General features: G+C 38.4%; 2 protein-coding genes and 1 long non-coding RNA gene across 16 annotated transcripts; 1 reads left to right on the top strand and 2 right to left on the bottom strand.

Moving 5' to 3' along the window:
- The first annotated feature begins 74,398 nt into the window (after positions 1-74,398).
- Positions 74,399-219,348, top strand: ADCYAP1R1 (ADCYAP receptor type I). 14 transcript variants are annotated; one of them, XM_066991393.1, is made up of 21 exons: positions 74,399-74,515; positions 74,816-75,118; positions 75,278-75,364; positions 109,422-109,591; positions 134,695-134,800; positions 163,748-163,855; positions 177,166-177,201; positions 177,845-177,886; positions 179,700-179,803; positions 180,359-180,456; positions 180,892-181,024; positions 182,885-183,038; positions 186,558-186,618; positions 190,512-190,581; positions 191,878-191,969; positions 197,165-197,206; positions 203,921-203,974; positions 206,866-206,949; positions 212,015-212,144; positions 212,348-212,389; positions 213,876-219,348. In XM_066991393.1, the coding sequence occupies exons 4-21, from the start codon at positions 109,541-109,543 to the stop codon at positions 214,083-214,085; spliced, it is 1,617 nt and encodes a 538-aa protein (XP_066847494.1). In that variant the 5' UTR covers positions 74,399-74,515; positions 74,816-75,118; positions 75,278-75,364; positions 109,422-109,540; the 3' UTR covers positions 214,086-219,348. The 14 variants fall into 14 exon arrangements, with proteins under 14 accessions (XP_066847494.1, XP_066847496.1, XP_066847493.1 ...); XM_066991395.1 differs by lacking the exon at positions 75,278-75,364 and having other exon boundaries at positions 206,869-206,949; XM_066991392.1 differs by lacking the exon at positions 75,278-75,364.
- On the bottom strand, positions 124,920-131,283 carry LOC125182614 (uncharacterized). Its single transcript, XR_010829030.1, has 3 exons — positions 129,612-131,283; positions 127,357-127,447; positions 124,920-126,904 (listed from the first exon to the last, which is right to left on the bottom strand). It is a non-coding gene; the product is annotated as an uncharacterized lncRNA (long non-coding RNA).
- Positions 219,349-226,765: 7,417 nt separating the features above from the next.
- On the bottom strand, positions 226,766-258,582 carry LOC106036788 (vasoactive intestinal polypeptide receptor 1-like). Its single transcript, XM_013182371.3, has 13 exons — positions 258,239-258,582; positions 248,708-248,807; positions 243,845-243,952; positions 243,016-243,125; positions 240,193-240,290; positions 238,963-239,095; positions 238,378-238,531; positions 236,339-236,399; positions 233,188-233,257; positions 232,246-232,337; positions 231,671-231,800; positions 230,399-230,440; positions 226,766-229,226 (listed from the first exon to the last, which is right to left on the bottom strand). Exons 1-13 carry the CDS (start codon positions 258,281-258,283, stop codon positions 229,038-229,040), a joined length of 1,332 nt encoding a protein of 443 aa, XP_013037825.3. The 5' UTR covers positions 258,284-258,582; the 3' UTR covers positions 226,766-229,037.
- Positions 258,583-288,358: the final 29,776 nt, after the last annotated feature.

Raw genomic sequence — 288,358 nt, 5'->3', positions numbered from 1 at the left:
CCATTTTTGTCTTCAGTCTTCTATGACTTTCCTCTTATGAGCCAAGAGGGAAAACAAACCAATGAATAGTTGCTCAGATCTTATTGTAGATAGGTCTAAGCCTGCATAGAGTGACACCTGGAAAAGGAGAAAGGGGAATGAGTCTGCACACTGAGTTACAGATGGCTGCAGGCACTAGGATGGAGCCATGCTGCGTGTTCTTTGTATAGAGAGGACATCTTTGTGCGCTGCTCTTCAAGCCCTGATGTGGAAGTCCTGTCTATGCTGGGGTAGCTCCCCCAGAAAACAAAGGTGCTTCTTCCCAAGGTCAGAACATCACAGACTAAAAATCAAGATATTCCCTCCTATTTTAAATTACTGTACATCTGGCTAGGAAGTGAAACCTCAACATGGTAATAACTAACAACTGATTTCCTTTCCTCATGTTTTTGATGGATTCTTTTCTTGCTTCTATGTCATTCATACTTCTTCTGTATACTTTCTTTTTTTATGAGCTGACTGCTGGGGCTGAAAATAAATATGAAGTGGAATGGAAAATGCCACAAAAGCAAAGCTTCCAAGCATGAATGCTTTTATGAGATCAGTCTCTGTCTTTTTTACTGGAGTACATGGGGAAAATTTTCCACCTTGCAGAAAATACAGAGGATGCTATTGAAGCTGTGGCACTTGTTGTAATGACCTTTTGTGAGTGGGAATTGAGAAGCCCATCTAGATGTTTCTGAAAGGCACACATGAAGGGACACCTTGTTCCTGGTATGTATGTTTCCATTCTCTGTGGGATTTGTGAGTTTGCTTCTCCCTTTGCTTCTGCAGGTCCCCCATGGGTGGACAAAAATTGTCATGATCCCCTTCCTTGGCTTCAGCTATTCTGTTCCTAGTTCACAAATTCTTATTCAGTTTCTTTCCCACTATACTGCCGATCCTGCACAATGACTGATCCTCAATAAACATCAAAATCCATTGCTTTTACCTGGAACAAATGGCTTCTCAAATGTAGCTTGTTATCTTGGTGGTGGTTGGTTCACCTGTCTGTTGTAGTTGGCCAGAAATTGCACAGGCCAGATGCAGGGCATTTAACAGAAATTGTTCCCTCTGTTAACCCAAGGTTTTTTTCAGAATGAAGGCACTGATGTGCCTTCTCAGTGTGTGTGTGTGTGTTTGTGGGGAGAATTGCTGGAAAGACATCTATGATCTTGGGGAGAAAGTCATGTCATCTCTTGTCTTTGAAGTATCAGCAAGGAGCCTCTCACAAAGAAAACATAATAGACTTTCATTCTGCCTTATATCCAGCTTGCCACAGGCTCTACCAGACTGACAGTAGAAAGCTTCTTCATTTCTTTGAGAAACTCTGGTATTTTTTTCTTTTTCCTGCTGAGAGCAGTTTCATTATCAGCCCAAAAGTACTTCAAAGGCAGAATCGCAGCCCAAGGAGTCAACACTGGCTCTTGAACATGCACTTTGCATTTGACATTAGCATTTCTTGGTTCCAGAACAATTCCGTTGGATTTCTTTTTTTATTTATTTTGTTTATTGTTTTGTTTTGTTCTTTTTTTGTTGTTGTTGTTTCATTCATTTTTGTCTTTCAGTAAACAGCTTTTACAATTTTATTTTTTTTTAGTTTTCTTGTCTTCCTCATTGAACCAGTGGAACAATGATATAACCAGTACACTGTGACTGCTATTTCTCCAGATCAGCTTTGTTGGAGCGTAGATTATTACTGTGGAAACAGTTACTGGGTGCTTTGGCAAGCACCTGTATATATGTAGATACAACCTGAGAGAAAACATGAGGAAGAACTGGAGGGTTGAGAGCAAGGTGGGCAGTAATGCTAATTCTAACTTTGACAATGACCCTTTCTATGTTCTGATGAATTTCCCCCAGTTTATTCCTTTTCTCTAAAGAGAATGCAGAAGAGAAAACTTCACAGACCTGCCAACATGAAGCAGCATACGTAGAGGAAAATCTGGCTGCAGTGTCTGCAACACTTGCTCTTTTTGGAGGCTTGTGTCTAGCAGCAGCGATTCTCAGATGTTTGTTGATGATCAGGCTCTGCAAAGTCCAAACTCCATTGCCATGCAGTTCTCAGTGAAAGGGTTCAATTTTTTTATTTTTATTTTTATTTTTTTGGCCAGGGTCTAAATGAGCCTTTTTGCAATGTTTATTTCAGTCCTCTCTACAACTCACTTTAAATCTTCCCCATTTTCTTTTCTTCCCACTTCATGCTCATTTTTCATTATTTTCATCCCAGATTACTCTTGTTCAGTTCTTCTCTGATTGTCATTTAGCTTCTTTTCCTCCTTGTCAGTTTATTTTATTTCCTATTTCCAAATCAAGAATCATTAACTTTCCCTGTTATAGGAGGATGACAGAGCCCGTACTAACCTTAACCAGTGAGCTTTTTCTATGTCAGTATGCAATAACAAGGTTATTTTTTTCCCAAAGGAAATTCGGTTTTCCAGAACAACAGTAGGCTGTTGAATCAATATATGCAGTTAGATATTTTCAGTTTTAAAGTGTGGCTCCCAACAGAGTTGTGTTAACGGGGTCAGTAAACTTCAAATGCCTTGAATTCACAGGGGGAAGGAAGGGTGCGGAGTCTGAACATGGAGTAAAAGCATGTTGTTTTTCCTGTATTCTTAGTGAGAAGTTTTGTACTACAGTCTTGTATTATTATTAATTAGTACTCTAAAAAAGCTATAAGAAATGACAGGGAGAATGAGTTAAATTTTAAAAGTGCTGTGAGTTTTTGTTATTAGATTGACTGTGCTATAAAACTGCATTGAACAATGAACCATGAAAGCCATTACAACAGACTGAAAAGTTTCAAATGGAGTTTTAAAAAAATAAAATACTAGAAAAAAAATGCAATGTAATTTTCCAGGAGATGGCTTCTGGGTTTAGCAGCCAGGGTGGTCAGGAAGGTTGCTCTAAAAGCGTTCTAACAAGTTAAGAAGAGGATATCATGAAGGAGAAAAGCCTCTGAAAACCATGTCTCAGCAGTGTATGGAGGCCAGAGAACCTGAAATGAGTGTTCATGGGAGAATCATCCTCCTGCTGTTAAAAACCCAGTCTCTTTGGTTCACTGTCTCCTATGTATAGTTGTATATATTTATGTATATATAGCAGTCTAGGAAAATTATTTTTTTTCTTTCACTGCTGTTAATTTACTTGTGAGAACAGATTGGTGTAATAATACATGGTCTTATTCTATTACCATGTGGAAGGTGATATTCCTTATCTATTGAGATGTGAGCTTCCATGGCTGGAGGCTGTGGAACAGTAAACAAACCAAATCACTTTATTGTCAAAACAGAGAGAATAGCAGCTTGTAACTTGTTTTCAGTATCAAGGAATGTGAAGGATGGGACCCATCGCTCTCATATGCAGCCTCTGAAACAGCCATTTTGCTGAGAGCCCAGGGAAAACACTGCTTCATTCGTGGAGAATAGAATTATACTTACTCCTTATAAGTAAATTGTGCACTTATCCATATATGCCAGTTCTGGAAAAGACTTACAGGAGAGAAACAAAAGGGTGCCTAGAAGAACAAAGATGTAGAATAAGGGAATTTGGAAGATGGATTTTGTCTCAGTATTTACTGACTTTTTGCAGGGCCCGTGATAGTATATCCACATTGGTACAGATAGATAAAGACTTTGGTAGTAGGGATTTGACAACAACACGCTGTGAAAAGGGCGTGTATTATGCCACTGCCTAAAGATGATATTCCAGAAGCAAGCTCTGTCCCAGACGAAGCCATGATGCTCACGGAAGGCACGTCACATCATCTTACCTGGAAATAGGAATTTTTACAAGGCTTTGAAAAATGAAACCCAGATTTCAAAATTACGAGGTAAAAAATGCTTGTAAAAGCATCTATGATATTTTTGCTTATTACTTTAAGGAAATGAAAGTCTGCAAATGGACTGAACATACCAGTGGGTTTCTGGAGGATGAGGGAACTGGCAGGTTTGGAAATGGAGTCATTAGCTTTGAAAGATGAGAAAGTAGACCCTGGGAGGATTTTGTCATGTCTCTGACTCCTGTCTAATAACACATCAGACAGTCACAGAGGTAGGTGGAATGTACTTTTGCAAAGGACACAGCTGTTACAGTATGTACCATACTTTTCTACCTCTTTTCTTTCAGTGAACAGGAAATGGATGAAGTAAGAGGTGCATTTTACATAAAGTAGCTTAGAGTATTTGGCATCATTAGCTGAGAGGATCTCGATTCTCCTCTTGAAATGCATATGTTGGTATGACTAAAGTTCATGATGGAAGTGACTGAGGAGTGGGAATGCTCTGTCAGCCATTGTTTGGGTCAAGGTGAAAAAGTTAAAAGAGGAAGGAAGGAAGGAAGGAAGGAAGGAAGGAAGGAAGGAAGCACTGCTTCTGACAGTATATTTCAGTGGATTGTTTATTGTCTGGGCATAAGCACACAGTTTCTGTAGGTGAAGGGTGTGACAGTAAGTTCACTTGGTAAAGCATCTGACTGCTGAACTGGTGGCACCTGTCATTGCACCCAGCTGCAGAAAAACGCAGGACTGGGCTAGTCAAAGAAGAGTGCTAATGAAATTAGGCTTACCTAACGTACAATCTGTGCTGTCCTTGTCAAGCTGTGCTTGTCAGGAAAATGCAAGATTCATAGACATTCTGTGTTGTGTTTTGCAGTGAAGAGGTCACAGAGTAATTCGCATTGCACAGGAGCCTCCCCTTCTCCCAGCCCTTTTTCACCATAAAGCACACAAAAAAAAAAAAAAAAAAAAAAAAAAGACCACTCAGGAAACATTAGATCTTGCATGACACAAACATGACTGTTAGGTAGAGTCAGAAATGAAGTAAGCCCTGCTTTCTAAGCAACATAAATAAAATTTTCTGACTAGCATTGAGGCAAGGTTTAGCATAGGCAGATTGGACTGAATGTGGCCTACTAAGAGAACCAGAAGTACTTTGGAATGGCTTAGGGTAACCTGTGCACTTGCCCAAATCCCCTGTAGGTGGTAACTTGAACATCATATAATATCAAACTTTTAAACTCATTCAATGCAAACCTACATCTTTTTCTTAATTTATCTATTCTTTCTCTCTTTTTTTTTCCCCCTCTTTACATAGCTTGCCAGATTTTCACATAAACAGCAGCTTCAGTTCTGCGGTGATAACATCTCTGTAGTTTGTGTTATGGTTGAATTTCCCAAATTCCAGCTGGGTCCTTCTTTTATCCACAAAGTGGCTCCCCATTCTCTGTGAAGTCAAACTTTGTAAGAGGCATATGGGTAAGAGGCAAGACAAAATTACGTAAGATGGAAGATGTGGCATCCAAGTATTACCAGTACAATTTACAAGCAACAAATTGCAGATAAGGTGTGGTTTTTGATTGTTTGATTGTTTGTTTGTTTTTCTCCTTTTGTAATTTATAGGTGTTGAAGACGGGACAACAGGAATTATGGAATACCTGACTGAAAAAGCAATGCCTTTGAAACAAATAAATGAAACAATCCCGTGCTCATTGAACAGTGATACTCTGTCTGGTCGCCTAGTTTTTATGATCCTGTGTTTGTGTGAGAAACATTAAGTGAATTTTTGGAGTTGTCACATTTATGTGTGGATTCACCACCTTGGCACTCTGGGCTTTCAGATTGTTAACACAGATTTTCCAGCTTAGCAGAAATTTATCAGGGTGCCTTCAGGTGGAGGAATAGGATGAAATGCCATCTTTTTCCAATATTTGAGATGATAGTTGTGTTGTGGCAAATCAGGGCTTGATGTGTCAAAACACCATAACTGAAGAGATGATTCCCAGGGGAATGTAGTCTGCCAAAAAGCTGCAATCCTGAGAGTTTCCCTGAGAGTATTACAAAGGGATAGACTGTTCTGTAGTAAGACATGTCAGATCAGGCCACAGTCACATATCTACAACTAATTTGCTATACTATATACAGAAAAAAAGCTATCAGGCAGGGTGGGAAAATGACTTTTTTAAACAAGGAGGTGCTTCTGCCATGTGTCCTGCAGGAGCTGTTGTGGTGTGTGAGATACATGTTCAGAGCAAGTAAGCACTGGGGATGTACAAGCTGAATAGGGTGCATTTGGCCTGGTAACTTTTTGTGGAAAAATCTGACTAGAATGAGGCAGTGGATACTTATTAGTGTTACAATGTAAAGAAAGCTATAAAGTGGAGTGGGTCATTCGGACAAGCAGAGCCACTTCTTTGGTATTTCTCACCTTCCCAAGAGCTCCTTTCTTTGTTGGTGCTGTGATCTTGGACTCTGCCAAGAGGAGGGACATCAGTCCTTGCTGATGCATCAGTCCATGGCAGTTGAGAAGATATGAGAGGAACCTAAGGGGAACATGCAGGTGCTAGTGGATATCTGGGAAGTAACTCATGTGGCACAATTTCTCACTGCTTTCAGGCACACCTGCAAAGGAAGATATCAAAAAGATAGCATTAGATGGTAAATTATCCAGTTCCTTGCCCCCTCTCTTCCTTGGGTTACTGGTGTCTGGACAGAGTGTGAAAGGCTTGTGGTGACCTTCAAATGGAATATAACATTATGTGTCAAGCTCTTCTATCTTTTATTCTCAGCTACAGGGACATTTTCCCCTTGTTTTGGATGTTATACTTGATATAAACTGCCACGTGCACATGTTTTCCACATGGCTGAAACTACTGGAATAGGGCCTCTATTCTTTTTATAGTGTTATTAAAGTTGAGTCATTTGACAACAGATCACCATGGTCAGTAATAAGCTGTATGTCCTTCAGCGTGCAGAGCTCAATTACTGGTAGAATTAATGGAGTGGCAATTCTCTCACCTCTGATTTGATAGTGGCTTTCCTATACTGCAGGCTGAAAATTCTGCAACACGAGTAGAACACTCAACATGAATTCCTTGATAGTTTTCTTTGTACTTTTTTGTTGTTGTTTTGTTGTTGTTAGTTTGTTTTTAAGATTTTAGGTAGGACTTTTGCAAGGACACACCCTTATTCAATTCAGTTTTGACAGCTAAAGAAACTTATGTTCTGTCTTGATCCAAGACACTTCTGTGACACATTTTCTGTGATAATGCACTGAGTGAATGACAGTTCTCAGACTGCTGGGACAGCCATAGGTGTGCAGGAGATCATAGAACCACAGAATGCTTTGGGTTGGAAGGGTCCTTAAAGATCATCCAGTTCCACCCCTCTTGCCATGGGCACCGACACCCCCCACTAGATCAGGTTGCTTAAAGCCCCATCCAGCCTGGCTTTGGACTTTTCTGGGCAACTTCTGCCAGTTCCTTACTACACTATGAATTTCTTCCTTATAGCTAAACTAAATCTACACTGTTTTAGTTTAAAGCCATTATTCCTTGTCCTAACACCACACCCCCTGACCAAGAGTCCTTCCCCAGCTCTCCTGCAGCCTCCTTTAGGCCCTGGCAGGCCGCTGTGAGGTCTCCCTGGAGCCTTCTCCTCTCCAGGCTGAACAACCCCAACTCCCTCAGCCTGGCTCCACAGCAGAGGTGCTCCAGCCTCTGAGCATCCTCGTGGCCTCCTCTGGACTCACTCCAACAGGTCCCTGTCCTTCTGGTGCTGCGGCCCCAGAGCTGAGCACAGGGCTCCAGGTGGGGTCTCATGAGAGCAGAGCAGAGGGGGACAATCCCCTCCCTCGCCCTGCTGCCCATGCTGTTTTTGGTGCAGCCTTGGATACGGTTGGCTTTCTGGGCTGCAAGAACACCTTCCCTGCTCATGTTGAGCTTCTCATCCACCAGCATCCTTCTCCTCAGGGCTACTCTCAATTCATTCCAATGATATCATAACATCAAGACTTCAAGACTTCAAGGTTGCACTTGTAAGTCTGGAGTTATATTTCTTGCATTTCTATCTGAATCTGCCTAGCTACAGAACTACATTGACCCAACCTTGGTGCAATGACATCCTGGAATTTTTTTCTGACAGTCTTTTAAGCAAGTCAGTTGACCATTATTCTCCTGAGCATTTATATAGCAGCATGAGAGGTGAGATACCATATTAGTTATCACAGTACGAGCTGTCACCTTTCTGTTCATGGAAACGGATGATGTTTGCATCTTGGCGTACCTGAGCAATGGTCTTGTTATCCCATCTGATGGTAAACGACTGTACCATTTCCCTGGCTGTAAAAGTGACACCTTCGTATATGTTAGCAGGGTTCTGGAGACTTGCTTGTTCACCCTCTGACACCGATAGTTTAGCAAGTCTGCTGCAGTTGTGGTTCTCAGCTGCTTCTGGCTGGAAAACTGGAGTTTCAACTGGCACATCAGTTGAAAGGGCAAAATGAGGCACTAACCAGATTCTAAAATGCTTGCAGAAGAAATAAGTCCATTTGACAACTTCCCACCATTTGTCTCTCTTCGCTTAGGAAAGTGAAAATCTTTAAGGATGCTTTAACACGAGTGTTTTTGACCTCAGCTTTTCTTGCTCGTTTTCTTTCACGCTATAGCAGTGCTACCTGTTCCAGTGTCTGCTAGACAGATGAAATGCTTGCCAACACTATGGCTGATTACAACCATGAAAAATGCCTTGTGTTAATGCTTTCTGTAGCAGGACAGAGTCATTGCTTTGTACTCACCATGTGATCTAATGTCACTATCTTGAGCAAGAATCATGCACAAATTCTCATAATTCATTTTTGATCACCCAGCAGCTTGTATGAATGATGTCTCCTTTGTATTAGGAAACCAGAGGAATTACTGCTATAGCTAATGAATATGAACATATGTGTTTATAACCATACTCCATACTTAAGTGGTTTGCCATAGAAGACTATGTTATAAATCTTGGGAATTGTCCATTTTACAGGAAAATGTACTCTGTCAATAAAACTATTTATGAACTCATCAGGAAAGAAAACAAACATGACAAACAAGGGCTCGAAACCCTTTGTACAGACTAATTTAATACAAATTTACTAATTCATGACTTAACGAGGTTTCTAACTCACACATTTTCTAATTCTTAACTCAAAAGTTGCAAGTGATAATTTTGCAACTTTTACATCTATGAGCAAAAATATTCTCTAGCCAACAGTGAGAGTGTTCATTCTTTCTCCATCATGGTGCAGGCATCTCTGGTATCATACTGGGAAGTATGAAAGCCTCAATAGTCTGGCTGCTGTTCGATCTTCTTCAAAACATTTTGGCTAAATTGACATATTTATACCTTCCAACTTGGAGTTTTGGTATATACAATTTCTGTAAGTTAGTGGATTTTTAAAAAATGCCAGACAATCAATATGCAAGAATTATGGCCGCAAGAGATAGCGGCTTCATAATGGCCTAGAGCTTTCCTGTCCAGCTTGTCAAGCCTACGTGTTGCTCTCACATTGACCTAATGGTACTGCTCTGAGCATACACCAGGCCTTAGCAAGAGCTGTGCATTAGCCAAAATCTGAGCAGGAGTTGAATGAACTGTCACAGCAACGAGCTGGAAAACTTCGAAAAATCAGAGAGGAGATGTCAGTGAGTAGCTAATAGGAAGTTTTTCAAATGGTCTGTCATCTGCATGACATAAAACTGCATAATAACTTCTGTAACTTCTGGAATTGCCGTTCTGCCCTGCCCTATGTTTTACGTTTTTAATTTTTTTTTTTTTTTTTTTTAAGATGAACTAGATTTTGTCCTGAACATCAGTGAAGTTTTTGACAAGTGCAAGATGAGGATGCTTAGACTGTATAAAACTGTCAGGATAAACTGAGCCTTGTATTTTGAAATATCAATATCTGAGGTATATTGCATGTAAACGCTTTGTGTTTTGGGGTACCACTCACAGAATAATGCAGGGGACTTATTTTCTAAATATTTCTGAGATTGATGAGGTTATATTTGTTTTTCCACTCTGAGTGAAGGGAGACAGCATTTTATCTGTGATTTCTATGTATGTGCCAGACACTGGCTCTCTTGTTTACAGAATTACCCTGTGTGAGCAAATGCATCAGTCCCAGACCCCAAATGCCCTTGAAAGGTGTTTTCTCAGAACAGGGATTTTGAATACAAATAGCCGCATAAACGAATGTTGAAATATTTGGACCAGTTTCAAACACAGCTCATTGCCTGGAATATTTCACAGCTTCCTTCCTACTGGTCTCGTAGGCTCACCCAAAGGCTGAAGAACAAGAACCCAGGTTCTTGGTGTCTGCAGAAGCAGCATTGTGCCATAACACAGACGTTTTCTCACCTAGTGCAAACAGAGCATCTAACACTGTGTGTGTAGAAAGCAACATTAGCCACCAGAGCTGACACTAGTTCAATAAATGCCAGCAGGATAAGGAGAGGTGGGGGATTCTTTGGAGGAGGTATCGATGTTTCCTAGGCAATGCTGACAAAAGCATGCCGCTCCTAATTGGCTCCACTACAAATATTTACAGCTGTGAAAAGGAGTTTGCTGATCCCATGATGGTAGCCATGGTTGCCTATCTTTTTAGCTGCTGTTGTGCTGGTGAGAAACATGAATAGGTTGCAAGAATCCCCAGCTGACTTGGCTTTGCAGCAAGAACATTTGCTGACCCAAATGTAGAAGCCAATTAAGCTCTAAAGCTTCTGTGTGTTTTTCTGGTAAGTCTTGCCATTTATCTTATTCAGTAGCAAAAACAAAACAAAAAGTGAAAAACAAAACAAAACAAAACCCATGGTGAGGGGTTACAACAATTCCAAGGCTGGCTCATCCAATGCAAGGCTTGTTACCATTTATATTGGCTGTGTGTGTATAAATATTATGCATCAATACAACATCAATGTATTACTGTATGAATTCCAATTTCCATGATGGCAGTGCCTGTTCACAGACCTACATACTCAATCAACCCTTTGAAGTAGAAGTAGTGTACAGCATGTTTTAATATTTGTTCTGAAACTACCTATTCATTTGGAAGTGTGCTTACTCCTGATGGGAGGAAGGGAAGAAGTTGCCAGGCTCTTCTCAGTGGTGTCTAATGAGAGGACAAGACACAACGGTCACAAACTGAAATACAGGAAACGTCTTTTAAATGTAAGAAAAACTTTCTTTCTATGAGGGTGGTCTAACACTGGAACATGTTGCACATAAACATTGAGGAGTCCCCATCCTTGGAGATATTCAAAAACTAACCGGACACATAGCTGGACAACCTGTTGTAGTTGGCCCAGTTTAAGCAGGGCAGTTGGACTAGATGAATTCTAGATGGCCTTTGTAATATTCAAGTGTGTCTGCTCTGGTTATTTTATGAGTTAAACAGGAATCAAAATATGCCTATTAGATTTTGCTTTTTAGGAAGTGATGATAGCTACCCATGAAAATATTCATCACACCATTGCTTATTTGTAGTTGTGTGCTATAATGGAAAAGGGTAGGAAAATGACTTGGTCTGTTTTCAGGACTGAAATAATGCCACATTTTTTGATAGGTGAATGTCCCCAGCAGCTGCTATTCCCTGAATGTTTAGGCTTCAGAAAAACATCATTTATTTTCAGTGAAAATCCAGGATGCAGAATTGCTTGGCAAACACAACAGCCTTGTTTGCTAGTCAAGGACCATTAGCCTGAATTTTTGCATGAGCTTGTCATGGACACTGCAATAGGCAAGACTTCATGTTGACATTTACTGCTGAATGTATTTCTTTTCAATCAAATAAAATGTGGGCTGCTGTATTATGCTGATATTTCTTTTTCATTTTCCAGCCAGTTCTTGAAAGTGGCTCAGGAATGCAGGGTGAATTATTAACATCTCTTTACTTTCAATGTAGCTCTAGAAATTTCTCATGAGGTTTGTGCCTTCTTGCTTAATGTAGTATTTGGATGGGCCTTCTTATAGATAGTGCTGTCGGCGTTGAGTCTTGAGCTGAGACTGATGCTGCTGACTACTTGATATGTGGCATAATGTGGCCACTCAAGTGAGAGCTCTCTGTAAATATGCAATGTAGTATCAGCCAGTAAATTAAAGATTAAGCATATGTGTTGGTTTTGTATGTCAGCAATTTGTCAGGAGAGAATTCCACAGTTGTTTAGTATGTGTGCACTTTTGGAAATTGTGAATCAGTCTTTAACTCTTGATGAATTATCAAAAAGGTGCATGTGCAAGCAAAAACGTTTCTGGTGGTGACTCAGAGCACTGACAAATGAGATCATAAAGACAAATCTCATTGACTAATTAACAAATATGTACTGTATTTTTCTCTAAAGTTCTATTAAGCTATTAGCATGTCTAATAGTGTTGGAAGATTCGCTGTGCATCACAGAACTGTGATTTTGCGTCAGCTAGGAACAACAAAGCACTGCATTTAATTGCAGAAGTTTGCACTTTCCTTTTTCTCTAGAGCTGTATACTCTGTGGGCACCAAACACAGAAGTGCAGGCTTCAGAAATATGTGAAAAGAAAAAATAGTTTCCTTCTTATTTAATTTCTTCCTTTTTCTTGTGATTTTTTTTCTCTAACTCTGCTCCGTGTTCTAGACTTTTAGTTCCTCTGCCCTTAATTTGTTCCATACCATTCCAAATTCATGCTTATATGATATTCTTGGCTGTAAGAACTCCAGATGAGTCTTGCTGCTGGAATAAATCAATACTTCCTTTGTATTGTAAGTGGAAATACAAACCAGTTTGACTCAAAGGGAGGACATGTTTTGACACTATCTTTGCTGGCCTTAAATTGGCTGTTGCATTTCCTGATGTACGGAGAAGGAGAGATTTCTTAGGTCTTTCTTAGGTGTATATGGTTGCATGTGATTTGTGTGTTGAAAAGTGAGAACTGTCCCACCTGCCTATGAAAGGCAAATATCTTTTTTTGTCCCATTTTCTTTACTCTGTTTACAGCATTTAATTTCTTTTCAGAAATTACTCCATTTTGTTGAAATATCTACCAGCATGGTCAAAGGATTCCCTAACTAGATGGTTAAAAGAAGACGGCTATATATGCAGAATATATAAGCATACCATCTTCAATTACTAACTTCTTTTTCCTTTTCTCTTGACATTTGTGGCAACTGCCCTATGGTGCTACACCAGGCTCTACAATCTGTTCCCTCATCACAGCAATATCTGCATATTTTCTGAACCTGTTTGACAGAAACATATGGGGGTTTTAACTTCAGTAGTGTCATCTTACTTAGGTTGCCTTCCAACCAGACCAAGTCACTATTCATTCCCTTTTTCCTTGCTGTGGAACTATGTTGAAGCTTTTTACCATCCATGGGTACTATACGTGTATTTTACCCACAATGAGGACAGGGCACTAGGGTCTGGCAAGGCCAGCTGGACTCCAACTGAAAAGCAATGCTGTGGGTGATAAATTCTTCAAGTTCCATGATCACAGCTGACAATTCTGCAGCTCTGCAACTCTACAGATCTGCAAATCTGCAATTCTAACTGTGCTGAATGAGCATGATACTACCCTGATGGATTTCTCTGACTGATTTAGTCAGAAAGCAAGACCAATATTAGATTTTCTTTTAATATACTGTGACGATCCACTAATAAATACAACCTGATATGCTTCATCATCAAATTTCCTTCTCCTAAGACACTTTCTCTAAGAAGGTGAGATTTGCCCATTCGAAAAAGGTAGTCATGTGGTCACCAGTTAACAATATACATATGTTTATAATAAACCTCCTTGGGGATGTCTAGGAGACATGCTTAAGGTCAGGCCCTTGTCCTAGGTCCTTGCTTGAGGACCTGTGAAGCTTTGTACCCTGCTGATTGTTTGGAAATCAGCATTCATTGAAGATAGTTACCATACTGCAGAATAACTCTGCATGTGCTACTGCCATTTTCTCTGATGGGAGGCTTCGTACAATGGAAAGAGTTCACATTCTCATGTGGCAAAACACTGTGAGATAGAGAATGTTAATGGTTTATTTCATGATGTGTATTTCCATACTGCCTATATAAACGACTGATGACTGATTCCCACCCCACTGCCACCCTCAGATTATTGTATACTGGTGTTGTTACCAGACCTGCTTCTATGTCAAAAACTGCTATCATAGGAGTTTGGTTTTGTTTTGAGTTGTCTGAATATGAAGTTAGAGTGTTTAGGAGTAAATGTTTCTAGCTCTTTTTCCTTTGATAATTGATAAGGGGAACAAATTTTTGTATTTTGAGTGACATTTTCATCAGTTTCTAGATCATCTTGAAAAGTATTTCAGGGTAGTGACAGCAGGGAAAGCTGAATAACTAACTGACGCTCTGATTTTTGATCATTTTGCTCTGATGTTTAAATTGATTTCCAAGAAGTCCTATAGTCTTCTATTCTATTTATTTATTTATTTATTTATTTATTTATCTTTAATATCCTGCTTGATTGTAAGACCTACTCTAGAAACAAGAAGACAGCTCCACATCTTATTTTTATAAGCAAATATGATCCACTTGAAGACTTACCCTTTCAGTAGATTTTACCTACTATTTTGGGCATGTCTAAATAGCAAAAAAAAAAAAAAAAGGGGGGGGGACATTAAAGAAGTAAACATTAGCCAGTTGTCATGATTTAGGGATATTGTCTCAAATCAGCTTGAAACATTTAAGATACAGATGGCTTCATGTCACAATTCCAGCTGTCATACATTGCTAAAAGTCTATTCTGAATGCTAGCTTAACACTGACCTTACTCAATGCCAGTTAGCTAGTATCTAAGTGGCATGTAAGATGTGGCTTCCTCACTGTCAAAGTATGAGAAATGTATGTTTTATTTCAACTTAAATTCCCTGTTGCAATACAGAGTTAATTGTAAAAATCAATCTTTTCTTGGGATAGTACTTCTCCAAAGACAAAAACTATTAAGTACCCAAACTTTTAGATATTCATATTCATGGAGTTTCTATGTTTTAAGTGCCAAAATATGCATGGTATTGAAGTGTGCATGGTGTTTAAGTGCCAAAACATGCACTCCAAAACTGTCTCTCTCTTCATTGATTGCCAAAAAAGCATAGAGTTGAAAAACTGGAGTTTTAAATGGTTAAATTATGAGGAGATGAACCCTGCTCTTTATACACCCAAACATCTATATCAGCAATAGAAGACCCATAAACATGTCTTTAGACAGACAAAGATGTCTTGACTGTTGAAGGTGTGGCATATTCATCTGCCCTCCTGGTTTAGATGGGTGCATGGCCAGTTTGTTCTCATGCAGGTCATATCTGGCACCTGCTACACAATCTATTGTCATGACAGCTTGGATGGGTTTATGCTGCTTGGGGTAAAAAAATGGCTGGGTGGCTGGGCCCAAAGAGTCGTGGTGAATGGAGCTAAATCTAGTTGGAGGCCTGTCACTAGGGGTGTCCCCCAGGGCTCAGTACTGGGGACAGTTCTCGTCAGTATCTTTATCAATGATCTGGATGAGAGGATTGAGGGCACCCTCAGTAAGTTTGCAGACAACATATAGTTTGGCAGGAGTGTTGATCTTCTCTAGGGTAGGAAGGCTCTGCAGAGAGATCTGGGTAGGCTGGATCTAGGGAATGAGACCAACTGCATGAGGTTCAGCAAGGGTAAGTGCCAGGTCCTGCACTTGGGGCACAACAACCCCATGCAATGCTACAGGTGTGGCCAGCAGGAGTAGGGAAGTGATTGTCCCTCTGTAGTCAGCTCTGTTGAGGCTGCATCTCAAATACTGTATTCAGTTTTGGGCCTCTTAATACATGTAACACATCGAGCATGTCCAAAGAAGTGCAACTGAGCTGGTGAAGAGTCCAGAGAACAAGTCTTATGAGAAGCAGCTGAGGGAGCTGAGGTTATTTAGCCTAGAGAAAAGGAGGCTCAAGGGAGACCTTATCACCCTCTACAACTACCTCAAGAGAGGTTGTAGTAGCATGGGGGCAAGCCTCTTCTCCCAGGCAACAAGTGATAGAACAAGAGTTGCACCAGAAGAGGTTTATGTTGGATATTAGGAAAAAAAAAATTGCACTGAAAGGGTTGTGAAGCATTGGAACATGCTGTCACGAGAAGTGGTTTAGTCACCATCCCTGGAGGCATTTAAGAGATGTATAGATGTCGGGCTTAGGGACATGGTTTAGTGTTGACTTGACAGTAGGTTAACAGTTGGACTTGATGATCTTAGAGGTCTTTTCCAACCTAAAAGATTCTATGTTTCTATCAGTCTATGTCCTTCTTCATTAACAATCTTGATCAGGAACGTAATGACAAATAATGGTTTGGAACTTTGTTGTTATCTTTTATTCTTCTAGCAATTTTTTAAAAATGATGAGTTGGTTCAGCCTCTGACTAAAAGCCCTATACATATGGTTGTTGGGACCTTTGTAGATCCTCAAATTCTTTGTAGTACCAGTGATAAATGGTAAAAGTAATGCAGCATTGTGATACAGATTTTCACATGATATAACTTGATATTGCTGTTGTGGCTCAATTGTGATTTTACATTGAATTTAGTTGTGCTAGAAGCCTCTAAAAGCTCACTGAGATAAGATCACATAGAGTGGTAGAGGAATTTAGTAGTGCATAAATGACCATAGAGGACAATTCTGAACAACTCTGAATTTGATGAAATCATCTCATCCAGTAACATCAGTGCTTCTCTGTCACGATTTACAAGCCAGTTGAATAGATACACTCCAATATGCTTGGTTCTTATTTGCTTTTCAAGTGAGGTGATACTGATCTTGTTATCCTTTTTTTTTTTTTCCTTTGTATTTATTTATTCATGTATTTATTTTTGGAAGAGGTCTTTGCAAGTGTGTGATTGGAATTAAAATCCATTAAGGAGCTTCAGGAAGCAGAAAAAAAAATGATGGTAAGACAAAGTCAAGTGGAGACATTCTGTAACAACACAAAGAGGTCCTTGGAACAGGGTGTTGCTTCCTTCAGTGAAGTACTCCTGGGAACTAGTGAAAAGAAACATGTTTTACAAGATGCAGGAGAGAAATCAATACAAGTGCCAGTGTGGAAAATCAACGACATTTTTTTCTTACTGAGCTATCTAAGCAAGGTTAACAATATTATTTGAAAGACTATGTTTTATATGAACAGTGCATGAAGAGATTGGATTTTCCACCCAATGAAACCATATTTTGCTGTTGCTGCGTACAGCTGAATTTCTCCACTCACAAACAAAAAATTTATGCTGGTAGGAGAATGCAGAATCAAGTCCCTTTAGAGCATCTTAGAAGAAAATGGGCTTAGGATCAGATCATTAAAAACAGTAACCATGGAGTATGAACAACTTCTTTAACATTCTAGGAGCAATGGAGCAAAATGGGTCTTGATCTTATCATAGGTTCTTCCCCTTTTGGGCCCAATGCCCAGTGACTACTGTTATAAGTTCAGTTGCAGAGCTCTGCACAGACACAGTATAATTATTTCATTTGTGATTCATTTAGTTTTGTCGTTCAGACTAATCATCTTTACAGCTATTTATAGGCTGCAGCTGCCAACTGGAAAGCCAGCAAACATGGGAACAGTAGAGAAAAAAACAGTGTTTTTTAAGTGACTATAGGCTGCAACTGAATGCTTTGACCAGTCTTGAGGCAGAGCTAGTTGTTCCTCTAAAGAATAGTTTCCTTGCTGAAAAAGAGGTTGTGGTAACACTGCAATAATCACCACCCCAAAATACAGGTGCCAGGGAAGAATTTAAGTTATTGCTCTTTTGTTACTATATATGTCCTTACATTTTCTCATATAAATCTGTATCTAAGAAGAATCTTTACTGATATGAAAAGAACCTCGAAGAGGAGAAGTAACAAAATAATTTGCCTCTGTCAATGCAGTTGATGGGAAATTGCAAACGCAAAGATGGCTTTTCCTTTCATTTGTCTCAAGACTACTCATTGTCTTTAGAAGAAAGATAATGGGATTTATACAGAAGTATTACTTCAAAATACTTTGCATGTTATACCTGCTTAAAGAAATAGGAAGAGAACACTTCTGCTCTTAGTTGTGGGAATACAGTTTCAGGACCAGGGCCTGAAAATTACAGCTTTTACCTACTTTGCTTCTGAAGCATGATGGTGCTGGTAACCATCTTCACTGGTAAGTCTTAGAAGTTCTGCCCTATGAACTGAATTAGCACAAGACCTTCATATTTTTTCCCTTTGCTTCTATAATTGGGACAGACAATTTTATTTTTATTGTTTGTACTTGTGCTTAAATATCCAGTAAAGTAATTGGATTCTGTCCCCTTTCTTTGCTGGACTTTCTATTCCTTCTATTGCAATTGGACAAGGCAAGGCAAGAAATAGCTATACTTACACCTAATTGCAGTTAGTAAATCAGTTCCAAAATATTTTAAGATCTGCTAAGAACATTATTTATTTATTTGTTTGTTTCTCCTTACTGGTGCAACTGGTTGGCACTAGGGTTTAAATCCTTATATGTTTAACAGGTGAGATAGGATAATGGGATAAGACTGAGACTCTGGAACAGAGTTTTCTTTGTAAAATCCTTGCAAAGGTGACTCCAGAATGGAAAATAAGGTTTCAGGCTTCTGGTGAGTGGAGAACCGTCCTCTGCTTCTCCTAGTATATTTGTCATGGGAGTAGGCAGTACTTATTTATTACCACTCAATGTGCGCAGCTTCAGGTCTCTGGTGACATCACCACTGTTTATATTTTTACTTTGAGATACTACCACTAAGCTGATGAGTCAAATCAGTGGAGAGGTGAACTATATTCAGCTGAAATCCTGTGAAAAGCAAAGTCTTTAACTGAGCCCTATAACCTGGCCCTTCTCACTGTTGTTATTCTCACTTCTGCCTCTACAAGGTGCTTGTTGATGACTGACTGAATCAGTCAATGGCTTTCTAGTCACTGACTAATGACTTCCTGCCTGACTTCCAGGCTGAGAGCCAATTGCTTTGTTAACTGAAAATTCAATTTTGTGTTACAATATCTGCCATGCTCTTCCGTTACTTAGAAGCTGCTTGGCAATTGTTACAGGCCTTAAGCTTGGTGTCCTGAATATGGGACATGTAGGGAAGAATCTGAGTTTAGACTTGAAAGGTAAACATCTACTTTTGAGCTCTCTTTAGAGTTTTTCCCTCCTTCCTTCCTTCCTTCCTTCCTTCCTTCCTTCATTTCTTTTTTTTCTTTCTTTCTTTCTTTCTTTCTTTCTTTCTTTCTTTCTTTCTTTCTTTCTTTCTTTCTTTCTTTCTTTCTTTCTTTCTTTCTTTCTTTCTTTCTTTCTTTCTTTCTTTCTTTCTTTCTTTCTTTCTTTCTTTCTTTCTTTCTTTTTCTTTCTTTCTTTCTTTTTCTTTCTTTTCCTTCCTTCCTTTCTTTCTCTTTCTTTCTTTCTTTCTTTTTCTTTCTTTCTTTCTTTCTTTCTTTCTTTCTTTCTTTCTTTCTTTCTTTCTTTCTTTCTTTCTCTTTCCTTCTTTCCTTCTTTCCTTCTTTCCTTCTTTCCTTCTTTCCTTCTTTCCTTCTTTCCTTCTTTCCTTCTTTCCTTCTTTTTCTTTCCCTCTCTCTCTCTTTCTCTCTTTCTCTTTCTCTCTCTTTCTCTTTCTCTCTCTTTCTCTCTCTCTCTCTTTCTCTCTCTCTCCCTCTTTCCCCCTCTTTCCCCCTTTACCCCTCTTTACCACATCTTTCTTTTTCTTTTTTCTCCTCCCTTCCTTCCTTCCTTCCTTCCTTCCTTCCTTCCTTCCTTCCTTCCTTCCTTCCTTCCTTCCTTCCTTCCTTCCTTCCTCCCTCCCTCCCTCCCTCCCTCCCTCCCTCCCTTTTGAAAAAGAGGACAGTTTCTCTTATTAAAGACAGGTAGTTTTGAAATAATCATAAAAAACAGTTCTACAAGTAACTATTTTTTCCCAATGACTATAAGTCTGTAGGGAACAACTTAATAAAAAATAATAAATCAACTATGGCATTAGTTTTCCATGCTAGCCCTGCCTGAATCTTTCAGGAAAGACACAAAGCAAAATATCGTCCTGTGCACAAAATAGATTTTGTGCAGAGATGTACATGCTTGTTGTTCTTCCCTTTTCCACAGACCAAGAGCAGTCACAGTTTTACCTAGTCCTTCTGCTGACCAATACCCTGTATCAACATCTGTATAGGGAATAGAATAGTAGAGGAAGGTAGTAAATTTGATCATTGTCTTTCCTCTGTGTGTATAAACATCGAATATGATCTACAAGATCTAATGATGCTCTCAAGTTTCTCTTCCAATAGAGTTGCTTAGAAGCTTGCTGCTTCATTGCTTATTCATGGGAAGAAGTTGTTCAAGATGAGAGATAAAAATAAATCAACAGTGTTTATTACAAACTGTGCATTTATTTTTAAAAGTACTGTAGATGAACAGCTTTCGCTCAGTCATGTTGTTGCTGTGCCAACTTATCAGGCTGTTGAAGATGCTGATAAGCATACTTTAAAAATTATTTTTTGAGTTTCTATTAATAATTGTACTCATCAGAGGTAACTAACAAAGCCAAGAGTTGGCTACTTGTGCAATGAAACATGAAGATTAGATGAGCACTTGCATGGCATACACATGCTTCTTAGGTTTTCAGAGAAAAAAGGTCTATTTCTTTGCATGTCACACAAGAGATGCTTTCTAAATAAATGAAGTAACTGTTGTTGGCAAACTAAATAGCAGACTGAAAAGACAGCCCATCCAACTTGCTGTCTCTGAATGCTTATACTTTTAAAGATAGCAACTAAATCCAAAGGATGTACAAGAAAGAGCAGGGAAATGTATGATCAAAATTGAGAATCCAGATACTTATAACAATTATTTTGAGTCTGCAGAAGGTTGCTCTTATTTTGCCAAGGTACTGAGAAGTTTGCCAATCTTCACAAGGCTGGGAATTTTCCATCCATGGTATTGTGAAGGATGTGCCAAATTTCTAGTCTGCCTCTGTGTTTATTGATGAAGATTCAGGTTATCTATTGCTTCTAGATTGCATGACCATTGCTTCTAGATTGCATGACCATTGCTTCTATTGCATGACCATGTCATGCCTCGGATTAACATGAGTATGTAGATGTCTCTATATATCAGATTGCTTAACAATTGGTAAAGGACTGACCAGCATAATCAATGATTTCCAGGGTACAACTTTTTTCCATTGCAGTGTAGATGTAGAAAACAGTTAAACCAAATCACTCTCTAAATATTTCACTGTAAACTCACTACCTGCCCAGTTAGCTGTTCAACATGCTGTGAAAGAGCAAGTGACATGTGTGCTTATTGGAGAGGAGCTGGGGAAAAATAGACATTTACATGTGTCCCTCAGCTGGACAAAAAAAAAAAAAAAAAAAAAAAAAAGAAGCAAACGCAAACAAACAAACAAAGATTATGATCCAGAAAAGAGAGTTAAGGTAGTTAAGGGTTTAATTACCACTGGGGACAAAGATTAATGTATGAAAAATTGGAAAATTATGAGTTAGATGCTAATTTGAGTAATCAGTCCACATATTCTGTGGTAGACAGTGATTGCTGCCACATTGGATTTTTAAGATAATGATTCTTGCAAGTTCACAGTCCTCCTGTTGGCTTTCCAAAATGTGATTTTTACTAACATCATCGTCAAGAGTTTCTGTGGTGTTTTTGTGCTCTTCTCCCTTCATTTTGATCTCTTTAGAGGCCAGCTGTATGCCTGCCTCCAGGCATGTTGAGAAACTGCAAGGAAATAAAAAAAAAGAAGCTGTACTGACAAAAGCTTTCTGAGGAATTACATGCCACGGTTGTGATTTCTAGTCTGTATGGGCCATGCAGGAAGGTTTACAAATAGAAAGCATTGATAGGAAACCTCTGCAGAACTCATGTGAGAGCAAAAGAGTCTGTGCCTGGGTTAACTGATTACAACTGAATCATCACCCAGAGATTTATAAGGAGAAAAAGTGTGGGGGGGGGAAGAGCACATTTGAATGTCAGTATCCTCCAGCTAGTTATCTTCAAAAACAACCTGTAAGTTGTCGGTGCAACCTGGGGCTTAAAACCTTCAGAGCCACTGCTGGCCAGGAGTAGCATCAGCTACAATTTGGTTTCATTCACCTCTGTCCTCATTTGCTTCTGTTTACTGTTCCTCACTGATAGTACAGATACTTTGTAGCATTCCCACTGGTAGCAAGTGTCAATACCATTCTTTAGATTTGGGGGCTTTTATTGTTGTTTTTGTTTTTGTTTGTTTGTTTGTTTTTAAATGTACACAGTCTGTTTATTCTGGAAAAATCACGCTAGTGCTTCTTCCACAGAGAAGAAGCAAGTGATGTGCTTCTACTCAGAGGGTGGTGAGGCACTGACAGAGTTTATCCAGAGTTGCTGTGGGTGCCCCATCCCTGGCAGTGCCCAAGGCCAGGCTGGATGGGGCTGGGGGCAGCCTGATTTGGTGGGAGGTGTCTCTGCCCACGGCAGGGGGGTGGAACTGGATTATCTTCCAACTCGTCCCTTCCAACTAAAATCATTCTATGATTTTAACTAACCACTCACTCTAGACACTCACCCCAACATCTCTTCATCACAAACAATATCATCAAACTTTGAACACATTTGTGGAAAATAATGCTTCTTCCTTTTCACTCGTTTTTACCTCCTTGCCTTAGATATAAAGAAACAAAGCCCCTTAAAATGTCTGCTTCCTTGGTGCATCAAAGATGATGTAGGAGAATGAGATGACAGCTGTCATGTTTAGAGAAGGCTTGAAGACTCCTTGCATCTGTACACATAGTCTCTGGCATCATAATGTATTATCACAGAAGTTTGTCTTATTTTGGATTGAAGTTATCTGGCAAGTCATACTCTAGGAACAGAATATTTCTTTTCAGGACAAAACTATTATTCATCCTATTGTGACAAGTGACTACAAGCTGTATCATGTAATGAGAGACTTTTTTTCAATGTTTTTGTTTTTTTGTTTGTTTTTCTAAATAGCAGACTGCAAGCTGAGGTGAGGCATTATCCAGAAAAATCTACAGCCCAATTGTTCCAGACTTCTGATCTCTGATATTATGTTTGGTGTCCTGTGTCTTTCCAAGGTTTTTATTTAGCAATGGAAATCAGGTGAGCTAAGCATTCTGAACATGCAAAAGGAATGAATGCTTCACAAAAATACAACTATGAATCATACAACAAAAATGGAGCAGAATCCAAAAATTTATCTTGAATAAGGCAATAAGTGAAAGGCTGAGATCTGTAGATGATTTTTTTATTATTATTATTTTCATGATTAGCTTTTGATAATGATCCCTGATAAATAACTGTTTAGAACTGATTAACTTAGTAGAGACTTCTGACTCTCATCTCCTGAGTAGATTAATTAAATATATATATAAATATATATATATATTTGTTGTATTGATAAAGTAGGTGAGGTAGTTTTTTGAGATAGTAACTAAGCTTTGCATTTCAAAGGAAATGATGCATAGGAAACTGGAGGGTTGAGTTTCTACTATATTTGGAGAATAATTTAAAATTGGTACATAGTTGCATATTCTTAATACATTTCTGTTTATCTGACCAGGTAAGAATAACTCAGTTGACAAGAAGAAGCTAATAGTGTTATTGCTTACTGTCATGTCAGTATGACTTCTAAAAGCACTTCAGGATCATGTTCACTAATGAATTGTATCCTAGCACACATTTTAATTTTGTGAGATTATCAATAGCACAAAATTGCTTCTTGCACTCTCATAGGTCTCATGTGACGTGGCTTTTAGTGCATATTTGACCACCATTTGAAGTACTGACTTAAACCAGAAGACTCCAAATGGTTATTATTATAGATTTATATTTTTCTTTAAGGAGCCAAAAAATGGCCATAGGTGTAGCTGTAAAGCCTATTTCCTGCACTACTGAGTTTAACCAAATTGTTTTAGAAATTGAATTTTTCTCATTTTAGATGTCCAAAATTTATTCTGTTTCTTAACTGGTCCATCACTCACAGGCAGTAGAGAGAAACAGGTACCTTTCAGATGGTTGATCAGCTCATTTCAGAACTTCTGAAATGAGATCAGGTGGACTTATCTCCAGAGATGCTTGTTTCATTCCTTTGACTCCCAACAGTGTGGGGTTTCCACGGTCTGTCACCAATACCTAAATACCTAGTTAAGGAGAGTAGAATACTTTTCTAAACTCTCTTGTCCATGTATAATGGATAACTTAGCTGCAGACACGCATAAAAATAATACCAATTTTAAGTGTCTTAATATGTAAATGAATTCTACTGTTGAAATGTCAGATGAACCCTACTCTAAAACTGCAACTTTCTCTCCTGTTTTTATAACCCAGATTATACAGATTATTAGGGGTTATATATTATAACCCCTCTTTTTTATCATAAAAATAAATAAGTAAATAAATAAATAAATAAATATTGTTGTGGTCCTGGAAACTAAAATAAAAAGTTTTATTTTAGACAGTGAAATGGAAAGAATCACCTCACACAGTAATTGTGGCATGGACCATATTTCAGATATCAGTCTCAATGGTTCAGTGCTCTGATTACTTTTCTGTTAACACAGCATTGTGGTGGAAAAAGATTTAGGCTTTATTTGCCCTGGAAGCCTAAGACAGTCCGCTTATGCTATTTATACAGAAACTTGACTCATGTTCACTTTGGTCTATAGATATCCTCTGTTCATGAAATTTCAACACAATGCATGTCTTGCTTGTAGTAGAGCCAGAGAATGCAGTCTATCTCCATCCAAGAAACCATCAGACAACACAATGCAAGAAACCAGCACCATAAAAAAGAACAAATAAACCTGGATGCACTAATCCCAGTTTACTCACTCAATGCTACTCCAAAAAGCACTTCCTGCTTCTCTGCTTGCCAGGGACAAGTAGAAAGTAAAAAACACTGTCCCAGGAATATAGAAGTCAAGTTGTTCCCTTCCCCTGCTTCTCCCCTTGCACGTTGTTTGGAAGAGAAAACAAACTGGAATATCGCCAGATGTCACCGCACAGAAGAGTTCTCAGCTGGCATGGAGCTGGCATAATGCTTGCTACAACCCTGTTTTTCTGATGGGATTCATCTTGCCTAACCTTCACCATCTAATAATTAGGTATCTAATCTAAGCCATTCATTATGTTCTCTCTGGAGTCAACACAAAGAGAAAGGTTGGATGAATCGCCCTCTGGGGGTACTTGTCTCTGTGTGTTGACAACAGAGACAGCCTAAATGACTGGCTTAGAATAGACAGCTAACTTTTTGGCAGCTAAAATTAAATTAAATGAATCCTAGCATCAGCTGCACTGAGCTGAGTGGCAGACTGACTCAGAGTAAGTCACAGCTAGCTATGGTACTTTAAATGCTCAACAGAAGCCAGTATATTTCTGGTCCCAGGATCACTGTGTTCATCTTTAGCTCTGCCAAAAGCGTGTCTTAACATATTTTTTCTATATGTAAGTGTTGCGGCAGCTAAGCAAATCCACAAACATATCATGAAACATGGAAATGATCATTTGAACATGAAAGATAAATAGGTTGTGAGATGGACTGAAAAATGGCTGAATTGCTGGGGTCACAGGATTGTGAACAGCAGCATGAAGTTCAGCAGGAGACAGGTCAATAGAGCTGTAATCCATGTGTTGATATTAGGACCAACACCATTCACTATTTTCATTCACGTAATGATGTGACAGAATGCACCCTTTGCATTTGCACATGAGGAGCGGCTGAGAGAGCTGTGACTGTTCAGCTTAAAGAGAAGTCTCAGGGTGATCTTATCAATGTGTTCAATACCTGACTGAAGAGTGAGGAATGGGCAGTAAAGAAGACAGATCCAAGGTCTTCTCAGTGGCACCTTGAGCTAAGGTAGTGGGAACAAACTGAAGTAGAGGAAATCCCATTTGAACTTTTCTCCAAAACATCTCAAGTCTCAGAGTGATCAAATACTGGAATAATTTGCCCAAAGAAGCTGTGGAGTCTCCATCCTTGGAGAGAGTCACAACCCAACTGCACACTATCCTGGGAAAACAACTGTAGTTGAGCAAAAGATTTGGACTGGATGTTCTCTAGAAGTCCCTTGCAGCATTAGTCATTCTATGTCATTCTCTGAATATCTCTTCTCCCCACTGCATGAAGAAACAGACAAATCTGATATAATGGAGATGTCTCTCTTTCCCACTTTGTAAAACAATAAATGGCTTTGATGTCAGTTTTACAAAAGGAGAATCATATTGACTGTTTCCTTTGAGACACCTTTTGATCATTTTTAATTGTTCAAAACTAGTGAAGAATAGGAGCATAAAACCCTGATACATGTCAATAAAGCCCATGAATCATATTCAGAACATGATGCAAAAGACATCATGGATATTAGTTACAGCTTTTCAACACATCTGCAGCAATATTCATAACCATTACTGTTTTTCAAATACCAGAAGAAATCAGTGTGGTAATAAAAATCTTCAGAAGTCTTAGAGTATAACAGTGTCATTGTATGGCAGAAGTACTTAAGCACTTGTACAGTTAGGGACTAGAAACAAAAGCGTTCCTAAATCATTTCACTTAACAGTAAACTTCCAAAAGTTCAGTGTCTAGCCTAAGACATTTGTCTGTACTTCCTCTGTAGTTGTCTAACGAAGAGAGAAATAAATGCATTAAATTGTCCTCTAGATACACCTTCCTCTCTCTGTCAATTATAAGTGAAGCTTAAAGGCAGGATTCAGTTTTTCAGACATAGGTTTTTAACACAACTCAAGATGCCCTGGAATATCCAGTTGGGGTTCCTGATGAAGCATCACGAACGTATATATGTCATATTTGCTATGTCTTGAAATCCCTTTGATAACTCAAACAGAAATGTATAGCCGTGGTTAGGCAACTAAGTCCTACAACAGGTATCTCTCAGATGTCTCAGCTTGAGGGAGCTCCTTAAAATATTTGGATAAGACCTTTATTTATTTGAAAGAGATATATATATATACTATCACAGAATCAAATGCTGTGTTCTTTCAAAGAGGAAGAGAGTGATAATTGCTTGAAAAAATATGGAATCTGAGTCTTATTACAGAACTTATCTACAGAACTTAATAGTTCTGTAAAATATACTGTTATGGATTACGAAATTAATATAAATCGGAAGTAATCTATTTGATGAACTATCTTCTCTTTTAATTTACCTTCTTTTACATATTTATTTAACTGTATTTAACAAATCTTGTTGATCCCGTGACAATTCCAGGTGTTGCTTTCCAGTTGTTTGTTTATTTTTTCCAAGTAAATCATAGCATCAGTTCACTTTCTGCTCAGGAAAACAAAAACAAAAACAAACAAAAAAAAAACCCAAAAACAAAATAACAACAACAACAATAAAAACAGTATTAATTCTGGAAGATCTTCATTCATATTGGATTTTTTTCTTTGAGATCTAGAGCTTATGATCTAGAAAACTCCTTTTTAAGTTCAGTCATGCTTCTAGAACACAATTCCAAAAATATTAAGCTTCTCCAGATTTATTTTTTTTTAATCTCAGTTACTCAGGTATTTGCATAGTACATTTAAGTGTGGCTACCTAATATATTTGCTGTGAATAGATGTTCAGGTAGGTCTACAGATTTTCTAGCCAATACAGGACATTTAAAGGGGATGTCAGCATTAAGTATGTGCATTCTCCGTAGGTCTTTTTGTATGCAACAATGGGTGTTGGGTACCTGCTTTGATCATAGCTATGCTGAATAATGTTTTGAGAAGTTTCTTTTTCTATTGCGGGTAGATGGTACCCTAATATAGTACGGAAATATGTATCTACTGTTCACACAAATCAGTGATTTAATTAAGACTTCAAAATATGTCCTAAGGGAGTTTTCCTCAATATGTTTTAGGTCCAGACTCAAAAATATTTGCTTTTCTAGTACAGTGCTTAAGCATTATCTTAAACTTACCAGTCAGTGGAAACAAAACATATTTTCTTTTCTAAGGATAGCTGTGATTCTAATATTTGAATTCCTGTTTTTACGCTGTAAGAATAGTTTTAATTTCATATTGCTGCATGTGTAATTTTAAGATAATTATATAGCAACTAGATTTAGCTCTTATTTACTTATCAAGCCTGAAGAGCTCATTTAGCAATTACTTAATATTCACCTAATGTAAAACTGTCCTATTAAGTCTGTGCTAAATAGCAAAGAACTTTCTTTCAGTTTTTATTTTAAAAAAATGCAGAAATCTGTAAGAAAATACAAAAATAATAGAATTTTAGGACATTGATAAAATACCCACTTTTTGGCTATTGCAAGTTTAAGTTTTCCTAAAAAAAGAAGAAAAAAAAATAGCGTGAGATGCGTTCAGACAACAGAAGGTGGCCAACTTTTAGCACAGGGCATCAATCAAAAGTAAAGCTGACCACCATTTCTCTTCTGCTGATCCACAGATATGCCGATATCAATGTCTTTGCACCTTCAAGTTATCATCCTACAGACTGTGCCTGAAAGATGCTTTTAAATCTCCATAAAACTGAAAAGAAATGTATTAAAATAGCTAAACAATATAAACGTCGAGCCATTTATCCCTGCAGAATTAGTGACTACTATGAAAAATAAAAGCCTATCATCTTTGGGTCATCAAGTGAAGACCAGCATTCATTATCCTCTTTGGAAGCTTTATGCCACAGGATCTAATGAGAAATAAAAGTGCACTGGGATTAATAGAGTACACAGGTTTCCTAGTAGTTACAGCTGGGTTCTATTTTGACAAGCACATTTATACTTGATTTGGAAGTGAAATTTTTCTGTTCTCTAAAACAGACATATCTCTACAAATTACATACTTCGCCACAACAACGTATTTCTGTCTGTTGCATATGGAGTAAGTCATAGAATCTTTATCACCTAAGCACATGTACAGCATTTATAAATCTTTATTTATGTGGGTAAGATCTTTGATCTCAGTGTTTTAGAATTTCACTGATGTATATTAAGCTTTTTTAATGTCAGCTACATGTGTCAGGGAATTCAGGTAAATATATCAGTACTGCAAATTTAATCATTGGTATAAACTTGATGCAGATTTTGCACCTTGATATTGTTTTGACTCCAGTCAATCCCACATGTGACACACTCACTTCTTTTATTCATAGAATCATAGAATCTAGGTTGGAAAAGACCTTCAAGATCAGCAAGTATCATCAATGTGACCTACTGACTCCCCTCACTATACCATGTCCCTTACTACTATGTCCACGTTTCTTAAGTACTTCCAGGGATGGTGACTTCGCCACTTCCCTGGACAGCCTGTTCCAATGCCTAACCACTTTTTTTTCCGTGAATAAATTCTTCCTAATGTCCAGTCTAACCCCCCCTCATCCCCCCAGTGAAACTTCAGACTGTTTCCTTGCGCCCTATCACTCTTCACCTGAGGAAAAAGACCAATACTCTCCTCGTTGCAACCTCCTTTCATGTAGTTGTGGAGAATAATGAAGTCTCCCCCCAGCCTCCTCTTCTCCAGATTAAACAACTCCAGTTCCCTCAGAGGCTCCTCATACATCTTACTTTTCAGCTACTTCACCAGCTTTGTTGCTTTTCTCTACACACGTTCAAGCAACTCAATATTCTTCTTGCAGTGAGGGGCCCAAAACTGAACACAATATTCAAGATGCAGTCTCACCAGTGCTGTGTACAAGAGGACAATCTCCTCCCTAGTCTTGCTGGCCACGTTATTTCTGATGCAGGTCAGGATTCTTATGGATCATTTGTTTTTGCTGCAAATTGGGTGAATCTTTTATTTAGACACATACATGTAAGATCCATGAGGATCAGAACCGATTTTATTAGACTGGATTCCACAGTTCTGATATATGTTTTACAAACAGCTAATCTCCTAAACCATGATTCACTGGCAGATGCTAAAAATGAACAACTTAATCAACCAATTAATTGAAGGTTTACCTTTTTGGGGAGAAATCCACATTCTGGTGATTTATGATCCTACTTATGAGCCTACCTTTAAACCGTGAATAAATAACTATAAATCAGTACCAGAGATGTCCTGTTTCTTTCCTGCAGCCACAGGACTTGTTGACTCAGTTGTTTGTGCTGGCTAAGCTTTCCAAGTGATGTTTTCTAGAAACAAAGAGAGTAGCCCAAGCATTCAGAGCAGGAAGCACAAGTTAATTTATAATAGAATTAACTGTGCTCCACCGCCCCCCCTGTGGCTTTGCTGGGTTTTCTGTAGTAAGACCTCTACTACAGCTGCTCCATTTGATTACAATTCTGTCCATGTCTCCTCTTTGCTGCAAGGCAGGGACTGGTTTTGTGTTTGTTTGGGTTGTTTTGTTTACCCCAGTCACCATACATAGCCACCTCCACAATAGATGAATGTCTCTTAGCAATGATGTAGAAAATGGCTGATACTCACACAGATTTCTTTGGAGGGCACAAGTATTGTCTATCTTATTTGCCATGCAAGTCTTTGAAATTACAAAGTTGTTTTATGTAAAATAAATAAATAAATAAATAAATAAAAATCCAGAAAGCTTGTATCTTTTTGAATCTACCTGCAGATGCAATAGGTGGTGTGGGACTCAACCAAAGTATAAAACAGCTAAATGTAATTAAACACTCAAAGATTTGGATATGTGTTTTTCAGTTCTCTCTGTACTTGGTAGATAACTAGTTATATTTTAATTGCCCACAGCTTTGCATCTCATGCTGTTTTCAAAACCATAGGTTATCCTGCCTGAACTTTATTGCAGTTTCACAAGGATGAGGATCTTCTCTAGCAGTGGTGTCATACCTGGCAACTGTATGTGGATATCTCAAATGACGTTCCCTATCATGAGGTCAAAGAATTAAAGAAAATTCTCATGTCAAGGTTTTAATGACAAAATATTTTTTTCCTTGCAAAATAAGTTAACAACTAAGCCTATCACTAGCTGGTTATCATAGAATTATAGTTATTTTCATTATACATATATTAACATTATAATCATGATTCAACATACACTTTGTTCTTTCAGAGCTTCTAATTAAAGTGTAGTGTGAATGAATCTTTAGTAACCTTTCCACATTTTTTTTCTAATACTGGTGTTAGAAACCATAATCAAAAACACTGCACTGAAAGAGTTAAAACAGGACATGGGCTCATCTCCTAGCGATACACTCACTCTGCTCTAAGACATGATACTGGGTTAGGATGTTAGGATTTTGATCATTTTATCTAAAAGTTAAACATTTTACTTAGTTACGATAGGCTCATTTTACAGTTAAACAGTCACCAACAGATAATTCAAGTCATACTAACCTAAGCACCCAGGATAGTAATCACTACAGATGGTGTTCTAGACATCTTACATATAACCTTCTATTGATTAAAAGGGTGCCAAGAACAATCAGCTCTGAATGAAATGCCTGCCTTTTAGGTGTCCATGTTACAATAGACAGGTATCATGTTTGGTAACTTAGCAACAGGTAATTAAAAGGGCACTTTGACCACCTAAGGTAGTTAATCAGGGAGTCACCTGAGTGTATGATTAGAAATCATAAAAGCCACTCTTCAGAAAGCACTATGTGGAAAAAAAATAAAATCAAATAAAATCGATTTGAAGCAGGGAAAAAGAGAAGGGAGAGAATAAGAGAAAGGTTGGCTCAGAGAAAAAAGCCGACTGAAATTTGCTTGAAGAACTGTCCATAGCAGTCACAAATCTAAGGCAGGAAAATGTCATTTTCAGTGTCTGAAGTAAATTAGCATATCTATTACTCTACATATATGAAAGGTAAGCCCCCTTGGAAGAAAGTGTGAAGTCCTTTGAGTGCACATCCTTGCAGTATTTCCTACTGAACTTTTGGGGATGGAAATCAGATATATGATTAAACTTCATAGCCATGTGGCAAGCTTTGAGGGAGGTGGGCCTTTGTTTGAAACAACAAGAACAAAGAATCCTGTGGATCAGGAATCAGGATAATAGTTGGTAACTGATTTAGGGAAGCTTTATTAGAGTTAAGTCCACTATTTGGGCAGCTGCAGCTGAAGAACAGAGTTATGTAACTGTGACCACACCATTAACTCTTTGCTGGTGACAGTGCTATTTGTAAAATCACACTCAATATTTTGAGAAAAGAAAGCTTGCAAAACTCCCTGGCTCCAGCTGAATGTTTTCCCTCTTTGAGAATCATGGTCTCAGTGACTGACTGGGCCTCCTCCATTCTTCAGCCAAACTGATCCCTGATGTGTTTAAATAACACACTTTTACATTTTGAAGCTTCACAGTCTGTGATGAGTGGGAGACCCATGGAATTTGTTCGTATGGCCAATATACCAAGTGGGGCCACAGTGGAGACAGCTAATCTTTTTGTACAGCAGAGAGACTGTCTTTGTAAAACATATTCTTTGCTGTGTTTCTAGGGCAACGTTTCTGCTGCTGAGGCAAGGCATGAAGCACACTCCTCCTCCTGCTCCACAAAATCTTCTATTTAAAAAGATTTTCTGTTTTGGGCCCTAAGGGCAATCTCGGTGTATTTAAAATAAGTTATTTTTTTAAAAGAGTTCTTTTTAATTGTGTCTTATTCATTGTTGCTGTCAATAAAACAGCAGACTACCTAGATTCAGCCTACCTGCAGTGTCAGAAATGCATTTGACAAAAGCTGACAATCATACCCAACATATCACATATCCTCACGATCATAGGTTTGAAAATGTGATAATGAATAACGAAGCAAACAGAGCTCTGCAATTAAAATAGTTCTTTGCAGTAACCTAAACAACCTATTATCTGAAATTATCATTTTCAGTGGGCCACACTTTCCAGTATTGCTTCAAGTTATTCTCCTTCAGCACAGTCTTGCATGATGTGGTTTTGTACTCATACAAATAAACAAATTCATTTTAAATATCATTTTAGTCTTCATGGCTGGTGCCATGAATTTTGGAGAAACCAGTTCTCTTCTAGAACACAAATTTGATGTAAAATAAGTAACTTGTTTGGCTTAAACTGCAACAGGGAGCATATCTTTTCCTGATCAAGGAGGTGTTTTGGAAACATAGATACGCCTAGAGCTCTGAAGTTAGAATTGAGAAATTTACTTCTGGGTCTGTTCCTGGATTATTCTGAATACATCACTTTTCTTTCCCATTTTCAAAATGGGGGGGTGATAATACAGGTATGTTCATCTGCAGATCTCAAGACTTTTTGTAAGTAAGAAGTATTGTTATTTTAATTTGTGTTATCTATGAGACTAATTAAAATAATGACTCAAGATATATATATATTTTTATCATTGAAGTTAAGAAGGGACACCAACTTCCTTTGATATTGAAGGCAAGAAAGCATAATCAGCCCACCACAGAATCAGAACCTTCAAATTATCTAATTCTCTAAGTAAGAATGATTAGCTGAGGCTCATTTGCTTCAGAGGGATTTTAATGAATTTTATTATTTGTAAATTACATTGAGAGAATCATGGGATCAGAGTATCTATAGACAAGTAACATTTTTATTTTTCCATTTCTCTTTTCTTTGCTTTTGTCTAACCAAGTGGACATTTGGACTAATTTCTAAGAATAAAGTGATACAGGGAATGTCATTAATATCTCAATATTTGCTGTTCACAGTAATTACATTTAGCAGAGTATTCAAAGCAATCTTGTTTCTAAACACAGTAAGCGCAGGGGGTCAGGTAAATGTCATGATTTATTAATTAACATTGAGGGTCTCATGGTACCTATGGTAACATAAGGAACATGTGAGGAGACAGGCACTAAAAATCTCAGTATTTCTACTGAGTATGTACACAAGGGCTTATTTTCCTTTTCGGCTCAGGTTCCCTCATCTCTCCTATCAACAGGGCTTAAGAAAAGGCAGATTTTTAATCCTAAAGTATTCTCGGAAACAGCTGTTTACCAACAGAGCTCAGCATGAGAAAGATGTCCGCGAAGAAATTTCTGGTCAGAATGATTAATGGAGTGTCACAATTATGAGCATCTGGCAAGAGGGTCTAATAGTAGGATCTGTTTGACAAGCCAAGTCTAATATTCACCTTCCAGCCACTGAAAGATTAACCCTTTACTGAGAGGTATGGACTGCTTTGCTTTATTGTTAAACACACAAAGTGGACTGGGAAAAAAAAAATAAGCAGAAAAATAATCAATAAGATGTTGATAGATGGTGAGAGTTTTCTTGGCAAACTCAAAGTTATCAGGGTTTTATACCTCACCCTTGGGTTAGGAGTCTGCAGACTGGCAAGGTTCTAAGCTTTGATGCTGAACGTATGCAAAGAACCTTCTGTGGTGGTTTCCTTATCTGGAAAACAGTTTAATGATACTTTTCCTCTCTCTTCTCTTTCAGCTTTGTTAATGAAATGGATTATGTGGTGGTTAATATTAAATAATTGGGAAAGGATCAGGCCTCTTGAGAGGCAAATAATAAGTCTTACATATTTACTAAGTGACCATGTCAGAGTGTTATCTTTCCTCATGAATGAACTTCTAATTATACATATTTTTTAAAATGTACTTAATGGAAAAGGGGAACAAATATTTCAGCCTTGGGACTTCATTTCAAGGTTGCACATAGTACAAAACTGCATTATGAACAAACCTTTTATACCAACCATAATTAGAGATAATTGTCAGCACTCTAGCTGTTCATTTTCAGGAACCAGGCACAGGAGGTTATCTCTGCTTAAAATGCCCATCATATTCATGCCTACTTGCATATTTTTATAGCAAGGACCTCTACAATTTTACTTAAGGATGTGAAAGGATTATCTACAGCATGGCTGAGTACAAAGTACCTGCAAATATGCAGAGTGGAAAGCCCACTTTAGCTCTGATGCTTGGAGAGTAAGAGTGTTGCATAAATTTAGATTGTGCCTGCTCAAATGAATTAAGATATTGATTCTACTTTATGGGACCTTAAGAAAGTAACTTTCGTCCCCATGTCTTGAACAAAGCTACTCAATTTTTAGATGAACAATTGACAGTGAGTGGAAGTGTCAGATTGTACATTCTAGACAGCTTGTGAGGATTTTGAGTTTGGTGATGTTTAGGAGATGACCTCAACTCTCATATATCTGTACCATCTACTATAGAACATAAACTCTTTTTCCTGTCAGGTACTAGGTATGATATGAAAACAAAACTTGTAACATATCCTGCAATTGTATATAGCAAATATATTTTTTTAATATATGAATAGAAGTTTACATGTCTTCTGTACCTATTTGTGTATATATGTATATTTATAAGCACATAAGTATGCTTTATATTTTTGCATTCACTGGCTCTTCAAGTAGTGGCAAGTCAAAGAAGCCTCTTCCAGGTGTGAAAATAAATGATTGTTTATTATCTTAGATAGGAATTTCATCATACAGCTTTTGATATGTTATGTTTATATGTTCACAACTTTGTCAGTCATCCCAGGCTCTCATCCCAGGTGAAATAATTCATGTTACCTTTTATAGGTTTTGTTTGTACCCAAACTGCCTTTTCTTTTCCTTCAATTACAGAGGGACCCAAGATTCAACAGGTCAAAGGTAGACACTTGCACTGAACGTCTGCATTTAGCTAGATGAGTCCCATCATTTGTTATTTTAAGATGTGAACGGTACCAGGTACCAGGCAATGGGGCAGACAGATACATAGAATACAAATTAAGGGTTGTGAAATGTTATCACACATTGTAGCCAAAATATAGAACTCAACGTGGAAGATTTGATATATTTAACACAGGAAATTACAGGCAGAACCAAGAGCAACTCAAGATTTTGCTGATTCACCCTAAAAGGTCTGATTTACAAACAACACTTACTGCCAGTATAATTAAAGTAGCAATTAATACCAAAGGAGCAACAATAAATAACTTGACCTAGGCAAATGTTTGAGTCATCATTCTGTTTTGATATTCGTTTTGCTTACTTTGGAGGAGGAATTACTTAGATGCCATCTGTTTTCTGTTAGCTGAATCTTAAGAAAAAAAAATCAAAATGCAATGCAATTAAAAATGCAAATCTATTACAAATAAATGCCCAGGAAATGTACAGGAGAGGGCATTGGAGCCACAACCTGTGACTTACTAGGTGTTGGTAACAATAAGTTGAAGTTTCCCTTACCTTTATATTTTATCTTTGCACAGAGGAAAGATCAAAGGGAGTTCATGTTTTGTTTGTTTGTTTGTTTTTTGTTTTGTTTTGTTTTGTTTTCAATTTCTGCTCAGTGCTTTGCAGTTGTGGAAATATTTTGCCTAATATGTTACAGTCCTTTGGGAACTGGACCGAGTCCACTGAACACATTGCTCATGATCATTTTGCCAATGTTTATTAATCTCTTTGTAAAACAGTGCTCAGTTGTAAGGACAAGTTCCCTAACCTGTTCCTATGCAGAGTCATAAGACCAAAACCAAAAAAAAAACCACCACCAACAACAAAAAAAAAACACTTAAATAGGAAATGAGTATACTTATTCGGAATGCTTTTTCCTAAGATTTTTAAGAAGTAAGAGCCTAAGATTAAGCCTAAAGGTTCATGACCTGAGTACTGCATGAGCAATTACTATTGCGAATTCCAGACATTTAGAGCATGACAGTTATGGAAGCTTGTAAGACAAGCTGGTCCTGATTCTTACCTTTAAGATACTTAAATGAACTTCCTCTGCTAGGAATGACATTGACATTGATGCTATTTTAATATTGGTAGTGGATATGTTCAGATCTTTATAAGGTATTGCACGGTAAGGGAAGAAATGCAACCTGAACATTACAGTCCTTGCAGTCAAAGAGAATGAGTAATATTTGTGTAGAGAGTCTGAAGAATTGTGTTCATTTAAAGTGACAGTCATGGTAAATTCTAATAGATCCTTGTTGTCTGTGTCCATCCCCCTGCTCTTTGACATAGTGTGCCTATGCTAATCAGAGGGTGACCAAATTACTGCTCAGTTATTTGTCATGCATCCCAGTTACACAGCCATTAATTTGAGCTTTGAAAGGATTATTTTTGTCCATTAACCTCCTATATCTCCATGACTGAGGCATCAAATACTGAAGTAACAACCACCATTGATATATAAATGGTTTCTTAATGAAAGCTTATAAGACTTTAATTATCTAGTTGGGTTTATAAGTGGAAACTGTGTTGTGTTTGAAGCTCAGCTGCTAGAACAGTTTGAAACCCATGCAGAACAGAGTATATGGCTCTAGCTCAAATAAATAAATAAATAAATAAATAAATAAATAAATGTATCTTGAACATATGCTTCAAGTCTAGTTATGCATATGTTTAAAGTGGAACATGGGTTGCGATAGTCTGCTGAATCATGGGTACGAAACATTCCCTTCATTTTTAAATTTATTGATTCAGCCAAGTGAAATATGTGCTGTATTCTTGTCACTGGAAAGAGTGGTTTAAAAAGTCTACTGTCTTCTACCTTTTAAAATGAAGAAATTACTTTCTTAACAAATAACTTTTCTATTATGTTAGGGTATTAAGGGAATTAAGTTCATTACATTTATGGTAATTTTTGTTTAAATAAAAATCTTTATTATCTCTCAAAGTAAAATGTAAATTCAGAGAAGAGCTCATAAAAATTTTGAAAATTACTTAATTTTCATTGCAAATATCTTTGTAAACAAGCTTAGCATCTTTTTCTCAAGCTTGGTTTTGGATATTAGTTTTTAAATGTGGTTTTAAATATTCTGCAACACTAATAGATTACTTAGTCTTACACTGTAAAGAAATGAAAGCCTATTTAGTGTTTGAAAGAGGGTGAGATCTTCAGCTCATTCTGATTTCTATGTGTTTGCTGGAGTCACTTCGTCCAGCTGAAAATGAAGACCTGAATGTGCATATCAAATGCATTAAGTAACTGCTTCATTTTAATGAAATGCAGAATATAATACACTGAGAAGTGAAGAGTTGCTTGATGTACTTTCAACAACTGGAGGGAGTAGAGTAATTAAACAAATAATCTTCATATTTATACAGCACGAGCAGCAACACAAAGGATAACTGTACAAGTGTTCACCAGACTTCCCCGGTTGCCAAAGGAATTCAGAAAGGAAAGAATGAGGATCTTCTAGCAGAAGGTCCTCTAAAATCTCATTTTCTTTCCATTCTGTTGATCCTCTGGTGTCAAACATTGAGACTGAGTTCCTGAACATCTTATTCCTGTACTTTCAATACCAGCTGTGATCTGTCTTCTCTTTCTTCATAGCTATTGTTAGCATAATTCATATCCTTGCAACATCTTGCCTAATTATAGCTGAAAATGGCCAATAAATTCAGTGAATAGTAGGGACTGGCAGACATAACACAGGTTTGCAAAAACTTCCTTCCCTCAGGAAACAGTTTATAAATGATGAAGACTATTTTCATGTCTTGCATTTTTTAAGTTATTAGTGGTGTGGGCAGGTCAAAATGGAACTGAGAGCAGATTTTGGTGCAGCAATTAAGAGAGAAGAGGTGGATAATTAGGCTAATATTATAATGCTGTATTTCTAAAAGAAAATAGACATGTGGAAGTCCAGGGGCTTGCTGTATCGTGCATATGTGTATAAGAATAGCTCACCTGAGCAAGAACTGTCTTCTAAAGGTCAAACAAGGGGATGCCTGAGAAACGACAGATTTTGTAAATCTTTGCCAACTCCTTTCAGCCATGTGAGCTTTGGAAAAAAAACAACAACAACAACAAAAAAAAACAGCTTTGCTGTTTTTGAAACTGGACATTTCAGAACACCACAAAGCCCCTTGGTGCTGGTCAGCCTCTGAGCAACCATTCTGCTTGACCTCCCCAGGAACACGAAGACCTGCAGAAGGTACTGCTTAATTGGATGAAACCAAAAGGGGAGAATCAGAACCTGGCAGCCTCTTCCACTGTTCCTTCTTCCTCCTCAGCTACTCAACATCTCTGCAAAGTTTTCTCTCAGTGCAATAGCCAGGTCAACATAAATGTACCAACTTAATAATGGAGGAAAGATTTAAAGTACTGTGTGATAGTCAGACGGTTACCATCCTTTGAGTGGGTAAACAAATATCCTGGTGTGTGTGTGGACCAATGCTTCTTAGTGGGTAATGGCACAGGGACACCGTTAGCTTAAAGTGGCTATATAGATCAACTATTTGCTTCTCTTTCTGTGAAAGAGTGAAAGACATATTCAGAATATTCCTTTTCGTCTTAGATTTATCATGTTGACTGAGAAAAGTACCCTCTGGAGATACTATTATGTTTCTAATTACTACTATGTTGGAGAGGTATTGAAGGCATCTAAGTGAAAAATGTTTTTTTCCTTTTGACACTCCCTTCCCTTCCCTTCCCTTCCCTTCCCTTCCCTTCCCTTCCCTTCCCTTCCCTTCCCTTCCCTTCCCTTCCCTTCCCTTCCCTTCCCTTCCCTTCCCTTCCCTTCCCTTCCCTTCCCTTCCCTTCCCTTCCCTTCCCCCTTCCCTTCCCTTCCCTTCCCTTCCCTTCCCTTCCCTTCCCTTCCCTTCCCTTCCCTTCCCTTCCCTTCCCTTCCCTTCCCTTCCCTTCCCTTCCCTTCCTTTCCCATGCCTCTCTCTCTCTTGCCTGCAAAGGAACATGGAAAATCACCCTTAGCTTTGAGGGACTACCTGATGAATCAGAAACATGTGACAAAAATCAGGCATCAGATGCCGCCCCAAGCAGGTGTACCCCATATCATAATTGGACTAAGCGATGGCTTAGATGGGGGAAACATTTTTTCAAATTAATTTCACTAAGTTCTTATTTTTAACATTTTTAACACCTCCTGACTTGTTAAGGTGGTGTTTTGAATGCTGAATACATGGCTGGAAAATGACACCTATCTACTTGGTGGGCTAACACCATCAAGGGGTTATGAAAAAGAGATGCACTTGTTTGGTACAGTCGAGATGCACCACTTACCATCCTAGCCATGTTTCATCCTGAACTGCTGTGATATTTCCTTGTTTATTCTAAAACCATTAATTTTTCATTTACAGGAAATAATGACCTGACGAAATAGATCAGCAGAGATTTAGGCTGTATGAAGGAACCACAAAGTACAACTTTGGTGTTTGTGTGTTCTATAATAAATTACTATAATATTACCTTCTGGCTTTAAATTCAATATGTATGTCACTGCTTCAGCAACGGAAAACCGAGTCCCTCTGCCAGTATCTTTCCATTAAAATTTCTATATTACTGTTTTGCTTTTCTTAGGGAGAAACATTTATGTTTCGCCACTTAGTCCATTTCTCAGTTATGGATACTTCTTCCATGCTATAAAATAAAATATCAAGAAAGAATAGAGATTTTATTTCATGTTACAGCCAGAAATAAAGCTTTCTAGACATCTGAGACTCTTTTTGTTACCTGCATGTAAACAACTGTAATGATCTTGAAGGGCTGATAGCTTAATCTCTAAGGAATAGTAAAGGTGAAAGGAAAATGTCATACTCTGACAGTAATTGCATAAGTATGATTAAGCTAAACTACCAAATGGATGCCTACAAACTTTGATTGTGGTACAGCTAAGGAAAAAAATATATATATTTCCTGCTTCAGAGGAGCACACAGGAAAAAATATATTCTAATTTTTGATATATCAAATGACAGGAATGATACCTCAGTATTTAATTAATACGTTTGGGAATTTAAAATCATAGCTCAAGGAGAGTATTTTCATTGTGCATTATCCAGAGTCATCAAGGCTATAATTTAATTTGCGATAATGGAGAGAAATGAAAAAAATGTGGATAAATATGATGCTATGTGCAGGCATGTGTGTGTGTGTGTGTGTGTGTACATAAATACATCAGGATGTAATGCTAAAATAGAGCAGCCTGTAGCAGGAAACCATGATTATTTTGGAAGCTGTGCAAAGGCAGCAGAGACACGACCTGTTTTTCCCTTTCTTCTATATTCTGGAGGGAGATAGGAATACTTAGTTCAGTTTAGCAGTGTTTTCATCCATCTTTGATTCAGTAATGCTATCACATACTTATCCTCTTGGGTCCAGATACACTACTAGTATAATTTGACCCAGCACCATTGATTTTACTGGAATCATACCAATTGACTGCATTTGAGAACTGAGCCTGCACAGACTTCTTCTTACTGCAGCAGATTTTAGTCTGCTGCTGCCTTGGCTTTTATTATTATAATTATTATAATTATTATTATTGTTGTTGTTGTTGTTGTTGTTGTTAAATATGTTCTTTCGCAGCTTATTAAACTCTGTTGTTTGCACATAGTCAATGCAACAAAGGTTAACGTGTCAACTTTTGTTTCCTGATATAAGTGTTCAGGCTTGACGGAGGCCATCAGGGAATGACTTTACAGAGCTACAAACAGCTCGTTGAAATCCCTGAAAAAACTAATGACTTCAGAAGAATTCAACTAATACCATATCAGCTAAAGCTCCAATGACTGACAAAAGCCAGAACACATTCTCTACAACTAAAAGATCATAACAGCTCATAGTTTACCTTGGTCTGATCAGCTAGGTATGTGTTGTAATGGTCAGAATCAAGTATCTCATAGAAAAGTGCAAGTAAATCTGAAGCTGACAGATGAAAAATCATTTCAATGGTCCAAGGAAATCTTGACAATTTTCCTGGAACACTCTTATCCATTAAATTGTTCTCATCTTTCTCAGCTCTCACTTATCCCACAAAAACGCTGCAAAGCAGATAGAGAGTTGGGAAAGTGGACAATCGTTTGTTAATCTGGGTGTAATCTATCCCACAGTCTCCTTTTAATTTGTTTTCACAAGAAATTAACCAGTGTTTTCCAGAGAGAAAGCTGTAAAAACTGTGAAAATAAATCCAAGACATATTTATCACAGTGACTCAAGAAGAAAATGTTAAAGCTCCTATTTGAAGGAGAGGGAAAGGAAGGAAGAAGCTAGTCATGATCTGGGATGGAAAGGTCTTTCTCCTTTCCCCTCCTTTCCCCTCCCCTCCTTTCCCCTCCCCCCTCCTTTTCCCCTCCCCTCCTTTCCCCTCCCCTCCTTTCCCCTCCCCTCCCCTCCCCTCCCCTCCCCTCCCCTCCCCTCCCCTCCCCTCCCCTCCCCTCCCCTCCCCTCCCCTCCCCTCCCCTCCCCTTCCCTTCCCTTCCCTTCCCTTCCCTTCCCTTCCCTTCCCTTCCCTTCCCTTCCCTTCCCTTCCCTTCCCTTCCCTTCCCTTCCCTTCCCTTCCCTTCCCTTCCCTTCCCTTCCCTTCCCTTCCCTTCCCTTCCCTTCCCTTCCCTGCACCACCATTGTAAGAGCTGCAGGCTGCTCAGGAGTTTAGCACCCTACAGCCCAAATGCCCTGGAAAATAAAATAACAATAATTTCCTTGGACCAACTTCTGCATATAGGAACAGAATTCAGAATGAGTGAATTATATGACAGCATATCTTTCTGATCATTGTTAACTCCTCACACGTCTGTGAAGGAGCATTCTGTTTCTATATCTAAGCTATATCCCAAGAAGTGAATTCCAGCATGCTTTTTTTTGGCCATGTCCTATGTTTCCGGTACACAGACATGATCAAAGGTATTATGTCTTTTTGTCTATTCTGTATAACATGTGGATGCTCTCAGTCTCCTTCTGGTCAGTTTGGAGGTGATACCAGTTGTTCTACTATCTCGCTGGAGGGGGATAATTTTGCAGGTCGAGGTATACTCTTGCTTATGTTATTACACCAAACACTCCTCAGCTCAGCTCAGAATTTAGGGGTTTGGTTACTATGGTGGCCTTCTGCAACCTTTGACCGTGCTGCTCAATTTCTACCCAAATTAATGGATGAGCAGGATTACAGGAGTGTGTATTGTTGCTGTGTTTTCTAGATGGCTCCTGTAAGCACAGAGCCCTGCAAAGTAGTGTTTGTTCTGTGGCTGCTGCGGTATCACCGCCTATTACCTTTGCAATGATCTCGTGTCAGATTTTTTTTTCCACTGGTAGCTGAGCAGCTGGGCCTGCTGTGTAGCAGCTGCAGGAGCAATACCTCCCTGCTGCAAAGCCAATGCGTTCATTGCAAGCACCACAGCTACAAGCTGAGGCAACATGAGGCAGAATCCGAGGGGGCATCAGATCCTTACATACGAGGTATTGAATTTACAGGCTCTGCTGTCCTCCCCCTGTGTGGGATTTCCTGCACCTCTCAGCAGATGTCTGCAATGCAGACTTGGATGTTTCTTCCCCCAAGGCTTCCCTGACAGCCAATGGACAAAAATAGACACTTGAGCATGGCTCATCTCACCTACATTAGATGTCTAGTTGAGGATGAGAGAAATAGAAGTGTAGAGTCCATTGAGTGAATTGATTATACCTCCTGAAGGAGGCCCAGGGGACCAGCTCAGGCAGAAATGGCTACTTCGCAGGTGCTTATGAATAGTGAGGTGAATCCTTTCTTTTGAACTGAGAGAGATCTTGTCTCTCTTTTCCTTTCACACAGGTGCTAAGAATCAGCTTTTTAGCCTAGAGCCTTCTCTTTGCTTCCTCTTGATTTTTTTTTAATGTTTTTAATTATTATTACTATTAAGAGAATCTCTGTTGCACCAGGAATTTCTCTCTTCCTCTTTTTATACTTTCACCCAGAATTTCCATTTTTCCCCTGTCCTCATAATTATCTCCAGAGCAACTAATGGGGATTCTCAAACAAAAGATTGTTATTTCAGTTGAAAAATAAGCAGCGGGAGCAAATACATGTTAGTAGGAGAGATACTGTCTGGTCTGCTTTTCTGAGATTTTGAGCATTCCCAGTCCTGTTTTATTCAAAAAAAATGACTCCAATGTCAGCTTGAGAGCATAACTCTTTTCTTAACCTATTCTTGCTACTAAAATACTGGAATTCAGTAGACATTGAAGAAAAGCTTTTGAATCCCAATACATTAATTTGAAATTTAGATCTGAACTTACACGTAATTGCTCAGAAAAGAAAAAAAAAAAAAAAAAAAGACAATCCACCGCTGAAATATATATATATTTTTTTAAAGTCAATTATCTGATATGTTCAGGACAATGTAAGTTTTGAAAGTGGTATTTAGCATTCATTAGACAGAAAAGTGAAAAATATCATTCTAACCTTTCACAGGAATGACAATGGTAGTAAAAATAATACTTGCCATGTATGAAACAAACAGAATGTTCCCAATTGTCATATTTATTGTAAGTCTTAGAAATGCAGGAGGAATTAATTTCACCTAACTTTAGCTACATAAAAGCATTAAAACTTCCTGTCTGTTCCCTCAGTGAAAAGAGACTGGCTTCTCTAGTGTGTGATTTTGCCTAGATATCTTGTATCTAATATAAAATTACTCTGGAAGATGAAAGTCTGAAGTTAAATGAACCCCCCAGAATTTAATCTTTTTCTTAACACCCCAGTTCATGTGTCAATACGGATGTAGGAAAAAAAAAAAAAGGCTATCATTAAAGAGGAAAATAAAATAGTATTCACCTTTCCTGACTAGCACTGAAAATGTGTAATGATGTATCTGTAGAAATCAAGAAGCAAAATAAAATGAAATATTGCATTTATTATTTTATAAGTATTATTATTTGTTTCAGTGGTGCCTTTTTTTGTGGGGTGGTGGAGGAGGAGAGAGCTCTTAAAAAAGGTGTTGACAGACATCTGAGTGCAACTGGTAAGCAAGCATTCCTTCAATGGAAAACTGTGATTCTCCATCCAGATCACGTTTTCTAGTGAAACCCCGTGACACCTAAGGAAGTATTGACCCATTGACTGGCAGTTCTCTGGATCAAGCCACACTGGAGACATTGTTTCGCTTCCAGACCTCACAAGTCCATCTTCGAGACCTAAGTGACCCAAAGGGACCACTGGAAGACTGTTATGGATTTTTGTACCATCCTCCTTGGCCATCTGAGTTAGGAAGTAAGCACTGAATGTATTCAGACTCCAAGTGCCTAGCTGAAGTTCCACTATTACAGTAGTTCTGAGTGACCAGCTCTACATGGCACAGGGAACTGATGGTGCAGCTGGATGAAGACCTCTCACATCTGTGGTGGCTGATGGACCTTACCCCTTGATGTTACTGGAGAAATGTCACTTGACCCAGAAACTCTTTCAACTGCAATTTGTCATACTTCTCACGGGGGGGATAGTTGGGTCAATTTCCTATTCAGCAGGCTGGAGAAAGAAGATATGTATCAGCTAAAGGTTGTCCTGGTCACGTTAAAAAAAAAAAAAAAAAAAAAAAAGCAATTACTTATTCTGGAGTAGTTGTGGTCATGCCATTGGCAATTTAATTAAACTGTTACTGAGGTGCAACTTCCCTGGAGGTTTGCCCAAGATGAAATTACACATACAGTGATCTTGTATCATCTGTGCTGTTGTAAAAGCGTATGATGGTCTCACAAGCTGTAAATCCTCTGGTGAAATTACTGCTTTTGGGCACAGTCAGAGGATCATGAGTGACTGAGTTCAAAGAAGTTACTGTATTTTTTGCCACAATGTCACAGTTGACTGTGTCCTTACCATCACTTTGTCAGCTTGCAGGTAAAATGACTCATGTCAGGACTTAAGCAGCCCTATTTTACTTTAAGCTGCCAGAAACTAGGGGGGTGTACATTGCCAATAATCACATCTCAGCTATAAAGATAATGGTGTCTACCTGACAGCCTAGATTTTGTGGGGGTCCGTGACCAGACACCACATCTCACACACTCCTGAGAGAATGGAATGTGCCTGCTTCGCAGCTATCATACTTTCCATCCACGTTATTACCAAGACGTTTTCATGAGCTTGACAAAAACAGCAAAGGAGCTCTGGGAATCCCACACCCATCCTGAGCTGCTGCTTAAGGTCTGGCAAAATGAAGTTAAAACACGAAACACTCATTTTAGAGAAACTGGATGGGATGAAAATCTTGTGCAAATTCTCAGTGCTTTTTCATTATAAGGAAATGGTGAATGGAATGAAATTCTGTATCTTTTACGACTATCCATCCAGAAAAATATCCTTAATCCCAAAATGTCTTTTTTTTTTTCTACCACCATTCGTAGGTTTGCTAGGCAACAGCAATGTTTCTGAGATTCTAAAACTCACCAAAACAGAAATTAAGTCAACTCTCTTGCAATCTTAAAAAAAAAAAAAAAAAAAAAACAATGAAGATTCAAATCCAGATACAAAGTGAGGTAAGAATTTACACTTTTCATCTAAAGATGAAATTAAACATTTCTCTGATTCACCTATAAGAAGGATTGCCACTATTTCTCCTTTCCATGCTTCCCTGCCCCTATTAATATATTCAGTGCTCCAGGATCTCAAGGAAAAAGAATAATACTAAGTAGAACTGAAATGCAAAGCATGCAATGGCTGTGGAGTAAAGAGGTCACCTGAAGAATTAATCTCATCTTTGATCTCTGTCCACCTACTGGTAAGATCCATGTAAAATTACAACACAGAAGCCAGTCTGCAGTGGAGATCCTTGCCTCTATTATAGTTGCCAACAAGAGTACTTGAGAGAATATTTTTCAAAGTGGTTAAACATCTAAGTCATATATAAATTTCTTCTTCTTCTTCTTCTTATTGTTGTTATTATTTCTGTAGGAGCTAGGTGCATTGCCTGATTTCACCATATCTTTGGATGTGGAATACCCACAGGAATACAGTTATCAGTTCCCTGTATTGTTAAAAGAGACAATCTTTGAAGGAAAACTCAGCCATTCTTGGCATTTCTCTCCCTGTTTCCAGTCTTTTATCTCCATCCCACATGTTCTTTATTCTTTATGAACCTAATCCTAGTAGTCACAGTTAGTAACTACCCACTGTCCATCTCTGATGATACAACTCAAGAACAGAATATAATCAAAAGTTGCAAGTGGTGTTTCTAAATGCATGTATATTGACTTATTTATGTGTAACACGTAATGTTTTGAAAAATACAGCTCTCTGTCCTTTTTGCTGGGTAGCGGATCTTGCATTCTGCACAAGATATACTTCTTTCTCCTTTGCAATCAGAGATGTGCTAAAAGAAGGATGACAACAAATCACCCATACCAAACTGCTGAAGAGACCATTAGACTAAAATGTTCTTCCGAGAAATGACAAAGTGGTCAGATTGTTTCTGCTGGGTTTGCCATGTGTTTTGCCCTACTGAAAGAGATTTCTGTAAGATGTAAAAAGGTACAGCATGGAGGTTTTTGCAAGTCAGGAATAAACAGTATGCTGCGTTGTGAGTACGAGTGGAGATGAAAACCTAACCTGCAGCAACAGAACAGGCTGAGGGAAGATCTGATTTTCAATCTTTTCACTTTACGTAGTCTTACCAGCTTATCTGAGGCAGCACAGCTCGAGTTGTGTTTTATTAAAACTGAGTAGATAGCATAGAAACAATTTAGGTGTGCTTCCTGCAAGAAAAAAATGCAAAGATTCACTTCAAGCACTGGATGACTTTGTTTTGCCTGTGTGTAGCACCAACCATAAATCTGTCCTTATTCATGACAGAGGATTGAAGTCATTGTTGGTGTGTGTTACCTAATACTGAATAATCACTACAGGGTTAGACAGTTAGTCCAAAAGCAGCTTGCACTCAGTTCATTAAAATGCCTAAATACAATCATTTTATTTCTTTTTTTTTAATGTTTCTTTTCTTGATGGGTTAAAAAGATTCATTGATGGACTGAACAACACATTTCTCACACTTGCTGTAGTCGGCCTCCCAGGGAAGAAATAAGCAACAGTATAGCCTCTCTCCTTCTTTTTTTTTTTTTTTTTAAAAAAAAAAAACTCTGTTGGTGACAGTTGCACAAATTTTCTTTCATGATTTGCTTTGTTCAAGCAAAAATATAAGCAGACTTTTTTTTTTATCATTAACGAAAAAAAATTTTTTTTAGCTTATTGAAAACACTGTTCTACAGCAGAGGTGGAATGAAGGTTACAACTGAATATGGTTTTCTGCGTTGTCTTTTCCCTCTGTCTCTACCTGCCTTATGTTCACTGTCAATATAGCAAGAGCTTGGCAGTAAAGGAAAATTAAGAAAGTGGTGTGTGACTGAAGGGAGAGAGAGAGGAAGATAGTGTGAAACAACCAGAGAAATCAGACGTGACACTCAGGAGAACGGTAACTGGCATTTCTAGTATCATTAGTGTTACATGATGGCAGCCAGAAAGACCTTTGCCCATCCACAAACAGAGCTCCCGTGTTAGGCACTGGAGAAAGATGCTACCTCTAAATCTTGCCTAACTGATGATTTGAGGTTGGGAAGGCAAGCAGAGAAATACTCCAACAAGCTAATTGGAAGAAAAGAACCCAGGTACCCAAGTGCCTGTACTGATCATCCCTGCTAGTCACATGGTTACAATATACTTTGTCTTCAAGATCCCTTTTTTGCGCTGGAAAAACAAAGGATGAACTTTGGTATTTCCATAGGCCATGCGGAACTCAACTAAGCTCACTGCCCCTTGGCAACAAGCCCTGTAAACCTCTGAAGAGTTTTATGGCTTTAAGAGCTTATATCCTGGCTTTAAGAGCTTACACCCTGGCTTTAAGAGCTTACATTTGGAATGGATATAACAGGTATGGGATATGTTGGATCCAGAATCTAGAAGAAACTCCAGGACTACTGATTGCACACCCACACACTACGTCTTTGTAAGCAAGCTGACTGCAGGCTTGGAATGTCCCTGAGTACCCGTGGTGGTTTTACCCTGTTGGGCAGCTGAACTGCACCACAGTCACTCTCTCACTCCCCCTCCTCAAAGGGAAAAGGGGAGAAAATAAGATGGAAAGGGCTCAAGGATTCTGATAAGGACAGGGAGATCACTCAACAATTATAATCCCAGGCAAAAGAGACTCAGTGTAGGGATATTCATATAATTTACTGCCTATCACTAGCAAACCAGAATAGTGAGAAACTAAAGGCAAACTAAAAATACCTTCCCCCCATCCACCCTCTTCTCCCTCCTCTCCCCAGCAGCACAGGGGAACAGGGACTGGGGGCTGCGGTCAGCCCCTGCTCCACGCGGGGTCCCTCCCACGGGATGCCGTCCTTCCCCAACTGAGCCTGCGGGGGCTGCCCACAGGCAGCAGCTCTTCAAGACCTGCTCCCACACGGCTCCGTACCACGGGGTCCGTCCCCCAGGAGCAAACTGCTCCAGCACGGGTCCCCCACGGGCGGCAGCTCCCCCCAGACCCCCTGCTCCTGCGGGGGCTCCTCTCCACGGGCTGCAGCTCCGGCCCGGGGCCTGCTCCTGCGGGGGCTCTCCGTGGGCCGCAGCCTCCTCCAGGCCACATCCACCTGCTCCACCGGGGGCTCCTCCACGGGCTGCAGCGTGGAGATCTGCTCCGTGTGGGACCCGTGGGCTGCAGGGGGACAGCCTGCTCCACCAGGGGCCTCTCCACAGGTCGCAGGGGAATTGTGCTGTGTGCCTGGAGCACTCCTGCCCTCCTGCTGCACTCACCTTGGGGGCTGCAGGGCTGCTTCTCACTCCTCACTCCCCCAGCAGCTGTTGTGCAGCAGTGGTTTTTTTGTTTGCTTGTTTGTTTGTTTGTTTGTTTTTTCTTTTCCCTTCCTTAAATCTGCTCTACCAGAGGCACAACCAACATTGTTCACTGGTGTGGCTCTGACCAGAGGTGGGTCCCTTTTGAAGCTGGCTGCAGCTGGCTCTGGTCTGACATGGCACAGCTGCTGGGCTCTGCTTATAGAGATTACCCTTGCAGACCCCTTCTACCAAAGTCTTGCCACATAAACGCAATATAATACCATTCCTCAGAGACTGGGCAATTACCACCGCCGTCTCTGGCATGGTTTTGGTCTGCGCCAAATAGCCATCCCCCAGACAGCACCTGGTCATGGTTCAGCAGATAGAATGAGCCATGGTATGCTACCATATGGATTAGGCCACACTGGGAAGTGTAAAAGAGCAAATTTAACTGAAGGGAAGTAAGCTGGGCTGTGTCAGTTGCCCTCAGAGCCAGAGAATGGTCTCAACATGCATTTTTGAAATATCTTCCTGATGTTTTGACCTCCATTATCCTTTTCTCTACCTAGGAACCTTAAACACTGTCATCAGGAGTTGTGAACCCATTCTCCAAACTGGCTTGTAAACCATTTTGCAATATAAAGCACAATGTCTTACTTAAAGCACTACAAAGTACCTCCTCTTTTAGAATCAGATAATTTAATTTTGAAAGGGTCTTTAGAGGTCTTCTGATTAAATTTCCTGCTCAAAACAGGGCCAGATTCAAAGTAAGATCAGGTTGCCAAGAACCTAATCCAGCCAAGTTTTGAAAATCTCCTAGGATGGAGATTTCACAGACATTATTGGCTCCTGTTCCAGTATTCAGCATCTTTTACAGATATTTTCTTACTTAATCCACAACTCTCCTTGTGACAGTTGTCTCTCACCCTTTTGCTCTGCAACTCTGAGAAGGGTCTGATTCGGTCTTTTCTACGTGGTCAGATAACGTCTTTGAAGAAAGCAGTTGGATCGCTGTTCACCTTATCCTTAGGGTGAACAAACCCTGCTCCCCCAGCCTCTTCTTGCATGTTATGTGCTCCAGCCCTCTGACCATCTTAATGGACTTCCACTGGAGATTCCCCAGTTTATCACTGTCTGTCTTGTAATGGAAGGCTGAAAACTGGACATAATACTCCGAAATCATCCTCATGAGTCATGAATAGAGGGAAAAAAAAAAAAAAACTTCCTTCAACCTCCTGGCTATGATATTGCTAACTCAGTTCAGGTTGTAGTTGGCTTTTGTAACTTCAAAGGTTCACTACTGGCTCATGTTGAACTAGTTGTCCACCATTACCCCAAGTCCTTTCCTGCATAACTGTTTTCTATCCAGTTGGCTCCGAGCATATAAAGTTGCATGAAGTTATTCCATCCCATCAGCTGGGCTTCCCATTTGTCTTCTTTGAACTTCATGAAGTTCTTATGAACCCAATTCTCCAAACTGGCAAGATATTTCTAAACGGCACACCTGTTCTCCAGCAATTTGACTGTTCCCCACAATTTTCTGTCATCCTCTAACATGCTTAGCGTGCATTCTTACTCATTGACCAAGATATTGACAATCATGTTAAACATGACTTAATGCTGAGAACCTCAGTCATAGCTGATGTCAGTTAAAGTTCAAACTGACCCTTGAGAGGAGCCAGCTGTCTACCTACCTTGAAATCTAGCCTCTACCTCTCAAACTTGTTTGAAGGAATGCTATAGAAGACCATATCTAAAACTTAAGTCATGATAAACATAATCTACAGCTCTCCACCTACCAACAGAGCCAGTCATGTTCTCAGAATACAATTAGGTTGACCAATTACAATTTGCTCTTAGAAATTCATGTTACCTGTTTCTGGTCATTCTCTTCTCATCTGAATGCCTTTAAAATGCTTTTTATGGGGACTTGATGCACTCTCCAGGGCTAAAATACAGCTAATTGGTATGTAATTCTCTGGACCTTTCTCCTTACTCTCTTTTAAGGATTATCATAGCTTTTCTTACTTTTTTTTTTAATTGCTAATATTTATTTTTTTAATTTAAAAAAATGTATATATGTATATATGACCCATTGGGGTTCTCTCTTGATCACTAAAATCCTTGAAAGAAGCAAGAGAGTGACAGCATTTTGTTAGCCAGCTCCCTGGATTCATCCCAACTGGACCCAGGACTTGTAGTTGTCCAATTTACAAGGTTCAGGAGTTTAGAAGATTCCTAGATTCCCAACTTAGTGCTTGACTTTCTTTCTGTCTGTGAATATATTTATTTATTTTTGTTCTCTGAATCCTTCATACTAATTATTATGAAAAGCCACAGCTGAGGCAAATAGTATCTACAACATTTCAATTAATGCTCTATTGAAAACACTTAGGGCTGCATGTATTCACTCCACCCCTTCCACCCATTCTCCTTTTCCCTCCCACTCTTAAAACAAGCCAGACAGAAGAGGAACTGTGTGCAGTAAACCATACAATTCTTTCAGGTCACCACAGTGAGGCACGTTAAATGGATTGACATTGTGCATAGCAGGACAGAAACTAAATTTACTTGTCTGCCTTGATTGAGCATCTGAACCTGTGCTTGACAGAAAGTGGCTTACAGTGAAAGTGGCTTTGTCTGTCAGTGTGGAAGGTCATCAAGCCCACCTTTTCTCATTCAAATACTTACCTGAAACCAGCATGGATTGTAGATGCAATCACCTGCAAATGCTTTAATCTACAGCTGCCAGTGTTGATTAAAGCATTTGCAGGTGTGTTCTCCCTGTCTGACAGCCCTCAAAGACTGTTGGGCACCCAACAAAAGCCTTTAAGTGCAGTGTGGGCTCCCCCCTTGCTGCCTTGGGAGACAGTAATGATCCTTGCCTGAGATGGAGGAAGACAGAGATGTGGGAGCACAACACATTTATTTACAACAGACAGTGAAGAATTCAGAAGTATGCTGGCCTTCTTCAGTTTGGCTTTCTTTGTGCCAATGCTACAGAATGGAATGTACAAAGCTAAAGAAAAATCTTGCCTGTTATCTTTAGCTGATGTTATATACAGATGTAAGGAGAGGATGAGTAGAATCTAGCTCTCTAAAAGTGGACATCAACATTATAGACATTCAACTATGAGGTGCACACCATAGGCTGCTCTACTTATAGTCAATGGAGATGTAGTGCAGAATTCTGATTTCTGACAAACAGAATTGTTTACTGGTGTCCTGCTGGCTTCATGGCTATGGTCCAAGGGCACAAACTTCCCCTACATCCTGCCATGACGGCTATGCCTGTGTCATGTCTGGTACCCTCAACATATGACAACGGGAACCTCTGTGTAGGTAAATAGGCATCTCCCCTGAAGTTTGGGGTGGTAAATCTTACCCACATGGGCTAATTCATTCCCATTTCTGACTGTGTCTTTAATTCAGCCCCAGATGGTTAGAATAAGATTCCTATTTTATCAGAAGGAAAACAAAAATTGCTCCTTAATTAAGATGCTATTTTATTCCTTTTTCAAAAGACTCCCTTAATGGCATGGGAAACAAACTGAAATTTTAACAACAAATGGGATGAATGTGTTGGAAAATATGGTAATTTTATCTTTCCAGTGAAAAGACTTTATAACCCAAATAATGGAATGCATTTTAAAATAGATTTTTGGGGTGAAAAAAATAAGAAGAGCTATAATTTTAACCAGCTTCCTTTTCCTTCCTGGAAACATTTCTTTCCAAAAAATGGGGGAAACAGGAGAATTATTTTTTTATTTGCCTTTCTGGGCCATCATTGTTTTCATATTGTTAAATAACTCCTATCACACTGAATGATGTCCATCTCATGCAAATGAGATCTTTAGTGTGTTTCATGAAATAACTCTACAAACCACATCTTAGGATACAGAAACTAAAGTTGTTTGTTTTTGTAAAGAAACTTAGTGATTTGCTAAACACCTTAGGATATCACAAGAATATTAAATTAAAATAATAATAATAATTAAAACACTTTCTCCAGAAATTGTTCTCTAGAGGGAATGGGACCTATACATTATTTCACTTAAAAACTCGTATTTTAGGGGGTTACCTGGATTCGTTTTATTCCTATAGGTCTTGCTATGTGACTTCTGTCTATGCCAGAAGATGCAGATATAAGAAGAAGATGCACATGAATGAACCTCAACCATTTGCTGGGACAAATCTATCCCACTATGCACCATGGCTTCCTTTGGGTGGAAGTCCAAGTGTGCAGATAAGAATAAAAAAGGAAGATCTTAAGTCACTGCAGGAAGTCAGGATGGTCAGGAGGACTTACTAATCTAGGATGATGACCTTCCTAGCAATTTAGATAAAGTTATCCCCCAAAAAACAGCAAGATAAATAAAAATACAAGGGTAAAAATCAGTCTTTACTTGAGAATCCTCTAGATTTTACCCAAAAAAATGACCGGGCTGACTTTTTTTTTTTTTCTTTTTTTTTTTCTCTGCATTTATTTCATGAATCATCGTGACAGTATTTATTATTGCTGTTATTTTTATTAGTAGTAGTAGTAAGATGCACTATTAATAGTGGTGAAAAGACCCTGAAAAGCATGGCTAGGCACTCTTTGAAGACAGCTGTATAAGAAGTTACCTCTTTCCTCATCTCAGCTGGGAGCTGCAGCTCTCAACAAGGCTGTAGTTTCACAGTCAGGCTACATTGCTTTAACTGCAGGCTACTGATGAAAAATTTAGCCTTTGATATCAGCTGGTTGTTAGGTAGTATGTCCTATCACATTTGGTTATGCAAGTTTGTGTTGAGTCGTGTCTAAATAGACTGAATGTCAGTTTGGAAAATCTATTACTCTCTTATAAGTGGGAAAGGAATCTAAGGTGGGTAGCTTGAGGCTGGACAGTTAACCATAAGATACCAGGGACAGGATAGGAGACTGTTGCCTAAATGCTGTCATTTCGGACATCTACCATGCATGTGTGGGGAAGTCACTCTTGCCACAGGACCCATAGGAAACATAGGAAACCTGTATCTTCATATTCTGGTAGATGACAGCCACCAAGAGACCATAAATGTTATTTTTTTAAAGAAACTAATTCTCCTCATGATGTATTTTTGTTGTCCTAAGGAGTATTCTGACATCCTCCAACTGCTTATCTAGAAGGCATCAGTTTCCTGTATGTGCTGTGTAGTATCTTCAGTCTCACGTGGATGTCCTATGTAACCTAAGATGGCTGAAAAACAACAACAACAACAACAAACATTAAAAGCTGCATTAGCAATAAAGCTCTGAAAAGGACATGGATCAAACTTTTAGCAAAGATTGTTCTCATTGATTGTTTAACTGTGAGCCCAATTGGAAGGGCCTAAGAAAAAGTCTAACTGGAAATTGAAAATCAAAGAGGAAGTGATTAAGTTCTCAGTGTATTATCCAGATCTTTTGAAAAACTTATTGTCCTCCAGAACAGGACTTCAGTTTGAAAAGAAGAGAGAAATCAGAGAAAATTCTGCGTGGAAAAGCAATAAAAATAACAACCTGCCAGAAGGCGGAGATGGCACACAAGGGAATCATGATGATGACAATAAAAAAACTTTCTGTGCATGTGTAAAATACGATAATATAAATATTATTTACAGAGCACAGAGGTGTCTAGAGTACAAACCATAACTAAGTACTGTGATGTCAAATTATAGGCATTTCATTGAACAAAGGAGATACAAAACCCACAAAAGAAGCCATTTCCTGCCCCAAAAATGTTGTGGCTCATTTGTTTCTGTATTTATCTGTGTTTTTTTTTTATCTCCTTCCTTCCTCCCTTCCTCCCTTCCTTCCTTCCTTCCTTCCTTCCTTCCTTCCTTCCTTCCTTCCTTCCTTCCTTCCTTCCTTCCTTCCTTCCATCCTTCCTTCTCTCATAGAATTTTGCTTTCATGGAATTTTTGCTTTGGAGTAGAAAGACGGTTATAAACGTATGCAAAAGTCTCTGCCTGCCAAGACATGGGATCTGTTGCTGCTGAAAGATCAGCCATTGGGTCAGTCAGCTCTCATTGATTTCACTGTAGTATTTATGTAGTGACTATTCAACTACACAGAAGTAGAAAGCTGTAAGACTGTCTAAGCAAAAGCATGAGATTGCCCTGGCATCAGTAGTGTTAATGAGACGTTAAATTCAAGGTGTTGCCAGAAAAATCCAGTTACCCGTAAGGTACACAACAGCAACATTTGGTATAGAGCAAGTTCTCCCCTTGTGCATGTGTCTGCTAACATGCTTAAAAGACAGAAGATTACTTAAAACAAGGCTATCTTCTGCATGACAACCTCTTTTGATATCCTATTTATCAGCCTTGTGTTCCAAATAGAGATTTTATGCCTAACATGGGCCAAATAAAACCACTCACTTATGGATGATGTTTATACATTTATACATATTTTTGTTTAAAACCTCACATTTTTGTGAAGATAAGCTTATATATTAGAAACTATTTTGGAGTATGTTTTTGTTTTGTACAGAAATGGAGTTGGCAGCTACAATCAGTCTTATTTTTTATGAAAGAAAAACATGACAGATGAAAATTGTTCCATAAGTGTATGACCAAAAAGTATTTTTTTTTTCTGGACCATGAGGAAATAGATCAAGAAAGGGAGAAGAGGAATTGGAAAAAGAATGTGAGCTGGAGCTCTTATTGCATGATGGTAATTACAAATCAAAACTCTAGAACTGAAAAGTCATGAGATCTGTTTGTTCATTCCGCAAAGGGGGTTCACAAGTCTGTTTTTTGGAGAAAAAGAAAGATCCTAATTTTTGAATCCTAATCTCCAAAATACACATTGGAAGACCATCCTGAAGTGAAGGACATTGACAAAGCTTTACAAGGATGTTCCTCTCTGATTTTTTGTTTGGGCTGTCCCTTCTGCTTGGAAAGAAGTTCCCATAAACACCCACATGATCTAATCATCTTCCTATGTTATTTTCTTAAATACATTAAAAAATATTAACATAGCTGGAGAATGTAGTTTATGCTACTGACTAATAATTTTGATCAATAGTTTCTTCAGAAATTTAATTACAATTTAATTTACCTCTAGGGTTTTCTCTGTGTTTCATTTTGCATCATGTGGTCTTCCTTCTTGCAAGGATATTTTAAGTAGAGTAATGTTAGTTTGATTTCTCTAGAAGAACATTTTGGTCAATGGAGAGATGCTTTTCTTGAATAAAAAAAATGGAAGGAAGACAGGAAGGCAGGAAGGCAGGCAGGAAGGAAGGAAGAAAGGAAGGAAGAGATCAAATCAGACAAGATAACTTCTTGGTAGTCAAACCAGTAATGTTTGTTACTGATCTGCAGAGAGATCAGTTTTTGAGCAACCTAAAACAGCAACGTCTAGACAATACAGAGGACCAGGCAGGGATAGCCAACATAAACATTGCTTATTCTTATAAGACTTTAATGAAAATCTCAGCTACACTCATCAATGAAAATATATATATATATTCCTACAGGCAAAAGATGGACGACTTTTTTTTTTTTTTTTTGTACAGTAACATTGAGGTTGTTTGGTGGATGATGAAACAAAACAATTGAATACCCCAAGCAAGGTTAATGCATTTGACAATATTGCAAAACAGTCTTATAAAATGTGAGATCGTTTTCTTAATTAATGATTTATAACACAATTATAATGCTTATAATTATAATGTTTGTGTCACAGATAAAGTCCTTTTGTATAAATAATTCATAAGATCAATGATCAAAATTCAGATGTAGCAGGTAATATGAGATTTAGTAGTATGAGTATGAGTATTAGACTAGGTAGGGACACAAGGCAGAATCCGGCCTACAGGCGTTGGGTGTGTAGCTGAGATGTTGAAGTTGTATGACCCAAACAAAATTATTTAATTACTCTAAAATTATTTGTGAAGTTCTTTATGCAGTTTCTGAGGATACACAGGCAATATTTAGTGATGTGCACTATCTAAGCTCCTCTCCTCAAGCTCATGGAAGACATTGAATATGACCTTCTCCAGACCTCGACTTGGCATTCTTCATCTAAGGAAAAATGTTGATCTGAGAAGAACTCATTTACTGTCAGCCTTCTTTTCATATAGTAGCCATATGATCATAATACCCTAGCTAGCAAGGAAGGATTTAGTTCTTTTCTCTCTTGGACGGAGAGGACTTAGATCCACCACTCCTGGAAGGAGTTCATAATTGGAAGACCGTAAGTTATTTTAGGAGGTCTGTGATAGGTTATGTAGGACCAGAAGATGGTAGAGGAATGCAATGGTAAATATCCATCCACACATAATTGCACATTACTGAACAAACACAAAACAACTCAGAGAATGAGAAATAAATGCATTAGTGATAGACCTGAATGACAGAAGTTTGCAGGTGAATGGAGAAAATGTTATCAGCCCAGGAGTTAAATAGTAGCAAGTAGCTACTTAGACTATGGGACATTAAAACGTAGCAAGGTTACTTAGACCATGGGACTCATTTTGAGAAACCTGGTGTGCTGGGGGCTGATGGGGACCACCTGTCAGAGAAGGGAAAAAACATCTTTTGTCGTTGGCTTGCCAAGCTGGTGAAGAGTGATCATAGATCATAGAATCATAGAATGGCTTGTGTTGGAAGAGACCTTAAAGATCATCTAACACCAACACCCTGCCATGGACAGAGATGCCACCCACTAGATTAGGTTGGCCAAGGCCCCATCCAGCCTGGCCTTTCATCTAGAGTTGCTGTGGGAGAGGAACCTCAATCCATCCTGGTCCTCCCAGTTTGATGCCAGTGTTAGTGATAGATGCCCAGACCCTCAAACAGAAAAAGGAGGCCTGCAGAGGCTGGAAGCAAGTACGGATAGCCTGGGAGGAGTACAGAGAAATTGTCTGAGCAGCCAGGGATCAGTTTAGGAAAGCTAAAGCCATATTAGAATTATATTTGGCCAGGGACATCAAGGACAACAAGAAAGGCCTCTATAGGCACATCAGTGAAAAAAAGGAAGTCTAGGGAAATCATGGGCCCTCTCTGGAAGGAAAGGGGAGACCCAGTCAGCCGGGATATGGAGAAGGCTGAGGTACTCGATGAGGTACTCAAAAAAATTTTTTTGCCTCAGTTTTCATCAGCAAGAGCTCTAGCCACATAGCCTGACAAATGTGGTGGCCTTCTACAGAGGGGTTACAACATTGGTGGATAGGGGAAAAGCAATTGACATCATCTACCTGGACTTGGGCAAAGCATTGGACAGTGTTTCCCATGATATCCTTGTCTCTAAATGGATTTGGGGGATAGACCACTCAGTGGGTGAGAAATTGGCTAGATGGTTGCATTCAAAGAGTTGCAATCAACAGCTCAATGTCCGAGTGGAAACCAGTGACGAGTGGTGTTCCTCAGGGGTCGGTAGTGGGATTGGCACTGTTGAACATCTTTGTTGGTGACATGGACAGTGCACCCTCAGCACGTTTGACAGTGACCCCAAGCTGCGTGGTGTGTTCAGTACTGGAGGAAAGGGATGCTATTCAGAGGGATCTGGAAGGTCTTGAGAGATGGGCCTGTGCCTCTTCTGAGACTCCCACCTGGAGCCCTGCACTCAGCTTTGGGGCCCCTAACACAGGAAGGACATGAAACTATTAAAATGAGTCCAGAGGAGGGCTAGAAGTATGCTCAGAGGCTGGAGCACCTCTCCTGTGAAGACAGGCTGAGGGAGCTGGGGTTGTTCAGCATGGAGAAGAGAAGGCTCCAGGGAGACCATACAGCGGCCTGCTAGTGCCTAAATGGGGCCTACAGGAAAGATGGGGAGGAGCTCTTTTTTTCAGAGCGTGTGGTGATAGGACAAGGGGTAGTGGTTTTAAACTAAAAGAGACAGGTAAGCTCTGTCAATATTAATGACATTACAAGCAAAAGTGTAAAGTTTCACAGGCATTTTTCAGGACTCCATTGGTGAAATTCAAACCTTGCTGAGCCTGTGCTCAATAGTTTCTGTCTACTTGAAGCATCTCCTCCAGGAAAAAAAAAAAAAAAAAATATTTTGATTTGAAGATATCAGAAAGGATGAATAGCAAACTTGTGTTTTTCCTTGGAGTTGTTTACTACTTTAAGTACTAAAACATGTTTTATTTCTAACATGAAGTAATATAACTTCCAGCCAGTCCTCCTATGCCTTTTGCCATTAAATTAGAGTTGATCAGTAGGCCTTATTTCCTTCCAATATAGTCTATTTATATTAGTCTGGTATCAATCATCTAAGTCATCTTTATGACAGCCAAAACAGACATTTTGTCCTTCAAACTATGACTTAGATAATGATATATATATATATATTTTTTTCCAATAGGAATATCTCTATTGGAGATATTCCCTCTTGATTCTGCAGTCACTGGAGAGCCAGTGAAAACAGTCACCAGAAACCAGAACATGGTTTATCTCACCTTAAAACAAATATCTGAAACATGCTATGTGACTTGCACCAAAAAAGTGCCTATTTCTTCCCACTAACTGTAAAATGAGCCTGGTATGATGTGCTCAGCAACAGGTGTCTGTATTGCAGAGAAATACAGACATTTCTATAAGCTTTAGTCTTTTATTCCATGTATTTATTTATATATTAGGCAGCACTCCATAAAGACGTAGTTTTTCTAATGAATTCTGCAGAAACAGTATAAAGTGGAAAAATGACACATTATTCTCCTCTTCCTACACCCAATAACTGCTTCCACTTTTTTTTTTTTTTTTTTTTTTCACAGACAAAGAGGATCACAGGGTATCTTATCTTCTCTCCCTAATTCTATCTTCTCTCCCTTTTGTTCCTAATTGTCAACTGTATAATTCCAAATCACTAGAGCTCATTGCACTGGTCTTCCTGGATTTAAGTACCCCTTTTGTTGTCATTGAATTATTTGCTGCAAAATAAACCACATATAGAAGTAACCTTTCCCCAGCACCACCATGAAAGCACAGATTTAATAATAGTCAGCATCCTTGTTAATGTTAGTCATTAGAGCTATCTTACATCTGAGCCTACATTTCATCTTGCATCTAGGCCTTATCAGGATCCTGCAATTGTCAATTAGTCTTATTATCTGTAAAGAAGAAGAGACTCAGAAGCAGTGGTTCTTGTGATACCTTTAGTGGTGATAAAAAGGAGATTTGTCCATCTCAAAATGGTTGTATTTCAAGTGAAGTGTCTGTATTTTTTTTATACAGTCCTGAGCTCCCTTCCTGATTAATTCCTTTGTGTGAGACAGAAAAGGTTGCTTCTGCACTGTATGAAATTGTATTTACATTTATCACCAGCAAGCTCGATAGGAATCTTACAGTCAGCTTCTAACCTTCCCTCTTAAAGCTCTTACATTTCTTGGCTCATGACTAAAATGCTTTCCACATCTTTAATCTCCTTTAATAGATTTTTAAGACTGTCTGTATCTTCTGTTGCCAGTGCAATATTTTAATATCACCCTTTATTGTATTTAGAAAAACCTCCCCATTTTGCTGTAATGGCAATGAGGTGTTTGATGCCTCCCAGACCTCGCCTTACACCACTGAACCACTGCACACAGCAAGGAAGTGCTGCTACGGCTGCTGACTGATGTGCGGTGTAAAAAACACCCTGTCTGGGGCTTGGGGATCCCAGGCAGCACTTCTGTGCCATCATTGCTCTGCTCTTCTGTGTTTGCATCTGCACAGGCACATGATATGCAGCTCAGGGACACAGCAAGGTAGAGATAACAAGCCCAGCTATAAACCTGCCAGAAATGAGAAAAGCAAAACACTCTGTAACAAATCCAAGGCACTCAGGGGCAGTCCAGCTTCGATTTGCTGCATCGTAATTGTTTGCTATTCCAGGCTGACCGCAGGGAGAATTCCCTGATCCTTCATCTTCCAGTCATCCACTGCTGGAGATAAAACAAGACTCTCAGGATTTGGGGCATGTTACAGGGCTCATTGAAGACAACTGGATATTTTTTACTTCCTTCTGAAGGAGACAGAGACACAAAAATATACCCTTCCCTTACAGTCTCACCACTACCCACTTTGTGATAGGTTTATTTGTGAATGAGTAATTATTGTCTATCAAGACACAACTAGATGTAAGGAATGATTCTGTGAAGTGAACTCTTACTTGGAAGCTGGGGAGCTTCTCAGGCCATGGCTGGAAAACCTTGGCTAAGAGACAAAAAGAAGCTGTCTCCCACACCTTGGAAAAGTACCTGCCAGAGTGAGATTAAGTTTATTTACAAGCTAGGAAATTAAGCCTGCTTAATTGACATTACTTTGAGATCAGAGGTGTTCTAGAACAACATGGAAAGTGGCAGAAATATACCCAGATCTCAGAAAGAGGGGACTGTAACAAAATAGCATTGGACATAGCTGTTTTACTGATGAAAAGTTGGGCCCCTAGGTTACACTACTGAATAAATCTGGCATGATAAATTTCTTGCCCAAAGAAAGAAAGTTAGTTATATTCAGAAGCTTTCTCAAACTTTGTTGGATCCCCTCAATGGCTTGTGTTTGTTGTTGTTGTTGTTTGTTTTGTTATTGTTTTTATTTTAGCTAATATTCGGGTTATGCTATTCCTTTCTCACCGTCTGAGTGAGATTCATCTGGGATTACAGATTAATTTCCCCATGGACACCCTGACCATTGAGATTATATTGTGCAGAACGTGTTTCAACATTCTGCAATTGTTAACATAGACCCAGTATGAACATAATGACATTTCCTTTAGGGTCAGCTCTGGTCTGGGAGCAGATTATTGGCTTTCCTATGGCATGCAACTCAAGCATGTACCCTTTGAGGATCAAAGCTGGCTGCGGGCTGAGCACTGCAAGTCTAGTGCAGAGACTCCCTGTTTTCAGCAGAGTCCTGCAGACTAAGCGGAGTGACTCTACACCAAGTCCCTAAATAAATATTATTTTAATGTGATCTTGGAAAAAAAAAAAAAGTAAAAAAAAAAAGTAAAAAAAAAAAAAGTGAGGTGTTCTTCTTCCTTCCCATCTTCTCCTGTCTTTCCCTCTTTTTCCATAAAAAAAAAAGAAAAAAAGAAAAAAAATAAAAGAGGTTGACTGCATAGCACCACACTGAGATAGTAAGAGGAAAACAATGTTGTGCAAGGTACTTCACAAACCCTGAAGGGCAATAGTCCGAAGAGCATCACAAGAACCAAAGACACCCTTTCCCAGATGTGTCAAGCATATCTAACCACAATTCTCCAGCTGAAGGTGTGAATGCCAGGCACGTGGGCCTGAGGTAACTTCAAAGGAGCTGGCTCAGGGGCTGACTGCATCATTTTCTGGTCTAGTCTGTGTCTCTTCCAAATGTTCCACTTTCTGAATTACTTCTGTTGTCTGCTCTATCCTATCCCACAGCTATGAATATACACCTAAGACTCACCCAAGGGTGATTACATTTTTGGAAAGGGATACATCCAGCTCTGCTTAATTGTCATCCAAAACCTTCCTGGCCTGAAGGTGGGGCTGGTGTCATTGTGCTCCTCTTTCCCTGCCTACTTTGGTTTTTCGTGCTTAGAGAGTAATAATTTTCAATTACTCTAGAATGACATTTGACCCGTTGTCCCTGATGGTCTGTAGTAAATAAGATAGCTGAGATATTTGTAGGCTTAAATTTCCTATACAGCACTGTAAGAGTAAGGAAAAAAAAAAAAAGTAGAAAAAAAAATGTCTTCACAGATAAGAAGATATTGAAAAAACACAGCTTTAGATTTACACTGAAGGAAACAAGGCAACTGGCAAAAATCTGGCTTTGATTTCTGGACTCATTGTGGATGAAAATTCTGTACAGACAACAGTGCTTCTACTTTCTAAGTAGCTGCTGTATGAATTATTAGGTATCTAAAAGTCTTTAAAATCATTTTCTGTTTGTCAGCAATGTCAAATCTGTAAAATACTTCCCTTTCCTTCTATTTTTTTTCTCCCTCATGTCTACATAGATTCTATACTCACCTGTGCTGAAGTACTTTTGTGTTGGGAAAGCATCTAATTAAAAAGGGGATAAGGCATGAGGCTATGTAAGCATCACTGTGAACGTCTGTCCCTATAATAACACTGAATTACCAGGGGGGTGATGCACTGTTAGCAGGTACCATGCTTTCCTTCAGAGACACAGCTTTCCAGTGACGCAGAATACGAACCCTGTATTGACTGCCAGAGGGCTTTGCAGGGCTCTGTGATGAACCACCATATTGCAAGCACAGAGGATAATTATTATTTCACCATCACTTTGTTCGTTATTCAGGAATCTCTAGGCTGTTTGGTTCCCCCATAGAGCTACTTCTGATTCATGTTGCAAATTTCTGCCTATGATTTCCTCACAGATGTTATGAAATGCTTCAAATCAGAACGATCACTGGCAATTTTACTCCGAGACAATTCTGTGCAATGTGAAATGATTGTGTTAAGCCAGTCTGCTTGTCTGTCATGATTTCAGGGAAAGCTTTTCAGGGAAAAAAAATACAAAAAAAAAAAAAAAAAAAAAGAAAGAAAGAGATGTCCACAGAAATTGCAGCTCCACGGCTTACAAAGTCTCTGTTGGAAGTGGTGATTTTTTTTTTTTCTCCTAGATTTCCAATCCATGTTCATTCAGAGCATTTCATTATAGTCCTAAGTGTACAAGAGCAGAAGTGATAGAATGATGTATTTTTTATTACTCATAAAAAAAAAAAAAAAAGGAGAACTAGAAATGAATAAAGGGAACATTTAGTGTTCAGAGGCAGTGCTGCTGGAGTGTATTTTCATGTTCACTGAAGAAAACTGCATAATCCTATAATATTATTGCCTCTCTGGTTCATTGCAATATTTATCAGCAGAATAGATGCTTCAAAATTACCTGTGATAGTCACAGATATAGAGAGAACCAACTTTCATTTTGGCCTCTGCATGCTGATGGCAAAGCCTTAATAGTTTGTGGGCTAACACAAACTGAAGTGCTAGTCACCAGTCCCGGAGGAAACAGCAGCATCCAGGGGTTGTGCAGTTATAAATCCTGTGTGCGTTTTATCATGAACACCTGAAAAATCTACTTATTTCATAGTTATTTTGTTGGTGCCTTCCCAGGGAAAACAGTATAACAATCATAATTTTTACCTGGAAAACTGAGGAAATAGAAGAGAAATAACACTATACAATCTTTCAGGCCACTGTCACAGTTTTAACTCAGCATAGACACTACTGTAGAAAAAGAATCTGCCTTGGCTTGATTCTTAATGCATTTGCTGAACGTCTTTGTTTTGTTTTGTAGATATGTTTTTTTTTGTTTTTGTTTTACTTAAAAGGGGTATGTTCATAGGGAAATTATTTCAGAAAATTAAATTATACTATAGCAATTTTGCAATATGTAAATTCATAATGGATGTAGATGTAATAGTATTAAGCATGCAAATACTTGGTGAAAAGCCAAGGATATCATGGGAGACATCTGAGGGATGTATTAAGTCTCTGGCTGTTAAATGCACTTAAAAGCAGCATGAGCAATGTGTAGTATAACAGGAGTTATTGACCTTAGTTGTACAGTGTATGTGTACATATGGAGGAGAAGGCTGTAGTGATAGTCCCTCCACATTTATACGTGTAAACATTTATACTGTAGACAGCTTCACTTAGTGGAGCAAACACATCTTATATTTTTACTTTCAGCAGAGACAAACTATTTTAAGAATCACTTCACTCAGAGTAAATGGGTTGAATATTAGATTTTTGTCTATGCCAGAATTTCTAAAATTTTTCATTCACTGCTTCATGTAAGGATGGTGGTAAATTATTTCTGAAGGTTGAGAGATACTCAGATATGGCACTGCAGAGTGCTGAAAAGCTTCTGAAATAATGTAAAGGAATCTGATGAACACCTGGCTAAGCCTCTTCTTTGTAAAGGTCCACAGAAGAATTAGACAATGAAAGGAGGATGAGAAATAATATAAAGGCAGATGAAATGAATGTATTTAAAGCAGCAGCACAGGTGGATGGAAGCCAGAAGAATGAAAAACAGAAGAGATATAAACAGCTACAATTTAAAAAGTACAAATTTCTGAACAGGTTGAAGAGGGGATGCTATAGCTTTTATGCAAGGTTTTAAACAGAAATAAGTAAAAAAAAAAATCAGATTGTAAGTTGGAGATTTAGTGAATGAATGTTGGTAAAACAAACAAACAAACAAACAAACAAAAAATTGCCTGAGTATAGGTGGTATTTGATTCTTGCTACTCTCGTTATTGCAGGGCAAAAAACCTCATAAACTGACAATTTTTTTAGGATGGGATAGTGTTACATCTATCTTATGCTGTGTCAGTCTGCTGGTATCAGACTGTCCTTCAACTAAACAGAGAGCAGAAACAAAGCTAGTATTAAAAATGTGAGGAACTCTTTATTTCAGATGTAGAATACATGTAGAACTAAACTAAATTCTGAGATAATATTGCTGTGATCAAAAAAAAATAAACCTATTTACTTTTGCACTGCTTATTTTAAGATTATGTAAAAAAAAAAAAAAAAGAGTATAAATCATTAATAAAAGCGGAAGTTAGCTCACAAAAAAAGGAGAGCGTTAAAAAGTCATTTTCGGGAGCTTTTTCGCTAAATGACACTCTGGTGTGTTTTGTTTCTGCTATACTAAAGCAAGAAGTTATGAGGTCTTTTGTTCTTCATGACTGATTATACTGATTAAGTAACTCACTTTCTCACTCTGCAACGTGTATTCCTTCATGTAATTCTGATAACTTTCCTTCATAATGTTAAAAGAGATCTGACAAAATGCAAGAAATTCATAATGTATATAAACAAATCTTCAATAACAACTTCAATAAACAAAGTGGTAAATCTCAGAACAGAATTCAAATCCTGATTTTATTTATTTTTTTTTTTTAAAGGACAAACCCTCTATTGTTTTGTTCCTTCTTCCTTTTTCATTTTCCTTTTTTCCTTTTTATTTTTTCTTTTTCTTTCTTTTTCCTTTTTTCTTTTTTCTTTTTTTTCTTTCTTTTTTTTTTTTTCTTTTCTTCAGGAAATAAGATAAGCAGGTTTTCTTTTCCTCACTTATTTCTATGTGACATGTCTAGGAAGTTTTGAGAATATAAGGATCTTCTGATTCCATCAGTTCCTTTGCCCATTTAATCCAGTCTTCAGTTTGCCTGAGACAAGATATATTATATGAAAGTGTAAGATTCTTACTCAGGATACAATGTGTGCTGTGTTTAGTAAAAAGTTTTAGTTTATAGGTCTTTAGTAACTATGCATTTATTTAAGTTTTCAAGCCATAGATTTACCATCTCATAAAAAATTTATTTTGTAATTATTTGTATTTTTCTTATTTTCCAATATATTTCATTCTGAATTGCACCCTTGATCTCTTCCTTCTACCTGTTTTGTGGTTTTTGCTGACTTTTTTATTCTTCTGACTATCATAAACTACTAAATTTTGCCCAGTTACTGAGAGCAATGATTTATATTTGGATTAAGTATTACATTAAAGTAATAAATAGACTTGTTTTGAAGACATCTAGATTGGGATGCATCTCAGATTTCTTTAGACGCTGACTACATAGTATCTTTTTCTGACCTGAGGTTCCAGTAAAGTTAATGGAAACAAGTAGCACTTTTACGATGTGATTTTTCTCATTTATTGTACATGCTTCCCTTAGGTTGAGATGAATCATGCACTGATTCTCATAGACTGTATGGACTAGTTTCCTTTGACTAGAAAGGAAGCCAGAGATTACCTCATCTATAGACATCTACATTGTACATGTTCACCTAATTTTGGATTAGATTAATCTCTTAAAAATCAAGAACCTTTCCCATCCTCTGGTATGTTATTCCAGTGGTTGCTTTTCCTCCGTATTTAAGAGAGTGTTTGTTTTTATGTCTGAGATGAATTTGTCTGGTTTTTGCTTCCAACCACTAGCTTTTATTTTTCTTTTCTCTATAGGGCTTGACAGACCTCTAGTAAGTATACTGTTGTGAAGATGTAATCTAATTTAATGTTTTCATATGTTCATATTACAACAAAGGAAGACAGAAATTTTGTATGAATTTGTCTTTCATTGTTTGCATAGTATTTTCATGGTTAGAGAAGGGCTTTGTCATATTTGATTTAAGACAATTGACTTACAGTTGAACATAGAGGAAGACAATTCAAATAAAAAAGGAAAAAACACATATACAGTTAAAAAGCAGGGGGGGATTGGAATTTAATTACCAGTTCTTGTCCAGCAACAAAACATATTCGTTATGACAGAGTTTGTCTTATGAAATGAGGAAAATCTGCTACTAGCAACAGTCACAATTGTTCCTTTGTTACAAGTGCAAGTAGGACAGATTCTATAACGGTTAAAGTCCTGTCTTTGTTCACTGTTAATGAATCATACTATAGAAGGTACGATCTCACAGAATAAATGCTATGTAGCACCTAAGACCTGAAATCGCATATTAAGAAAAACAAATATATGTAATAAGAAGAGTAAGAAAGAGAGTCGGTGAAGAGTTTTTGAAGAAAAAAAAAAAAAAGAACAAATTTCATTCTCCAAATGAAAGATTATTTGATTGTGCCAAATAAATAATTGTCTCAAGTAAAACAACTATGTGAAAAAATTCCATGAACTTCATTTATAGATGCAGTAGTGACTTGCTTCCTTTTCTTTATGGCTCACTGTCATGGATTTGATGCTCACACTAATCACACACCTTCTATAGCCCACACTAGAGTTCTATTTGCTTTCAGCATCTCCTCTTCTGAAGGAAAAGAGGTTTCCTATTCTTCTGCTATAGCTGAGATATTTTTCAGCTGTCGGAAGACTGCCATCCTTCAGCAGAAGAGAATAATCTCCCTCCAAAGGTCTTTCATGCAAGAAGAGAACACCAGATATTAGACTTAGGTAATTTTGAGTGCTAGAATCAGGGACTCTGACCACGGCATTGGACTATTCTCACCTTAAAAAGAGGAGTGCAGTAAAAGGTTTAACTCAAGACATCATGTCAGACAAATTAGAGGAAAACCATTTGACTGCAGGGTTAGGAGAGCCATCTGTCTATGCCCACAGATAAGGAAGGCAGACTGATCCAAAGTGACAAAAACAGCTTATAAATCAAGATAGTTCAGATGGGAAGTGAGACCTTTGAATTTTGCCACAAGCTGATCATTAATAACTCGTGTAAGATCTGTCTAAGGAGGATGTAATGCATCTTTCAGCTGCTGCAAAAGACCCTGTCTGAAAGATGAAGAAAGGTGTGTAACAGCTGGAAGCTGGATAGATCTGTGACTTCTCCCTCAGATGTGCTCACTAGTGTCTTTATTATACTTTAATTAAGGAAAAATTGTCAGGGTCAGGTCTTAGGCCACAAATTCTCAAGACATCTATCTACAGGGCAAGAATTTACTTGTGTAAACCTTCAACCACCTTTTAGGTTTGAAGGTTGAGGTAAAAACTTTGTAGGGTGAGTCTAATTTTAAGAAAAGTATTGAGAAATTCTAATAGGTATCCATACTCTGCAGATGGGATTAGAACCTCTAAAAGGAGTCTTCTGCTTTTCAGTCACATCCTAATAGATGTCTATGAAGGTTTGTGGTCTACACTTTTTTTTTCTAAAATTATAGTTTTGTACTAGTTAGTCCCAAATATTTGTTGTCCTGATTACAGAGCTCAAGGATAAAAACTTGATTATCAAGGTACGTTAGGTGAGGACTTCAATAATATTATTCTGAAAGATGTCAAATGAAGTCCGTGAATTAGATACCAAAATGTCTAAAATAGAGATCCCCAAATCCCTAAAATAAATCCCTGAAATAAATAAATAAATAAGCAATGTTCCATAAAGCCTCTCCTGGAATGTTCTGTCTATTCACATTCAGGATTGGGAAGAAGTTACTACTCTGTAAATGTCTACCTGAACCTTCTGCTAGAAATAACTGTCCTCCAGAGTTGGCAGAAATAAATGTATCTCAGCTTCCCAGCTACCTGAGTAGATGTGTGAGCTGTGTAGATCACAATCTGGTGAATGGATTCACAATATCTGCGGTTTTGGCTAGTGGATTTTATGGAAATGTATGGCAGCAGAAAATACAAAAATATCTGCACTAAATTAGACCAGAAATCCATATGTACACTTGCAAGTCACTAGAAAAATATATAAACAATGGGCAGGTATTAAGTGCCCTAAATTATCTCCCAACACTGATTGAACTGGTCATGGTCTTGGAGGTCTCTTCCAACCTAGATGATTCTGTGATTCTGTGAAATGTGTCTCAGAGACATTCTGAGCCAGAAGTGGTCTTCTGGTATTGAATTGCCTTTATGGACTTCTCCTCTATAATTTGCTTTGAAACACTTGGAATCTTCTAGCATCTGCCAGGTCATATAACATTTAAGTGAAGACTTTTTTTTTTTTTTTTTTTTTTTTCCAGGGCTCCCTGATTTTTGTTTGGTATTTTCTCAATCTTGTGTAAGGAAGGACAGTGGACATTTTTTCTTTATTCACCTTCTCAGAGTTATTTTTTTATAAACTTTCACTGTTTTACTTCTCGGTAGTGTCTGTAGAAAACTGAAGAATCCTCATCTAGCTGGTTCTTATAGATGATTCATTCCATATATTTAATCCCCTTGCCGACCTCCTGTTATATTTTGTTCATTGCTATTTTGCCCGTTTTCTCTCTACCAAAGATGCTCATATATATTTTCTTTTGTTGACTCCCCTTAGTGGGGATGTAACTTTCACTGGAGAGATGATTCACACAATTTAATTTCTTTAACCAGCTGATTGTGAATCACAAGAGTTTGTCAAAGGACCAAATTTTCAGCTTATTTACCTGAGAAGAGGAATGAATAAATTCTGCTTTCATGCCAAGTGGTGTGAGGACTCCTGAAAGAAGAGGTAGATCAGATAGGAAAAATAATGCTGATTTTCATAGTAACAGTACTCTTGACTTCAAGAAAGGTACAATACAGGAGCTTTGCATTGACCACTTGAACTAAACTCTTTCTTAGCAAAGTTAAATAAATAAATAAATAAAAATTCCCTTGAGACTGGCAGACATAATGCAAGAGATGTAGGAGCAGCTGGTGCTAGTAAAGGTTTTCTAGGGCATCTCAAAAGGCAATGCACACTTTTTCTAAGGCAGCAGATATTTAAGCTGCAGATATTAAAAGAGCCAACAGTGTCCAGGGAGATCTTCAGTTGGTTAAAGTATGTTAAAGTGAGCTCACCATTATCCCTAGGCTTCACTGATTGTAATGACTAGGTCTCTGTTGACTATGACAGTAGTGTTGTTGCCTAGCTCATATACAGACACCTACCTTCACCTGTCAATTTTCAAGCTGACTCCCATCCTCCTGTCCATGGGATGTTACCCCTTGCTATGTGGCAGCCTGTGGAGGCAGATCAAGGTAAGGTATGGCTTCCACCATTTGAATAAACATGCTTTATAGCTGGCTTGCAAGCTGGCTATAGCAGATCATTTTTCCTGTCATGCCCAGCTTCTGGTGGGTGATTTCTGCATATGCAAAAGCCTGAGTCAGAGGCAGGTTAGTATCACCTCCATGTGCTACATGTGCTGATGTGTTCTCCTCCCCTCATTTTTTAGAGCTTTCAAGTCAAATACAGCATCTTCTGCAGCAGAACAAGCATGAGGGAAATGGGGTGTTGATGAAGAAAGGTGCAGTTGTTTTCCAGTAAAATTTGTAACAGATACAGGGGACAAAGACAAAGGGAGGAAGGCTGGATAAAGGAATCAAGAGCTTTGGTTCAATTTAATTCCCTTTGATGATGGCCAGATCAATAGACTCCTGTCCAGACAGCTAGGAGTGAATTTACTGCACCTCAGCTTCTCACTGATGGCTGCTTTCACACCCTCTGCTGCTTCCCAGCACCCTGAGATAAGCATGGCTGTATGTCTGTCGGCTGAGCTGCCTTATATTTACTGTAGGGTAAAAGTAGGCACACAATAGGATACCTTCTGTTCTTTATATTCACACTTTGATTTACTTCCTCTTAAGACAGTGATGTAGACCTTTGCCTACACATCACATATGTCCCAGTTAATCTTACGTGGTGGGGAATTTGACATACTGTACTCTCCCTGGTTGTGGACAAAGTTCTGCTAGTAGAAATGTCTTAAAACAGTACAGCTCATTTCCATAGCTAGAAAGGGAATAAATGACTGCCTTTCCTTGCATAAGTAGCTGTTTTTTTCCCCACTCTCTACCTCCACCACATCTTGCCTTCAGGAGCTAGGAGTATCTATTTCTGACTGTTAGCAGTCTCCTAATTGGTAGGAAGTGACTGGGCAATACGCAGACCAGAACACTGCCCTGGGGTAGTTCTTATCCTTGTAGAGGAGAACAGGCCAACTGGGTGTGTCTCAGCAGTTGAGGCTTGTCAAACCTCATAACGAAAGAGTGATTTATCTCTTCAAACACTAGAAGCTTACATTGTGAGTGTCGACAAGCTGGGCTTGTGTTCGCAGTCTGTCTAATGTCAGTGGAGAGAGAAACAGGCACATTTAGGACACAGTTCCTTTGAGCTGTTTTCAGTTTTTCCCTAGGTTGAGATGGATCATGCCTTGTATTCCAGTAACTGCGTTAACAAGAACTGACTCTGATATGAAGGGAGGGGTGGTTGACCAGCTAAGACCTAGTTGTTCAATCAACTAAATCACCAGTGATTTCAAAATAAAATAAAAGGGTGAGGACCTTCCAACCATATCTTTAACCCAATCCCAGCAAATACTCTTGCAGCCAGCTTGCCAGTGTCTTGACCCTGTGCAGAATGAGAGATGGAAGGCTGTCTAGGTCATTTAGCAGCACGTCACACTTTTCCCTCAGGAAGCCTTCTCCTGCCCCTGCCAGTCCCTCATGCTGGCCAAAATAATTGTTATCACGCTTCACACACACTTAAATAATGAAGAGCTATTTAATAGGCTGCTGGTGAGGGTAACAAACAAGCCCCGTTTGCCTGAAAAAAGACTAAATTGTTTTATCCTAAAGAAAATTCTCCTTTTCAGAGAGCAAAGTTCTTAGACAGATTCCTGACTTCTCCTATAGGAAACCTGAGATACGGGTATCAGCTGAGATCATCTAAGGCAGTCCAACTGAGGCTGGATACGGGCCACTAGATGATTCTTTTGGCCTGTTGCCCTTCTCCTGGGAAAGACAGGGAGCAGATGTTGTAGCAGCACATAATAATTGAACAGCTGGGAACCTTCTTCCACATTTAGCATTCCAATGGGACATTTCATAGTGATGCTTCTGTTTTTTGATGTAGGACTATCATAAATTTTGGAAGTTTTGAGGGGTCGTGGCAGCTGTTTTGTATTGTTTGGGGGAGTTATTTATTTCTACAGGATGAACAGAGATGCTTTTATTGGGAAGAACATTTCGCTGTGGAGGTTACTTTGTCCTGCATCTTATCCTTTAGGATTCAGATAAAATGAGGTTTGCTGAGATCCTTCTGAGTAATAAATAGGTATCTACATCTGACTGAGTTACTTACTGTTGGATTTCTTTATGCTTTCTGGAAATCTAGCCTGGGGTCTTATCCTAGGTAGGCATTAAAGTAGGTGCAATAATGATATCCTAAAAGTGCTTCTCTCCCTTTAATGTCTACAAACAGTACACAGGGTGATTAAAGATTTTTTTTTTTTCATATTCTTTTTTCCCTCATGTTTAGCAAAGCTACTAAAAGCTAAGAGATGTGGCTAGAGAAGTTGGTAGAACTGGAGAAGGAGAAAGCACAAAGGAAATATTTGAAAAGTCTGAATGATTATTTGGACTGCTCCGTGATGCTGAAATAAAAAACAGAACCGAATGCATTCACAGTGTGTCTGTGCCTTCTTTTCTCAGAAGGCCCCGATGCAGCCATGGGGCTGTTACTGTGATAAGGGACCAGGAGCTGTGCTGCCTCAGTCAGTGCTTCTGTTGTGGAGCTACATCCCCCTCAGGCCACAGGGACTATAACACACAAATAAGCAATTGGGCCAGGGATTTTCACACTGGACAGGTAATAGGTTTAGTTGCTCTTTGGAATGGATTGCTTTGGTTTTCTTTTGCTTAATCTGGGCAAAGGGTAAAGGCAAGGAGGATATGAAATGAATTTACATTCTAAAGGAAATGTAAGATGGGAGATGCAGAAAGTGAAGGGGGAGTGATAAAAGGTAAGCAGAGGGAAGGGTTTCCACACTGGGCACAGTGTTGGTATCCCAGGCATGAAATCTGGGTGTGATTGGAAGAACCTCATCAGCAGGCAGCACAGATCTCAGGGAATTTGGGGAGGGATGCAGGCATCCAGCATCTCCAGTTCCTGACATGGATCTGCAGGGCTTGAGATCATTATGGTTGACAGCAGTAAAAACAGCGTGGAACCAAGTGCTTTCATGGGATGCCCAGGTCTGGACAGGCTAGACTCTGGACTCTGCCCCTGAGTGCTACTCTCTGTGGAAGGGAGCAGGGACTGGATGCTTTTGTGTCATTCCTTGCCAGGGGACACGTGCCACCCTGCTCTTTTCCAGATGCACATCAGAAGAACCAGTTGGACATCCTTTCCCTTCTCATCGACCACCTCAGCCTTGTCTACAGCTCCATGCCCATTCCAGCAACAGGTACGACTCCTGCACTGCTGTTGTGGGCAGCTCGGTGCCATGAAGCTATAAGGCTGTGCAGGGCAGGGCAGCTGCTGTTGTTCCTGTGCAGTCACTTCCTTTCCTGGGTGTGTGTGGCTCTGCTGCAGGAGGGGAGGATGTACTTTCCACCAGCTCACAGGGCTTGTCCTGGACACAGGCCACATGCCCATCTGCAAATACCATCTGCAAAATGCTGCTTCTAGGTGAAATTCCTGCTCCGCTTTCCCTCAGGTCCCTTCCCTGCCAACTCCAGCTACTTTATCGCTTTTCCTTGCTATCAACTCTTCTGCAGCTCAGGGAGAAACTGCCTCCCCTCACCCTCCCTCCCACACCCCCTTTCCCATCCAGCAGCGATGCCATCCTCCCTCCCATCACCATGTTTTGCTGACCCAGTCGTGCCAATTGAAAATAAACAAATAAATGAATCAGTGGGGCAGCAGAGGCGGTGCTCAGGGGACAGGGAGAAGGAGCAATTGGGGGAGGTAGGAAGAGGAAAAAAAACGGGCGGGGGAAAAAAGTGTTTGATTTAAGAAACTTAATTTGAATAAACCCCTCCTTCCTCCAGTCCTCATTGGCTTCCTTCTTTCTCCTCCATATTAATGAACTAGCCAAGGAGAAGCGATTGGCTCCATATCCCCTTTCCTTTCCTCAGGCACTTGGGGGAGGAGGTGTTTGCATTTCTCCGCAGGACCAGCTCGCTTTGCAGAGCATTGTCTGGGTATGAGAATCACACAGGCACACAGACACACACACACACACATACAGAAATACCGGGGCGAGCACACCACAGCCTTGACTTGCATGCAGAGCATCTGATCCAGCCTGAATCCCCTTCTCCTCCTTTGCTCCAACCCCCTACTTCCCAAGCTAGAATAACCCTCCTTAAAAATAAAAATATAAATAAAAAGGGGGGGGGGGGGGGGGGGGGGAAGACACCAGGAAAAAAAAAAAAGAAAAGTTTGCAACAAATCTCCTCCCTCCCTTTTTTTTTTTTTTTTTTTTTTTTTTTCGGATTTAGCGATGGCAAATTCCTTCACGGCCAGGATCTGGCCCATCCCCTGAGCAAAGGCAGCCTGGACATGACCGGCAGGCGAGGGAGGAGGAATTTGGATTCCCTTCGGAGGCGCCGACCCCTCCTCCGGCCGGCAGGAGCCTGGCGGGGGGAGCCCGGCTCCGGCCGCTCAGTGTCCCCGCGGGCAGCCGGGGCTGGTCCCCTCCGTGTCCCCCCGCCTCTGGCTCCGAGCCCACCGGCACCCGCCCCGCCCCGGCACCCGGCGGGGATGCAGCATCTCCAGCACCGGGACGGATCCCTGCCGCAATGGTAAGTCCCCTTCCTCCGGCCGGGCAGCGGGATTCGGGCTCTGCCCCGCTTCGGCCCCAGCCCGGAGATGCTCCGGAGCCGCTGATTGCAGCCGGCGGGGGGATTAGGAACCGCCGGCTTGTCTTGGAGTGACATTGATTTACCGGCTCTTCCCCCCAGGTCCTGGGAATACTTCTTTTGGGGGGAATTGCACGCAGGCTTTCAGCCTCCAGACACAACTGCAGGCTCCGAGGATGCGTCCGCGAGGTAGATTTGTTGCTTGTCGAACAGATAAAGCTCCCTTTGCAAGTGGTGACAGGTTAACGTGCTTGGTATGGGAATCACGTCTGATTTTAACACAATATGGCTGGTAAATAAAACCTGATTGCTAACAGACCCGGTGCTGCTGTTGGCATTTTCGAGCTCTAGGCTACCTTTGCAGTTCTGCATCTTCACCTGCCGCAGAAACTCTGATTCACCCTTCAACCAGTGCACCAGGACTCCTCTATTTTTCTGTGGGGCAGTAGTAGAAATTGCTGTTAATGTGCCTTTGACCTCTGCTTGCATGCCTCTGGGCACTTCTTATCAGTATTTGAACAGCTGGCTCTAATAATACCATCTTTATGCAGAGCACATCCTAAGTCAGAGGGATGGCACACAGGACAGACTTTTTGCCGCTATGCTGTGGTTTTAACATGTGAATGGTTCAGGTATGTATTGGAATCTGAAGAGTTTACTGTCAGGGAGAGAAGGATAATGCAGCATGGTGTTCGGGAGTGGGAAATGCATGAAAAAAAAAAAGAGAGATTTGTTTTGAGACATACCGGTGTCTATGGCGAGATGATCGCTTACATAGAAGTACGTCTGGATGAACTCCCTGGAAGTCAGTGGTTTTCCTCTGTATCTAGTCTGCTGGTAAACAGAATCTGGCCTTTAGCTTGAAGCAGGTATTGGAGTAGCACCAGAGGTAATTATAAGAGTAACAAATAATAAGAACCGAAATGAATAAAGTGGCAAAGTGACCTGGTTCTTTCTTAGGGTATTATGGATTACCATCCGTCTTGTGTACGTTAATTACAGTGCATGTGTTGGACTGATATTGCAATATGCAGTGTAATTGAAGAAGATTTTTTTTTCCCTCTGTCTCTTTTTAATCTCTTGGAGTCAACAAACAACAAATAGATTTTCATTTGATATTATTTTGGTACACTGCCATCTCACTTTTGTATTCTGCGTATGCAACACTGGTCAGGTACGGTGGGAAAATATTTTTATGGCTAGCATATGTTAATCAAAGTGAATGTATGATTGCTTAATATTACTGTTAAAGATAACAGGAAGGCAAAATCCTTAAAGTGTTGTTATTATAGCTATGGAGAAAGAATGCATTATACAAGCATCTTTACTTGGCTAATGCAAAACACGCCGGAGCTGTCTTGAACGAAGTTGTCCTAAAGGAAAGGTAAAGCAGTGCTGCTCCGATTTGATGAATAATTAAGGAATGTTATTCAGCACAATAACAGCAGTTGGATTAAAGTTGATATCTCTGCTTGTATCTTGGTTATAGCTCTGTGTTATTATTTATATATATCTTTTTTCACATTTCTATATGCTGAGAGCAGTGGTGGCTGCTTTGTTGTTCATGCAGGACAGCTACAATTGATCTGTTATTGTAGTGGCAATCTATCTTGGACATCGCGGAGCAGAGGGTTTCTGTTGCTTTGTTTTCTCCAATCTAAGGCATGTGTGCAGTGACTGGAAGGATAACCATTGGCACTGAACAGACTCCAAGGTCATGGGGGGCTTCTCGGAACGCCAGAAGGAAAGCCAGTTGTCCCAATGTATTTATCTTTAAACAGGGACTAGTTTTGTGATTGCTCAGTGGCTCTAGCCTTCCATTGGGGTTCCTGTTAGAAAGCAAGAGGGCTTCTTCCTCCCTGTAGATTTAAGATGTCTGCTGTTCTCGTGGTGGTGCCACAAACGCCTGTAGCTCTCCAGATCTGCTGTTGTCAGTGTATATGTGAAGCTCATAAACACGAAAGCAGAAGCTTTGTTGTAGGATGCTACCAGGGAGAGAAAAACAGAGATCTCTGAGATTGTGGGCTGTGCTGTTGATCACGTTCAGACCTTTGTTCATCGCATCTCTCTTGATTTGGCTGACTGAGCCGGCATCCTGGAGATATTTTTTCTGGGGTTGAGTTCCATATGTGCCTACGCCTTTGATCAGTTGAGACCCATGTCCCCAGGCTGATTCATTTTAATATAGCAGATTTTGTTTTTCTTTCCTTCCTTCTGAGCACACTCGGTACAAACAGTCTAATTCTTAAATTAGCTCAGATTATCTTCTAATGAAACCAGAGTATGTGAGTTAAGAAGCACAGACAAAAAGTAAACTGAGGACAGGATCGTACTGTAACTCATATGCAGAAATATCGCATCTTACAGTCGCTCCCAATTTAGTAGAGAAGAATCCTTTTTTTTTTCTTTTTTCTTTTTTGATTCCATGATTCTCAGGAGATGTAAACTGAGATCAGGATTTAGAAGTCAGTGGAGATACTGGATTTTATTTTACTTGTCTCAGAAACCACAGCATCAACCTATAAGTCAGCCTAGTATGTTTTTGCGTTGGTTTATGCTCCCTTGCTTCCATTCCCTGTTCTCCTCTCATGTCAGACATTCAACCATCCTATATCACCTGTGAAGACAACAGGTGCACAATTTCATACACATTGAACTCAACGGGATTTTTGGAGTGGGTCCTCCACACCACTGCGAAAGTGGAATAACTCCACTGAAAGGGGTGTAAACACTCCAGTGAGAAACTCTCTTTTTTCCTACACATGACTTTAGTTGTCTGTGCTGATACTACATGGGCAAGGATAGCTTTAGCATCACGCTGTGTCAGAGTACTCCTGCTAGCCAATATATACAGCATCCCTCAAGGAGATACTTTTCCAGTTCCCTCTGTGCTGAACTTGTGCTTGTCTTAAGAAATGCTTTGCATACAGAAAGGTATTTGGTTGTCTACAATCACTAAAAAGTACTAGAATTCACTTGCCTGTGGTGGCTGTTGAAACACTTTGGATTGTAGTTGAGTGGGCACAAATATATGAGAAAAAGGCAGATTTGCAAAATGCTTTGCTGGTTGCCCCCCCTCCCCCTTGCTTTGCATGTATTTTATTCTCTGACCACCTTTTGCTCTCTCAGTTTGTTGATCCACCTTCTTCAGCTTCAACTTTTATCTCCACAAGACAAACTAGGAAATCATGTAAAATAAGAAAGATTCTCTGAGTCCTGTTCACATAATTCACTTCAATTTGTTGTTGTATTCCCATGCAAGATGATGGGCTGTTCTGTAGAGTAGCCAGATTAATAATTTCAGGGTAGAACTTCTTAGGAGGCATTATATCATTACATTTCCTGAAGAAAAAGTACAAGCTTTGTCACACAGAACATTTAAAGCTAACATAGCTGTTGTACTGGGGAATATTCCTTTGGAAAGAACCCTGTATAAATATACAGACCCAGTTGCGGGGACTCTTGTTTCCTGCTCTGATTCTATGCTACTCTTGAATTCAAATTCTCTTGACATAATTGTCCCATGAAATGAGCTGATTTGCATTTGACATCAGAATTTATCTGTCCTGGAGATATCCTGATGATCTCATTCCTGCTCATTCAGGTGTAATGGTTGAATGGGTGAAGGTATAAGGGTGTATGGTAGGACTATGGTCTGAAACATCTCTGATTATTCATTTGGCAGATTTTTTTAAGATGTTTTAAAAGGTGTAAAAACCTCCACTTAAATTTATATTTTTTTAACAAATTAAATTAAAAATTCTAGTTTGTATTAGTTTAACTTGTAATTCACCCTACAGGCAGCAGCAAAACAAATAAATATTTATGTGCTTTAATTCTTCTTCTTCTTCTTCTTAAAAATAGTTATGGCAACAACAATAAACAACAATAACAACAATATAAACTTCTGTTTATAACATGTTGGGAATTTTGAGGTCTAAGAGCTCCTTACTGAGCACAGAACATCACACTTCTGCCACATCTCTTTGAGGGTTTGTCTGTCTGCTGTTGAGGTATTTCACAAAAAGCCTTAATCACAATGGCTTTTGCACTCCATTACAGATTATTGGGTCACAATTGTTCAGGAGCTGCAAATGGAAGGATAATTATAGACTGTTATCTGTGATTTGTTGGGCCTGCTAAATGGAGCTGAGGGTTAAGGCAGGAAAAGTCCTTTTAATCTGCATAGTGGGTTAATAGCTAAGATTTTTATTCCTCAATTCCTCAGAATAAGGCAAATTGTGCTATTTCTTTTCTCTCCAAGGACAGCATATTGCCCTATCTGATTCATTGGGAAATTGTAAGGAAATGTCTTGTTAAATAGAAACACGACAATATCACATTCTTTTCTTTCAGGGAGTAGACATATCATAAGTTCTGTCTCTGATGCAGAGAGGAGGTGTAAATTGCCCCACTCTCAAGGTGAATACTTGGCCCCAAGGGATCCCCTGCAAAACTGTCATTCATTTCATGTGGATGAAGGCTTTCTCTCAGAAGTGTCCGGCAGTCTGGGGTGATGTCCATCTATTCTCACTTAAGCATCTGAAAATTAGATGGTTACATCCAGGCTAATTCCAATCTCCTATATTATTATATAAGGTGTATCATCTCATCCCGAAGATGAATAACTCTAGCGGGGTTCTTGCAGCTACTGTCTCAGAGCTGCACATCCGAAATCTGAGATGAATTGTTCCACGATATCTCGGACATGTCCCTGTGAAGTGTAATATGTCTCTTGCTCCCATCTTTGTTCAGGGGGGATATTTATTGATCTTTTATTTATATATTTTTTAGTAATTATTATTATTTCTCTCTATATTTTTGCTAGCTCATAGCAATAGCAGATCCTGAAAAATACTCAGTTTTCTGAAAAGCCCAAACCTGCTGTGGTGACCCCCACAGCTTCCTCACCCCCATCTTCCCTTTATCCAACTGGCAGCAGATGCAGTCAGTCCCTGGCAGGTAGAATTCTTGCCTCATGTCCCAGGCAACACCTTTTCTATTTGCAGCTGGGATTTTTGGTTGTTTTTGTTTTTAATTCATTGATTGTTTTGGATCTCAGAGCCTTCTTTGGTGTATTGACACTTTCTGTCTTCAAAGCACATCCAATTAGTAGGAGGGATTTGCCAACTGAAGCTTGTATGTCATTTCGTGAACAGGTGGAAATGCATCAACACAGAGGAACATCCAGGACGGCAACATGATTTTCTGTAGGCAGATGCAAGCTCACTCTGCCTGTTCTCTGAAACAGCCAGCAGCTTTGCAATGCAACAAGCCTGATCTAAAATACCCTACTTGTGAATAGCTAGACTATATGTTGCAAGTAGATGCAGATGAATGCTGATCAGACCTCTTTGGCTTAGGGTTGGCACCTTGTGAAAGATGTTCTGGCCATCTTGGGGCACATAACATGCTTAGGATTAGGAGACCTGAAAGCCAGCTATTTGCCATAAATCAATAGGTTAATGCTTTCTTATTATAATGCATCCACCCCAGCTTAAGCTAACACACTCCAACTCTCTGTTAATAAATGAATTTAACTAACACCTTCCTCCATAGCTATGGCCTTTAAAAATATTTACTGAAGTCCAAATATTGAAAAAATATACATGAACTTCTCACAGCACAATGATATGTAGGCAAATTAAAGTTGCAGTACTAACAGATACTTCTCCACAGCGGAAATGCATCATATTTATTTGGAAAGGCAGTTTAAAATAGCTAAGATATCCTTAATTTTCAATTTATTTTCCAGGAATCATAAGTCTTTTTTAAATCATAACATTTCTATCGTTGCATTTACTTTAATTTTTTTTTGGAAGTAAGTTTATAAAGGATTTTTTTTTTTTTTTTTTTTAGGAAAAATTAGAATGGCATTCATGCTCTTAGGTAAAAAGTATTTCCTTTTAAAAAGTGATTTGTCATGATAGTGATATTTATATATGTATGTAAATTCTTAAAGAGATCTAAATTGAGCACCAAAAGCCATGTATGAACTTGGGGTTAGCACACGGTATGCTCATTTCTAAGATGTTAGACACACAACAAAACTTTCTCTCTTCGCATTGGCCTAGAAACAAATTATATAAAGAAGCTAGCACAAGTGTATTATATAAAAGCCCAAGTTAAAGTTAGTAAAGTTACTCATTTCCTGTGTTTTAGAGAGCTGGATCTTTGGATTTCTTCCAACAGTTTTGTGCTCTAACTTAAGATGCAGAGGAGATGAGAGAGCATCAGAAATACCGCAGATGCTTAAGCTCATCATGACTAAGGCTGTGAATGTGTCACAGCTGTCACTGGAGCCCTGAATTCCACAATCCACACTCATTCATTCGAGTTGCATGAAGTTTGACAGCTTGGATGGTGTTTTTGTGCTAGTGAATGGGTTAGTTAACCAAGATGATTATGTACAGTGGGTGAACAGCTGGAATAAACTTCATTTGAGAGAACAGTGTGTGGTGGCTGCAGAAGGAGAGAAGAGCCTTGAAAAGCCATTATTAGACGTCTTGAAGCTGCTTCTCTCACCACTCGTCTCTGGACACTGATCTATATTCTCTAGCTTGTTGTTCTTGAACATGCTCTTTGTACTGCAGCTGGGTAATGACGGTGATAGAAAATAGCTCTCAGAGACTACCAAAATCTGAATGTTGCTCGGAAGAAGATATGAGTATCATAACCTTTTTGGTACCCCTAGCAGCTGTAACCCTGACAGATTTTCACTTCTGGTCTTCAGCTCACTCCTTTTCCTTTGCATGGAAGACCTGGTTTCTTTTGCTATGATAGTTTCTATAATACTAGCCAGAAATGGGATTGAGACGTAAAGATAGACAAGATCAAGACGTGTAAAGATAGGTATGTATTTTGAAGTGTCTACATGTATCAAAGTTAAGCTCCTGTTACAGCCAAAGGGGATTTAGGACATGGTTCTGTCACCCACACATAAGTGTCAAGTGCCATCTGAGGTCCCCTGGGGTATCTGACATCCTCTAGGGACAAGCAAGTGTGATGCTGATCTACTCCAGAACTTTTCCCTTCAGTATGAGGGCAGGTAAAATACCCTGGTACAATGGTGACACAAATATCAGTATTTAGTTTACTATTTCTGGCCAACACCCAGTCAATGCAAATAAATAGAGGTACGTACTACAGAGTGAACTCTGTAACTATTAAGCCTGAAAACTCTTGAAAAAATGTCACTCAGATGTTTTAATCTGCAGTCCAAACCCTGCCCTGGGTTTCTGATCCCTTCTGGTGATTTAGAATGAGACTGATCTATTGTGGCCTTGGTGCTCTTACCACAAACATTAAGGGTACAGTTAATTTTCGAGCATTCTCACACAGGGCTTGGGAATGCCCTTTGCTATTGCTACTTCAGAAGATCACAGTTAAGATGCTGTTCCACAAATGAATTGCTACATTGCCGGTGCCTCCACTTAGCTCCAGATTGCTCCTGGAATTATTTTTCCTGGGACGTCACAGAAGCTGAATTTGCTTTTCTCCAGATTTAACTGCCACAAGCAGCTCCTGGTCATCCTGTGACTGACTAATCCAAAAGGTGTTTTTCCCTCTATGTCATTTTCAGCTGAAGTATTACCATCCTGTTCTTCAGCCTTTAGAATGTGTCCTTGTACTGCTCACTCGTCCATGCTGGCTCTGTATTGCTACCTTAGCCTTTCCCCCTCATTCACGTACCTTTGATGCAAAAAGACTTTTGTGTTGAAGTTCCCCACCTCCTTAATGCTGATGACTTTACTACATAGTTGTTTCAGTTTCTCCAAGCTCTCTCCTGTTTGGAATGGAGAATATAAGCTACACACCTGCTTTGCTGAAGATTTCTATTGCTTTTTTTTTCTTTATTTTTTTTTTCCCCCAGCAAGTTCTCTGTCTCCAGAAGACAGGGAGCTGTGTCCAAGGCTATTAAAGCAAAACATGACATATTTAAAGCAAAACACTTCAGAGCATCAAGCTTTAATATTATTCTGATCGGCTCAACTTCTTCAAGGTCTTCTGAAAGAAAAAACTCTCCCTGAGAGGGAAAGTTTTTTTTAACTTTTCAAGAATCATTTGAAGTGTACCTTCCTAATCTAGTAAAATAAGCCTCACATCATCCTAACAGAAAAAAAAAAAAAAGGATTTTCCAGACTAAGAGCTTCCCTTTTGACTCTATTGCCTTATCTTTTTTTTTTTCTTCTTTCTCTTCCTGATAGAACATTAAGTTGACCTCCTGTTTTTCCTTTCCAGTGTCCCTACTAAATTAGAGCAATGAGGGCACAATTTAGCTACTCTCCCAAATTGATTCTGAGACAAACCTCAATGGGTAGAAAATTCTAAGGCTATTATGCAGCAGTTCCATGTGAACCACTAGTACATTATGCAATACAATAGATCTGACCCATTGCCAAATGTATTCACAGCCACAGAAATTTAGTAAGTGAAATATTTTTAAGAATATGGATATGAAGGCAACAGTGTGATAGCTCAACCACGCAACTTAGATCAGATAATTTGTAACACGTGGTTATATTCTTGAAAGTTGGAAAGGAATCTCACTTGAATGTTAACATGAGATCTATTTCTTTGCTATGTAGATGGTGAAATTCTTACCTGATATTCTGCCTAATGAACTGCCAGACCATGCCATACTCTATGTCACACATTGCAACATTACAATTTCAAAATTCTTTCATTTAAATCAGAAATTGTTTGAATTTTCAGACATTCATATAATCTTCTGTAACTTCAATTTTGCTTCTTGTATAATTACTTGTTCTACATGTAACATTTTTGTGTTTGGAGATTTCTATGTGGGAGTTAATGGCTGTTTGTCATATGCTGTCTTTATAGGCAGTGGAGTCACAAAGTAGGTTTCTAAGATTTTTCATGTTTTTTGAACATTTTTTTTTCATCTTAAGAAAAAAAAAAAAAAGAGGGGATACTGTGAAAGGGCCAGGTAAGCCAAGCAAGATGATCTTTAAAGTCAAATGAGATCTACTAGCCAAATTCAAAAGAATATGCAGGCATTTCTCTCTGCCTGTCCAAGCTGATCTGTATCACTCTCTTTAGCAGCATGTTCTAACTTGCATTTTATAAATCAGTTTTGCGAGCTTTAAGCCAAAATATTACAGCTTGTGATTCATGGGCTGGTTCCAACCTGCAAAATATTTGTACAGTTTCTTTGGTGTCCTTGCCATTTTCAAAATGCATCACCCTTGTGCACTACTACTTCTATGCAACTCTGAAAAATGGCAAATTTTAGTGCCTCAGTATTTACATTTAGCCTGTAACAGGTAAAAGATCAGACCACAGAATATAGCCTGTACTACAGAAAACAATGTGCATTTGTATCAGTACTGACAAAGATGACGAAGACATACATGGAAATGACTGAACCTATCTTGTTGCCTCCGAACACATAATGATCTCCATCTTTCCTCAAAATGCATCTCAGTGTCTGCTTTCATGGCTCATGGAGCAACTTAGCTCAGAATGAATCCCATCACATTCCTACCTTGACTTCCAACACTTCTAAATATTATATTAACCCTTTTAGCATTTTTTTTCTCATCTAAGATCAAGAAAGCTAAGAAAAATGACAGATATAAGAGAACATGATGTAGGAAAAAAATAAAACGTTCTAAATTGAACTGGTGCAACTGATGTCTCCTGAAGCCTCCTTCAGCAAAGCTGAAGCTCCTCCATACTCAGCAACCTGAAACTTTCTGATTTGCCAGCCCATTAGATAATCAAATGAGCAAAGGAGTAAACAAATATGCATTCCTTTGATTACTTTTTGCTCCCCTCTGTGCCATGCTTGTTCAGGACCACTTTCACTATATGCTGTCTTTGTTCAGTTGGGATTCAGCCATGGGATTCAGTTGGGATTCACCATGACTTCAGCCAACATTATGACAAGATCCATCTCAGACCTATACTTTCCTGTCTGGCTTTACAAAATGTTCTATATGATTCCACACCTTATTCTTTATCGTCTATATCAGCAGACTGCTGTCTTTAGTGACCCATAAGTAATAATAAAAATCAGGCTGAGTATGACTTATACTTTGTTCCACCTGTTGTTTTGAGTTTTCCCTTCTTAGTTTGTCATGAGCAGTTTTGGAAGAGCTCCTGTGTTTCGCAATGAGCTATGAGAAGGAACCAGCGTCATTAATGTGAACAATGCTGAAATGTTTATCAAACAAAATTATTCCTGCTTGTTGAAACTTGGCCTTACTACAAAACCACTGAATCAACAAGAGGTGACCCTGATTTCTTAACATGTCTCCTACTTAACATTCTAACATTATTTTAAAATAATTTTTAAAATAAATAATTTAGTTGAATCAGTCCATATATTGAAACTTCTTTATTTGTTAATTTCTTCAACATGCTGTTGCAATAGCGATGAGAGCACTATTGCAAAAGCTCAACATCCTGCACAAGACATCTGGAGAGATTACCATTCAAACACATATCTACAAGTTATCCATATCTGAGATAGATCATAAGTGTATAGGGTTCAATTCCTTCCCTCCTTCCCTCCTTCCTTCCTCCCACAGGAATTTAAAATAAATCAGAATACCTCTGCCCCAAAAGAGCCTATTTTTTCTACTGTTCATTACAGGAGTCTGGGTTATCTGTAAACATCCACAAAGTGTATGCCTGAAGTTACTGGAGGGAAGCCCACTTTAATTTGCATAAAGATGTACAAAAAGAAATGAAGGAAATTTAGCAGTTGAATGCAATTTCCCTGAGGTTTCTTCTAATGTTGCTATTACAACATTCTCTTAACTCTAAGAGTGTTTAGAAAACAAAGGCTTTCCAAGCCAAGGATGGGTCTACCACCCATTAGGCTTAACAGATACACAGTTAATAAATAAATAAATAAATTAATGTAGATTTATAGAATTACAGAATTTAAGAGTGAATACTTACTTTTCTTCCCCCAGAGGATTTCTTCAAAGTATTGTCATTATCCCAAACTGATATTTAATAAGGAATGATCTATGGAAAACTCACAACCTCAGAGCTCTTAAATCCTCTGAAAAGAAAAATATCATCCTTAAACGGTTATCAATTGGTTTTGCAATGTGTCTTTTTATGATATGTAACGACACAAATTTCTGTTGTCTTTTCAAGATAAAATAAATCTCCCTTGATGTGGAAGAAAGATGTGCCTTCAGTAAGATATGTTCAGCAGTGGTGCATTTGCTTGATTCAGCACTGGCATGAATAGCAATTAGACTGGAAATCATTGGGAAAATAGATAATAATTTACACTGCTGTAATGGGAGTAAAACAGGAAGAAGCTGCAGTAACCCAGGAGAATCTGATTTCCACATGAGTTGCTCTCTATACAACATAAAATAAATAAGATATTTAACAAAGGCCACCAGCAACTTTTCAAACAATGGTCAGGGAAAATCATGGACGAGAAACTGTTCCCATAGGCAGCTTGGATGAGGCCATTCCAATTTTGGGCGTCAATCAGTTTATAAGAGTGGATATAAGTGATGACATATCACTTGACCTTAGGGCCAAAGAGTCGCAGACATGATTTATATAGAAGCATATTTGTAACATTAAAGTCCATTTCTTTTCCTTGTCATTGTTATGAAATTCCATTGGTGGTTGTTGGTTACTCACTTCACTTTGTTTTGCTCCTTTTATTCACAAACTAGTAGGTGACAAAATACTTCTAATACAAAGGTGGGTGATGAATTTAGCATAAAATCAAAGGCTTCTGACAGGCTGCACAAAAAGATTTTTACCTTTGTAGTGTTTTGCTCAGTGGTTATTGAATTGTTGCCCTTGACAGATGGATTCACTGTGATCCAGCTGTTTACGTGGAAAGAACAGCTTTGCTTTTAGACCTTTTAAGCATTTCTGGTCAAGAGGCCACACAAAGGAGACTTAGAGAGAGCTAAGTTATGCTTCTGCAGTAGAAGACTAGAGACTGCTAGGAGCTAAGGAGACACCAGAAGCAAATCTGTCTTTGGAGAGGTGTTCTGTCTCTTGCATAAACACAGTAGTACATAAGCCCTTCTGACATTGCTAGGGAGTATTAGGAGGTAGGATCTGACATGGACACCTGTCAGCAGTAACAAGAAAGTATTTGCAAAGATTATGTGCTCTGAAATTATTTTATATTGGTGGAGTGTTTCCATTTATTCAATTTGGCCCATTGTCCGCAATTTTTGGATGAGTCCTCCCTGATAAAAATAAATAATTCTGATCTTTGGTTGCTACCTGTTATAAGCTTTATCTCTTTTCAATGAATTCAGCTACTGTTTGCTTCTGAGTCTGCAAAAGAACTGGTGATGGAATATCTACATGCATTCTCCTGTTTGAATACATTTTAGCAGAACACATTATTTATCAAGTCCTTTGGGATATAAGGGACTAAGACTGTGGAATACATTGTCAGTGCCCCTACTGAGAAACTAAAGAGCTCCAGAGAACATCCTGGACCTCTGCAATTTGGTCACCACACTGTTATTAATTTGTTATTAAATTTATTAAGGTATATTGCATGGGATGTTGCATGGCTTTGGGGTCAAGTGTTTTAAGATTATTCTTGACAATGCCTTGGCAAAATTCAGAGATTATCAAAGTACACACATCGTTCCCAATAGAAATTTCACAGGTGACCAGACAATCTGAAAGGCTGAAGACATTAAGCAAACTATAGATAGTATGTTCTGTGCCAGCTGGCCTCAATGCAAAAAAAAAAGTTACAGACATCTTACTGAAACTTAGATAAATTATGGTGGGGGCAGGGGAAGTATGGCTGATAACAACACAAGCGAATAGACAGAAAATCTTGTATCTGTCTTGTGCCTCCCACATTCCCTAGCTCTTGTGCTATTCTAGGTCTCCTGGCAGTGCTGTTGGATTGCAGAGGGAGTATCCTAAGGCAATATTCCTTGGCTGAGTCATGGTTCTACTTTGATATCTCATGCTGTGGCTAGTCTGAACTATGGCTTTTCTGGAGCATCAGAGTTCAGTCTCCACATGGAGTAATGACTCAGCTGAGATAGAGGAGGAAAGACCTCTCTTGGTGGGCAGATCCGGTTCTCTGCAGAGCTGGGAAATATGTTGGAAGAGAGAGCTAGCTGAACATCAGAGTTTATACTCGATTTGCAGATCCCTAAGAAGTTGTTTCCCTAGTGACAATATCAACAAGAATGATTTTAGGGTACTTTCTCCATGTCTGCTTTTAGTGTTTAGATATCGTCAGAAATCAAAGAGTACAACGGGCATTTTCCAGCGGAAAGGGTTTTTTGTTTGTTCGTTTGATTTATAGTCCACACTGGCACAAGGGAAATCTTATTTATAACATGGGTCTCCCTGTCTTGCAGCTGCTGGCATTTTTAAATCCACAGGCCCTGTGGGAGCTGAAGGAACACATCCTGTGAGATCCTTAGTGTGTCTTGTAAATGGTAGTGAGTTGGGAATTTATCTCTGCACCATGAGGTCTGTGGGCCATATAAGGTAGACACAGCTTAAGGCCTACTCAACTCCAATGAGCACTCACAATCTCCCCAAATTAGGCTCATAATGGGAAAACTGAAATAGCACAAGCAGAAGAAAATTGTTTTTAAGAAATAAATTTGATAAAAGACAGCACCCTTCATATTTGCTATTATAAAGAGTAGATTTTGAAATCAAAATATGGAACCTGGGAGAAAAAATATGGGAGAAAAAATATGGGGTTGTTCTAGCAATAAAACTTTTTTTTGGTACTAATGTTTATTGAAGAAACCCTATAGAATAAACACCCACTCTGTCTCCTGACAGTTAAGGACCTGGAGCACAATCAGAAGAATTTTGTTTTAATTTCCAAGAACACAAGACTGATTGAAACAAGTATAAAAATGTGCAGTTTGAATGTCTAGAGAACTTTGAGATATTACAAAGTACTAGTGAAACAGAGAAGTAACAAGCGAAAAAAGGAAAAGACTTATGAGCTTTGGTAGTAGGAAGCCCTAAGATGCAAAGCCCTGAAGGTGGTGCTAAAAACCAAACTCTATTATCATGTCTGAACTGGGAGTGCCATCAGTATAGGCTTCTTTTACCAGAGAAGAGAGCTAGGCATCTCCAAAGAGGGACTGAAGTAAAAATATTATTCATACAATGGAGGTGTTTGGCTCTCTTCATTAAATGTAGAAGGAGATTAAGATTTCTCTGCTTATAATTTAAATGTTTATATTTAAGTGGGGAAAACCCAAGGCCTGGTGACCCAGAGCAATGTAGACAGTTCACTAATACCACGTGATACTTGCTTTGTTTAGGACATCATGTAATTATAACTAACGCTGAATGTCAAGAAGAATTTCATTTTTCCTTCTTTAGTCAGAGTAGAGGGGTTCAAAATGTTGGGCATGGAGTTGTGCATTTTCAAATGTGTTTCAAATTTATTTTCAGTTATGACAGTAAATCATGATTAATTTTTTTATAAAGTAAACCAGAATGCATCACATGGCATGTTCTGTAATATAGCAAAATGGATTAAAAATAATAGCTAAAATATATGTCCACTTAAAACCTTTTTTAAATACTTTCCCCAGTTATCAAAAAGAATTTCCAAACTGTTTGTCCCAAATCAGTTAGCATCAACATTTCCTTTGGTAAAAAAGCTAGAAATGTAAATGATAGACAGAAATAGTACTTATGATTAATATATAAATTGCCCGTTTGCTATTTTAACATTTTGATTTAAACCATTAATTTAAATGGAAATCAGTGATAACTAAGCAGGAAGGTTAATTAAACTTAACGTCCTGCTTTGGACTGCTTGCTGATATCTACATTTCACATCAGTGGTTTGGGGCTGAAATTCAGTCTCTCCAGTGAACTGTTCCTTGCTCTTATAAAACCGCTTTTTTTTTTTTTTTTCCCCAGTAACTCACCATTGTTAAGCGGTTCCAGCCTAGACCTGAATCTTTATCCTTTCATCAAAAAGCTGATCAGGATTGACTCAGCTCTGAAATGTATGGGTGATAAAATCTGAGATCACAAACTGTGCACTGCATGTGTATTTTACATTAAACCACTCAGTAGTGTCTAAGAAAATGAAAGTGATTTTTCTTAGTTTCGGCCTTCTGGGCTCTTTCGTGGGTGAACGTATTAGAGCAGAATACCAAATTAGGAATTAAAAGATTTACCAGGTTAAATCACAGAAATCCCACATGGGATGCAAAATGATATGTTGGTTATGTATTGAAGAAGGGGGAAGTAAGGAGAATGAAAAAAGAACCACAATAAAAGCTTAACGAATTAAACTGACAATGCACCATTTAATGTGCATGGTAAGAATATATTGATTAAATGGCAAACGAAATAGCAAGAGAATTCATTGCTTATTTTCTTACTGAAGTATTTCTTGTCACAAGATTAGAATATGGGCATTACTAAGATCCATTTTCACCTGTTCTGTCAAGAACTGTGGGATGAATTGACCAGTTAATCTTTAAAATTATGAGCATCAAGAGTGAGCAATAGTACATACAAGAAAAAAATATATACATTCAGTCATATGAGTACCTACGGTTAATAGTCTGAAGTATATGCGATGGCTATGAAGTCCTGTAGCTGTCTGAAGACACCACCTCCTCCAGCCATGCCCACCACCTCGTCACCACCCTTTGAATCTGCCAGCTGAGCTGCTTGTGAAAGCACTCCCTAATGTGATTGAATCAAATTGCTAACCTTGCTTGGTTAAAAAAGCCTTATTATTTGAGCTAACCCAATTTAGTGGGAGTGGATTAGTTTAGGCAATGCTTGCACTACCAGCTCAGCAGGCAGATCGGTGGCAGTGTGGCATGGGTTGGAGACTCTAACCTGACTGGGAGTAAAGTTCTTTTAAGCATGGCTACAGCTGGAGAAAGAGATGTCCACAGCCTAAGGTAGGTATCAGCTGACAGCTCTTGGAAGCTTTTGTATGGGATTTAGACACAATGGTGTACCATCTAATAGAATCTAATCTCTAGAGAGGGTCAGGAGGAAAGAAAACACGTGTTTTTATGAAGGAATCTCAGCTACCTTTCTGCTAATGCAGACAAGTTCTATTAACTTGCTGGAAAACAGATAAAAATGAAAACATTGTGAAAGAATAATGAAGATAACTTTGTGTTACTGTCTACACTGGTGACCAGAGAAGATATAGTTGGTACTCAGAGCTAAAGTAATCCTATATTTATCTGTAATACTGAAGCTATCTAGATACGAAGTACCGAATGCCCTCATTTCTCACTCCAGTCATTCAGAACAAAAGTTGCTGCTTATCTCTTCAGAAATTTGTCCTTTTCATTTGCTTCATAGTTTCATTGATATGCAAAGTAGGAATGGTAACCCTAGCACAAATAGGCATTATATAACAGGGTAGACTTCTTTGTAGGCAAAATAACCCTAAAAGTCGAGGATTGCCTGTAGGGTTTGTTTACACGTGTGAGCAAACTGGGATATTTTGTTTGCTCTGGAAAAGAGATTAAAAAGAAAGAGGGGGAAATGGCATTATTTTTCTTTGTAGAGACATGCTGATCTGTTTTAGAATACAAGGAGGATTCTGGCCTTTTGGACTGGAGTTGGATGACTAACACTGAATAATGGATTGCTGTACTTAGGGTTTATTCACCTACATCTTTATGACCTTTAAGTCTTAATATCCTGTTTTATTTTGGTTTGGATTGGACTTTCTTCTTGGCAGAGTTGTTTTATTGTAATTCCACATATTTTTCAATTTTCATAACTGGCTTGAAGATAACACAGAATACAGCCACTCCCACACAAAAGATGAGTCAGAATTATTTCTGCAAAGCCTGTGACCATTGCCCATCAAGGAAACAGAAAGTATACTGTGCAGATTTTGTGACCAATTAGAGCCAAACAGTGCTGGATCAAATTAAAAAATCAGAAGGGCATCTAAATCCATGTCACAAAATATTGTTTTCATCTATGTGGGAGACATGAACACATACAAAATGTGCAAAATATTATGTAAAAAATTCTTCTCTGCCTCAAATACCTTTTTCATTTCAGGGCTGTTTCTGGAATAAGGCAGTCTTAGATAAAATATGCGGTTCTTTGGGCAGGTCTAACAGCTTCACCCATGCTCTGGAGAATCCTCTAGTCCATTCCACAGTGCCTGTTTACCATTCTATCCAGACGCCATCACAAAGTTTGTTCTCTTTTTTTCCAAAAGAGACTCACACTGTGCTGACTTCAGGTTATCAGATATTTAGTTTTATCTGCTGAAAGAGGAGCATTTCCTCCCTTTCCCTTATGTGCCTCTACCCTGGTCTCCCCAGCAAGTGACACATTTCAGAACAACATACAGACTCGTCCTATGCTTCATTTACTCCATCTGGCTGCAAACTCTAGGGACAGAAGTGAACTTTGGGACGTGATGAAAGGAATACCATAAAATGTGAACTTACCTTTTCTGCATGTTCAGGTAGAGTGTTTTTTTTCTGTTAGTTTATTTGTTTTTTGTTGGTTTTGTTTGCCCAGTGCCTCAGATGAGATCAGGTCTTTGCTGCAGAATACAATCCCAGGGGACAGCAATAAAAGAGCCTGAGATCTGCCAGAGCATGCTGAGCCAAAAAAAATATAAAGGTAACTTAGAGTTTCTCTGTGTTACAACTATTCACTCCCTGAGATTTCTATCATGTTTAAAATCATGAATGTCTCAGAGGTTATTAGGCTATTAGCCAACACAGAAGTGAACCATTAAACTTTGGCCTATGTATTGCTAACTGGCTCTCACATAGCACTGGTGGTCTCTCCTTTGATTTGCTCTCCTGACACACACACACACACACACACCCCTTTAATTTTCCACCTTTCCGGGGATAGGAAAATCCAAGAAGGTTACTTTTATGTAGCTCTCTGCCATCTACAGGCATGAGGTTCATTAATAATGCAGCAGGTGGAAATGAGGGCTTTGGGACAAGTTTATTTCTCATCTTAATAAATTGCATCCTTTGGAGGCTGCTGAAGTGGATCTCCTAGTGCTGGAGATCAATAAAGCTTTCTTCTTCTTAGGTTGTTTTCTTTATAAAATATTTTTGTCAAACACTGACTAGGATGGGCAGGTACTGTGTTTCTGTGAGAAACCGTCCTGTGGAGCACTGCTGCCTCCAGCAATGTTATTGTAGTTATTTTAAGAGATTAGAGGAAATCCTCTCCATGGAGCATATAAGAAATAGGGGAATAACGGAGGACTGCTCTATTATACACTACTGTGAAATTGCAAAATCTTTGGCTAAAATTCTTTGACCTAATGAGTTTCCTAAGGATCAAAGTTTCATCCCTGAAGTACTTGAAAGACACATGATGATGATCAGCATAGTAGAACCATATCAGTACTTCAAGATCTTGCCACAGATTTTAGTTAGTTTATTTTTCTGAGCAACTGACCTAAATAAACTTTGGTTTGCATCGCTGCTCTCAAACCGCTGTTTCTTTGGTGACTTTTCTGCTGAATACAAATTATGCTAAACTCAGAGTGAGTGCAGATAAAGACCTGAAGAGAATTTAGTCTTGATCTAATGCAAGGAAAAAAAAGGGAAGTTGGTGTGAAAAGGAAAGAAATCTGTTCCTGGATGCTTCATGCTGTTTGACCTTAATTTACTTCCCAATATAAGATGCTAATAATCAGATGAGTGTAGCTTTGGCAAACTTTCACTGTTTGGGCTGAAATTTTTTGTGCTGTGGATCAGTCTCAAATCTCTTTCTTTCCCTCCATCACTCTTTTATTTCAAATAAAACAATTGATTTTAAAGTAAAAGTAAAGCTTTTATTTATTTATATATATATATATATATATTCATATTCTCATGACTGTTTGTTTGAGAATTTTAATACCTCCATGCTTTGGAACTAGGAATTAAAAATTCACAGGAGGGAAAGGATGGTTTTTGGTATCAGCAATGTGTTTTTTGTTGTCTGTCTCACGTCAGTATTTCTCTGGAGTGCATGCCTTGGGAAATGCTGAGAAAATTTTTACAATCTTTCCAGAATGTCAGAGCTATATAGACTCTGAACTTTCTATATGGGCAGAGCATGACTTATCTTGGGTGAGAGCAGGAATTTGGCTGAACTTCAGGCATGTTGAATGCCCTTAAAAATCACCTTATTTTGTACCCAAAATGAGTGAGGATTTTTAACATGAATATTACTGAATGGGATTAATCTCACCTGCTAAATATGTGTATGGTGTAGCCCTCCACGGCTTAAATTTAGGGTCCTATTGGTAATCAATGGAGAGAAACAGATAAGTTTTGAAGCTGCAGCAAGTGAGGTTCAGGCTGGATATTAGGAAGAGGTTCTTCACTTAGCGGGTGGTCAGGCACTGGGATAGGCTCCCCGGGGAGGTGGTCACAGCACTGAGTCTGTCAGCATTCAAGAAGCGTTTGGACAATGCTCTCTGACACATGGTCTCATTTCTGAGAGTCCATTTCTGGGTGGTCCTTTGGAGACCCAGGAGTTGGGCTTGATGATCCTTGTGGGTCCCTTCCAACTCAGAACATTCTATGATCCTAAACTGTACATAGGAGGCACAGGCTTGGACCATAACCTGTCAAGATTATGTTCTACAGGTAGAAGAGTTGCATGTCATGAAAAATAGGTAACTAATGAATGAATTCTCTGTCCTTAATCATGATTCCTTATTTAAGAAATATATACTCTGATAAAAAGATTAATTTAGATGCAGGCTGCATTTTCAGCAAACATAAACCACTGACTTGAGTGGTCCTTTATCCATAAAGAATTTTCTTTTGCAGATTTTATTGATTGTGATTCTGAAATACAGAGAACAGCTTACCTACAATAATTCTTTGAGTTAACATAAAGCTGCAGTAAGTCAAACTGTTCTTTTCTTGATCAGCACTTGTGGATTACACAATGCAAATATTTAAATTAAATACTGAGCTGAAAGTATAGGATAAATTTTATCTAGATTTAAATGGTCCTAATATAAATCTCTACTATTAGTCTACTCACTGGAGTCTTCCTTTATAGAAAATGTACAGAAATAGGGAACAATTTAAGATACATAATTTTGGATGATCTCACTTGTAGTCTGAACTCTACTGGCTGTACTGGATATGTCTGAGAAACAATAGAAGGAGTCTGTGGAAATTAGCTCAGTTTTAGGTGTATACATTTTAATGAAATAACTCTCACCCAAGGTCCTAAAGGACCACCCATGAGGAAGAGACATTTTCACTGTGCCTTTGAAACATGACTCAACCAATTTCAAACTGAGCAGAGGGCATTTTGGGGAGAGAGTGATTTCAGCCTAATTGAATTTACCTCCTTAAATCCTCGGCTTTACTGGTATGACTGACAATAAATTTCAAAGCTATTCAGTAGAAAAGAAAAACATTTTGGTGTCCTTCTGGACCACATGGAATATGCCAATGTTTTCTATGCACATGTTTTCTAAACAAAAATTGAATTATATCAAGTTCAGTTGCGTACAATTTCATGACCATTCTGTCAACCTGAAACGTCAGCATCACACACCATAATATCCACAATCAGGGTTTTTAGCTTTCACTTCAATCACCACATTCAATAGAGAACAATAACCCAGTTTTTATAGATTCTATTGACTCCTATTCACACAGATTTGAAGGTTTTCTACATCAGAAAAATTCTGCTGTAATACACTGGAGTTCCACTGAAATAAAAACAAAGCAATAATGGATACAGCTGATCTCTGTTAGTTGCATTTTATTGGGTTTATTTGCATATTTTTTATTTTGAAATTTCTTGAAACAATAAAAGAAGAGAGCATGTCAGATCTTGGCCAATACATTTTTCATTTGTGTATATGTTTACGTGTCTAAGACAATGTTTATATTGTCTAGATTTTAGCTATTAAATGTAGTCCTCAGAATCTGTACAGCTGTAAGACATAGTTATTTGCAACTTTTTAAGGCACTGGACACTCTGAAATGGGACCTGAGCTAAGACATTGTAAGTGTTGTAAAGGATGGCTTGGTAAATCAGTTTTACAGCATGGAATAATTTTTCAATACTACCCAAGTTATTAGTTTTTTTTTTTTTTTTTTTTTAACAGAAGCATTTGCAGTGCCTTTTATGTCTGTTTTCTTCTTCTCCTTCTTCTTCTTTTCCCAAACAAATAAGCCAGAGAATAAAATAGCTTAAATGTACTTTACTGAAAGGTCTGGGATTGCCTGCAACATTCTCATCATTGTGTCGTTTGATGTGCTCTTGCTTTGCGAGACAGAGTGCAAAGTCCTTTATTACCTGCTGAAGTTAAGGAAAAAAATAAAGAAATCTGTAACATTTTCTCTTAACTCTGTTTCATTTCTTGCTATGTCAGACTGAAGGAAGGAGATTAGGACTGCCCTCTGTATGAGTAGGAGCTTTTCTGCTGAGGTCCGAATGCCTTCTGCCTGTTCATCTGTTTATCCCATGATCACCTTCATCATCCACTACTGAAAAAACTCAGCAGCCTTCATTGCCTCTATATTAATGGGAAAAGGAAAGACCAAGAATGCATTGCAGTTTTCTCCTAAGACATGAGTTCGCTCCATGCTTTAAGGTGGCTGGATGGGAGCCAGTTCTGAGTCAAAGGTCGAGTGATTGGGAACCTATGTGTATTAGTACTGCAGTAATCCACATGCCAGAGAAACTGGTTTAAAAAATATTCAGATTATATAGAGACCTATTAGAACTGGAATCGTTTTTGACAATCCTCCTGCTTCTGGAAGGTACCTTCAGAGCTTCTCTCTGTTGATAGTCTGAAGTTTTCTTCTAATTCCCAGCTTTACAATTTTCTGTCCCAGCACTGATTTTAATTTCAATTGCTTTTCTTTCTCCTTTGTTTATACTTCTACTATGCTCAGGGCTGTCCCTATTCAACAGATTCTTCTAAGCTAATCAAACTGGCTTTCTGCTTTATTAGCTCTCTGCTTACCAAGATGAATACACGTTGTTCCAGAGCAAGGCTAACCCATGTGCTGCTGAGGTGAATTTTTCATCTTTTGTTCACTATAAAGGTAGCCAAGAGAAACCAGCATCGATGTAGAGATCTCAGTTTTAGACAGCTAGATTTATGTGACACAAATTCCATTCCTGGTGTTGCAAGACCACATGCTGTGGAAGGTCTTAATACTGTCTAAACATAATGAGTCCATTAACCACAAGATGGGATAAAGCTGAGGAAATCTTAGGCTATTTGAGGCAAAGTAGAAAAGGAAGGCAATAAGAAATGTGTGTGGAAATCAAAGGAATTATGTAACTTGTCAGTGCTTATATAGTGACTTATCTTTATCTCTCAGTGTAGGAATGAAACCCTTCTTTGAAACAAACAAACAAATGTTTTTCATCTCTATTAAGACAGGGTTGCATTCCCAGACTTGTTCTGGGATACATTTCCTTGATAACTGAACAATATGTACTTGAGGAATCGAGAAAGTAGGGGATTCATTTTCTATACACAGCAAGGAATCAGGAAACATGTTATCTATTCTTTTTTTCATCACAATAGGTTGAACTTTGTCCCATAAAAAAAGCTTTCTATATTGTTGTTCATGTCTGTGGAGGAGGCCAATGGATATTCATCTGGGACATCGCCATAGATTGCCAAGTCAAAGTGCTCAATGAAGTACAAGCTGTTATACTCAGAATGGCTCTGCTGTGTTTGTGGGAAAATAGCAATGAGGACTTGTAGATTTAAGTCAAAAAAAAAAGATTGTTTGGTCGTCCTTCCCGAACACCTTGGTGATTTTTCACACTTCCAAAAATCCCTCTGTCAGTGCCTGTCTAAGTTCTATCAGACAGTTTTCTACACACCAGCGTCATGCATTTTCTTCTCTGGCATCTAGCTATTACTTATTTTATTTACTACCTTCTGAAGCAACAGGTAACTCCCTTTCATTGCTTATTTTATTACTTTGGTTCTGCTTTCAGACTTGTTTCCCAGAGACAGCGTAAGTTGGGTGTGCAGCTGCTGGAGTTCAGTGACTGGGTCTTGCCTATAGGTCCATCGCTAACTGTAGTATCCCTCCTCTGGAGCCTGCCTGTGCTACTTGGTGAAGTGCCTTATACCATCTTATACCTCAGATGGGAGCACACATCACTTACACAGAGACTAGCTTGGGTCTGGAAAGGAAATATAGGTTCATAATGACAGCTCTGTGCTCAAGATAATCACTCCAGCTCATCAGAAGAGCTAACTAAGGGTGCTAAGGGTGGCTTTGCATTCAAGCAAATATACTAGTTCCAGTTCAGGAGTTGTTTTGCAGATAATGTATGAATACTGCACTTGGGATGATCTTCAAACACAACAGGAATAAAAGGTTCTGATCCAGAGCTACACTTTTCTGCTCACACTCTTTCCTCTAGCCTCTTCCTTATCTATTTTAAGTGTTAAGGACTTAGGCATATTACAGATTCATTGACAACTGGGTAAATTAGATAAGATTATAGTTACAAAAAAGAGTAAGAAACAACAAAAGCTGTTTCCTTCACCGTTCTTTCAGGATTTTGATGCTACAACCATCAGGGAGCACAAAGAAGTCACTGGTTCTGTATGATTGCATGCATCACAAGATCACATGCATCACCTGTTCACAGCTTTTCTGTTATATCAAGCAATAATATGAGAGTCTCCCCTGTGGTTAACCAGCAGTAAGCCACCCTCATCAACAGAAGTGGATGAATTTACACACAGGAGGAGTCCCTTAGAATCATAGAATCACGGAATTGGTTGGGTTGGATGGAACCTTAAAGATAATTTAGTCTAAAACCCCCTGCCGTGGGCAGAGACACCTTTCACTAGATCAGGCTGCCTAGGACTCCAGCTAACCTGGCCTTGAGCACTTCCAGGGATGGGGCATCCACAACTTTTCGTCTTATCCCTTAGGGCAGTACTGTGTGGTCACACATGATGATGAGCAAATTGCATTACAGCGAGGGAGAAACGCAGTGGTTCTGTTTCCAGAAATGTGTTTACATGCATAGCTTCTGTCTTCATTTCATAGACTGCCAGGTAGGAGTGGATGGGAAATTCACAAATTCTCATCACTGCTTTTAAAATATTGTCATGTTTCCATGAGAAATATGAAGGTCCTCAAGCTGTTCACAGCAGTCTTGGTAGGACTTGGATCTTGCTTAGTCCTCATCTGTGTTTTGCCTAGTCTCTTGACCAATTTCATTAAGACACACTCAGTTTTGAGTGAGGGTATATAAGTAGTTGTCAGAGAAAGAAACTCAAAAGACAAAAGGAACAAAATAAATCAAGTGGTGTTTATGAGCAGACATCTGTCTAGCTAGTTGGGTTCAAATCAGTTACCAATGGCAGTGCTGACTGTGAGGTAACAGAGTCCCTAAGAGCTCCTATGTGATACTGAAGAAAGCAGTAGGTACACCTATGGTCAGGGAAGGAGATGCAGATAACCACTCAAGGAAATCAAATTAATCAAGTAGCTGTTGCAAAACTTTGTTATGCTAGCTGGAGAATACATTTGACTGGTTGTGGTGTAATCCTTTTAAAGGACCTCTCCAAACAGATCTTAAAGCTCTGCTGGAATGGAGCAGCATGTAGTTATCTTTATAATCTCCTATTAGATTCATATTAGCTCTGAAATGCTGCATGCATCACAGATGCTTCATACAGGTAATCAACCTGCCTGTGAAGATGAAGAGAGAGTTTCTTGTGCCATATTTTTACTTTGACTAATGCTTATTAAATACATGGTGGTTTAAAAATATTTAATCACAACCTATTATCTGTAGTCTTTAGTTAAAGAAATAATGCCATTTTCCTAATTCTTTGAGGAAGTCGACAAAGTAAGTGCACAATAAAACCAACAGATAACAGAACAGGGAAAATAATCCGAATCAAGACAAGAATTGCTGGATGAGTTTTACAGGTGATGTTAAATGGGAAATCTTCCAAGAACAGCTATCCTGTACACAGTGAGTTATCAACTGCATTCAATAGTCTGTGCTTTCATAACTCTGTAGCTGCTACAGTTGCAAAATAAGCTAGAAAAAATTGACCTATAGACAAATGATCCACTCATGTCCATATCAAACCCTGATGCAATAGTTCCAACAGAGAATTTCAAAGTCATTATAATGTCAAAATACTCAGATATCCAGAACAATCCTCTAAATGTCAGTAACCTTCAATATTTTACTGTTCATTCATATGGTTCAAGCATCATAATATGGAGAAGAAGAATTGTCATATCATGAAGAATCACTTATAAAAGCCAAGCATTTTAACTAGAGTTTGTTTAAGGAAGAAAGAAAGAAAGAAAGAAAGATCATTTCACAGAATTAATAAATAGTGCCAGAGGGATCTAGGATAAACAAATCTGATGTAAGGTTTGAAAGTGAATAATGCTAGCAAAATTTGCAGATGATCAAGAATTGCTTCAGATCTTCAGAAGGTGTAAATTGGGATATCTTTCTTGAATTGAATGAGTAATGCTTAACATAAACCTGTTCTAGAGTAATTTTGAGAGTTTTTTGTTAATATTAGGTAAATTCTGTAAAGTTAGACAACTAGGAAATACAAGAGCTGACAGGGCTTTGGCAAGCGTAGTCTAATCCTTGCTGCTAGATTTGTGTAAAATCTATTCTATGATTTTATTAATGACAAGGATATATAGAAACGATAAGGACTGTACTTTGGAAGAACCAATTATAATAGTCTTACATCTTCAGGGAATTTCAATTTAATTGAAACCACTGAGAGGAAAAGAAAAAGGAAAAAAAAAGAAACCTCTACCAAATTTATAATTGGGGGCAGCTGAAGTAAAACATGCGCGGAAGCTATTAGGCTATGTTAATAGAAGGAATAAAGATAGTACCGAAAGTAAGAAAATGTCATGACATAGACGGAAATCAGTCCTCAGTTTTGCTTACCATTAGTATTTTGACGTCTTAAACTTCAGAGATTTTCTCTGTTTGCCCTAGCATAGACAGAGAAAAAAATACGTATAGATTTACACATATACTGTTTCAAAGCAGAATCTTGCTTTGTCCAAAAGTAAATATCTAGCATTAAGATATAGAAATTGTTCCTTGAGGATACTTACCTCTTCTCTATGGACTGTAAAGAGAGCCTAGGTAGACTGACCTAAACTATAAGTGTCTAAGATGTAAATGGGGCCAATTCTGTTTAATGTTTTCATTAATGACCTAGGCACAGTGCACTCTCATCATGTTTGGAGATGGTACAAATTTTGAAGGAATGATTGTGATATCAAATGGCTGGTTCTGCTGTCATTCAGAGGGAGGGAGACAGGCTGAAGAAATAGGCAGAGAAGAACTTCAAGCTCAACAAAGACAAATGAAAAGTCCGGCACCTGGGGAGGAAAAACCCAGTGTACCAGGATAGGCTGGGGACCAGATGGTTGGATAGTAGTTTTGCAGAAAAGGACGTGGGACTCTTGGTAAACACCAAGCTGATCCTTATCCACCAATATGTCTTTGTGGCTAAGAAGGCCAGCAGCATCTTGGGTATGAGGAAAAATATTGGAGCACTACAAGGCAGGTGATGCTCTGTATTCAGCCTGGTGAGATGTAGCTGGAGTGCTGTGTCCAGTGCTCACCTGCCCAGTACGAGACAGACATGAACATGACTGAGTGAGTCCAGCAAAGAGTCACAGAGATGATTAAGGAATCAAGGGGAGTCTGAGAGAGCTGGGGCTGTTTAGCCCAGAGAAGAGATGGCTCAGGGGGCTCTTATAAGTGTGTAGAATTATCTGACAGAAGCACGTAAAAAAGATGGAGCTAAACTCCTCCTTCTAGCAATCAAAAAGACAAGAGGCAACAAGCACAAATTGAAATATTGGAAATTCAACTTAACATAATAATACTCTTTTTATAGTTACAGTGGTCAAATACTGGAACAGATTGTCCAGGGAAGTTGTGAAGTCTCAGTCCTTGGAGATTTTCAGAACCTGTTTGGACATGGGTTTTGAATAACCTAAGTTACCTGCTCTAGCTGACCCTGCTTTGAGAGGTGTGGTTGGACTAGACAGTCTTCAGAGGTCCTTACCAACCCCCAATTCCATGAGTCCCTGTTATCAATTATTCTTTTTTACAAAAACACATTGCTCTGATTTCTTTCATACACAAGGCCTCATGGAAGTCTAAAAAATTGATAATCTTATTTCATGAAGAAATTTTCAACCACAGGGACTGTGTTTAGGATTCATAGCATCTGCAATATACTGTCTTCTATTTTTGTAATTACACCTTTATCTTCAGTTTAACAATGGAGTTCTAGTAAAATTCATAGGTTTTCCTCCATGTTATACAATAAGCAAATAAAATAATAGAGAAAAAAAATCAAAGAACTTATTCCTCCAGACAGAGAGAGTTTTACTGTGTACTACTAACAGATTTGGGTATTCTTTAATACTGCAATGTCTAAGCTAGGCAGCAAGTTTAATATATTGATTTTTATATCTTTAAAATCTTTATTTATGATTTGGATGAGGGAATTGAGTGCAACCTCAGTAAGTCTGCAGATGACACCAAGCTGGGGGGAAGCGTTGATCTGCTGGAGGGTAGGAGGGCCCTGCAGAGGGACCTGGACAGGATGGGTCAATGAGCAGAGGCCAATGGGATGAGGTTCAACATGGCTAAGTGCTGGGTCCTGCACTTTGGTCACAACAAACCCATGCAGAGCTACAGGCTCGGGGGAGAGTGGCTGGAAAGCTGTGCAGAGGAAAAGGACCTGGGGGTTCTGATTAATGCTCATCTGAACATGAGCCGGCAGTGTGCCCAGGTGGCCAAGAAGGCCAACGGCATCCTGGCTGGCAGCAGGAATAGTGTAGCCAGCAGGACCAGGGAGGTGATCGTCCCCCTGTATTCTGCTCTGGTGAGGCCACACCTCGAGTACTGTGTTCAGCTTTGGGTCTGTCACTACAAGAAGGACATCGAGGCCCTGGAACATGTCCAGAGAAGGGCTACGAAGCTGGTGAAGGGCCTGGAACACGAGTCCTGTGAGGAGTGGCTGAGGGAACTGGGGTGGTTTAATCTGGAGAAGAGGAGGCTCAGGGTGACCTAATTGCTCTCTACAACTACCTGAAAGGAAGGTGTGGGGAGCTGGAGGTTGGCCTCTTCTCGCAGATGACTAGTGATAGGTCGAGAGGAAATGGCGTCAAGTTGTGCCAGGGAAGGCTTAGTTTGGAAATGAGAAGACGTTTCTTCTCAGAAAGAGCAGTCAGGCACTGGAATGGGTTGCCCAGGAAGGTGGTGGCGTCACCGTCCCTGGGGGTGTTCAAGAAAAGGTGAAACATGGTTTAGTGGGTGACATTGGGTGGTAGGGGGATGGTTGGACCAGATGATCTTGGAGGTCTTTTCCAACCTTAATGATTCTATGATTACAACTATTTTCATGAAAAATGACCGACAGCATTGTATCAGCTGCTTGCTTTAATTTTGTTCTCTGAAGTCAAAAACAACAATTCTCCTAAATAGTGAAAACAATGGATGTTAGAAGAGACTACGTGATTGTACAACCAATGTACATTTTGGAGCACATGACCCACACATCAGTCTACATATTATAACATTGGTTGGATCTTTCACAGAATCATCTTTCCTCATGGACAATCGTGTTGCAAAGTCCAAGTTGCTGTTTACTAATTTTTTCAGACAAAAGTGTGGCATTTCTGCCTAGTGCTGTCAAGACATTCTTGTATATCTGGAAATGGCTGGCCAAATTTACATATCCACAATGTAGATGTCAACATATGACGTAGCTGTTAAGAATTCCTTTACACTCAAGGGAGAGAAGTTGAATGTTTAAAGTAGACAGCTAAAATAGGTCAGACAAATTGCTTTCTTCCTATATCTACTTCTCTCTTTATATACTTGACTATATAAAAAGAGACTTAACAATGAGCTCATATATGAGTAAGTGTCTTCTGTGTTTCTAAAATTAGGTGACAAGTCCTAGGTCACTGAAGGGTTGCTTTCCCAACTGTACTTATTTCTTGCTAGCAAGAGTCTCAGTTGACATGAGAGAGGTTCACCGTGTCCTTTAATATAAAATATGAAAGTGGCATGCTACATTCGGGATGTTTTAGGAGGGAAATAGTAAAATGCTTTGAATTCTACACCTTAAATTGAGAGCCTAAAGAAGATAAATAGAGTGTCAATTACATAACTACCTGTTCATTTCTAAGCCAAAGATGTCCATCTAGCAAAATTTGTGCCAAAAACAGCCTTGGAGTTCCTCTTCCCTGGGGAGAACTTGGAAATGCTGAGGGAGTGTTCTGTGAGACAAACTGACTGGTAACAGCTGGAGTATTCTCCTTGCCTGCTTCTTTCTGTTGCACTCTTTCATTCTCCATCCATATGTATTCTGCATAAGAGAATTCTCTTCATGCCAACAAGAAGCACTGAGATAACTGTGCAAGGAATGGGTGACTTTGATGCAACATATAGTTTTCAGTCTGCAGAAGTGTGATTGATCTTGCACATTTTCAGAAGCTTTCAGATCTCTGCACCCGTGCAGTAGCTCTGATATGCTGCATGGGAAGGATGTGGTGAACAGCCCTGACCAGACTCTAAATTAAGATTAATTAAGTAATGAACTCACAATTGATCACCTCTGGTCTAAGCCTTTGTTGATCAGCTTTCAAATTTATTCTTTTCTTTCAAACCACTGGCACACATTCAGAGGACCACAACCAAGAGCCTAGCACATCACATTTTACTTTCTTTTGAGTGCGGTCTCAGTAACATCACATAACTGCCTTATGCAGTCTCTAAAATCCTCTTTTGTTCATCCTATATGGGTATAACTCTGAGTTACTGTATAACAATTCCATCCATTATTCAATACGATGAGATTTGTCTTATGCATCAATTCTTTTATGCCTACCTGGGAGCAGACATGTCCTCCTTGGAAGGGTCTCACTATCTATTTTTATTGGTCACTGACATCATATTGTACACTCTGCATTTACGGGTTTCTCACAGTGTGATCCACCTCAGCAGGCCCTAGACTTCTGTAATATATAATTCACATATGACCTAGGTGCACCAGAGTTCTTTTTTAGATAGGAGAAAGAAATGGGCACTTGCATCTGAGCATGTTACCAGAGCTCTTCCAACCTGCCCTTGAAGGACCTATGATTTTCCACTAAGTAACACAAAGAATCTTCTGTGGCACTGAAAATGTCTGCAGTGGACAGATGAATCTCCTTTTATAGATAATGTGTGACTTTCTTAAGTCATCAGTTGACCTAAACAAGTCATTTTTCTTCCTGTGTTTCAGCTGTGCTTGAAATTATTCCCTGAAGACCTTCAAGGATTTATTTTTTTTTTTCCTTGGAGGGTGTAACCTCTGTGCTGTTGGCTATTCTGGCTTCACTGATTTTAATTATGGTAGCAGATGCAGATAAAACAACTGCATGAAGCACCAGCACCTCCAATTTAGTAATAAAATTACAGCATGTGACTAGAAGTGACATCAGAAATCTATATGATAATTGAAGCTTTCCTTCCAAGCCTTGTATTAATATTTTTGTTTCTTCTCCCACTACTGAATAGAATTGGAAACGTTTTACAGACGTTGTCTCTACTTTTCAAAAGTTCATTTTTCTTGTAAAATATAGCTGACTGCACCTAATTGTGAGATAATCTCGGTCTACAACTCAGTTCAGTCTACAACTTCCTTGCAAGGGGGAGTGGAGGGGCAGGCACTGACCTATTCTCCGTAATCTCCATAATCTCTGTAATCTCCATATTCTCCGTAATCACCAGTGATAGGACCCACGGGAATGGTGTTAGACTGAGGCAGGGGAGGTTTAGGCTGGACATCAGGAAGAGGTTCTTCACCGAGAGGGTGGTCGCACACTGGAACAGGCTCCCCAGTGAAGTAGTCGCTGCACCAAGCCTGTCTGAATTTAAGAAGCGATTGGACTGTGCACTTAGTGACATGGTCTAAAATTTTGGGTAGACCTGTGCGGTGCCAGGAGTTGGACTTGATCTTTATGGGTCCCTTCCAACTCAGGATATTCTATGATTCTACAATTAGCCTTTTATTGGTAATAAGTGGACTCTGCACCTGTATGTGTCACACACTCTAGGAACTGCTAAACTGTATATACAGATTTCTCTGCAGGTCCAAGGCACAGATTCATGGGCCTGGTAGCTGGTATTACCTAAAAAACATTTGAGCCTCTGTGGATGATATGAAGACCTCAGTCCATTTTTTGATGCAGGTTTCCATGACTACTTTGAAGGCAAAAATGAAGCTGATTCTTTTACTTGCTCTGCAAAATGTCAAAGAAAGGCAGTAAAATGATTAGCAGATGTTCTCATATCTTTAGAAGTTTCTTTGAAACTAGTGTAAAACACAACTGTCCACTCCACTGTCCACTCTTCAAACCTAGTGAATGCCAGATTAAAGTAAAACCCTACCTTCAAATATTGAAAAGATGTGTTCTGGAGGTTACCGCATTACCACAGGTTATCTGTCCATACATTTAGTCAGCCACCTCCCACCCTTCTGTTGCATTTAAATCTTGTTTTTGATGCATTACAGTGGCACAATCCAAAGACAAAATTAAATCTCCACACCACTTTGTGGCCTTTCTGGCCAGGCCTGCCTGCGCACAGGAGTGCAAATTATCAAGGAATAATTTCCAATCCAATGTCTGCTGATGTGTCTGCATGGTTGTCTGTTGCTTCTCTTAATGGAGTGACCTTCTTTTTCCGTCTTTTCGCTGCTGAATGTCACCATGGATGTTTTTGCTCCTCCTCAGTTGAGATCTTATCAGTCCCTCATTATTTGATAAACCATCAGAAACACAGTTAAGTAATTAAATTCAGTACCAGAGCAGAGCAAGAATGACTGATCGAGTGGGGATGGAAGAAGGCAGATCAGTTCAGAGAATTTTATGAATCATTGTTCTCCGTTTAGTCAGGGTCTGGATACAGAAGACAAAAATCTATTGAGAGCTTAATTTTATTTTTCTTTTCCTTTTTTTTTTCTTTTTTAATTGAAAGACTCTCTAATTTGTAAATGCTGATGTCTTTGCAGTACGTGGCAGTAAATATAAAAATTGAGTGTCCAGTGATTGTAAAGGTTCTTTCACATTTGCACTTACCATTCCTTTATTTACTTTTTGTCTTCAGTATGATTTCTTTTCAGCCTTTTCTCCTTTGCCACATTCTGATTTTTAAACGTTATTTTTTTTTCCAATATGCCCTCGTCTTATTCTTTCTTTCTATAACTGTTTGCATGTTTTCTATCCCTGCATTTTTATTATTTATGACTTTTTTTTTCTCCTTTTCTCGAGAATTCATTTACATGTGTAAACATTTCTCTAGTTTGGACGATGTATGTCAGTTGCATTTATGCCCACATAGGTAATAGGTGGCATACAGAAAACCTGCACACAGGAAGATTTTAAAAACCACCTCTGCATTCAAAGTCGTCATTTACGTACGTCTGGTGGTTTTACCTTGCTAGGCAGCTGAACTCTATCACAACCGTTCTCTCACTCCCCCTCCTCAGAAGAGGAGGGGAAGAAGAAAAGGAAAAAAAAAAACAACTCGCGGGTTGAGATAAGGATAATTTAATTAAAGGGAAAATAATTATCAAAGGAAAATTATTATTAATTAAATAATTTAACTAAAGGGAAAAGGAAAAGGGGGAAGTAAAAAAAAAAAAAAAAAGGAAAACAAGTAAAGGCCATGTGGAAGCACAGAGGAAAGAAATTACTGTCTACTTCCCACCAACGAGCAATGCTTGACCACGTTCTTGAAGCAGGGCCTCAATGCACATAGCCGTTGTTCGGAAGGACAGATGTTTTCGCAACGAGAGGCCACCCCTCCCATCTTCTTCCTTTTTCCACCTTTTGTTGCTGAATGTGACCTCACATGGTGTGGAATATCCCTTTGGTTGGTTTAAGCCAGCTGTCCTGGTGATGTTCCCTCCCCATCTCTTGCCCATCCCCAGCTTGCTGGCTCTGGGGTGGTTAGAGGGAATCCTGATGAGGTGCCAGTATTGCTCAGCAGCAGACACATCACTGGTGTGATACCAGTGCTGTTCTAGCTACAAGTACAGAGCACAGCACTGTATGGGCTGCTGCAGGGAAAGTTAACTCCATCCCAGGCAGACCTGGTACAATCTGTAAACAAAATGGATGAAGGAAATTTCTCTGGCTTTGAGAGGGCTAAACTCTCATACCTTCCTAAGCAAAAAGGTTATGTATAAACTACTATAGACATAGCCAAAGACCACTAGCTGAGTTCATCTTGGAGGAATTTGGTCTAGAACGTAGAGATAAATAGAAGGGGATCCATCTCAGGTGATGGACAAATAAATTTTAATGAATACCTCAGCGCTGAAAACCTGTTGGACATCGAGCTCAGACCTCTATCACCAAGACATGAATATCTGAGGCAGGACGGTGTTTTAAAAGGTAATGAGGTTTGGATCCAGCCAGAGATTCAAACAGAGAGGTTCTTGTGAATATTATGTAACTATTTTGAGAATCATCATGAATTGGACTGCATGGGAATTTTTAAACAATGGGTTATGACACAAGGTACTAGGATGTATTTAATGCAAGGGATACAATTCTGATGGTGTCCTGACCACATGTTTAGCTCCTTGGCAGAGACAAAGCAGTGGAAGTCACAGCTATGTATGGCACTGTCACCCATGTAAATCAATCCTGCTATGGATAAAACTTTAGCCTGTCTGAGAGTACAATTAATATATTTCCATCTCCACTGGTGTGTGCTTGAAAAGCTATCAGTTTATTAACAAATCTGGTCATGGATTTTGTTGTCTGGACAAGAAATCTCTAGGAATAAATCTTCAAGTCATACAGTCTCTTAAAAAATCCTCACACAGTCATGATTTTGAGCCTTTACTGAAATCAGGAAGGTCAAATCATGACTTCAGAAATGAGGCAGACAGGCCCTTTGGCTGGTTCAAAATGCTCCATTCTGCCTCTTCGTTAGGTACAACTGAAGCCTTTGTTGTTACGGAGTCTGTTTCAGTACTTTTTATGATGCAAGTGACTGATCTTACAGCCATGTCCTTTGGCCTTATATTTATTGTCCAAGAAGGTCTATAATAGCTGCAATCCATAAGTATGATTGACCTCCAGTATATGCAACTCACAGTTCAATTGTTGTGCTGTTTTCTGTCTATTTCTTTCTCGTTCTCCACCATGTTTTACATATTTATAATCATTTTCTTCTTTCACTGCAGAAATTTGAGCCTTGACGTGAAGACATTGACAATAAGATCTGCAGAGAGTGTGTGCTTCAGCCCCAGTAGCAGTGTTAAAAAAAGCAAATCTTGACTAAAGATCAAAATCAAGAGACAAAATGACCATCAACTGGAAGACCTGCTTCTTCACTCTCATATTGCTTCCCATGGTAAGGATAAATGTCCTTGTAAATACAATGTCATTATTTAAATATATGTTCCCAAGTCTAGCACTTGCTAAGCATTAAGGCTCTACTGTTAACATTGATTCTGTCTTTTTCTGTGTGGGCCCATAAGTTATGTTACGCCTTTTCTAACTTCCTTTGTAGTTGCAATAGAACTGTGACCACTGCTCATCCTGCACAAGGGCAAGTAAATTCCTTGAAGGGATTTGTTCACTGCTAGTGTCTGAGATTAAAAATAACAATAAAATTAAAGTAATAATAAAACAACATAAATAAATAGTGGGACGCCTGTTTCCAATCCGCTTAAGATTAATTTTTCCAGACAAAAGCTATAAAATTAGAGGTTTCCATCAGTCCTATGAAGCCTAAGCCTCAAGATATTTCATCCAGTGCTTTTGGTTGCCTCCATTTTCAGAGGGTCATTTTTTAGAAACCATACAGGTAGGCCATTAAAGATATAGGTATTCAAACTCTTTAGTCACTTTTATAAAGAACTTGGGCTTTTTATGAATAGTACTTGGATTTATCAGCATCATAAACCTTCACTTACCAAATAATGTACTATCCCTTGAATCACTCAGTCTTAACACATTTTTGGGGATTTGTCATGTAAGTCTATTCTTGCTTGTTGTCCCCATTTGCATTGTGGCTCTATCTAGTCTCACATAAAAGCTGTAAGAACATTGAATAAAGATTTTTTTTTTGTTCCACTTTGAAACTGTAAGCAACACTATACAACCTCTATAATAAATTCATCTTGCATTTCAGCTCAGCTCTTAGTTAGATCATTGATCATAACTGTGCCTTTCATCATGTCTCAGGAAGCACTGCACAAAGGGATACCAGAAAAATAGCACTGGTATTTAAATTCTCTATCTTTCACATTAATAGTTTTCTATAACTTCCATAAAAATACTTTACAATTGCTTAATATTCTCTAATAGACAGACATTTTAAAACATTCCTGAAATATAGTTTGGTTTTATTTTTAAGGAAGAAATAGTTAATATGGTTTTGATTTGACTAGAACTATAAACTATAACTGTATAAACTATAACTGTAAACTATATATTTTAACAGTTTTTACAGTTTCTTGCTTATTTGTATTGACTGTAACTTGTCTTTTTCAATGCATAATGGTCAGCATACAGGACTCACCTTTTTTTTTGGTACACATAAAGGTGCATTCTTTCTTCTTAGGTCTTATTTAGAAACTACTGTAATTAACTGCATATCTGAAATATAGCATTATTCAACTAAATTCTTTAGAATGGGAATGCACATCCAGATAATTTAGCCCCTCACCATACAAATATCAGATTTTTGAGATTTTTTTTTCTGGTGCATGATGCTTCTGACTATTCCTATTCAGGTAGAAAGTATTACTTACAAACAAAGTGGGCATGTTTAATTTTGATGTTTTATCTCTGAAATAGTCACGCTAGACTTCCTATAAGGTAATGGGGAGGGAAAAACCCATCAGTTAGTCTATTTCAAATGATTATTTTAGCATTACATTCCTGTCTTCCAGAGGTGCATGTATCTCTCCATTATAAATAGAGGTTAGCTCAAATTCAGGTGCTGTGGTTTTGTGCATAGATTAGATTACATAACCTCACCTTGAGGTTTCTAGTTTGAGACCCTGAAAGACAACTGACATGTCTCAGTCTCTTAGGAGCTCCCATTTTACAGTCAAGCCTAGGTCAACTTCAATGTTTTTTGGTGTTCAGCTTGAGACAGCCAAAAGGTATCTACTTATTTAGAAGTGAACAATTTTTAATTAAGGAAAATAACTGTGACTGAATATATCTCTTGAGCTTTTAGATGGACGACCTTCCTGGCAAGTGTAAAAGGACAGAAAGTTTCCAATTCTTAGCATTTCAGGATGTAACTGTGATCATTGAGCTGGATAATCAGTGATCTGCTCCCGCTTTTCGAAAGAACAGCTCTCTAATGAAATACTATGAAGCAAACCAGAGTTAATAAGAACAATATGCTTTTATCTGTGTGGTTTCTGCAATGTTTATGAGCTTGTTTATGAGTGCAAGTTTTAATCATAATCTCCTGCAGGAATCCAGGTAGTAAAATTAGTGATTTTACATGCATGAACCTGTGAATATGCACACACATTTCTTTGGTCAGTGAAGAGACTTATGCCCATGACAGAGATTATACCACAATTTGTGTATACTATTCATTCTTTATTACCTCCCTAACATTCATTTTCACAGACTAGAACTCAGGAATGCTGAATGTTATTTATGGTTCTTCCCTTGCTGAGAATTTTTATAATGCTTGTGGCAACATATTTTCCCTCTGTTGGGACTCACTTTCTCTTTGAATCATCCTTATAAGCTGTGCTGATGTCCTCAAATTGATACTATTCTGTCATACAGATTTCCAGAGTTTTTACCGATTGAGTGGATGTGACATTTTAAAAAGTTAGAGTAAATTTGAATGTCATCCTGTCCTCCAAAAGGTTTCTAAAAAAGTCTTATTTTACCTTGCTTTTGTCTAAACACATCTGGTATCATTCAAGAAATCTCTGTTTACCTTGAAGGAGAGCTATTGTTTTCAGCAGTGGTATAGTTCCCAATTTCAAGGCACATCTCCATCCCTCATTAGCATTAGCTCCTGAATCTTGAATCTGTACACCTGCTTGGATGTGCATATTTTGTTTCATCAACAGATAGTCCTATTTTATTCACAGGAAACCAAACCACACAGACTATGGTCTACAATCACAAGCAGGTCAAAAAAGGGCAAAAAGAGGACAAAATGTATTAATGGAAAGTTCTAGGTGCCTTCAATTCTAGGCTCAGACCAGAAAACAAGAAAATAATATGCTAATTAAAATTTAGATGTGGGCATGTTAAGCCAATTCTAATTGTCAGAGACTAGATTGATTAAATTTTCATGTGTTTAACAAGTTATTTTGTATTTGTCTATCTCAAACGTATTTCATATTCCAATTAATCATCTGGTACTTGAGGCAGGATCTAGAAGAAAGATACCGGTTAGACCTGTAAATAAAAATATTTGAGAGCAATTCTTGAAATTTATTTTTTTTTCTATTTGAAATGTTTTTCAAACTAAGTGTCTATATTGATATTTTAACCATTTGTTGTTGTTGTTTTTGTTAGCTGGACTGCTTATTTTCAGTCACTCTCATAATTTTCTGTTTAGTCCAAACACCTTATCTTTTCATTTATATATCAGTTTTCTTCATCCAACCTTTATTTTTTTTTTCTTCCCATTCATTTGTGATAGCACTAGGCTGTTGCTTTGGGGGTTTTAAGTTTTGATTGGAAATGTTAACAAAAGTCATCATAAAATTAGTGAAACGATAGGATCCTAAACCATGGTTTCTTTGTCTGGCTCCAAATGTACTTGAGAAACAATGAAATTCATGACTCACAAAGTTGGCTTAGTATATGAACTGAATTTTAAATGTAACTGCAATGCAGGTGTTCTAACTGTCTGTAATAATTCTACCATTCTTCAACTAATACTTGGAAATTCTTGTGGATGAATTTTTAATATTGCTAAGCTTGAATGTTTGAAATGAAAAGATATTTCTTGTAGTGTTTCATTAGTTGGCAAACATGTTCACAGACTTCCTTTAAAAATAATAATAATAAAGGCAGAGATGAAAAAGAAAGGTGTTAAGTGATGTCTCTTGTATACCAACATTGAAGTGCAATCTCAGTATGAGGGTCAGATGTATAAATACAGATGTGTAGGCAGCATCTCACAGGTCAGAGAACCAGACCTCAGACTGATTGTTTTTAAGTCTCCGTTCATTGAGAGAGGATGAGAGAAACTAGGTCTTTTTTCTCAGATCCTGTTTACTGGAAGGATAACATCTTCTAAGGGTTTATAGTACACAGAGAAGAGAACTAGCATTATTAATCTGTAGCTGTCATTTCCAGGGGCTAGCTACATTCAAACAGAATCATCTACATTTCAGTCTCGGTAAATTTTTTCTTACTATGGGAAGTAGTGTATTCAGATACACCATTCCACTACTTTCTCTTTGTCCCTGCTATGTTTGCTTGAGCATCCATAGCTGAAATGAGAGGATCCCCTCTCACTGGGGACAGAAACGTGTATGCCTGTGTTGGCGTCTGCTCTTGAAGGAAACTGTTTTTCCATGTAGGATTTAATGAGCCAGCTTTTGATCAGTTTATTGGCCTTACGATTTGTAAGATCTCATGATCTTACAGATCATGAAAAGTCAAGCTTTCTGTAGGGTTACAAGTCTCTAGCACAAAGCACAGTTGCACGGGACTTGTCTGTTACTTATGCAATACCACAGCAGCTCCTGTACAACAATGGACCTGCAGGGAATGTCCTCCAGAGGAGAAATACCTCAGCCAGCCAAGGTATTACTGACGCTATGTTTTTTCTTCTCATCACAAGAAGATGGTTCTGGGGGGAATCAGCAGAATATAAAGACCTCTTAAAAGCTTGTGATTTATTAAAAAAAAAAAAAAAAAAAAAAAAAAAGAAGAGTCAGGATTTGTAATATTGGGTAGGGTTGTTTCAAAACAAGCTTTCAGAATTTCTGGTAAAGTCTGTCACAAAGAGCATCTGAGGGATTCCGTGTTGCGAAATAATAATGCCTTTGACACCACCCAACTTAAAGAACCTTGTTAGGAAACAAAAAATTGTATCCCAGGTCCCACATGTTCCTTACCTTGTCAGCAAGGGGGGATGAGTACTTCTAGAGGGTGACTGATTCCACCTGAGAACTCTGTAAATCCCTCTTTTTCTCTGGGAACCTCCTAGTGTGTTGACACCCCTAGGACACTGGAGGCTGGTGCGAGGCCTTCATGTTGTGTTGGTGCTCTGATTAATACACCAGGACTTGCTATCGCACCCCAGGGAAGCCAGGTGTTAGTTGTAGAAGAAAGACACACTTGATTAAAATGTTTTAAAGCTTATTAAACTTATTGGCACAAAACATGAAAGTCAAACAAAAAAGAAATTCTAGAAAAATTCTTATTCCACCACCCTCCGGTTCATAACACTACACACAAACACAGGCATATATGTGTAATTTTCCTTATTTAGGTAGGCAAGATATCTAGGTCTTAGAAATGCAAGGCAGCAGATTATGAAGCAGGAAAATGGTTGTCCTACATTAATGCCTTCACTTTTTTGCCCTCTGGTAGTAGTACTAATTTTTGTGACAGGCAAATAATATGATGACAACACTGATTTAAGGACATTAATATGATTCTTTTGCCTGCTGGTTTTGTATTCGTGAGCTTGGAGGAGTATTGGGTGAGCAGTCAAATACCAAATTAGGAAATAAAAAAGATGTCTTGGAAAATTAGCCTGTTAAAAAAAAAATAAAAATAATAAAAAAAATCGGTGATTTTTTCATGTTTCTTAGCTATTAATATCCAGCACCTGGAGGTATATTATTCAAGTCTCTAGCAAGTGAGCTGCTGGCCTCCTCTTCCTAAAGTCTGCTGAGTCAGCAGCCTAAGATTTACCTTAGAGGCAGCTTGAATAGATAGCTGTGATGCAGAACCAAAGCTGCATTAAAGGGAAGGGGAAAATGGAAGCAAAAGAGCAGGATGAGAGGAAATGAACAAAAAGTAATAATAATAAAAAAAATGTTAGAGGTCTGATCTTCTGTATGTCCCCTGGCCCCTCTCACCGTGGTTTGTAATAAATAGCTATTCTTTACTTTTGCTTCCCAATCTGCAAAGTAAACACTCCGCTGCTTCTCAAAGTGAATTCACCTCCTACAGCAAGAATCTGGGCCTTCTTGAGGATCAAGTAGTTATGCCTTAAGCCTGCCTGGGGGAGCATACAGGAGCAGTGCTTGCCCCAGGGTTACACATTACAAGACCCTCCAGATCGCTGGTTGCTTCTGAAATAGCCATAGGGACAGGAAGGAGATGCGAGTCAGAGTGTACTGTGCTTAAGGCTACTTCCAGGGCTTCTTTTTCAAGCCAACAGAGACAAAACTATTTAATCAAAGTCTATGAGGCCTATTAAAAAACACTGCCAACCATAAAACCCAAGTGTTGCTGTCATTGTAGTCCCCAAGGGCACAGAACCCAACTCAACAAAACCCTCTTTGTATTTCTGGGCAGGGGGTGAATAGCTCACTCCAGGCTTCCTTGTGTTCATGTTCCTGAAAAGAAAACAGGGTTTCAGTCAGATTTGCTTTTTTCCCATGTGGAAATCACTTGGAAGAGAGGATTGGTGAGGTATGGGTCCCCTTCTGCACTAAAACATGGCGATCTCAGTGATATATTTATTACATGCCATATAATAATAGTTGTGTCCAAAACAGAGAATATCAACATCTTAATGAATGGGAACCGTCTATGTACATTTTTGTTCCTATTAGAACTGAGCTTTGTACCTAACTGATGTCAGCAAGTGCACTCAGGACAATATTTAGCCATCTAAAAGCTGGATGTCTACTATAAGATTTTTATCTATATTAGAAACTACTAACAATCATTCTGTAGTCAATAGCAAGAGATGGGCACCTCCAGACATTGGTATGACCCATCATAAACCCTCCTAGTTCTCTCTTTGCTGCAGAGTAATTAAAAATTAGCTTGGACTAGGCTTTGGTTTCTTTAGCTCTTAGAAAATCCATCTTTATTGAGTAGTATGTTACCTTTTATGGATATCATGTGGATGCTGAATGAATGACTAAGTCACTCTTGTGCAATTGATTGTCTTGCATTATCAATATCTTGGGACTCATTTTCATAAAATGGTTTGTCAGGTTATCACAAATGCTGTTTATTACGTTTCCTGGAATACATTTTTAAAATCAACTATTGAATGTGTTTTCTTGTATGGGTGGGGACAGATGCCAAAGAATCACGGTGTCTCTATTAAAAATATATATCTAAGCAAATAAATACTCCATACCATTAAATACTTCATGATCTTTCAAACAATGAAAGGAAATCAATTTTTATGAAAACAGGAAAAATATTTTCCCTACATAATGCAATTTAGAATTCTTTTGTAGCACTTGGATATTTTTCTTTCCAGTAAAGATTAAAGCATTTTTCTTCACAATTTCAACCACTTTTTCTTTTTTTTTTTTCTTTTTTAAGAAAATAAAATTTCTAAATAAATATCCTATTCAAACAAGATACTTAAAACATGGAAACCGAGCACTTTATAAGTCCTTCCCCTTTTAAAATATGAACAAATGACAACTTTTTTGCTATTGATACAGTTTAGACTGTAGACTTCATCAACATATTTCCTGAGGGAAAATACTCTCAATAAATGTCTTTCAGCCAGATCCCACTTGTGTCTGTTGGCGAGTTTAATGGTTTGTCAGCCTTTGTATGTCAGTACACTCCCTGTACCAGTCTACTTAATAGATGTACACTTATTCTGGACTGGTGAAAAGTTCTGTTGAGGATGCAAGGTGGTAGTTTTTTTTACTGCTTCTGGCCTTCCTGATAACATATTTATGCAATGCCCTCTTATGTCAAACATTGCTCTGTATGCTGTTTTAGGAGTGCAAAATTCTTATTAATTCTCTAGAGCTTTATACAGAAAAAGAAAACACTTTTGCTTCTGTGTGCTCTTTTAAAATGCTTTTGGTCCTACGGTTTCTGTCTGACTCAGCATCTGTGGCCAAAATATGTTATTTGGAAGTTATTTAGGCTAAATGCAGGCTGGTGATTTGATGTTTGAAGCCTCCTGAAAAAAAAATATCTATAATGTGAACTACTTGTATTTGAAGATTTGGGAAGGGGAAATACAGACTTGTTTATTTATTTGTTTGTTTTCATTACTTAACAGCAACACCTAAGCATGTTACATATTTGGGCTTAACACTATTCATATCTTTATTTTGGTTTTATTGTTTGTGAAATGCTTGCCAGATAAAGGATAATGTAAAATGCATTATCAGGTAAGATTAGAAATATACCAAAGCTCATAGGTATAAGTTTGTGTTTACTTCCTCAAAAATATTAAAGTGTCTTTTTTTTTTTTTTTCCAACCTCTGGCTGAGCTGGTTTTAGTCATATTATTTCTGTTAGCCAGTTTTATGATAATTTACTCCATTACTTAAAAGTGTAACAAAACACATGGCATTTTTGCACTACAATACAAGTTAAATTCCCACACAATTAAAGACTAAACTAGTCCATTTTAGTATCTCTTCCAGCTATATAGTGCTGTAAAATCAAAACCTTTTCACCCATCATGTGTTGTCTACTGTGCCTGAACTAATGGCAGGCACACACACTAAATAAACTGTAAGCTCATTTACAGACACACATTTTCTGCATGCCTTCAGTCTAGTAATTTTGGTATCGAAAGTAGTGAAGTCATCATTCACCCTGTAACTAGACATGTTATTGAATCATAGAATCACAGAATGGTTTGTTTTGGAAGGGACCTTAAGGACCATCTCATTCCAACCCATGGGCAGGGACACCTCCCATCAGAGCAAGTTGCTCAAAGCCCCATCCAGCCTGGCCTTGAACACTTCCAGGGATGGGGCATCCAGTATCTGTAGATACTCTGTTGTCTACTACTGCAGGGCAGGCAACAGAAGTGAGAATGGGCTGTAAGACTGTGATGGGCCTTTGAAGGAAGGAAGATTTATGTGATCCCATCCATGCATATGTATTTATTTTTCCATTTCTCCAGGTCATCTATCTATCTCCAAATTCTGAATGCTCTGGGTGATTTCAACTAACTTTGACAGAAGGGCTGCATTCTCAGATGAATTAATTTTCTAAAACTTTCATGGGAATGCTTGAGTAAAGACAGAGATTTTGTTAATTCCCTACAGAAAAAAGCTCAAACCTCGTTAGAAAATATAGTATCCAATCTGGAGCTCATCTGGGAGATGCTAATCCACATGATCAATGACTAAAGCTTTGTGCTATTACTCACAAAACTCATCAGCTTTGTTATCAAATAAAATCTTAAAACTAATTCAGGTATCATTTGATCCCTGATATTAGATCAGTAACATAAGACGTGAGAGCTGGAAGATCAAATGTTCGTCATGCCCCTGATTAGTGTTTAATTTGAGCAATGCTGCAGCTTCTTGTTCCTCAGTTCTTTCTTTGCCACATAAGGCCAGCTGCACTGCTCTGCTGCCTCTACAAGGTGTGGGAAAGACAAATCCATGTAAGGCTAGTGTGTGTTCAAGTATTAGAGCAATGGTGGCAAAAACAGATGTATGAGGTACAAGAGGTTTTGTTAATCTTAGTGCTACACTATGAAGAAAAAAGTGTGAGTGAGCTTCCTGGAGATCGTGATGTAAGTCCATGGTTGAGGAGCTCTAGACATAGCTTTCAGACATGCTGAGGTCTTTATGTTCAGCTAACCTCGAAAAAAATAAATGTTGGATTCTGTATTTGTTTTGTTTTGCAGCTTGAACCATAAGCAAAACCTCCACTTGCATCTAAGTGAAACACATTATTTCATCAGTTTGTTGTAATGAACTGATGATCCAGAATTGTTCTTTTTCTGCCTTTTGTCTCAGACATCTTTGTGCATTGTACTTAACATATTTGCACCCGTAAAATCCACGGATGTGTACTGATAGTACATGACATAGAAGTGGAGGGCACCCCTGGGTGCTCTGGAAACCATAGATGGGGCTGGACAGGGCACTGTGAAGAAAGCAGTGCCTCCTGAGTTTTCCAATGCTGATATGAAGTCCCACGTAAATCTTCATCTGAAGAATGCTTTCATCTTCATATTGACATACTTATCCCTTTTGCACCTCCTGCAAGTTTATTTGTTCTATTTTTTCAATTGTATATACCAGCTGTATTTTTTTTCTTTTAGAGATTTTTTTTTTCTCTTTGGGTTAGAGGAATAGGTAGAGACCAGAAAAGATAAGGTTGATTTTGCTTTGGTTTTCCCACTGTTACCGATTGGTTAAATCATTAATTCTGCAGATATTTCATTACAGGACACAAAGATGAAAATTCAGCCTCTTTTCTCTCTTGAGTCCATGTCCTTTTTTTTTTTTTTTTTCCCCCTCTATCTCTGTTAATCAAATCCAGAATAACACCTTGTGGGGATGACAGTTAGTATTAGAGGGGCAGGTCATCTTGTACCGAGGTCATCTCCCATTACATGGTACTGCTTGCAACTGGAGGCTTTTGGATGTTGAGCAGTGTTAAGTGGCAAACTTCCAACTGTGTTCACAGCTTTGGGAAAGAAAAAGAAAAATAGAAACAGAAAAAGGTAAAAGGTAAAAGAAAAGGAGGAGGAGAAGGAGGAGGAGAATGAAAAAGAATTAAGTACTGAGTTTAAAATGATGTAACAAAAATGAAGGGAAAGTGACAGGGATGTGTATAAATAACATTAGTCTAGAGATTTTTATTTTTTCATATTTGAAAATGTGAATATATGTATCTGTTGTCAAAGGATTAATGTAGAACATCTGAACATGGTAATCTTGAGGGTCAAATAAATGGAAGTTAACATATATTGGAGTCACACAGAATAACCCATGAAGGACAGCACAAAATAGGTTCCATCAACTTTGCTTTCAAGTCTTTCTTTACCTTAAGTGTAAACACAATTTGCTCTCATGGGAGGGGAATTTCTTCTCTCACTTTCTCTGTTCAGTATGCATTAGGTATACAGTATTTATATGTATTAATGCTTTCTTCTGATATCAAGAAAACCAAAGCAGTCTGAAATACCTTCCCCCTATTTCTAACCCTACCCATCTCCACAGAAAATGAAACTTTTTTATTAATAACAAATTGAACCAAATCAAAACATTACTGCAATTTAATTTTTCCATTCCTAGGGCTTCAGATGTATATCTCTTTTTCATATAAGTCATACTACAGTTCAGAAATAAGTGAGGTTATGAAAATTTAGACCATTTACCTTAGAGTAAATGCTTCACTCATCATTATTCCCTTGCACATATATGTCTGTAAAAGTAATATACTCTGTGAAACTGATTTTTCTCTCTGTAATTGGAAATACAATATCAGAAGTGAACTTCTTGGGAGGAATGCATATGAGTAGAAAGCTGAAAATGAAGCTGGTAAGGTTAATATCTGTGAAATTCTTGTCTCTTTCCTAAGACTGTGTTACATGCTGGCTCTCACCAGCTTCCGCTATTAACTACAGAGGCAAAATTTGCTTGTAGTGTTGGGATGTGTACTACATGAAGACTTTTGGAATCTAGAATGGCTGAAAATTTCAGAACCAGGTTTCAGTGAGTCTATAATGTGGTCATTACCACTGATGAAGCAGCATCCAGCATTTTTGAGGCCAAACATATAAAGTTAGGATCTCTTCGGGGACCCTATTAAATCTGGCATACATAAATATCCCAGCAGAACCCTTCCCTCTTTCTCTGGAATGCCAGTTTATGGACTCTTCCATGCAGAAGAAAAACTTAAAAATATTGGCCAGCATTTAATTTCTTTACTGTAAAGTAGTAACCCTGTATGTTTGGGCTTCAAAGTTTCCTTGTTCATTTTTTATTTTTTCTTTTTTCTCTTTTTATTTTTATTTTTTGACACTGAAAATTTGTCTCTTGTTTAAATATGCAAAAGATCCTGAGTCCTAAACGTCTGCGCATTGCAGTCAGCTGCAAACAGCACAGCTGAAGCATCTGTTATCCTTGGAGAGAGCCCCTGTGCCACCGTGTTCTGCAGCAAGAATGCCCTTGTACCTGCCAGCTAGGTTGGCTGGCTTAACGCTTCAGATGCCTGCTGCATTTTTGGGGGGCTGAGCACAATAAGGGGGATGTACCATGAGGACAGTAAAATGCATTTGGAATCTGTCCTTATTCAGGAAGTTATCACCTATCTGTGCAAATTTCTATATAGCAGCAGAGCAGAAAATGCTGGAGCAGAATCTGGGTCATGACAAGACTGAAAGTGAGACCTGTGGCTTAGCTGTCAGGGTCTGAAATGGATCCAAATCCTGCAGGTTTCTTTGGAACACAGTCACCCTTTAAGGGGGAGATCTGTTCTTAGAAGAAGGCCATCTCTGTAACTGTATTGTCCTTCCTTAAATCAAATCATTGCCTGCAGTGGTAAATAAAATAGGAATTTGAGGCAGGGTATGCAATCTGGCTCTTTGTGCTTGTTATTTATCATTATCAGTAGTAGTAGTAGTTTTGTTTTCTAGTAACATATGCAGTTTTATTTTGTAACACATCATATTTCAGAATTTCTTGAAATCATGACTGACATTCAGCTCATGTAGAATAGTGTAGTTACCAGTAAGATGTCCTAAGAATACCTCATGAGCAGAACATATATGATGAATGCATTTCTGTGTGCATTTTATACCTAGAGACAAGCTAGAAGAGCAGGGGCTGGGTCCTGCCTATCTCCTGTCCACACGATTGTCTCCTGGGCAGTCTGTGTGCAACTTATCTGTTTTCGTTTAGTTTGGTGAGTCTGCATTTTTATAGTGTGTAAAAAGAAAATCCCAATACATCACAGTGAACCTCATCTAATATGGTTTAAAGTTCAACTCTTGCATTTTAAGAAAAGAATTCTGTGGATTTTTATTTTTGCCAGTACGGATCAAACCCCAGTTACTGCTGTCTGCCTGTTGTGTTTTTATTGTGGCTAATATATGAGCCCCTGCTGACACTGAGTATGGGCATGCATTCCTCTTTTATGGTGTATATGAAAGAAATGTATTTTTATCTTTCCTTTGTAACATCAGGAATGGGCAACTGAGGTCCAGTACTGCACTCAATCACCTGGTCACTGCATGTTCTTGAGCAGGGCACATTTGAATGCATTCAGATCATAAAGCATGAGCCAATTTCAAAGCTGCATGTTACAACTAATAAGGTTAAAGGGAAAGGCCAATTTTTCCATTGTAAAGTATTATTTGCCACGTACATTAATTAGGGAGTTGGCTACTTTAATTTAAGAAGATACATAATACACAACAGGTAATGTGGCTGGTTCCATTTATCTATATCTAGGGTGTCTTTAACCAGGTATCATTTTTAAGCTTACAAATGCCCAAGACAGAAATTTTTCATGTAGCTAAGTTCCTATGAATCACAAATGTACTGAACCGTCTGCTGCGTCAGTGGAGGGAGTTGTGTTGGTGGAACTTATCACCCCTTTGGCAATGGTTTACCTACCCAGAACTTAGCAACTGTCATGATATAACTGCATATCACCAGAGATGATGTTTTCTGAGAATTACATTTAAATGTCATTATTAAAGAGCTATTGCTAGATATTTAAATACTGATGATCAGCTATGACTAAATCACACACCCAATGAGAGTGCAATTCTTCTACTGGCCTGTTTGAGGTGGAAAAACAATGCACAGATAACAGTTCCTGAGATGTAGAATGGGGATGGGATTCATCAGTACAATGTCTACAGCCTCACAAGTCACTTTGGGCTCTCGTTTTTGTTATTAGCAAGAAACAAGAATTGATGCTGCAAGTCTCCTTCTGTACCATGTGTTTTACCTAGATAACTGAAGTGACAAATATTGACCAACACTGAGTGTCCAAACCATTAACTGGCTGTGAGAGGAGCTTCTTCTGATACTTCTCAATAGCATGGTATTGATGTAGTCCTAAAAAAGGAGTTAAGGTCCTGATCATTTAGGCAGACAATCCTAAGGACAGTCACCTGTCACTAGTCCTAAGGACTAATCACTAGATTAGATCACCTAATAAAAGTAGCATTAGTCACATATTCCCTGTGGTATAAACCCAGGCTGAAGGATTATAGTGATTATAACTTTATGCAGGCAAATTTTCGAATTTTCTGTCCCGTGGAATACTCAATGTGCATTGTTTCAATGTCTTTTGTCATCTTCATCCAGCAGGAATATGTGAATATGCTCATACATATAGTCTTTTTTTTTTTTTCCCCACATTATAAATTTCATCTCCTTTTAAAACTTTGATTCCAAAACAGTGAAACATTTCATGTTGACATCTTTAAGCAGAACAAAACCATTTCTTATTCCTGAACTGGATTACTTGAATTACACCTCAGTACGTCAACATTTTATACAACATTTTTTATTTGTATCAATGACAAATGACTATGAATGTAACTGACACATAGGAAAGCACAGGTACATCACACTCTTCACAGTCATAAGCTGGGACAACAGAGGAACAATGCAGCTTGTGAACCATGAGTCTGCCAGAAATGTCCTTATAGTCACTGCTATATTTTCCTCCTACACAGTGCCAATAGCGCAAGAACAACGAAAGCCCCAACTTTATGTTTCCTCCTCATCTGCTCTTAAGTATCTCTTAAGCAAAGTCTTTATCTGAAAAATGGTAACTTTTTTCTGGTGGTGCTACTCCTTCTGTGTATGGTCTCACTGATCGTCATTTGGAAGTTTTCTTATAATGTCTCTTTTTCTTTCTAATCCCCTCCACTCAGCTCCATGTTGGCTCATCTCAAGGTGTTGATGCTCTGCCACACCATTCACTCTGCTTCTTCATTTCCTTCATGAATAAAAACTTCATTCCCCTCCTTGAGTTTTTACAGTGGAATAGTGGTGAAACACTCCAGAGACGGGAATGAGAAAGAACAGTTTGTTGAAAAAGCTAGCCTAGACAAGATCTTTTGTGCAAGGTTTTGATTCCATGTGGGATCTGAGGGTTTTTTGTTGGTGGTTTTTCCTCTCACTTTGGCACAATATCTGAACCAATGCCTCTTACTACTGAAAGGAGAAGGAGGGAAATTGAGAATAAGCTTGAGTACTTCCATTACCACTGCTGTAAAAAGCTCTTTGCCTCTGTTCTTCAGTATTCTCCCCAGTCCCAAAGCCCCTTTGGAGAATATAAGACTGAAAGCTGTAGCACGACACACTTGCTGGAACCGCCTGTGTGGAGGACTGAAAGGGAGGAATGCGCGTGATAGTTGAGGGCAAATAGCTTTAATTTAATTAGTGGATTAATTAAAGCTTTCTCCCCTGAGTAGGGTATATGTGTGTGTGTGGAGAAATCGTTTCTGCAGCCTCCTGTAGCTGTTCATCACGCATTTCTGTTCCAAGTGTGACTCAGATGGGGTTTCTATTGAACTTGCTGGGAGACTGCACAAAACAAATTTCCTGTCTAAGATCTTTTCATTTTGGGGTTTTGTTTAAACGTAATGAAGTATAAATGGGCAAATAATAACAAGTAATAACAAAAACTTGCCTTGCAAATGAATGTGGCATCCAGCGGCATGACAAATACAGAAATCCTAAAAGGTTCTCTGTTCTCAGTGTCCCCTCAGTGAGAGGAGTCTTACATTAGCACGAATTCCCTCTGCCTTCACTTAGTGAAACTCATCAAGAGATTTTTCAGTGTGACAAACCATTCAATTACTTGTTAGCATTGTCTCCTCACACTTTACACTGATCCTAGGAAATCAGATTAAGGCCAACAGTGTCCTGGGCTGTATTAATAAGACAACAGCCAGTAGATCTAGGTCAGCGGTTATCACCCTTTACTTGTTAGACCACATCTAGCATGTTAGGTCTGGTTTTAGACTCCTCAATATACAAAAGGTGTCAAGCACCTGGAGCAAGGCCATCAAGATGGCCTATAAGGAGAGGTTGAGGAAAACATTGTTACACAACATATATATATATATGTTATATATATTATATAATATATATATATATGTATATATAACATATAATATATGTTATATATATTACACAACATAGCCTTGTGTAGCTGGTGGAAGAAGAGGCTTCTGAGACAACCTAGTAGCAGCCTTACATTAACTATGAGGAGGTCATCAATAAGATGGACCCAGGTTCTTTGTCATGGTGCATGTCATGAGGACAACAGACTATGGACATAAACTGAAATAAGGGTAGTTCTGACTGGATATAAAGAGATACTGTTTTACCCTGAGGACAGTTCAGCATTGGTAGAAGTTGCAGAGAGAGGCTGTGCAGTCTCCATTCTCGGAGGTTTCTAAGACCCAGCTGGGAAAAATAAAAAATAAAAAATAAAAAAAAAAATGCCATAGATAGTTAACATAGTCTTGCAGCCACCAGAGACAAGGATGTCTGGATGAAGGCAAAGGTGTATTAATGACTGACGAACTAAACACAAAATCTGTAGATCAAAGAAAAAGAAGGTTAAGGCATCTTTAGGCTATCTTTTATACACTCTTATTTTTGGATTGCTCTGACGCCTGATGCAGCCTTCCAGGGCTACTTTAAACATTTTTTTTTTATTTATTTTTTTGCTATATTACCAATGCTCTCTGATGAGTGACAAAGAGGTATGCCTTTCTCAAAAATCCTCTGGAGGTAATACACAAGGGAAACAAGTTTTTCGAATCGTTGCTATTTCTCTCAGAAAATGTCATTCCAAGTGAGGTGCAGGATGATCATCAGGGACATTTTAGGGATCACAGGGAAACAACATAAACCTCTATTCAGATTTCAGGTGGGAATTTTTCATGCTTTAAAACAGACCAGTCTTTCTGCCAAGGTGGAAGACAAGGAGAGGAAATCTAGGAGCTGGACAAGCAAAATCATTGTCACCTAATGTTTACCCCACTGGATCAGCAATTCCCCAGATGAGAAGAGTATTGTGTCCCAGAGATCCTTTTTCAGTTCCCCCACTGCAGGTGTTCAACTGAATTTGAGCATTATATCTCAAATTTCTGTAAATATAACTCCTAATTTCTCAGTGAGTGACTCAATGTATTAACAAAAGTAGATCCTGCACTCCAACTTCCATTCCGGCCGTTTCTCCTTACTGATCAGTCTGAACTGTCGTGCTGAATGTGCACAAAATATGGCTACACGGAGCTGGAGCAATCTGACCACAGAGCCCCAAGAAAAAAATACTCATCATTTATTCTCCTTTGCTAAACATGAATTCCACCAATTTTCCATATGCATTATTTGCCCGAAACCCCCTTTCAGTGAGCTTCTGCTTGCTGAGATGGGCACTTCTGGATGTTTTGCTAAAGCTTGGATCTACACTGAGTTGTTCTGTTTCCAGCAGCTTTGCTATGTTTTAGGACTGCCATGTTGCAGCCTGTGCCAACAACTTGGAGAGTGTCCTTGGAAGTGATTGGTGATGATCTCTGCAAGTCCTGCACCACTGATGGCCTGCAGGAAGGCCACTCCACCCAATTTCAACCAGCACTGAAAACGCAAAGAGGGGTGAGAAACTTCCCTGAAGGTTCAGTCAGATTTGGAAGGGCTTAGAGCCTGATTTGGACACTAAATTACATTGCTCTTGAGTATTGTTGAAGATGAGTGGGAATTTCAGTGTTAGCATGAGACTCTCAGCTTTTCAGGACTAGGATGACCTATGAGGACTGAAGGAAGAAGACATCAAGCATGTGTTATTGGGAGCTGCATTTTTAGAATTTTTAACTTTGGAAATTCTTAGGAACTGTCAGAGAAATCCAGTTTACATAATATAATAACAATCAGAAATGATTATCAAACCTTTAGCTTCACTTCAAGCACATTTTCTCTACCAGGATTTTTAAATGCTTTTCCAATGAGTGGTTCTATCCCTCCAACACAAGGTTTCAAGAAACATAAATTGATATTGCTTGCTATTAGATAGCAAGAGATAAGGTAAAGGTATACTTTGGTTTAACTCAAGATGTCAGTTTCTGTGGAAGACATCGACTATACTGATAAAGCTTCATCACGCTGAAAGACAAGGTTTTTGAACCCATTTCCAAGATATAAAGCCAGTTAAGGTAAACTCAAAAACAGGTTTTCCCCATGTTGCATAACACATTTTGTCCAGACTTACCACTTCAGAAGGTATCCACTGAGTGAAGGGAGCTGTTGATTATGCTGCAGCTACTTTCTAATCTGCAGTGAGACCTACATCTCTCCAGGAGCTGTCAGTGTTAGAAGGTAAACATATCTTAAATTCATGCAAGCCAGTCTGAGAGAGATCAATGCCCTGTTTTGGCAGCATGCACTATTGGACTTCTTTTGTTGGTTTTTGTTTGTTTGTTTTGTTTATTTAGTTGGTTGGTAGGTTGTTTGGTTTTGAATAGCTGCTTTTTAGCTGCTTTTTCTTTCTTTTTTTTTTTTTTTTAATGTCTGGTCTTTTTTTTTTTTTTTTCCTGCCCAGCTTCTTACTTAAAGCATAGTGTCAAAACTTTGCTGCAGATTGTACAATTGTGCCTTGCTTCGAATAAGTTTTTAATAACTTTACCCGCTCACTTAGCCTAAAGTGTTCTGAAATTACAGTAGTCTGGGTGCCATTTACACAGGCAGACAAAAAGGCAATCAAGTAACAACGTAAGGCCTTTCCAGAGACAACAACTTGTTCAACTGCCAAGCCAATATTGTGAATACCAGTACAGATGTAAATCAGATCTGAAGAAATCCAGATAACCAGAACTCCTTCTCAAACACCTCTATTTTTAACATAATGTTTTTCAAGTCTTGACCCTGGTTTGACCAGTTGAATCATTGCTTGCTAGGAGTAGTGATTAAATCCCGAGATGTTTCCGTTGAAAAGTCAGCTTTTTTGAGTGATGTTCACAAATCAATGTATCATTTTTTGACCTAACATTTTAAAACTGAAAGTCACAATAGAATTAGCAACATGTAAAATTCAGTGTGAAGTTAGTGATCTTATAAACCTAGTGGATTAAACTCCTCTATCGCATTACTTTAGAACGAATGCTTAGACAAGTGAATCGGACTCTACCTCTATTTAGCTCTATTTAGCTCTATTTACCTCTTATTTATTTAAATAAGGAGAAGTCCTTATTATCACTGTGTCTGATATGACACATCCTGAATGTTGTGGAAATATTCTCAATCACTTTACAAATAAAAGGTCAAGTCTTTACAGGCATAATATGAAAAATCAGAAGAAGAAAGAACAGTAACTAGTACTGAATTGTTGTATTTAATCAGGTCTTTGTAGAAAATAAAATGCCAAAGGAATTGCCCTGTTCTTTATCACATCTAATTATGACTTCAAAGCGTCTTGCCTGATCCTGGAGTTTCTCAAGAACACTGAGGATTTTTCTCACTTCTTTAGCTCCACTGAGTTAACTTGTGGAGTGAAAATATGCTTTAAACCAATAATGAGTAAAATGACCAGAACTTTAAGTATTTTTGAATGACTATATGTAGTCAAAGACAGCTCACGTTTCTTGAATAGACCCTTCCTTACTGCTCACCCACAGGATGATCCAAATTAGTTTGGATAACTCTGGGACCTCTTTCAATACCCAGATTTAATGTGTTATTATTTTTTTTCCAAATCCTTCCAGCAATCCATATATCCTCTGCTACGCACAAACCTTTATAAGTGACTATGAATGTGTCACAAGGATTATGTTCCCTTTCATAGAGAAAGTGCTCTTTTATCTCTGAGAAATGTATGCACTTGATATAACTGAGGAAATGAGTCAAGTGCCAAAATGTAAAAGTCTTTTGACATTAGATACGCCCTACAGGGTCCAAAATATCCTGAGAAAGGGCAAACATAATGGCCAATGCAAGCAGAAGCAACTGGAGGTCAAGCGAGATACCCTAAGGCATATCAAATGGTCTTGGCATCTGTGCTTAGGTTTCTGACTTGCTCTCTTTGGATATAGCTGTATGTCAAGCAGTGTCATATACATATGTTTTGATGTATAGTGTCAGGACAGGTACCTGAGCGTGGTGCTCAGTTTCAGTTTATAACCCCTGTTCCTCAGTACAAGTGGTTAGGAAGCATCTTCTTAATGTGGTCTAGCGCTGCTCTCTCAGAGCTGTCTACTCAAAGCCCTGCTTCATGCTCTTTGGATGTATTTTCAGGACTATTGTCTCCCAAGTTACTTGCACGTTTACTGGAGATGAGGGCCTGGGGAGCAATGTCAGTGATTTCTACCAACCCATGTATAAAGCAGGGCATAGTCGATGCCACATGCTGGGAAGAGGTGCAGAACTATTACAGTGCTGTGTAGATCTTCATGCATTAAATCAAGCAGCTTAGCTTGTCACCTTTCCCATACAGAAATCCCGAGGAGAGAAAGAAGTTGCTCTCAAACTTACCTTCACCTGCCTTGTTCCTAGCATTTGATATTCTTGAACCTAAACAAGAAAACGGAGAACTTATTTAAATTTCCTGCTGGGATAAGCTGGCTATGCATATTTATTTCTCTGAGCAAGGAAGGAAGTATATGGTGCCCTTCTGATCTCCATAATTCCTTCTACATGGTTCCTTCCCTGGAGTATCCATATGTTTGAGGAATGCTTTGCTTGAATAAGTGACTCTAAAAATTTGCTAGTTCCGTCCTACAAGCCTACAAGTTCTAGGTCAGGTCTGGAAGCAGCACGGATGTATTCACTGGGTTTGCTATTCAGGTTTGTGTATTACTAATGGCTTTCTTAATGGGACAGTTCACAGTAAAGCAGCACCTTAAGACTATGTGTGAGAAAATATATGTAGGCTGTAATGTGATAACATTACTATTATTAACGTTATTGTAATGCCAAGGGATCATTCAGGAGTTAGTACTACATGTTACGCACAAAACACACCAGTTTATTTCTGTGACGGTCACCTTAATAAAAATAAAAGAAGAAAACATGAAAGTTCTCAATTTATCGCACATCTATAGTGACTTAGTTTTGTGGCTTCCCACTGATGGCTCACTATATTCCACCACATCGCTCTCTCACTTCCTCTCCTCAAAGGAAGACAGGGAGAAAATACAATGAAAAAGGTCTCAAGGGCTGAGCTAAGGACAGGGAGATCGTTCACCAATAACCATCAAAGGCAAAACAGACTCAGCCTAAGGGAGATTAATGTAATTTATTGCCTATTGCTAACACACTAAGTGGTGAGAAACTAAAGGCAAACTAAAAACACCTTCCTCGCATATACCCTCTTCTAATTCATTCCCCTGAGCAGTGCAGGGGAATAGGGAATGGGGAATGGGAATGGGAATGAGAATGGGGGCTGCGGTCAGTCCCTGAGGCTTTGTCTCTGCCGCTCCCTCACGGTCCCTCTCTGCCCCTGCTCCACGCGGGGTCCCTCCCACGGGATGCCGTCCTTCCCCAACTGAGCCTGCGGGGGCTGCCCACAGGCAGCAGCTCTTCAAGACCTGCTCCCACACGGCTCCGTACCACGGGGTCCGTCCCCCAGGAGCAAACTGCTCCAGCACGGGTCCCCCACGGGCGGCAGCTCCCCCCAGACCCCCTGCTCCTGCGGGGGCTCCTCTCCACGGGCTGCAGCTCCGGCCCGGGGCCTGCTCCTGCGGGGGCTCTCCGTGGGCCGCAGCCTCCTCCAGGCCACATCCACCTGCTCCACCGGGGGCTCCTCCACGGGCTGCAGCGTGGAGATCTGCTCCGTGTGGGACCCGTGGGCTGCAGGGGGACAGCCTGCTCCACCAGGGGCCTCTCCACAGGCCGCAGGGGAATTGTGCTGCGTGCCTGGAGCACCTCCTGCCCTCCTGCTGCACTGACCTTGGGGGCTGCAGGGCTGCTTCTCCCACATTTCTCACTCCCCTCTCCCAGCTGCTGTAGCACAGCAGTTTTTTTCCCCCTTATTTCTGCTCTCCCAGAGGCCCAACCAGTGTAGCTCACAGCTCAGCTCTGGCCAGCAGGGGTCCCTTTTAGAGCCGGCTGGAGCTGGCTCTGATCTGCCATGGGGCAGCTGCTCGGCTCTGCTCACAGGGGCCATACCTACAGCTCCCACTGTGACCAAAACCTTGCCACATAAGCCCAATACATTTAGCTAGATACTTTTGTCTTTTTGTGGTTTTGCACAATTGAACAGATACTGATTGTATTTACTGCTTTAAAGCTTTGATCTGAACCTGTTTGTCAGAACTTTATTCTTCGGTGTTCATGAGTTCAGGGCTCCTGTGCCTTGGAATTGACTATCTTTTTGTTTATTATGCCTTATCTATAGAAATGTATGCATTTTCAAAATCGGTTTGAGTCGATCTCCTTCACTTCATTGAGAGTGGTAAATAAATAAATAAATAAATAGTTAATTTTGTGTACTTTCCATCTAGTTTCTAGATTTGTCTAGTATGTGTCAAAATATTCTTTGACTGCACATATTACTGATATCTTCTGGGAAACAGAAACCAGACTGCCTGCAATGAATTCAGGAAATTGCAAATGTCCTTGAGTCAAAAGAAGCAAAATCAGGAGGCCATGAAGTTCAAGCTCACACTTCCATGTGAACTGTCTCTGCTGTTCAGTTGTTAAAGACAGACTTGACAGATTAAAGGCATAAACTCTGCCAGTACATAGTTAGTGGAGACGCATGAAACATATGGATCCTTTCAGGAAAACATGATAACCTTAAAACATCTCTGCCTTCAACAAAGAAATGTTTTGTTATAAGCAATCCAAACATGGTTTTATTTTCTCTGAAAAGGCACTGCTAATTAGCAGAGATGACAGGCAGCTTCTATTCTTTCTCTGTCGCTGAGGTTACCGATTCCTCTTTTTCTTTGTTTTCTGTCTCAGTTTCCTTGAACCCTGACAAAAAATATTAAAGTCTGTTGATGAAGAGTGCTATATAACAGCATAAAGATAGTTATGGGAGGCCATAGCAAAGTGTTGTGCCGATAGGGAAAGCTTAAGGAAAGCTACAGGGACAGGTGAAGCATATTGGTATAGCGCTCTCCCTGTGTCCAGCAATCTGTATCTCCAGTATCTCCTGAGCCAGACTTACTCAAATACAATTGACTAAATTTAGTCAATTTAGTCAGATACATCTTACTAAATGTGGCTGTCAGCAAGGAAAACAATGAAACCTGAGCTGTTCACCTTACACTCTCTTTATTGTCAGTAAAGACCTGGCTTCGATTTACTCTTACTACAGAAGATGCCAAAAATAGGAAGGCTAAAACACACTCTTCTATCCTTTGGCTATAGATTTAATCTAAAGATACTTCTCAAAGGTCTGTAGTTACCTCCAATGACATCAGAAGTTGGGCATGGTGGGTTTCTTAATGTTTAGTGTACTTAGATGGATTTTGCATACTTACATACATACATATATATGTTTTGAACTCCTGTGAACATTTAACATCCACAATGTGAAGCTTCAAAGAATTCTGCAGATTAACAATAAGTGTGTGAAGAAACATTTCCTTTTGTTTATTTGTATCCTGCCTCTGTAGATTTAGCAACTATAAAATGACAGATTTTCTAATCTGTACATGCCTAACTGTATAGAAATGGTAACATTTCTGTACTGAGACAGATCCTGAACCTGGATCAGACCTGGGCAACTATGCAAAGTGAACTGCTGCTAGCAACAGAAGCTTGATTTGTTTTGATTTTTTTGATTTTATTTAATTTTTTTCAAAGAGATTCTAAGAACTTTTATTTTGGCCAAAGCAATTTCCCTATCTTTGGCAAGGTTAGGGGATTATGTAGCAAAGCCCTAATGTTCGTGGGAGATCCCAGAGACCTGTGACAGTATGTCTTTTCCAGGCCCTTGAGAGCCCTTAGAAGAGAACATGGTTTGTTTTGAAGATAAACAACTCTGATATGGTTATGCTTGGTGTATCCCATGGGGAAAACTGCTTAAATTTATTACTAGGACTTTGGGGAGCATTAGCTTTGGTGTAGCATTAGCTCTTCCCAAATGGTGAGTAAAGCTCTACACTGGAGGTTCGTTAAGAAATCCTCTATCTTTGAAACAGGGGTGCTGGCTTGTAAGTGTTATAATGGCATAAGTGTGCAAATGGGTCCCTGCCTCCTAGCATACACAACTGCACAACATAAGCATAACCAAAGTAGGATGATGCATGCCTTGGGATGTACTGTAGGTATTGTGTATTGCGTGTGCATGGTCTATTTGATGCATTACTGACCCAAAGAGTTCACACCATTCCTTTCCCTCTGTTGGGATAAGAGGAAAATAAAGTTGACCCATGTGAATGGGGTTCCAAAAATAAATTGAAGCAGATTGAATTCAGGTATTGTTTTCCCTGTTTGCTTGTTCCTACTTATCAGGTAAGAGAAAACAGACCACTTGGGGGGCACACTTTACTTCCTCATTAATTCTCCATCATCTAGAGTGAAGAAAATGGTATGGGAAATATGAAACAACAAAATTGCTTACAGTGAACTGGGTTGACCTATATCATCTTCAACTAGTGCACAGATTTTCATGGGTCTTTCCACTGAGTTTGATTTGAACCTTAGCAGTGCCCCTGTAAAATGGCCTAATGAAATCTGAGATTGTATTTTGCTTGGATAGATATTCCCTGCTCACTTTCTGCAACAGGAGTGAAATCTTATATTGATTTCTGGGAATGGGTCCCATTTTCAGTTTGTTGCAGCTTTGGAATTGCCTACATTCCATTGGTCACAATGTTTCTCTTACACATTCGTTTTCTTTCTTTTTCTTTCTTTTTCTTTCTTTCTTTTTCTTTCTTTCTTTCTTTCTTTCTTTCTTTCTTTCTTTCTTTCTTTCTTTCTTTCTTTCTTTCTTTCTTTCTTTCTTTTTCTTTCTTTCTCTTTCTCTCTCTCTCTTTTTCTTTTTTCTTCACTTTTTTTTTAGTAAGTTGTGGATCAAATCATCTCAGTTGAATTGGCATTGCATTCTCTTTTGGCAAGAGAACTGCCTTGTATTCACTGGGAAGAAAAGAAGAAGGAAGCATTAAGGAATGGACAGGGTGAAAGACTGAGAGAAAGAACTTTTAATTTAGCTTAGGGTCCTGAATGAGGTTAATAGATTGTGTGAGACTCACATGAAAGTGGTGGAAGATCAAACAGAATCTCAATTGATTTCTGATTCTGCTTTATACTATTTCATTATTGAGGTGTACCTTCTCTTCTGCCTTTTTTGAGGAAGAAATACAGTAAAACAAAGCAAACACTTTAGAAAATACACTTTGACATGTGGAGCAAAATTAAAAACAACAACAACAAAATAATTCCATGGTTTGACCTTAAGCTTTCTGAAAATAAAACAAAACAAACAAGCAAAACAAGAAGTTAATTGCAGTTTCCTCTTATCTTCCAAGGATGTTTTAATTGCTTTTTTTTTTTTTTTCTTTTTGGAAGGGTATCTCAAAGCTGACTGATGTTTCTTCATAAACTCTCCAGATATTTTAAGATTGTAATTATTCTTTCTCCACATTTTTTTCTCCCATCTCAGGTTGCAGCAACACATTCCAACTGCATCATTAAAAAGGAGCAAGAAACCTGTCTGGAGAAGATACGGAGGGCAGCTGCCCTGAGCCCTCTTAATGACTCTTCTCCAGGTGAGTTTCAGCTTGGGATACGCCACATGAACTGGTGGTGTCTAAACCTTTCCTGTTGTGCCTGCAGGGGATTCCAGCAATGTCAATGCAAACATCTTACTAAAAAGCAATGGGGACATACCATGCCAGTTGCTAGTTATTACCAGACATGATGAATTTGCTTCTATACATTAGGCGATGCAGTGACATATCTACAAAATGAATCAAAACACACACCAAAACAGCAACAACAACAGTGTACCTGGAAAGGAAAGGTCTTGATAGGATTTATGACTTCTGCTCGTGTAGGTGGCAACATCAGCTGTTGGGGACTGGACATAAGGCTTAAGTGCCTCATTGGTCTGTTTTGTAACAGCAATTGCTCTTTTCTCTTCATCATCTCAGTAATAATTTGTGCCTCTCTCACATGATCTGAAGACCTTTACAGGGATTAACATTATGATGACTGTAATCTTGATCAAGAATATTTGTGTTCTTGTTGAGATGAGAAACTGAGGCAGCCAGCAAGGAAGAAATTAATAGTTTAATATCCTTTCTCATTTCCCACTGACTGCAGCAGGAGCTGCTGATGGCCAGCACCAATGAGTGAAGGACAAAGAATGACAAAGAAACTAATTGGAAATCAGGGGCTATTTTCTGAGTCGTGTCCAAACTGCTTCTACTGTGACTTGAATTGGTAAAACTGAAGAGAACTGCAGATAAAACACAGTGTGTGTGTAATAAAAGAGCGGAAATTTATCTCCCTTTTTATTCACCACATATTTTAGCTCGGAAGCAAGAGAGGGCAGGGTGCAGATATTTGTGTCACCAGAACTTCCTCTGCAGCAAGCCATTTTAGCTGTCAGGAGTATTTCCATCAGTGTTCTGATATTCAGCTCAGACGTAAGCTCAGTTTTATTCTGATTCCCAGCTTTGGGCAAATGATCTGTGTGGTTTGGCAAAATTGAGGAAAAGATGTACTTAAGGTGGTTCATTTCAGCCCCGTGGTTGTATTTTTGAGTCCCTCTTTGTCCATTACAGATTTCCCAATTATTCCTCAGCCCAGAAGTGGCATAAGCAGAGACAAAAGGGAAAAAACAGTTTCTCCCCCCACAGAATGATGTCAGAAGCTGACCATGATGCCTACTTTTAATGATAATGATTATGCAATGACTATCATTTGGATTCAAGACTTTATAGATTTTCCAATGTGAAAAAAGACCATTTCACCAGCTACCATGTTTTTTATCACTCAGATCCAGAATAACCTTTGCTTTTTGGTACTTGAGGGTTATTCAGACCGAACTCTTCCCTCCTGCCTGTTTCAAATTCATAGAGCACAATTCAGAGATAGAGGAGGTCCAGAGCCATTGCAAAGCCTTTTGCATCTTAGTGTGAGGAAAAAGTATCACCCACACAGGCAGAAAGAGATTGAATCTTTTCAAGCACTACCTCAGCAAAACAAGTAGCACTCTTTATTATGTTCCCCCAATATTTTTTTGGTTTTAAAAACTGCAAACAATTTTTTCCCAGGCTTATTCTGCTTAGACCTGCTAGGGCATATGTCAAACGAAGAGGGACTCTTCATTCAGTCCTTCACATTTTCTCTTTTCTCTTGAATAATACATGAATATGTGAACAGGTGATGCCTCCACAATGTGAAGAGAACTGCTGCATGCACAAGAGTGATATTGCTCATCCTCCATTTGACACACGTGGGGCACAGGTTCCTTCGGATGTCTAGGATACACGGTGAATTCGCTGGAGGTGGAGAATGCAACTGTTCTCCCAGAAACTGAGTTGGATATCAAGCTTTTGAATGTCTCTTACACTGAAATGCATGTAATACTTGTTCATCTAGATGTCTCTGACAGCAGCCAGCAGTGGATGACTTCAGAGAATGATACTTCCATAACATATCTTGCCTGTTTACAGATATCTTTAGCTTCCTGCCCTACTGTCTTTGTGTTTAACAAGCTGCAGACATTTTGTTTTCATGAATTTGCCTGAACAGCTTTGAATTAAAACAATCCTTTTGTTGTTCACCACATCCTGTGTCAATGAATTCCACCATATACAAGGCCTTAGGTAAAGAAGCCACCTTTCCTCTGAGATGTGTATTTTCCATTAAAGAATTATGGCTTTTTTTTCTTGCTTGAAAGCACTTATTTCAAAGCTTCATCTTTACTGCCCTTTCTCCCTACCATTTCTAGTTCTTGTAGATATATTTTAAATATATTTCATTTCAATTCGTGTGCTGGAACTATAATAACATTCTGCTCTATCTCCTTTACGTCCTCATTTCAGACTCACCTTTCATTAAATGACACTTATTTCAAGCCAGATCCTGCCACGCTCATTCCCAACAAGGCATTATCTCTGTTATTAAAGGATGGGACATCAGTAGAGCTCAACTGCCTTCTTCCTGTTTGCTCAATGACATTGGGTTTGGAACTAGATGATCGTTAAGGTCCTTTCCAACCCAAGCCATCCTATTCTATATACTACTTACATACTACTTACTCTGTTTTGAAAGGCACCTTGATGGTGACTGCTAAGAAGAGGTGTGCTAATAAGGGATACTCTACCTGCCATGAATTCACGCACTGAAATACTTGTGAATCACCTGCTTACTCCCAAAGCTCTCTTGCTGCCAGTCTTTTAGTGGAATGGAACACTACTCACCATGATTGAACCTGTCTTTTAAGTTAAGTTACCAAACATTTTTTGGAGAAGTTTGATGGAAAGGTAGTAACCAGCCATAAAGTAAGCAGCCATATTTGAGGTGTGTTCATTTCTCTCACTTTTAACCTGCTGCAGACAAACAATTTTTCACCTGGGAGAAGTGAAAATGGCCCATTTGTTTTTTGTTATTCATCTGTAACAATAGGACTTACTAATAACTTACTAAAGACTTACTTAATACTAATAAAACTTACTAATAAGACTTACTAAAGACTTACTAATCCTTACTAAGGTACTGGAAAATGCGTTAACTTGTTTCCCTTCGAAGAAAGAAAAAATTAAGAAATAACTCAGAAAAAGCTGAAAGAAGGAAAAAATCCTTCCTAGCTAGTAAATACAATTCTGTTTATTCAAGAGCAAGAATGAGCATAAGAGTACCTCTTTTGACTTTTTTTTTTATATATACAAATTTCCATAAAACAATTTCATACATAATTTTTCTGATGATTTATTTCTCTTCATAGGGGCTTCAGGGTACAAAATGAGATTGTGAATTTTTAGAGAGTCTGCAGAGGCTTGGGCACGTGCTCAAGTTACTGTGGTTTATTAAAAAAATTTAATCTTTGAAATCAGCTAAACTACAGAAACCTCTGGAAGCAAGGTAGCTCCATATTCTTCTGTTGCAGGTGACACAAAGTCAAATGATTACATATAAAACTTGAATCTGGGACACAAACAGGTTTTGTAATCTGTATTTCTACAATATCTAGATCAATGATGTTACAGAACCTATTGTGCCCAAAGAATACTCCACATCCCATGCATTCCATAAATCCTACTACATGGTGTAAAAAATAATGATAGTAATAGTAGGTTCTCTGGTCCTGTTCTTCTGAGGCCTGGTCTTCTGTACCGATATTTCTCCTAGCTAAAAGTAGTGCATGGAAGACAATGCACTTTGAAGTTAAAAGGAGAAGAACATCTAATGGGTTCCTACATTTTGCAACAATAACTTACTTCTCCTGCCTTTGCTTTGCCCGCTTGCTGTGTTCAGCATCTGTGAATGCAGACATAAACTAAATGGTTCCCCAGAGCTCCTCTGGGTGAGGTCCAACAGGAGCACAATTTTGATGCTGCAACTGTAACCACAGGCCTTGAAGAGCAAGGCTGGCACTCTATTATGGAAAGCAGCCAGCCCTAAACTATCAGGGCTCGGATGTTTTCCCTCCCACTCTGCCTCTCAAGCCCAGATGTTATGCTCATTACTGTTTTATCCTTCACAGTAGTTTTTCCTCCCTCTGCTGCTGTGCTCTGCCTATAATGCTTCAAAAACAATGATTGCATTGAGATTTTCTGTTAGTTTTTCTGTGAGTTTTATGTTGTCTTCTTCCTCTTTAAATGCTTTAAATTCTTCAGAAGCCTTTATATGAAAGGAAACAAGACGCATGTGTGTCCATCTCTGTCCAGCCATCACCTACAAAATCTGCATGAAAAAGAGAGTTTGAAGAAAATAAAATTTCAGCAGGACTCAGAATTTGACTCCTTTGCTCTGGAGAGAGAATTAAAGTAGTAAAGGGAAATAATGGAAGCTAAGGGCAGAAAAGATAGGGAGAATGAAAATGATTCCTCTAAGCTGAACTTCTCCAGGTGGTGGGACCAGGCTATTTCTTGCATTAGTATTTTCAGTCTCCCTTGTTCCGGTTTTTGTCCCTGTTGCATTGTAGAGCTACAGAAGTTCCTGCTGGACCCTGCTCTTGCTGTCATCAGTCCAAAAGGGACTTTCTGCCACATAGCAATTGATAAAGCTCACTGCTGATCCATGTGCACTCTTTTCTATTATTATTTTATTATTATTTTTTGTTTATTTATTTACTTATTTATTTTCATCCAGACTGTGTTGACACTTGTCAACTCTGATGTCTAGGAAAGACTGTCACAGGAGATATCTCATGCTGGATGAGAATTTCTTGGGTCATGCCAATATTATCCTGGTCTGCATCAATAAAAATAAAATAAAAAAAAGGTAGACCCAGCCCATCAAGGGAGGTGATTCTCCCCCTCTGCTCCGCCCTCGTGAAGCCCCACCTGGAGTACTGCATTCAGCTCTGGGGCCCCCAGCACAAGAAGGATATGGACATGTTGGAATTAGTCCAGAGGACTGGAGCACCTCTTCTATGAAGAAAGGATGAGAGAGCTGGTGTTCAGCCTGGAGAAAGCTACAGGAACACCTTATTGCTGTCTTTTAATACTTAAAGAACTTCCCTGTTCTTTGTTCTCCAAGCATTGAGTCATTCTTTAGCTCTTTGCTGAATGCTTTTGCGTTTGTTAACAGGCTTTATAGAACTCTGATCGTCAGATACAATCATAGAATCATAGAATCATAGAATCATAGAATCATAGAATCATAGAATGGCTTGGGTTGGAAGGGACTTCAAAGATCTCACAGTTACAACTCCCCTGCCATAGGCAGGGATGCCACCCACTAGATCAGGCTGCCCAGGGCCTCATCCAACCTGGTCTTGAGCACCTCCAGGGATGGAACATCCACTACTTCTCTGGGCAACCTGTGCCAGTGCCTCACTACCCTCTGAATGAAGAGTTTCCTCCTAATCTCTAATCTAAATCTCCCCTCTTTTAGTTTAAAACCATTCCCCCTCATCCTGTCATTATCTGATCGAGCGAAGGACAATCTGATTGAGCAAAGGACAAACAATGGATGGATTCATGTCACCTGAATATGGTTGTCTAAAGTAGAGAGGCCTTTATTAATGATAGTTATTTAGATTGTGCTTGTAGTCAATATATGAAGATAAGTACTTAGAAGTCACTTACACTTACAAGTACTTACAAGACTTAAACTTGCCCTATTTTATATATCCAACTTATGTTGAGAAGACTGTGTGTAGAAGTGCCAATTTCTCTCCATTGTCTATTAAAGCAATCATTACAGGGATCAGAAGTTAGTTGGTATGAATTTTACTGATTATACTGCAGCAGTACTGGAATTAACAAAACCTTCAAAAATCAGGCGTAAAGCAAGCTGCAGGCTCTTAAATGAATCTTGTTCTCAAATGGAGCAGCAGCAGCTAAAGGGGATGTTGTGAGCCTTCTGTAAACTCAGGCACAGTAGCGAAGTTGAAAGCCTGGAAGTGTGTTGCTAGTGAAAAAAAATCAGGATCATCTGTTACAGAGGAAAGAAAGGATGCAGTGTCCCTGATATTCCTAATGGTTACCCGGTTTGATATAATTTGATATAGGTTCCTGAGTTTTTGGGGATATATTTTTCTCTGAAATGTGCTTTTTAAAAAACAAACAGACAAACAAAAAGCTCTAGAAGGAAGCTGGAGAACAAATTACTCTATATGCTCTCCCTGAGATAGGTAAAGCTTAGGTGAGGTGATCATCAGCCTGGCAATGGTCACTTAAGATGACTCAGAGAAAAAATGCAAAAATTGCTGTAATGGAGCAGAAACTTTTATTACCTTCTTGGACTGTATGAACACATTCTGCCGACACATTCAGTGGCATTTTGGTGGTTCAAGTGAAGACTGCCTACTTTGAAAGCCGTCATAATAAATCTAAGCTTACTTATCTTCTCAGCATTTGCTGGACTTCGATTCAGATGGGTAGAGAAGAGAAGGAAAAATACTGAAATTTAAAGCCTGCAGCTCTGAAAACACAATTAACTCGAAAACATGTGTATGAGCTACTATTTCCATGCCATAATATACTTACAGTAATAATTCCTACCTGGTTCTTTCAAAGCTATTACTTTTATAATCCCCAGAACTGCCAGGAAGTGCTTCTTTAATAACAAAGGAACATGAGTTAAAGGAAAATAAAAGGTGGAATGGATTTTGTCTAGGCAACTTGCTAAGATATTAGCTCTGATAAGATTAATTTCTGGGAGCAGGACTAGAATCATAGAATCACAGAATGCTTTGGGTTGGCAGGGACCTCAAAGCCCATCTAATCCCAACCCCCTGCCATGGGCAAGGACCCCTCCCACCAGCCCAGGCTGCCCCCAGCCCCATCCAGCCTGGCCTTGGGCACTGCCAGGGATGGGGCAGCCACAGCTCCTCTGGGCAGCTCGGGCCAGGGCCTCAGTGCCCTCTGCCTAACATCTAATCTAAATCTACTCTGTTTTAGTGAAATCCATTACCCCTTGTCCTATCACCACACTCCCTGACAAAGAGTTCCTCTGCTTTCTTGTTGGCCCCTGAAACCTTCTCTTCTCCAGGCTGAACAACCCCAGCTTCCTCATCCTTTCTTCACAGCAGAAAAGCTCCACAACTCTGAGCATCCTTGTACCCTCCTCTGGACTCGCTCTACTATATTCCTGTCCTTCTTGTGTTGGGGCGCAGGGATCCAGGTGGGGTCTCACGAGAGCAGATCAGAGGGGAACAATCCCCTCCCTCACCCTGCTGCCCACGCTGCTTTTGATGCAGCCCAGGTTAGCTTTTTGGGCTGCAAGCACATATTGCCTGCTCATAACAAGCTTCTCCAACACCCCCAAGTCCTTCTCCTCAGGGATGCTCCCAATCTATTCCCTGCCCAGCCTGTATTTGTGCTTGGGATTGCCCCAGCCCAGGTGCAGGACCTTGAGCTCGGCCTTGTTGAACCTCATGAGGTTTGCCCAGGCCTGCGTCTCAGGCCTGTCCAGGTCTCTCTGGGTGGCATCCCTTCCCTCCAGTGAACACTCCACACAGGTTGGTGTCATTGTCAAATTTGCTAAGGGTGCACTCAATCCCACTGTCCATATCACCAATACTGACCCCTGAAGAACACCACTCATTACTGATCTCCACCTGGACATTGAGCTGTTGACTGCAGCTCTTTGAGTGTGACCATCCAGCCAATTCCTTACCCACCAACTAAGGTGGTCTATTCCTCAGATCTGTGTCTCTCTGATTTAGAGACAAGGATATCATTCGGAAAATAAAAGTGATAAATGAAAGTACTTTTCTGCAAGCAGGATATTAATTTAAAAAAAAAAAAAGCTCAGGTGAAATTTTTAAATAATTTAGGCTGAAAAATAATAGCCATTAGCAAATTAGAAAAAATATATTGTACTGGCATTTCACTACTGAACATTGTTTTAGAAGTATTGCTAACTAAATTTAATTTAATTTAAAAATGAATGAAATGTTAAAATTAAAAATAAAAATTCCTGCCTGCCTATTAAACTCTTTATATTTCCTGTCAACCAAAAAGAAGGAAAAAATCTTACCACACTGAACTAAATGTTTTGTTTTGTTTTTCCATTTTTTAATTTAACCTTTGAAACAAAATATTATTTATTATGCAGCTCCATTTTCACAGAATCACAGAATCGAAGAGGTTGGAAGATCATCGGGTCCAACCCTCCTGCCAAAGCAGGTTCCTTAGAGCAGGCTGCCCAGGTAGGCATCCAGATGGGCCTTGAATATCTCCAGAGAAGGAGACTCCACAACCTCCCTGGGCAGCCTGTTCCAGTGCTCCGTCACCCTCACCATGAAGAAGTTCTTTCGCATGTTGGTACGGAACTTCCTGTGCTCTATCTTGTGGCCATTACCCCTTGTCCTATCCCCACAAACCACTGAAAAGAGGTTGGCCAAATCCCTCTGTCTCCCACACCTCAGGTATTTATACACATTAATGAGATCCCCTCTCAGTCTTCTTTTCTCCAGGCTGAACAGGCCCAGGTCTCTCAGCCTTTCCTCATAGGGAAGATGCTCCAGGCCCCATGTCATCTTTGTGGCCCTCCGCTGGACTCTTTCCAGGAGATCCCTGTCTTTTTTGTGCTGGGGAGCCCAGAAGTGGACACAGTACTCCAGGTGAGGCCTGACCAGGGCAGAGTAGAGGGGGAGGATCACCTCCCTTGACCTGCTGGCCACGCTCCTTTTAATGCATGCCAGGATCCCATTGGCCCTCTTGGCCACGAGGGCACACTGCTGGCTCATGGTCAACCTGTCGTCCACCAGGACCCCCAGGTCCTTCTCCTCAGAGTTCCTCTCCAGCAGGTCGTCCCCCAGCCTGTACTGATACGTCCGGTTGTTCCTTCCCAGGTGCAGGACTCTACACTTGCTCTTATTAAATCTCATTTGGTTTCTTCCTGCCCATCTCTCCAGCCAGTCCAGGTCTCACTGAATGGCAGCACAGCCTTATGGTGTGTTGGCCACTCCTCCCAGCTTTGTGTCATCGGCATACTTGCTGAGGGCAGACACTATTCCCTCATCAAGGTCGTCGATGAAGATGTTGAACAAGAGTGGACCCAGCACCGACCCCTGGGGAACGCTGCCAGTCACAGGTCTCCAGCCGGACTCTGCGCCGCCGATCACCACCCTCTGAGCTCGGCCAGTCAGCCAGTTCTCAACCCACCTAACTGTCCACTCCTCTATCCCATGCTTTCTCAGCTTTGCTATCAGGATGTCATGGGAGACAGTATCGAAAGCCTTCCTAAAGTCAAGGTAGATGACATCCACTGCTCTCCCCCCATCTACCCAGCTGGTGATGCCATCATAGAAGGCAACGAGGTTGTTCGAGCACGACTTTCCCTTGGTGAGTCCATGCTGACTCTTCCTCATAACATTCTTCTCTTCCAATTGCTTGGAGATGGCATCCAGAACAAGCTGTTCCAACACCTTTCCAGGGACAGAGGTGAGACTGACTAGCCTGTAGTTTCCCGGATCCTCCTTCTTGTCCTTCTTGAAGACCGGAGTGACATTGGCTATCCTCCAATCTTCAGGCACCTCTCCTGTTCTCCAGGACCTTTCAAAGATGATAGAGAGCGGTTCGGCGATCACCTCTGCCAACTCCCTTAGCACACATGGATGCATCCCATCGGGATCCATGGATTTGTGTGCATTGAGCCCACTCAGATGCTCCCGAACCACTCTCTCGTCAACCAGGTGGGAGCCCTCCATTTCCCAGCCCCTTTCTCCTCCCACCAGGGTCGAGTCCCCGGGGGGGAGTCCTTGAAGCAAAGACTGAAGCAAAGAAAGCATTCAGTATCTCCGCCTTCTTGGCATCTCCCGTTACCAGGACACCCCCCCTCATTCAGCAAGGGACCTACATTATCCCTAGTCTTCTTTTTACTGTTTACATACTTTAAAAAACCCTTCTTATTATCTTTTGTCTCTTTTGCAAGCCTCATCTGTAGGTGGGCTTTAGCCTTCCTCGTCGCGTCCCTGCAGGCCCTGACAACACTTCTATACTCCTCCCAAGAGGACAGGCCCTTTTTCCACATTTCATAGACCTTCCTCTTCCTTTTGAACTTATCGATGAGCTCCTTGCTCATCCACACAGGTTTCTGAGTTTCTTGTTTCTCTGGTGACAGCTCAGCTAGCTCATTAAATCACCCCGCATCTTTTTTTTTTTTTTTTTTTTGTCTGGAGTAAATAGTGGCAGGAAGTCGAGTCTTACTTTCTACTGCATAGCATACACAATGTGCAATGACAAGGTGATCTAGAACAAATATTGGGAGCTTCTTTAGAGCGTATGCACAGACTGTCTGTAAATGCACACTGTTAAAAATGAACAATGACTATCAGTAAAATTTACGCAATGAAAGAGGTGATGGTCTTTCATGTACTTGTGTTATCTGTTGGTACCTTCAGATTCATTGACAGATTCACAGGTAGAAGCTGTGACCACTAGCAAATACATAGCTTTTTAATGTCTATAGTACCGTGGCAGGGGGGAAAAATTCATCTGAATTATGACTCAATGACAATATATGATTTTAGTATGATTTTCATCAGATCTTTGCAGCTCCTTTTAAACTGCATGCTTGTGTTGTGTGCCATGAAGCAGTTGCTGCGGTCTTCTCCAGAAGTGAATAAGTTTCAGTGAAGAATTAGTGTTTTCATGAATTCAAACCACGTTTTCAAGATCCTGAATACACCTTATATTTCTGTAAAAAGAGTGAGTCAGGTGTCAGACAACTGGATATTCTTTTAAAAGCTAATTCTGTAAAAATGCTCTTTTCTTACTATTCCCATGATAAACTTTGTTGTCATTTCCTGTATTTTCTGATAAAAGTACTTATAGCTTCTTTAGACAGTTAATCTCACAGAGATAAACACTGTAGTAAGAGAATGAGTTTGATTCTTTCTAGAATCAATGGTACAGTTCACTGGTTTCTAGGAGCTGCACTACAGACTTACAGGAGTAACAACACTGGATCAGAAGCAGAAGGTCAGGTAATAGTTCAGGTGGCCCTAGTTACCTGCACTGAGGCAGATGAAGTCCACTTCATTTCACATACAGAATAAAAGAGCTGTAGAACTCACTAAAGCTCAATGGAAAGAGATAGGCATCTCCAGAGAGCCAGTCATGTTTCTTAAGAGAGACTTCTAAAAAAATAATAGCAGGTTCGTTTGCTGAAGGATATTAATCAACCTATGGGAAATATATGTGTATATATATATATATATGCTTATGTATTTGCATTGATTGTAGAGACATAGGAAAAAAAAAAGATCAGTAAAGTTTTAATATAAGCATTGACTAACAGGGACATAATTGGTTGTTCTAGCAGAGGAACTAAAGGATTACCATGCACACATACCTACAGAGTTTAATTTTATTAGTTAGAATTAACCACGGGCAGAAATAATAAAGTACAATAATTTATGGTCTGTGCTTGGGCTTGTAAAAGCCTGAACAGATGTAAAAGATACTGGTGCATATGCTAACAGGTAATAAAGACAAAATGCAAATATTGATCCTTTCTGTAATTCCTCAGGTTTCAGCTTCTGTTGCTAATGAATTCACAAAGTATGACCAGTAAATATAATAGGATCTACCAATACAGACTGGAAGTAGGATTCTTGGTTGTGCTGAGCATATGTTTTATCACCCTGCTATGATGAAGGATCACAGGATACAGGATACACCTGTTGATTCCCATTCCACCCTGAAATAGCTCCCCACATGTAATGACATTTTCTGTTGATGATAATCACAGAATCACAGAATCGTCTAGGTTGGAAGAGACCTCCAAGATCACCGAGTCCAACCTCTGACCTAACACTAACAAGTCCTTCACTAAACCATATCACTAAGCTCAACATCTAAATGTCTTTTAAAGACCTCCAGGGATGGTGACTCAACCACTTCCCTGGGCAGCCCATTCCAATGTCTAACAACTCTTTCAGTAAAGAAGTTTTTCATAATATCCAACCTAAACCTCCCCAGGCGCAATTTTAGCCCATTCCCCCTCGTCCTGTCACCAGGCCCGTGGGAGAACAGACCAACCCCCGCCTCGCTACAGCCTCCTTTAAGGTACCTGTAGAGAGCGATAAGGTCGCCCCTGAGCCTCCTCTTCTCCAGGCTGAACAAGCCCAGCTCCCTCAGCCGCTCCTTGTAAGACTTGTTCTCCAGACCCCTCACCAGCTTCGTTGCCCTTCTCTGGGCTCTCTCAAGCACCTCCATGTCCTTGTAGTGAGGAGCCCAAAACTGAACACAGTACTCGAGGTGCGATGCACCTCGATGACATGATTCTTACTTGTTTTTATGGCTCAGTGTTGGGAAGGGAATAGAGACACTAGAGCAGTGATCCAATGTGTGACAGTTTTTTCATCAGCTGACAAAGCTATGAATTTGTAGAACACAAGGCTTTTCAAAGAGAAGTGAGCACGAGGAATGATTGTCCAGCTTGTGACCTGCTGCAGGAGAGCTTGACCAGACCGCCCCCTTTTTCTTTCATGTGAGGATTATGGTCACCCAGTCAGTCGTTTGCATGAAATGACCAGGAGAATCATCAAGTATCCTGCAGTGTCTTTCCACCTTGTCTCTCTATTCAGTCCTTCATCTGGTCTCTCATAAGAGGTAGATTTAATAGGACTGGCAGTGGCACAGCCCAGGAAGTGAGCTGGTTCGACTCTATCGGATACAATGAGACTCTCGTGAGCCTGCCATAAAGGTGGCATTGTTTGAACTTCCTTTGTTATTTTTTTGTAGCTTGATGTGAAGGTGAGAACAATATCATTTTTTTTTTTTTTTTTTTTCCCCACAGAGCCAGCATAGAGTTTTTCTTATGGAGTTTGAGATTTCTGTGTCTTAGGTATTTTTATCTCGGCTATTGTCCTATAGCTGCCTTCACAGTCAATGGGCAAAAGTTGGCTTTTTGAGGGAATGAGTCATCAGACCTATTTCAAATGTCTGCTTTCAGATGAGAGACATTGTTCTCTAGGATTACCTCTTTCTGTCTACTACTACAAAAATTTTGGTGACTATTCAAATGTAGATGTTGGCAATTGGTCAGATGAATCTCACTCTGGAAAGCACATTTGCCAGTTACTGCTTGCTTTGTTGATGGGAATGGTTACCTGCACTTAGATCACCAGGGACAGAACATTAAATGCAATAGGAAAAAGAAGGGGTTAGCACTAACTTCTATGGCTTTTAGTAAAGAACTTCAATGTTAAGGTTTTCTCTACACTCTAAAAACCACTTCCTTTTCACATTCTGACATACTGCATTTTAAATATTTAGAATTACTCCTTTCGGTATCCGTATGTATTGTAGGATCATTTGGGAAGCTCTAATCGTGGATCAAGTGCTGCTCTACCAAATACTCAAGAGATTGTTCTTAGACTATTTTTTACTGTGAAATGTTTTTTCTGATAAGACTTCATCAAGCACTAATGTTCTAACATAGGTGGCCAATGACTAAAATTACCCAACTGTACAATTTAATTTGTTTCAGCTCATTCTGAGCTATATCCACTACCTATTAATACACCTCACTTACAAACTTAAGCCAAGAACTTCATTATGTAAAACTGCCTCCTCAATAATATATGTAATTGAATAAGTGTAATAATTTGGACTGCTGACAGATTTTGCATATTGATTTTTCCTCAGCAAAATAAGACTGAAGGGCAGTGAGTTAAATCATCTTCAGACAGATAAGGAAGCTACAGCAATATAACAAGTATAGCTACTCCAACTGCTACGCAGTAGAAAAAATGTCGATATGTACTCCTCTCACCATGGGAAAAAAAAATAAAAATAAAAATGACATAATTCAGCTTTACTTGCAGAAGTGTAAAGTGACTTGAATGCATAATAACACTTTAAATAACAATGCTTTGAGCTCTTACTCTCTATCTAAGCCTTATTTCTTTTCCTCAAAGTTTTTTATGTTTCTGCTTCATTGGAGACTTAACCTATTCTATGATTCTATGATTCTATGCCCTTTCTTTTGTCGAAAGTTGCAGTGGATCAAATCTTTATTTCCTCTATGGGATGCTGAAGAGAGATAAAATGTGAGGACAGTCCTCTAGCACCTGCTTATCTTCACAGCATCTTCCATCACTGGATGAGCAAAGCAGCAGGAACTGCATGTCCTATATTCATTATATTGTTTTTAGCTTCTGGACTAGAGAGCATGGGGGTGGAGAAAGGGAAATCTGTGCGTGACTTTGCCCATAAACAGCTAGCCAGCACTGCTGTCTCAGAAAGTGGATGATAATTTGCAACTCACAAAAGAGCGGAAAAGAGAATGTGCATTTCCTTCCCCAAATTCCTCTTGTGAAATAGAAGGAATGGGAAAGCAGAAAGGGAAGGATCTCACAATTTTACGTTGTTTTCCATCATTTTTGTGAAACAAATGAAGCAAATAAGGACTCTTCTCAAGTGTTTTATTTTTGTGGTTATAGAGCCTAATGTGTTGAAATACTTCATCCTAGAGGGAATAATTTTATATCATACTATTTAAAAAAGGGGGGTTGTCCTGTGCTGTTTTTATGCTTCCCAGCTTGAGATTTTACTTTGTAATAAGAATTCCACCACAAAAAAATGGGTTATTCAGTGGTGCAATAGTACTGCACCAAACTCTAGAGGCTAAATTCAGCTCACATTAGCTTGTTGAAAGCAGACGTGTAGGTTACTTAGCAAAAGAGGGAGGGAGGGAGAGAGGAAGAGAGAGAGGGAAGAGAGGGAGAGAGAGGGAGATTCAATGACCCCATCTCTATCTTTGACATGTATTTTAATATAATCTGTTAATTTCAAACACTTCACAAGTAGGATAGTATACCTTTTCTCCTACTGATGTGTGATCTTTGGTTTTTGTTTGTTTTGTTGTTTCTTTTTTCTTTGTTTATTGTTTTCCATTTCACATCTATAGGAATATTGAAGGTTAGAGTCCAATTCTAATTTTTATTTGCTTGATTTTGTTTTGTTTTTGAGGATATGTATTATTCCTTTAAGATTGTAGGAAAAGAGTAGAATTTAGTAATCTTGTCATCCAGACTTCCAAGTGACCTCAGTTAAAATAAATTTTCTTTTTCTTCTCATCTCTGAATTTTGTTCCTGGATGCCACGACAACTTGTGATTTTGACAGCTTGATGAATACGTAGTGCCTTATAGGTTTATAGGTGAATCAAAGTAATTACCTGCCTCTTACACTATGCTGTAAACACATATTTTGGAGGGTCCTGAGGTCAGCACCAGGAACAGCTCTTACTCTTCTTGAGATATAATTCTGCTGCTGTCAGTCTGCAACCTCATCTCCCCCTGACTTCAATAGGCATTATCAACATGTATTTCAGTAAAGAGAACTGTACTGGGCTCTGTATTTAGGGAAAAATGACCTCCTTGGGGAACAATTACAGCACTGGATGTAGTTAACTGAGTCTCCCAAGACTCCTTATACAATTGATAGACAGATACTGAGATTCAGATTCAGTTTGCATATTAAAACACCTAAATTCAGGTGTTTTAATCTGTAAAATGAGTCACAATCAAGTTGTATCCATAAGCTCAAGGATTTTAGCTTCATATTTCGCTTCTGGATGCTCATTTCCCTGATTCTCCATAATTTGCTTGTATGATTTTATTTTCCATCTCTCTGTGGAACAAACTAAATGAGGAGCCTGCCCAGCTAGTTTTGCCAAGTAAGACACATCTAAAGTTAGTGCAGTTTTCACTCCTCAAGAGCAGGTAGTTGAATCTTGTGGACAAGCATCTGGAGGCAGTGTTCTCATCTATTCTTTCTACTGCTTTTCTGATTACACTAAGAGCCATTTAAGGCTTCCTGAATGCCTGCCTCTCCACAGCAGCTTGTACTTTTGATAATGAAACCATACATTTCATGCTCACACAGTTGCTAGAAATGATTGGTTTGTTTCCTTTACAAAAAAAAAAAAATAATAATAAAATAAATAACATAAAATAAAATAAAATAATAAAATAAAATAATAAAGGCAAATCAAAGCAAGCACAGTGAAACAAAACAAATAGAGACAACAAGCAAAACAAAAGACAGGGTTAGAATAATGCTTAATTTCTGATTGAAAGAGAAGCTGCAAGTACCATGAGTGAGTGATTACCAGGACAAGCATGAAAAAAAAAAAAAAAAAGTAACTGGACATAGAAGCCCATGCAAAATGAAATGTTTTATAAGAGAAAAACCATTGTTAGAGTGTGTTACAAGAGCATGCCGAAACCATACAACAAAAACAAAGCCAAACTGGAAAAATAACCACAAACAATTAATTAAAATGCACTGGAAAACTGTTGCGTATATTCTGAAAACATGCCTCATCTTTTCTTCACAAGATATGAGTACTTGAATCCATTCCAGGTTTTTGGTCGTACAGCCAAATGACTAATATGATTCTACCCCTTCTCTGCTAACCTGTAAATGACTTAAGACAGAACCCATTATTATCATAACTGAATAAACAAGAACAAAATTAAATACAGTACTCCTAGTCAGACTGTTACATAATCATTTGTTTCACATTATTCTTCAAGGATCAAGAACTGATAAAGAAAAGTTCAAACGATACAATTACAACGGCTGATCAATACATATAAGATTTCTTGATTGTTTTATAAATGGTGCAACCTTTTATGTGCTTTCTCATTTTTCTTCTACAAGTACCCTAAAGACATAGTCCATGGACACAGGTATCTGAGGATACATATATTATATACATATTATTATTATATATATTATATTATTATATACATATGTTTGTATATTACTATATATTATTATAGATATTATTATATACATACATCTGTATTCCATACCTATATAAATACACACCTATATCTATAAATACCTTTTACACTCTTAACTGTGTTTTACAGTATGGGTTAATTTCCCGTCTGCTTAGGAATTTGACATCTATTCACTCTCAAAACATCATGAAAAAATCTTTTACCATCTTTATATATGACACTGATGCTATCACAGTCCCTGGAAGTCACAGATCATCAAATGGTCAAAACATAAAGTTTCTGGACCTTTACTGTAAGTGCTAAGATGTCCAGAACTGTGCCCTGTAATACATTCTAATCCTTTGTCCAGGTAATAAGAATGTCACCAATAATTAGATCTCACAAATTCACTTTTAGAGATTTTAGTTATAGTTTATTTTGTCTGGGTGCAAGGAATGAACTTTATGAACTCCACAGCTCCCTCCAGCCTTATTTTCTGTGTTTCTGTGATTATTAAACATTCTAAGAAATATCACCAGTAAAAGAATATTGATTATATGTATGCAAATTTTCATAGTTATTTATTGCTTCAGACAGGAGAGTAATTACCTGCCCACACATTTTATGAGCAATACCACAGAACAATTTCTCTTTCTACCAGGACTAACTTTCTAGTGAGAAGAGAGGGAGAAGGAATAACACAATTATTTCCATTTCATATATATTTTTAACCCATCTTTAAATTCTCCAAACTAGTAGTCTCCAACTTACAGCAACTTAATGCATGAAGAAACTCAGTTGCTGTTGGAATTAACTCCTCATTTACAGGAGTAAGCAAAAGGAAAATGAAGATCTGCAGATTATTTTTTTTTTTTGGCAAATGTGGTTAAAAAAATATTTTAAATGTTTTTTCCCAAAATACCACTTCATGCAATGCCTACTGTAGTAGCTTTGATGGAGGTAGTGACTAAACCAGCAGTGTTGGAGGTTTGATGTGTATATCTGTATATTTGGAAGTTGAAATTAATATGACTGTTTCTATGCTATAAGTGGTCAGGTAGCGATGGCAGCTTCAGAACCCCTTAATAACCGCTTCCCATTTCTTCCTGTATCCTCCTAATCTTTAGACAAAGATAGATACATTACACTTGTTCACTAAGAACCTGATCCACATTCTAACAAAGGCAAGGGAATAGTCTTGTCCCTAGTGGTTCAGATTTGGTATTACTTCCACTTGGACCTGTGACCTGTGACCACTTCCTATGGTTTTCTGGGCATTTTCACCTAACACATTTAATGTATTTAAGGCATTGGAAATCATTTTGCTCAATATTGGAAATATTTTTGTTTGATTCTTCCTGGATCTCATTATGATATTTATGGATTTTTTTTCTTTGCTTTACTATAGGCTGATGGGAGAGGTGTATGCTGTAGTTTACACACTATAGAGTTTAAAAAGTGTGTAAACTTATCCTTTGCCTGGATTATAAGGCCTCTGGTTTCTGGCTGTGATGGCACTGGTCATTTCTTCCCAGTCTACATCTCATTCCATTTCTTCTTATTCTCTCAATGCTGAAAACCTTTCCAAAATCAACCAACCAACCAAAAAAAAAATAAATTATCCGGTTATCAGGGGAATGATCACAATATCTCTCCATGCCTCACTATTGTATCTTTATCCTTCTTTGTCATACACTCTCATTTTCACATATCAATACCACTCACATTGCCTTTTCACTTCAGGCTGTAAACTGCCCAGATCAAACCATCAATCTTTACTTTGGACTGGAAAACATCTTGCAGCTGAGAACTTACTGAACGATATAATTTACTTTTGTCTTTTATATACTGACCAAAATTACCTAGGTGTATGCAAATCTTTAAAATAATGCATCGGATTTGTGCTTCAGTTATGTTTTTGCTGTTCTCTGAATACATTGTGGGCAGAATCAGAGAAGTTCATCATGAAACAGCAGACACACAATGTGTTAACATGCCTTTTAACCAGCTTTTTAAAATGTATTTATTTCCTTTGCTTCCTCCAGTAGATCATCAGGTCCCATGGGCTCTAATAAGGAATTGTTTGACTCACCACTAGAACAATTTCCAGGAGAGATTATGGAATTTGCACACTGAAAGAAATTAAGTTATTTAATTCAGTCATTTCTCATTCTCAGAAGATTTGAAGGAGTAAACAAGGAATAAATACCTCTCAAATGTATCCACATTGGCGTCACTGTGGTTACATCAAGAACGAATTTGGCCTGAGATCTGTTATAAGTTATCTTCTACTACAGAAGTGCCTTCTCCATTTAGATAACTATTTATAAACATTAGAAAAGCAGGAAAATGAGGACAGGAGTATAAAAATGAAGGGTCAGCTTTCTTCTGAGCTCTATTACAACTCTTGCTCTGGAGGGTCTTTAGTTTTCAATGTTATTTCTTGTGTTTGTTTTGTTTTGTTTTCAAGCTGTAAAAAGAGCAGAAAATCTTCTTACCCACAGAGCTACCATGAAACCTAAATCATTACCATTTGTAAATGCTTTTGAGAGAAGTTAATGTATGTGCAATGGAATTTAACATAAGTTCTGAAATTAGCAGTCACATAGCCCTTGAGGTTGGTTGCTATTTTCAGTTGTTCAACGCCTGTCTGTTTTGTTTAGTCTATTTATCCTTTAAGAAGCAAGTCCAAATTCTTGCACATGTCATTGATTAGGCAGCTGTTCACCTCAGGTTTGCTCTGAGTAAGTCTCATTGAAAATCCTATTTAGCTATTTTTTAAGTTCAAAGCACAGCCCCACAGTGAGAGACTGTTTCAAGGCTTATATCCCATTTTAGTCCCACTGTAGTACTGTTGTGAGATTTGTTAAAAACTATCAAATCAAGGAAATGTTTTTTGTTGTTGTTGTTTGCTTTTGTTTTTGTTTTTCCATTTGTGTCAGAGCAGATTTGAAATCCTGAATTTATTTCTGGGAAACGTTAATGCTCAGAAGACCTGCTACCAAATCCTCTTAATTTCTTCTCCCATACAGCCCCATCCTCTCTCTGTTTCCAAAGGAATACAAACTCCAAAACACCAAAAAGACATAACAAGAAAATTTTTATTTTCTCTGTGTCCATGGCAATGAGTGAATCCCATTGATCTTTACAGATGTCTTCTTCATAGGCCCATAAATATTACAATGGGCCAAATATCAACTGCTCTACATGTGTGGCATAAGTAGCAATGGACTCTTATACAGCTTGGTAAGAATCTTTGCTTACAGCCGTAGTCGAAAGCCAGGGTTCATTGTGAGGCATGTTAATAATTGTGAAAAATTAGCATGCACATATGTTTTGAATAAAAAGTTTAGAGACCTATATTTCTACCCAGCTCCTCCACTAAAACAGACAAAAATAGTCTTAGTTAATACTGTTAACTGAAACACTTCGAAAAGATAGGAAACAGTTTGTAGTGCTCCATCCTGTTGCCCTTAGTTAATCATTAGTTTTAGGCAGGTTGTATGTGTGAAAGAGATGAACCATTTGGGCAGGATCTGACAGAAGAAGGTAAGGCTTTATAGAAGAACGCAACTTTCTGGCTCTTATTCCTTTGTTTTCTTCTCAAACTTTGTCTAACTGTGTAGCCAGTATTTTTCCTAACTTTTTCCCAGAAATGACTTTGATCCTAGTGATTTAAGGATTAAGATTAATAGCACTGTGATGTACACAAAGCCTTCTAGGCACCGGTGGAATAGGCTGTCTTTTCCCCTCTCTCTCAGCTTAGAAAATTAATGGAAGACAGAGTTGATAAAGACAACTGCATTATCTCTGCTTCTCCTAAGAAAGGAGGGAAGTGAGTCAGGATGGCGTGGTGGTAGGGCAGGGCAATGATAACCATTTTGGCTGCCACCAGCAATAAAAGGAACGAAGGGTACCAGCTGCTGCCAGGCAAGGCTACCTCCAGCAGTAATCCATGATCTCACATTACACATGCCCTGAGTGATGCCAGATCATCCACAGCTGGTGAGCTTGGCACTGGGTCAGGTTTTGGCAGCTTGGAAGTGTCATTCTGTACTCCAGCAGCACTGGAATAAAATCTCCTAATTTTCTGACTAATTTCACAAAGTTTTTCTGCCTCCAGAATAGCAAAATGGTGACTCTCACAGATGAATAACCAATCCCTTTTAAAGGAATTTAAATAAAACCTCTCAATTTCCCAGATAATTGGTTTTTTACTCCCCTGTATAATTAGATGAAGAAATGTTCCAAAGATTTTGCCAAACGGAAGTTTCCCTTTAAAATGCTCCAAAGCTCACCTAAGGCCAATTGGTTGGCAGCACTTAAAGGATTTTTGAGATTTTCTTGGATGAGGTTTTCTTGGCTGGTAACAAAGCAAGAAAAGTAACAAACATGAACTTAGAATAAATATCCTGTGATCAAAAGAAATAAACCGCTTTAGATGAAGAAAATAGTTTTATATCTTTCCCATTATAGATAACATAGAATAACAGATAGAATCATAGAATATACTGGTTGGAAGGGACCCACAAGAATTATCAAGTCCAATAGCTTCTGGCGTTTAAAGGCTGATCTTTGCCATGTATAAAATGTTCAAAGAATAATAATAATAATTTGGCATTAGCCTTTCCTGTTTAGATGTGTTTCACAGGAGATCATAGATGGAGACAAGACATAGACAAGACCTTTCACTGTCATGAGGACAGTAGTTCAAATGGATGAATTGCTGGAAAAATGAAGAGATCTTGGTTTTCTTTTCTCCTCTGAGACAGATCACGGTCTAACGGTGGTTAGTGTGTGTATTTGTATGTACTTGTTTCCCTATGTAAATAGTAGGAATAAGGATAGAGTTCTGATTTATAATTTGTGTAGCTTGCTCCTAAGATATATCAAGAAAGTGAATCAAACTGCTTAAGTAATGCAGAACAGCCAAAGCAGGTGAAAACTTCCCTGATGAACACGGGAAAAAAAAAAAAAAAAAAAAAAAGACTAGCTTCTAGTTCTGAAAAACACAATTTAGGTTTGGCAAATGCAAGGCATATGCACCTCAACTCTTGCAAGCTAAAGCCTGCCATCTTCATCTCATTGTTTTCTGCTTCTGTGCTATAAGACCCACTGTTATAGTCAAAGAAAGCCCATTCTTTCTGTTTATTTCACTTCTAGTTCTTAATACAGTCTAGAATTAACTTGATAGATAAAAAGTGAAGTATCTCAAATCATTTTCTTCCGATGTTTTGTTTCATAAATTAAGCCAACATTTTTTATAAGTTATTTGAAAACAGTGTCTCACTCAGGAATTTTTAGGTCTCTGTAAAGATCATCCTGTAAAACAACTAACTTTACTGATAATGACATACCAGTAGAAAATATTATCATAGTTTATACAGTTATCACTATATAAACAATAGATTTAAAATAGTCAAAAAAGAGATTGTAAATATTAAAACAAAACAAAGAAATGTTAAAAAAAAAAAAAGATTTAAAATGAAACAGTGTTGCATTTATGCCAGGAGCAGCAGTTATCTAGAGAAAGGCAATGGAAAATGTTAATGTGGGCAAACTGCGGGTAGGTGTGACCACAGTTTATTTTTCTTCCTATGCAGCCCTAGTGGAGTGACTGGGACGATAAGTGTGGAATTCTCATGCTCTGAATACAGATTTTTAAAGCCTAAGATTAGGCTTTCTCTTGGTGCCTGTTCTAATCAGTAGCAGAAAACAAGAAAACAGGCATTCCAGAGGACAATTTATCTTAGAAACCCTACAGCAGTGCCCTCTGGAGGTGTCTGTTTTTTTTTGTTTTGTTTTGTTTTGTTTTCATGTGCTATAAAAGAGGTGTAGAAGAACTTAGCTCATATTTACGTATTTAACATTTATATTTTGAAGGCGAATGAATGCCATGATAGACAAAACAAGGTGCTTCTTGCTACAGCAGCAGGAAAATTTGAATAAAGGTAGAAATTCTTAGTGTAATAGCTGGTCTGGGTGGCATATGCTGTATCAGTAAACATTATTCAAATAATGCCAGGAGCTATGAGAAATAGTAACTGGGAAGGGGAAAAAATGTTTTTCTCTGCTGGGCTTCCCCAGCAAAGCTTTTTCTGGGCTTTTTCTTGTACTATGTCTTTCAATCCTGCTTTGTATGTAAGACATTTTAAGGAAGGAATGACTTTATGTATTTATTTATTTTTTATTTACTTGCAAGTGATCAAGTATTTTCTTTTCCAACATAGGATATCTTCTGTTAGTATTTTTTTCCCTCCTTTGTAGCTTTTTCTGGAATTTCCATTGTTTTTTATTTTCTACTTTCTTATGTCCTGGGCTTTCAAAAAGAAACTATTGAATCTGACTGTTATGATTTTTCTGCCTAAATTGAAACACCTGCAGAGACACCATTTCTGCAATAGGAGCTCCTATAAGGTAATTCTACTTTGAAATGTCAATCACTTTTGGAGATCCAGGTCTCATACCCAGGCCTTGCTTAAACTTTTATTTATTTTGGTATTTACCTAGATTTATGAAAGAACAGGAAGCACCTATCTCATATTCCCCCTCTCTCTGAAGGGCTTTATATGTAGTATGCCCTTTAAAAGTTATTGTGCATCACATAATTCGGTTTAATATACTGGCTTGTAATATTATGTTTTCTTTGATATTACTTTTCTGAAGGCAATATGACCTTGAATGTGACATTTTAAACTAATAAATGAGAAAAAGAGCTGAAACTAAAACTGAACATTGTAAGCCAAATGGATTGACTTTCACCTCAAGCCTTCATTTCCATACATGAAAAAAATATAAAAATATCACATTTATGTATTTACATTTTTTTCTTAATATTCCAAGGAAACAAATTTTATGCAAATGTGTTATCTATTACCTTTTGTCTGTGTATTGGCCCATTAACCCCTTTGCCCATTGTCTTGTCATTTCTTTTTTCACACCCTCACTTCAGCCAACAATTTTAAGGTCTCTGAATAAATCAGCAATACTTGTCAGAGAAGTAGTAGTGTCAGAGCTGCAAATTCCTATATGTTTTGTGAAAATGGTGTGCTGATTACAAGGAAGATGTCAAAATGAGTATTTTCACAGAGAGGGGCCAGGTAAGACCGACTTAACAATTTTAAGAGGACTGAATGATTTCACAGAGATTTAGTGCACAGACCTTGCCATCCAAAAGCACATCTCTGCATTTGCACCTTCTCCTGCCAAAAATATATGTCAGAAATGAGCAGTTGTGTTCCACTAGGGAAAGAATGAGGAAATGGGAGGGTGTTGCGGATACAATAAAGAGCATGTAACTATATAGAATGTGAATGAGAGTATTGCAGAAGAGGCACCATGAGGTGATAGGACACAGATGTATGGAAAAAGAACAGTTTGCACACAGTCCTGGTGACAGGGACTCCATGTTGGCTGAAGATAGCAGGCAGCCAATTTAAAGCAAGGTCCTTTCCTTGAAACTGGAGAAGTTTAGCCACGGGACTGCCTGAAATCTGTTGTTATATCTAGCCACTATCAAAACTGGGACTGTAAAGAGCTCTTGACAGAGGTGAGGGAGAAGATAAAGAAAGCCAAGCTATTTTCAGAAGAGCTGACTGGAATGGTTTTAGTGCTAGGCATAATCTTAAAATTACATCTGAAGACTGGAAAATGAGAAAAATACATAGTTTTCTCCATGCTATGAAATTTGGCTTTTCTCTTGTAGAGCTGTTCCTTTTCAGTTGTTGCCAAGTCAGATCCATCCTTAGGAATGTGAAGTATCACCATGAGTTTCAATAATATTGAATTGCAGCTTATCTTTCATGAGCTTCATATGAAATTTATATAAAATACATATTGTTCTTCAGCTGAAATCAGAACCCCACTTTTTCAATATTTAACAGTCACAACAGAAGGTGAACACTGCCACAAGGAGCTTACAGTTAAACACTTTTTTCCTCACACTTTTACAAACAGAAGCTTGAGATAAAGATGTGGGGATTGACCAAGTGGTTTTCCATAAGCAGCCGTTGTGGTTTACCTGTGGTTTGAGTTGCTTGGGAAATATATAGCTATGCTGGCACCATTCACAGCCTGCAGTAACATGTTTCAGCCCTCAGCTAGACTTCTGCACTCAGGGTAGGAAGGTGGCTAAGGCTGCGTTGCTACTGGTCAGCTCTGTGCCCAGAAGGCTATTGGTTCATGTCTAATCCAAAAGACCACATAGACCCTACGGGGAATATAAGCTTTAGCTATTCAATAGGCAGATATTTAGGATAACAGTTCTTATACTCATTCTACTGAATGTAATCAGTGGAGGGAAGGAAGTACACTTACAAAGCAATTCATCACCACTGCCATGTTAAAATGGGGTTATCCCTATCTGAAAAGTGTCTGTCCATGGACTACAGAAGAAACTTCGCTTAGCTGAGTAAGGTTAAATAGGTAAGTCTTAGCCATCTGAACTTAAATCAGTCCTGACTAATTCTGTAGTCAAATTAACTACTTTGTGTTTCCTCAAAAGTCATTGACAAATTGGCCTCCCAAAGGATGAGACATCCGATTGGAGAGAAGGTAGCTAGCTAATTAAGAAGAAACACTCTTCTGCTCATGCTATGAAGAGGGTTTAAGTAGCTTCCCTAGGTCAGATGCCAAGCTTTGCATCACTTCAGCTAGCTGAGATGAATTGAACAAAGTTTAAGGAACATTTCCTTTCCTTTCCTTTCCTTTCCTTTCCTTTCCTTTCCTTTCCTTTCCTTTCCTTTCCTTTCCTTTCCTTTCCTTTCCTTTCCTTTCCTTTCCTTTCCTTTCCTTTCCTTTCCTTTCCTTTCCTTTCCTTTCCTTTCCTTTCCTTTCCTTTCCTTTCCTTTCCTTTCCTTTCCTTTCCTTTCCTTTCCTTTCCTTTCCTTTCCTTTCCTTTCCTTTCCTTTTTCCTTTCCTTTCCTTTCCTTTCCTTTCCTTTCCTTTCCTTTCCTTTCCTTTCCTTTCCTTTCCTTTCCTTTCCTTTCCTTTCCTTTCCTTTCCTTTCCTTTCCTTTCCTTTCCTTTCCTTTCCTTTCCTTTCCTTTCCTTTCCTTTCCTTTCCTTTCCTTTCCTTTCCTTTCCTTTCCTTTCCTTTCTCTGGCACACATTAAATCTTTTTTCTTTAAAATTATTTGCTGATATTCTTTATTCCTAACATGCTAAGAACCAGGAAAATTGCCCTTGTGAAGATGCACCTCCCTCTTACAGTGTCTAAGGCACCTTTTTCAAAGTGAGCTTGTGTATCCCTACATCACATGGCAAAGGAGACATACCATCAGTGCCAGTGGAGAACCCTGCTGTGCAGTTTCACACTCAAGTCACATTGATTTCCATGGGCAGATTTCACCCAGCAGGAGCTTGTGTCTGTACCGTGGTTTATAAATGTAAGGGGATTGTCCACACTGTCTTGTATTACATTTATTTTTTTGTCATTGTTTTCTTTGCTTTTCTAAATTGTTGGCTTCAAATACAAATTTTCCAGACAGGATCAGGCAACTTTCTTAATGAATTATTTCTAATCTTCATCACTCATCTCTTTTAATAACTTGGGCAAATTATTTGAGTACTCTTTGCTTCCCTCCCTTCTCTTCCAATGTCAGCACATCAGTCTTTTCTAATACAACAAACTTATAGCCTTTTAAATGGGGCTATATTTTAGCTATACATGGTAATATGACAATAACAAACATCTAGTATAACTGAATTTGATACATAGTGCTACGAAATATTTATTCATTGTCTTCCCGATCTTTTGTGCAGTATGAGGATTTCTGCACATTTTTCTAGGTTGGTTTACAGTATCTATTGCTACCCCAGTGTTTAGAAGACAACTGATATTAAAGTAATAATAAAAAATAAGAAAGGTTTCCCTGTTTCTACCAAATCCATTTAATTTAAGTGAGCAAGGCTAGCAGGTAGTTATCAGAAGATTTTATTAGCCACTTTGATTGTTTCTAACACCTCTTGTAAGCAAATGTCTCATTACCATGGATATTTACACATGCTTTACTTTTGTACAGATTGCCATTCATCGGTGAACTATAAACCTATTACTAGGCATCTTCAGATTTAGAAGGTAAATACAGTTTCTCCTGTGTGGACAAACAGTAGCTATCAAAGACAGTAAAATCTAATAGTGCTCAATTTGATCTTGATTTCCATCTTTAGTACACTGACTGTGCCACTGAACTTTTCAAAAGACCGTCTTCATGCCTTTTGGAGATATTCAATTCAATCACAGTATTCATAAAATGAGATCCTCATCTGTTGATGGAAACAACCTAGCATAGGAGTGGAAGAAAGGGATAAGGAGAGGGAAATGTAAAGTTTTAATTTTTTTCCCAACTCCTGTGGTGATTTAATGACCAATTTTTTAGTAATATTCTGGTGGGTCTGAAAAAGCTGAAAGACTTTTAGATAATAGGATCAGAATGTTACATGGTCATTAATTTATTTTATGTAATCTGATGCTACATCCTTTAATTTGAAAGAAGGATTATCAAATGCTTATAATATGGAATCAGTATAACATTGTTGTTTGACACTGACCTAATTCTTCAAACGCTGTACAACTCATAACTGTCCTATTTACCACACATGGTGGTATCTGGCTTATATTTTGTGAGATAACATAGGACTTGATCCCCTGCCCCTGAAGCTGATAGAAAAAATATACAAAGCCCAGTCCTGTGAAAATACATCCTCCACTGATGTCTATCTCATACTATCACACAAGTTGATAAAGCCCACGCTGTGTAAAGCAGTTGATCACCCAGCCCTCATTATACTGTACTTCTCCTAGTCTGAAAGTATGACACTTTGAAGTATTATCTGCTTTTATTGAAGATCTTATTTTCCCTGGCACATAGTCAAAGGGAAAGTATATCAACAGAAAACCACTTAGAAAAGTGTGGCACTTGCAGCTTTTAACAGTTGATAAGATTATGTGCTTGATTTCAACATCAAATGCAAAGAAATCGTGGGGATATTTAGATTTAGTCTTTCTTTACTTTCCTGCTGAGGTAGAAGATGATCCCCATTTGAGATTCCTTCACTAAGTCATTATATGTACATTAGTGGGAAATTTGAGAGATATTTCTGAGTTTTTCTGTATACTGTATAAGTTTTTAGGTTTATGAGCTACTAAGATGGTGACTTCAGGTTTACCAAATTGCAGGAGTCATGCATAGAAAGCTGCTTCTTGAAAACCAGTCATAATTTGTCATGTTTCTGCTGCATAAACCTGACTTCTTCCCATGTCCTAAAAGACGAAACCTCCCATCCCCAACCTCATCACCTCCTATTTCTGCATGCTTCTTGTTCTGGCTGTGTTTTGATTTTATGTCAAGTATGTCCATGCTTTGTTTCTGGTAAGATTAAAACCTACACATGTGAGCAGGTAGGAAACAGCGGGAAGCTTTCACCTAGTTCCTGACGTAAGGAATAGAGAGCCAAAATAGAGCCAGATCTATATAATGACTGGAAATTTGAAATAGAAATGTTCAGGTTAGAAATACAAGGCACAATCTTGTAATAAGAGGTCAGTTATTCACCACTCAGTTCCTTAATTCAAGGCTTGCTCCCTCGATGGTTGTTAAGGGCCTGATTCTGCCTTTAGCAAGAAATCACTACATGTAAAATTGTGTTTGATATTTTGAGTTTATATGCTCCAGAGCAGAGTGCTGAAAAAACAGTGAATGATGTTATGATGGGTCATTACTAATGGAGTAATTTTTAATTCTAAACCCAATATTTTCCTGAGAGAATCAACAACATGGAAGAGATTAACTTCTGTCACATATCCACAAAAAGCAGTTTTAGGAGGAAGCAGAATATGTTTTTCAGTTACCAGTCACCTTCCTGAGTCAAATTCCCCAAAGCGCCATTATCCAACCTTTGACAAAGATTAGAGTCTGCAGAAATTCACAGACTTGAAATTGAAAATAGGATCCACAAAAAAAAAAAAAAAAAAAAACACTTTAGATTTATAGATTTAACAAAACACTGTTGAAAGACAGCTAAAAGGTGGTAGATTTTGTGCTCAAGAGAAAATTCATTCCTGACATACACTGGAGTGATTTAATTGGGACTAGGAAACAACATTTTTTTGCTAGGTTAGAGTCTGTCCATTATAGTACCATACAACTATATCATACTTATGCTTTTCTTACCAGTACAAATTATTCTTTTCCAGGGAAAACTTAGAAAATAATATTTATCATTCTAACCAAGTGCACATTTGAGGATAGAAGAAGAACCAACAATAAACTATTATGATTGTTAAAAAAAAAAAAAAAGAGGATTTGTACCATAATGTGTCTTTTGTTCCCCTCTCTTCTATAGGTTGCCCAGGAATGTGGGACAATATTACATGCTGGAAACCTGCAAGTGTGGGTGAAATTGTCTTTGTCAAGTGTCCTGCACTGTTCAGATTTATCATCTCTGAAGACGGTAAAGTATTTTCTCCATGTTCTTTGCTTCTGCGTGGCCAGCATGACTATAAAATCTGACTTAACTGCTCAATATAAAGGGAAAACAAAACTCTCAGTGGCCTAGGGTTGGTTGAGTTTCTATTCAAAAGCACGCAGTAGAAAAATGGGATATGTGTGTGTAGATGTGTGTGCATGTTTTGGGATCTGGAGGAGAGATGTGTGGAAAAAAATCTTCACAGATTGTATATCAATAAAATATCACCAAGTCTAATTGTTAAAGGGGATGTTCTGCCCTTGGGTCTCCACAGAGATCAAAGAGGCCTGACACCGTGTGAAGGTCTCGGATAACTAGTCATCTCAATTCAAATTTATTTTAGAAAATAACTAGAACTCAGACCTGGGTTCTGCTCATGCTTAAGGAGAACACAGGCTTGAAATGATCAATGCAAGGAGCTCCCCTCTTGGAGGCCCAGTGAAAGTTCAGTGAGAATTAAAAATTCCTGAAGAGATGCAGAAGCTCCATCATGTCTTTTTGTGGTCTGTAGAAATGAGAAGTCAGCATCCTACTGCCCCTTGCAACTGGCAGCAGCAACCAAGTAAGCAAACAAAAGTAAATAAAAGATTGGAAACTTGCCCCGGTTGCAATGTGGTGAAATGAAATATTTCTGCTTCCAGCATGCATTGCTTCCTGTCAGAGTTGTCCCTCATCTTGCAGAATGTACTGCTTATGGCCAGCCAGGCTGGTTCCTTTTTCTCTTTTCTCTCTTTTCCCAACTACTTTAGGCTTGAACCAAAAGCCCCATGAACTCATGCTTGATAACCAAACCCTAACAGACACTTGGCTTCAATCCATATACAACCCAGCCCCTGCTGCCCAACTAGGTGCTATTAATATGAGAACCTATGTTATCAGTAGCAATAGTATTTACTTATTATTAATATTATTTAGTGTGTTTTAATGGTGAGTGAGTCTGTTCAAGCTACTGTTTGTGCGATACCAAAACCCCCTTATCTTTTCTTATATATGTATATCTCATCTTTTCTATATATATATAAGTATATATATATTCACATATATATATATTAACTTTGAAATACTTGAAAATTTGCTGAGTAAAAATGAGAGGGTATGGAGAGGAGGAAACACTATTAAGATGTTCACAGCAGGTTTATAGATTTATTAGATGATCTCTTGAAATTTTTTTATTTTTTTCATGATGCAATGAAATGAGCTTCCCAGGGGAATGACTGAGGGTGGCAAAGTCCTCCTATCAGAGTTAGCTAACAACAAGCCTTTGTTGGTAATTAACAGTTTTTTCCATCTCCCCCCAGCACCCATCTAGCCTAGCATGGATCACTTAATTAGCACTTCCCATTGAAGTAAAGGTTCACCATTTTCCCTCTGGGATCCTTCTTCCCAAAGATTATTTTGCCAATGAACTATTCATATCTAATGTTGAGTACAAAATTCACGTTCTCAGTGTTGCTACATGCAGAACATGATTTTGGGGAGACAGTTAATGTTTCATACACAGCTCCAGGACTGCAGAAATGCCCACCTTTAAATACAACCATTTGAACTCATCTAGACACAGAAGAAAATGTCAATACTCTTGTGAAACTGAGAGGAATTTAAGAGTGATCACCACCTCACTAAAAATACCCATATGAAATTCAAATGCCTTCTCTAGATTAGTTCACTGGACTCCATCTTTAATTAATGGAAAGAAAATAAGAGAAAAAGACCAACAGAAGACAATATATGTCATTTCAAGAAACATGAGGTAAATCACCCTTTGGAGATATCTCATTATCCAGCAAGTACTAAAGACAACTCACATAAACAAGGCACCTAATTTTTGAAGGGAGAAAGATAAGTCCCTCTTTAAATTATAAGATAGAAAAATAAAGTTATTACTATAATATTATGTGCTTCAATTATTAGCAAAGATAATTAAACATAATCTTTACTGCTGCAATATTGGTCCAGTATTGATTCAGTGGGTACAATGACACTTACTGAACCGTCATAGTCAACCATAACAGAAAAAAAATAACACACAAGTATTCATGAGGTTTTGTATCTAGCATGGGAAAGGAAATATTCTTCCATCCTTCAGGGTTGTTTTTTTGTTTGTTTGTTTTTTTACTTCTTCATAATTTTGTCATCGATTTTTGTCATTCAACCTGACTGTCAAACCAGTTCTGGTCGTCCTTTGAGCAGGATACACATTCAGCCAAAAGTTTTTGCAATCCAGTTACCAGTGATGTTTGCAGCCTGCAGACAAAATACGTTTATGTTGTTTATTGTGCATCAACAGATGGCTGATCAGCTGTTATCTTCTGATATAACTGCAGGAGGCCTGCTGCTCAAGGCAGTACCTCTCCAAATTTCTGTTAGGACCCCTCCTTTCTGGTGGCTTTTAATCTGCTTCCCCCCATACCCTCAAGATAAGCATGGTAACATAGGCAGAAATTTTCAAATTTTCTTCTCTCCCTCTCTTTGTCTCCTTTTTATTTTTTTATTTTTTTTTTTATTGAATGCTCAGATATTACTAGTTTGATTGTATGGAGAGTGATGCCATGTGCATCTACAGTCTAGGAAATCTTAGGCAATCTCTGACAATCTGTCAACAAACCTCTGCAGCAGACCTTTTCACTGCTCTTTTTTATTTCAAGGAATATCTCAAATGCTCCTCATTTTATCCCCCACAAAAATAGTGCCTTCTCAAATTTATTGATGAAATTTCTTTTCTATGGTGCCCTCGTTTCTGAAGTAATTATGGCACTCTCAGCGCTTCTGAGAAACCATCTAGTCTGTCTCCCTCCTCAAAGTCAGGGCCAGCTCAGTGTTATCTATTCCATTATTCCATCACATAACTAACCTTTTAAATGGAAAATCTTCTCCTATATTTATAAAACATATATATATATATTTATTTTTTTTTTGGAAAAGTAATATACATTTTAGAAAAATAAAAATATTTCTTTATATAAAAATGAAATGCTCTACCATAACAAAAAACTGTAAATTAAATGTCTGAAATAATATTTTTAAATATTTGCCTCGGATTTACAGCCTGGTTTGTATATTGTACTTCACATTTGGCCTCTAACAGGGCGATAGTATGACCCTAAGGGAAGATTAGTCAGTCCAGTGTAAATATATGTCCTTCTTTCTTTATCTCCTTAAGGGACCAGTAATAAAAGTGACAGCTGTTACCGCTTCTAGTGGTGGGTTTGAGGGTTTTTGGACATCTGTTCAGTAGGAGCAAAACCGAGATTCATAATTCATTATATAAACAAATAAACATTTAATCTGGAGTAGTTTGAAACCTCTGCAGGCCTGACTGGATTTGCACTAGTGACCCCAAGGTGGAAATATCTACATCCGTAGTCACTCTCTTGGGTGAATCAGCATGGGTTTTCAGTATCATTACTGCTAATTTTAATTAACCAAGTATATTTGCTTCAAGGAGGGTTTAATGAAAAAAGTCACATTTTATGAAGGTTCCTTAAATAAAGGATTATTAGATAACTAAAATGTTTCTAAGACATGGCTAATCACATTTTATAGATTGTTATAGTATTCTCTGGCTGCTTCTGTGTTTCTAGACTATGTAAGTGAGCTAGGCACTGCCAATAAAATTTGTTAATAGCATACTCATTCTTAATACAACAACGTTTTTATATGACCAAAAATATTTTTTTTACATTTTTACAAACAGTAGCAATAACTTTAATTTATACATTAAAAATATTTGTCTTATGAAGCCCCAAAGCACCTGTAGTTACAGTTGCTTGGATGACAGCAGGGAAACCATATGGGGAAATATTAATTTTAAAGAGTGGAAGGAATTTAATTCATTTGGGTTTGGATATTAAAAGTTATTTGTGTATGTCTGAACAGGTCATATGGATTTCTGGTTCAATGAATGGAAAGCAATAGGTACTTGTAGATGTTTCCTCTGACCTATCTCAAATGCTTATCTTGAGATGAATGAAGCCACTGGAGAAGTCTTGTTTGTTTGATGAATTTCAGAAAGGAATTTGGCTGTCTTGACTTGGATGTCTGATTTCCACATGCAGTAAAAAGAAAAAGAAATGGAGTCTAAAAATAAAAATTAACTAATCTAATTCCATCATCCATAGAGATGCTTTGTTGAAAAATGATTCAGAGGATCTAGTTAAAAATACCATCTCTTGCTGTTCAGAATTTGAAAATATACTCTGCTCTCACCTTCATTGTAATTGGACTGAGCAGTAACATTTGAACTGCTGTTAACATCATATAGAAATCCCAATGTTAAAATCTTTTGCAAATCTCATGTGTATAGTTCCTCGTAAAATTTTATTTCACCTCTCTGCTCCCCTAAAATCATCAGAATTTTTCATTTCATTTCAGATGCAGATTGTGAACAAAAAGATCATTCTCAAAATCTCTCCACCTGAAAAAGGCACAATGGCTCCTCAGTTTTTTTTAAGCTAGTAGGTTACGGATTTACAGTGAGTTTTGTTCTGGAGGATTCCTAAATATTGATGTTTGGTTGATTGGTTTGTTATCTTTTTCATCTTCCAAATTCATTTCTTCTATCAATTCACAATTTTATTTTCACTGCAAGACATAATTTCCATGATACTGCTTTTGTAAATTATGTTTTCTCCAGTGCCTTCCAAGTACCACCTCCAGAGACAACCCCTCTAGCACAGAGGAAATTTAAAGTATTCAAAGTTATCTTTGCATTGAAAGGAAAAACAAAAACAAACAAACAAACAACAACAACAACAACAAACATGTTAATCTGTGAAGTTGCATTTCAATGACATAGCAAAACTTACATATGTCCCCAGCAGAGTTATCTGCACTCCTGGATATAAAATGTTATGTTTTATTCTTTAAAAAAAAATAAGTATATTTTTGGGGGCAGTGGTGATATGTCTAGCAGAGGAAATCTACAGATGCCAAGGCTTTTCTTTCTTTGTCCTGCACAGCTGAGATACTCTGTAGTAATAAAACCTATAAAGCCAAATTACTCAAAGGGACCATTGAAAGAAACCCAGTAACCAGATCAGAAATGAGCATGTTTTTAGATATTTGATTTGCAGTAAAAACTAATACTAATGATAATAAGCAGTTTCTGAGCATTGCCATATGCTCCGCATTGAGAAACTGTCTTCTTTCACAAATCCAAATAATAAATATGATTAGCTCTTACTGCATCTTCCAGCTATTCAGAATATTTATCCAGTACTCAGTCTAGGACAATGCCTGCTGCACCCTAAAAAAAAGCATGACTGCAAAGCATAGTTTACTATGTAAAACAGAGAAAATGTACCTAATTTTTACTAAATGCATAAAACATATCCCATGCTGGTAGCAGGATTAAGGGGTCTAATTAAAATTCAGTGGAATAAAGAATGCATCACAATGTTGCAGATTTTAAGGGAGAATGATATTCCATCCTCACGTTTTTGAACCAAAATATTTGTTTGGCTTGCTGCTGCTCTAATAGTCATGTCTTCAGTGCTAGCCACCAATATTTATTGTCCCTGAGAACAAGGATTGGAAATCCTTGTCTATTGAAAATCAGTCTATTACTGATCTCATTAAAAATACTGAGAGTCACTCAAGTACTTTTGGCAGGAACACCAAGCCTCATATATTCTGCACTAGGGATGTAACGTTGGATTTAAGAATTCAGGGTTAACTGAACTTGGTAAATCATCCTTGTCTTTTTTCTCCTGTTTGAGTTTGCATGTTACCCCTAATCAAACAAAACTGGATGATAAGACACAGGTTAATGAGAGAGGAATTGATATTACACTTGCACATGTGGAAAGCCCTGTGTCACTTCTGGGGAAATAGTCCTGGCAGTAGAGCCTTTAATTGCTGACTGCATATTACTGTGAAAATGGTATTTAACTCCCAAACCAGGTGAAAGCAAATGAAGAATCATTGTCTTCTCAAGGTGAAAGCTGTTCTGAATATTTTTAAGTTAGTTGCTATTAGTTTGGCCTATTTTATTTTATTTTACTTTATTTTTTCATATATAAACACAAAGAAAAGCTGATTCTTAAAGATCAAAGGCCTTCTAACAAATAAAATGTATCTGGAAAGATTGTGCACTTATTTTCTACTGAAATAGAGGATTTTTTTTTTTTTCCCCTACTAACTAAAATTAAGGTCAGCATTGCAGCAGCCTGAAATTGGACATTGCATTTGCCTGTCAAATAGGCAAGGCAAAAGTTCAGTGCAAAGGTCTAGATTTTCTGTTCAAATACATCTCACCCCTGGTGGGTCTTTCAGCATTCTGCATGAAAAACAGGGGAAAAATAGACTGGAAGCAGGGAGCGTTCTCTGAAAAACAGACATAGACCATCCCATAGTGTTTCCATCTCGGCAATAATAATAAACCATCAGAGCTTAATTAGTCTTTGAAGAGTCCAGGACTCTGTGTATGTCTTAGTTTCATACTTCACTTTATTTGAGACCCTATGTAACAGCCAGAAGGAAGTTCAATGCAAAGGTAGCTGTTTATTTATGTATATACATACATATGTATAAACCTGTATATTTAAGATAGGTAGATAAATAGTTAGATAGGTACTAGCTAATGCCTTTGGACAGCTTTCAAAGCCATCTGCAGTTTGTACATATGTTTTTGTTGCTTAGTGTTCAGAAAGTCCTAGATAGTGCTTACTAGATAGCAAATCCTTTCCTACTTGTTTTCATCCCTAGGCTTTCCACAGGTATTAAAGCCATGGAATTACTTCAGTTTTTCCAAAGCAAGGAGGACAAGCTATAATAAAACATGCCTCCTCTGCCACAGCATCACAGTCTATGTGCGATGCAAATAGAAATTAGAGGATGATATTGCCACCAAAGAATAATGGCCATATCTACATTTCCAATCATGTAGTTAAGGCTTCATGGATACCTTTTTTTTTTTTTTTTTTTTAACAGAAAAATGACATTTTTGTCCTTTCCCAACAAATTATGGGGACAAAGGATTCTGTGTCCCCGTTACTCAAACACTGAACATGACCAAGACCAACAATTGCTCTGAATTCTTCTGATCAATTCAGTTAAATATCAAGTCCTTAGTCCAGTACAAGATGACATCCTGTGGTTACCAGGGAAAATCTGTAGTGCAACTCAAGGCCCTTGGCAATGTGATCAGAAAGCTAATTGGCCTTGGAGAATTGAAAAACTATGCTCTTCTGGGATGTATCCAAGGATGGAACATGCTGAGAGCTGCTAAGAAGTCTGGAGAACACTTGGACTTGCAAAAGATAATTAATACATTGAGTATCACTGTAGGTGCAACATGGACAGCTGCCTCAGCTTTTACCAGAGCCTCTGCTCTGTTGTTGTTTCTCCCCTTGACTCAAATAATTGAGAAAGGAATTCCAGTTGATTGCAAGATTTTAGGTGTGGTGGGCACACATTCACTCTTGACTTTAAGCAAGTGTTGTAACATGATTTCTTCTCTGGAACTTAATTCACAACTGATAACATACGTTGGACAATATTTCTTATTTTTTGGTTTCTTGCTTGAAAAACACCTGTTTTTCTCTGAGATATGACCCCTGCCCTTCTCTGAGCTAGGAGCCTCTTTGATAGTATTTGTGCAGATCCTGCACTCTGATGGGTACTCCTGTGACAGGCAGCCTCATAGGAAGGATACACATGATGTTTAAATGTTGCCTAGCAGTTGCCATGGTGACCTCAGTCCACCGACAGTTTCATAGCCTTTGATAAGGAAGAGGAAGAAAAGAAGAAAGTCATAATGTCCCTTACACGCTGTTGATCACATCTGTACAGCAGTCCTGCCTCAGCCAGACCTATGTACAACAGCCTTTATGTTCTCCATATGTGACCTCATTGGGATTCTCCCAGGATCTCCAGACATGATTCACTGGGTCTTCATGCCTCCGTGTCATGAAACCATGTGCCCTAAAATGTGTATGGGGTACAGGACACAAGAGCTTGTACATCATCAGTTCCATCACTGTCTTTACTGCAATGTTTTGCACAAGGCAGTGGTTAACAAAGATACAGAAGGTTTCTACTCTTAATTTTCCTCTGTGTCAGTTTTCACGTTTGCTAAAAGCGGTGAACAATACCACTTCATTCTTCAGTGAATTAAGCCCTGTGTTCTCAAACTGCTTTGACCAGAAAAATGGCAATATGCAGTTAATACCAAGTGAACTAATGACTCCCAACCTGTAGTTTAAAGTATTGGCTACGGGGCATGAGGCTAGAGAGACTACAACCCCCAGACATACTGGAGGAAAGCACTTAGCGTATGGAAAGGTGTGGGATCCCGTAAGTCCGCTTACTCCAAAACCTTGCCTGGCAGCCACTTCCTACAGATTCTGCTAATGAGATTGTTAAGACCTAGCAGCTGAATCACTTTTCCCCCCAAAAAATGGGGGGACCAAAAATATGCCCACATATAGGAGTCGGCAGAGGGCACCAGCCACAGCAGGCAGAGCGTGCGAGCAGTAAGAGTGAGGGGAGCTCAGAAAGTCCCCGAAAGCTGCTAAGTAGGCTGCTGTTCCCGACTGCGGCTTTGCCAGCCGGCTGAACAGATTGCTTGTGCACGAGAGCAGCATGCAGCAATGGGGAAGGGAGCAAAAAGGCACCGTGTGGTGGCGGATGCTGCGGAGTCGGGCGTGAGAGCTGGTTGATTTATTTCATGTTTATGTTTTTGATGTTAAGCTTCTAATCAATGCTATAGAAAACAGGGAAAAACTGGATTCCTGCCTAACCAGCTTGTCATTCACATAGCTGGACAGCACAATAACAAGTGATTTTAGGAAATGTTTTTCATAACCCATCCCTCCGACAAACAATTCTGAGATGGGAACAATAGAAATAAGGTAAAATTGTGGGCAAGCCATTTTAGGACAGAACAGTTTTGAAGCCTTTCATTCCCCTCCATACACTAAGAATGGGCAAAGGCTGGAACAAAAGGGTTAAATGCAAGTTGTGCTCAGATAAACAAATCAATGGGAGATAAAGCAGTTGCCATGCCAGCTGACACTGAAAGCAGCCAGCACGGAGTTGGCATGTAGGAGACGATCTAAAAGGCTGCACAGAGTACCGAGGCTCATCATACACAGGCTGTTTCTTGGCTTTAGCTTTGCCAGTCCTGCTCGCTTTAAAGCAGAAGCAACAATTGCTTGCATTAAATTTCTCATACTACGGAATATAGTAATGGGGTATTTGTTCTTTTTAGGCTCAGCAAATAAAAACTGAGAAAGAAATGTAATACACATGCAAGAAATGCTCATGAAAGAATTGGGTCTTTGCTACTAACTCTTTCTAGATCCATCCCTTGGCGAAGTCCTTTGAATTTAATTTTATTTTCACCTCTTCATGTAGAAAATAGAAATACGCAATATTTTCTCTGTGATTTCTCTGTTCAGTCTTTGGAAATGAAAGTTCATCTGTCTGGTAAATCTTCTTTAAAGCCTCTAAGTAGTACTGCAAATAACACCTAATTAATAATGACAGTTAAAGTACTAATGGAAGATTTGCTTTACTTCTCAAATGACACTTTCCTATTCAAGCTGGTCAAATAGTGAATAACACTATCTGTCAATACACTGGACAAACCATCCTTTGTCAAGGATAACATTAGCTTCCTCAGGAGTTCATTGACTAATGCAGACAGTTATTGATTCAAAAATGGCGTTCTAAGGTATTGTTTAATAGCTGCTGTTAGCACCATCTTTCTGTAGTTTGGGCTGTGCTGTTATTTAACTATACGTGAGGAGCACTGATGTAAGTCATTAATATAACCCTTAAGTTAAAATATTGATATCTAGGTTTCCAGTCAAAATGCAGGTAAAAAGGTGTTTTATTTATTCTCCCATTCTGTGGGAATAATGTACATCTAGCCTGTTTTATAATCACCTCAGTGGGCTTCCTTTGCTTCATCACTCAAGCCTAATGCACCATTTTCTTATTGTCTGTGTCCCAAGAACAAAGCAACAAGAGGATGCGTGTGAATGCCAACACAGCAAGGTGCCTGCAGTTTTCCCCATTGCATTGCTGACACCAGAGCAAATTTGCTGAGGTCTCTCTAGAGTCAGAATGGAACAAACAAATAAAAAAAATGACAACCCAAAATTAAAACAAAAAACAAACACACACACACAAAACAAAACAAAAAACAAACAAACAAAAAAAAACAAAAACAGGTAGCATTGAAGAATTAAAGGAACTGTTCTATGTACAGATTTCCATACAACCCCAGACTACCAAGCTCAAATGAAATTTAATGTCCCCATGTATGTAGACACCTTAAATGTTAAGCACGGAAATAATCCAAATAGACTCCATCACACTCTCATACCTGTGAGTAACCATACCCATTGGCACAGTTATTTGTCACATGAACCAGACATATTCTGGTGCTGGATACATAAATATTCAGTGTCAGAAAGAAATGCAGCAGTAGCTCATAGGAATTTAAAGCCCCATGGCAGATGTATGGTCCCTCACTGTGGTTTTATAAACGTATCTGTGTATTTCCTGCAGTGCTTAGTGACAGTCTAATGGTGGACTTGGCAGTGCTGGGTTAAAGGTTGGACCAGATGATCTTAGAAGTCTTTTCCAACCTAAACGATTCTGTGATTGTATGATTCTATATACACAATTTTATGTCTATGTTATCTTAACACTCATTAGGTAAACTTTGACTTTCCATTATAATTCAGGCCATAATGTTCAGTGTAAATCTAATTGACTTTCCACTAGCTTAACTTATTAGTGAGAATTAGTTTGATGGATCAAGCCTTAAAAGCCTGTATAGTAAAAGGTTGTACTGGAACGTTCTTCAGTACATTAGCAAGGACTCAGCTGTAGACAAATATGTTAATAAAAGGCAATCTTGCTCCTACAGCAATCAGAAAATGAACACTGTTGAAAATGTGAATCCCTTCATAATGTCCAAACACAGCTAAATTGCAAAAACAATCTGGCTATTAAAAAACCAAAATAATAATGATTAATATAAAAAGCCTCTTCATTTTGCAAAGCTACATTAATATAATGTTCATACTGATGTCATGAAATTCAAAATGATCTAAAATAGATATTTTAACATCACTGTATCCAACTACCTCCCATTTTAAGAGTGAAATAACAGCAGATTTTATTTCCTTCTTTCTAGATTACAGGAGAAAAAAAGCTACATTAAAAACATCATTTACATTTCAAAAAATATTTTTGTGTGTGTTTTATTATTGTTATTATTATTATTATTATCATCATCATCTATCAGTGTAACATGCCAAGATGCCAGGAATACCATGTTTCAATCTACTTAAGAGTGCCTTGGTCTTCCTCCAACAAAAATTATGTAGTTTGTAATATCGCATTTTAGGATTTAAGCCACACTACAAATGGTAACTAAAACCAGACTTCTGTGAGTCAAAGAGGTTGGAGTTTTTTGCAGCTTTTTCTTACTCTTCTACTATAGGTCATGGTATGATACAAAATTTTAAGTGAGATGACCTCCTATAAAGAACCTTTATAACCTATTGGCTTGAGTGGCATTAGGAGATGGACTTTATAAGACAGCAATACACAAACAGTGGCTATTTCCTCTTTCACCTTTTGATGAGGCAAAATTTCCCACAGGTTATACTAAAGCTGATAATCTAAATTCATATTGTAGCAACATAGGCATCTATATCTGAGCTGATCACTGTTAATAAACCTGTTTTTTGGTAGGCTCAGGAGGGCCACAGGTCTGTCCAAAGTATTCTGCAGAGGCATCCTTGTTATTCTGCCAAGAATCTGGAGCAGAGCTTCTGCAACATCTGGAGCTTTAGTCTGATGCAGCAGGTTGAGTAATCTCCACTGGAAAATGTTTAGAATACTGGTGATTTATCTTCAGTAGACCTATGTAGAACTTGAAACATCCAAGAAATCTCATACGTGGAATCTGGAAAGTGGTCAGAATTGGGCAGAGAAGCCAAAAGACTGAGGGTGTTCTTATCATGGCATTGAGGATTAACCCTTCAGAGTAACTAGCTAGTTGAATGTGTAGGTTTTTTGAAGAGTGATGCTGAATACATCCATTCAAAGACACAGTGCAGCCTACCTGAAAGGGAGGATGCCAAAAAAGAGTGATGGTTCTTCAGCAAATGCTTCAGCTTAGTTTCCTAGACTTCCATCATCATCTTCAAACTAAACCGTTTTATTTCCAGTTTGAAGATCAAAAAGTACATCTGACTAAAAGGACGGAGAGAAATCAATGAATTTCACATTGCTACATGATAAGAGTTTTGAAAAAGTATAAAATCTAAAATACATTTTAGGCTGTGCTGAAAAAACACCCTTATACTTTGTTTCCTTAGATGCTGTTTTCTCCTCTTCCCATAGGATCAAAACCAATCTCTGTGTAGAACTTAACTAGGGACTGAAAAAACTCTTCATCTATCTGTGTAAGGTTTTGTATTAAAAAGTTAAGAGATGACTGCACGTCCAGGGTTAAAGAACAACCTGAAGCCTTGCAGCTGTTCCAGGGAATACAGAGCCAAGCTAGTTTATACATTTAACCTGATGGGACAGTCATTGAAACGTTGGCAAGGTTTTTTCTCTTGTCCTATTTGATCAGTGGGCCGGTGGCAAAGCTACTGCAAACAGCTTTGTCCAGCTCCTCCATGTCTCACTGCATGTGATGCAGCAGCACCACGCAGTGGCTTAAGGCAGCTCCTCTGTATGCACCCTCCAACATCCATCCCCAGCCAAAATCCACTGAGAATTCAGGAAAGTCTCATTTCAGTGTAGTTGGGGTTAAGTAAACAGCAGGCTGAGCGGGAGGTTTGTTTGAGATAATTCAAGCTTTTTATGACTGAAAAAAGAAAGAAAAAGGAAGTTTTTAATGCAAACCCAAACTTTTAAGATTTTCTATTCTAATGTTTGTATTTCTGATAAGCAAATCAGCATGAATTTTGGCACAATATCTTGGAAATGTGTGGCCTCTTCTTATTTCAGCCCACTAAAATAAATTATTATTATGATGATGATAATAATAACAATAATCCCTTCTCTCTTTCTCATATCCTTCCTAGAGTTCAATGAAACTCCATGATAAACAAAGAGTTAACAACACATTGCAATAGACCATCGTCTGAAAAATGCTTTCCAGCTATAAACTATATTACCAGCTATATTACTTAACTTGAAAATAATAATAATAATAATTCTCTTGCAGTTCCTCCATGAGCTTTCCTACTTCTATTCATTTTATGGAAAACAAAACATTATCAAGATCAAAGTAATTATTTTTATTCTTCTAATTTCAGGTTGGGAAGTAGATAACTTGGGGCAAGCTCATGCAGGTAAGAACCAGTTATGCTGACTACCTCCCGCACAGTTCTTTTCTCAAAAATTGTCTGTAACACAAATGATAATCTCAGATTACTTAAAAGTTATTTTGTATATCAATTAGTATGATAATGAAAGCATATAACAGTCAGACAAAAAATGAAAATAAAAAATATGATCTGTTTCTAGAATTCACTGTGGTCTATCCTAGAAACAGAAACTTAAATTGTCTTCCTTAAAGCCAATTAATTTTCATTGCTTGCAACTGATGGATGGAAATCATTTTTCATGATTTTTTTAAAGGCTGTCCTTACTTAAATATATATAGATTTCTAAAGATTTCTAAAGATACAATGCTTAGATTTTATATTTTTAAAAGTAAAATGGGTCCTAGTTTGATGGTATTCCTTTTTAGCTATTTGTTTGCTGCTTGCAGTAGCAATTTTTTAATTTTATTGCTTCAACCTTGATTTAAACTCACAAGTAAAACTATGTTTACTTCCAGAAAAGACAGAATCAAGAATTTATTGCCTTTGGGCCTGATCCAAACAAATAAAAATCAATTTGACTCTATTCACTGACTTCCACTGAGACCAGTTTTGGTCCTAATAGAAAATGCAATCAAAACAATTTCATACCAGATTTCCACTTTTATAGGTGATTATGACCTGCTGGAAAGCACAGCCCAGTCTCCCCTAGGTAAGAAACAGAACCGTGGAATTTTTTTCTCTCTCTCTTTCTTTTTTTTTTTTTTATTTTAGCTCTCTTAAAAAGGAAGCTCCAGCTTTTTCTCCTGCACTTAGGTATTATTTTCTAATCAGTTGTAATTATGGTGACACAATTTCTGGTACCTAAATTTTAACAGTGTTATGAAAATTTGTTCAACCAGTCTTGCAATCTAGCAAGTAGATTGTTAAAATTATATCTATCTGCTTAACAGTAATTACTAAACGGCATTAAGGAAGCTCAAAACCATGATTGAGTGGTTATTTTCTATGAAAAACTGGGGATGAACATGAAGGAATAATTGACCAAAATTTGCCAACTAATGCAATGTTCTTAAATGAATGTTGTGATTAAATTGATATATTCTGCTGCATGGGTGACAAACAGATTCTCTAAAAATAAAGTCACTGTTAGTGTTATGAGCTACTTGACTAAATTACTCTAAGAATATGAAGCTTCATAACCTCAGCAAAGCAAATAAACAACAACAACAAAAACTTTGACATTTCCATCAATTCTCACCATAGCTTAAATCCCAAAAAAATGTAATACTTTGAAAAATGAAAATTCTTTTTGTATGCTGGAGAGGAGTAACTGCAGTCAGCAACATAGCTCTAATTTTTCAACCAGGTCACTGAGTTCTGACAAAAGTAATGGTACTTGAAAAAAGCAATGAGGGGGCCATCCCACCTGAGGCAGACTTGGTAACAAAGAGAGTGTTAAGACATACTTTCCTCTTCTACATCACACTCTTGATTCCCAAGGCAGTTTTAAGTCTCTTAACTGTGCCAGCAAAAGACACTTAGGATCTAGTCCTTAAATGAGATTAACCAAACAGGGTAAAATGAGAGAAAAAAAGAAAGAGGTTTTCTCTGAGCCAGTTTTGAGCCTCCTTGCAAACACGTGTTTTAAATCAAGGTCATAAGCTTTGATTGGCACAGATAATAAGCAAAGGAAAGTGAGAAGATCTGAAACAGGTTTGTTCTCAGGGAAATTACCAAGTGAAACCACAATGGGCAACAGGAAAACATATTGCTGTCAAGACAACAACAAGGAAGAGATTCCCACTGAACCATTCGTTTGTTTTCCTACAGACACTTCTTAGAGGGTTACTGTCAGAGCAGAGCCTAGGCTTGAAGATATATGTGTGGGATATGTGCTATGTGACTGTAGGGGAGCATCCAGCTGCCACACCAGAGACCTATGGTGATTATTGTAGATAGCCCACAGTATTCTGCCTGGCTTCCAGCAGCTGTTCCAAATAATAAAAATAAATACATAATTAAAAAGTTATTAGCACCATGTTTTCTTGACAGTCCAATGCAGATGCCTCAAATATAGATCACCTCAAATAGCAAAATTTGCCTATATTTAAGCACAGGACTTACATTTTATTCTGAAGTGCAAATGCCTATGTCAAGGATATATTCCCAACATGCCTTTCAGAGTCAATGGAGAGGAATGGACATTTAGCTGACCCCTGTTTTTCGTATCTACTTTGGAAAGAGTCCTTGATGCCCTGGAGACACTGACTATACTTGTTAGATCTCTATTGCTCCTTGGTGACCAGCTGTAGAAGTAGGTGCCTAGTGTAGAGCTGTGTTATTAAAGATATCATTACAGATTAAAGGTGCCATTAAAGCTTTCTGGGTATACTCAGACAAATAGTACTCCCAATGGTACCATGGAGTTTTCTTTGGTCATGTAGCAAGGGGATGGAGGGTGCGTTCTGGGGTTTGCTTCAATAGTGTCACATTCCCAATTGTTCGTGGTATGCTTGACATAGGGGACATCAGCAGAAATTGCACTGAAGATGGCTGGTCTGAACCTTTTCCTCATTATTATGATGCCTGCGGCTTTGATGAAAATGAAACGGAGTCTGACAACCAGGTGGGAATTAATCTTATAATTAAAAACAAATGGAGAGAGGAGGAAGGGTGGAGCTAGCTGCTTTTTGTCCAGCTTCTGGTCATGTTCTGATCTGATGGTAATTATAATGAAACAATCATAAAGTTATGGGCATTAATACATGAGACTGAAATCCTTCTTAGCTCAGTGGTGTTTTATTTCCAGAATGCGAATGTTTACTGTTGATGCAGCTTGTAACTTTAGGAAGCACAAGTTAGTCCCCATTTCATTCCCTATTGACTAAAGTCTCCTTTAGCCAACTAGTTTTTTCTACCGGTACATGCAGAGCGGTCACAGAAATATAGGCAGCCTCTGCTAGTTCACTGACAAATAAGCTTCACAGCATGCAGACCCAACAGCATGCCAAACGTAAAGCAGTGATCTAATATATAGTGAGATCTCAGGGGAACCAAGTGGAAAAAACAAGTGGTCTGTTCAAGAAACGAATCTTGCCTATGGTTCCTCCTGCACATTGACAGGGTAAGGAAGAGGTGACTGTAGATGAACCGTTTAACCATGTGATATTTTTCTTCCAAGGATTACTACTATCTGTCTGTGAAGGCTCTGTACACGGTTGGATACAGCACTTCTCTTGTTTCCCTCACCACCGCCATGGTTATCCTGTGTCGTTTCAGGTGAGTCAGGATGTGAGCAGTTTGCTACTCAGTCACTGGAGAAAACAGGCTGGCTCTCATTGGTCCAAAACAACATTTAAGCTTTTATCTCACCAGCTGCAAAAGAAGTGGGAGAAAAGCCTTTACTCAAGCTGTTCCCCCAGGTTGGAATCACTCCAGTAGTCATATTTCAGTAGACTGCAGATGTAATTGCAGAAACTCTCTGCATTAGACTGAGTCTATTTTATGCTAACTAGCATGGTTTTGCAGGAAAATCCTCCTCTTGGTTGGTTTAGGGTCAGTATTACTTACACTCCTGCCTTTCAGACTTTCAGACACTGTTATTCTTAGTACCAAGGTACCGGCAGGTGCTATTTTCACAAAAAGACAAAAAGTTTTTTTCTTTTCTTTTTTTCCCTCCTATTCTTTTCCGCTCTCGTATTCCTTTCTTTCTAGGAAGCTTCACTGCACTCGAAATTTTATCCACATGAACCTCTTTGTTTCATTCATCCTACGTGCGATATCTGTATTCATTAAAGATGGGGTTCTTTATGCTGAACAAGATGGCAACCACTGTTTCATCTCAACTGTAAGTAAAACGAAAATGAAAGCTTCTTTTTTTTTTTTTTTTTTTTCTAGCACGAAATACCAAAAAGTGTGAGGCAGGCAACAGTCTCTTGGGTATCAGAGGCTGAGGAGATTTGGGGAGAGAAGGTAATTGATGGTGTACTTCCCTGCCAGTTCACAATAAAAGTGTGAGTGGTATAGTTCCGTGATGTCTGCAGTCTTTACTGGTCTGTGCTTTAGGATAAACTTACAAGTTTGTTTCAGTTTCTGACTTTACTCAAGTTGTTCCTCCTATTCATGGATCTGCATAGTGATAGGTGGGATGAAAATAGAGATAAGCAATGTCCTTCATGTGGGGTCTGGATTTTCTCCACGGCCTTACTTGCTAAGGGTGTTGGGGAGAGTTATGTTAAAGAGAGTGAACACTCAAAAACAAGAAAATACCCCTGACAGTCACTCTCACAATATGTGAATATTAGTTATGTGTTTGTCTCTGAAGAGGAGCTGTTCAGAGCATGGTTTCATGGAAAGTAGTCTCTTTCACCAACGTACTTACATGTACTTTACATCTAATATATACACTGTTAATCCTAACTCAGTTCATATTTAAGGGTAATATTTGATCTGACAAATCAGCTCACTTTGTGTAATTACGGCGGAATTATAGTGAGTTCTCCTTTATCTATCCAGTTATGAGATAAATTCCCTATGAGTCACTTCCACAAGAAAAGTGCACCTGTGTAGTTTCATAGACTTTTCTTCACTATTTAAAATAGCTTCTGCTTTAAATTTTTCTCCTTAAAAATCTGAAGCCATATTAGATCTGTAGTTTGTTCATGTCACTCTTCCAACAATGGCATCTGTTTCTTTGTTTAAATAAACTTGAAGCATAAAACATCTTGGAATCAGTGATCTAAAGGCCTGAGATCAGCTGGCATGAACTGGTAGAGCTTCTACATTAGCACCTCAAGTTTTGTTGGTTTAAACACGTTGCTTATCCCACAGGATGGAACACAATTGTGAACCATCAAAATTGTCAACCTTCCATAGCCCCAGGCAGGAACTCCCAGTTTATGCTGTGATTCTGCTGTGATGTGTTAAAAGGTCACTTCAGTAGGATTAACGAGGTCTCACTGGGATGCAGCACTGTTAAGACAAGTGCGTCCTGCTCTCACAGAGTCATGGCAGAGCTCAGTTGCCACCTAAAGCTTTTAGAATGTTTTTTTTTTTGTTTGTTTTTGGTTGGTTGGTTTCCTGTTCTTTTGCCCATGGTTTTTGTTTGTTTGTTTTGTTTTCCCCAATAAATGGATGAAAGTTTCTATCATTTTGTACAGTAAATCACTCAGTTTTCTTTACGCTTCTGCTCACTTTCATTTTCAGTCCCTGAGTGACAACACCTGCAAATGGCCAGGAAGCACAATTCTCAAGTGCGCGCAGGAGGGTGCATCCTTTCTGAGCCCACTCTCAGGGCTTCCAACAATCATCCTGCCATTTCGCATCCTTCCTTAGGTTTCTCAAAGCACAACTGGATTCTTTTCTTGTCTGCACTTAATACTTGGAAGGGGGTTTAAATCTAGCAATTAAGGTCCATTGCTGATGTGAACTCCCACTAATGCAATAGCTTCTCAAGCTGTCTGCCGGCGCTTGTCGGCCACCTCCCACTGATAAAATTGGTTACCTGCCCTTTACAGCTTTGCTCTCTAAGTGGCCCTTCACATTACTCTCATGATTTTAAAACTTTACTGTTAAAAGTGTAGAATACTAGTCCCAACTGTGTTCCTTTCCACTAACAGATTTGGAGTGGCTGAAAGCATTTTCTCTGTCTGCTAATCTCCAGCAAAACAACATGGATATAACTTTGTTTTTGCTTGATTCTCTGCAGGTGGAATGCAAAGCGGTGATGGTGTTTTTTCACTACTGTGTCATGTCCAACTATTTCTGGCTTTTCATTGAGGGATTGTACCTTTTCACTTTGTTGGTAGAAACCTTTTTCCCAGAGAGGAGATATTTCTACTGGTACACTATTATTGGCTGGGGTACGTGACATTTCTTATGTAAAATGTGTGTCAGTGTGCAGAAGAGCTTTCTTCTCTGTCCTGAAAGGTTCATTGAAGGCACAGGAATGAACCACCTAATAGTTCCTTACACCGATTCAAAGTATAGTTTTAGTCTTTATTTAGAAGTGCCACTGCAGACCACACTGTGTTGTGCTTATGTGATAGACTCGAACTGAAATCTGCAGGGTATCATATCTCTTGCAGAGTTGTAGTCTACAGTTCAAAATTGTCTTCTACAAGATATTATCATAGTACCGTGTTATTCAGCATAATCAAGTCTGCAATGTTGAGTCTAGTCCATTCTCTAAGACTTCCTTTGTGCCTTTCTCCCAGCTAGTAAATAAATTGAAAACATGTTCAAAGGGTACACACAAATGCTCATTGTACCTGGGTGGGAAATGGAAACTTACAATGTTGGGAAGAAATAAGATTTGTTTCAGAAGGCCAGTTGTAAGATGATAAGCGGTGTAATTATTTTTCATTATGGCCTTCTGGAGCTAAATTAATTCCTGTAACATATTAATTCAAGCTGTACTTTGGTGACATTTTCGTGCAGAAGTCAGAAGGTGGATGCAGAACACCTTAATTTTAAATGTGTGCCCTAAGAAGGTTGAACTAAATATTTGCACTTATACAACCTTGCTTCTGAAATTACATGGAAAAAGCAACCACACATATTCATGCATAAAAACTACATACAACCCACATGCCTTAAATGGTTCTCCCTTAAAAACAAATCCCCAAATAACGTGAACTTTCAAGTAATCTGTAACTTTTTTTACTTTTTTTTTGCTTTGTTGGTGGTGATTGTTGTTGTTGTTGTTGGGGGGGGGAGGAGGTTTTTTTTGTTTTGTTTTGTTTTTTGTTATTTTTTTTTTACTCCTGAGGCAGCTGTGTATACATAAAATTTTCAGTTCCTGGCAAAGACTGCCTACAATGGGAGCGAAGAGACAGAGAAAAAAGAAGAGAAAATGTGATCAGAAATAGCGTATCAAGGCTGGGACCCTATTGAAAAAGGGTGTTCAAAGTTCTCTTTGTACCATCCACAGATCTATAATTACACTATTGATGAAAGATAAGGCTGTTATCATAGAGAACTTGGGGATGAATACATGAAAATGTGATAGTTATAAAAGAAAACATGTAAATCTTTGCAAATCAAACACATATCTGTGGTTGAGCTCCTTTAACTGAGTTTGCACAAATTTCATGTCACATCTGAATGTGAGAATATTGCGACACAGCATATTAACTGACAGAAGAAGTCAGCATCTGTAAAGAAAGAACTATCCAGATGGGCTTATTTTGTAATGTAGCCTCAGAATTTTTACTCCTGAGTTGAATACTCTAAATAAGATCTAGCTATTTATGGATGCCACTTCATATTCAAAGTAGTGTCAATGCCATCCCATCCATTAATAATAATAATAGGATCTCAAAATGTGGGATGTTGGGATGTGCTTTTTTTTTTTTTTTTGAAGTGCAATATTTTCTCAGTTCCTGCTTATTTCAACTTGGATGATGGTTCCCCAGGCACAGTAGGAGTGATTGGCACTTTGTGAGAATAGAAGCTCTTCCAGACTCTGGATTCAGGTTTTCAAGTCATGTAGGGCAAAAGTGGCCCCCTCGGCTCAGAGCTGATGGGAAGAGAGTTGCATCGAAGCAGCAGTAGGCAACAGCTCAGCATTTTACAGCATCTGGATGTTTATCTGTTTCTTGAAAAGTGCTGAGCCCGTCAGTGCCCACATGTGATTAATGAGAATTACAGATGGCTGAGTCAATCCAATTTTGTCCTCTTAAATATTCAAGGTGCTAGTAAGCTTACTGGATAGGCTGAGATCTCTCCTAATGTCTGCGCCTTATTGAGGGCAGAAATACTGTCAGCAAGAACAGCTCTTTTCTGCAGCCCCTGGGTTTTTTGTTTTCTGTTGTTACTCAGAAGATGAAAAGAATATGATGAAGCTATATATATATTTTGTGTAAAGAAAAGTGTGTATATATATATATTCATACAGCAGATGGTTCAAAAATCCAAGCTGATCCGATTTTTTTTTTTAGACTATATTTTTATGACACATTGAGTGTCAGGTGCCTTCCTGACCATGTTTCAGACATGGAACTTCATTTGTACCAACAAAATTTCTATAGTCAAATAAGTACAAACTAGATAGCACGTCAGAGCCGTGACTAATATTTAAAGACTTTTTAATTATTATTATGCATCTCAGTGCACAAAGATCTTAATGTTTTCTAGGTATTCTCATATGAGAAAAGCAGACTCCAATTTAAATTAAACATGCACGATTTCTTCTCTCCAAAGCCATTTTATTTCTTTTTGTCATTTTCTTTTCAAATATTTGTGTGTACTTTTTTTTTTTTTAAAGAAGGAGGGCTTCATCACTCATCTAGGTATAACAAGGATATTTTCATTTCTAATATTGGCAATATGAGATTTGACGGAGACTCACTGAAGTGGATTCAGTTGAATGACTAATTAATGTGACAAATGCAGCTTTGCAAAATGTATAAAATATAATTGTTCTTGTGAATTTATGACAGTTTCATTCACTACTGCAAGCTAAGGTTACCAAGGTCATTGTTTTGTTTGCTTTTTAGCACTTTATCTTTCCAGTGGTGCCTGAATAAAAGTAGGCAGTTTTCTAGTCAAGGATATTATTTACCATAAAAAGTAGAAACAACTTAACCATAGTTTCTTGCAAGAATGAGTTAACTTTTTTTTTTTTAAATGTATATTTCCACTGAAAAAACACCCTTTTAGTGTTTTCAGAAAGGAAAACAAATCCAGGTTTCTGGATTTTTACTGTTTTGATTTAATATTTATTTTACATGCATTTTTTAAACATTAAAGAAATCTCGAATAGAAATGAAACATTTTGTTCCCAAGTTTTTGTCTGTGTGTGTGTTTATTTGGTTTTAGATATTTTTTTTTCAGGAAAGAAATGAAACATTCCTGTGAATACTGCAGAACTGTCCTGTACTGATTTGCTTTGTTTGAATAACTAAAGCAAAAATCACTTATTGCATTTTATCTGTTATTTTATGAATATATGCAGCTGATTTACAACAAAACCACGTGGGAATATAAAGAATCCAATAATGCTATTACAGCTAAACATCTGCCACTCTGCAATCATTGCATAATAACAGTAGCTTTAGACATGGAAGTTGATGTCACTGATTTTATTTTATATGATATTTCACTGTTAATGTAACAAAATGCAATACAAGAACTTTGAGCAATATTGATCTGAAACAGCATCATTATTTTCTTTTATCGGTTTTACTTTTATGTTCCCGTCAAGCCTAGCCTGTACTCTGACTGAGATAGATGTTTCTAGAGCTCTGAATTAATGTAATGAATTGCATTGTTTGGTTCATGAGTGTTATCAGGAAATAAAATCTCAGTGGAGAAGTGCTCTTTGCTGAGTACTGAATAAGTCTAGACTGGTAATGATATCACCATCTTGTCTTCTGCAGGCACCCCAACAATTTGTGTCACTGTCTGGGCAGTGCTGAGACTTCACTTTGATGATACTGGGTAGGTATCACTGTGTGGGAAAACATTTCACATGCCTTTGGCATGATGACAAGGGTGAAATGGAAATATAGTGATCAGAGGACACAGTTAATTTCTCCTTCCACTTCCAATGCTGATTTGAATATACATATGTTTATGTCTGTATTCCAACGGTGAAATTATGGAAGGACATGTAGACATCTGTAAATTTGCAGCTGACCTAGTGGCTCTCCATTCCTGCTCAGTTAAGCCAGCGGAGTTCAGGATATGCTTTATCTCATCTTAAAAGAGCTATCAAGTGAATTGCACTTATGATACCCTGCTCTTCTCCAACTGATTATGAAGAAAGACAAAGTTGATAAGCTCAGCTCTAGAAATTATTGTGGATGTCTCTGATAAGATGAATGAAATTTGCACAAGGAGTCGCTGAGCTTCAGTTTACCAAGGTAATTATGAGTTTAGCTCCCCCTTGAGGGTTTTTCCACAAATCTAGTTTGGTAGATGAGTAGGAGTGAGACAAAAACTCGCATTTAGTCTTCCGTGTGAAAATAAAATAAAATTTAGGAAATTGAATAATTTAAGAAAGAATTCAAGAGGGTAGATTCAACCCAAATAGTATCCTTTGGTGAAGAAAAACCTACGAAGATCCTGTATCCTTTGCTAAAGACCTGACGGAAAGGATGCTTCCAGACTCCCAGGATGGTCCTGCACATCCACGTAGTCAACAGACCGACTGGTATGACAGAGCAACAGGCATAGCCTGTAAGAATGGATATATGTGCATCCTGAAAATACAAAATTATCTGTTGTTCTTTTTTTTTTTTTTTCCTGACAACTATGTTTCAAATTGAGTGGTAGCAAAACTGCTGGAGAATGAAGGAGTTTGAGAAAAAAACTGAAAACCCAGCAGTGGTCCTTTGAAAACCTAAATCTGAGTGAAAGATGTTACTATGTGCCCAACTCTGATTCCCAAGGTATTTAGGCTCATATTTTAAATTCTCCTTATATTAGAGATACCTGGAATTAAAAATTGCACTAGACTTGCTGCTCTGTCCTGTTTTCTTCATCCTTGTTCTTTCTTGCTTATTGGAAAGCACATAAAGCCCTTCCTCTACTGGGGAAGCCAGTGCTTTGACCCAATGTTCTATTTTGACATTAAGACAAATTAAATCATTTATTTCCATGCAAAACAAGCCAGAAACCCCTGTTGTGTCATTATTATGATTACAACAGAGGTCCTAAATGCGTTAATTTCTCTTAGGAGTCCAAACAGTCCCTGTGTTTTTCGGGTAAGGGAAATATTTCAAAGAAGGAAAAGAAGAACGAAAAAAGAAAAAAAGCATCTTTTCCTCTCTTTTAGTTGCAGAAGCTATTTAACATGCAACACATTTAGGCAGATTCTAGCTGTGCGTCTCAGTGGTTACTTTTTAAAAATCAGCAAGCATTGTTCTGGGGGTGGAGGAGAAGCCAGCATGCACTTGAAAACATTGCAGGAATTACTGAACTGGCAAACCACACTGACAAAGGCATGGACTAAAATACAGACTCTGAGGCTGAGTTTCCTCCTGCTTGCTCCTTATAAAACTGGCAGAGCTCCCTTGACTTCAGTTCCTGATTCACATCATTGTAAGTGACAGGTTTGTGGAGATAAATGCAACTGTCTGTTTATCCAGAGCCATGCTACTGAATTAAATGGAGTTATACCAGATGTACACCAGAGATGTAACAGAGATCAGATTTTGGCCTTTTCAAATAGAAACCACATCCCTCCCCCATCTCACTGGCTCCCTTCCCATCATCCATCCTGAAAAAGAGTCCTGTGTCCCTGATCTCAACTATAGCAATGTATTTGTAATGAAATTAGGGAGCCTGTTTACGTGGTACAGCTTGTTGGCTGATATTACAGACTGTTCTGTGGTGCACTGCTTTTTTTCTTTCTAATGATACTCATCTGAGGAGACGATGGTGGTTTGTGGGTTTTTTTTTTTTCATCACATCTATCCTATAGATGTCACATAGACTGAATCAAAAAAGTTCTTAATAAAACCCTTGTACAAGCTTGATCTGGTTCACTGTTGATATTTCAGGGATAGACATCAACAACTTAGCTTACCATATAGACATTCTGCAGAAGAAGAGTAGGTCTAAGAAGAAAAGACATTTCTAAGGGAAGATGCATCACCCCAGAGTACGCATTTAAAATCCATCAGTGAAGGGAAAAAAAAAAAAAGAAAAAAAAAAAGGAGGGGAAAAATAAAGCATCTGAGAGCCTATTTGTCTCAGCCGGAATCTGAGATAATTAGCTGGGCTTTAAATGTCTTCAATACAGATGACTGAACAAAGAACAGGTAGATTCCATCCTCTGTAATTTCACATTTCTACCTAGACAAATTGCCATATATTAATGCCTAATTACATGGCTAAATTAATACTAGAATTTGCCCAGATTTTTCCAGTATTTGGCAAAGGAAAAATATGTGCTTTTGTGTAAATTTGATATCTCATCTCTAAATTTTCTTTCTTCTTCACTGCTCTACCACACGCATACCTATAGATGCTTTTACAGGAAATCTAGCAAAATATTGCATTTATAAGTTCAACTCGAATTTCTAAGCCAGATGTCAGTCAGCTGCTTGGGGTTTCTCTGACACCCACTTGGACGATGGAATTTTAGCTCTGCCTCCTCACTCTTAAACATGTCTATAGCTTGTATACACTATAGGTTTTCACTTTTCCCCCAGGTGCTACCAGACTACTGTTTAAATGACATAGAAGTTGTATTAAGCTCTCATAAGATCAGCCGTGTTTTATCCCTGTATGCTCTTCCAAATTGTTACTTGGCATCTGACAAATGTACCATGACAACCACTGCTGGGACTTTTGGCTGTTGTCCCAGTGGGAGGGAAACCATCCTCCTCTGAACTGCAGGTACAAAGAAGACATTTTTCTGTGTTTTCATGGTTTTTTTTAGAAGGGAAGCAGAAGGGGAAGAAAGCAGACACAAATGAAATACGTTTTTTAACTGACAATCAAATTCTGTAATAACTTAAAGTAACGTAGTGTAGTGGTGTTGTGGCAGGGGAAATAAGATTTCTTTTTCCATTATTATCATCCTTGTAGCTTTAAAAATAAATGTTAAAGTTTAAAACCCATATGGGTCCTGCAATTAATTTGCTCTACAAAGGAATGTCCAAATGAACCTATATGGAAAAATCTTCAGCGTAATCCTGTGAACTGGAGGAAGCTTTTAAATGCTGAGGTAGAAATGCCACTTGATTTATGATCACTCCTGATCACTCGCTCCTGACAGCTTAAAAAAGGAGATGACCACAACTGTTGCCCACAACTTGAAACTTCTCAGATGAATCATTGCTCCTTGGTAGGACTGACAACTCAATGACTGAAAAGTCATTCCTGTGTGTGAATACAGCCGGTCCCTGCTACATTGTGGTGTACAAGATATGTGTCAAAAGCCTCATGTCATGATCAGGAACCAAAATTCCTATCTGCTAACTGTGGACCTTTCTCACCTGTTAACTTTGTACTCTTGCCTTTTTATCCCCTCTACAGAGATGTTGGCCAAAATGGCCAGTTTTACAATTGTACTGTTTGTGGACACAGGAACATGTATAGAAGTGTTTTCCAAAATGTCTAAACTATTTAGTAAAAAGTACTATTGAAATTACAGTATATATATAGGTTCCAGATAAGTTGGGTAAAGTCTGTAAAAGAAAGTTTTAAAAGGGACAGACTAAGGAACTTTTGAAACTCAATAAAGTAATTTAGCTACAAGACCAACATCCCACTCTCTGCCTCCTTAAAAAATGTTTGTAAATTTATTAATTTCCTTGTTGTATCTTCATCTTTTTCTTTCCTTCTCTTTCCCCACCCCATTCTTTCATTACTAACTGCAGCTGCTGGGACATGAATGACAACACTGCCTTGTGGTGGGTGATCAAGGGTCCTGTGGTTGGATCAATCATGGTAAGTAACACTTGAAGGAGGCACTTCCTCAGCACTTCTGAGGGCAAATAACTGATGGAAATTTCTTCCAATGACCTCACTACATAGTGTTCAACTGTCAACAAGGTATCTAAGCTCTCTTTAGATGATGAAGGCCTTGGGTTTTCCCCAAATGGTGCACAATACCTACATATGGACAACTGAGAGGCATTTGGTCTCCAGGTTCTGCCCCAGACTTAGCAGGAATTTTAAATGGCTTTGAACTCTTCAATATAGTAAATCAAATTGAGCCTCTCTGCAATATGGTTAGTGGCACCTAAAAAGCAATTTGGCTTACTGCACGTAGGTGTCTACATGCTAAGTTGCTCTCCATACTCCAGTGACAATATTGGCAAGGTCTCTGTTTACCGTTGTGCGAATTTAGACATCAAACTCACAGGTAGATACTTAGATATAGATGTCTTCATCAGGTGTGGTGCCTCTACTTTTAAGTGTTTAGACAGCTCTCTCAAGTACAGTAACTTTCAGACATGTTCAGGGTAATTCATCTAATAACATCAGGCTTCTCTGTCTACATGTAGTTTTCATATCCAAATAGAAAATTATTCTTAAAAAATATGCTGACAGCTCTTTCAAAGAGAAAAACAAGCAAGCAAACAAACAAGCAAAAACTTAAATTTCCTGTTTTCTTCTGGCCTATGGAGTAGGTCACAACTAAATCTGAATTCAAAACATCAAAATAAATTGCTTTTGCTCTTCTCCAAAATTTTAAAACTCTACTTGTAATGGCATGATTCTCTGAAAAAGATGTTCAGGATGAAATAAAACTAAAAGTCATAAAGAAGAACATAAAAGGGAAAAAAAAAAAGACATTAGATTCATCTCATCTTGGGACAGTTCAGCCAAGTGGAGTTAAAGTGATAGAACTTGGGATTTTCAGGAAATGGCAGACATTAAATTTTGTCTGAAATAAATGATGGGGGGAGCTGCTAAGCTGAGAAATGCTTTAGTTCAGACAATGGGAATTAAACATGAACAATGGACAATGACAAATGTTTAAACCTTTGTGTTTGTACTTGTCTTACCTCACTCTTCTGATAAACTACATTCTTCCTTAACTTCACTGCTGCCAGGGGGATATTTTTGTCTGGAAAAAGGGGCAATATGCCTTTTGTAAACTTAGCTAATGACCCTATAAAGCTCTTGGAGTGCAGTTTGGGGAAGAATAACACAATGGAGCCAGCAAGTCACTGTGAAAGTCTCATCTTATACTTGAAAAAATATATCACTGTCAAATTTCCTCTCTTTTCCCCCCAGATAAACTTTGTGCTTTTTATTGGCATAATTGTGATACTTGTGCAGAAACTCCAGTCACCTGACATTGGAGGCAATGAATCCAGCATTTACTTGTAAGTACAAATAAAGCAGTAATCAATTTAGATTTCTAATATACACATAGGAAAAAAAAAAAAAAAAGACACCTCATCTGAGTTAATTTGACTTTAAAAGAGTCACAGGATCTGTTAAAAATGATTTGGTTGATTTAGATTTTTTTAATATTATTATTTCAAAAGCCATTAAAGTACATTTTAACACTCGTTTTCATCTTTAAAGCACTTAGCAAATAAAATAAAAGAAAAAATAAAAGAAAAAAATGTAAATACTAGATTAGAAAAAATAATACTAATTCTTATTTGCAGATCAGTTGTCTCTAAATTAACATACTGACCAAGCATAAATATTATTATACTCATGAGACAGTCTGCTGTGCTTCATACGTTCCAGAGACGTGCTCCAAAGTTGACTGAGCAATGAGATTTGGTAAAAAGATTTCATGATCTTTAGACTGAATTTTATTTTAAGCGACTTTAGGAGATCTTGCTATGTTCATGATCATGTTTCTGGTAATTTTGAATTCATTCAGCCTAAGCAAAATAATTCACAGCATACCTAGAATTGCTTAAAAATGCATAAGAAATCCATTTTTTTCTCCGTTAGAAGTTTTAAAACTTTATCATTCCTATTTTTATTAAAGCTTGCATCCTTTTTTTTTTTTTCCCGAGATCATTAGAAGATTGAGGTTGGTCATTTGAGACAGTCACCATCTCTATTTTGAGTGCATGCAGCCATATAAAATATTATATTTTGAATAACTAGTGAATGTGGCAGAAAAAATGCAAGTTATTCAAACAATTAAAAATAAAATATGTCAGGGTAAAGTAGGAGACCTTTATTTTGTAATACCTTTTTTTTTTTTTTTTAATTATCTCCCTAGTGATCAGTTTCACCCAATATAATGATATAATCCATTTAAATAACAATTTTCAGGTAAAACTCTGACCCCCAGCTGCCTATTTTACTTCCCTTCTCATCTTTATTCTTCTTTGTGTTTACGTGAAATGATAATATTTACACACTGAAAATACTGCCCTTGATGTTTGTTCTAAACTGTGCCATAAACAATGAGCAGAAACTCAACCATAAACAGTGTTTTAAATTCATTCTGCAGGTCAATATTTCTCTGAATTGAAACTCAGGAGAAAGTGTAGTGCATAAATTGTCTCCCATGCATGGTTTGCCTACGGTTTGCATGAAGTTTTCCTTTCTATGTGCTTCTGGGAGGTCAACCACTAAACCTTAGATTGTCCTTGGTACCCAAAATGTGCAGGGCTAGTTCTGATTAAGACCTGCTAAGTGCATGTTTGACATCTGCTGCACATCTCGCACATATGAAGCAAAGCATGCCACAGACTCCTAAGATTTGACTAGACTATAAAACATCTTTGTCATTTTTGACCAATATGGTGACTGGGTTTTACTGATATTTTTCCTATGTGTATAGTTAGCAACCAAAACCAAGAGAAAACATCATATTTTCTGTTTCATTCGCTGCCATTATTTTTCATATTTCTTTGCAACTTTATAAATGGGTGTGTATAAATTGATCTTGCCTTTATGTATGTGTTATGAAGCGGAGTGTTGTTTATCCAAACAGATTCAACAACAGAAATGTCACACAGAAATGAAACTAATAAGTTTATGCAGATATACACCAGGCATACACATTATTTTTGCATACTTATCTTGTAAAAAGAGAGACCTTATAACAAAGGAAAAGGCTAGATCATAGTATGGTAATGTCACCATATTGAAATCTCTGCAGCATATAGATTATTGTCCATATATAAGCATTTTTCTTGTCTTATATTGCTACTTCATGCTAGTGAATGCTTAAAGCTCATTTCATTATCTCTGAAATATGCAAAATACAGATCAAATATTTCCAGTACTTTCCTAGTAGACTGATAAACCCCAAACAAAATGCATGCTAATAGCTATTTGTTTGAGCCTTCTCCCTCCATGCTGATAGATTGTTTTAAGAATCCCTTTGTTGCATTCAAACCTGTGAAGTGAAATATGAATGTTTCCCCATTCTCATTTTGAAATCACAGATCTTATTTGCATGGTGAAAATAGCAAACAAATAAAACTTTTTAGTAAAGTCCTTTTCCCAGCAGTATTTGGCTGAACACTGTAGACTTCAACAGAATCACAATCTTTGTAATGGAAAAAAAAAAAAAAAAGACAAAGTAGTTCAATTTCCCATTCAATTCCCCACCAGGCCAAACTGTTCATCCAGATCTTTATTCCACAACATAATTAAATAATTAGTACATAGGACATATAAGCTATGGTTGAGGGAGGGTGCTCAGCCTGTTTCTAAAGGTAATATCACATGGTAACTGAAGCAGTGATTGAGATTTACTCTGGTATCAGCCTTCCACTCTTGGGAACAACCTTTAAGCCAGGACTTCCATCACCATTAGCTGAGCATGGGCAACCAAGGCTCCAAAGAGCTCTTCACTTGATCCACCTCAGTGCAAAGTTGTAAAGGATCATTTAAACCTTCTGCAATTGTTCAATTTACACCATCTGACCTTGCACCGGTGCAGATGAAAAATGTTGACACAATCCCTTGCTTTTCCTTCAATGTGAGGGTAAATACTGCCATATCATGGTGATAACAAGAAATTTAAATCACAGTTTTGTAGTGTTTGTAGTGATTATGTACCTGTTAGACTAAAATGAGGCATATAAGGAAATGTTTTTTTACATCAGAGTCTTCTGATGCTTCAGATTCAAAAATTATGTTGAAATTTGACCTCTGACTCCTGAGAAATTGCCTGTAAATAATCTGCCATCAGATTATGATCTAATGTGACAAAGATTAGAAGCCATTGTTTTGTCTACTATACACCTGTGACTCAGGAACTGTGGTTTAAAAAAATATATATTAATAATAATAATAATTCATTTTTTGACATCAGAGAGGATTTATTTTCTTCATACATATAAGGTATATGTTCAGGTTTAAGAGCTTTTAATGATTATTTTCTGTTAGGAAAATCTGCATCCAGTTCTATTTTATAGACACAGAGGTCATGATTTTGCAAATCACTTAAGCCTGTATTTAAATTTACAAGCCTTAGGAATGTGCTTAAATTCAATGATTAATTATATATTATTACCACATTGCATTCATTATTAAAAATTCCCACTACTGAAGTTAGCTTCAAGATATGACAGAAACACAACAGAAGATTGCACTACTGGGGACTAATGTTTAATTAACATAGTGTAGCCACTAGGGATTGCAAGACTTGCTTTTTAAAAAATAATAATTTGTATAATCTGCAGCAAAATAATGAGAGCTTCACTCCCATAAAAATTTAGTATGCCTCTAAAAACCTTCCCTATGATTAATATATGTATTAGCCTTTTCCTTTAGGCTGACAAAAACTTGGAAACATGTAGCTAATTCCTAATGATTTTCTACAGTAGTCAAATGTTTCAGTTATCATAAACTTCCGTTTTATCAACTTATATGTTCAATCATTCATTACCAGTCTCATGGCTAACTGATCTTTCATCACGCATTTAGTTCCCCGTAAAGCTGTTTGCATGCTGCTTACTTCATTTCAGACCAAATTGCTGAAAATGTGTCAGCCTGTGAGAGAATAACTCTGTGCTTACTTCACTGGTATTTTTTTTAGAAACTCCTTATGTTTGAAATGACTGGGGGTTAGATTCATCAAAAATATCTAAGCAGCTGAGGTAGGACTTAAAAAAAAGAAAATAAAAGCTACACTTTTTAATTTTGATTTTGATTTTAGGATTTCTTTTTATTTATTTTTCCCTAAGAATTTTAAGCAGCTTTCATACTTCCTCTCAGTAGTCAGAATAATTTTTTTATTATTATTATTTTTTTTTTTTACTTTTAAGTGTTAGGAGGGAGTAGCCAGTCATCAAAAAGGACTTATCTTCATTGCTTGGACCATGTTCTGGTTTCAGTTAATCTCAGTTAATTCAGTTAATGTCAGTCCTGAATAATTCCAGCAAATTAAGTATCAAAACAAAACAAGCCCAGTAATGCACTTGCAATAGATTTAATTATTTTTTTTCTGAGTGAGAAGTTCTGAGATCCTTAGGTGCTAGAAAATCAAAAAGTGACACAGACTGTATTCCTGGTCCAATTAAGACAGCTATCTGCATAGTCCAAATAGGTCTCTGGCCTCAGCTGGTAAATGAATTCCATAAAGAAGTTTAGTTTATTATGGTTATGATCACGACAAACTTAATCCTGTAGTACAAATGTGTTTGTACCTGTGTATTCAATCCAGGTAGATTTTGCTTATTGTGCTTCCAAATAGAAGACACAACCTGATTTTTACCAATATCCACTTGTGTAGGTTGCAAGTATTTTAAAGAGGTAGTGAATTATTTAGGGACACTATTACATTACATGCTGAAAGTGAAGTAGCAGCACATCCATAAATCCGCTTTCATAAATCCAATATTAACATGCACTGGAAACATACCTAAGGACTAGAAACACCTATTCACAACCCTACTGAAGCTGGCTCAACACAGTGTGTCACATCAGGCCCATGCTGTATGGATGGATTTTCATACATCAGTCCCTGAACTGGAGTTTTAAGAAACAGTTAATAAGTTATTCTGGCAAAGCTTCATTATTTGTCTTGGGAGAAATACAGCCAATAGTGTGTAATTTGGTATGTCAGACTCTACTTTCAGGCATCTGAGCTTGAGTCAAGTTGTTGTAGAGAGAGTACATTCACCCATTATAAAAAACATACTCCTCTAGCAATGCCTACACAAACTTAAATCCAGGCTACTATTTTCAGGAGCAGTGTTGAAAGCTTCATTATAGACAGATCATCTAATGATATCACTACCATAAAACAATACAGTAATTAAGTAGGTATGCATGGTGAAGATGCATGCTGGAATAACCTTTAAGATTAAAAAGGCCCAAACATTTCCATCAAGTCTGCTTATTTATTCATTTTCAAGGATCAAAGCACATTTGACTGAAAAAAAAAAGCTTCTTTTTTTTTTTCTTTTCTTTTTTTATTTTTTTCGGTCATGAATAGTATAACCTGGGAGGGGGAAGCTTGTTTCTGCTTTTGCCTTAACAGATTCTTCATCATAAATTTTGTATTACATGTTGAAAACTCAATGAAAAAGAAAATAAACCCCACAAATACCTAGCTAATTCAGGTCTATGTCATTCCTCCAATCAGCATCTTGCTGGAAAGAAAGGAGAAACATGGCATATATCATAGGTGGGTATGATTTTACATACGGTGCAACCTAGAGGGTTAGGGCAGGAGAGGCAATGTCGTGACACAAATGTTTTGGTAAACAACACTCCTCTGCAGTTCACCTACAAAGTCACTGGACACTCAGTGATTCATTCTGCTACTGCTTTGTCTTGCTGCAAGTGCTCAGACTGCTGGCATTAATAATTATTGACAGGGTCTTCATTGCAAGAACTCTCATTTCTGACAGGAAAATGACAGACGGTAGATGAACGGCGTATTTTTTAGCATGGCACTTTAATTTCCTAATGCCAGGTTCTGTCAGTTGAGTGCTGGAATGCCCACTAACCCAACAATGAAGGGGACTCATGTCCCTCTGCTAACCCATTTCTATCATAAGAAAATAAAATGGAAAGCATAGACAAGGATAATTTGGTGTCAGTGCATGATCACCAAGAACCTAGTTCCCATTCCTAAGAAATATTAGGAAAGCAGATGTTTACGATTGTGATTCTTACGACTATTAATTTATTTAATATTCTAGAGAAAATGTTTGCATTCACAACTACTATACTTTTCATTGACATTTCCCAAGAAAAACAATTATTTGCGGGGTTGTTTTTTTGTTTTGTTTTGTTTTGTTTTGTTTTGGGGGGGGTTGCCTTTGGTTTCATTTATTAGTTGTTTGGGGGGGGGGATAGGAGTGTTAATTTATGCAAAATCTTTTCAGGTAGGGATGTGAAAAAAAAATTGAATATACTCCTTAGGAATATAATATCGTATAGGCTATGTACCATAATTAACAAGAATATAATTGCACAGGGGTTTATTTATTTTCAGATAAAATAATTGAAAATCCTATTCTCCTTTGATTATTTATCTACATATTTTCTCTGGTCTCAAGAAGTATAAAGCCAATCAGCAAAGCATATATAGTGTGTTTATAATGCTTCTGTGAGGTGTTATTTCTGTTGAACAGCTAAGAGTCTGATGCAAAAAGGGGGCTACTTAAAATCCCCCCAGATGCCTGTGGCAGGTAGAGGAGCTTGGTCTTCTGTTTTCAAATCTGGCTTCCCAACCACAAGGCTGTCCTTTCATCTAGTGTGCATCTTTTCCATTCTTACAGTGATGATGGGATCAGGCCTAAGTATGTCCACCTTGATAGAGGTTTTGTTATTCCATGGATCACTTGCCTGAGGAAATTACTACTACTATAAGAGCAAATTACTATTTCTGAAAGGAATTCCATCCACTTCCAATGATATTCAAACATTTTCTGGAGGTTTGACAGGCTCTGATTTTGAAATCATTGATCACAAAACTTGTTTATTGTGGTTGCAAGAACCTCTGTGATTAATACCATGTTTAAAAGTGCTCTTCTTCTGCAATTTCAAGTTCTTAGAAGGTGGTTAGAGTGGAAGTCCATTGTGTCTTGGCCTGCACAGGTGATACCTGTATACTGGAAGCTGATGATCATTTTTATTTTGAAATAGTAATGAAAAATAGGAAGGCTCTCTCTTTAAACACTATTTGTGCACATTGCTGTAAGGTATTTTCAAGGGTAAGTTTATTGTTTCAATGGTTATACAAACAGAGGAAACGATACACCTCTGATTTCTGTGGTTCAAGAATTAGCTAACTACTTTGAAATCTGTTTAAGTTTCTTGCTTAACAGTTCTCTAACAATGACTCAGAATTCCCACATGGCTCCATCACACTCTTTGGCTGTCTCAGAGAACGAAGTTCTCTGTCCACAGACTGTCCTGAATGTGCAAACAACAGACTTTTTTACCTTACCTGTTACGAGAGCAAGACATGAACTGGAAAAGAGTGTGTTTGCATTAAAAGAGAGGCCACTAATGGATGGTTCTTCTTTAGAAAGATTAAGGAGATGTTCCGATCAGTGAGAGTGAGGACAATATTGTGTTAAATTCAAGAGCGTGGTGCTCTTGATAGGAATGTTTCTTCTGTATTTTTAAGAAGAAGTGGTAGTATAAAGCCTGATGTTCTCTCAACAGTTCAATCAAAGGCTGGATTACCACTAAACCCATGTTGCCAAGAATATTTAGGTTAAAAAAAAAAAAAAAAAAAAGTCTTCTGAATTCCCATTTTCCTATTGGAAAAAAATGTTAGTAGCAAACATTTTAACAGTTTTTTTTTTTTTTTTTTTTTTTTTTTGAGACCTGAATGTCTTTCAAACCCTGTACCTAAAATCTTGTGGCTTGACTGTCATAGTTGGTATGAAACTAGGAAAAAGCACTCATAACAACTGAAGGCTCAAGTCAGTATTATTTATGTGTGTAGGGTCCATGAGTGTGTACATAGGTAAATATAGGTCTTTACCTACACAAGTGCTGTTTGAAATGCTCTAACTATGTAAAGTAGTTCCAGCACTGCTTTTTAAAAGACCACAAATACTTTAGCAATGTGCACAATATAAAACTTCTTCCTTTAATAGGAAACCAATTATACTAACTAAACCCTCTGTAATATCACTTTTGCCTCACATTCAAGTTCACTAATTAGAAAAAATAAGGTAGGCTTCCTAAAGAAAATGGGGTACAGATCTCAAATGTGTTTCTAAAGTCACTGCACCTCACTGAAGTGAATAACCTGTTTTTAATCTACATTGATAAATGTTAGTGGTCACTGAGATCAGCGGGAGAAAAGAATGTCCAGTGCCAAAGGCAATGTGTCTTCATGAATTACCCATAAATTTGAGAGCAGTGTTATACCCTTTAGTTTGTTCAGTAGGGAAGATAATCTTGATAATTTTGGAGATTCAGATCATTTTTCAGAAACCTCAAATTGGAAGCTGAAATGGGAGCATCCACATCAGATCATTCTAGCTGTTTTTCACTCTCTCTCCTGCACTGCTAATAACTATGTTAGTTGTTTTAAGGCCTTGATATACTGAAAAGGAAAAACTTGGAATTTTATTTGTCCCAAGTCAGTTTGCACCTTTGTTTCTTGGAATTTACTTAGTGTAAAAGTAAAAACAAAGTTGAAGCAACTGGTCATGCAGCAGTTGTTAAAAGACTGCAGAGAATGGGGAATAATTCTGACATCTCTGATCTTGAACGTGCTTTCAATTTATGTCAAAGTTTGATGAACACCAGCATCCATGGTCTTCCATTCACTTTTTGCTGCCATTCACATTTTTGCCACTACCATATAAGAACAAAAGGAGTTTAATTTTCCCTCAGTGTCTCTGCTTCTCCTTATCATTGATTTCTTGTGTCTCACTTCAGCAACTAACATGCTTCACATTCAGTGGTTTTGGTTTTATGTCTGAAGAATTAGACATCTCCTTCCTTAGAGAAGGAGATTCTCCAAGCAAGCAGATAATCCTTAGAGCCTGAGGTATGGAAGGGACAAGAAAGAAGGTGTTGAAAGCATAAGATTTTCTATTTTTATTTTTTTAATCTGGAAGGGTGATCTGCTTCTGAGGCTTTTTTAACTAATATTGTGCATAACAGTAACCATGTGGTGCTAACTGGGTAACTGGTTAATTCCCTAGAACAATTTTTTCTTGCCTTGGATAATATGAACACACACTTAAAGGCCACCAAGTTACAATGGCTTAATATTGAATTCAGCCTTAATGAAGGTGGTTTAAGGAAATGTATTCTACCTCACGATTTGGCCAGTCTAAGGTTGTACACATGGCTTACGTCATAGTTTTAGAACTCCAGCTCCTGTGCATCAGTGTCATTACAGAGAGAGCTTCTGAACTGTAATTTGTATTACTCCAATTGAAATCACTGGCGTTGTTCAGATGATTAAATGCCTGAAAGCCCAAGCCTTTTCAACAAAGGCATCATTCTCTTTTTTTTCACTAAGGAGGGTTAAGGAGATGGGTTGAAACTTGGATCCTTCCCCACAGCGATATTCTGAAATATGTAAGGCAGGTGAAGCACAGCAACATAACTGAAGCTTCAGAGCTCCAAATTATGTAAACCCAATGTAGCTACACCAATGCTGAGCTTTGCTGGCTGACCAGACTAAGACCTGTCTATAATGCTTGAATGTCCACTTTTTCTGCCTGACTGAGACAATAAACACACTGCAGGTTTTACTTGTTTATGTGTTTTAAAGATTATGAGGCATAAGCTAATCATATTCTCAGATGTTTAATGGTTGGATTTGGGCATACATAGTCATTGTTTCAAGCAGTAAACCTAAATTCAAAACCATTTAAGAATCTTGTTTGATGTGGTACATTTTTCTCACTAAACACACTATTGTCTCCTACCCTGAAGTTATGTTAATGCACCTCCATCAGAATTATTCCATTGTGCATGACATTAAATTATATTCTAGAGTCAGTGAGAATAAGCTATCATGTGGAAGTAGAATCTCAGAGTTAATATAGTAGAAGGATGAGGACATAATTTTGAAGTTACATTTCATTTGAAGTCTATTTTTTGATGGAAGTATTCTACCCTTTACTACCTGTTTTCTTCTCTAGAACACAGCTAAACTTTAAACTTTACCTCTTTACTTTTTGACCTTTGAGTATAAATAGTTGCTTTCTCTATCCTTGCATGACCACCCTATAGGTGTTAGCAAAGTCAAGAACGAACAAGGTAGAGTTGACTTTTGTCTCTCTTTATCCACTCTGTTTCATCTTCAAGCTTCAGTTCTGGAAAAAAATTATTGGCCAAGAAGTTGCAGTTTTAATTAATTTTTGTTAAACATCTATTTTCAACTGCATCTATAGTCTGCAAACAGTAATCTGGTCTCATCCTCTGTAGAAGAAGTAGAGGTTTCCTCAAAGACATACAATTTCCATGTCAATTTTATTTATTCATTTATTTATTTATTTATTTTAATTACCATGCTAGCTTTCAGTTTCAGTGATTAGATCTATCTTTGGTGGAAGTAAAATGTACACTCATGGAGAAATTTTTTCCACATGTTCTTTGTGTGTTGAATCTTTTAAATACATAGGACACTCTTGTGAGAATTCCTGCATAAACAAGTCTGAAGTTCATTGCCTTTCATAGATTCATAGACACAAAAAGTGAAAATCTTCTTTATGTTTCTACAAATCGCTGGGAAAAAAAAAAATCTACTGAACTGTGCGATATGCTCATACTCAGAACAGAAAAAAATAATAATAAAAAATAAAATAACCTCCTACATGTTAAACTGATGGAAGAGCCCTCAAAGAATAAGAGACCATAAATAAATAAATAAATAAAAATAAAAAAAATCTACTGCCCAATGAAGTCAGTTGATCCAAAGTGTTTGAACAAAGACTGAAAAGGTGTTGTAACACTTTGCCTCATTTAACCGAACTTGTTTTCGATTTATTCCCATGTGTCAGAAGATGAACCTAGAATACCTCAGACCCCTTAGAGATATCAGAAGAAAGTTTTTTAGTTTGGTGGTTTCAGGAATATAAAGTAGAACTATAGATAACTACGCTAAGACATCTTCAAAATATGACTAGACTAGGACTTTTGGACTTGTTTTCAATTGCAGAGTAGAGAAACAGCAAAATCTTTTTACTGAGAGCACAACAATGGTTGTACATTTAGAAAGACAGCATGGGATCCAACTGACTTAATAGGCTAATCATATTGGTCTCCTTCTGTAGTCAGTAGAGATCTACCCAGTTCATTGAATAAGATCCTTGGTTACCACTCATTTCATTATAAACAAGATGTTTAAAAGAGGTCAGACAAATCTCATTTTATGGTCTGTTTCTCACCACTGACTGCAAAGTGAGTATGGGATGACAGGGTTAGAGGCAGATATCTATATTATAAAATGTGAAAGTTACATGAGATGAAACTAAATATCAACTTTGCTGAGAAGCATCCATGCTTTTTATTCTGTCTGAATGAGAGAAGTGAATGAGTCTACTTGCACGCAGTGGATTAGTGCCCATATTCACTGCAGCAGGGTAGAATCGTACAGTCTTTGTTTTCTGCTCACATCTGATCTGTAAATACAGGATTTCTGTAAAGGTAGCTTGTGTTTTGACCAGTAAACAAGTCAAGGTGCAAGAAATCCTTAGCTATTGAGTAGCAAGGAAAGGATTTCCCACAACCTATAGCAATATCAGACATAAATATTAGATGGTATGGCTGCATTTTTCAGTTTTTCCACTCTCTCTCCCATACAATCTTTCAACTTTCACTTTGGTTAACTTTTTACTGTATTTTCAGCAGTTATTTCACTAGTTTGTTTCTACATTTCTTCCCTACTGCTACATATTTTCTTTTTCTTTTTCAGTGACCAGGTTGCCAATCCTATTTGGAGTAAGGTTACGTAGAATTATTTGAGCAGGGTGCACAAAGGTTCTTAATGAGGCACAGTATTAAATTCTGTTAATCAAATTCTACCTTTGTTATGTTTTCCCAGAGGCTCTACGTTCAGCATATTCAGAGATGACCCATGAACTTTGCCTTCCCCTGTGTGCTATTAATGACCAAAACCCAGAGCCCTGATTTTTCATTATGTATCTACAAGGACTTGGTAAAAATGCATAATGTCACTCCCCTGAAAAAACATACTTATTTTACTTCTCTTAAGCATCTCTGAGAAACCTACAAAGTCTTTAGGATTGAATTGCAACTACTTTTGCCTCAAATTTGTGAACTCTCTCATTTGCATTAACTTGCTAGACGTAAGGTGTTCAGTCTGACAAGATGGTCTTCAGCCACAACATACATCACTCATTTCATCCTGGGAATGTTTAACTTTTTCTTTCCCCTTCCACCCTAGCACCCTCCCTCTTCCTCCCAGATGCAGCTGCAGTCCATGCACAGGACACATGCGGTGAGACTCAGCTTATTTGCCTTTAGCTGTCTAAAGTCTCGTATTTAATCTAAGCAGTCTAGTTGTTGTCTATGGTCAAACTGAGAGACCAGGGCACCTCTCCATAAGACAATGCATCCCGTATGTCCTAGATGCCTCTGTTGCATAGATTAGACCAACCTCTGGAAGTGCCTGTTTCTTTCCATGACTGAGTGAGTTAAAGATGATAGTTCAGTTTAAATTCTTCTTAGATGCATATAGTTAGACGTGACCAGTTCCATTTTGTGTGTGCCTACAGAAATCTGAGGCTTCTGCCCTAATTCACGTAATGTTTTGATACCCATAATCTCATTTATATTATTTTTCTCTTATTTAGTTATTTTTCCTCCTTTTCATTTCTGTCTGATTCGTGCCTCCTGTCTTTTCTCTCTTTCTCCATTTCTTTGTATTGAAGTTTCAACTTTGCTTGAAAATAAATTAATAAATAATGATAATAATAGCAAAGTGAAAAGAAAAAGGAAGAAAACTCCTGTCAATCCTGTATTCTGAAGATTTTAAGTGACTTTAAAATATCTAACATTAGGGAGATGATTAGGTAAATTAGATATGATGGCAGAAAAATGTTAACAGCATGCTAAAATACCAGCATTTTCCTCAGAAATGCTAAAGTTTTCCATCATAAGGCAATGTATGAGCCTACCCTCATTCACTGTAGAGTAGCGGTTATTTCTTAGATTTTTTTTTTTTTTTTAGAACAAGTCTTACCTTTTTGATAATTATATCAGAAAAACAAATGCTGTCATATTAGTTCTATACACTATAATGAAAGTCAGTCTTTGCCAAATAATACAGGGCATAATCAGTAAAGGAACGAGTTATAATCAGTGAAGATTTTTTTTTCCAGATTACCTGTGCAACATCAAGCATGTCAGTGAAGACAAGCTGCTACTACACCCCATAACTAAGATTTTTAAAAGTGATTATTGATTTTTAGATAGTTCATTTTTAGATTATGTACCTTAAAATGCCTTCATAATCACTGTTTTTCAGCACAAGCTGGGCAGCCCTCTTGTGGTAAAAGTTCTGATAATTTTCTGCTGTTTCAACTCAGGTGATCCAAGAATGAGACACTCAAAATCCAGTCACTTTTGAAAGTCTCAGCCACTGTAAAAAGGAGCTTTCTCTGAAGTTCTCTAAAACCTTCATCCCTGTTTTTAATCAGTATTAAATATCAATTAAAGCACAACTCAGTTCTGTAAAAGACAGAGGTAGTGCAAAATTTTATCACAGAAATGATTCTGTAAAAGGAACAGTCATTTTCATATTTACTTCAACTTCATACAAGAAAAGAGATTTTTTTTCTTTTTGCAAGTTGAAACGTTTTTTTTTTCTATCTGCTGGATGTTTGCATTCCACGACACTGTAATTTTTCCAGCTCTTAAGCTATAGTCTCTATAGTCTCTAATAGAAATGTAAGTTTTTGATTACCCCACAAGGAAAAAAAAAAAAAAGGCAATCCCATTAAATGGGATTAGCTTAAAAGTGTTAACAGTAGGGAGAAATTTAATCTGTTTTCAACTTACTTTATTATACTGTTAAAGTTATGAAGTGTTTCTTCCATCTGTGAGTAGATGAACACAAATCATACACCATGCATATTAGCAGAGAAACAGAAGCAACTTTTTATTCGTTTTCCAGGCAATTGCTTTAAAAAAAATAATTAAAAAAAAATCAGAGTATCCTTTAGAGTCAACAAAGATTTAGTCAGGATAGTTATTGGAGTTTTCTATTCAACCCGTCCTAAAGTGGACATCTAAAATAGATCAGATATACCCTGACCAACAAGTATGTACTTCTCACTTGACCATCCCTCTGATGATTCCCAATGGACCAATTCATGTCCAGTTTACTTAGACATCAGTATTGTAAATATCCAAGCTTCACTGAGGTGAATTCCACCAAAATAACCATGTGTTGAAAACAAAACAAAACAAAAATCAAACAGAAATCTCTCCCCCCCCCCCCCCCCCCATATACCTCAACAACAAATTCCTATTTTTAATTCTCATGGTTTATTTTTTTTAGGTCTGACACAGCAGATACAATATATCTATCCCTCAGATCCTTCAAAATGCTTTCCCATGCTGTTTCAAGATTACAGTTCTTAACAGCTGATTTGGATTAGCCTCTGTGTGGTTAATTTTAAATACACACTTCCCATTCTCTATTGCTCCTTCTAGAGTACAACATGTAGGGATCACAGTTCTGGTCTAACACATGAGCCTGCTGCTTATACAACCCCACAGGTCTTAGTGTGCTGGACAAAAAATAACATGTATCTCTGAATTAGCATTGAGACATAGTTTCTATACTGAACTCCCTTCTTCATGCATCAAGGAAACTGGGCAAAGTGCTTTGGTGTCCTTAGTAGTAATCTTCATTAGAAAGAAGGGATTTACACCACCTTAGGTACTTACACATGAAAATGAAGAACATCTGATCCAACTTCACCTTAGATTAATTTCCATCCTACAAGTTTATGTTACTATTTAATTGTTCTCCACAAGTGTGCAGTCAACTTTCATTTAGTATATTGTTCTGTTACCCTCTGTACACTACCAGGCTGCAAAAGTCATGTGTATTTTGGATGCGTAAAACTGCCCGCCTGCCTCCAGGTTGTTTGATCTTTGGTTTGTCTGTGAATTGACACATCCCAGTTGCCAGTGACACCCAATGCATTTTATTTTTATTTCTTTATTTTTGCTTCAGTCAAGCGGCTGATTTGTGTTGTAACTTCATTCTGTCATGTCCGCTTTCCATCTTTGTGACGTGTCTCATGAAATGTGTTGAAAGTGACCTACCTTGGCCTGTTCACAATATGCTGAAAAAAATGCTAATCTTGTCATATTTAGCAGCTGCGTTCAGAAATGCTACTGTAAGCCTAAGAGGGCTAACCAGCACTCTTGCAAGATGTCAGAACTATCAACCATTACCCTGTAAGTGTACGCGATCCTGTAACATTACTGTGTTTGTATGAAGCATGTTGCAAGTAAATGATTTAATATTAGCAGAGGGGTAGTAACGGAAGAGCAAGCATACATTTAGTTCTCGTTGCATGTAGAATTTTTTGTTGTTCTGTGCTTTTGCTGATGCACCTTGGTCAAGGATTTAAAGGCTTTTTTTTTTTTTTTGAAATTTTTTAATTATCACTGATGCTATTTATGGTTTTGGATAGTGTCTCTGTAGAAACTATTAATAGCTACTCTTTATTATACAACAAAGTGGTGTTCTCTGGTCATCCTGAGAGGAAATGTTTCACCTGAAAGTTTGCTATAACAGTAGGGGTAGGGTAGGGCAGGATTGAGCGAATTGGACATTCAGTTGATGTACAAGTCTGTTGAATTGAGTGAGGTTTGTCCGTATATATGAAGGGATGAGAAAAGTATACATGAAGGGATGAGGAAAAATTTGTCTTTTTGTTTAGAGACAAGAACTGATATTGTTCTCACAGTGCATCTCACTCTCTGTTACTTGTGCAAGAAGCCCACAGGATTCGTTTAGATGAGACACGTACCTTTCAGAAATCTTATACTCTATACTTTCTGATGAACATCCCCTTTAATTTTATAGCAGGCTTATGAGTGCAAATCAACACTGTCAGGGATCTCCGGCTGCACTGATCCACAAGTACAGCATTTTGCTGAAGAATAGTATTTGCTGACATCATTAAGGAAAACAAATTGTTTAGTAACTTACAGCTCTGTATTTTGCTATGTCTTTTTACTAACAAAACCCATTTTAAGCATGAATATAAGCTTCCCCTGTTTGTGATTCTACATCTCCTCAAGGTATTTAAAAAATAGATCACTGACAATGCTCAAAAGATTCAGTCAACAGACAGATGTCATGCAAAAACAGGTGGAAAGAATAGAGACTAGCAGCAGGTCCATTTTCTGCATGGAAAGAAGCCTGAAGTCTAAGAAAAGTAGTGGCAAAACTAGGATGTACATTTAGGAGAAGATACTTTTAAATATGAGGTTCTCCTCTTAACCTATACCCTGATGCAATATAGAGTTCATGTTGGGCCTTTGCAGGGAAACAAACTTCATATTAAGTGCTGTACTTCTCAAAGACGGAGGACTGACAGCTGCCAAAGGTGGAATTCTCTACTTAGTCAATGGCAGGGAGAGTTCAGCCTAAACAGGAGGCCATAAAAATTATACACTTCTCCCCCCCAAAAAAAATTAAACTGTACTTTTTGTGCCAGAAATGAAAATCTCAGTAAGCCTCCACTGCTTTTCAAGCTGTTAGTCTGAAGACGTGATTTACACATGGGAAAATAAAGACATAATCAATTATTGTGTCTAGGTCTTGCCTCAAGTCTTCCAAAGTCCTACAGACCTATTTAAGCTTCCAGATAAGATATATACCTGTCAGAGAGACTACAGACATTCACAAAAGTCAGGTTAACATGTTAGCATCCTTCAGATAAAATAGATTCTCTGGTTTATTAAACAGGAGATCTAATAAACATGTTACTGATGGTGACATCCTTTATCTTCATGGTTTGCTGTATATCTTTCTATTTGAAATATTGTCATTAAAACCTTTTGCACATATTCATCACCGAGTTAGGACCAAAGAGATGGAATTCCTCTGATCTAAACTTCACAAGTCTTTTATCACAATTTATGTCACAAACCTAGTCTAAATCCCCTTTACAGTCAATAGTGAAACATGGAGATGATATTTAAAGGACTTAGGGAGAGACAATTCATCTTCATACATAAGTGCCTGTTACTCTTTATTGACAATAAAGAGAAAACATAACTACTTTCCTCAAAGCCTGTGGTTTTGAAGGTCTTTTGCATCATTTGACAGTCTGTGATAGTCTCCAAAAAGTTGAATGATAAAAGTCTCTAAGCACAAGGCAACAAACTGTTTTCCAGAGTACAAGTTATTGTGTATTTTGTCCTTACCTTAATAGCACAGTGCTATAAAATCTGTCAAATTGTATGTAAATTCACTTTTTTTTTTTTTTGAGCTACACAACTCTGCAGTTAGTCCAATAGAAGCAGCTATAGTCCCAGGAGAAAAGGTTCAAGACACTATTTCAGTGGGGATATCTGGAACTAAAGGGAGAGTAAGCTCTAAGCTATGGTTTTCACCTCTATCTCAAAGACAGAAAAAAAAAAAAAAAAAAAAAGAGTGACAACCACAAATTTCCTCAATCACTTCTTGAGCTTCATGCCACCTGGTGTAGAAGACCCATGTTTTTTGATGGCTGCCTTCATTTTCTGAAAATAGTATCCTCACATATCCAGAGCAGATTTTCTTAGTTATATCTGCAGATTGTGAATCTAGAGATATATCTTTGCTGTCACATTCAAAGAAGCTGGAAGAACCTATTTAGACCATTGGTGACTCGTTGGTGCTTGTTGCCTGTAACAGCATCTCTCTCTCTCTCTTTCTCTATTTCATTTGAGCAGTAGTTACTGCATTTGTTTAGATAATAGCATAAATTTGTCTTCTAGAATCATGTTTTAAAATGCAGAATATGATCACACTAGAACATTTAGTAGAAATTGCTTGGAATTCTATTCAACAATGCAATATGATGTGTATTTTCATTTCCAGTTCAAGCCTGGTTGTGTCCAATGTAATATGCACAGACATTTCAGGAGTCCCCTGTGTAAGTGTGGATGTGCAATGGCAAAATAGACATGGTTGCTCCAGAGACAGGTCAAAGTTAGATGACCTTTCTACTTTCTGTTACATTTATTGTAAGGATGTCTTTCTATAACTTCACTTGGTTAAGGAAACACATTCAGGAACAAGGAAAATAAGAGACACCATTACCTGTGTCTTTTTGGACTGACTTTATGGAAAGTTCATATTCTATTGGAATGTGCATTCCATACTATTGGAATTAAGCTACTATTCTGTAGCTGTTTTTAAGGAAAATGACAGATGGAAAATGGAATGCCAGCCTTTTATATATATATATATGTGTGTGTGTATATATATATATATACACACTTTTAAATTTTATTATTATTATTGTTTTACATTTTTTTTCTTTTTTTTTTTTTTTTTTGTAAGTAAACTTGAAATATTCCTTTACCCATTGGAATGTAAGCAAGGTTTTTTCTACACCTCTGGAGAATATACTTCTTCCAAATAGTCTGTTTAAAACTCATTGAGTGATTACTATCCTCGAAACACTTGGATCTGTCCCCCATGTTCCTTTATCTGAAAGAGTGTGGGGAAAAAAAAGAGGATGGCCTTGTTGTGCATGGCATCCTCCATGTTGCACTCCTGAGAATTTCACTATATTTTTATCTTTAACATCTTCATTTCACCACTGCACATATACATATCAGTCTCACAGCTGCTGCTTTGTCTTTCTTCCTAATATTTTCAGAAAAACACAGTTCATCATCATCTGCGCAGCCATTAATAATAGCTTAAGTTCTTCTTCCTATTAAAATCTTATTTTCCTCTCTACTGATCTTAATCATATAGAAATTTCAGGATGTGCTACTTCTTACATTTCATGTATTTTCTTCATGACTCCTATGACACTACTAAAGACAACATCTCAAATAAGTTGATGATGACATTATATTTCAAGATCTTACAAACTAATGTAATGATTAATTAAATATAATTAATGCCAGAAAAATGGCTATAGAGAAAATTCTTCATCTTTCCCAGAAGTAATCCCCTATGACTGCAGTGAGATACACCATACTAATTCACAATAATATTTGAATCAAAATAGCATTTATCATTTGATTGTTATTGACATTAAACCTGAATAAAAAGCATAACAGAACTTTAGAAATGATACTTATTTCTTCTGTTTACAATCTTCATTTGATTTCTTTGTATCCTATTGGTAGTTGAAGACACTGTTAAATTCTTTAGAAACTTTATTTTTTATGGAGATAGCATTATTCTATAATCTTTTCTACAATATTTGCATTCCTTTTCATTAATCTGATTGCATACTCATAGAGAAAAAGGACTAGAAGAGACCTTGAAACTTCTTAATCCATTGTACTGGGTCACTCCTGTATAACTTACTTATTTTATAGGTCACCAAAGATGAAGATTTTGTACTCTCTTTATCAACCCATTTCAAGGTTTTCTTCTTTCTCTAGTTAAAATACTTTTGGCCAGTGTCTAACCTGATATTTTGCAACAACTATGCTCTGTGATTTTTGGGGTCTTTCACAAAGACTTGAGATTTAGTCTGCACCTGACTAATGAATCGTGTGCGTTTAGTATCATCTCAAGGCAAAGTCTGTGATGTGTTTATCACCACTAGTGCACAAAGTATGATAGAGGGACATTAGAAATGTGCTGATGTCCCATTTGAACAGTATATGTTCAAAGCGTTCTTGGAGATATTAAAAAAGTCTTCATTTTCAGTAAGAAAACCACATAATTTTAAGGATATTATAGAGCACGTAATAAGCCAATTCAAACCAGTCTGCAATATTCTGCATAGATATAAGGAGACTGAAAATTTGAATTTAAAAACAGCATGGAGCTCCTCCAAAGGTCTTTATGGTTTTATAGATTTCCTTGTCCTCTATCCATGTCCTCCATATTTCCTTAACTTATTTAAGAAAATCAGTAACATTTTTTCCTCAGAACAAACCCTCCACGGGAATTAAGCAATTATTTGAGAGGTTTATAATTGTTTTATGGTAGCAGTTTGCATCCCATGCCAAGATTACCTTTCTCACATTTGGCAATGTAGGAAAAAAAAAATGTTTATAATAATATAAATCAAAATAACAGTACAGAGTATAATGTATTACTAATGTGTTATAATTGTTCTAATATGAAGAAACTGAAGCAAACTACAGTGTGTTTAAAATTACTGTTAGGGAACAAATGGGGATGTTGTATATTTGTATGTTTAATTATATAGTATATGTACTTCCTGAAAGGGAAGCAACAAAATAGATTCTGTGTTTTCTTCTTTAATTAAAGCACAAATTGTTTATTACAAGGCTGCATTAAAGTTCTTTCACTCTATTACAACAGGAGACTGGCTCGCTCTACGCTACTGCTTATCCCCTTGTTTGGAATTCACTACACGGTGTTTGCTTTTTCTCCTGAAAATGTCAGTAAGCGGGAGAGACTAGTGTTTGAATTGGGACTGGGATCTTTCCAGGTGATTATATAGTGAATTCTGCTTTTGTTAAAAAGAAATCTCTATTCATTATCATGACTATGCACGCACAGTTCTCAGACCATGTGTTTATTAATTAATGTATATGCTTTGTGTATAAAGATTTGGGGTTTTGTTTATTTATTAAACTCCATCTGTTTTCCAGCATTTCCTGAAGGATTTTTTTTTCTCTCCTGTTTACCTAGGGTTTTGTTGTTGCTGTTCTCTATTGTTTCTTGAATGGGGAGGTAAGACCTTTAATATTTACCCTCCCTCACCCTCACCATTCCAATTTCCATCCCCATCCCATTTCCTTGTAGGACTAACTGTTATTCTAATTTCTCCCTGTAACTCATCATCTACATATTTCCTAATACCTTAGTCTGAATTTCACAATATCTCAACAAAAGAAGGAGGATGTGTGATGTCTTTATCAAAACAAAACATTGGCCTTGCCACGAGTGATGGCTCAGATTAATGTTCCCTAACAGAGGTAATTATTTTGTTAAGTGACTCGTTTCCCAGGAGTCCTTCTGGAGTCAACAGAGAGAGAAACACCTTGAAGGAGAGACTCAGACCTTAGCTAATCTGACTCATTCTCTGCAGTTACCTGTATCATCCGATTAACTATAAAAATATCCATAAGAAAGAAGGTTCCTAATTTAGGAATCTTATTTGAGTGTCCAGTACTATGAGGAATGAATCCTGACCAGTCAGGCCAAGTTAGTAAATCACTCAGACTTCTCACAAGATGAAGATTGGGCAACTTTGTGTCACCTGACAAATCCTTTACCTGCAAGTACAGGATAATGTAGTTTTAATATAGTTTTTTTACTGCTTTCAGTAGTAAAGTAAGATCACTCTTATCTTTAATACAGTTCTACTCAATATTGAAGGCCTAGAGGCCTAGGAAAGATTAAAGTTGTAGAATGACATTCAAGTGTGCTTAAGTGTTGAAATACTCAACAAATAACTGGGGTAACTGTGGGCTGTTAACCTAGAGGGAAAACAAAAACAAAAACAAAACACACCAAAAAAAAAAAAAAAAACTTCTATAAGTTTCTCTGTCTTACTCAACAGTGGGTACAGGTTAAATGAATCTTCCACAGATGTCTGTTAACCCGACTATAAAAAGATTAGTTCCTCACTTAAACTTCTAACTTCTGACTATCCAAATAAATAAATAAACAATAAAAAAGATGAATTGATGAATCATACCCCAAACACTCTATCTTGGTTTCATTCAGTGGGGTTACACTAGTTTATATTGGCCAATGTCGTTCTATAGTATTTTTAAGCACGACAACTGTAACGGTGAAAACAGGGAAAACTTCATCGTTGTTCATTTTCTAATTGGACTTCTGACCAGGTATTGCTTTGCTATGGGTGATTTACTCTGCCCATGAGAAAAGGTCATGGGAAAGGAAGGTGTCATAGATGTACATGGATGCAAGAACTGTTGTCTACTGAGAGGTGAGCTGAAAGCAGAAGGCGAAGTTTTCTCTGGGCTGATCCTAAGTTATCTGTAGTCAGAGACACTGAATCCAGGCTGTTGTTCCCACTGCATGCCTGGCATTCTTCATACACACAGAAGTCACCTCAGATGAAGTAAGGAGTTTTTATTGCCATTAAAATTGTTCTGTCATTTTTTTTTCCTTTTTATTTTTTTCTAAGCTTGATAATTTGTCAGCATGTCCTCGAGCGGCTAAGTACATAAAAAATGACCTTTTGAAGTTTCTCCCTAAAGGTGCAATCAGAAATAAAGAGAAAATGGAGGAGCTGGAAAGTCAACCGGTATTTTGCTGTGGATTTCAAACATCGTCATCCTTCTCTAGCGAGCAGCGGAGTGAACGGGGGGACACAACTCTCCATTCTGAGCAAGAGCAGCTCTCAGATTCGGATGTCCAGCATAAATGCGGAGAATCTAGCGACATGAGCAGCTAAGGAAAACAAATCAATAAACAAGCAAACCAAAAACCACCCCTTTAAAAAGAAAACAAATAAACATAGTTTTGCTGGTGGTATAGGTTTCCTTTCCTTTCCTTTCCTTTCCTTTCCTTTCCTTTCCTTTCCTTTCCTTTCCTTTCCTTTCCTTTCCTTTCCTTTCCTTTCCTTTCCTTTCCTTTCCTTTCCTTTCCTTTCCTTTCCTTTCCTTTCCTTTCCTTTCCTTTCCTTTCCTTTCCTTTCCTTTCCTTTTTCCTTTCCTTTCCTTTCCTTTCCTTTCCTTTCCTTTCCTTTCCTTTCCTTTCCTTTCCTTTCCTTTCCTTTCCTTTCCTTTCCTTTCCTTTCCTTTCCTTTCCTTTCCTTTCCTTTCTTCCCTTCCCTTCATTTTTCCTTCCCTTTTTCCTTTCCTTTCCTCCTTTCCTCCAAAATGTCTTTGATGGTTGTAGAGGTGAAAAAGCAAATGAAGTGTATATATATAACTTTTTAAAAATCACTGTAAATACACAACTGTACTCAAGGCCATTGATGGTTAAATATTTAAAAGTTAAAAATAGGCCAAGCCCACCTGCTCAATGATTTACATTTCAGAGCATCTGCAAGTAATCTGTTGTCAGTCAAAAGTAACAAGTAATTGCTGTGCAGTTGTGATTCTTGGTTGCCAAACCGATACTAATCTGTGAATGGACATGAACACTGTAATATTTCAATTTGGTTTTCATTTTGTTTTGGATTTATTTTTTTTTATACTTGTCAAACGTATCTTACCCTGTCCCTGTCTTTTGGCATGTGAATTTCCAGTGTTTCTTTTTTGAGTCTTAGGATGGAGCTAACATGGGTTGATCATACCAGCAGGTTCAGGAAGAACTCCAGGAAATTAACTTCATGGTTGAATTTAGTCAGATGTACCAGTGGACTTAAAGAAAATGCTGTGCCAATATGAAGCTGCATAGCTATCATCAGTCAGTTGGGGGACTCCAGGCAATAGAGATGGGATCAGCTATCTTTTGCCATACCCAGGGACACTTCTGAGAATGCTTTATGTTCTAGCTAAGCTGTGAATTTTCTAAAAGGGCCATGTAGTTAAGATATATCTATATTTTTGGCATTGATTGATTGGGAGTTGATTGATTGATTGGATTCTTTGAATAATAGAAATAACTCTCTCCTCCTTCCCACCTTAAAAGCAAAAGTCAGTTCCAAGATGGTGTTTCCCTCCAGATAACCTTGAACCTCCTGCACCTGCGCCCAAACACAGCATGTTTTGGGGTAGTGCTGTCATATACAATGTGGTGCCTTTGCAACCTGGTTGACTTCTGTGTGTTATGACTCTTCCCTGCCAGAGCAAGAGGCACAAGAGAGATCTGGCATGATCGCTTTGGAAAGTAAAAGTCAGCTGCATTTGGTGAGCAACCAAACTGAACAATAAGATGCTATAGAAGGAAAAGATAAAGACTTTGGATGACTTCCCACACCTGGTGTTTTTCTCTCTCTTTGGATAATCCTTTTGATTAAATACTGATGTTCTTACTGGTTTTGTTTGGTTGGTTGGTTTTGGTTTGGTTTGGTTTGGTTTTGGTGTTGTGGTTTTTTTTGTTTGGTTGGTTGGTTGGTTTTTTGAAAGAAACTAAAACATTCTTTCCAACCTTGCCTTGTAGTTAAAGCCACGACTGGTACACATCTACTTCAGTCAAATGTCAATGATGTCAATTTTTAAAAGTCTTTATACATAAAGGCTTTGATGATCATACTAGCTCTCACTTCATTTTGGATTTATGAACTGATATACATATATATATATCTAAAAATATATATGTATGTGTGTGTATGTGTGTGCATATATTAAAAAAAAATATGAAAATGACATTCTAAATGTGAAGCTATGAACTGAAACTAATAGTAACCAGGAAATTTAAAATTCAGGCTTGTTCTCTGTTGTTAGTTGACTTGATCATAAATTAAAAAAAAAAAAAAAAAGGAAAAAGAAAAGTGAATGATTCAGAATTTTAGTGTCAGCTGAGCTTTTAATTTCACTGGTTTTTGTTAGTTTAGGAAAAAAAAGTCATTTTAGGTATAAATTTTTTAAAATAACACTAGTTTCCTTATTTTTAAAAGGAAAAAGGGTCAGAAAGTTGTGAAAGAAGTATTAATTGTAATACTTAACTTTTACCTAGTGCTTTATGGGACATACTCTGCTCTCGGTTGTAGCAGTGTAAATGAATGTAAAAATCACTCTAAACAGAGGGAAATGTTAAGATTGACTTCATATCATACAGGATCGTGCTCATATGAGACACTTATGCCGCAGTCAGGTTAAATCTACCCTTGTACAGAGGACCAGCAAAAAGGTTTATATCACTCAAATTATACTACAGTACCTTAAATGGGAGTTACATGATCCAGACACCTTGTTTGCAAGTCTTCAGCACTGGTTTACTGCTCTGAGAGCAGAATTTGTCCCCCTCTTCCAGACTCTGCAAAAATCACTGAAGTATTTTTAACTGATAGATTAGAATTTCTTATCTCATTAGATGTTGGTAAAAGCTATTTTATAAAGTTTTCCGAGGAACCATACTATTTGCAGACCAGAAAGACAGAGGGAGATGAGGAAAGTCAGATCTATCAGGTAAATGAATGCTTAAACCTTTTTTTAAATGAAATTATCTAATATTAGATGAACAGATATCATTTAGTTTTGTATTTTCTGTAGTATGGGCTTTCACAAGGTATTATATTGACAATACTGTAAGTGTATTATTAAAAAAAATCTAAAAGTATATTTTGCATGAATAGCTGGTAGCCAGTTTTCAAGCATTAATAAATTAGAACCTTTGGGGAAAAAAAAAAAAAAAAGTGTTGATTAACTGCCTCTGGTTGGAGACTTTATGCCATGTTTCAGTCCAGAGCAAGAAGATGTTTGGATCTTTTTTTTGGTCAAGGCTTTTTCTAAGCTTACTTTCACATTCTGTTGTTTTCCCAGCTGTCTTACAGTGCTCTGCAATTTGAGTTGGTGGATCTTTTTCCAGTGCCTCATGGGCAAGTGTCCACAACACCAAAACTACCCTCCAATCACGCCCTGTAGAGACCAGGTCCTCAGCTGTGTTAGAATCAATACAGAAAACCATTGTTATTGTTAGAACAAAGCCACTTCACTTTGGTTCTGGATTTGTGCCTCAGCGCAGTATTATTAATACTATTTTTTAGGCATTCTCAGCAAGAGAGGCTAAGGACTAAATAGTCATGAAGACATGGACTTGCCCCGTATACTCCAGAGACAATGCTCTGGAGCAAGGCAAGTTAGAGGGCACTGAAGGGGAAATTTCTACTTTTGCAGTCCATGTGTTTACTGTTCAATGGACAAATTGAAGTCTACAGTACCTTTCACCAGCACTGAATTTACTAGAAGAAATGGTATATCTCTACATATCTAATATATGTTATATTATACAAGCAACCCTTTCTATTATTTTTTTTTTTTATTGTGAGTGCTGACACACTTGCAAAGTTGTGTTTTTTTTTTTTTGGTTTGGTTTGGGGTTTTTTTGGTGTTTTTTTTTTTCTCCTTAGTCATTCTGACTTTCTCAGTGTTACTGGAAAGATCAGATTTCAGGTGTATATAGTAAACTAAAACAGATTCTGATGCCATCGCACAAATAACTGTCTCAGAAATCTTTATGTTGAATGTAAGCTGAAGATACTGGACATGCATGGCCACCACTCACAGTGGCTGTCATTTCTATTTGTTTCAGGATGGAAGAAACCAAAAAGTGGTTTGCTTCTAGGTGTGTGTAAATATCAATTCAGTGTAATAGTGCTTTGTTTGATTTTTCACTGTGAAATATATTTTGGAGCTAGAAAGTCTATGTTATTAAAACTGTTTAATTAAAAGGAAAACAAAAGTGTGCGGTGCTCCTTGAGCCATCTTTTCTACCATGTGCATAATGTATTTCTAATCTAATTTTCTTATTTTTTTTTTCTTGTAAGTGTTCAAAAACCTACTGTACTGCATCTTTTGTGAGCATTTACTGTACCTAACTACTGTTTTATTATTGACTTTTTGATGTGGATTATTGGTATGACAGAACTATTAACATCGCCAAATGAAAACTAAGATATATATTTCAGAAGGACAAGGGTTGTTTCATTGTTGCCTGGTGACCTCAAATGTTTTTACCTTCACCTGTATTGTGTTCAGTTGTGTGTGTTTTTATTTTGTAGAAGAAATATGCCCAGGTTGCTCTGCTTCATTTAAGTACTTATATTTGAAAACCAGGTGTTAAAATGGGATGTTGGGGGAAGGGAGAGAGATGAGAACAGTTAAACTGAAAGTTAAATTCAGACACTTTGTTTGGTATCGTGTTCCACCTTTTCAGCAGCTGTTCATCATTACAACAAAAAGAACCAAGTATGGCAACCACAAGGCTAACACAAATGAAGGAAAGAGATTGAGTACAGCAGGAAAATTAAACAGAAGTGACATGCCAAGCAGCTTGCAAAAGAAAACTAACAATAAAAAAAAGCTAATAGAAATAGTTCTTGAAAGGGTACAAATGAAATTTAGTTTTTGAGCACTTTCGTTTTCAGTCAAATATAAAGTCAGACACTTTCTCAATCTTCTCCTTTTGTAGTTTCAGTTACAATTTTGTAAGAGGAGCTGCATTTCTGCTATTTCCAGAAGGGTAGGAAACTCATTCAGACAAGATATTGCATGAAATCCCCATTTAATGGGCAAAAATATACTGATTGTGTCAGTTTGTTAGGTTCATGCATCTGACTGCTACTAAATCCTGACTGACTTCAAAGTTCAAAGCTTGGCCTGTGAACCATGCAGGTACCTAAATTTACATTACCATTCCAGACCAGCCCTGCCAGAAATTAGGCATAGAAATTAAAGACAGTGCAGGAAAGAGAAAATAATTCTATAGTGACTTTAATAAACAGTGGCAATGAAAGAAATGCAAAATTATAATTTATTAAAACAAACAAACAAACAAACAAACATTTAATTGACTTTGTTTACCTTCTTGGTTTAAATTATTTTTCAGTAGTGTTTCAGAGAGAATCGTTTATGTCAGTGTTTTTTAACCTGTGGTCAGTGGAGACTTCAGAGCCCATAAACTATTTATGAAGTGTCCATGGAAGATAATTAAGGAAACTAAATTAATACATTGTATATAACTATAAATGTGTGCAAGGTTTCTGAAGGGCTTTTTTTTGTGTGAAGTCTCCCACAGACCCAAAAAAAAAAAAAAAAAGAAAAAGAAAAACAGCTGCGAAAAGCTGCTGGTGAGTTATTATTATGTATTTATTATTATGTATTTTCCCAGGACAATCTTCTTGTCTGTATTAGTTTCTCAGCGTTCTGTACATAGACAGGTCCATTCAATCGTTGATTAACTCCTCAATGCCTCCCATCCAGCATCCACAAGCAGTGGTGGAGAGGAGCTGGTGAGGAGAGCATGGCCACTGTTAACTAACTCTAATCTTGAGGAGTATCTGTGTATTGCAGTAAGGCCGGGATGAAAGAGAAGTGTAACCAGGTCTCTTTGTAGTCTTTTCATAGTGAATGACTGGTTTGAGAAAATGCAGGTGGAACGAGTGCTGTACACCAAGAGAAGTCGCTGTGTCCTCAGCATCAACATAAACATGCAAACTGTGATTTCGCTGCTGCTGTGAAGTTCCGTGAACTCTTACACAACAAAGTACAGGATCCAAATATCAAAGTTAATCTTTACAGTTTCCAAATACAGTGGATCTACCTAGAAAGCTCAACAAAATAAAATTGTCCACCCTAGTTTGATTACGTGATTTCACATTTTATTTTTTTTATCCAGGGATTTGCTCTTATGAACAAAGCTTCCAGAGAAATGTTGGATATTTAAAATCATCTTCTACCTGGTGCTGCAGAAAAATAAATGTGACCCTAGGAGATCTGTTATAGCCTGGAAGTTCTAAGGGAAGCAAGATAAAGTAGTAAAGACAATTAGAGCAGGATACCTGGGATCCTGCTTGACTTCCAGCTGTCAGACAAGATCGGTGTCTCTTATAGCTCCTATGTGATATCTGTGATCTCTGTGTGGATTTCCAGGAACCTGAAATAAACTCACTCACTGAGATAAACTAAGCTTATCTACATTTGGGTAGCTAGACTATGTCTATGTGAGAGTGATGTCTGTTGGATTCCTGAGGTGGAACAACTTTAGAGGTGTACATAATGCAAAGATACAACCAAATATCTGATTTTACCTGATTTCCAAAGTATGTCCTAAAACCTAGATCTGTGGGTTTTAATTAGGGCTTATAAGAGATCCCGTGAAAGAAAAAAAAAAAAAAAAAAAAAAAAGCACAACTATATCTCCATAGCTATAACTGCAAAGCTGTTTAGACAGGCTCCAGAGGTGCTGAAACCTCAGTTAGGCTATATTACACATCTGTGTCCCTTTCAACATCAAGCATTTTCAGCATTAAGGATTCTGGCTCATAGGAAAGTCCTGGGAAAGATCTTATGTCACTAAGGTAGCTTATGACATCCACGTCACCACTGACAGTGAAGAAGTCTTCCTCTGATCAAGTTGTTCTGGCTGTAGCCACCAGAGAGAAATGAGAGATTTTAGAGTAAGAGCATCAAACATATCTTTGATGTCTACTCAAGGGTGACATGATTCATACTTCGCAAGTATCTGTTTCTTTCCACCAGGAAGTCTGACCAGATCAGAGGCTGATATCTGTACTGTGAAAGTCTATATGTCTTTCCCCTAGGATCTGTGCTTAGTCACTGTTATTCTGTTTCCTGTATGGTGAGGAATAACGCTCTTGAAAATCTTGAGGTTGGCTTCTGTTGGATGCTATCAAGCAGATTTGGGGAAGATGCGTGCCTGATAAAGGCTTGGTAGCTCTCACTGAGTGCAGTTTTCAGGAGGTCTTGTTCTCTCCACCAGATTGTGTACGTGTGATAACCACTTCTCTGTCTAGAAACAAACCATGGTACGTAGTACACACGCAGTGAAAAAAAGTTAGCATTTTATCCTCTGCTTTTAGGAGTCAGAAACATACAACCTGTTCAGAATTGCATTTAAGAGTAAAGTTGGGAAGATACGGAGCATGAAGGAATAGTTAATGATGCTCCGATGTTAAGCTCCATGCACATCTGTACTAAAGAGTAAAGTTCAGCTAAATACACATTGTACTTTGTGTATGGAAACACACCAGCAGAGCTTAAAAAAAATGTTTTAAACTTCATGGTCATTTCACTTTCTTATGATTAATATCACAATTTCCCATTGGTTTTCTTCTGGGGAATTCATCCACGTAAAGAATTACTCTGTGATATGATGTTGTGTGATATGACACTCTTTAGTGTCTGAAACTACAAACTTCTGGATATGCCTTTTCCAATGGAGTGTGTCCTTGCAGAAAAGTCTGAAGAGGCCTTCATGTAGCAGTGTAATCTGTAAAAACTAATAGTTTATGTGTTCATTCTCATTCCCTTCTTTTTGTCCATTTAGCGGTGATGCAACATGCTATAGCTCTGAGAAGAGATATACCAAGTTATCATATGGAAAGCTGTATTTTGGCTTTTGACTGTGTCAAGGTACAAACCTACTGGCCTGGCCTGTTGGTTCTAATACTGGGCTTTTTTTGGTCAAAACTGGTTTAACTAATAATGGGATCTGAGGTTATTCAGCTTTGTTATGAGGTGGAAAAACATACATCAGTTGCTGCTTTGTAACAATTTTTGTGTTCTAAGAAATTGTTTTTAACATGTAGACTGCTGTAGATGACACAAAAAATGTATTACCATTTTGTATAAGTCCATTCTGATATAAAATGACAACAAAGAGAACTTTTTGTCTGTGAAGTTACAGGGTAGCATATTTCTATCCAAACAGTCGGGATGGAGTTTGGGGGGGCTTAAAAACATTAGCTTACTCATGGAAAGGAGTCCCTGAATTATACTTGGCAAAGTCAGTCCTGGAGTAATGAGGCATGAAGTCTTTGCTATTAGTGGGCCATGCACATTTGTCCTTCACCATCAATCAGCGGAGTAATGCTAAGAAGGTGTTTAGCCCACCACATAAGTATCAAGAGTGAATATAGTCTGATATTGTCAAAAAATAAAAATAATGCAACAAAGCAACACACTCTCTTGTAACTAATAACACCTGTTGTTCTAAACTTTAATCCACAGGTGCTTTTGGGCCTGTGGATTATTTCTAAGGAATCTAAAGAGGAAAAGAAAAATTGTTTTTTCTCAAACAAAAGCATTGCCATTTGGCAAAGCTGGAAAACCACTGGTCTCTATCATATCTGACACGCTTTGGGGTTTCATTTCTTTTCCAGTCAAAGCAAGCCTCAAGATTTTTGTCAGGGTCATTTTTAAAAGATCATGGACATTCACCCTATTATTACAGAGGACTCTGCGCTAGATGATCTATTTATGAGTCTTCTCCCATCTTTTTCCTCAGCTTCAGCCTTCTGTAACTCTTTGTCTATCCCCCATGGATGTGTGATCATGGATCATTAGGCAAGATCATGGTGACAAGGTAGGTGCACAACAGGTCCGAGACGAGGTCATGATGTCAGCCTATTTCAACAGGACCAGTGGTGGGACAGGGCTGTGGTGGAGCTGGAGATCAGCATCCTATAGTGTTACAATAGGAACTGGGGTGAAATGGGACGCTGGGCTGTGGTGGTTTTACCCAGCTGGGCAGCTGAGCTCCACCACAACCACTCTCTCACTCCCCCTCCTCAGAGGGAAAGGGGGAGAAAATACGATGCAAAGGGTCAAGGACTGAGATAAGGACAGGGAGATCACTCAAGTTATCGTCACAGGCAAAACAGACTCAGCATAGGGAGATTAACAAAATTTATTACCTATTACTAACAAGCTAGAGCGGTGAGAATCAACAAGAAAGAAAGACAAACCAAAAACACCTTCCCCCTCATCCACCCTCTTCTCCTTCCTCCCCATGAGCAGCACAAAGAAATGGGGGCTGTGGTCAGTCCCTGACGCTTCTTCGTCTCCGCCGCTCCCTCACGGTCCACGCGGGGTCCCTCCCACGGGATGCCGTCCTTCCCCAACTGAGCCTGCGGGGGCTGCCCACAGGCAGCAGCTCTTCAAGACCTGCTCCCACACGGCTCCGTCCCACGGGGTCCGTCCTCCAGGAGCAAACTGCTCCAGCACGGGTCCCCCACGGGCGGCAGCTCCCCCCAGACCCCCTGCTCCTGCGGGGGCTCCTCTCCACGGGCTGCAGCTCCGGCCCGGGGCCTGCTCCTGCGGGGGCTCTCCGTGGGCCGCAGCCTCCTCCAGGCCACATCCACCTGCTCCACCGGGGGCTCCTCCACGGGCTGCAGCGTGGAGATCTGCTCCGTGTGGGACCCGTGGGCTGCAGGGGGACAGCCTGCTCCACCAGGGGCCTCTCCACAGGCCGCAGGGGGATTGTGCTGCGTGCCTGGAGCACCTCCTGCCCTCCTGCTGCACTCGCCTTGGGGGCTGTAGGGCTGCTTCTCACTCCTCACTCTCCCAGCTGCTGTTGTGCAGCAGTTTGTTTGTTTGTTTGTTTCCCTTCCTTAAATCTGCTCTCCCAGAGGCACTAACAGTATCACTTACTGGCTCAGCTCTGGCCAGCGGTGGGTCCCTTTGGAGATGGCTGAAACTGGCCCTTATATAAAATGGGGCAGCTTTTGGATTCTTCTCACAGGCCACACCTGCAGCCTCCCACTACCAAAACCTTGCTACGTAAACTCAGTACATGGGTCCATGGTCAGGTCAGGGGGGTCCCCAGTGCAGATGTGTGGGATATTATTTTTCTGTATTGCTGTGAATATCTTTGTGACAATCCACTTGGGGATTTACTAGGTGAGCTGGGCCAGCATCAACCCCTTATTTTGGTTGTAAGATGATGCAGATGATGCGTCCGCCCTTTCTACCACATGCTGAAGAGCTGCATCAGTCACTGTCCTACTAAACAGGGAGTTTAGCAAATGTGGAAGAGGGAATCTGGAAAAGACTTTATTTCTAAAGGTTACATGTCTAGTCTGAGCAGATGTTTTAGGCTTCTTTTGTAGTTAAGAAACAGAGAAAGAAAAGGCGCATACAAATGTATTTCATCTTTCTGTAAAAGTCTTGTGGTAAATATCCATAACTTTAAAGACGCAGTACCACACTAACACATTTGCTACAAGAATCAGACACTGAGAAACTTTCATTTACTAGATCTGTCAAAATACCAAAGAGAACAACCTCAAAAAATTCTCACTTAGTTCAAATGGATTTTAACACAACTTTTAAACCAATATCATCAAGACTTACAAGTAGGGTCTCTAACTTTACCAAAACACTATTTCTGGCAACTTGTTTCTAGTGGAACAGAGTCATCAAATTGTATCTGAATTGTTCCAATAGTTGAGCAATAAATGAATACTGAATTTCCAAAAACCTTGACCAATTTTGGCAACTCAGGATTTAGTCACTCACCCATTATCTGGTATTCACTCCTCTCACACCTGTTTTTAATCTCAGCCTTACAAGGGTGTGGGTTTAACCAACATTGCCCACTCACATAACTTGGCCTGAGAGTGATTTTTTTGGACAGGAGTCATTTTTGTACAGCATTTTAGAAGATTAAAAGAAAGTCATAAGATGCTGCTGATGTAATCACATAGGTAGCCTGTATACAAGGAGGCTACGACACTCCTTTAATAGACTTTACATACAGGGTTGAGTTTATCTCATGAAGTAGGAATAAGGGAAAAAGAAGGCACGAATATGTGGGCTAGGTGTGGGCTAAACAGATGTTTTGGATGTCCCAATAACATTTGATAACTATGTTTATAAAATCCAACCCCAGATTAATAGTTAATCATGTTTAGACAACTCTATAGTTGGCCAAATATAGGTGCTCACTTCAGGGAGAGCTGTGCAGCTCAAGGATTTCACTAACTGTACTGCTAATACTTTCACTGGCTTAGACATCCAACCTTAGTTTATACCAAACAGCTTTAAATGATACACTTGAGTAATCTCCATTCTGTACACCCCTCTCATATAGTGACAGAGCTGCCTATGATCCCAGGATAAGTTGTATGTACCCTCATAAACACTCTAGTACCATATGTTACAGGCTTCAGTTCCTCAGTTCAGCTTTTTTCTGAAAATAATCAGACTTCATGTTTTTCGGTCCCTTTTTTTTTTTTTTTTTTTTTTTTTGTCCTTGTTGTTCTTGTTTTTTGTTGGTTTGGTTTGGTTTGGTTTAATATCTTCTGCTATTTCTCTGAACTATTCTGAAAATCCAACTGTGCGTAGAATATGCAACCTTGGGAAAGGTCAGCATTGGTCAGCATTGCCAGAGCAGGCTGGAGGGTTTTCTTTTAATCTGGAATCCACTCAGTAAAGCTTTCGGGAGAAAAAAAAAAAAAAGACAGTAAGAGTTAACAAACTACTCTTAGTGAGAAGTTTCAATCACCTAATCAACAACATCGAGAGAAACAGCTGAAACAATTGTGTTTAATCTTTCTACGAGTTTGTGTAATTTAGAAATGGATTTTAAAATAATATGTAGAGAGTTAAACTATGTGAAAGATAACAGAGAATTAGAGGAAGAGAAAACAGCTTTTCCTAGCTGATATACTAAATGGTATATTGCACATGCCCTTGGTAATCATATAAATCTCACTTGGGAGAGGGTACACCTCAGATCCTCAGCTAATCAGGCTAGCTGTGAACAGTGAGCAATGCTTCAGCATGGTTCATGGTTGTTCTGACTGTGAACTTCCAGACAGGGCAGCAGCATGCCCAGCACACACCATGTACCACAAGATGGCAGTGCCTTCACACAAACGGCACAGCACTTCTAGGCATCCTTTGTGACAACGCCTTTGCTGCCTTCAAAGGCCTGGAAAGGAGCAGTATATCCTTAACACATTCCTTTTCCTCCATACACCATCATGTCCTTACGTGTGCCATGAAGCAGCCTTCTCAGTGCCCACACAAAATCTTTATCCAAGAAACTTTTGCTCTCCCCAGGGTTATTAACCTCATCATCAGGTTGTTCCAAGTGTGCCCTTTATACAAATTATGCAAACAATGTTTTTATATGTGCAGAATAACTTTATATAGCCCTCAATTCCGGCTTACGGCTTACACAGCTTGATCAAAATGATTGAAAAGTATAAGACTTGGAAATGTCAAAAGCGTAAAGGAGGGATGCAGGGACATTCTGGACAAGGCCCAGGCAGAACAGGTGGCTGGCATATTGCTAAGGTTGCTGGAGAACATTTGAGCTATTTTGTTGGATCACTGTGAGGTGGGATATGAGGGTGTCTGGAAGGAGGCTAAGGTAGGAGTGGTTATCCAAGGAGTTAATGCAATCCGAGTGTGAATGGTGACAGTAGATGGGCACAAAACAGTTTGTGAAGGCTGACAAGAACAGAGGCATTGCTGGATATTTTGAATTTTATGCTGCTGAACACTGGATGAGTGATGGAAAGATCCTTCATGATGTACCTACCACCACTCTTTGCCATCATTTCTCCTTTCCTTGGATCCTGGGTCCAGTAAAGAAGCTTCCCAGTAATAAAATCAAAGGACATGTAGTGAGATAGGTGGCCTTAAAGTCAAACTTAGGCCATCCTGGGGGCACAGATGGGAAGTGGAAATTGCTGTGTAACACAAGATGGCTGATATATGCACCAAATAAACCATGAAGAAAGGTGTAAGAGAAAATATGGTAGTATGTTCAAAACATAAAGCCTCAGGCCAGTCTTTTTTTTGTTTTTGTTTGTTTGTTTGTTTGTTTGTTTAGGAAACATTCTCAGGTCAGACAACAGCAGGATCACTCCAATTTGTTCCCTCCAAAGATAGATGAAAGGAAATTATCTGTCAATTCCTTCATATATTATATAACTCAACACTGTTTAATTATTTCCTCAAGAAAACATTCATGAGTAGCCAAATATCTGAACAAATGATCTTTTCTCTTAAAGTTATAGAAGCAGTCTACTACAAAGCTGTGTCTTGGTGATGGTGTCTTGAAAGAGGAGTGAGGCATTAACTCAAGCCACAGGTTGAAGTTCCTGTAATGTAAATGTCCTCTTGGGTAAAGAGATCATAATCATACATATTCATTGGCTTCAAAACTGTATCCATAACAAACACAATTATAAGACTGTCAGTTTTTGATAAAGTCTCAAAGGAAACATCCAAACCGACATAAAACGTTTAAAAATTACAAACACAACAGTTTTAGTTATCACTTACATTTTATAGATGTACATCACACAAATGTGTTCAAATCACTATGCTAGGCAACACACAACACAGGAGCAAGGATTACTTTTGCAAGGAAAACTAATAAGGTGGTCAGAATAGACAAGATAACACCTTGTATAGGGCATGTGATTCATTGGGACAAATGGAGTAAACGTCTGATCAGTAAAGGAGTGATCTCAGTTATGAGTATAGAAACCTGGACAATGCATCTCTGCTGTAATAATAAGTCTAGAGATGATGAATGTAAAATCAACAAAGAGGTTCCCACAAAGTCAAATATCACCTTGCTTAAACAATTAACCAAGAGTTCAACAAAATGAGGGACCAGAGCTCTACTTTTTGAAGCTAAACTGATATTCCAGTTTACAGAAATTCCAGGGTGTACTTAAATGGCTATTGTCTCTAGAAGTGCATCCTGTCTGGATACAGGTCCTTCTGGGAATGGTCCCATTCTGAAATGAACTACAGCTATGTTTCACGTGCCTTGTGTACACACACTGCTTTTTGGAGAGTTTGATGTAGAGGCCAATTCAATCCCAAAGAAAGAGAAAGGCCACCCAAAGAAGTGATGTAAGTACAGGATTATTTTGCTGTGTTTTACCAGACCATACTCTGTTTCACTTCTGACCTCTGACACATTCTTCACTGGAGTGGTAATGAGCTGAGAAATGGTGGGCAGGACTGAAATCAACAGAGTGCAATCACAGAGTTCATCCTGAAAGAGAGATCAGCAAAAATCACAAAAGCACAGTTTAACTGTGGATTTAATTGATGGATCCAGCTAACCTTCAAGGATATTGCAATAGAAGTTCTGTTCCAGCTACACATGGACCAGTGTCTGGTCACTAAGAAGACTCGGTTTGTAAATTATTCTGAGTTTAAGAAAGCCCAGCTGGGATATTGCATTGTGTTTGCTGTATGTTCTTCATTTGTACGTGCATAATCTTCCTAATGCTCAGCTACTACATGTTTTCCCATGGATGAGAAAAGGCCATCTTGAGTCCTCTGGCCTGACTTAATGTCTCCATTGTACAGGCATGAAAAAAAAAACAAAAACAACAACAAACAAAAAAAACAAAAACAACAACAACAAAAATCAAACAAAAAACAAGCAGATAATGTAACTCAGTCATTTTTGCATCACTCTAGCAACACCTTGAGATTCCTTTCAAAGAAGCTTACTTCTCCTTAGACAGGTGCTTAACACTTCTCAGTTCATAATTCCATCAAGTTAGCTGAAGTTGCCTCAAAATAGTTAGTAAAAAATCACTAATTATTATCACAAGCTTTTGACACTCTGTGACTCTTTCAAATGAAGATTAATTATAGTGCTCTTCCAAACTGAAATTTCAGGAAACACTGGCAAAGATGTGACAGACATGCTGGACCTGGGAAAAATGAATGCAGCTCCTTTGATTTGAGTGCTAACCCGATGATGCACAAGACCTGAAGATCTGTCATTTCACAACAATAACAATGAACAAAAAAGTGGATTATGTGTGGTTGAGGAGAGAAAGAGACGGAGTTGTGATACTAATCTGTACCAGTTGAGAAAAGCAGCTCATGTTCAGGACAAGAAATTCTCAGAAGTCTGTTGACACTACGAAAAGCCATAAAGAATCCCAACTGTCTATATTTTAGGTAGTATGCTACAAGGTTACAGCAGCTCAGCCTGTTAGATAAACTCAGACAGAAGTCACACCATTCTGGTATGCAGACGTTTTCCTTTTCGGACTGATTTTTTCAAGCAATGATAACTGAGTAACATAGTTGACTGGACTGTTTTCTCTGGACATAGTCCCATGTTTGTGTGTGAAGCTCAGGTATTCTTGATACTGCCACTTGCACAGTTGTTTCTTGAGTTCACTTTGAACCTACGGAAAAGGAATTATAAAAGCAAACAGAAAATAAAGACTTAGTGGTCATTGAAGACAAAATATGCCAAAATTTCTATGTGACTGCTAGGCCTGGATACACCCAAATCAATCAAGATTAAGCCTTAGCACATTTTTAGGTGGACTTAAATCATACACCCATTCACACTGAAAAATAAACAATTTCCAGAATTCAGAGGATGACAAGGAAGTGAGCTACTGTAGTTTCTTTATTTATTGTTGTATTTCTACCACAGAAATATTTCCGCTTTATTATTATTATTATTATTAAATATATTTTTCCTCATACCAAATCTGTGCCTCCTTGTTGTGACCTGCAGTGTATAATAAGACCTTACAAGGTCCTTCTCCAGGCTTTCAGCTTATCCATATTGAAATCCCTCTTACAGATCTCTTACTGATTTGGGAAGATACTGAACCAACCTGGATATATATTACATTACATTACACTGTTTATACAGGGAAATCCAGACAAATCTCCTTCTTTCTGTGGGAAGTTGTTTTTAAAATGGTAAAGCTCTGTAAAATGTACTATAGGGATTTTATCCAAATTCTAAGAATGCGGCAAAAATAGGAAAGGAAGTGCTTGAGTAAAACTGATGAAATCATACAGGCTGTGCTGGAGGAGGGAAAAGGGAAAAGGGGAAGGGGAAGGGGAAGGGGAAGGGGAAGGGGAAGGGGAAGGGGAAGGGGAAGGGGAAGGGGAAGGGGAAGGGGAAGGGAAGGGGAAGGGGAAGGGGAAGGGGAAGGGGGGAAAGGGAAAGGGAAAGGGAAAGGGAAAGGGAAAGGGAAAGGGAAAGGGGAAAACACACCAGGAGAAAACAAACCTAAAGAAAGTACAATGTTACAAGCTTTCCACTGAGACATCATCATGATAGCTATCAGACATAAAGCAGAAAAAATGTCCCCTGACAGAAAAGTCACCAACCATTTGTAAAGGGTCACTGCTTCAAAGCTTAATCTGTGTCCTGTCAGAATTATATGAATACAAATAAAGTCAACAAAGGTACCAAGGGAAAAAGAGATAGGGGTATTTCATGTGTTCAGGAATAGATCAAAGCACAGATCAGTTCTGGAAACAGGAAAAATGAAAAACAAGAGAGGCCCATGAGTTTCAAAGGTTTTGATAATCTTATATACTTGCTACTCACCTCTGCATTTGAGAAACAATATAGAAGTGCAACAACAAAACCCTAGGACAGGGAGAATAGAGAGGGGAAAAAATCAGCCATCAGGATTTGAAGCATAGAAACAGGGAAAAAAAATAATCTTTTATTCAAACTTCAGGTAAGACAGCAAAAATATTTTTTCCATTGTTCCATTGGGATTTAGGTGATGTGGAACTATTTAATGGGTTTTCAAATTTGGAATCAATGTCTCAGTGGACTGGTGGCACTTTATATACATCACTGTCTTTGTATGGAGGCACTAAGGACTAAATCACTGTTCACTGTATCCTACAAACAAATTTTTCCTCAAATAAGGTAGTAGGGACCTTCATTTTGTTCAAGGCTATATTTTCACTAGTGAATAAAGTTGGTGAGGACCTGTTCTTGGTTTGCATGTTTTCTTCTAAATTATCTTCTTTCACTCACAAGAGGATGTCTATGTCCAAAGAACCTATTGGGAATGGTCTTGGGTTCATATTCACCCAGACCTGCAGTCAGACATTTTTTGGGTAAATGTTAGTCAGCCCACACCCAAACCTTTTCACAGACTGTGCTAACACAGGCAGTGTGTGTATCACTAGACAGTGATACACTACATCTTCATTTATAAACTGAACAAAGCACAGCCCTGAACACTGGCCCTTGCTTCTCCACCGTGTTAAAATGTTAACATGGTCCATGGCACAGATTTGGCTTAGGCCAAAAGATGGTGGGGTACAGATGAAAGAGGAAGAAAAAGACCTCAGATGTTTGCCAGTCCCTGGCCCTCAAAAGCCACGATATCATTCTGAACAGTGTTATAGCAAATAAAAGAAGCAAAGAAGTATTAAGATGATGGATTTACTACTGCTGAAGCATAAGGGCAGAACAGGTTGCTATATATTATCATTATTTTTTCAATTCTCTTATCATCACCTTTATTACATGTGGAATTAAGTTTCAATCAGTTCTTCTTAATCCATAGACTGATCTTCATGGCACTCAGTCATTGTTATTCAAAAAATGTAGATGTGCTTTTTTGTGATTTTTAATATAAAGTCTGAGTCAGAACTCAAGACTAGCATTGGATTTTAAATAATAAGATAGTGGAACAAACAACAGAAGGAGCTTGTGCAGGAGTAAAATAGAATGTGTGCGTTGAATTTAGACACATTATTAACACCTGTTGTAATAACTAAACAAAAATGTAAAACTCCCAAGAGTGGGGTGTTTCAGCCCCAAACTCTTAGGACTCAAACTTTTTGTTCAGCTTACCTGAAAGGATCCCAAGCCTAGCTCAATGTAAAGGCGAGCTTCCAGACCAGTGCTTTCTGGGAAAAATGCAAATACAATATAGTGCACTCCAAAGAGTGGGATCAAGAGTAATGTGGATTTAGCAAGTCTCCTGGAAAACCAAGAATTAAAGAACAAGGCACTGTTAGAAATACAGAATTAGTGATGACCATTATATGTTGGAACAACTTTTACTATGGAGGAGAGGTCCAGAATGGAGGCAACTACATCCAATGAAGTTGTGGAAAGATTACTTTCTGCCAGTCTCACTGTCAACATCTGGTCAGCAAAGATGAATCAGCATGCAAGTTTTCCAGACTGACCTTTAAGGGTCTTCTCCCTGCTATGTATGCAAGGGTTGAGGCACCAAATTACCTCCTGAGACCAATCTCAATCACACAAAAGTGTGGGATACAAAGACCAGTTTACTTTGTTATTTCTGCTGGGGACATCTCTCTATGTATAGTAACGAGTGGAACATTTTGTGGTCCTGTCTGTAAAACAATTTCTTAGAACAACTAAAACTGGTCAACTTCAAAAGACCCTGCAATACTTACACAAAGTGGCTTGAATGGCTCCCTCCTCCGTCTTGAGATTTCAATTTGTGAACTAGAATTCTGATCACATTAATAAATATAATGAAGTTAATCTGAAAAGACAAGACAGAATCTGTAAATTTATTACAAATCAGGAAGTATCTTCAGTTGATGCAAATGAACTAAGAATCTCCCATAATTAGAATTGCACTGATATAAACCAGTGGAGATTTGCTCTCAGATCAAATGAGTAACATTAGAAATATTCATTTTTTCCCACCAATATATTATTATATGTAAAGATATGCTCAGAGTTTTGCTGAGTGAATTTAGTCCTACATATCTGAATGTCATTATATGTCTGATATTAACTCATTGTATTCACTGTCAACACACAGATGATCTTCTGTGGTTTAAATAGTCCATCCAGTTCCATTCATCATTAATAACTGGGATTCTAACAGTCATAAATGACATATTCTTTGCTTTCTGAATTTAGATAGAATGAATCTGTGCATAAGAGAATTTTTGTCTTAAGTTTACATCCTAGCAACTCATTGTAAAAATATACCAGACAAAATGACCTAGACATATTTCTTGAATTAAGCCAGCTTCATATTATCTAGGAGTTCTTGCCAGTATGGTTTGCCTTTCTTCAGGAATGGATTACAGAGACACAGATAAGAACATGGTATACGGATTGTCTGTGGAAAAGTGATTCTATAACGTCCTAGCCTGACTCTTGAAAATATATGATTTACCCTTTAGACTGTGATTAAGAGATTTTGGAAAAAAAAAAAAAAAAAGTTACATACTGTACAATAATTTTCAATTATTTGAAATTCAAAAGAAATCAAACATAGCATGTGCTATTGTGCTTTTTTTTTGCACCTTACTGAAAGAAAACACTAACATATCTGTCAGATTTCAAAAGATGCTCAAGAAAAAAAATGCAAATCATACTAATACAGTTAGCAGAATGGGGCCTTTGATGATCCATAACACTACTCCATTTTCATCGTCATCCCAACATCTGAAACAGCAAACAAAAACAGAAATATTATCTATACCATGTGAGCTTTTCCAAACTTTGTTTGTCACTGAATAGGGAGGTGACAGACATTTCTAAAGGGCTATTCAAAGGCCTCTGCTACTACTTCTTCCCCAATACCTCCCCCATAAATTCTGTACAGCCCAATTTAAAGGAATTCTATTCAGTAAGAGCCAAGGGCTGCAGAACTAAAGTGAAGTCAAGAAATACACATTTATATTTTCAGGCTTCTTTCCCACTCTCCTGTTGAAAAACAGAGTTTTACAGAGTACAGATTAGCCACTAAACTGCTATACCTCCAGGAATATAAGGATTTTGGTGTCATAAGAGAAGCAGACAAAAAATCTAGACCTCTAGCGAAGGTATCCTGAAGGCAGCGAGCAGAACAGGCTTTTGGTCTTTGTTTGGAGGCTGTTAATGTAATTAGCATGAATAACATTCCCTTTTTCCTCCTTTCAGTCAAGTTCCATACATGCTAGGTTTTCTCATTCTCCTTCGTTTATTTTCTCTTCCAGTTTTGTCACACAAAACACTTGGCTGCATGTCTGAGTGTAAGGTATTCCTTTGCAACATGAGTTCAGACCAGCTGCATCTGAAGGACATGGGTTTCCCTCTTAGATATTAGGCAAAAAAAGAGTGGTTCTGATACTATGGTTTGCTTATATATCTAATATCAAAGGAGCAAACAAATGTAGCAATCTGCAATGAGATACATGTGACTCTTTAAATGTCTTCATTGGAGCTATTCCACTACAGTTCCTTTGCAAAGGTGATCAGTGCAACAGGGTATGATTCACCTTACCTTAAAGTAGGCACCAAAAATATATATCAGACAAGTAAACTGAGTGGGTAGACCCTTTGCTGGAAGAGCATCCAAAGTTCAGACACTCTTCAGCCTTCAGCCCCCTCTTTAACCCTGTGAGAACTTGTCAGAACTCTCATTCACCCATCTTTCCCTGAGCTTTCTTTATAACTGGAGTATCTTGTGCCAGTTTCTTCTGTTATAGATTCAAGAAATAAACCCAATACTCTGGCCATTCTGGCATCTGGGCTGGGGTTTTTATTTTTCAGCCTAAATTATTTATAAATTTCACCTGAGACTATATATTTTTTAATGAATATCCTGCTTGCAGAAAAGTACTTTTATATATCACTTTTATTTCCTGACTGATATCCATGTCTCTAAATTGGCGAGACCTGGATTTGACAGATGGACTACTCGGTGGGTAAGGAATTGGCTGGATGGTCGTACTCAAAGAGTTGTAGTCAACAGCCCAGTGCCCTAGCGGATATTAGTAATGAATGGTGTTCCTCTGGGGTTGCTACTGGGATCAGCGTTGTTTAACATCTTTGTAGGTTACATGGACATTGGGATCAAGTGCACCCTCAGCAAGTTTGATGATGACACCAAGCTTTATGGTGTGTTCAACACATTGGAGGGAAGGGATGCCATCTAGAGGGACCTGGACAGGCTTGAGAGGTGGGCCTGTGCAAACCTCATGAGGTTCAACAAGGTCAAGCACAAGGTCAAGGACATGGGCCAGGGCAATCCTGAGCACAAATACAGGCTGGGCAGAGAATGGATTGAGAGCAGCCCTGATGAGAAGGACATGGGGATGTTGATGAATGGGAGGATCAACATGAGCTGGCAACGTGCGCTTGCAGAAAGCCAACCATATCCTGAGCTGCAACAAAAGCAGCATGGCCAGCAGGGCGAGGGAGCAGATTGTCCCCCTCTGCTCTGCTCCCATGAGACCCTACCTGAAGCCCTGCACTCAGCTCTGGGGCCCCCAACACAAGGACAGGGACCTGTTAGAGCAAGTCCAGAAGAGGTCGCGAGGATACTCAGACGCTGGAGCATCTCTGCTATGGAGACAGGCTGAGGGAGTTGGGGTTGTTCAGCCTGGAGAAGAAAAGGCTTCGGGAGGCCTTATACTAGCCTTCCAGTACCTAAAGGGGGCCTATAGGAAAGCTGGAGAGGGATTCTGTCAGGAAGTGTAGTGACTGAGTAAGCAGTAACAGCTTTAAACTAAAAGAAGGTATATTAGATATAAGGAAGAATTTTTTTACTTAGAGGGAGGTGAGGCACTGGCACAAGTTGCCTAGAAAAGCCACAGATGCCCCATCCCTGAATGTGTTCAAAGCCAAGCTGGATGGGGCTTTGGTCAACCTAGTCTGGTGGGAGGTGTCCCTACCCATGGCATGGGGTTTGGAATTAGATAATCCTGAAGGTCCCTTCCACCCGAAAGTGTTCTACGATTCGTTGGAAGGGGAGCAGCAGGAAAGGAGAAGAAATGAAATCCTCCTTGCACCTTTTCTGGCTACAAAAAAAAAAGTACATGCTTTGGAAAGGTAGACTACTTTCACTTATGAAACACTACAGTAGAGAACGTCTACTACAGATATACTGCAGTAATACAAAAAGAGGAAAATAGGATGTACCAAAGTGGTGGACTATAATACTTATTGTTTCTACACTATTTAAGCGGGTCCTGAGGAGGTAGGTATAAAATAACATCTTTTCAAACTTATCATCCATGTGAAATGACCTGAAGGCTTTCAGGGCAACCCTTAGTAAACAATCTTCTGCTTTATAACTGACTCTCATACTAAAAGATAAAGAATAATAAAATTATATATGTATATAAAGATTCAAAGAAAGGGATGAAAATAACACATGAAACTACCTAGCAAGACATAATAATGTCTTTGTTTTCAAGGTACAGGTTTGAAAAGATTAGAGCTAGATATAAATGGCTGTTTTTAAACAGAAGTATTGGTTTTCTTAAACAAATTATTTCAAGAATTGAGGATTAGAAAACTAATGAAATTTTAATTCTTACTATGGCATTTCCAAATTTTAGTACTCAGTATATGCGCATCAAAATCAGAAGACTGAAAATTATTTTCTCACTTTTTTATGAAGTTTTATGATTGGAGGCGTGACTTTGGAACAATATTTTTGTTTATCTGTTTTTAATTTCTATTTTTTTCCCTGTTAATAAACCAAAATATAATATAAAATAGGTTGACCTTGGCTTCCTTACCCAAGCTCTGACTTACCCAGTATTTTGTTGATGTATTCTTGTGAGGACCCAAGTAAACATCACAGCAGTGGGAGCTCCTGGACAGATCAACGTAGAAAACAATATAATTTGTTTAATGCCATGTCCCATGGAAACTTTATTGCAAGAAGTTTCACAGTACAGCAGATTGGATGCACATTAAATTTCAGACAATGGGACAGACAATCTTGAAATGACTTTATGGAAGAACTTAACTCTCAGTGCAGAGGGAAAAAAAAAAAGAATAGGAAAATGAAACAAAAATGAAAAAAAATAGGGGATGCTGTGAAACTATGTTTTCAAAAATAACAGCTAGGATTACTTGTAGGTTTGGATATAAATTACGAGCAGATGTGCAGCTGAAAGAATCGTTTATCGAGCTAGAGCTATTTTGTCTTGTGAATAATGGTCAGAACACAATACTTTGTACACTAGCTGGAAGAATTTATGTGTTTTTTTGTTTGTTTGTTTCTTTCCTTCTTTCTTTTTTCTTTATTTTTCTTTTTTTTTATCTTTTCCTGACAAGCCTCTACCAATCCTTGTAAAACAGTCAACTGGTAAGCATTCCATGAAAAAATGTGCTAATAGATTATTAGCTAAGATTAGCTAAGATTCATGATTTCTTTTCAGTCTTTGCCATTGCTTATCCTTCTGCATTTGTTAGTGAATAACTATTTACATTTTTTCATTATAATAATTATTTATTTATTTATTTGATTTATTTATTTACTTTGTAACAGGTCTTTAAACTAGCAATTTCTTTTGCTTTCCATCAGTGGATTTCCAAAGACTAGGTGCCTTTCAAACCTGCCACAAAAGAGACTCTAATCAAAACAAGGTGACATTCACACTGATAAAACAAATGAAATATAGATAATGTCTATTTAAGTATCATATAGAATCTGTAGAAAAGGTTCAGAAGTTGTCATTCCTAACTTTTGCTCAAAGCTTTTACAAAGCGATAATATTCAGTTTAAGCTGACTTTTTAATTAATGAAGGGAAAAAAATATATCCATATTACCTGAGTATTACTACAATATCAGTTGAGGTGTTTCTTTTGTTATCTCAAGTTAGCTGTGATCAATCAAGACCTACGTGTTTAGTTTCTGGCAATCATAATTGAAATATCTCCAAATTGGCATCATCTTTATAAAATTCAGATTTTAAAAATTTTAGTTACATAAATAAAGTTTAAGAATCTGAACATGAAGGCAAAATTGCTATCTACTTTAAAAGAATTTGGATTTTACTTCTAATCCAAAAGTGTTATGTAACCACTCAATTCAAGCACCTCAATTTTAGAATAGCCAAGGTGAAATACAAGAATATTTGAGAGTCAAAATAAACAATTCTCTGCAGTGAAAGAAATTTTATGCATTACATGCACATATTCTGATAATGGGAGATATTTTTAATTGTTGTATAAACTCAAAAGATTCCTTAAAGACAGAGAATGTCTTTGGAAAAATAAATAAATAGAATTTTTGATTCCTAGACCCGAACTCATGCGATCTCAGATATCTATTTCTGCCTATCAAAAGCAAAATGTCAACTTAAAGTTAGTCACTCAAATTTCTTTAGTCAGTGGAGGAAGACAAGATGTTTTCAGGATATTATCCAGGCACATTAGTCATCTGTTTGAAGACTGGATTAATCATTACCACAGCATGACTACCTCATTCTACTGCTGCAGGAAAAACCTGGAGAGATAGTTTAGATTAGATGATTAACTTTTAAATGACTGTAGTTGCATGAAATTAATTCCAGTCATAAACAGGAGTGCTGCTGTCTTTCGAGTAGGCATATCCAAGTGCTTCTAATATTCTGTTCTACCCTCTCCTTCAAAGTTTTAAATGGTGAAAAATCTACCAAGATAAGAAGAAAGGCAGAATAATGGTATGGTTTTGATGTAGTACTACTGCATGAAAAGGCACCTTTCATCAAAGGAAATTATCAAAGGAAATCTCAGAATATTTTGTTTAGTTCTAAAAGTAAATGGAAATACTAAACAACACAAAGTGGAAAAGAGTACTAACCCCAGCCAGCAAATATGAACCACCATACATATTGCTTGTCTGAAACAAAGGTCAGCAAAAGCAGTGTTTGCAGGTATATCCCTTCTATAAGAAGCCAGAAGAAATTGGCTAAAATACTGAACTGGAAGAATGCTACAGCAGCTTTACAAGCAACCTGGAAATGCAGAGGAATAAAAACACTTATTAGGTCTACTCTCCATTGGGTTTGGATTCTCTACAAGTATAAGGAAATAATCAATTTTGCCAGACAAAAATGAGGAAATTAATACAAGGTTTCAGCAGGTTTGGGATTCCATCATTTCAGTTAACTTTCTGTTTTTTGAAAAGAAAACATTGGGCCCCTCTTATAGAATTTGTGGTAGAAATTGAAACAGCTCCATTAGGGTCAACAAGGCTGTACCTTATATACCAAATCTGGATGTGATGTAACCCATAGCACTTGGTCTTTTTGTTTGTGCGGTATTGATTGCTTTAAGATTTCAATTCTTGCAAACCAAAGAGAAATTGGATTAAGAAATCTACATGTTCTCTTCAGGTCATGAATTAAGTATTAACTCAATGAAAGACAGTGGGGAAGTTTAGTACCGTTGACATTAGGCAGTGGTCCATAGTTTCATCTGCAAACAAAACAGCATCTTTGGTGAAAACAGCAATTGCTCTCAGGATAAAGGAGACAAACAGGTGCATATGGATGTAATTCCGTGTACAGTGGAATTTTCTGACATAGAAAAAGAAAAGGAAAATGGTTTTTCAAGAGAAATTTCTCATCTGACCTCAGACAGGAATGCAGGGTGACTTCAGACACCTTCCAATGCAAATAATCTGTCACCTGAGAGGCAGCTAGGCAAACAGGATCACAGCAGTGGTTATCTGTTTGCTCTACTAAAAGTGCTAGCTTAATTGTCCTTGAATTGCCACACATTTAAAGGAGATGCCAGGAGCAGAGAATAACTCTGGGACTCTTGGGCTATACTGCAATAATGTCTTTTAATTATCCTAAATAACATTTTTTTTTGTTAAACAAGACTGCAACAGGCTCTCCAACCCCTTTCTGGCTGGAGGAGAACAGAGAGGATTGAATAGGTGTCAGCTGCCTGTTGTGGGATCACTACCAGAGAAGCAGCTGCCTTACCCCTGGCTGCATTTCCCTAGATTGTCCTGTCCACGGTTTGACCTTGAGATGAAGGAATCTCCTTCAAGGTTTGGACATATCAGACTCCTGGTCCTGGGTACTTCTATAGGAGATATGACCTTTGAGACTGTCAGTTTACACCACCTAGGAAGTTGCTTCTGTGGTCTGCACTCCTGCCTGGAAAGGAGGCTTAACATTCATGTCCAGGTTCATTGGGGCCAGTCTAAACCAGGATCCATTTCCTAATATCCGACAGTATCAAGCATGACATTTAATTTCTGTAAACCTCTTTCCATTGCCCCTTATTATGTCTTTCACAGAGGGAATGAACAATTTGGAATGACTACAGGTTCAGGGCATGAGACATACTCAGTTTCTGCAGAGTATGTCCTGCTATGTACTGGAGGAACAGTTATCTTATGTTAATAGCAATAACAGCTTGAAGCATTTCTACTGTATGGTACAATTATAGAGAATAAGACAGACTGTCCAGTCAGCTTTATTGTTTTAGTGTCTGCAGGGAAATGCCACAACATGAATAAAAGAACACATTTCCATTGATAGTATAATGCCTGAGAAAGGTTTGAAAACAGTTAAAAATAAAAACAAAAACAGAACGTTTGAAAGGAATTAGGATAAGGCTGTCTTGAGACATCCTGAAAAGAGACTTTTTCTTTTTTTACCTGAAGGCAGCAAAGACAATTAGAGCTGTAATGAGTGAAGTCACTGATGCTGCATAGCCAGCAGTGTAGACACGCCAAAATGCAGAATAATATGATTTCTATGAGAAAAAGAGAACAAAGACCAATGCTGGTGGTTATGCAGCATGCATGCTGGTGTGCTCATTTCACTAAGATACAGTTTCCGTTAGCAGTCAGTCCCATCCCCTACATGCTGCTTTAGGTGCTAAAGATCTGATTCAGGTTTTCCCTCCATCACTAACATGTCTTTTTTTCTTTTGAACCCTTCAAAACCTTACGCATGAGACAGGTTCCACAGCCCACCAACCCATCTGAAATAGTGACCATAAAATAGTTCGAGCATGCTTAACAGGAAGATGTTAACTTTGTTATATAACTATGATTTCTAGTTATATGTGGACTCTAGGGCACTGAAACCTGCTGATGGGTGATTTGTGAATCAGTAACTTTAGACCAGGGCCAGATTGTACTCCATTTTGGTCAAAGGGTGTTTTCTGCTGATTCGAGAAGTGTTGGTTTTCATAAACAGTTATAGTTAAATAATAAATAAAACTTGCATTTTGCAGGAGAGGAAAGCAAAATTCTGTGAAAAAGTCACATGGCATCATGGAAGTAAGGAAGTTAAAGTCACAGAAATAACCTCACAGACTTTAACTCCTTGGACAAGCAGTTCATTCAGTAGCCTTACAGCTGTAACAGTGTAAATTCTTTATAGTTTATTTGTTTGTTTGCTTTGCATTCATATATTCTATTTCCAAAGAAAAATAAAACACTTTTATTTGGCTTTAGCTATGCACATTTTATTCTGATTCACTACAGGATCACCTAATTATTCAAAATCCCAAGAAACTAAATTCTCTGAATTCAGGCAAATTTCCTCCTTGCAAATGCAGTGGACACTTTGTTCTCTAATTGATCCAAACTATATTAATCTAAAAGGCAGCATTTCTAGGTTGAGACAATATATTAGCAATTTTAAGTAGATCCATAAGTAAATCAGGTAACCCTGACAATTTAGGAATCACCCTGATGTTTTTTAAATACTGCTAATCTTTTATATGATATTTTCAAAACAAATGTGCAAATTAAAAAATAGATTCTTCAGTTGAATAAGGAAGTATTTGGATATGTTATCTATTACTGTAGCATAGCTGAAAAAAACAATACGCAAAAGACACACAAGGTTCTCACTGAGGATACAAAATATGAAACAAGTAGTCCTCTTAGATTACAAGTGGGATTCTTCTCACCAACTTCCTTCTCTTTAAAATGCAGTAGAGCTTATTGATCTTATCTTCCCTTCATAGACCTTGTGGTTATGACTGAGGTAACAAATTAAACACAGACACAGCATGAACATGAAATCTTTGCTAATGTTAAAATATAAATATAGTCCCTTGCCTGTTATCAGCTTAGGCCAACTACAGATTCTCCATGTGCATGATTTACTGCTTAGCACTAACCTGGGCTTCTTCGAAAAATCCACTCTGGTTTGAAAACTAAGAGAGTTTTCTCTCTTAGCTCTGTGTGTGAGAACCATGTCATGGTACAAATATTTTTATTTTACAGTTGGGAAATTTTGCTCCAGATATTTGTACTGCCTATTACAAATATGCTTGTGTTTCCAAATTCATGGAGCCATATGAAGCCAATTGTGTCAACACTTCCTAAAGATTCAGATACTTGAACTAGTACTTCTGTGTTTGACCTTTCCACTTCTGGAGAGCCAAATGACTTACTCCAGATAACCAGAGTGTTAGTGAAGACAATCCTCTTCAGCTTTTTGTGTCTTGGTCTGTGACTAATAACCTTTTTCCACTGTGAAGTCAAAATTCTGAACACTCACGAGGAATTATATGAGTTAGTCTTTTCTTTCATAGATTGGAGGGAGTCAATCAGTTCTATCAAATTACCATATGAAGAGGACACTGTGATGATACAGGCTCTAGTGCATTCATGTGAGATGTATGAACCTTGCCCAGTGCACAATGGAGATGAGGGGATGGAGATACCCCTATTTTCTCATGTCTCATTAGCAAAGATCAGAATTCATGAGACAGAGGCATTGAGCATGGCTCTGTAAATAAATACCATTCAGCCATGAAGTAAAGCTCATCCACTGAAGAACAAACACCACCAATGCAGTGCAAGTCATTCCTACCCTGGGGCCACACACAATGGTAAAGAACGTGGAAATTTAAATCATATGAAGATGTGGGTAAAAAAGAAGTGTTGCTGGAGTCTATGTGGAGCACCTAACGTTGCTTTCAAGACAAGAAAAATGGGGGTTCATTTCTTGCTCCACTGAGTGCCTAAAATGAATTGTGGAACTACTTAGTAGCATACAAGAGTTCCTTACTAAATGCATACATTGATCACCATGCTATAAAGTTATGGACTCCTTTATTCTCTGACTTAAAGAAGACCTGGAAAAACAATCAAGAGCAGGGTTCCCTGAAAAATTCCCTATAGACGTGTTGGTAAGGTTACCTTGGAAGATAGTGTAGATTCAAATCCTCTATCTCAGAGAAACAAAGTCTTTGTTAGGCAGGACAGATGACCTAACCATGAATCTCTTGAGTAAAAATACGAGGAAAAAATGGAGAGGAAAATGGCCTTCCTACCTGCTTTACACTAAGCCTAATTTGTTAAACAGGTGGTAAATACACTTGAAGGTTTGAGCTTAGTATTGAAGGAGGGTAATTACTGAATTCTGGTGGGGCTCAGGCATGTGGGAACATCCGTCTCAGTATACTCAGGAGAATGTGCTCTGGAGATGTCCACAAGAAGGAAATAAAAACTCACCTGATCCTCAGGCCCTTTACTGGAACCTTCATCAAATCCACAGGCAACAGCGTACGGTGGGAATGGTTCTGACCAATATGCCTCCTGTGTACAGTTTCTCTGAAGGAAGCCTTTAAGGGTGAAATATATCAGAGAATGAATTACAGGTTTTGTTTGTTTGTTCTTGTTTTTTATTTTTTGACAAGAAAAAAAAATATATTCCTACTCTGATTCATAAGTTAGATACTTGCAGGTCTAGTCACATTATCAAGATTAGCTACAGAGAGTTAATAATTTATCTATCATTTGAAACGTTAATACAGATGTTCCCATTCATTTTTTCTGCAAGTTCAATCTTCACACAGAGGAAACCAAATTATGCAATCTATCCTGCACTTACAACATAATCTGTGGTTACAGACGAAGTCCTCAGCCACCTGACTTAGATTTGAAGTTAGATTTGATTTTTGAATTTGGTCCTGCTCTGACGGGAAGATTAGACTACAGGACCTCAAGAAGTCCTTTCTAACATCAATTATTCATGACTTTATAAATAGTCAGTGATTCTATGATATACTCCATTATAACCTCAGCAACCTAGTGCAATTACCTGTATATTTTAGACAACAAAGGAAGTTAGACAATTCAGTACAGCATAACACTACACCAAAAATTGCCAAGTATTCACCATAAGCCAAGATGTATACGAAAATCTACATAATTACTCTGTGTCAGGTCACATAAGATAGCTTTGTGAATCATGAAAATATGCAAGTTACTTAATCTTTAACTATTCAATTTTTTTTTTCCTAAATATCTAGGGATAAGAAGAATAGGAAAAACGTCTTGCCATGGATATTGGTGATTTCTTCAAAAAATCTCGGACAGGGAATTTTAACCACTTCCCCAAAAGCAGCTCTGGGCCAACAGCTTAGACCATCCCAATCTCTGGTGCATCCTGGAAAGAAAAAAAAATATATCATAGACCCATAGAATATCCTGAGTTGGGAAGGACCCACCAGGATCATCAAGTCCAATTTCTGTCTCCACATAGGACCTTCCAAAAATCAAATGATACGTCTGTCTGAGAGCATTGTCCAAACACTTCTTGAACTCTAGCAGGCTTGGTGCCTTGACCACATCCCTGGGCAGCCTGTCCCAGCGCCCAACCACCCCCTCGGTGAAGAACCTTTTCCCAACACGCAGCCTGACCCTCCCCTGTCCCAGCTCCATGCCGTTTCCTCGGGTCCTGTCGCTGTCCCCAGAGAGCAGAGCTCAGCGCCTGCCCCCCGCTCCCCTCGTGAGGGAGCTGCAGGCCGCCATGAGGCCTCCCCTCGGCCTGCTCTGCTCTGGGCTGAACAGACCAAGGGACTTCAGCCACTCCCCTTATGTTTTCCCCTCTAGATCCTTCACCATCTTCGTGGGCTTCTTTCGTGGGCTTCACCTTCTCTGTGGGCTTCCTTTCTCTCTAATAGTTTTATGTCCTTCTTATGTTCAGATGTCCTAAACTGCACACAGCACTTGAGGTGAGGCTGCACCAGTGCAGAGCAGAGTGGGACAATCCTTTCCTTCAACTGGCTAGCAATGCTTGATGCACCCTAGGATACAGCTGGCCCTTTTGGCTGCCAGAACAGACTGTTGACTCATATTCAACTTGTCTTCCACCAGAGCCCTCAGATCCCACTCTGCAGGACTGTACTCCATTCTCTTGACCCCCAGTTTGTACATATATCCAGGGCTGCCCCTTCCCAGGTGCAGAATCTGATGCTTGCTCTTGTTAAACTTCTTATTGTTTGTGATTGCCCAGCCCTCTAATTTGTCAAGATCTCTCTTCAAGGCCTCTCTACCCTTGAGAGAGTCAACAGCTCCTCCCTGTTTAGTTTCATCTTCAGACTTACTTAGTAAACCTGCAAGTCCTGTATCATCAGGCCACCGGCCAGATTGACCCCATTTACTATAACTCTTTGAGTCCAACTCTAAATAACTCTAAATAAAGGAATACACACAGAACATCACACAGCTGGTCTTCCATAATGAGATTATCTATGGCTTTCCCACTAATACACGTGCATGAAGAAGAGTCACAACAGGCCATGAAGCTCTACAAATGAAGGACTGTGTTGCTTTCTTCTACTTCTTGAGTGTATCATCCCTCACATACATACTTCCACTTTGTCTTTTGAGAGAAAATACATTAAATTCAAGCAGACACACTCTGAAAGTCAAATCAACTGCAGCTCTTTTTATTGTCGAAACAAAAGTCAGCAAAATAAAAATATGGAATAATTATAAGATTTTGGGATTTTTTATTAATGCTTTCAGTCCAGATGAAAATCATCCTACTTAAAAACTCAGCTTCTTGACTTCACGCTTAAAGTCTATCAGTTTCATCTGACTTAAAGAAAAAAAAAATATTTATATATATATATATAGGGTTGAAATCCTTATCTTAGTCAATTAACAAATTTTTGGCAATGACTTCAGCAGGGATTAGATTTTTCCTGAATCAGAAGAACTTCTCCCAGCATCTTCTGAAATAATCATAACTGGGAACAGATCTGGCTGGTTGGCAGTTATGAGGTTCCCTAAACCAGAGGTTGTTGGCTGAAGATACAGGGCAGTTAATTAACTATGCATCCAATAAAAAGTGTTTTCAGAAGTTACAGTCAATCACAGCTTTGTCACTGATGCATCACATTGACACTCAAGCTGCAGTCATGCTGTGTCAGTTGTCAGGTAGGTGTGGGTGAAGCACAGAAAAATTATCAGCATGTAAAGGTGCCTGAACCAATAAAAAAGCACCATGCTGTAACAGAAACTAATCTCTAGGTAGTCATAAGGCAGATATAAAACAGTGCATGAGTTTCATTTGGGAGGTGTTATTTTCTTTCACCGATTCTTTTCTGTTTCCTCTGTGACTGATGACAAGGCGAATCTAAAATTGTCAAGAGCTGAAATGTGGAGGCAATATTACTTGCCTGTAGCCAAGCAAAGTTACTCTCTGGCTTCTGAAAGAATAGTCCCGAGAATCTTCCACAGGATTATCCTCACATCATCCTCAGAAGGATGAAATTCCTGGTATCCCCAATTTGCCAGATGGGAAAATAGACACTCTGATTCATTATCTCTAATTTTAATTGTCTAAAATATGTTACCTAAACTTAGCTATGTTCCCCCTGTAATCAGCAGAAAGAGACAGGGACTTCCAGTGGATGATTCATCCCATATATCGGTGTCTCCTTTTTGAGGACAGGATGAATCACTCACTGCATGTACCTAGGTCTCTCTGATGATTATAGACTAAACTGGGCTGCTAATTTTCAAATGAATAGTTAGGTAATGTGAGGTCCACATAGACTTGCAGTAGTCCACACATTTTAAGAGACTTAAAGAGTTCCTCTAAGAAGCACTAAAAGACTTCTAAGGAACTCAGTCTAAAAATTTAGCCTGTTTGACAATGTGGGGTTAAATAACAGAATTAGGTGAACTTATCTGGCAGGGGGACCTGGATGTTTTATCCTGCAGAGTGGGTGGGCTTCATTTCCAATAACTTCTATAGTTGATAGAGAAAACACTGAGTGCAAAGTCAGCAAGAACATTTCACATGCTGAGGTTTTCAAGACGCTAACGAATGGCTAAATCATCTGAGACTCCATGAAGACAAGTGCAGGAGGAATCCTATGAAGTAATGTTGACATCATAGACATTTAAGTCTGCTTCAGACACCCAAAACTCATTCGTTGATTTTTGTTTGTTTGTTTGTTTTTGTTTTTTTTTTCAAAGGAGAAAAATAAGCATTTTTAGAGTTTGATTCAATTGACCTATTTTACACATGAACTTCAAGAAGTGAGGAATCGCACCCTTGACTCCACTGAGGACACTCATTAGACACCACTCTGTACAGTGAGGATAATGACTAATGACTTTAGATTAAAAAGTCTGCAACACAGAATAATTCTGCCTCTGATTCTCTGAGAGTGCCAGGAAGTAACTGTACAAATTGTGGTCTTTAATTTTGTCTCATATGCAATTCCTGAAAACTGAAAAACATCCAGAGACTTTTATCAATCTGAAACAAGTTTTAAAAAGCCCTAGATAAAATACACTAGGTTTTTTAAAAAACCGTAGATGAATTGTTTTTCCAGATCTAATGTTTCATTTTAGAATATACTGAGAAAGGCTGCAAATACCAGAACAGATTTTCATTAAACTCTTTCCACCTGTATAGAACAAAAGGTGGAAAGGGGATGATTGAGAAAATCACAGTTGACAAGGTTCAAGATTTTTAAATAGTTTAACAGAAGTTTCAGGATTTTATTTATTTATTTATTTGAGTAGCCTTTGCTACAAAGAAGATTCCAAAATCATGTAATTGTTTTCCTGGTAAAGAGAAAAATATCTGGAATGTCATACTGTACTTTTCAAAGACAAAATGCTTGTAATAAATCATGATGGACAAAGCTTGATTGTTGCCAAAATTTTTGCGGAGTGTTAGTGGGTGTTCCAAGTGTAAAATGCATCCAGGAGGTATTTTGGAGTTGATTAAAGGAGATGGAGGGGTGAAGAAAAAAATAACACTAAAATAGAATGGGCAAGATCAAGAAGAATGCCAGATACCAGAGTGATTGGACAGGTTTCAGAAAAATACACAAGATAAAGGACATATCCTGTGATTTAGTCTCTAAACATCTATAGGCTTCTAAAGGCAGGTTTCCAGGTAGTTGCGATACTTCTATTCATACCAAGTGCATGAGGTACCTTTGTGTCATAACTCGTCTCTAGAAAATGACCATCTGATAATTATGATAACTGAAAGGCAGTTTCAATCTTTTTTTAACTAAAGTTGGCCAGAAAAAAATGGCATTGAGTTTTTGAAAGAGTTTGGACATTTGTTATTTCAATTTGAACCAATTAAAAGCAGGCCTCTAAAATGCTGGAACCACAGTAAAGAGATTCCCTTCTACAGCATTTTAAAAATATGTTACAGAAATGCTGAACTGTTCATTTTAACTTACAAAATTTATATTTGGACATATAATAGATTTCAAAACACTACTACAGTAAGTAATTTCAAACAAACAAACAAACAGAAAAACTCCAAATATGTAGAAATAAGATATTTTGAAGAAGTTGGGATTATTATTTTTTTCTCATTTCTTCTGGAAAATAACTTTTTCACCAAATTGGAATGATTTTCAACATAATAGAATTTCTGCATGTTTTTTTCTGTATTCTGTGGAAGCTTCTTTGGAGTTTTGGATATAAGTACATATAAAATACTTTAATGACTTAAAAAATATATCTAAATATGATTTTCTTGCCTGAACTAGACATTTAAAGTTGTCAGAGTCTGAACTAATCATCTTAGCCTCGTTCTATAGTTAGTAAAGAGAATGTTATTTCAGAGAATGATTCATCTCATCCTAAAGTAAGCATCTAAGGCAAAGGCAATGAAAATTTTTCTAAGGACACCCACCTTCCTCCATTTACTTTAAGGGAATCTAAGAAGACACATCCTGACTTAGACATTGAGCATTTACAGATGTCTAAAATCAGATGAGGTAAAGCTGCAGCCAATAGAAGGAGAAGCACTTCAAGCCAAATAAAATAGGATTGTGGAATCAAATTTTGATTCAGAAACTGGTATCTTCACATCACACACCTGAAGTGACACGAGATAATAATATTAGAGCTTGGCAATCAAGACCATTACCTTTAAAATCAGATGAAACAGATTCATTCTTTTCTAGGCAGAGTGCCTCCTCTTTCACGACTTGCTGGAATATCTTGCATTCTGGATGGATGCCCGCAACCTCAGTGAGACAAAGAAAACATAACCAAGAAGTTCTGTGATTACCAGAATGAACAGAACCTTTTTTTTTTTTTTTTTTTTCTGCAAATAGGAAATATAAATAGCGGAAGGATAGACAAAGGGAAAAGGAGGCTGTGATCTTGTACATGTATGAATTTATATACATGTGTGAGTATGCATATACATTTGTGGGTTTTTTTTTTTTCTGTGTTGTAAGATTAGAGCTCATGTAGCACCTTTTCTCTAAGCTGGACTTTTTTTTTTTTTTATGAACTCCTTTTTATGCCTATAATTTTCACAAAACTTAAGTGGATTTTGCAGTCTTTGGAATTTCACAGTCTTTGGATTTCCACCTCTTTGTCAACTGGCCAATACTGGATAAGAAGATCGTGAGCTATTGGAATCAGAGTTCCCCAAACATACATGCCTTCTGACCATATGCATGTTTCTTCTCCATAAATCAAAAATAAGTAATTTTCTTTAAACATAAATAGATAATTTCTTAGTTAATTATTTTGAATGTTCAGAACTACGTCTTGGCAAAAGATTCCTAATAACTCTTGGGAGTTATTTTTGAGTTATTGGGAGTTTTGAGTCTTGGGAGTTATTATTGGAGGAGTTAGGTCAAAACATGGCAATGTCTTTTTTACTCTTCAAGAGCAGGTACGCACTTTTCTCTGATGCTGAGACTGACAGAATTGGTTCCCCATTTTCTCCAAGATGCTGGGATGACAGTGCTATACAAATCGCTCTACTGAGAGACATGGTCTAAGCTCTTCCCTTCTGAATGCAGTTGGTATAATTAAAAAGGAAGAAAAGAAAGAAGCCATAGGAAGGAGCAGAAGATGTCTGTCCATTCAGACTTAAATAAACAATATTAAAGTCCAAGAATTTAGAGAAATTAAGAAAATGGTAGCCCTGATCAATCTGAGTTCAATCTGAGTGATTACATAACTTTATCACTTTACTTTCTGAGGATACAGAGTTGGTACATAGAGGCATTGTTTCCATTTCACCAGAGGAAGAAATTAGAAAAAATGCGTGATTCACTTTTGTAGCTTAAGGAATTATATTTATTTCTCAGATGAAGATAACTACATTTAACCAGTTAAATGGACTTCTAAACATCACCAGTGTTGTTTACGAGGGTCTAGATACAGCTTCTTAAGTACAGATACTTAATGTCATTGAGGTATTGTCATGTATTTTACTTGGCCTCCATCGCGTACTCTGGAAAGTTTCAGGATCCCTCAGTCATAATTGCTGTCATTGTGAAGATATTCTTAATAGCCGCAACATTCTGAAAATGATAGCAGGTGCTTCTTTAGGGACAATTAAATTCTGAGATATTATCTACAATGTCAGTGTCTACATGAGGCCTTGTTATCTGAGCTTCTTTTGCAGTCAGTAGAAATTTAAAGGATGTTTCACTCACTCTGGAATGGTTAATGACATTTGTGTTGATATAGGGTATCCCAGACCTCTTGTGTAGGTTTGATATTAATTTTGCCAGCCCCGTGACAAAGTTTCAAACACTATGGGTTGTTTTAAATAGTTCCACACACACATATTTAAGCAACAGAATTAACCTCCTCAGTCATTAAGAGCTAAGAGAGTCTAGAAAGTAACTAAACTATGTTCAGACTGCTGAATAGAGCACCAAAGCCTCCTCTGGCTATAGTGGGATTTTCAAGACATGGAGTCTTACATGGAAGAGAGCAGAGGGTTTGCTCCTTTGCAAGCTATACTATTCAAAGCAAAGCCAGAGGCTCTGGGGATAGTGATTTTAATTGTAGTGATGGATTGAAGGCTTTCTGAGATATTTCTGAGGGAGACTGTAGGCCATTCTAAACCTCTAATGACTTTGAAAACACAGTGCAGATGAAAACATCACTGCTATATTGCCTTTTCAGTCACTGGAAGTTGATTTATTGGCCTTCAGAATGTTTAGTGAGCAGTGCAGCCAGGACTTCTTTTAGCATCAACTGAAAGTGACTGGAAGTCTTGTAGACTATTACATTTTTATAATAATATCTGCCAGAGGGCAGGGGATGGGGGACAAAACAAACAAACAAACAAAAAACGTTACCTTCAAAAACTTCAAAATTTTTACCTGTATTTAGACTTTAAAGTAGCATGGACAAAATGCATTTAATTATGAGGCCCTAGACATGGTTCATACATCCTAATATTAGAACAGAAAGAGAATTAAGGACAGTGCATGAAAATAAAATTAAGATGTGCCTTTTTTTTTTTCATGCATTTTATCTCTCCAGTGGGCAATTTTAAATACAGTTTATAAACCAGCATGAGGGATTCTTAAAATATCTCTTGCTGTTCATCTGTAGTAACTCTACCCTGAAATGTAATTTTTCAGGTTTTAGTGTGAGCCACATTTTTTGCTTACCTTTTAGAATACATTTTGGTTTTCCTACAGAACAAACAAATAATTTGAGTAGTAGTAACAAAATGATCGTTACCAAAAAATCCCTCATTATTTCTACTTATAAGGATGGATTCAGCTGGACAGGAAACAAGTCTTTTTTTGTTTGTTTGTTTTGTTTTCTGGAATTCCTGGACTCTGTTGATGATGATGAGAAACTTTGTATATGGAATATTCTTAGGTTTGATGTTTAAAAGTCACAACAACTCAACATGATTTTATACAATTACTGTCTATTTTGAGCCCTTTGGCAAAAGTCTTGAAAGCAATGACCAGTCAGAGCCCAAAATGAAATCAAAACCATGAAAAGAGATTTGGAATGCCTTTAAGAAAAAAGCATTTGGGATAGATGGGTTAACTTAAGGTTCCACTTCGTGCCAGAGGTGCCAGGAATGGTGAAAGCAGACATGTCATTCATAATGAAAGGTTTCAAAACAGGAGGTGATATCTTTTTCCAAAGGCCAACTTAAGCAATGCATGCAGTAGTTGCAGGTGTAACACGTATGAGGGACTAAGCAACTGTACCCTCCCAGATGCATTGTCAAAGAGGCAGTATGTGTGCCTTTTCCCTCCTTTGGTAAATCCACACCTGTTGAACCAGACTATCAGTCACTATAACCCAGAACTGCACTGAAACCAGTGGAGTGTAATTCATTTGCATTGGCTGGGAAGCCCATACTCTACCCACAGGGAAGGTGTGTGTTGGTTTTCCACAAGATAGAGGAACTGCCATAACAGGTCAGATCCCTTGTCCATGTAGTCCAGCCCTCTGCCTCTGACAGCAATGATCAATCATCAGAAAACATGATTTTAGGATTTTCTCTAGAACAACTGTTGCTGACACTCACCAATAGTGAGATTGTACACAATGTTACTACTGTTGATAGCTTAGCAATTAATAAGTATATATAAATTTTATTTGATTTTGGGGTACTGGATTTGGTGTGCCAGTGACTGTAGCCATTAGAAACCAGAATTTTTGTTAGAGGCCAGAGCATAGATTAAATATTTCTGACAGTTAGAAAATCAAGATCAAGTGTAATTACAGAGGTAACCTACAGCCTACCCTGTAAGAAGCAAAAATGAGGCTAGTTTTGTCAACAAACAATATTGTAGCTTATTGGCAGTAATGCCATTCTAAAATAAATAAATAAATAAGGAAAAAATGACACATAAACAAGAAATTTAGAACAGTGATGATGCTTCAATTTGTTGGTTTTCCTCTGCCTTTAAGAAAAAGACAACCATTAAGCCATTTTACAGTTAAAGGAAAGCCTTCTGGGCAGAACATTATTTGTGATTTGTTAGCTAAGGTTTACTTATTTTTTCTTATTATTCTCACAGTGCCTTGAGAGAAAAGTGCCTGTTGTTGCTCTAACTTGCCTGCAGTGGTTAGGTGATGGGGCTTTCTAGAAAGCAAGGGCCCTGCACTAGTTGCTTCACCAGGTAGGGGACACTGTATGGCAATGTGGGAGGCATCTGACGTAATCACTGAGCTCTTGTAGGAAAAGAGCAGCTCCTGTTCACCTTAGAAAGGGGTAATTTAGGAACCAAAGTAAGGGTGTCCAATCTGACACAGTCTTCACTGCTGTGGTAATAATTCAGAGGCTAATTCTAAATGCTGCTTCTTGGATCAACATTTCCTACTGGCAAGGCAGTAACATCGCATTGACCTTACTGAAAATCACATTACAGGGTGCCTAAGAATTAAACAGAAAACTTAGATGTTTCGTGCAGTAATGTGGACAGCACTCAAGGAATGAGGCTTTGCATTGCTGAGCTACACTGAGATCTTTTTGCAGTCTCGAATGTTAGTGACCAGCCAAAATTCACAGTGGTGTCTTAAATCTAAGTCCTAACGACCTTAACAATGTTGCCTGGAAAAAAGCAATCAGAAGTGAACATAAAAAAGTTGTATATGACAGAAGCGGGCATGCTAAAACCCTGAGACAGTTTATAGAGCCAGATGTTGGATTTGTACTTACTTTTGAACTTCATTTTCTTAACATCCATAAGGATACTGCATTGAAACCTTGAGCAGTACACTTACCGATAGTAAGAAGCATAACCTTCTTTTGTATTTCCTCTGTATTTTCATTTGTTTGCCCAAATAGAAAATTCAAGCTAATGACACTTTGGGATTTAATTTTCTTGTGTTGGACAAGACCAGATTTAGCAAGCTCAGGGAAGCAAGTATTTTTAGCAACATCCTAATGCCATACTTAGTGCAGATTAGTTAAAAGCAATTGTTTGTGAGAGCCCATACAGAGATGGTGCCCTCAGACTGTTGTAGTGATAGAAAAACTGTAATTTAGACATCACATAAAGGACAGATCTTCACTCATTAAAAAGTCTATTAGCACACTTGGGAAAAAGAAGGGACATTTTCTATGCTCTCTGAAAACAACGGAAGTGCTTCAGAGTTGGGCATCTAATATACTTTTGAAAAAGAAATTCAGTGGGATCAAAAAAACAGGAATGAATTGGTAACTCTTAGTCATTTTGAAAAGTAATCAAAATGGAAGAAGTAGCTGAATGAAGAAGTGGCAAGATAGGAACATTTCAAGAACTTGAAGTGTATTTCCAGTGATCTGGTTAAGTTTCCAATGCAGTGGAAGCCTAAAACCACACAAACAAGTTATGCATCTAGTGCATAAATCATTTACTAAGAATATTCATAATATTCGTCACTATTTTTTTTCCCCCTCTGTCTCTACCGTTTGAATTCATCTGTCGGATCTCATCTCCTCTGAAGTCATCTCTGTACTCCCTGCTCTCCATGTCTGGGCTTCTTCTGTTCAGCTTTTTTCTGTTATGACTTGGATGCCCAAATAGTTTCTTCTCCATATTCAAACCAGAGTTGTCTGCCATCCGTGTCATACAGACTCTCACCTGGGAGGATTAAAACTCACTTGCTATTTTGAGATACAGAAGAGCACAGCAAAGACGTGAAAATCATGCATTCCCTGATCTTTTTTAACCATGCAATGCTGTGTTCAGTCATTCCTGTAAGTTGGCTGGTTTTACCAAAGACACAGTCCAAAGAAGAAGAACATACTCTGAAGCGAATGCTTTTTTTTTTTTTTTTAAGTTGAAATGTTGATGAACACATCAAAGTGATGAATTCAAAATGAAAGGTGGCTCATAAAAAAATCTGAATACGTCTATTCACTGAAGAAGTCTAAGAAATCCCCAGCCATTTTCATGAACTTCTCAATCTGTTGAATATATCTTATGAAAATCTTCCATAAGGCTTGTCCTTGTCCACCTGTTTCACTTCTTTCTGAAAAAGCCCAATACTAATTAGAAAGTTTTGAAACATCCAAGTCAGGGACAATTTTCCCATGTGAAAGGAGCTAAGACAAACCTTGAGCTCTATAAGTTCTTGTCCATGTCAGTTTAACTACTTTCACAATCACTGCAGTAAGGACATTCCTATTCATTGTGACCTATAAGCGATTCGACAGTATTATAATACAATATAGGCGGTATTCCATTCTGTCAGAAAACTGGAAGAAACTATAAAAAAACAGCCAAAATTTCTTACACAGCAAAAAAGCCCAATGCTTAAGTGTGCTTGGAAAAAACAGTGACTATCCACTTTTCTGACACAGTCTTGATCCCCAAAGCTTTTAACCCCAAAGGTAAAGGCCTATTTCCAATCTTTCTCTTCAGCCAGTTTAAATAGATTATTCCAGGAGTCTTTTGGGCTGAAAATGACTACCTAGAGGACATTTTCAGTGTTTGTTTCCTCTCTGTAACTCTATTACCTATGGAACAAGAGAAGCTGAGATACTGATTGCCTTACAGTCATTTAGAGGAATATCTTTTCAAGATTGTTTTTAAGACATTGGAGTAGTGTTTGAATGCTCCTCTGTGTATTGGATTGTATTTATCTGACTGTATTTAACCACATAGCTTTATACAGAGCAGTACTAGCTGCACATACATATCTGTGTATATCAGTGTATGTATTTACTCATAGATAATTCTGTATGTGACAATACAGACATACTAATTTATTTTGTTTACAAACCCAATGTAATTAGTATTATCTTGAAGAAAATGAAAATGAATGCATTAGCTCTATAAACCTGTTAGAGCATTTAATTTCTTAACTAATACTGCCACTAATATTTACGGAATAAAAGCACCCTAATAGCCAAGGATCCTTCTCTTTGCTATTTCAAGTGCCCATATTAAGGTGAAATTTCTCCCTTTCCATATGTGTAGTATGTTTGCCTAAGGGTGGGGTTCATGTCACCAAATTCCAGAGAAACGAAACTTAGATGTCAAAGACCATCAGCAAGCTCACTCAACCAAAGCCATAGTCATTGTTCTTGGAGTGCTCCTACCTTTTCCCAGTAGTATTAAAGGAGTCTAAACTAGTAACTTTAGACAAGATTCCTAATTTTAGACAGATAATTTTAGATGATTAATCTAAACTCCTCCATCAAGCCTCCCTTAATAATCAATGAAGGCAGACAGGCAGTTCCAGGGGAGGATTCCTCCCAGCTCTCTCAGACACCCGTTTGAGGACACAGTGACTCATTATACAGGAGCCTGTCTCCCTCCATTAACTCGCTCCAGGAGAACAAAATGCCTGAGCAGACGGATCCTTCCACACCTCCACTTGCCTGTGGAGGGGAACCTAAGGTGTGCAGACACTGAATCCCTAGAAGAAGCACATATGTACCTTAAACGAAGGTTGAGTAGTGGCTGTATCAGGAATTTAAGCCAGCCCAAATCTCTTTTACTGGGAACTCGGCACCTTGCTATGGATTTGGATCCATGTGCCTGCTTGCTATGGATGTGGATCCATATGATAACCCATCTATGCTCATTCTCACCTCCATTCTTCAAACAAGGCAGAAGCCCTTCCCCAGAAATGTGAAAAGCTTTTAAGTGTTTGGAGATGAAAGCAGTTTAGTTCAGCAGGAAGGATGACAAATACAGTCTTTTCAGCTCCCCATCCTCTGTTTCCTGAGACTGAGCTCTTTAAGACAGGAAAAGTCCTTTTTATGCATTTCAGCACCCACTGCTCTCAGTTGCTTGTCACTTACAAGCAAACGGTAATTTTTAATGCCAAGGACTCCATTCTCCAATGCAGAAAGTACATCCTGCAACATACAGCTCCCCGGGGAGCTGACAGGAGGTAGAAGTACCTAGTTTCATAGAGGAAGTTTTCAGGATTATTTCAGGATTATCTTTCTGGTTTATTTTCATATCTGAATGAAGAAATATTTGGAGAATCTGCACTAGATTTTTTTTTCTCTGATGTGACCCATTGACATGTGAAAAGACCATTTACTCAAAACATCCAGTGAGTCTGTGGCTTTTCCTGACTATCTGACTTAGGGTCCAAACCTTTCCAATAGACCAAGTCTGAAACATGAAAAACACTGAGATTTAGATCATTGACACTTACCAGAAATGCAGTTGGTGTTCATATGTAAGCAATAGTTTGATGCCAAAAGCTACTTGGAGCATGCAGTTTGTCAAACAGGAATTCCTCTGCTCTCATCCCATCTGATAAGTAATTTATTATGGGCACAGACTGCTGCACTATGCTAAAATGTTAAAATGTGTGGCAGCCCACAGATGTTCATGATACATCATTCCAGGTTAGCTCCACTCTGCAGACATCTGCAAGAACAAGCTATGCATCTGATATGTGTAAAAAGGCTAGTCCAAATGCCAAAGTCACTCTACCTGTAGAAGCGTAACACTGCAGGCTGACTAGCTTGCCCTGAATAAAAACTGTATGTAACAAGATTTGTGTAGCAAGATTCTGTATCTTAACACTTGTAAATAAAGCTGCTTAAACACAAAGAAAATCCAGTGTTCCAAAAGATGTGAGGTGCTGATGTGAGAATTTGCCTCCTGTCTTTCACCTTATTAAAGAGAAGGGTCAAGTCCGGTCTGTAACCCTTTAGGCTGCTGTTATCATCAATGGGAGAGAATAGGCTTTATAGGAATATTTGCTCCATCTTTCTCAGGACAAGAGGAAATCCTTCCAGGGAAGGCGACTGTCTCCCCATTGAGTACAGAGGGAGTCTGAATCCTAGCCTACACTAAACATTCATCTGTGAAATGGCTTTAGAATTAATGAGTCCCCAGGAATCACACCGAGGAAGGTTCCCAAACAATTCTTTGAGACTAAAGATGTAGGGGAAAGAGGAGCTATGGATGTACTTACACCTACACCTGCTTTTGCTAATCAGTGCAGGCAACACCAGCAGTTGGCATTGGACACGGGAGAGATATACATGTTTGAATTGCTTCTCTGTGCCCATACATCTTCCCTGAAGTTTAATGTTACAGTCTCACCTGCTGCCTCCAGTGCACAGCAGACACAAGATGGTTCAGGCTCCTGCTTGGTGACATTATAAGCAGCTGCCTTCAGCAACAAAAACATCAGTGCCCTCTCACAGAAGTAAATGTCCCGAATCCATCAGGAGGAGGTATTCCCTTCTAGTTATCCTCTCTCTTCAGCAAAGTTACCTTTCTCAGGACAAGACAGGAAGCAAGCCATCCCCTCCTGTCCCTCTAAAGATATGCTACAGCTACTCTGATTTAGGGATGCTTTTCTGTCCTCTGGAAACTGCAGTTCTAATGAATGGAAACTGAAAGAGGTTTATTAATAGCATCATAGGGTTGGAAAATGTAAAGAAAAGAGCTGGGTTAAATCTGTAACTCTGGAATATGTTTTCTATTTTTTTCCTTCCCCCTCGCCCTCTTTTTGTTTTTTCTTTTCATTTTTTTTTTCCCTTCCTTCCGCTTTCTCCCCCTTCTGACAAAAGTTACCCTGCCTCTGCGGACGACCCTCCCCGGGACCCTGCGGGGCAGTGGCAGAGCCATCCAGCTGTGGCCAGCTGTGTGGGCAGCCAGATGTGCGGTTCCCTCCGCTCCCCCCACCCCCCGGCACCCAGTGCAAGGCAAAGGTGCCCAGGGGACCCCTTCCCCCGGGGCCGCCGCCGGACACTCACCAGGGGGAGCAGCAGCCAGCACAAACTTAGCATCCTCCGCAGCATCCTCCGGGTCCTCCCCGCTCCCTCTGCCTCCTGTGAGGCTGCCAAAAGCCGATGCTCAGCCCGCCCCCACCTGCCCAAGACCCGCCCCGGAGCTCCTTGCACCTCCTTTCCCCGAACCCCCGGGTCCCTCCTGGGGATCCCGACAATTGCAACTTTTCCTCCCGCACCTTCGTGCCCCGCAGGGCCAGGCTTGAGATCCCCCTGGGATTTCGGACCCACCTCCGTGCACCTGGCATCTGCAAAATTGTAGGGGGCTGGAGCACCAGCCGGTCTTTGAGGGTGCGCTCGGAGGCAGATGCTCCCCGTGCAAGAAGAGATGCTGAATTCACCTCCCCTTCTGTTTATCATCAGCCTGTGCTTGCAGCCGGTGGCAACAGGTTTTCAAAGGAGCTGTGTTTCCAGTGGGTCTGGCAGGGTGGCATTACCTGGGCACTCTGCAAGAGGGAGTTTCATCTGCCTTCTCTCAGGTGGGAATTTCAAGCAGCGACAAGGGGTTTCCTTTGCAAGCCGCGTAAGGTCTTTCTGGCCCTTTTGTATAAATTTGTCTCAAAACCAGCTTTATTAATGGGTGCAGTGGGTGAAGAGTAAAACCTTTCTTTCCAAGTCTGCTTCTTTAGGGGTAGGAGGGAGTGAGGGAAGAAGAAAAAGGCAAAAAATGATAGTAATTTTTAAATGTCAGGGTTCACAGGACCTAGGCACCAATTCTGGATTTTGCCACAGGAAATATTGAACCAAGCTATTCTCAGGGCCCAGGAGAGCAGGAATTATGGACATGGCAGAAACATTTTTCTTGATAAGATTGAAGTGCTATTTCATATCCCATTTATCATTCATTGTTTCCCAATAGTGTTAAACACAAGGGCTCTGTATAGTCAGAAGAGGTTCAGGGTTCACCTAAGCCACTCCAAAGGAGGCATCTAACACCATTTCTGGAATTACATATATCTGCAGATTTCTTCATAACTGTATAGATCTCTTATAAGTCCTTTGTCATTTTTGCTAGCTCCATGTAGATACTTCAGATATACAAGTATACCTCGAGTAACACTTCTTATCTGTGTTTGGGCAACTGAGTCACGTCAGTGATATCTATTAATTTTTCTCTTTGCACTCTGGTAGTCCAGACCAGATCCGTCTCTGTTATAATGGGGAATGTGTACATTGCTGTATTAAAATGCTGAAATGTGGGTGTTTTGTGTCATGATGTACCTCACCTTAGACTTGCAAATCAACAAAATTTGGATCTAAAATCCAACAGTAACCCCAGGCTTATGTAAGAGAGACAGTCAAACCTACATCCTGTGCGTGATAGAGGGGAATGAAAGCAGAAATCTGTAGGATAACATTGGTAACCCAATTCTCATTTATGTCCTCTTTCCTATATGTTTGTCTTTTATTAGTGTATAATAACATCTGATCACTTACCTGTTCAGATAAGCCTCAAACACTGCATCAAAATCAAGTTTGTTAAAAAATCAAGTAATTAAGCCACTCAAAAAATTATTTTAAGTCTTATTTTGACAGTTTTCCCTTTCTCTAGAGAATGACTTAAAACTATGGCCAACTCCTACTAGTCAATAAAGTAGTTCTCATTCAACTGGGGAAAAAGAAAAAAAAAAAAAAAAAGGAACCCATTATATAGAATCATAGAATCATTAAGGTAGGCATCACATAATATTATTGGTTCCTATTCTAAGAGTTACAAAAGAAAATGCAAAATAGATATCAATCAAATACCCCCAAGATAAAAACAGATAAGAATTTCTGCTGAAGAGTATTCAACAAGCTTGAGTACACAAGATCATAAAGTAACAGAATAATTTAGATCAGAAGGCATCTGTGGAGAACCAGCCCCTGCCAACTCCTCACTTCGAAACAGGACAAATTTCAGCATCAGGTTAAGTTGCTCAGGGACTTTATTGCTGTATTTATATATACATATATATATATATGTGTGTGTGTGTGTGTGTGTCAGAGTCTGTAAATATGGAGATGCAATTAAATGAATATCAACATGACATTCCAATCCAGAATGGTTCAGTTACATTTCATTATTTAAAGCCTCTCATCACTTTGGTGAAGCCTTTTAGGTTATCAAAACCAGTCTCCCAGTGTGGAGCAGAACCAAGTGCGAACCACCTTTGTGGTTTTGTTTGTTTGCTTGTTTGTTTTTCAGGAGAGAAAGGGGAGGGTAGTATCTTGACATGGGTGGTCATAAGTTGTCCTCAGGAGAAGGCATTGGTCTCTCAGTGCTTTCTTCTTCCTAGATTTCCTTTCTTGCACCTGCTTTTCCCATCTGTTCTACAGCTGTTCTACAGCTGATCTACAAAACAGGTCCCATTCTAACACCTGAACTTTAAACAGACTAGCTGGAAACTCCTCTTTTTATGAGTTTTTCTCCATGCTAAAAAAAGAAAACAAAGTCTTCTGTCATTGTTCTCTAACATGTTGATGTAGTTGATGTTATAAACCCCACTTATATTCGAGAATCTGAGTTCCTTATTCTACTTATGTCCATTCATTGCTTCAAACTGATCTTTTTTTTTTTTTTTTTTTGTAGGCTAAAACCTTATTTAGAAATCTAATTTCTGTTTATCACATTCATTTACTTTATTCACTGTACTCCTTGTTATTACTCTGTACTCACCCAAAGAAGTTCCAATAATGAAATAGCAGAGGGAAGTAACCATACTTCTCATAATCTCTTGCAGGCTCTGAAGGATTTTGTTACTTTTTATCACAAAATGGTTCCTCCCCTGATAAGCTTACTATAACCTACTGTTCTACAGCACCAAGCTGGTCTCAGAATATAACTCTGACATGCATTAAAATGTCCTCTGGTCGGCATTAGAGAGGGATCTAATCATCTTGGCCATATGAAACTTAATGAATGAGGCAATAGACCTGTGATTCTTCGCAATCCCCATCATGAATGTTCTGAATCAATTAATGTCAGTTAATGAAAATTACTTGGCATTTACTGAGCTGCTTAGAACCTTTTGTAGGAGCCAGAGAATGTCAGTTTTGATACCATATGCTACCTGCATAATGTTTTTCCATAACAAAAATCTTTCTGAAATGCAACTGTGTTTCCTTTGAGTGCATATACAAGCACCTTAGACAACAAAAGTATAGTGCTCCAGCACCACATTGCAATATAAGCCGTCAGCTGGGGAATAAAGGTGAATCTATTGACATTTTAAACAATCTTTTGATGAATCTGACTAAAAACAGAAAACAAAAAGCCCTGGAAGTATGGGAAGAAGACTGCAATTACTGAAAGCATGTAATCCAATGGTTAGGCAGAACGCGACATTAGCGAGTAACATATTGCAACTATAATTAAAAACAAAGCTCGACTGTATTCAGAAAATGGAGGATGTACAGAAAGGATAGAAGCGTTATTCCTGAGGGTGATTTCTGTGTGATATTTGAGGGAATGGGAAGCAGGAAGATAAAACAGCTGAAGAAATGGGTTGTTGTGGAGATGCTAAAGAGGTAAAACACTAACTATGAGAAAACAAGTACTTAGAGCTGCACGAGGCTGATTTGTCCAATTCATTTTCTTTGTATACACTAGCTGTGTTAACTATTTGCTATTTTTCTTGGGTAAAATTGACTCCCACTGTGTCGCGTGGTTTTCGATCTATATGTACCCACATTCTGCTACCTTTACCTGGCATGGATCCAGGGACAGCACAGAAATATAGGCAGAGATGCAGTCCAGTCTTGTTTCCTTTGCCTCTAATTATGGTTTAAAGAGTTAATGCTGCTTGGTGTCCTGAACTGTGTTGTCTCCTTATTTCTCTGTCCTGTTCTTTCAATCCCTATTGGCTCTTGTCTTGTTTTTAGAATACAAGATCTTGGAGGCAAAGGATCAATTGCACTTCAACTGCACTTCAGCATGGAAGAAATACCAAGTGCTGACAGATCCCAGGGTATGGATGAGGCAAGGGTGTCAAGAACTGTTATAATTTAATATGCTACTAATGTGTTGTAGCAATAGGGAGAAACAAAAGCAAAAACAAACAAACAACAACAAACAAAAAAGCGCACACACACACACACACACAAAAATAAAAAAACACTCATGAAGGAGTTCTTTGGATTTCAGAACTCAGCTTGATGCATATAAAAACCTTCACTGATTCTAAAAAACATAGCACCCTTCTCTCATCCTCTCTTGCTTCCACTAGTTCCCTCCCCTTTTTGTATTATGGCTGAGCTGTTTCTGCAGCTGTAAACTTAACCAGGTTCAGGAATAAGTCCTTCAGAAGATATTTTTTTTCCTTTCTTGCATGGTATATTTCAGACTGATGTTCTCAAGCCTGGTTTTCCACATGGTGTGCAAATACCTCTTCTGGTATCCAAGAAAGCATTAGCTTAGGGATAAGAATGAGTGGCAGAAAGAAAGGGAATTGTCTCCTTAATTTAAGGATTTAAGGACAACTTAAGGACAGCATTAATTGAAGTGATCAGCCAACCACAGCCTCAGAGGGCTAACAGAAGAGCTTAGAATGAGGACCAGCACCAAGCATTGTGCAGATTTGTTTGGACATCCAGCTCTGGATGTGGAGTTCACAAGCCCAAACTGTGTGCCTTATAGAAACCAAACTCAAGCCCATTTCCAGTGATAAACTAGAGCTCTGTACCTTATCCCTGGCTGGCAGGAAGCTTGTTGAGCTGGATAACACGAAGACAACTACGAAAATACATTAGACACAGGGCCATGATACTGACATATGTGTTATGATCAGCTCTAAGAAGAGTCTCCATGTCCGGAGGTATATGAACAGCTACATCAGGTTTTTGTAGTAGAAAATGACTTGACATTCCACCCAGTGTGAAACATATAGGTGAATTTTAAATAGCAAATATTTAATGGCATGCTTCTGTTGTCTGCATCCTGTATATCTACTTTCATTTAAGATGCTGTAGGATGTCCCATCTGTCTTCCATTTGCTGTCCCAGAACGACCCAAGTATCCCGTAGATTACTGCCATATCTGCAAGACCAACTTGAATGTCTTGGGTGTCTGAAAATATAGAAGCCCTCTAGATCCTTCCTTATTGCTATGCAGGCAAGGACACTGGCCTCACATGGACTCTTCCCACATGTTTTAATCTATAAACTTTATTCCACCTAAGCACCTAAGATGTTTTCTGAATTTGAAAAATGTATCTTATCGGTATATATCTACTAAAAACAAGCTATTTTTTTAAATAAAGAAAACACCTTCTTTTAATCTTTTCCACATTTCTCATTTAAAAGTAAAAAAAAAAAAAGTACAAATCTGTCAGCAATCCTTTCTCTATTTCTGTTGTATCTTATCTGTTGAATAGGCAAGTTATTTTTTCAAACCGAAGGGAAGTTACTTTTCCCAGTGACACACAAAGCAATCTTCATTCCTATTAATAGTCTCTAAAGAGCTGACAACCCAGCTGTTCCTGTCCTCGGAAATAGTTTTATGCATTATATTATTCGTTTGTTTTTTTGCTTTCCTCTGGCTGTTTTAACCCAAATTCATTTCTGTTTGTTTTTCAAGATAAGCAGAACAACGCTGATTTTTATTCACTGAAATAGGGCTTTAAGACTAAGCTTGCTCTCCTCATGAGAGGCAAAAAAAAATATTCATGCTTCTTCTAGATATTGGTTGAAACTGCAAAATAGGAGATAGGTAAATATGAGTAACCTATCTCTAACAATATAGGAGTTCACTAGCTAGTATATACTTGTCTCTGATTCTTTTATGTTTGATAGAGAGAGATAAGGTCATCATTTGTTATACATTTCTGTTTTATGGTTCCAATTTCTCCACTAACTGTAGAGGGGTCTCAGACAGCTAGCGCATCTCAGATCCCTACAGTTGTGCTCTTCTCATCTAACTTCAGACATTTAGAGAGTAAATGTGAACTGATTATTCCAGGTTATTTTCACAGTCACAGGCACTGTTAAATGCAATTTGCCTGACATAATTTAGATGTCTACAGAGGACAAGATAATCAGTTCCCCAGGGTGTACTCCTCTCCACTGTCTCTAAAAGGAGGATAGGATGATCACTCAGATGTAGATGTTTACTTTAGGGGTGAGATTCCACACACTGGTATAGACACCTAATGTAGGCATCTATCTGGATGTGTAAGCTGGAAAAGTGAGCTCCTGCTGTGTTTAATAGACAGTCTAATCTAATTATCTAAGCTTGCTTTACAGTTATGAGAATGAGATCGGAAGTTCCAGTTTGAAACTCATCCTTCCTGTATCGTGGTGGGAGGCACTGACTCCTATACCATTCTGTCCCCTTTAATTGACTTCAAAGGGAGATGAGAGGTGGAGAACATTTCAGACATTGAGAAATTTAGGTATCAACATGTAGGTGTTTAAATGCAGATTAGGTGCTTAAGATGCAGATAAGATATTCCATTGGGGTCAATAATCATCTAAAAGATGGCACCTTCAATTAGGTTTTTTAGACTCCATTGACTGTATTAGGTAAGATCCCATTCACTACTGTATAACCTTACACACCTCAATGCTCAATTAAATTGCCTAACAATAGGTGACCTGTGCCAATCAAGATGCCTTAGTATATTTGATGTTTACAAGATGCTGCCATATATGAAACATGGGTACTGAAGGCATGGCAGGTTGAAGCTGCCTAGGTAAATGACACTAGATTCCAGGGGGTGGGAAAGTAAATCAGGCTTGAGAACATGCAAAGGGCCCCAAAGTTAATTATCTTTTTTAACTTCCTGGTTGTGGTAAAATACCTGCTCATAACAGAAAACAGTTTTTGATTTTAAAGATGCAAAGAAGTTAATACAAACACTGCCAGTTGAGTAAGTATTGTTAGTGTAATTCATTTCTGTTCTTTCAATTGAAGATATTACTGCATACACTCAATGATCCCAGTGATAACACAATGCATTAAGGCTGTTTGAAACAGGGTTTGGAATTGTAGTTGATAAGAAGAGCAGACCTGTCACATGAGCCACGACAGGAGATCTGTGGGATCTATAGCACTTATCTAGTAGTGCAAGCCAGAGTGTTCTGCCATCAAAATTTCTGGTACGATGTTTGTTGCTATGCCTTGCTGTGTTGCTTGTCATATTTAACATAAATAAATAAATAAATAAATAAAGACCCTGAAGTGTTCCAGTTCCTCCACACAACACAATTTTCTCAGCCTCTCTTTTAAGTCTCTCTGCTTTGTGGAGGTACATATCACACCCACCTCAAACCAATGAAGATGGCTTTCTGAGGACTGGATTAGGTTTGCATCTTACATCTAACCTAGCAAATCAAAATGGGCAAGGATCCATTCTGTGGCTGAAGGAGCAAGTAGTAGAGACAGTCTTTGTCCGTGTAGCTAACTATGGCTAGCTCCTTTTTTCCCCAGAAAGAGCCCAGTCTCACTCATACTTTCCACTGGAAACATTCTCTGGACTATGCTATCACCTGAACAGTGCCAAAGCATGATCTAAAAGAGTGACAGGCAAAAACCATACCAGAGAATACACTAGTAACAAACCACTACAGATGCCACAAGCATACCAGTGCTTCTGTCCATCTCTGGCCCTCCTCACTTTGCTATATTCACACCACACAAATAGCCCTGCTCTGAAAAAAATGCCTTCCCAACCCATCACTGGCAGGACTGAGGACAAAGATTCAATGAAGTGAGACTGAGCAAAAGCAGATTTATTACTTCCTTCAACGCTTGCGGATGTAGAGAGTGGAACATGAAGTTTTCCTCTACAGCATATGCATGTGCTGCTTCTACCCAGCCAAGTAGCTCAGAGCAATGTGCCCTTGTATTCTCAGGGGATAAGGGTGCAGACATATTCAAAGAAGATTTTAATTTCTAGGAGAAGCATTACTTATAGGAGGAACAATATAAAGAAGATGATGCAGGAGTGTGATGTAAACTCCTTATGTACAAGTATGACATGCTGGCCAATTTCTTAATTTCACGGGAAAATGTAAGGAAGAACCAAGAACAAGACTACAGTATGCAAACACATTGATTTTATTTAATGAGTGGTTATTAAATAAATAACGTAAAATAAATAATAAATATAAGGACCCAACTCTGATATATATTCAGGTACTGGCCATCATTACTGATCCTGAGAAATATGACACTTCTCACCTTCATTTTTTTCATATTGTAGATATGTACAGCTGAGCTAGTCGTGCCATAACTTTATTTGTAAAGAAAGAAGAAAAACAGGCATGTTCAAGCATTATTTTTTTTTTCTCGCATCAGACCAATTAGATTCTGTGTGCCATTGACTGTACTGACTAAATGAATCCAACACAGAAATCTTTTATGTGATCTACCCCCTAGAGACTCATTATTCTGAGTACTGGCATTTTGGAAAAGGAAAACTAAAGAAAAATGAAATCATAACAGGAACCACAAGCTTTCCTGAGAGGGAAACTTTGTATGCTCAAGGCCAAGCAAGCTGCAAACTGTGCGTAGGGGGAAATTATTTAACTCAATTTCTGTGAGTGCAAAAACCTCTAGTTAAACATTTCTGAGTCACAGCCCTCAGATGGGACAGAATAAAGTCTTATAGGGATGAAATTTTCTTGTAGGTCTTTCAGAAAAATCTATAAGCAACAGAGCACTAGCGTTTAGCTCAGAATTTCATTTATTTATTTATTTATTTAATGGGTTGCCTAAAAATTAACTACCACAGGAAAGCAGGAGGGCCATCAGTCCCTAGGTTTAAAATAAAACTATTTTGGTATCTATGTAAAAATGCCAACACCAGTCCATGTGCTTCCACAGACATATTTGGCCTATGGAAGGAGAAATGTTGAATATACGTATATGTATATACATGCACACTTCCATTTACACTAATTTTGGATGAAAGCCTTATAATTTTTTCCTCTAAGGAGACTTAACCCCTAAGAATGCCAAAGCTAGGTTTCTGCTCCGTGGAAGGACATCTCTCTCTCTCTCTCTCTCTCCCCCCACCTTTTCTACTGACTACAGGGGTACCTAGGGAGACCATGCCCTTAGCCTAAAATTTGACACAGTGGATTCTTCAGTGTGTTCCCTGAACGCTACGTTGAGAAACACATGTAAGTAACTGCACAGTCTAAACCAGCACAAATATAAGAAGCAACAATCCCTTCAGATTCTTACGAGCTGAAGTGTTTCCTGTTTCACAAATAATGTTTGACAGGCTAATAATAAGAAAGCATTAAATATCAACAAAAAAGAAAATCAACTTTGGATGTGATAACTACTACTGGGAAATCTTTTCTCGTTTCCTCTTTTCTTTATTCCCCTTTTCCTCCCTTTCTTCCTTCTTTCCTTTTCTACTATAAATGACTGTTCCCCTCCAGAAGAGATTAAATATATAAATACAAAAAACCTTATGGCTCTCAAAGGTTTATTAAATGCCTGCTTTTAGGTACTTGATGAAAACCATATTTCAAATAACACATCTAGCTAAAATCATAACCAAAACAAATAATTAAAGAAGAGGTCAAATTGTTAGTTGCATAATTTCTCATCACGAAAAATCCATGACAAAAATAATATGGAATATTAGTGCTAGGTTTTTATATCAGGTTAGCACAAGTGTGGTGGCACCACGTAATTATCACTTCTCCCTCTGATTCATAAGCACCAGAAGAAAAATCTACGAACCTCTCCCAGGAAGAGACCAATGGGACAAATAGCTTTTATGTTGCAAAATTTGTGAATGTGCAACAATTTAACAGATCTGAAGGAAAACTGGAAAGAAAGAAGGAAAGAAAGAAAAGAAAGAAAAGAAAGAAAAGAAAGAAGGAAAGAAGGAAGGAAGGAAGGAAGGAAGGAAGGAAGGAAGGAAGGAAGGAAGGGAGGAAGGGAGGAAGGGAGGAAGGGAGGAAGGAAGGAAGGAAAGAAAGAAAGAAAAAGAAAGAAAGATAAAGTGCAATTTTACTATCTTGACAAGGATTTCATTTACAAGGAAATAAAAGAAAAATCTTGATTTGACTCCAAGTGAAAATAGTGTTTAAACTTTTGGCTAACCAGTTAGCCAAAATAACATCTAGGTCAAATTTAAGGCTGTAGTAATTGTTTATATGAGATTGAGAACTTAATATTTCAGAACAAAAAGTTGGATATTTTATCACTATTTGCTACATTTTTTGCTATTAAACATTTTTTTTTTTGTTGCTGTTGTAGCTCAGCAATATGACATATTATGCAAAAGTGAATGTAATTTGAAGTGTTACTTGAACATCCCGGATATATTTTATAAAGAAAACAGAAGTAGTGAAAACAGAATACCATGTGATCTAATTCTGCAACTCAAATTACCTTATTTGAGCTGTGTCTAAGAAATCAACCATTACTAGATTAATAATTCCAGATGATAAAAAGCTACCTATATTATTATTTATCATAAAGCTTGTGTGAAAGATGTTTTATAGTTATGTTATTGTGTAGTGTATGCCCATTGTTACTCTTATTTTTCTAGGAGACATTACAAAATAATAATAAAACAATGTGAGAAAAGGCTTCAAAATCTTTTTTTTTTTCCATTATATAACAACACTAAATAAATTAATAATAATAATAATGTAATTTAACCACTAGGGTTTTTATTTTATTTTATTTGGAGAGAACTGCACAACAGCTAGTGTAATGCACAATTGCATTCTAAGAACTAAGCTTTTTACCACAGCATTAGTTGAATGAGGTGAGAAAGTTCTTGCTGTAAACACCAACAAAAAATAACTAGATGAAAACCAGTTTAGTATTAGGACTGATCTATACTCAGGAACTCATGAACAGAAACTACATAAAAAACAGCTCAGCATTTAGAAGCGGTATAAGCATGCCACAAAGCACAGTCAGGGAACAAGCTTACATTCTGGGATTGTGGGTTTTTGCTTACTTGTTCAAAATTTCCTTTCTTTTAAAGACAATTGTGATTGCCTTACTCTGCTTTCTCCCACAATGTTTCAAACACAGTAAAAATCCCTGAATTAAAGTAGTTGGGTTGGAGAACATAAAACCATCAGTTTCTTCTTAAACATGGATAATTAATTCCACTTATATTCATAATATCTAGTTTTTAGTGACGAACATGGTGAGCAGCTCACCATTTACACATATTCACTCTTTTCCTGTTATTTAATTGATTATAAAAAAGGTTTCAATTCTCCCAGATTCGTTATCTGGAAAACAGGTGAATAATTCTTGCACACTGATAACTTAGAAGACTTCAGGCACATCACACATTTTAGACTCTGATCACCCTGGCTTTTGTTTGCTGATGCAGAAATTACAATATTTGTTTCAATATTTAGGTTTTTTTTTTTTTTTTTTTTTTTTTTTGTGTGTGTGCAGAATACAATGCTTACCTGAAGATATCTCGAAAGTGATCATTTCCCTACTTTTTATTTATTTATTATTATAATTATTTATTCTCCCAGGGAAATATAATTGTCAAAAATGAAAATGGGAAACAAGTCCATCACAAAATCCTTATAACAATGTTGATGGAAAAAATCTCCAGTGTTGTTCTGATCTGCAAGGAGACTCAACATTTGTGTACAGGCTGCCTAAATACCAGAGTAGCTGATGACACAAGCAGATGAAAAAGATTGGCATTACACATGCCATACTTAACAAATACCTGCTTTTAGTAGCAACCACTTGCCAATTTAGGGGTCCAGGAAGGGTCACCAAGTATTCAAAGGTGACTGGCTAAACCTAATATGTTGTGTCTAAAATGATTGATTTGCGTAACAAATAATTAAGTCATTGACCACTGTGGCCGAGAACATTTTGCTGAAGTCACTAAGCCGCAAATTGCTGGAAGTCAGCCAGGTTTTCTTGGAAGAATCTCTGCATAGTTGTTGTCTTCTCATACTTGTCCTGAATTTTCTGTTATGGCCACTGTCAAAAAAAAAAAAAATACATAATTGGCTGTATATGTTTCTGAGCTGAACCGTACAGCTGTTTTTCTATGTTCTTAAGCTTTAAATATATATATCTTAAATTTGTTAAATTATGCATTTAAATAAATATGCATTTCTCTATTTAATTATTTCCATGCTGAAAGGCTTATTCTCCAATATGAATAAAAACTTTTTAAACAATCATATTTTACTACAATATTTGCCATTAAGAGGCCATGAATTTTGTCTGAGATGTTACTAAGGAAATAATAAAACAACACTCCCATTTACACTGGCTGCTAAATCTGCAGCTCTTGATGCAAATATTCACCAGCAAATCAAATAAAATAGAAGCAGAAGGTAAGCAAAGGTGAATGCATAAAGCGATCCAGGCTTTTCTGCATTGTTAGTTTATTCTTAGAACCGCTCTTCAGGCAGATATACAAATGCTGAAGAGATAAATGATTACATCCCTGAGTACAGGTCTGGCCTGGGAACACATCCTCAGATCTTTTCTTGGAAACATCACCACCTTAATTCAGGTTGAAATGATCAGGTGATTAGTAGGTTATTTCTGCAGCCTCCAATTACAAAGGATAGAGCTATCACTTGTAAATACAATTCTCATTCAAGAACAACGAAAACAGCTCCTGTGGCCTCTGTTAATTAATAGATGGCAGCAAGCTTTGTATCAAGGACTGAAATGTTTCCTCCTAATGCAGGGTTTGTTGTTATTACTGTTTCTCCTCCTGGCAGTAGAGGGCTTATTATAGCGGAAAAGCAACTGAGGTAGAATCACTGTAATTAAAAAGACATTTCATGAAACACGAAGCAGCAACAGGAAGACTGTCCTCTTTTGTGGCAGCTAAATGTGAAACTACTCTGGCCTAAAGAGTCTGAGGGGCTGGTGGTGTTGGCCTAAGTGTGTGTGGTGTGCCTGCTACAATGGTGACTTGAAAAGAGATTTATGCAGCAGAGAGTTCAAGGAGCTATGGGAAAAAGAAGGCAAAAATAACCGGTGACCTTTAAAGGAGCTGGTTATAGAGGCAGCCCATGCAGGGTCCCCTGATGCTACTCAGGGTGCTAGCCCTGTACGTTGTCTTCTGCAGTACTTGCTGACAAGCAGGTGGGTCGGCATCGCCTCTCATTAGCGGCTTTGTGCTGGTTTGAACTCATCTGCCTGTACGGAGACAAAGGTCTTGCCTCTGACAGGGCGCTGATGCCTGAATTTCTTACTGAAGTGAGCAAGTGGTGGTGGTTAGGAAAGAAAAGAAAAGAAAAGCAGTGTGTGTGTCAGGAAAATGAAATGGAAATTTTGAAGCTTCTTTTTAGTTCTTATAACTAGAGAAGACGTTCAGGTTGTCCTTTTTGTTTGATTGTTTGTTGTTTTTTTTATTATTATTATTTTTCCCTTTCAAGTGTACTGGTGAACCAAAAAATACAGCTTCAAAAGATCAGAACAAGTAGCAATAGTTTGCTTAGGTTTTATTAATTCTCTCCCTCTCTCTCTCTCTCTCTCTCTTTTTTTTTTTTTTTTTTTTTTTTTTTTTTTTCTTTAAGCAAAGTTCCTGGAAAATCACAAGAGCAGGTTTTTTGCAGGTTTATTTTGGGAAACAAATGACACTGGAATATGTTGGTAATAAGAGATACTGAAATGGAAAAATTCACTTTCTGAAAATGCCTTGGCTGACATGAATCTGTGTTTCCCAGTGAACATTTTCATGCCTAAAATGTTTCATTCATATCTGCTCTAACTGGTTAGATTACTTGTCAACTTTTGTATTTGACCTTGAGCAGATCACTTAAAAACCTAATTTTGGACTCTGTAAAAATCTATGTGTAAATGTCTAAGATGGATGCCAAATGTTGTATGATAAGTATAAGCATACCATGAATGGAAAGCCATGCAAAACAAAGAACATGTTAATGTTAACATGTTAATTTTCTTGCTTTAGGCTAAACAGTGTAAGATGTTAGAATGTAAGTGATATGCATATGTGCAACACTGAGATAACTGAAGCACTTGGAATGGTTATTTGAGCTTGGAAAGGTTCAAGAAAATAATTAACTGGTTTATTAACACTCACTTGCTCACAGAAATCACATGGACTAATTTAAAAAAACAATAAAGAATAATCCTTATTATGTAACTTATTACATAGTGTTTACCTATACCAATAAAAATACAGAAAGAAGAAACATCTGTGTCGTGCACATCTATAAACCTGGTCATCACTGGTACAAGGCCAAATCTTGAATGACTGCTGGCGCATAAATATTAATGACAGTCCTGTGACAAAGGAGCAAAGAACAGATGAAAGTGTCAGAGAGGGAGTCGCACACTGGTTTTGTTGGTTTTGTCGTTGATTGAGCAGAATCAATTGACCTGATAACAAAAGGCAATCACTAGATCTTACTGTCCTCTTGGCGGTGGCTTTTGTGAAAGGGTGCCCCATCCATGGAAAGCCTTCACGCATACGTTGAACCCTGCATTTGCAACCAGAGTAAAAAGGTGATATTTGGGGAGACAGTCTATGGACTACATATTGCTCAAAACTGTACTTCAAAGTGTGAACTTGTTTCTAAGGCAGTATGTGAAGCTGCATCTGAAGGCAGTGGAGATTGTTGCCTTCAGTGAAAAAACTACCAGAAAGTCGTCACAGCACAGCAGCAAAAGATTTTGTCTGTAATGTAGCTGTGTCCCTTCCTCTTCACTCCACTTCCAAAGCAACCTGAAGACAAAAACTGTGCTTTAAAATTGAATTATATATTCTACAACTAAATATAGCGTCCTTCTATTATTATCATTTGACTGTGGTGTGCATTTTGTTTGTTTCTTTCAGGAGAAAAAAGTTTAAGTGCTGGTTTAAATGTTCCATTAAAACCCTCAAGTCAAAACCAAAAACGAAGTATTCCCACAAAAAATATCACAAAATAATCTTTTTATTTTTATTTTTATTTTTTTTTCTTCCCCAGACAAGTACTTAAAGAGCAATTCAAGTGCCTACGGCTGGACATCTGGCTCTATTTGAGTCACCCAAGGACATTCTGCCTGGCCTCCAGCTGCTGCTCCAAAAGGACACAAAACCTCCTCACTGCAGTGCCACATCTGTCTGCCTTGTGGAGACCTCAGAGATAGTTCTGGATGTTTTCAGTGACATTAGACATCCACTTTTTTTTTTTTTTTTTTTTTTGCCTGAACTCTCCCCTTACTCTAAAAAACAAATGACGAGGAAAATGGTTTTGATTAGCTCTGAGAAAAATAAAATAAAATCTATACTTGGAGAAGTAGAAATCAGTCCTTCTAATAACTTCCAGATGCTGCAACAAAATCCATGTGGTGACAGCAAAATGCAGTGCTGAAATTAGTTGTATGTTGTTTCTTAAAATAAAATCACTCCGGAGGCACTTCAGTGGTTTCATGGAAAATGACTCGTATGATCCCTGTCTACACATGTGCTCTTGACCATTTTCCCCCAAAAGCTTTTAAATCCAATGTCCCACTCCAGCCACCCTTGACAAAGCAAGACAAACAGAGGCTGAATAGCATTACTTTTTAAGCAGTTTAATAACAATAGGGAATCATATAGCTGAACATGACATTATTAATGCTCTCTGTTGAAGGAAAGAGAGAAAGGAACAGCATATGAGACCAAAGCTTATTAAAAATCGCAGAAGCCACATAAGAGTTCAACCTTTTCAGCTCATATTCATTAAAAAAAAAAAAAAAAAATCTTTATGATTTCCACCATTCACAGTACTGCCTGAGTTATTTAAGACCTAAAAGATCTAAAGAACCACTCCTAGCAATGAAAAAGTTCACACACAGGGATAATACGTCAGTCGTTTTGGGCAGGTCAGAGGAAGAGGGGTGTAGAATAAATGGACAGACCCAAGAGATTATTTTGAAGCTATTAATTGGGGAGAAAAAGAAAAAAAGGAAAAAAAATAAAAGGGAAAAAAAGTGCTTGTGTCTTTATATTAATGTGTTGTATTCTTTGAGATGAATGGACATTTGTTTGAAAAATGAAGATTCAAATTGACTGACTGGGTGAAACATTGCTAAGTTCGTCAAGTTATTTCAGCTGATTAAACACACAAATTAAAAGTAAAAAACTGTCTCCCTCATTTTAAAATATTGAATAATTTTCTTTAAAACTTAGAGTAGGAAATCAATACAAAAATTATTTTCATTTTACTTTGTCTTTTAAAATCTTTGGAAATTTTGAGCCTTTAGATTTGGAGAGCAAGAAGAGCTTTAAATCTAAATGAAACCTCATACAGCCTTTCAAATGGGGAAAAAAAATCAGATACATTCACATTTGACTTTGACTTTAAATTTTAAACTTTTCCTAATTTCTCAGTAATGAAAACTAAGCACAAAATCAGTTATTTACTTGGCTGTGTTTGCACACAGTAAACAAATACCACTGGACATAAAATCAATTTTGCTTTACAAATCCTGAGTATAGTGCTGCTGACCTCTGTCTATATGGGTCTTGCAAGGAAATTTTTGTACATCTGTCATAATCATTTGAAATAACCTCAAATTTGGCTCACATTGAGCTCAGCAACTTTTTCTTCTCTGTGTAAAGTCACTGCTTCAGAGAATGAAAGGAGCACCCCAGCACAGGAGAGGACACCGCCAGGGACAAAACAGCTTCGCTGGAAAAGGTCAGTTTGAGAACAGACAGACTTAGGAGTCAGCTGCGCTGGGTTACCTCCCCAGATGCCTGAATGCTATAAAAACAGCTGGAAAATGCTATTTGTTCAAAGGAAGATCTGAACTCCTGCCTCCCCTCTGCATCCTGCATCATTAGGTGGCCTCTGGGAACATCTACAGCCCACTAGGAATCTCCGAGAAGGATGTCAAAGAGATGCCAAAGAGCTGTCATGCTTGGGATCTGGATTAGCTGAGGAAGGCTAAAACTCCCTTAACAAGTGAAAGCTAAGTGTTTCTAGGAACCAGAAGAATAATTGAAAAACAAAACAAAATAGAAACTGTTCTTTATGGAGTTTTGGCCTATTCTGTACAGAGATTTTTAGAACTGTAATTTGGCCTTGGGTACCTATGTTTTTATAGTTTTGCTTTAAAATGTAGCTCTGTGGAATGTACCCAAGATACCAAAGTCTGTAGGAGGAAACCCAAGCACTCAGCCTTGCTCTGATTGACTTCTCATGCTGTGCTCTCCACTAAAGGACCAAAGCTTTGCCCTTGACTCAGAGATGCTCAGCCCCAGCAGCACTGTCAACAAATCACTTGGCAGTCTTGAAGACATCAATTATAGTTTGAGAAATGATAAAAGGCTGGTGAAGGGCCTGGAACACACGTCCTATGAGGAGCGGCTGACGGCACTGGGGTTGTTTGGTCAGGAGAAGAAGAGGCTCAGGGGAGACATTATTGCTCCCTGAAACTGCGTGAAAGAAAGGTATGGGGAGCTGGGGCGGGGGTCGGCCTCTTTGTGCAGATAACCAGTGATAGGTCTAGAGGGAATGGCCCCAAGTTGCACCAGGGGAGGTTCAGGTTGGAAATGAGGAGACATTTCTTCTCAGAAAGAGCAGTCAGGCACTGGGACGGGTTGCCCAGGGAGGTGGTGGCGTCACCGTCCCTGGGGGTGTTCCAGGAGAGGTTGGACGTGGTGCTTGGGGACATGGTTTAGTGGTGACATTGGTGGTAGGGGGATGGTTGGACCAGATGAGCTTGGAGGGCTTTTCCAACCTTAATGATTCTGTAATTCTATGAAAAGCTGTGTATTCTGGATATATTCGCATTCCCTCGCCATTTGGCTATCTGACACTAGATGGAGCTCCGGATCTGCTGAAGGATCCGGGCTCCGTCCCTCTTTCTGTCCGCAGAGGGCTCCCAAGTTCTTCGCAGGTCTGGTCGTGTTAGTCCAACCGAGGGAGCACGGAAAGGTGAATCCAGTCCTGTGAAATATTAGCCAGGGATTTAGAGGGGTTGGATGGGCAGCAAGTTTGGTTCAGTCTCTCTGAATAATGCTGACTTCTTAAAATTGTTTTTCAAACTGAACAATTACGATTTTTTGAAGCAAGCAGAGATGGGAATGGTCAACAAAGCGCACGGCAATTGGTTTGTGAATGGGATGCTTTCTGAAGTTCAATGACAAGATGGTGAAGCAAAGATGGAGTTGCTAAAAATGGCTTTTTAGGAGCTGGATCTTTGCAGAGGCAGCTGGATGCTACCTCCCTGCTTCCCACCTTCAGCAGGTGCCATGGCTGGTGGAAAAGGATTGCCATTCTGATGCCTCCGATGTTCCCAGCCTCTCTCTTTTCTGTCACTGCCCACCGAGCTACAGAGCCAACTTGTACAGCTCTGATCTCACATTCACCCACAGCTCCTTGACATATCACATGGTCTCCAGAAATCCCAGGCGCCCTCCCAGTCAAATAATGAGTCATCCCAGAGATCCTTGGCTTCTAAAAGCAGATGTGTTTACTCAGTAGTAGCTGTTTACCACTCAGAACCATTTTTGGGGCCCCTCACCACAAGAAGGACATCAAGGTGCTGGAACACGTCCAAAGAAGAGCAACGTAGGTGGTGAATTGTCTACAGAACAAGTCTTATGAGGAGTGGCTAAGGGAACAGGAGTTGTTTAGCCTGCATAAAAGAACGCTCAGGGGAGACATTATAGTCCTCTATGATTACCTTAAAGGAGGCTATAGTGAGGTGGGGGTTGTGTATTATTATAATCATAATATGTCATCATTACATGTCTTAATGAATGATTATAATAATATACATATTCGTAATTCTATAGTGATGTTACAAGTTTATTCCCCACCTCCAAAGCAAATTAGATAGAGGTACTTTCTTCTTATCAACTGATAAAAACACCATGGAAAGATTTAACTGCAGATGATCCCGTTAAATCAAATACTTTATGTAAATAAAGTATATGAACTAAAGTATATGTCTCTTTGCATTTATATACAAGTATGTGCATGATTGTACATGTTTACCTTTCATTGAAGATGAACATTTCCATGTTTACAGCTTATTCATTCTAGAAACAGCAGTCACTAATTAGAGAGTATGTTTGTGGGAGAGAATTAACTTAATTTGCTGCTCCATATCATAACACTAAAGCTAGGCAAACATAAGAGCTGTTGGGGGAAGGGGAAGAAGTGGGTTTTTTGTTTGTTCCTTTTTTCTTTTTGCTCTTTGTTGCAGTGTCATTCCAGGTTAGGTTTTGGAATAACGTGTAGGAATCCTCCATTTGTGGCAGCCATGAAATATTTTCCACTGACTTCATATGCAACCCGCCTCTGCCTTAATGAGATCCAATGGGCATGTCTTGCTTTGAAAAGGGCATATTTGTGAGCAACCTTGACTCACATGTCCATAATCTGCTTTGTGTATGATGGTAACATTAAAAATCCAACATTGTTCCCAGCAAGTCAACAGCAAGATTGCTTCCAGCTTTAATGAAGCAAAATCTGAAAACAGAGGTGATAACTTTCATTAGAATGGCAGACACCATTGGAAAAGGCAAAGGTTTTGAGCACACTCTTTTTTCTTCAAGTCAGTCCAAATGAAGTTTGAGGACAATTTATCCCTGTTTAACTTAGCTGTGCTAATCTGCCTCAACAAAAGCAAAAGCAGATGCTAGAAAAATAGAAAAATCATGATTCTCTGTGTAAATACGTAGATAATTCTTTACATATTTGTTGGTAAACTAGATACCTGGGAAGAATTCCGCCCCCCCCCCCCCCCCTTTTTTTTCTGCTTGAAAAAGATGACATCATTATTCTTTTTTAACCAATCCAACCTGGGATGCTGAGCCAGGTCAGTAGGGTTGGTTTACACCACCCAAAATTGTATTTACCTTTCCATTATGTAAAGTCCTTCAGACAAGGAAATGAGTCATAGAGAGAAAGTTCCTCTAGAAAAAGGGAAAGAAAAAAAAATTAGTAACGGCCAAATGCCTTTCAGTGGTGACTCTAAGAAGCTACTAGCCTGGTTTACTGTCTTTAACTTCTGCATTACTCCAATTACTCAGAAAAGCCACATGAGTTGCTAAAGGCCCCTCAGTGCTATGACCAAAATTGGGTGGTTTGTTGGGCTCCTAAGTTCTAAAGCCTGATAACTCCTTCCAGGTGAACATGGTGTAGTAGAACTAAGAAAAAGAAACATGGTGAAGGAAATATGGAAAACCTTTCAATTTATTTTTTTTTTTAATTTTTTATTTTTATTCCTATGGCTCCTGGAGAATAGGAAAGGTGCTTCTGAGGAGATGTAGCAACAGCTATTGACACATACCATCTTCCTGCCGAAAGGCTGGTCCTCTGCTTCCAGCGTCTGCCCCTCTGGGGCAAAGCAGATGGCAGAGCCTCATTTTTTGTTCTTGTTTTGTTTTGTTGTTTGTTTTGTTTTGTTTTGTCTGTAGGGTGTTTTTATTTATTTATTTATTTATTTATTTTGGTGGGGGAATATGTTGTTTGTCTTCAGGATGCTTTACTTGTTACTCTTGCAAAATAAGCTTGGCTACTATTTGAAGACTGATTGATCTTCCTTACGCTTCAGGGATTTTTTCCCCAGTGAACAGTTTCATTCTTGTAACTGGCTGAACATAATAAATAAATAAATAAATAAATACAGCACTGTCCAGGAAGCCCTACTGTGAGTTCATGCTATAAAGTTAATCTGAGGAACGATTTAATAAGCTTACATGGATATGCTCAAAGCACAAGGACACTAGAGACTTTGGGGAGAAGAGCCCATCAAAGAAGTTATGCATCAGGGAACATCTTGGCTAGTTATAGCTCTGATGGGTACATTATGGCCCTGAATGCTGTGTGAACTGCCTCTGTTCTTTAAGTCTTCTGTCTGATTGCTCTGAGTATCTTTAATGCACCTGCTTGCTGGTGAAGAAGGAAAATGCTTTGTAAGAGTATTTGCTTACATTAAAAAGTCATCTATGCTCCAATCTAGGATGACCACTAATGACAGAAATGTGAAATTAAGGCTGTAATTAGAAGAACCCCATGCTGTGCAGGCACTGATTTTGCTTGCAAGAAAGTCTCCAAGAGATCATTTATGTTTTCAGTGAGCCTACAGGTGATTAAAGGCAGACTGGCAGAATAAGAGAAGGAGAAAAGATTAGGGTGATGAGCTAAATCCATAAATTAACACAACTGTTTAAAACAAGGCCTTTGAGGAGAGATTTTAATTGACTGATTGATTGATTTGGTAGAATTTGCTATTGAATATTTCTACCCAGAGACTATTATTTCTATGAATCTTTTGCAAGTGCAAGCAATTTTTCAATCTTGCTTATTTATTTATCTATTTATTTATTTATCTTCCTTCACATCTAATCTGTGCTTTCAAGAAGGTGATATTTTTATGGAGAGGTAATATATTTTACTCTACATGTTGACATTAAGGGAAAAAAGCCCTTCAGTCACATCCTAAAACCTCTGTCATACCTCAACACCTTCATAGCTACAGCATACTACAAAAATGGATTGTCACAACATATGTCTCCTGTATAACTGAAGTCCCCTTCAAGGTATTGCCTATATATTGCTACAGCTTAAGTTCCCATTGATACTGAAGGGGGAATCACAAGTCTTCATCTTCTCCTCAGAAGGGAACGTCTTCTGTGAGTATTCTTCTATCTCTGGTACTACCTTCATATGAGCTGTCTAGGTTGTGGACATTATTGCATTGGTCTAACATGATTTTAATGCTGACACACCTTGAAAGTTCATTCATACCAATTCTACTATGTGAAATGGTCATCAACAGCTGTGAGGTTATGTTCCAAAACAAGATATTCATTCCTTCAATCCTGGAGAGACACCATCAAAGAAAGACAGAAAGCTGCATCAGATTTGTCATTAAAATAATACAGACACTTCCCACACAGGAAAACTGGGTATCTTGATATCTTGACTAGACTTGATATCTTGACTAGATATCTTGTCTAATTCTTTTTTCCTTTCCTTATGTGTTAGAAAAAGACTACTGTGTTAAATGAACCCTTTGCCTGACCATAGCACAGCTATTTTATGTTCTTAAATTCACCTTGCACATCTTATTTTAAATGTGCACTACCAAATTCTGCAGATGTACAAATCCTGGCATCCCTGAAAACAAGCATGTGTCTAAGATAATCCAATAGCCCAGTGTGCCGAACACCCTTGCATATCTCTGTTTTGAAACCTAACTGTTGAGATTCTTCTCATTGCAATGTCACATCGAAGCGCGAGTGTCTGGAGAGGATTATTGCAGCAATAATTCTGGATTTGCTAGAGGACAGTGAGGTCTGTCTCTATCAAACTGATAGACCAATTTGGTTAAATCTCTTTCTGCGTGTTACTTTTCTCTTGTGCTAGCCACAGATAGCACACATCATCCAGCCAACGCCACCTCCTCAACTTACTACAAAGGGATGTATCCCGTCCCTGTCTGGGGGGGGGGGGGGGGGGGAAGGTTTTCCTGGCTACCCCCAAGCAGCTCAGGCTGAACATGAAAATTGATGTACCTTAGGAGAAAGTCAGAAGGCCCCAAGCTCCTTCTGTCCTACAGTTCTTTTCATGAGATGAGAGTAAAATATACTGTTTAACTGTGTGTCTTCAGTCTTCAGCCCTCTTTGAAGAAAAAGGAAGAAAAAAATAAGTAAGATCTTTTGGGGCTGAAAAAGATGATCAGCATCTGGGTTAGTTCTCTTGTAGTGTGCCTGCAGAGAAATCCTCAGTGGGCTATTTTGTTGGCTTCCCCCAAGGCCGCAGAGGTGGACGTGTGAGGGCTTGGGCTGAGTGTGAAAAGGGACACATAGGAGAAAATTACAAGATCCTTTAAAAAGTAGTGGCTACTTCTAGTTTACAGCTTCTAACAACTGAATATTCCTGTCCTTTTACTATTGCCTTAATAATAAATAACCTGTATTATTTCTGTTTCATACAATGTTGTTCTCTTAGATGTCTGTTGCATTATATGCACCCATACATCTACTACAGATTTTTCAGTTCCAATCCTGACTAGATAAAAGGGTAAGAGCTACTGATAATGGCTATGTCCTTTTGTTTTGCTCTTATTCAGATAATTCCTGCTACTGTGCCTTTTGCTTTATAGCATCCCATCTGGTGACCCGCATTAGCTGGCTTTCTCCCAGGTTTATCTCACTTCTGCTTCACTTACCTAAAATATCCGTTTATACTGTGGGCACCCTCTCTTCAGCTGAACATGCAGAGTAAGCTTTTGCTGAGGGCTGCGGTAACTTTCCAGGATTAGCCACATTTTTCTCCCCAGATCAAATCTAGAAGCACTTTTCCAAATAAGTCTTATCTAACTATGGACAGTAAAAAGTGAGGAATAACCATCAGGGATGCCACTGATCCAAGGCTTTACACTCATGAACTACTATTAATACTCTGTCAACCTACTAGCACAGTAAGAAAATGCCAGGGGGTGCCTGAATCCCTGGGTCCAGGGATGGGTTAGTGCAGTCAGACAGCTAGCACAGGTTGCTTGGTTGCTGGCAGGGACACACAAGGAATAAATATATAAATAAATAAATGAAATTACAGTCAGCTTATGACTACTCTTATAGGCATATGACCTCTGAGACAAAATCAAGAAAGAATCCTATGGAGGGGCCGCTAAAGAGAGAAATAAAGGCTTACCGGGACTGGTTAAGACTCTTGGCAGTATGTCAGTGCAGTAAAAATATTTTTCACTAATCTCCAAAGTGCTTTAGAACATAAATAATGATATTAAGAAACCATTAGGACTGATAGTCTATGCCTGAGTGAGACGAAGGGAAGACTGGTAATGATTTACACCCTACCATTGCAATGTGGACACTTTCTTTAATTCAGTGGATGGCTTTGAAACAACCAGACTTAAGCAGATGTCCACTATTCCATTACATGCTGAAATTCAGTCCCTCCACATCCATCTTTTGGTATTTAGATCCCAGCCTGTGCCTGCTGTGTTCTGCCAGTAATATTTCTCTAACCTTACCATCCTTCTTGCCACCCACTCACAGCCACTAATGGGAATTTCACCTACGGGGGGACAGAGGGGCTGATTTATCAGGCTGTTAGGCTTCTCTTAGTGAAGCTCCCTCATCTGTGGGATCTGCTCTGTTTAGTGAATTCTCTCAGGGCTTTTGGTCATACTGGTTTAAGGCACCCAATATATTAGGGAGGGGAGGAACATGCTGAGCTAGGAGGCATGTAATTATGGCTATCAACTTAAAAAACCTTGCTTGAGGGGAGGAGCGGGACCCATCATCTACATATTGCCATTATCATGATTTCTTTAGCTAGCTTGTTTAGCCATTGAAGTACTCTTTGCTGTTCAGTGAATCTTAATAACATATTTAATAGCTGCTGCCTTTTTTTTTTTTTTCCCCTATTAACTTGCTCCATTTCCAGCTCTTCATAATGTTTCTCTCCCTCAGTTACAAGTCATTTTTGCATCTCTGACCCAGAATCTTCCACTTGAAGCTCTCCTTTCTGAGCTCCAGAGCTCACATTCTGCCCTAGCTAGTTTTCTTCCTTTCAGGTTTGGCTATGCTTTAAAGTTGCTTAGCACATTGCGGAGGCAAAAAAAAAAAAAAAAAAAGATTTAATTGTCATATTTTTCCCTTTACTTCTTGAAGAATAGTATAAAGCTTGTCTATAGACATTTACTGCAGTTAGGCTTTGGGGGGTTTGCTTCTCTCTGTTTCTTGGGGGATTTTTTTTTTTTTCCGCTGGAGTATCTGCCAGCCTGAACACTGAATATGAAGGCAACATCTATATGTGTCTCAGGAAGATCCCTAAGGACAGAGTGGGCTCTAACCTTGTCCACGAGTGAGAGGAACCAGTCAGGGACTTTGACTTAACTTTGGCATCCCACTTAAAGGATTTTTCTTTGTCTGAGTTCGTGATCAGTTCACAGCACAATATTAAGTTTCTTTATCCCAGATTTTTTTGTGCTTTTGGAGAAGAGAATTTATTTTTCTGGAATGAAAACAACAGTGATTGCAGGACTTAAATGTTGATAATAAAAACTACTTCAGATGAAGTGTTCTACCAGTGTCAGAGGGCACAGACAAGAAAGAGTGAGCAACATGTTATTTTCAGCAAATTGTGTTGTCCTATCAACTTCTATAGCAAAAAAAAAAAAAAAAAAAAAAGGGGAAAAAGAAATGAAGCAAGCTTTCCTGATGCTGAGACCAATTAGTAAGGGATAGAGAGCTAGCGTTAAATTCTCTAGAATGATAGGCACATATTCCTGCCCACTGGAACATAAAATGACTTTTCTTGCATTATAATTTGGCCCCCAAGTGGGGGCCTTACTTGACCTTCTAGTCCTGGTGGCTTGCCTCTGCAATGGTTCCTCTGAATTTTTTGTTGTTCATATATATTTTTTTGTTATTTTTATTTATTTTATTTATCTGAATTTTATTCTGCACTTTTGTTTCTCTCCTGAGATGATGACCTGCTTGGGAAAGGGCTCACAAGTCTCCTCTGTTCAGCACTTTCTTTGTTCACTTCTCATTAAATATCCCTTACTATTCCCTTTAATTAGTGAATCTGAACTAGCTTGCAATATGTTTGGCTTCTTGTTCAGCCTCTAGAAATAGCTTAAGATTTTCACAGATATGCGGACCACAGGTCAAAAATCATTTTTGCATGTACTTATAGCTTGAACAGTTTCCTTGCACTGGAATGCAAATGTTGAAACATACACACACAAAAATAAGTCCACTAATTATTAATGAATACTGCAATAGAACTGAGAGTGCTGAGCACCAGCTCTTCTGTGATAATGTCCCGGCAGACTGCTTTCACCCTCGTCCAAACTCAAACAACATGCAAGCAAATTCTAAGCAATATAAGGAGTAGACTTCCATGATTTACATGAAATGTTTTGGTCACCGGGGGGGTACTTCAGGGGTGGCCTCTGTGAGCAGAGCCCAGCAGCTGCCCCATGGCAGATCAGAGCCAGCTCCAAAAGGGACCTGCTGCTGGCCAGAGCCGAGCCATGAGTGACACAGTCTGGGCCTCTGGGAGAGGAGATTTAAGGAAGGGGGAAAAAAATGCTGTGCTACAGCAGCTGGGAGAGAGGGGTGAGAAATGGGAGAGAAGCAGCCCTGCAGCCCCCAAGGTCAGTGCAGCAGGGGGGCAGGAGGTGCTCCAGGCACGCAGCACAATTCCCCTGCGGCCTGTGGAGAGGCCCCTGGTGGAGCAGGCTGTCCCCCTGCAGCCCACGGGTCCCACACGGAGCAGATCTCCACGCTGCAGCCCGTGGAGGAGCCCCCGGTGGAGCAGGTGGATGTGGCCTGGAGGAGGCTGCGGCCCACGGAGAGCCCCCGCAGGAGCAGGCCCCGGGCCGGAGCTGCAGCCCGTGGAGAGGAGCCCCCGCAGGAGCAGGGGGTCTGGGGGGAGCTGCCGCCCGTGGGGGCCCCGTGATGGAGCAGTTTGCTCCTGGGGGACGGACCCCGTGGTACGGAGCCGTGTGGGAGCAGGTCTTGAAGAGCTGCTGCCTGTGGGCAGCCCCCGCAGGCTCAGTTGGGGAAGGACGGCATCCCGTGGGAGGGACCCCACGGGGAGCAGGGGCAGAGAGGGACCGTGAGGGAGCGGCGGGGACAAAGCCTCAGGGACTGACCGCAACCCCCAGTCCCTGTTCACCTGTGCTGCTCGGGGAGAGGAGGGGGAAGAGGGTGGTGGATGGGAGAAGGTGTTTTTAGATTGCCTTTAGTCCTTACTGCTCTAGTGTGTTAATAATGGGCAATAAATCACATTAATCTCCCTTACGTTTTGAGTCTTTTTTGCCCGTGATAGTACTGGGTTAGGGTTTCTCCCTGTCCTTACCTCAACCCATAAGCTGTTTTCAATATATTTTCTCCCCCTGTCCTTTTGAGGAGGGAGAGTGAGAGAGTGATGTGGTGGTGCTTAGCTGCCCATTGGTTTTAAACCAAGAATGTTTATAAAAAATTCAGGTGCCTAAACACTATGGGAATCAATGGAGCTAAACACTAAGCGTGTATGTTAGTCTGAGATGTATCTAATGATGACCTCACTACACATCTATATGCATGATTAGACACATAAATGTTTTTGAAAATCTGGTAATTGGTGACCAGCTTCAAAATTACATCATTAACGAACAGAAAAGATAGAAAAATTATTTAGAGGTCATAATGACAATGGTCTTATAGCTGTGATGTTCTACAGAGAGAAAAAAGAGAAAGTTTGTAGGCAGGCTTATGTTGGACAGTACTGAAATTTTATTAGACTAGATAGTATAAAAAGGAAAAAGAGAAAGTTTTTCAGGACTTCAGAATGCTTTACTCTAACAAAAAAAAAAATATTAACTTTAACAAACTGTTCTTGCATTAGAAGTCATTGTTTCTGACTCTTTGCTTTAATGACAAGATTTTTTTTTTATTATTATTCTATTCTATTCCATCCTTACTATTCAATGTCAAGGTGTGTTATGTCATCAAAGACTGGAAGAGGACATCTTCAGTATGAATACAGGCGTGAAATGATTTTATGCACAAACTTGGACACAAGGGTTCATTTTGGGGCCTTGGCCAATCTGATCTACTGGGTGGCATCCCTGCCTATGGCAAGGGGGTTGGAGGTAGATGATCTTTAAGGTCCCTTCCTACACAAGCCATTCTATGATTTTATGTTTCTATGATTTTTTTTTTTTTTCCCCACCATGTGGGGTTTCTGCCCCAGAAGACCATTTGAATCTCCAGGTGATCAGAAATCTCGTGTGGGGCATTTTCTCTCCCACTGAACCCAGGTAGGAAGGAGTGTTAGGCAGCAAGAAACGTGAGCATGAAGTTTGATACAGGTTTTCAAGTTTCATGGACTCCATTATGTTTAGAAATATTTATTGAATTTCTTCTTTCTTATATCAGTGAAGACACAAAGATGGAATTTAAACCACGTGTAGTAAGGCTGTCAGCAAACTGGGCCTGAACTTTAAAGTAAGATAAAAAAGAAACCTTACTTGTGTGAAAGAATCTGTGGTATTGAGCAATTAACATGCTTTTTGATTTGCTTGCCCCCGAGCAGCTGTAAGCATCTGTAAGACAATTAAATTCTTTCCTGCTGGTAATTTATATCTAGTCAGCCATCCCTAATTAGTACTTTGTGGAAAACACCAGTAGCCTTGTGCATATAATCCAGTTTTCTTGCCTCTGTCGTAAGCAGCACAGCAAAAAACTGAACATCACTGCTAGGGAGCCATTTCAGCCCCTGACCGGTGCAAATTAAAGACAACAGGATTGACTGTGCTCCCAGACATAACTGTAAAGATCAAAGGGCCTTTCAGATACTTGTGCTGACTGACTTGAATAAATCCAGTATTGCAGTACTGACTGCATTCACAGAGGGAATATTACACACATATCTTATGCAAGGAAATGTTTAGATGGAGATGTATTCACTTTTTATCAGACCATCTAAGATACCTGGAGGGTACAGAGAAGGTGTTTGACACTTCTGCCTTTCTCTGGCTCCGAGCAGCAGCAAGCTTCAAACTAAGAGCAATTGCTCTGAGTTTAAATCAAGTAGGTCAGTCAATGAGACATTTTCAGAGGAGAGTGGTTGATATCTGAGGGGCAGAGGGATGTCACCAGAGGGACTCTTAGAGAAAGAGGAGACAGAGAGAGCTAAATAATTGTCATCTCCGTAAAAGCATTACTGTGCACTTTCTTCTATGAAAGGTAAGAAAGGCCAGTTCCATGAAGGGTTTAATTTATACCCCACAAAAATAAAGTGGGGTATAAATTGTTCATGGTCATGTGGACAATACCCATGATTAATTTTAGGGATGTGATCCATAAAGACTACTGACACACTTTAGCCCTTTTGCAAAGTTAAGACGTAAGGGACAGCTCTACAGTTGTACCTGAGTAGCACCTGGGTGCCCGCTTTTAAAAGTGCCGTCCTGAAAACACCTGTGCAATTGCCACATAACCTTAATCTACTTTTCAAAGCTGAAATGCCACAGGCACCTACGTTTATGGGCTGTCTCTGAGCGTCTGAGTCTTGACAGTGGTAAGGAGAACAGGGCCTATCTGATACATTCTCCGTTTTGTTCTGGCAAGATTCATCTGATAAGCTCTCACTGGACATTCATATTTTGTAGATTGTCTTAAACCTGAAAGTTTCTCTATTAAATATTCTTCTAAAACAGGGCTTTGGCTACATTAACATCCCCTTTTTCTCCCCTCGTATGGAAGAGTTTATATGGGCCCTGCAGAGAAGGACTTGGGGGTTCTGGTGGATGAGAAACTCGGTGTGAGCCAGCAGTGTGCTCTTACAGCTCAGAGAGCCAACTGCATCCTGGGCTGCGTCAAAAGAAGCGTGGCCAGCAGGGTGAGGGAGGGGATTGTCCCCCTCTGCTCCACCCTGTGAGGCCTACCTGCAGGACTGCGGCCAGCTCTGCGGCCCCCAGCCCAAGAAAGACATGGACCTGTCAGAGCAGATCCAAAGGAGGGCCACAGAATTGATCAGAGGGCTGATCAGAGGGCTGGAGCACCTCTCTTGTGAAGAACAGGACTGGATCTATGGACAGAAGAGAGGATGAGGGATCCTTTCAGTAAGCAGAATGGCCCATGAATTATTCAGTGCTCCTTGACATAATTGTTCTTCCACATGGAAAAGCGTTCCCTTTGTGGTAACCTTGGATTGACATATGTCAAAAACAATTGTTGTTTTCTGTTATACAGAAGCATTCCTAGTTCAGGCCAGCTGCCCAATGCTATAATTCCATTGATTCCAATGGGACAGAGATCTTAGCTCAAAGCTCGTGTTGTTTTGCAATGCAAATCCCTTCCACTTTTTTTTTCCAGTACTGAGGACAAGAGTGAATTGCTGTGTGGCTCTGCTAATCTACACAGACCTGCTGTAAAGCTTGCAAAGTGGCTTACTATAAGTCAAAAGTTTCAGCCTTGTAATGTCTTGGGGTGCAGCCCTGAAACTTGTGGTTCCTCTCCACTGTGTTGCCATGAAGCTAAATCCTGATAAGAAATGTGGTTCTTAGTTTAATTACTTTTTTGACTTCATATATATTTTACTTTTTTACTTCATATGTCTCACTGTTTGCCTAAAATATTTTACTCTCTAAAACTGAGTTAATGAAACCCAGTTTCTCATGATTTTCCCTCTTAACTCTAG

This window comes from Anser cygnoides, chromosome 2, assembly GCF_040182565.1.
Source record: "Anser cygnoides isolate HZ-2024a breed goose chromosome 2, Taihu_goose_T2T_genome, whole genome shotgun sequence".
Classification (NCBI taxonomy): Eukaryota; Metazoa; Chordata; class Aves; order Anseriformes; family Anatidae; genus Anser; species Anser cygnoides.
The sequence above is the reverse complement of the archived record's forward strand: the minus strand, read 5'-3'. Positions and strand labels throughout refer to the sequence as shown.

Bases quoted from the DNA above. Each gene is read 5' to 3' on its own strand.
- ADCYAP1R1 (XM_066991392.1), top strand. From the start codon at position 109,541: ATGACCATCAACTGGAAGACCTGCTTCTTCACTCTCATATTGCTTCCC. The intron at 181,025-182,884 runs GTAAGTAAAACG...GATTCTCTGCAG, and splicing joins ACCACTGTTTCATCTCAACT to GTGGAATGCAAAGCGGTGAT. The intron at 203,975-206,865 runs GTGAGACTCAGC...TGTCATATTTAG, and splicing joins CCATGCACAGGACACATGCG to CAGCTGCGTTCAGAAATGCT.
- LOC106036788 (XM_013182371.3), bottom strand. From the start codon at position 258,283: ATGCTGCGGAGGATGCTAAGTTTGTGCTGGCTGCTGCTCCCCCTG. The intron at 239,096-240,192 runs GTAAAAAAAGAA...TTTCTATGTCAG, and splicing joins ATTGTCTTTGCTGCCTTCAG to AAAATTCCACTGTACACGGA. The intron at 232,338-233,187 runs GTATGATTTGCA...TTGTCTTTTCAG, and splicing joins CCATTCTGCTAACTGTATTA to ATTAACTTCATTATATTTAT.